General features: G+C 39.8%; 16 protein-coding genes and 6 long non-coding RNA genes across 29 annotated transcripts; 8 read left to right on the top strand and 14 right to left on the bottom strand.

Moving 5' to 3' along the window:
* Nucleotides 1-7894: 7894 nt before the first annotated feature.
* aars2 (alanyl-tRNA synthetase 2, mitochondrial (putative)) lies at nt 7895-21741 on the bottom strand. 2 transcript variants are annotated; one of them, XM_053491675.1, is made up of 22 exons: nt 21466-21741; nt 20761-20949; nt 18736-18881; nt 18365-18556; nt 17682-17826; nt 17024-17169; nt 15586-15694; nt 15439-15477; nt 15189-15300; nt 14266-14393; nt 13738-13882; nt 13450-13619; nt 13122-13235; nt 12871-13011; nt 11029-11166; nt 10708-10811; nt 10280-10388; nt 9821-9946; nt 9605-9715; nt 9412-9495; nt 8856-8969; nt 7895-8725 (listed from the first exon to the last, which is right to left on the bottom strand). In XM_053491675.1, exons 1-22 carry the CDS (start codon nt 21724-21726, stop codon nt 8555-8557), a joined length of 2994 nt encoding a protein of 997 aa, XP_053347650.1. In that variant the 5' UTR covers nt 21727-21741; the 3' UTR covers nt 7895-8554. The 2 variants fall into 2 exon arrangements, with proteins under 2 accessions (XP_053347650.1, XP_053347649.1); XM_053491674.1 differs by lacking the exons at nt 20761-20949; nt 21466-21741 and adding an exon at nt 20237-20386.
* Nucleotides 21742-22599: 858 nt separating this feature from the next.
* rrbp1b (ribosome binding protein 1b) lies at nt 22600-41362 on the bottom strand. The gene is made up of 28 exons (XM_053491669.1): nt 41301-41362; nt 40406-40492; nt 34565-36307; nt 34142-34290; nt 33659-33781; nt 32920-33072; nt 32447-32565; nt 31714-31867; nt 31353-31491; nt 31083-31237; nt 30954-30991; nt 30144-30216; nt 29901-30017; nt 28968-29063; nt 28816-28850; nt 28637-28724; nt 28372-28464; nt 28162-28254; nt 27972-28064; nt 27798-27887; nt 27591-27683; nt 26789-26881; nt 26597-26680; nt 26410-26475; nt 25858-25941; nt 25672-25752; nt 25403-25570; nt 22600-23094 (listed from the first exon to the last, which is right to left on the bottom strand). The coding sequence occupies exons 3-28, from the start codon at nt 36270-36272 to the stop codon at nt 23059-23061; spliced, it is 4221 nt and encodes a 1406-aa protein (XP_053347644.1). The 5' UTR covers nt 36273-36307; nt 40406-40492; nt 41301-41362; the 3' UTR covers nt 22600-23058.
* Nucleotides 41363-65494: 24132 nt separating this feature from the next.
* On the bottom strand, nt 65495-67987 carry LOC128518565 (uncharacterized). The gene is made up of 2 exons (XR_008357749.1): nt 67853-67987; nt 65495-66036 (listed from the first exon to the last, which is right to left on the bottom strand). It is a non-coding gene; the product is annotated as an uncharacterized LOC128518565 (long non-coding RNA).
* Nucleotides 67988-83567: 15580 nt separating this feature from the next.
* On the top strand, nt 83568-85495 carry LOC128518555 (protein PET117 homolog, mitochondrial). Its single transcript, XM_053491715.1, has 3 exons — nt 83568-83727; nt 85051-85218; nt 85363-85495. The coding sequence occupies exons 1-2, from the start codon at nt 83632-83634 to the stop codon at nt 85201-85203; spliced, it is 249 nt and encodes an 82-aa protein (XP_053347690.1). The 5' UTR covers nt 83568-83631; the 3' UTR covers nt 85204-85218; nt 85363-85495.
* kat14 (lysine acetyltransferase 14) lies at nt 85371-90519 on the top strand. Its single transcript, XM_053491677.1, has 10 exons — nt 85371-85629; nt 85774-85895; nt 87303-87424; nt 87692-87873; nt 87969-88346; nt 88423-88928; nt 89013-89146; nt 89434-89609; nt 89764-89954; nt 90178-90519. The coding sequence occupies exons 1-10, from the start codon at nt 85371-85373 to the stop codon at nt 90349-90351; spliced, it is 2244 nt and encodes a 747-aa protein (XP_053347652.1). The 3' UTR covers nt 90352-90519.
* A 217-nt stretch (nt 90520-90736) lies between these two features.
* On the bottom strand, nt 90737-103526 carry dzank1 (double zinc ribbon and ankyrin repeat domains 1). Its single transcript, XM_053491678.1, has 19 exons — nt 103383-103526; nt 102253-102406; nt 101460-101617; nt 101263-101363; nt 100164-100246; nt 99406-99523; nt 99134-99247; nt 98949-99041; nt 98656-98778; nt 97204-97368; nt 96924-97116; nt 96656-96759; nt 95777-95860; nt 95513-95621; nt 93876-93955; nt 93330-93413; nt 92685-92812; nt 92210-92284; nt 90737-91087 (listed from the first exon to the last, which is right to left on the bottom strand). The coding sequence occupies exons 1-19, from the start codon at nt 103489-103491 to the stop codon at nt 90928-90930; spliced, it is 2235 nt and encodes a 744-aa protein (XP_053347653.1). The 5' UTR covers nt 103492-103526; the 3' UTR covers nt 90737-90927.
* Nucleotides 103527-105312: 1786 nt separating this feature from the next.
* polr3f (polymerase (RNA) III (DNA directed) polypeptide F) lies at nt 105313-110861 on the top strand. Its single transcript, XM_053491702.1, has 9 exons — nt 105313-105463; nt 105727-105844; nt 108339-108406; nt 108498-108565; nt 108651-108763; nt 108859-109002; nt 109207-109314; nt 109392-109583; nt 110328-110861. The coding sequence occupies exons 1-9, from the start codon at nt 105408-105410 to the stop codon at nt 110403-110405; spliced, it is 945 nt and encodes a 314-aa protein (XP_053347677.1). The 5' UTR covers nt 105313-105407; the 3' UTR covers nt 110406-110861.
* Nucleotides 110862-111622: 761 nt separating this feature from the next.
* Nucleotides 111623-118227, top strand: nptxrb (neuronal pentraxin receptor b). Its single transcript, XM_053491688.1, has 5 exons — nt 111623-112504; nt 113798-114035; nt 114993-115234; nt 115382-115561; nt 117095-118227. The coding sequence occupies exons 1-5, from the start codon at nt 111803-111805 to the stop codon at nt 117326-117328; spliced, it is 1596 nt and encodes a 531-aa protein (XP_053347663.1). The 5' UTR covers nt 111623-111802; the 3' UTR covers nt 117329-118227.
* Nucleotides 118228-122476: 4249 nt separating this feature from the next.
* Nucleotides 122477-126978, top strand: dnal4b (dynein, axonemal, light chain 4b). 5 transcript variants are annotated; one of them, XM_053491712.1, is made up of 6 exons: nt 122477-122531; nt 122723-122880; nt 123401-123445; nt 125655-125741; nt 126061-126144; nt 126317-126978. In XM_053491712.1, the coding sequence occupies exons 4-6, from the start codon at nt 125670-125672 to the stop codon at nt 126479-126481; spliced, it is 321 nt and encodes a 106-aa protein (XP_053347687.1). In that variant the 5' UTR covers nt 122477-122531; nt 122723-122880; nt 123401-123445; nt 125655-125669; the 3' UTR covers nt 126482-126978. The 5 variants fall into 5 exon arrangements, with proteins under 5 accessions (XP_053347687.1, XP_053347686.1, XP_053347685.1 ...); XM_053491711.1 differs by having other exon boundaries at nt 123385-123445; XM_053491710.1 differs by lacking the exon at nt 122477-122531 and having other exon boundaries at nt 125660-125741.
* An 850-nt stretch (nt 126979-127828) lies between these two features.
* fam20cl (family with sequence similarity 20 member C, like) lies at nt 127829-134120 on the top strand. The gene is made up of 11 exons (XM_053491689.1): nt 127829-127852; nt 127920-128285; nt 128483-128658; nt 128893-128971; nt 130236-130328; nt 130431-130546; nt 131738-131918; nt 132353-132462; nt 132599-132680; nt 132988-133047; nt 133652-134120. The coding sequence occupies exons 2-11, from the start codon at nt 127921-127923 to the stop codon at nt 133896-133898; spliced, it is 1509 nt and encodes a 502-aa protein (XP_053347664.1). The 5' UTR covers nt 127829-127852; nt 127920; the 3' UTR covers nt 133899-134120.
* Nucleotides 134121-137402: 3282 nt separating this feature from the next.
* Nucleotides 137403-141538, top strand: LOC128518560 (uncharacterized). The gene is made up of 3 exons (XR_008357745.1): nt 137403-137520; nt 140244-140310; nt 141191-141538. It is a non-coding gene; the product is annotated as an uncharacterized LOC128518560 (long non-coding RNA).
* A 1138-nt stretch (nt 141539-142676) lies between these two features.
* LOC128518550 (uncharacterized) lies at nt 142677-143990 on the top strand. The gene is made up of 4 exons (XM_053491706.1): nt 142677-142977; nt 143114-143240; nt 143352-143418; nt 143498-143990. Exons 1-4 carry the CDS (start codon nt 142692-142694, stop codon nt 143660-143662), a joined length of 645 nt encoding a protein of 214 aa, XP_053347681.1. The 5' UTR covers nt 142677-142691; the 3' UTR covers nt 143663-143990.
* Nucleotides 143991-149172: 5182 nt separating this feature from the next.
* Nucleotides 149173-157624, bottom strand: LOC128518557 (sialoadhesin-like). The gene is made up of 14 exons (XM_053491717.1): nt 157572-157624; nt 156754-156840; nt 156415-156520; nt 155848-156180; nt 155560-155772; nt 155055-155393; nt 154760-154975; nt 152718-152987; nt 151122-151385; nt 150801-151046; nt 150597-150678; nt 150455-150503; nt 149483-149715; nt 149173-149399 (listed from the first exon to the last, which is right to left on the bottom strand). The coding sequence occupies exons 2-14, from the start codon at nt 156835-156837 to the stop codon at nt 149363-149365; spliced, it is 2472 nt and encodes an 823-aa protein (XP_053347692.1). The 5' UTR covers nt 156838-156840; nt 157572-157624; the 3' UTR covers nt 149173-149362.
* Nucleotides 157625-164321: 6697 nt separating this feature from the next.
* Nucleotides 164322-166689, bottom strand: LOC128518709 (B-cell receptor CD22-like). Its single transcript, XM_053491951.1, has 6 exons — nt 166632-166689; nt 166073-166336; nt 165719-165964; nt 165512-165593; nt 165263-165308; nt 164322-165120 (listed from the first exon to the last, which is right to left on the bottom strand). The coding sequence occupies exons 1-6, from the start codon at nt 166687-166689 to the stop codon at nt 164917-164919; spliced, it is 900 nt and encodes a 299-aa protein (XP_053347926.1). The 3' UTR covers nt 164322-164916.
* Nucleotides 166690-168946: 2257 nt separating this feature from the next.
* Nucleotides 168947-170929, bottom strand: LOC128518568 (uncharacterized). Its single transcript, XR_008357752.1, has 4 exons — nt 170890-170929; nt 170008-170078; nt 169239-169574; nt 168947-169101 (listed from the first exon to the last, which is right to left on the bottom strand). It is a non-coding gene; the product is annotated as an uncharacterized LOC128518568 (long non-coding RNA).
* A 10715-nt stretch (nt 170930-181644) lies between these two features.
* LOC128518708 (uncharacterized) lies at nt 181645-185554 on the bottom strand. The gene is made up of 3 exons (XM_053491950.1): nt 185529-185554; nt 184612-184820; nt 181645-182315 (listed from the first exon to the last, which is right to left on the bottom strand). The coding sequence occupies exons 1-3, from the start codon at nt 185552-185554 to the stop codon at nt 181645-181647; spliced, it is 906 nt and encodes a 301-aa protein (XP_053347925.1).
* Nucleotides 185555-191250: 5696 nt separating this feature from the next.
* LOC128518567 (uncharacterized) lies at nt 191251-192606 on the bottom strand. Its single transcript, XR_008357751.1, has 3 exons — nt 192158-192606; nt 191448-192022; nt 191251-191304 (listed from the first exon to the last, which is right to left on the bottom strand). It is a non-coding gene; the product is annotated as an uncharacterized LOC128518567 (long non-coding RNA).
* Nucleotides 192607-192902: 296 nt separating this feature from the next.
* LOC128518707 (uncharacterized) lies at nt 192903-241458 on the bottom strand. Its single transcript, XM_053491949.1, has 9 exons — nt 241140-241458; nt 240940-241027; nt 240476-240521; nt 240032-240258; nt 227823-227890; nt 194129-194464; nt 193793-194014; nt 193272-193622; nt 192903-193186 (listed from the first exon to the last, which is right to left on the bottom strand). The coding sequence occupies exons 1-9, from the start codon at nt 241372-241374 to the stop codon at nt 192903-192905; spliced, it is 1857 nt and encodes a 618-aa protein (XP_053347924.1). The 5' UTR covers nt 241375-241458.
* LOC128518558 (uncharacterized) lies at nt 214713-222739 on the bottom strand. Its single transcript, XR_008357743.1, has 6 exons — nt 222518-222739; nt 218300-218874; nt 218090-218171; nt 217754-217799; nt 217352-217578; nt 214713-214944 (listed from the first exon to the last, which is right to left on the bottom strand). It is a non-coding gene; the product is annotated as an uncharacterized LOC128518558 (long non-coding RNA).
* Nucleotides 224042-226971, bottom strand: LOC128518541 (B-cell receptor CD22-like). The gene is made up of 4 exons (XM_053491697.1): nt 226759-226971; nt 226244-226594; nt 225937-226155; nt 224042-224551 (listed from the first exon to the last, which is right to left on the bottom strand). Exons 1-4 carry the CDS (start codon nt 226949-226951, stop codon nt 224196-224198), a joined length of 1119 nt encoding a protein of 372 aa, XP_053347672.1. The 5' UTR covers nt 226952-226971; the 3' UTR covers nt 224042-224195.
* Nucleotides 241459-243379: 1921 nt separating the features above from the next.
* On the bottom strand, nt 243380-245302 carry LOC128518559 (uncharacterized). Its single transcript, XR_008357744.1, has 3 exons — nt 245003-245302; nt 244364-244432; nt 243380-243719 (listed from the first exon to the last, which is right to left on the bottom strand). It is a non-coding gene; the product is annotated as an uncharacterized LOC128518559 (long non-coding RNA).
* A 4494-nt stretch (nt 245303-249796) lies between these two features.
* LOC128518519 (uncharacterized) lies at nt 249797-269804 on the bottom strand. 3 transcript variants are annotated; one of them, XM_053491672.1, is made up of 17 exons: nt 269736-269804; nt 268041-268103; nt 265428-265757; nt 265122-265346; nt 260898-261239; nt 260595-260816; nt 258701-259039; nt 258391-258615; nt 257951-258295; nt 257648-257866; nt 255287-255556; nt 253548-253817; nt 253221-253463; nt 253026-253107; nt 252528-252573; nt 252140-252366; nt 249797-250064 (listed from the first exon to the last, which is right to left on the bottom strand). In XM_053491672.1, exons 2-17 carry the CDS (start codon nt 268096-268098, stop codon nt 250025-250027), a joined length of 3483 nt encoding a protein of 1160 aa, XP_053347647.1. In that variant the 5' UTR covers nt 268099-268103; nt 269736-269804; the 3' UTR covers nt 249797-250024. The 3 variants fall into 3 exon arrangements, with proteins under 3 accessions (XP_053347647.1, XP_053347646.1, XP_053347648.1); XM_053491671.1 differs by lacking the exon at nt 269736-269804 and adding an exon at nt 269193-269486; XM_053491673.1 differs by lacking the exons at nt 265122-265346; nt 269736-269804 and adding an exon at nt 269193-269487.
* Between the last annotated feature and the right edge of the window lie 12401 nt (nt 269805-282205).

Here is a 282205-nt window from a genome sequence, read left to right as displayed (position 1 = left end):
AAGTACACTCTTATCCAGAGCAACTTACATTTGATCTCATTATACATCTAAGCAGTTGAGGGTCCAACAGTGGCAGCTTGGTGGTGAGGTTTGAAACGGAGACCTTCCGAACCATAGTCTAACCCTTTAAAGCACTGAACTACCCCTGCACCAGTTTTACCTTTTCTTTTTGTATAGGTAGTGGTTAAAAAAAAAAGGCCAACATAAAGATCCGAGTGATTTTGATAAGGGCCAAATTGTGATGGCTTGATGACTGCGTGAAAGCATCCAAAACAACACCTAAAGCACTAAAGAACCTAAAATGGACATATGAGCACCAGTACTGGACTATGGAGCAATGGAATAATTTGGTCACATTCCTGAAATCATTTTTGAACCTTTTTGGAGTGTACAGTGGAGTGTTTTACAAGACATGATGAAAGATGCCACTGTCATTTGGGGATACAGTTGTCAAGGGGTGTACTTTGGGGTGTGCTTACATTTTGTCATCAAAACAAGATCTTGAGCTAAAGCTAAAGATGGCCTAATTGAAATATTAGTGTGTGAAACTTTTTGTGGGGCCAATACAGTGTTTGGAAAGTAACACAAGCAATGGATATGAAATAGTCAGGGGTAGCTCAGTGGTTAAGGCATTGGACTACGGTTCGGAGAATCCCAGGTTCAAATCCCACAACCACCAAGTTGCCACTGTTGGGCCCTTAACTCTCAACTGCTCAGAAGTATAATGAGATAAAAATGTAAGTCTCTCTGGATAAGAGCGTCGGCTAAATGTAAATGAATTAATCAAGATGTGATTGAAATACAGTCTTTCAGCTTTAATTCAATGTATCATGCAAAATCTTTAAATAATTTTTTTTACATGGAGCCTAATTAACCCTTTACTAAGGAAAGAATACTGTGATCATCCAAATACAGTGGAACCTCGGATTGCAAGTAAAATGGTTTGCAAATGTGTTCCACATAAACAAGCAAAATGTTTGAATAAATTTTAAAAAATGAGTCTTGGAAAAAGTCTTGGTTTACGAATACCGAATATTTAGTATATACCGAATATTTATTAGCATTAGGATTTTAGTAGCACTGTGTGTACTGTTTATTATAACACGTGTATGCGCACGTGTAAAGCAAAAGCAAGTGTCATTAGAGTGGTTTAAGATCCATTTTCTCTCTCTCTATCTGTGTGCGCACACGTCATTGGACACCATGCCCCTTCACACACACACACACAGAAACAGACAGACACGCACACCTCATTCACTTGCCTTCACTCACTTACACACACACACACTCTCTCTCTCTCTATTGGGAACACTGCTCTGTCGCGATGCTTTTCAAAGGTAAAGTGCAGGTTCATTTGTTTTGTTTTTACTTTACAGCAGTGGTTCCATTAGTATGCGCTTACGCCAGTGTCATTAGCAATGTTCCCACTTGATTTTTTAGATAAAACAGTCTTTCCGTTAATATATATATATGTGTGTGTGTGTGTGTGTGTGTGTGTGTGTGTGTGTGTGTGTGTGTGTGAGTGAGTGAGTGAGTGAAACTCGCATTTCCAGAGAGGAGAAAAGGGAGAGGGGAGGGGCTCATTCCTCCTCTCCCCTTACTTTAGATTCAAACGTGTACTGTACACAAACACACACCTGCGCGCACAAACAGACTTATCTGTCGGAATTTATTTGTCCTTTTTTTTTTAAAGCAAAGTGCAGGGTAATTTGTTTTATTTTTAATTTATATTTTGTATTAATTATTTTTATGCATTTATTTTTTTTGGGCTGTAAATTGAATAATTTGATTTTTCATTATTTCTTGTGGGAAAATTAAATTTGGTTTACGAGTGTTTTGAAATACGACCCACTTCCGGAACAAATTATGTTCGTAATATGTTTCTGTGGCTTTATGTGATCTTTTGGTGTTGCAGAATGTAAGAATGTGCCAAATTGATCATCTAACCATTCAAAGAATTTCTGCTATTATGTTGATTTTATGCTATTATGCTAGATTGCACCTTGGGATTTATTTTGAAATAACTACAAAGCAGGCCACAACTAGACATCAATTTGCTCATCAGTCAGTTGTCCAATTACATTTGAGCTAGTAAGAATACTAAGGGAGTGTGTCAAAAAATGGATGCAATTTCTTAACAGAAATATTCTTTCATTAAACTCATTTCATGAAATCAGAAAGTCTACACTTTATTTTTAATTTAAATCTCTTACAGAACCAAAACTTTTCTTGCCTTCAAATACTTATGAACTTGTAATTGGTTATCAGTTTCTTAACAATACAAAAGACACCAGAAACTAGCGTAGTAGTGGGTAGCTATGATTAAATTGGCATTCAAGTGTGACTTTTTTTTAAACCAAGTTAAAGATGAACTGTTTGGATTTTAGTTTGTGCCCACAAGTGCCAACTGGACAAACCCTTAGTGAGCACCCATAGAAGTTCTAAAGAGCTTTGTCTTCAAAGCTCGCGTGTAGTTGCTCTGGTCGACACCATCTTGGCAGGAGATGATTTTTGGCTAAACTCCAGTTAATCCATAAATGAGCAAATGGGCGGAACAAACAGTGCCAGTCTGTTGTTTGGGATCCACTTACTTACAAGTTGCCTAGCTTAGCTTTAGCTTAGCTAAAATGCTATGGTGGTTAGGTTTAATTTATATGCTAACATATATGATTAATCTCCATCATTCACACCCTACATGTTGTCCTATGTCAACTTCTACATTCCTTGCAGTATGTTAAACTAGAAAAATTCATACAGCTAACAGCGTGAAGTGATATCATGTCTTGATATAATTTTAACTGAGGGGTGACCCAACATCCCCCTCCAATACAGCTGCAAAATGTAGCAGGGAAATCTAGATTATTGTGACCAAATAAAAAAAAATGTTTAAAAAAATGTTTGCTGCAAACATTTATTTCTGTTGGACGTTTTAACATGGAGGTGTATGGGGATTGAGCCAGCCCCCAGTGCCTCTTCTGTGTTTGCTTAATTTTGCAGAACCGGAGGATGCCACTCATTTGCGGCTTTATTTTGTTTCATGTTATGACTGTGTCTCTTACTTTGTTCCTTTTAAAGGCTTTGACCTCTGACCAGTCAGGTTTCAGTTTGAATGGTCTGTCTGATAATTTAAACCCTAAATTGAGTTTAACCATATAAGACTCTGGAGTATTTAGTCATAGACACAAGGGATCGAATTTGACTTTACTGCTCTGTGCGCTTTTAGTAGTTTGTGTCTCTTATTTTAGATGCACCTTCAAACTTCTCTTCACATGACCACTTTTAGCCTTAAAATCATTTTCACAGATTTAACGTCTCTCACACACAGCAAAAATATATTCAAGTGAAAGTAATAAAGTTTCTGCTTTTAAATATAAAAAATTACTAAATAAAAAAATTTACTTATCAAAACCTGATTATTTTTAAGCACTTTTTTATTTAAAGCGCTATGTCTGTGCACATTTGCAGTATATTTACACTGCCTGACAATGCAGCATTAAAAGTGATTTACATTTTAAAATACGTAAATAAAAAAATATATATTATAGGTTTTTAATTTTTTTTTTTTTTTATTCATTTTTTTTGGCCACTTTTTAATATTTTTTTAATAAACCTGATTAGTTAAAATAATTATGTTAATATAGTTCAACATAAAATATATTTATGTATATTTAAATTTTATTAGGATTTTTATTAATAATTATTTATTATAATACTTAATAAAGTAATAATACATAATTATATGCCATCTGCTGTGAAAAGCACTAACATGCTTTTTTTTTTTTTTTTTTTTTACTAAATTACTGTCATTTGCACAAATGGAACACCTCGTACTATTGTATATTGTGTAAAAGCATCACTATGACTCCAACAATCTCCCTACATCATTTTGCACATTATTACTACTTGCTATTTTACTGCTATTTTATTTATTATAGCATATATGACGCACACAGGGCTACTTGGCCCACGTTGCACTCTCACTTTATGTACATCTGTACATATTCACGAGCCCCCTGCCTTTTTTTTATCTGTAATGTTACTGAATGTTGCTGAATTACTGTGTCAACATTACAAATTTACAGTGTTTTATGCTGGTCCGTACGTCAGGAGCCTCAAACAGCTGGAATCATATTTCTTGTGTGTGTCAAAATACTTGCCAAATAAAACTCTGATTCTGATCTGTAAATATCATTAATATATATATATATATATATATATATATATATATATATATATATATATATATATATATACAGTGAGGTCATCAAGTATTTGATCACCCTGTGATTTTGCAAGTTCTTTTACTTAGAAATCATGGAGGGTCTACAATTTTCAGCATAGGTGCATTTCCACTGTGCGAGACAGAATCTAAAAAAATAAAAATCTGGAAATCACACTGTATGATTTGTTAACAATTTATTTGTGAATTACTGTGTCAAATAAGTATTTAATCCCTTGCTTATCAGCCAGATTTCTGACCCTCAAAGACCTTTTATTTTGCTTTAATATACAGTATCAGTTTAAAATTACCATATTACTTTATTTATCATATAACATATTACATATTACTTTTATTACGGCTGCTCCCGTTAAAGGGTCGCCATCTGATCCACACACAACTTGACAGTTTTACATCATTTCTTTCCTTAGGTTTTTTTCCGTTCCTGATGTAACCCTGCCATTTTAACGAGGTTTGGGATTGGCACTGCATTCAGTGGCTGGGGTTTGGGCATTGGGTGGAAATTGATAGGACTTCTGCATGGCAGGCAAGAATATCAACCACTGAGCCACCAGTGCCCATTCTCTAATTGTAAATATATATCAAAATGTCGTAATTCATTGTATTTAGCCATTGTATTTAGCCACCATCTTTCTTCACTCTTCATATAAAAACATGACTTGAAAACTGGACGGTAACAGACAGATCGGGGAGGTCAGGATACATTAAACAGAGCCTTAAGAATAGAATATTCTCCATATCCTCTGTACCATCCAGTAGAGGTCCAGTACGTACCTCTCTCATCATCAAGCTTCACATGTAATTCCTGTTGCCTGATGAGCTGCTGGTCATCTCGATTTCATCTGCCCACCAGATATGCCTGGCTTCTCCTGATGAGAACGTCTTTTATCTGAGAATCATTTACTGCCACTGAGGAAGGCCCTGTATTGGTAGCCCTAATGATGGCAGTAAGATAGCTGTGGATAAAACCACAAGAATACCCTAAGGATTGCTGTAGATTATCTGAATTCGATAGCCAAGAGCATACTGTAGTTGTAGAAGTGTAATGACTCAATCTCACTGTCCACTAGAAAAGGATGGGTTTCCCTTGAATCCGGTTCCTCTCAAGGTTACTTCCTCATCTCATAGACACAAGTGCAGGTTTAATAAAAACTATCAAATCAGCTAAAATAAATAGTATATATACATATCAGAGGTGGAAAGAGTACTCAAGTACAAGTACAGTTACTTCAATGAAATTTGACTGAAGTACAAGTAAAGTTACCATTATAAAAATCTACTCAAGTAAAAGTAAAAAGTAGCTCATTAAAAGTTTACTCAGAGTAAAAGTTACAGAGTAAATTTTTTTTTAACAGCGGAGATGGGATGGGGAATTCTAGTGTAGTTCAAAAAAGACAAGCGGATATAAATCTCAAACTAGTTATTTTTATTTGAAGGAACACCTTTGTATAATAAAGCTGTTGCCTTTCTTGTGCTTGAACTCAAAGTGGTTGCTTAAATATGGTATGACGCTTTGCGCCGGAGAGCCGAGGGAAAAAAGAGCTTGGAGCCAAGAATAACATTCAGCACAAAACCTTTATCTGCCTCTTTCAGCGTAAAAAAATAAATAAATTATAATACAAAAAGTAAAAGTAATGGGTAAAAGAATAGAGCGTTTTGGGGGTGAGCAGCACACCTGACCGCCTACGCCTTCTCTCCTTCTCACGCACACACCTACACAGCACACACTGGGTAAGGGGGGGGGGGGGGGTAACTCTTTATATGGCAACATACAGTATATACATACATAACGTGGTAAACAATATTGTAGTGGCCCTTACATTGGCCAGGCGTTTGCTTCATAAGAATTTGATGGCATTTCGCTTTCAGCTGGGTCTGCATCACTGGCATCTGTTTTGTCCGTCTCAATTGTTTTTGTGAATTTAGCGCATTGATTCTCCCTGCCGTCAGTGCAGTGGTTTCTGTGTAGTGCATTATTTTTTTATAATTTTTCATTTTCAGTCATTTATTTTTTACTCAGTCCTTTGAGATATATATACAGTATATATATACCTAAAGAAGTATCAAGTGATTGTTTTATGCCTGTAATATATTTAATGTACATACAAAGTGAAACTCACTACATGTAACATAACTGTGGTAATAGTTTCAGTTGAACTGTTGCTAAAATTGGAGGTTAAGGTGAATTTAGTACAACCACACAAGGTCACCTTAACCTCCAATTTTAGCAACAGTTCAGCTGAAACTATTACCACAGTTATGTTACGTGTAGAGTTTGTTGTTTGTTCAAGTCCGCATCTAAAAAGAGTAACCATTAGACACATTTCAATAAACTGTAATGAGTGTAATGGTTACTCTTTTTAGATGCGGACTTGAACAAACAACAAACTCCCTTTGGTATTGGAGATTATATTCAGTAGTTTACAAGACAATTAATAGTAAGTCACACTCTTTAGTAGTTTTAATTTTCATCATGTGGATGGCCGGGTGCTTGTGCGTCGCTTACCTGCACTGCCACAAGGATGCACAATGGGAAGAAGTGTAATGCTCTGAGCAATGTTCTCCTGGGAAACCTCGGGTCCTACCCATCATATGAGGATGTTGCTTTGACACAATCCACCTACTTAAATATTGTTGCAGACTGCAGGGTTCCCTTATGGCAGTGCACTATTTTTATTCACAAAGTTATACAATCTTTTGTACTAATCTGAAGAAGAAGATGAAACAAAACTAACACAGACTTAGAGCATTAGATATGTGCTGAAATTCATTTCAATCAAACCCAAGCTCCAGTTAATGTAACAACTGTCATGCAAAGAACCTTTTTAACACTTTCTACAGCTGTGATGATTACCAAGTAATCACCAGTATTGGGGGACATTACTTTTTAAAGTAACTAATTACATTACAAAATGACTGTCTAAAAAGTAATCAGTTACATTATAACGTTACTTTCGGATAAAAGTAACTAGTTCGAGTACTTTTCCACTGCAGAAAATGAAAACTACTTTTGATTCCTCATGTATGTTGTTTTAGTCAAGACCTTTATAATTATTCTACTATCATCACTCACCGAAGTTTGGCCCATAATCTGTTAACTACTAACACCCCTATCTCACCTACGCGGTTTTACGCGGTGGCTGTAAGTACGGTTCATCATGATTCACCACGAATTTTGGCAGCATGATTAGGTTTTCCATCTTTCTGCACGTCGGTCCTCACATAGTCAAACCGCATAGATGAGATAGGGGTCTAACGGCAAGAATAACAAAAGGGGGGCAGGTTATCTGGGGCGGGGCTTGTAGGACAATTTTCACACACACACACTAACGGATTGCGAATGACTGGTGTCTGGGACAATTCTCTTAATAACATTTTTAAAGAAGTAACTAAATAACAATGTACTTAAATGGCGGACCTTACGCGTTAGCTTACTCGTCACATCAAAAATCATTTTAAGTGTTACTTAGTAACACGTTACACCCAACACTGGTAATTAATGCCTGCAGAGAAAACACTTAAAATTTAAGTTCGAAAACGTTTAGTAAATCTATCATTGAAAAATATCAGAAAAGGTTAGGCATATTATTACATTTGGATAATCTGCAATATATTGGTATGAACATTTCAACAGGAAAAAAAAAAAAACATGACTCAAGGAGATCAGGAAAATAATTTAATAGATACCCATAAGCTGTATACACCTAATAAAAGCCCTAAGAAAAGATAGTGCTGGCCTTTTAAAACAAAGGCATAATGTCAAACAGTTTATTTTCCATGATCTGCGTCAATAATGTTTATACCACAGCGGTGTTGAATTCTCCATTCTGATTGGTCATTTTTTACAACAGCAGGTCTGATAGTAGTTTTGGCTGCAATGTGAAATGTAGGTTTTATGTTAATGCGTTCCATCACTTCTGTGAAGACACGCCATATATAGTCTGTTTAGCATTTATGGAGGGAGTCACCAGTGTCGGTGCTTTTTAACGGTCACTGAGCTTTTTCAGCCACAACAATGTCTTCAGGACAGACAGGTTTCTCTGGAAGGTAACAAGCAGGAACTATCTTGCTTTCTGGGCGTTACATTGACTATGAATGAATGGAAAAGGCATGGGTGTTAATGGGTATTAATTAAAGAAAAATGTTAATGGCCGGTACATTGCTGTGACACTGATAATCATCTTCAGTGTGTAAACAGTAACTTCCCCACACCACCCCTGCCATTGATGAGACTTTGTCCCTATAGACAGCATGCAGCACGCTCGAAATATAGTAAGAGTTTTACAAAAAGTAAACAATGTCAACGTGTGTGTGTTAAGGTTTCTCTTGTGCAAACTCCTCCGCCCATCGCAATGCATCCAGAAGGCTGGTAGAGTCAGTCGCCATGCCGACCCCTTTAGCGACAGTTGCCGAGCCGCCCGCGTTCCCGCCCAAGCGGCTGCAAACAGACAAAGCCCATTCGCTCGCGGAGATGGTGGTCTGACCCTGTGCACACACATTTTATTCCAAGTGTGTGTTATAATGTAAAGTCATTTAAGTGTGTCCTATATGATATGATATTTACTTCACCTTTTTTGTTTATATGCCAACCTGTCTGTGTGTGTGAGAGTTTTACCTTAGGCACCTGACAAGCACAGAGAACTCTTCCTGATGGCTGAAGGTGAGAGAGGAGCATGACCAGAGTGTGTGGAGAGTGCTCGTTCAGCAGGTTTACAGTCTTCATCACCACCTGCGGAATTTGTTCGGCACCATCAACAAAACGTGATGAGTAGCAGCAGTGAATTTATACTTAAATATGGCTAATTATAGTTATGCTGTGGAAGATTAAAATCTCCGGCAATTTTAGTGGTTAGTGATGGTTCTGTACACATCTGTAACACATCGCTGTGCTTTCAAGTTATCTATACACAAAAGGTTTGCATCCACAGGCATTTTTCCTTTCTTTTCAAATTTCATGTTCTTTTGGTTTCTGACCCCCGGTGTCTTCAGAACAGACAGAAGATCGACTAGAACTTCTTTGCAGGTACACGAGGCATTCTTATTATAAAGAAACTGCTGCTGAATTTCAGAGCATTCACTTGTTTGAAGTCCATGGATCATGTATTAGGAAATTGGTAAACATTTTCTCTGAATGTACAGTTACCTGAAATATCAAACTTAAATGATCTTACAGATATGGAGTCAGTGTCCAGCGTGTCCACGAGCACGGCTTTATCAGAGTGTTTTGTCAACAGTTCCTGTGCCTTAGCTGCAGCCTGTGGAAAAAAAACACACACACACACACACAGACATTCATCCTTAGCGTGTGTTTCTGAGTCAGTGACGGATGTGTGTGTGTAGCTGTCTGATACCATGTGTACGTACCTCTTTAAGCTCCAGCTTGCGGATGCTGGTGTTGGTGCTCCTCTGTAACGCCTTTAGCCGAGTCTGGAGCTCTCTTCTCTGCCACTGTGGGATAGGAGTGCCCTCCACAGCCTAAAATTACACACATGCATGCACAAACATGCGCACAGACAGTGACTACTAAAACATTACAAGGAATGGCTTGAAACACAGGAGAAAGGGGCGGAGCATACATACATCTGTCAGGAGGCCGACTTCTTTAGAGAGCCTATGCGCGGCCGGAAGTGAGGGGGCGTGGCCAGCTGTAATGCGAGCCGTCAGCGAGTCCACCTCCTCCACCAGTGCTTGCCCTGACTCTCGAGCCTATGGGTGGAAAAAAATAATTCTACAAATAGAGATCTCTACAACAACAACAACAAAAACATCTTATATATCTTAATATGTTATTTTTATTTATTTATTTAGTTTTTTTTTTTGTTTTTTTGTATTCCTGCTGTGCTTCACTCCTATCCATAATGCACTTAAGGTGTAAGTCAGTATTAGGTCTTATTAATGCTAACAGAGGGCCATTTATGTGTGAATATTGTTAACTTACTAAGGTTATTATTATTACTGTTATTATGAGTAGTAGTAGTTTTATACTTTTTAACTGAATCTCTATAAACACAACATCCGTGGCCAATGTGCCTCTCTTACGTTTTTGGCGCTGTCTCCAGTCACGGCTATGATGCGACTGATTCCCTTCACCATCTGCCGCTCGGACACGATCACGAGATCCTGGATCCCTCCGGTCCGCAGCAAATGCCTGATAAATAACAAAAGAATTCAATCTTTTATAACCGTACTAGTTAACAGAATTGAGTTAATTCCCTAGTTAAACCATAAAACACACCCAAATATGACATTTTAATAATGTATTTATAAAACAAAAAATTTAAATAAAATACATTTAACGCTTTGACAAAGCTTTTATTGTTTAGCATAACTGAAAATCAAATCATTTCACACAACATCTGCTTTGTTTTTACTCCACTCTGTGCTCCAAGCCACTGTTCCTACTACTCTACCTTAATTTAGTAAAGAATAATTCAATATTGTTCATACAAAATAACTGAAAGTCTTACGTGCCACAGCAGAGCTCCACAGAGGTGCGATGATGAGCGTCACCACTGAGTAGCTCTGATACAGAAACCCCCACAGACACGACACGGACCGGGTCAGGATACACCTGAAACACAGATGTGCATATTTCTTACACAGAGACCCTGGGAATATAAACCACATTTGAGTATTCAAATGTTCATTATGGAAGGTGTAAATCACTTTAGTGCACACAGTGAACAAGATTAGACGGGAACAGGGTGCATAGGGCACTATTGCTGATTGTTAGGACAGAATTCGACCAGATGTTGGCGTTTAGTGATGAATCCCAGAACTCAAATTACCTCATCTACAGTTCTGAGTCCTGTAATCTGACTGGCTTGAGCTAAAGGCACTTCCTGTGTGTGCACCACGGCATCCTGCTGGATGATGGTCTGGATCATCTGCTCCACTTCCTGCAGCTGTGAGACACTCAGGGACACCTGAAGCCAGAAAAGTGTAACGATATTCATGAACCGACACTATTGACACTGCTGTTACCGTAACTGAATAACGTAATGCTTAGGTTTAAGCGTAATGAGATTTATGGAACAAGTCGAACCTAATCATCTTACATTAATACCTGATTGAACAAAAAATTTTGTACTAAAGGGATACCTGTTTTCGCTTTAATTTAAAAAACTACTAACAACTAACTCCAATATGGCTATCAAAATTCATTTCAATGTAAACAGAGGCTGTATAATGCTCTGCATACAGTATAAGTATTTACCCCCTTTCACCTTCTGCAATTTTACAACCTTGTACTGAAATAGAACATTATGAAACACGGTGGTGGTAGTACCAACTTGGTGGTTGCTTCTTACTGCATATTCAGTCCTCTGCTCCCTGTAGGCAGTGTCATGGCTAGAGCATATTCTCTCCGTGTTTTCATATGGATGTTTGGACGCTGCAATGTTGTTTTTTTTTATTTGTTTCTTAAAAAAAAAAAAAAACTAAATGACACTTTTACAAAACTTTTTCTTGGAACTGGTTTTCATCTAGCTGTTCAATGAGGTATATTCTCACCCTTACAGGGACAGTAAAGCTTAAGCAATATTACACTCGGGGTCGGGGCTGTATTGCTGGATATAGCACGGCTGTAATGTGGTCGTTAGGGGGTAGCCCAAGTGCCAAAGGCATCACAGCTATTCTATACCCAGCAATACAGCACAACCTCAAGTGTGATATTGCTTTTATACAAAAGTTACAGAAATTTATTTTCAACAGATTATAATTTGTTTTACAAGTTGTTTTGCTCAGCCAGCACATATCTTTCCACACCTCATGGAACTAACCAAACGCAACTGGCGAAGCTGGTGACCAACAGTTAGTGTAATTAACAGGAGTCAAAGTGGTTTTTAAATTCTTACCGGTATTGTTTAGCCAAAAGTTGAGGAGAATAAAACTGGGAGGTGGTGGTCAGTCTATAAATCTCATGGGTTTCTATTTAGAGTAAATTTATATCTATTCTGATTTAAACTAACAGCCCAATTAACTTCCTGGTTCTGGTGTTGAATCCCAACTCGCGTTAAATGGAAAAGTAGTGCATTATGTAGGGTGTACAATCCCTTGTCACACACAACCTGCAGGCCCTATGATCACAGGTTGAAAAGCAATTTGGAATTAAACCCTGTGTTAGAAGCTAGCTAGCTTTGAGGCCGTAAATAAGTGAACATGCAGGTCTCAGATACGAGTCGGAACGACTCAGAAGCAATTAATAAGGAGTGTTGCTTAAGATGAAAAATGCTTCTGTGTTTGGTTTTTCAATGTAGGTCTTGGCAGACAGATCTACTTCACCCATGATGTTAGTGTTACGCATTTAGTGTCATTTACGGTTATTAGAACACTTACATATAGTAAATTGTCATAGTGCTGTTACCGTCTATTATCACCACTCATGGAACGCCGCTCATCCAATCAGATTACTAATTAACTTCTAACATAATATTGCACATCGGTTGATTCCATTCAACTGTTTATGTGGCCTCAGACGATCCCGGTTTAGTCCCTTTCACTTCAAGGTTGGAAAACATGAAAACAGTCATGGGGGTAAATACTTATGCAAGACCCTGTATATACCGTGTGTTCAGCTGTGAGTGCTGGTCTAATGCTATGACAGAAACGGAAGCAGGAGTCAGTACCACCTTAGAGCTGAAGTCGAAGCGCAGACGGTCTGCAGTGACGTGCGAGCCTCTCTGAACGACCTCTGACCCCAGAAGATCCCGCAGGGCAAAGTTGAGCACGTGAGTGGCCGTGTGCTTCACCATGCAGGCCAGACGCTGAGCCTAAATGACAGCATTTTAGAAATAACCGCAAACAAAATGTGTATTGAGTATATTCAGTGATTATCCGTGAGCATATTTGTGTGCGTGTGCGTGTGTGTGTGTGTGTACACCTCATCCACATGAAGCTCTAGGTGGTCTCCGATTTTCAGAGTGTCAGCTGCAGTGACCTCATGCACCACGTAGCCTCCAGCCACACGTACACACTCCACAGGGAACAGCACATCCTGCAAACACACACACACACACACTTACTACTAATGTTTTTACATTGTAGGGTGTATGTAGGTTTTCACAGAGACCCGTACTGGCATAGCAAGAGATCATAAATCAAATGTGTCAACATTGTAAATTTTGGCACCTCTGTACATTGCGAGATTGGATGGGTTTCTGCTACACTGGTTACATCATTAATAGACGCAAGATGAATTCGATTCACACCTGCAGTCCGTCCTTGGTGAAGTAGCCGGTGTCGTGCTCCTGGCCACCCTGCTCTGCGTAGAAGCAGGTCCGGTCAAGAAGCACCGAACACCGCTGACCCTCTGCGACCTCGGACACCAAACCCTGATCAGTATACAGCGCCAACACCGAGGCTCTACATGGAGGGAAAGCTGAGACAGACCAAACGGTCAATCTACAAATTATACACGGATCAAGTCTGGACAACATGCCAGTATCTAAACAGCGTGATCATGTGACATTAAAAATCTAAAACGAACTGAATTGTACCGTAGGTGCCGTCGCGCTGCAGGACGTAGCTGTATTTTGGAGAGTCGTCAGTGTGAGGGATTCCTCCGCTTCGCAGCTCTGCAAGACTCTGCAAGTCCGAATGGAGTCCTCGAACTTCAGCGCCCTCTTCAGCCTGATTCTGTAACTATAGCACACCATAAAGAATTGAATTGATGTTTAAGGTGGCCAGAAATTATCAACAGTGGTTTGGAATTCTTAAATCTGATTGGTCAGTATTTGTTTTTTTTATGACCGTGGCACTGACTCCTTACACGCATTTCACTGCACTGCCACGAATCCAATATGAATGTGCATGTGAGAAAAGCTCAGAATCTCTTCAATCTGTAAAAAATTATTGTGTTTGCAAGCGTCTTTGATGGTGGATGCTTTAAAAAGGAAGTTAATATGGTCAAGTTTTCTATGAATACACATTTTATTTTTTTCTTTGTATTTTGGTAAGGAGTCTCCCATGTCATAACAGTCAGAAAGCTGAACTTTCAGCAATTCCACAACCCTAAAACTAAACACCTTTTCATGTTCGGCCGCGAGCCGCTCCAGTCCTGGTTTGTCCACGGTCATGCTGCGCTCCTCCAGCATGAGGTCGATGAGGTCGAGAGGGAAACCCAGGCTCCTGTGCAGGGACCAGGCCACCGCAGCTGGAGAACAAAGCAAAAGAGTCAGGATTGAAGACACGGCCATGGGCTTTATTTAGTTCTTTTGTTAACCTAAAATATTAAAAGATCCAGGGATCAGAAGTCCAGATTATTTTTTGTTTTTAATTGAAGAGCTTCTGGGATAGACCAGAGTATGCAAATTTTTTGCTCAGATTGATCAGTTTTTTTGGCAATCAGATTAGCAAGTACACTATCGGCATCTACATGTACATTTTTCCTCTATGCACACAAATCAACTTGTATCAAAATGCGTAAGAGCAATTCTATGTTTTAGTTTTAATAAAGCATTAAATCACACTTGTTTTCCATCTTCTTTTTGGTATGCATTACATACATTACATACTTTTTTATTTTATTATTTTTTATACTGAGAATAGATGTGAGAACCCAAAAACTCAACGCAGATAAAGAATTACTGTACTGTTATTAAATGGCGAATGAAATCTAAACACACGACCAAGCTTGGTAGTTTTATCCTTAGGTCTTATTTATGGCTTAGAGGATTATTTTACAGATTTAAGACTAGAACAAGAAATTAGATTTGAAATCAGATTTGAGAAATGTGTTTGATTTAATTCTGATTAAAGCCAAAAAATAAATAAATCTTAAATCTGTAGGAGTTTTGAGAGCAGATTAAAGATTAAGGTCATATTACAGGCTTTCACATAAAACAGAATTGATTATAAACCCTAAAACCCAGCTAAGTCTCAACATTAACATAGTCCAAATCGAAGTGTAAAACCCTGACACAAACACCCGTCTGTGTGTGTGATTCACCTGGAAAATCAGTCTTTCTGTCCATCTTATTCAGCGTCCTGTCGATCACTCTCCTGCCCTGCTTGAGGGAGGAGAGAAACTGCGCCTCGTTCACGTTAATGATTTCCATGATCTAATAACACACAAGGAGAAATAATCAGACGCACAAACACCATGACGTGTACGATCCTTCACGGACATGCTAACCTATTCCACAGAGGGTCAGCTTAAAGCTCAATATTGATCTCTCTGGATATTCTCCAACACTCACCCTGCCAGTTTCGGCACGCAGCTCGGGATAAGCGTCACCCTGTCGAGTCAGACGAGACGGTGTTTTTAAACGTGTTAAGGATGCATTGATCATAACAGTGGCTGATAATGAATACTGTTTCTAATGCGTTGGACTATGAGGACTCACCAGGATGTGGGTCACGGTGGGCACCAGGCTTGCCAGCGCACCCTCGGGGGCCTGCAGCACTTCTGTGGAGAAGCGCACAGCTCGGCGCAGTATGCGTCGCAAAACCAGTCTGCAAATGCGCAGAAAAGTGTATAGTGTATGATGACGATATCTACTAGTGAAATTTTAGTTGAAACTAACAAGTAAATGTAGCATAAAGTCCTAAAACCAAAAAAAGATTTTAAGCAAAACAGGGCAATACTGCAGGTCACACAAACACAAAGATGCAGCTCTCATCTTTTATTTTATACTTTATTTAATGGCAAAACAACAAATTTATCAATAACGGACTCATTCTAATATGTTACAGTTTCTATCAGTGCCGTCAGTAGAGCTTTGAATTGTGGGTAGACTGTCCATTCATTTCAATTTAAATTTTGGGCGTCTCTGATTTGATTCGAATAAACAGCGCCAAGACTTATTGCCAGTTTTGTCTCAAACAAGTACATTTGGTTTAAAACATTAGAACTAGGCCTCTGAGTGGCGCAGTGGTAAAGTGCTCGCCCTATCATCCGGAGATCGCTGGTTCGATCCCCGGGTGATGCTGTTACCTCTCACAGCTGGAGGTCTAGAGAATTGGCCGATTGATTGGCCGAGCTCTCTCGGAGGGGAGGGACGAGAGGTACTTTGTGCTCCCACATTAATCACGGCTTTACAGCCAACGCATGGGGAAGGAACGGATAGCGATCTAACGGTGCAAGAGCAAGCAGTTCGAAAAGATGCGGTCGGCTGATGTCACGCAATTCGGAGAAAACATGTGATAGTCTTCGGCCCTCCCGGCTGGTTGGTAGTAGCCTACTATGTAGGAGCCCCCTAGTGACGGGAAGGAATTGGACACGACTAAATTAGGGAGAAAATTGGGGGAAAAAAATAACTTTTCGATTTGATTTCACGCCTAGTACAAAGCGATAATTATTTGTTCTCCTGCTAAAAAAGCGAAGTGAATGTGTTTGCGTAGGGACGTATGGATTTTTGTTTTTCTGCAATTTTTTTTTCATTTTAGAAAACAAAGTTATAAATAATTTGTCTGTTAAAACAAGGAGAAGCATATGAATGTATAAATCGATTCTAAATTCTGAAACTGATTAATTTACTCAATTACAAAATCAATTAAATTGCACAGCAATCATTTAACAAATAAAAAGACGAGATAAATCTTTTATAGATCTATAAATCTTTTTATAGAAAAATAATAAACAAAGGAATAGTAATTGGTGAATCTTTGTGTTTTAACACCTTCTACATCCAGTCCAGATTGTCCTGAATTTACAAAACTGCAAAATGTATTCGTAATGTCTCCAACTCTGTGATGTGTAAACCATATACGAAATAATTAAATGATTTAGAGTTCTATCCGGTGATCCAAACAAGGTGTGTGTGTTTCTAGATGTGCTCTTACTCTGCTCCGCTCATCCCGGGATACACTCCATCTGCGATACACACACTGAGCGTCCGAATGTGATCAGCGACCACACGGTACGCCATGTCCACTCGCCCTCTATCGTCCTCGCCCGTCTTCCCTGCGTAGGCGGCGACTTTGCTGCACTGCACACCGAGTCAAGCTGTTAGTTTTAAGATACAGGATGGAAAACGTTCTAACTATTTCTCATGTCAGGGGAATTCTGGAGATAAAATGAACTAAGAAGAATGGATTCAAAACTGCGTCTTAAAAGAAAATAATAATAAAAAAAGTGTCCAAAGTAAAGGAGGACAACATGGCGACTGGGGAAAAAAAACTGCAGCAGTTTCCAGAGGCTTAAAGTTATGAACGATCCAGAATTTATTTCTGTACGTTAATGAATTTTTAATACTAACAAGTAATATTGGACATAGAAGACAGAATAACAAAATGTAATAACAGATTCTCTCCAAATCTCGAAAACAGCATGTAGAATCAGATACTTCCAGGTTGAGTCTGTTCACTCGGACACGTCCTGCAGTGGCATTTTTTTTTTGTGATGTTTGTGAACAAGAATAAAATAAAAAGCTGTACATGGGTCGAACCCAAGAACCATACAACATGCATGTGTGAGATACACAGAGAGCGAGAGAGAGACCTTATGGATGGCAGACAGTAGCGGTGTGAACAGGTCTGTGTCGTAGTTGGAGCGTTTCCCTTGAAGTACAGTGACGAGTCTCTCCAGTCCCATTCCAGTATCCACACTGCACTGGGGGAGAGGACGCAGGCTTCCGTCTCCCTCCCTACACACACACAAACACACTAAAGTTCACGATCATACCAATGATGCAAATACCTTTGAATACCTGCTAGTACTACAAGTAGTCTGTTCAAGTCAAACGCAGTTCTGAGAGTAAAAAGTTCCTGTATTTCTCTATATAATCCTCCGCCACACTAATGCTCTTAACCCATTGTTTTACCTCACTGCTTGAATATCATAAAGGTTAAAAGTTTTCTCAGTACACCAGAGCCATGATTCCCCCGCATGCTTCATGTTTAAAACGCTATTCCTTCCAGGAACTCCTTTAATGACCCAAACATGTAGAAATGTCTTAGAGTGAGACCAGGACAGTACAAGGAATGTGACAATAAACTTTACCCAGGATTCCCCTCGCCAATTAAAGGCGCAAAACCAAACCGTGGGTTTTTTTTATGCATTACATTGTAAATGTGTGTCAAAGGTGTGTAAGACTCACTTTGTTGGACTTAAGAACGAATCTGACTTACAAACACGCTCCCGGATCAGAACTGTTTCGTACTAGTATAATGTAATGTGCTTGCCTGTTGTACTGCATGAACACCAAATTCCAAATCTCCACCACATCCGGACTGTCCATGTTAACGAGCGAGGCGGCGTTCCGATTTCCTACATGGTCGTAGTGGATCTCAGTGCACGGGCCGCACGGTCCTGTCTCACCCATCTCCCAGAAATTATCCTTCATTCCGAACGGAAGGATGCGATCCGGGTGAATTCTGGAAGGAAAAGAAAGAAGACACTTTTTAACACAGGTTCTCCTTATGTTCTCTGCTCACTCCTCATTGACTCACACACTCCCCCAAAACAAACTCTCCCAGGTCCTGATCATTAAAGACCCCTTCCAAACCAACTCACTGCAGGCATGACCGTATTATCTGGTCCTTAACGAACTTACCCGAGACTAAGCCAGATCTGTCGCGTCTCTTTGTCCTCAGGCAGTCCGCTCGCCTCGTGGCCGGAAAAATAGGACACGTAGAGACGCTCGGCCGGGATCCCGTACACTTCTGTTAACAGGCGCCAGGCCATCGTGCACGCTTCCACCTGAATACACCAGATACAGTTACACAACAAAACTCAGGGCTCCTGCTTAAATACAGCACTAATGAATTCTCAAATTTGATTGGCTAAAAGGTGCTTTTAGATTTATTTCCTTTGATAGCAGCTTATAAAAATAATTAGACAAATTTATGGTTTATGTTAATACTCGTGTTCTAATATGTTCTTGTTTCTATAGTAAGAACTAGAAATGGGAGGAAAAATCAATATGAATCAATATGAATCGCGATTCTTTTGAGTGGTGACTTATATATTCGTTTTAAAAATATTTTTAACATTTATAATAGACATAAACCAGTTGATCGGCCAGTGATCAGAATTTTCAGATTTTTCTTCAGAATTTGTTTGTTAGTTAGAGCAGCCATGACTGGTGATCATCCAATCAGCGTCCAATATAAACAATTTACCAGTTATGCGTTTTTATGGTGTTATGCAATCAAAAATCGCGTGCTACAAAAAGCCTTGGATCGGCCTTTTTCTCCAAACTGTGAGAAAAAAATTTGTCTCAAAACCCACTCATTACACACACTTACTCCCATCTCAAAACAACGCAAGCACTTTTTAAGTCTTCAAAATCACTGTCACATGCTCACTGTCAAGTTAAGTTTTGAGACTTTGGAGCTGTTTATGGAGATAAAACATCACCGTTTCTGTATAATCCTACAGGCGGTACACTCTTAACTATTCACACATGTCCTTCTCATGTGGTAGAGCACATTGTTCAGCAAGCTTTGTTTAAAAAAAAAAAAACCTTATAACGAGTCCCAGCCAGGCTCGATTCCTGTCTCTGTGTGTATGGAGTTTGCATGTTCTTCCCGTGCTAGGTGGGTTTCCTCCGGGTAATCCGGTTTCCTCCGATAGTCCAAAGACATTTAGATTAAGCTAATTAATGTTCTCAAATTGCCACCATGGATTAGCACCCTGTCCAGGGTGTACCCTGCCTCGTGCCCCAAGTCTCCTGGGATAGGCTCCAGGTCCCCGCGACACCGAATACAGGATTAAGCGGTATAGAAGATGAGAGAGAGAGTTCCAACGAGTGACATGACGTATGTGCTGTTCAGTAAAAATGTATATTTTTTTTATTATTAAACGCTTTAAAATGTTTGTATTGTTTAAATGCTGCGCTTTGTTTTCTTAAGCAAGACAACTAATGTTATACAGAACGGGCTACATTTAATTACTTATGTTCAGTTCAGTTGTCAAGGTGATGAATAAAACTTATAAAGGGATAAAACTTTTGAGTCACGACTCAGCTTTTTTTTATTACTTAAACTTGTGAGAAGAAAAGGGGGGGAATATGTAATAATGAATCATGTTATTTATAAAATGGTGATACTTACAGAATCACAATATAAATTGGATTGGGTGCCTGGGTCTCGTGAGAACATCGTATCGGGAGGTGACTGTTGATTTGGGTCCCTAGTAATAACTCACACAGGAACTGGGATTTAAAGCCATACGTATATGATGGACTAACGTTAGTACCCGTCATAACCTGTGATATTACTTCAGGTTGAAGCCCATATACACGTCTGCCTCTCTGTCTAACTTATTAATAAAAAATAAAAATAATTTTTTTTTAAAACATTCTGTACATTCTGTAAGGTTGAATATCTTACAGAATCACAGATGAGATATCGACAAAGTAGATCAGATAAAGATGATGTTTTATCTTAAAACGACGAGTGAGAATATAAACTAAGAATATTCACTTGGTTGGTTTACACTGAGCAAGTAGTTTATTTTAAAGTACATCACCTTCATTTAACTATGAAACTTAAAACCTAATCTTGGACTAACCAAACCAAAACCTCTCTATTATTTATAAAGATTAGACATTTTGTTACTCGGACAGGTGACGCACCTTGAAGTAATCCCCAAACGACCAGTTCCCCAGCATCTCGAAGAAGGTGTGATGGTACACGTCCCTGCCCACGTCCTCCAGGTCGTTGTGTTTCCCTCCAGCGCGGACACACTTCTGGCTGTTCACCACCCGGCGGTAAGAGGCCATGTCACTGCGCGGGTCAGCACAGCCCAGCAACACGGGCTTAAACTGCAGCGGGGGACAACAAATTCAAATTCAAATTTTATTTGTCACATACACAGTACGAAATGTAGTGAAATGCTTATACGACCGCCGGTGACCTTAAAAAGAGAATTAAAGCTTATAATAAGAAATAAATATGAATATAAGAAATACGATAGAAAATTAAATAAAAAATAAAAATAAAATTGAACTAGGAAAAATAGAACTAAAAATAGAAATAGAAATATGTTGTACGAAAATAGAAATATACTGTACAAGAACATTTAAGAAATTGTGAAATTTTGACATTTTTGGGAGAAAGATGGTGTGCAAATGTGCATAGGAAAAAAAAGTGTGTTTGTGCAATGGTCCAGATGTAAACGTAAACATGTAGTGTAGATGTGAAGGTAAATGTGCGTGGAATTGTCCATAGTGTCCATGGATGTAAAAAGATTGATTGATTGATTGATTGATTGATTGATTGATTGATTGAATGTGAAAAGATTGACACTGTTACCGCCTCCTGCCTGCAGGGTGTCTGACCTGGTTCATTCCCGCGTTGACGAACAGCAGACTCGGGTCTCCTCTGGGCCGGACCGGCGAGGACGGAACAACCCTGTGTCCATAGTCCTGCTCGAAAAAATCCACGAAAGTCCTTCGCACGCGTTGGGACGTAAATCCCTCGCGAGCCGGAGTGTTTGACAGCGCCGAACATCTTCTCACCCCCGAGCAGAAAGTCTTCCGCCGGGCGTTTAAGTTTAACCGCAGGACGCCGATGCGCGCCGCCATCTTGCTTGTTGTCATGGGGCGGTAACTTGTCAAATCTCTACGCAACAAATCCCGCCTTTTCGCTGTGATTGGCTACTACATGACCGCGCGAACGTTCTAATTAACTGGCGGTTTGTTCCGGATGGCGGAAATCCTTTTTTTTCTTTTTTTCAAGCAAAATAAAAGCACAGAGGAGGAAGAAAAAGTTTTAAAATAAAAGTAAATTTACCTCAAATGTCTTAACACAATGTAATAATTTGCATGTAGTAAAAACACCAAAATATCACACATGTAACTGTGTTATTATTATTAAATATATGAACGTTAATATCGGAGACAAATCATCAATATTAAAAAATACAATTTTAATCTTAACTAAAAAAAAAAGCAGTCCTTAAGCAGAAGAACGGAACAGTTTAAAGTAGTTTAAGATCATAAGCATGACACAATATAAATATAGTAGCAAAAATAAAGCAAAGTAAATGACCTCAGGCAAAATGCAGCATTCGCAGGCAATAAGTCCTCCATGCGGTGGCTTCAGTATGTGTAATTAATGAATGTAAGAAATAAGATGAATATAATAAACTTAGAAACCTGAGTTATATACATTAACATAATGTTAAACAGTTGATTTTATTTCATAATTTAGTTCCAAACATGAAAGTGGAATATTTCAAGCCTTTTTTTATTTTGATTAATCTTGCTTATGAAAATCCAAAACCCAGTCACTCAGAATATTAGAATATTTCCCAAGATCAATTATAAAAAAAGATTTACAATACAGAATTCATATTTATTTATTTTAATTTAAGTTCATTTATATAAAAAAGTAGGTCTCCCCTAGATAAAAATAGACAGAAAAGGAATTTAGCAACCCCTCAGAATACATAAAGAGTCAACACATGCAAATAATGTCTTAAACGTTTATTTAATTATAAATCACATTTGGTCAGCAGCCGACTACAAGTAGTGTCAGGGCTGTATATTGCATCGCTGTAACGTGAAGCGTTCCTTCTCTTCACTTTCACGTGAAGGACAGTCTTTGTAAGTGATTGCACAGGAGCGTGCGTCTGACGCACATGCACTTTGCCCTTTTCTTCGTAACACTGACAGTCGAAGGAATGTGAAGAGTCTTGGACATGGACAAAAAATAATAATAATAATAACAATAATTTGACCACATTTAACCAAAGAATTCTACTAAAAATAAAATCAGTCATTTAACTTGTTTGGACCCCAGTATGTCACTCCCCTCCCTTTGCGCTCTTTTTAATACAGTACACGAATGATTACAGAGACAAGAACAGGGAATAATTAAGGCTTTTTTGTTTTTTGGTTGTTTAGCATGTTGTTTTTCCAGCCGAGACGTCACACCGAGGTTCCTTCCTTTAGCTCTTCTCCTTCCTGAAATCACACACAGAAAAAAAAAAAAAAAACATTATACACGACTTATTCAGGGTCAGGACATTAACCACACAGACAGACGCGCGCACGTCTTTCTCTGCATATGCTGCTTGAAAAAGTACGCGAAGACAGCGGTGTAACTGGGTCAAGGGTAAAGTCTCCGAGGTTGCAGCCTGGGTGGGGTTTCTGACCTTTTCACTAAATGAAACGAACTGGAAAATCATGCATGTGTATGTAAGTGTGGTTTGTGGTGCTAGCTTATAAATTGCTCCGATACTATAGCATGATAAACCTGTTATATTATAACATGGATGCGCCTTTTATGTTTTTGTTTGTTCGTTTGGTCTTCAGCGAAACAAGCTCAACATCATGTAGTGTTTCGGGCATAATCGCAACGCGATGCACACTAAACACACACTGGTTAGTCTGAAAGTGAAACTTTTTTCCTGCACTTTAAACTGGAGAAAGTATTTATTCAGCATTGAGTTTAGGCTGAACGACTGCGTCGCCCCAAAACAAAGATTTGAATCTTATTCCTGATTGTTTAAGCATCATGAGCTTATCACGCTCAGTGCTGGTATCTTAAACAAACGCAGTTATCAGAAGGTGTAACCTGACATGCGAAGGTGAACGTAAAAAGGTCTTGTTCCAGTTAGATTTGGACTTATTCTGTGCTCTTGAAAAAGATCGTCATGTACATAAGCGTGCTTAGTAAGCCAAATATATTTCTTTACTTACATTCTATTCATAACAAATATGAGGGGCGCTCAAGTCAAAGCGAGACTTCTGATTGTGCAGAATAACAGAACGCAATCACGGAGGTTTATAAAAAACCACTTATTTTCCAGTGACAAGCGCACGCTCAAATCTTTCTGCTCCTCGCTCAATAAATAACGAATGTGAGGAGGCCGCAATAAAAGAAAGCAAGTTCAAAAAGGTCAGAAGTAGGGATGCACCGAAATGAAAATTCTGGGCCGAAAACGAAACCGAAATTTTTGGATGCACTTGGCCGAAAACCGATACCGAAACCGAAAATGGCTTCATTAAAAAACATGTTTAAAATATTTTCTTTTTGTTTGTATTAAAAAAATGTTGCATATTGCAACTTTGCTGTCCTCATCTGAAACTTTGAAGTGCTTCCAAACCGCCGACATACTCCGTGTTTGATGCGTAATGACAGCGCGAACGAGACGGGAGGATGGGAGAGGCGTGGCGACAATTTCGGCTTTTATTTTCGGCGCTTTCTTACGTTTCGGCCGAAACCGATAATGCTATTTCGGCCGAAAATTTTCGGCGGCCGAAATTTCGGTGCATCCCTAGTCAGAAGTAATGAGTGGAAATCTGAGTAAGAAATAGCATGTTGTGAGGGCCGGTCTACCGGTGCTCAGCAGCTTGCCAGGGGTCATAGCTGCCCTGGCTTTTTGGCATTTACTAACAGCCAATTATCTCGCAGGAGTGTGACGGTCGTGTCAGCTTTTTCGTTTGGAAACCGGACATGCCACCGCTGCCGAGGACCGGCCACTACACCTTGTTGCGGGCGCTCCCAGGTTTTAGGCGCTTTTATCTCCGGACTGCTGCTATTCCCAATGGACTGCGAATGGCTTTCTGGCTTTTAACGCAGACATGTTGCAGAGGAGCTTGCAAGAGCCGCTTCCATTTTATTGCCCACCAGCTTCATGTCAGCTGGACATTTCTTCTAACCCACACTGGCACATTCTTACTTTCTACACTACTTTATTTTTCCCTGCCCCAATTCCTTTGTCTTTCCATGAAATTTACCCTTTTAATAGTCAATAAAACCCTTTTGTCACACACGAGCCCTCGGCTAGATTTTACACTCTATATAATCCCCTGCTACACTAACAAATTTATCCCAGCGTTTCACTAGTGCTTGGATACATGGAGCCACATCTGAAACCCTGGCCTCCCAGGAACACCTTTAATGGCCCAAACATTTGAAAAGTCTTCTGTAGGTTTTGTGCAGTCATCAAAAGTCCCAGATTGACTTGAACACCAGATGTACACTTGTGTACAGAGGTCGTTTTAACTTTATTGTACAGTTTTGTTCCCAACATCTGGTGGAGCACACTTGTCTGATGGCCAGCTATATGAAAAAAAACCCACTGACATGAAACCCTGCTTGCTCCGTTCCTAATTTTAGACACACCACCACACCTAGTCTTATGAACAAATATAAGAAGAGTGAAATGAGATTAATGAACACGTGAATTGCACGAATGTGATCTGAGGAGTTACCAGCTAACTGGCAGCCTAACAGACTGAGAGCTCAGTAGGAGGAGACCAGGACCTGCTGCTCCTGCTTTGGCTGAGCTTTCTCCTCGAGTTCCTCCTGCAGCTTCTTCACCACCTCCTTCTCTTTGGTGAGCTCCTCCTGAGTGTTGTTCAGTTTCTGCTGAAGTGCAGCAGAGTTCTCGCTGAGCTCGTGCGTCAGCTGCACCTCCTTCTCCAGCCTCTCCTATTAAACAAACACAAACACACACACACACACTGTATGAGACGACACTAATTTGCTGCTGGATGACGTGTAGGACGATAAACCGGTGGTGCTGCGAGAACCTTGAGGTCTGCCGCAGCTCCGTCTCCTGTTGCTTTCAGCTGCGACACCTGAGCCGCCAGGTCGTTCATGGACCTCTGTGCCTGCGAGACGACGCATATATACGCTTTAGTATGAAATACTGTATCGCAATTACAATATGCATTAGATTAGATGTAGCGGAAGAAGGAGGTTACATAAAAAGGTACCTCATCGTAGTTGTGCTCCACCTGCTGGCGCACGCTCACTTCTGCCTGGAGTCGGACCTCTGTCTGCTCCAGCTGTGCCTGCACCTGAGGCAAGACGGTAAAAGGTCAGATTTCTTTTTTTTTTTTTTATCAAGGCAAAGGAGTCTAGACAAAGAGATTACACACAGAGAAGAGAACACACCATCGGCGGTGAAAATCCGACACAACATGCGCTCAGGTTGGACGTGTGCCGATAGCATTTCTTTCGGACCAATTAGCACAGAATTTAAAAACAGCGTAATTTATTTTACAAAAAATAATAAAATAATTGTTCAGCGGAGCGAGTTTTGTGACGTTAAATCTAATCAAATCGGCACACGCCTAGTCCCAGCGCTCTGCTCTAGCTAAGCCCTGTACAGCACACCGTTGGCCAAAGACAGACAACACCTTCATGGAAATGCAGGCAAGCACAAAACTGTGAAATAACACTCTTAGGAAAGCCATTTTCTACACCCTATCAGTCACAACACACACAGAGGCACACAGATGAGCAGCTCCGTTCCCCAGCCTGACCTGGCCGGGCTGTGTGTCCTCGACGCTCCGCGCACGCTCGGCCGCCGCCTGCAGTTGCTGTCTGACCTGTAACGCACAGCAGTCACTCAACCACCTCGGACCCCGACCACACCCACAACGCATGTGTACCATCTGAGTTCTGAGATCAACGCGTCAGTTTGTCATGCAGAGCATTTCGTAGCCTTACCGCCGAGAGCTCGGCACGCTGTTTCTGGGCGTCTGATTGGGCCGCCTCCAGCTGACTCTGGGTCGCTGTTAACAACGTCTTTAGCTGAATGAGGGAAGAAAAGAAAAAAAATCGTGTGTTAATCTCAGCCAAATCCTAAACGTTGTATTCAGTCTAGGGTGAGTGTGAGTGCTGCGGCGTGTCGGGCGTCACCTGCTCAACCTCCTCAGCACAGCTCTGACTGAAGCTGAAGGACTCCAGCTGCTTCTCCAGCTGTGCTTCCAGCAGCATCACCTGCCCTTTTAGCTACAATAAACAAAAGAGGAAAAAAGATCTGTAAACATTGTGGATGTTGTGAATCATTTCATACAAGTGTATGTGTGCGTGTGTGTAGTCAAAACATCACCCTGTCTTATTTAGTACAGGCTTACCAACATTTGAGTTACGAATTTCTGCAGATAGAAATGGAACGCAGAAGTAGCTCACATTTATTGTACAAAAATAGATACAGCAGTGCAACACATACCAATATTTACAATAAAGCACATATTTTACGATAAATTAATCACTGCTAGATTAATTTTCTCAGGTGTGGTTACGGTTTTTGGCCACATGATGGCAGTATGGGGAAAGGGGGAGATTTAGTCGATTTAGTGGATTGGTATGCTTTATATTGTATATTCATGTCAAAGCCGTACAAGGCTCACTTTATGGGATTTAAGAACAAATCCGACTTATAAACGTGCTCGAGGAATGGAACTCGTTCTTAAGTAGGGGACTATCTGTATTTGTAATTTATGTAATGTATTTATTTGAATATTTTTTTATTACTACTATATTCTTTTCATATTTTATATTCTTTAGTTTAATATTTTTTTTTCATGCTCTATTTTTCTTTTTTTTTATTCATTCCTATTTATTTTCTATTCATATTCTTTATTTGTATACTTAATTTTCTTTTAATTTTTAGGTCATTGGAGGTTTTAAATGTGTGTGCGTGCACATCCATGTTTACCGCCTGCCGCTGTTCCTCGACTTCAACGATCTTGGACTTCCATGCAACCTCTTCATTCTGCACGCTGTTTTGCAGATCCTTTAGCATGCTCTCCTACACACACACACACACACAAATTAAATTAAAAAAAGCCAGTGAGCAACTTGGTGTAATACAGAAAGGAAATGATTAGGCAAGTGTGTGCGCGCGCGCAAGTGTGTGTCATACCGTATCACTCAGTGTGGCTCTGTATTGCTCACATTGCGCATGCAGTGCTGTCTGACTCTCCTCAGCTTCCTTTAACTTCTGTAGAGCGTCCTGTACAACCATACACACACAATGTGAACAATGAAAGGAACTTTAATGCTGTTCGGGGGGAGCGGCGAGTGTGTATTTATTTACCGTTAGTGCTGCGTCTTTATCTTCAGATGCTCCTTGTCGGCTGTGTGAGAGCATCTCCTGTGCTTTAAGTGTAAACGTGTCCAACCAGTTACTCTACAAACACACAAAATATTTAGCATTTTGTATTTAGCGCTGAAAATGTCTATATTTTTTAAATGGTTTTAATAGGACTATGGATGTCCACTTTTACCTGTTCTGTTTCTACGACGATGTGTGGAAAGAGGGTTTGTAGAGCGTTCCTGGTCTCCACCTGGAGAACGTCGAGCTTCTGTTTGACCTCATTCTACACACATATACATGTTATGAATTAAAAACCATTTACATCCGTGACTTTCGACTATTCGAGTGCTAGGGTGTGTGTGAGTATGCGAGTGTGGGAGTGAGCGAGTTTATTTCACACCTGAGCGTTCATTGCCTGGTTCAGTCTCTCTTCACTCTGTCGCTCGGCCGCAGCCAGAGCCTCAGCCGCAGCTTTGTTCTTCTCTTGAAGCTCCTACACACACACACACACAAACGCGAGTTTAATAAAGAAGCGCACCTCTGATAAACAACCCAAATTAACTACGATTACAGTTAAGCAGTAAACCTCCCGCGCCTCACTTATAAACTCCAGCGCAAAATTACACAGAGATTCAGACACTCCCTGTCTGAGCGAGTACACTGACCTTGGTCTCAGCCTTCGCCTGTTCCACCTGCCCTCTCAGCTGCTGGAGCTCCTCCTCCAGATTAATCAAACAAGCATCCTTCTCCAAGCTGAAAAGAAAAAAAAAAAGTTTAGTTTAGAGTCACTCCCCCCCCTTTTACTCCAGCATGTACAAATATGAAACACTTCCTGGGTTCTTACTTCTCAAACGGCTGCTCCGCTTCTGCAGTCGCGGCCTGGAAACACAACCACAGCAACGTGGTGAGTTTAAAGAGGATCCTCGACTGTACGATAAAGCTCTTGCTCCAGAGTTATACAAGAATAAAAAATTAATAAATAGTGCGTTCTCTTACAGCCTCCCTCAGCTGCTTTAGCTCGTCCTCCAGCGCCGAGACTTTCCTCTCTCGCTCGGCCAGGCTGTCCTGCAGCTGCTGCACCGAGCTCTCCGTCTGAAATGCAGCAAAGTTCAGCACGAGTTCATGGTTACTCTAAAGTTAAAAACGCAAGAAAACACGTACATCCTCACGTGCAAATAAGGATACAACAGTTGTGGTTTTGACCGAGTAAGCGGATTTGACGAGTGCAGAACAGGACTGAGGAATTGAGCTGGATTTATGACTCGATGTCCCAGTGTACTAACAATCGTTAATTATAATAACTGTTGTTGTGTGAAAGTAGGTCTGTACAGAGTGGAGAGAGGGCAGACGCCGACCGAAACACATTAAAAAAAAAAGTCACAGAAGCACTTCCAGCAAGAAACCACATCTAAACACGTCACATTATCTTAAACAACACGCTTATTAATCGCTTTTAAGTCGGTCTGAATCTCGTCTGAACCGCCCACATGTTCTGTTCACAGCTTCTACACATACAGTACAAGGTTGAATCCCAAATCATCTCCAACCCCAGATCAATGGCACTACTTACTGTGTGTACACCCTACATAGCACACAAGCTTTCCATGTAACGCTATTAAATGAATCAGGAAGTTAACAGAGCCGATATTTTAGAGTGGAATAAGTGGCAACAAAGTAAATCTTGTGACTGTCCACAACCTCCATGGTTTATTCTCCTCACCTTTTGGCTACACTGTACCAGTAACAGATTAAAACTACTTTCACTTCTGTTAAACATGTTCCACCAGTCATGGCAGATGTGTTGGTGGAGCAAAATATACGGTTAAGTAAATAAAAAAAATAGTCTGTTGATGATAAATTTCATTTGATGAACTGAGGCCTAATTGTCCTTCATTAACAAGAACAAGGGTACGAGCGCCAGGAGGTTACCGTAGAGCTAAACTGCTCGGTCTGTTCCCTCAACTGCTTCAGCTGCTCCTCGAGTGAAGACACCTTGCTCTCTCGCTCTGAGAGAACGCTCTGTAGCTGCTGCACTGAGCTCTCCGTCTGAAACACACACACACACACACACACACACACGGCCTGTTAGTCTCACACTCACTCACTTCCTGGTAAATGAAACATGTGAGTATAGAAGATGATGTAATAGTGTGTACTGGTCCAGTCCGATACCTCCACGGCACTTGTTTTCATCTTCTCTAGCTGTTGTTCTAGAGATGCCACCAAATTCTCCTTCTCCCTCACACTGAAAATAAAAATAAAAAGGTTCAAGCAGATCAGGATATTTAAAACCAAAGTATAAAACTTATGTTTAAGGATTACGTGCAATCAAAAAGCAATAATATTGAGGGAAAAAAAATAATTTATGTGATGCTGTAATTCACAACACAGGTTTATATTATTCTAAAAATGTTATGGTTTCCATGGAAACAGCCAATTTACAGGCACCAGACATAACACCCTTAAGTCTAATTATTAACACAAATCGAATTTTAATTTTTAAAAACCAAATACAGTGAAACCTCGGCATAAGATCGCATCATCTTGTGAGTTTCCGCCTTAAGTAAAACTTCGCAAGAAATTCGTCTCTAATCATTTTAAAAGTGAGGTTTAAAATCTATTTATTTCAGATTTTACTTCTTTCACACATCTTTTCTAAAATGCTGCGATTGTTTTTCTATGCAACGATTTGATTTTTAGTGCTAAAAATTTGTAATATTTTTTACATTTTATTATTTTTATCTGCACAGTCTGGAGTTTGTTGCAATCACACATCACTACTGCTGAACAAGTACAACCATGTATTTGACAAATAAAATGTGGCTGGACACATGGTTCCTGTGGGAAGATGTGTTTCGCAATAAAAAATTTCACCTTAGGAACTCGCCTCTGGATTAAATTTGTATGCTGAATTATTATACCGCTGTAAAAGATAGATTTTTCCTCTCTCGCACAAGCGCATACACACTTATAAATCTTTACCTGCTTTTCAGCTGCTCCAGTTCCTCAGAGTTCTCCACCTGCACACACACACACACACACACGTCCATGTTAACCTTTTCGCTTTCTAACCACGCACTGGAGTTTTACTGAGTGTTCGAGGGTAAATACCTGCGGTGCGGCAGACTGCAGCGGGGCCTGGCCTTCAACGAGGACTTGTTCCTGTGTGTCCTGCTGCACCTGAGCGAGCTGAGCTTTGAGAGCCTCCACCTCTGCACACCTGTCCTTAAGCTTAACCTCCGAGTTACGCAAACACTCCTGCAGATCTGAATGCACACGTGAACGTGATTAACTAACTGCAAAGGTCACATGGGTAATTGTCTTAAATAGAGAAAAAAAATTAATAATTGCAAGCCAGTTGGACGTGAACTGAGTACTGACCACTGAGCTGGCTGCCTCCCTGTTGCGCTTGCTGCAGCTGGGCCTGCAGGGCGGCGCTGGTGCTCTGTGCCTGACACAACTCGGCCTTGACCTTCTCCAGCGCCTGCTGCAAAGTCTGCTCGGCCTCGGAGCGCCCTGTCTGTAAGTACCAAAGTAAACCATTCCTGCTTAAAAAAATTTTTTTTTTTTATAAAGAAGGAAGTAAAAAAGTTTAAAGATTTTCAGCTCAAAGTTCTCTCTTTATCCAAATTTGGATTCCTCTCAGTTTAAAAGAAAAGAAAAAAGGACCATGATGAGATTACGTTATTAAAGACAAGGACCTCGTTGTGCTTCCTTAAAAGGTCAGGGGCATCTCATTTACCTTGACTTTAGTCAGTTGCTCCTCGGTGGCAGCCATCTTGAATTCCAGCGCTTTCCTACGCTCCTCCTCGGCGTGCTGGGAGTCCGTGCGTTCGCTCAGCTCGCGGGTCAGACGCGCGACGTCCTGGCGCAGCTTTACCAGCTCTGTGTTTTGCCTGGGAGAAAGAACAATGAGGGTTGACACAGGACACAGCACTTCTTATTGTACACTCTTCAGTGAAGTAGACGACATTGAGGAGAGTTCAAAGATCAAGTGCTGCTTTAACGGAGCACATCACAGAAACCACTGGAGTTAAGTAGAGGCTTCTAAAAAAAAAAGTTGCCTTATTTAAACTTGAAAAGCGGCTTGAGACCTAACGGTTTTTATTCTTTATCTTGTGTGCAGTTTCTGACTTGAACTGTATCTACTCTCACTGTTGCAAATTTAGCAAATACACACTCACCACTTTCATGCTTCTCTTTGCACAATTACATGTTTGCGCAATCAATACTATACGACTGCACTGCATAACTTCATTTCTTTTTTTTAAACTTGTGATATATAGGTTTTATTTATACGCTTCTTGTCCATCTCTATTGCTGCTGGATATTTGAAATTAATTTTGGGATCAATAAAGTATCTATCTATACCTATAAGTGGTTCTGTTCATCATTTATCAAATGTGTCAATGCCAAACATGAGCCAAGTGTACGTTTGATACGAATCATAAGAGTGACTGGATGACTATATGTACATGCTCTCTGCTTGGCTGGAGGCTTTGTTCAGAGCGTCCCTCAGGATGGTGTTTTCTTGCTGTAGGCGGGACAGTTGGGCAGCGGGTCCGTTCTCCAGCTGATCCTGCAGACTTTGGATCTACAACAGGAATGAGGCGCGCACACATTATAGAAACGACAAGGACAAAACTAAATTCACTGATTCAAAAAAAAAAAAAAAAGATTTTAAATGACAGCCGTTGGAGGATACAAAATATTTAAAAGGTAGTAAAATCAATAAACCAAATGAGATTATAACGTTTCCTTGGCGATTTCATACGTTCAAACTCTATACAAGGTTCTTTGGATGCACTTTTGCTAAAAATTGTGAAAGTTTTTCCTGGATTAATCATGCAGTTGGAATAAGTTGGAAGCTGTATGGAACTGATGTACAGATTAATTCTGCGTGGAAAGAAGAAGTTTGTCTACACTGGACTAATCCATGAGCTCTGACCTTGCTGTTAAGCTTCTGGGTCTGGAGTGTGTGCTCGTCGTAGGAAGCCTTCATGCGGGCGTGGAGCGCAGTGATCTCCTGCTCGCGAGAGCTCAGCTCCGAGCTCAGCCGGGTTTCCACCGAAGCCGTCTTGCTCTTCTCGCTGCTCAGCTCCTAAAGGTACGCACACAACGAACAAGTCTATGAAACGTTGCAGGCACGTGATGCCGATTTAAATAACTGAACAAACACACAAGAGTCAATATGATGTGGATAAAATTACAGAGGGAGAGCTGAGAAACAAGTCAGCTTGCCACGTATTAACTATGTTAACTGTACTGGCCAGTATAGTTTCTATTCATGCATAAATGACTGACAATAGCCTCAAGGTTTACAATCAAAGGGTGTGACTGATTCTTTCACAATCTGTCATAAAGCGGAGTTGCTGTTTCCGGGTGATTACAAATGCAAATCAAAGAGGTCAAAAAGAGAAAGGGAGGGGGGAAAAAAAAGCTTTTTTTAAAGCCCTGATTCAGCACTTTAAGGTTGGGTTTACACTGACAAGTCAATTATATTCCATGTGTTATCAAAATATCGCTCAGTCTATTACATTTTCTGCATTGGCAAAACCAAAACATATGTTCAAGTATTTGGAAAAAATAAAAAATAAAAAGGGGGGGCGTTGAATCCCTAATCTCAACCCACTGAAAAAGTGTTCATACAGTTTTAATTATGGATTTGAACAGGAATTAATGGAAACCTTGGTCAGCTCGCGGATGCGGTTCTTGGACGCGTTGGCGTTCCCCTGCTCAGCAGACAAGAGCTTGTCCTTCTCCTCTAGCTGCTTCTTCAGCGCTGCCAACGGGTCGCCCTTCTGAGACGCCTTGACAAGCAGGAAGAGCAATTGTACACATCAGCGGCAAAAAAAGTCAATAAAAAAAAAATTACAAGGGGAACACAAACTATAATTTACAATGAAATCCATCTGTATTTATACACTGCAAATTAATCCTACAGTCACAATAAGGAGACAAGCAGCTTGCGGGTGAGGTGAGGTCGTTGTTAAGGAAATGAAACAGCTGTTCTAAAGAATAACTCGAGCCCGTAGGTTGGGTTTGTTGCTTTACAGGAAAAACCTTACAGTTCCTTGTGGCTAATGCGAAAGCACGGTAAGAGACAGAGGAATGAGGAAAAGAAGACACGGACACAAAGACAGGGTGTGGGATAGGAAACAGGGTTATACCAGCTGCCAGGTGTCAGCCCCCGCCTTGTCACTGATGATCTCTAAAAGCTTCTGCGTCTCAGAGTCGCTGAAACTAGAGCTGCTCAGGGTGGAGGCCAGGGTTTTAAATGGCAACAGCAGGGGCACATCTGCAACATCCACAGCAGCTACTGCAGAGAAAAAAAAAAACAGGGCAGAAAAGTTGAATACATGGCATCAACATGGCATCATACATTGTTCTGGCAATCAAACCTAATTCCTGCACATGTACACAATGGAAGGAGCGCAACTCATTGATCATTGACGTTACTATTAAACAACAAAAGCACAGGTATGTGTTTTGCAATAACAAAAAAAAAAAAAACTGTGCCAACTGGTACCTATACGTTTTTGTTTATTGTTAAACTTGTGAGCATATGCCGAGTGTTAATCTGCAGCGCCTACCTGACTCTGCCTTCTTTTTTGACTTCTTCTTGGAAGGTGCTTCAGGTTTGGGCGGCTCAGCTTTTAATGGCATGGTCACTGTCGGGGCGACCTCGGCCACCACAGTGACAGCTGGCTGTTTTGCACCCTTGGGAGCTGGTTCCTTAGCGCTTTTAACATTAGATTCTTTCGCAGACTTAGCAGCTGATTCTTTGGCAGGCTTTGCAGTTGACTCTTTAACGACAGGTTCCTTGACTGCCTTGGTAGTCGGTTCCTTAAGAGCTGGATCCTTAGTAACTTTAGCGGCCGTCTCCTTAGCGGCAGGTTCTTTAGAAACCTTACCAGCCTGCTGCTTTGAGACAAGTTCCTGAGTACCCTTTGCACCCTTTGTGGCTTGTTCCTTGACGATGGTTTCCTTCACCACCTTTGCAGCCGCTTCCTTAACAGTAGGTTCCTTGTTCCCCTTAGCAACGGATTCCTTGCCAGCCTTCGGACTTGGTTGCTTAGCAACGGATTCCTTGCCCCCCTTAGGACTTGGTTCCTTAGCAACGGATTCCTTGCCCCCCTTAGGACTTGGTTCCTTAGCAACGGATTCCTTGCCCCCCTTAGGACTTGGTTCCTTAGCAACGGATTCCTTGCCCCCCTTAGGACTTGGTTCCTTAGCAACGGATTCCTTGCCCCCCTTAGGACTTGGTTCCTTAGCAACGGATTCCTTGCCCCCCTTAGGATTTGGTTCCTTGCCTCCCTTAGGACTTGGTTCCTTAGCAACGGATTCCTTGCCTCCCTTAGGACTTGGTTGCTTAGCAACGGATTCCTTGCCCCCCTTAGGACTTGGTTCCTTAGCAACGGATTCCTTGCCCCCCTTAGGACTTGGTTCCTTGCCCCCTTTAGGACTTGGTGCAGCTGGTTCCTTGGCAACCTTATTAGCTGCTTCCTTAACAACAGGCTCCTTGGCACCCTTAGCAACAGATTCCTTGCCCCCTTTAGGACTTGCTTCCTTAGCAACGGATTCCTTGCCCCCCTTAGGATTTGCTTCCTTAGAAGCAGACTCCTTGCCCACCTTGGTGGCTGTTTCCTTTGCAATAGGGTCCTTGGCACCCTTAGAAGCTGATTCCTTTGCAGCCTTGCCAGTTGGTTCTTTTACAACTTTACCAACAGTTTCCTTGGGAATCTTGGCAGCGGTGTCCTTATGGGCGTCCTTGGCGTTCTTAGGGGCCAGTTCTTTGGTGATGGTCTCGAAGACAATTTCTACAGGTTTACCAGAGACTGGCTCCACCTTCGCTACCTTCTTCTTCTTCTTGTCTTTTGGGGAAAGGGCAGGTGGGGCTGCTGCTACTGCTGCTGCTGCAGCAGACTTCATGACTGCTGCCTCAACTTGAGTGACAGAAGCAAGAGCACGCTCAGGAACAACCTCGGGTTCGGATTCAGGTTCGCTTGTTTCTGAAGCGGGCTCATGGCCAGAGTCGCTCTGCGCCTCCTGTTCAGGAAGCTTCCCGTTCGGCTTCTCCTCCTTCTTCTTGGCTTTGCCTTTCTTCTCTGCAGCTTTCTTCTTCTTGTCTACACGTTGGGGCTGAGTCTTGGCCTGTTCGCGACGCTGCTTAGCCAGGGCTTCCTCATAAGAGGTTTCCTTCATGGAAAGGGTGGAGACCAAGGCGATCCCGATAGCCGAAACCACCATGAAGCCACCAAACACCATGATGCCAAGGGTCTGAGGGTCGTACACGTCCATCGTTATTCAGTCCTGTTCCACCGATTATTCCGTTTCTGTAAAGGGAGGAGGAACACTGAATATTAGAGATGGGAATCACCATTCACCTCCTGATATAATATCAGTGTCGATTTTGATTAAAATTGCGATTCTATAAGTATCGAAATCTTTTCAAATATCGGTATTACATTTTTCCCCGATTTTTTAACAATTTTAAAAGTTTTAAAAAGCTTAATGACTAATTAAATATAGCCTCTTCCTTTTAACACTCTCACCTAAAAGGCAAGCGTAGCATTTAAACAATACAAATGATTTTATCCCTCAAATGCCTCCAATGCCTCAAGACTCAAAAATAAGAGTGCCGGTTGAGCGGCTGCGAGTGCCTTCTTATACAGGCACACCAGGCTTCTAATGCACCTGATTTTTAAATAATTAGCGCCCGCTGTGTTTTAAGACAGGTGTAAGTGTGTGTAATCAGTGGGTTTTAGACTAATTTACTCACAGATGTTGGAAGAAAAAAGCAAATCTCAGGTTTTTAAACATGCGATTTTTGGTAATGTAATGCCATAAAAATTAGTTTCTGTTGCACCGCTTGGAAGCTTCTGCGCTCGGTACATAATCGTTTAATATCCAAGGCTGGTCCCCGGTCACGGCCATCAAACTGAAAACCAGCCAATTCTGGTCATGGGCCCATCACCTGGTTCATCTTAATTATTAATTGAAATATATAAAAATCCAAGAGTTATGTATGTGCATGAATTGCAATACTGAACATTCAGGTTCTGACACTCTTTCATTTATTACATTCCTATTCAAACACACTAACATTCCAAAAAGTGACTGTTGAGCGGTGGGAGAATTTCATTTGCTCTCTGAATATTGGAGATCAGTTACCACATATTCATTTTGCTACTTCTACTTCTCAAAAGAAAAATTGTATTTATTTTTTATTGTCCAGACGCATGTATTTTCCACACATTGTTTACACGCACAGAAATTATTCTCCAAATGTGGACGGGTCTTTAGTGCCATCTCGTTAAATAAAACTGCTCTGTTTATTATGAGATTTTATTGGTTAGTAAACTTGGTCGTGCCTGACTACTCCCGAAAAACGGGCTGCAAGTGGAAAAATCATCTGCACGTCTAGAAGTAATGCGAGCAAGAACTCTTCCCATCTGTATTTATTTATCATAAATTTTAAAAACATTTATTTGGTTGGGCCTTATACGGTCAGGGAAAAACGATGATGCTATTCAGTCAGGTAACGCATCTAAGGTCCGAGACAGTCTAGCTTTCTTCCTTTACTCTCTACCAGTCTCAAAGGCCTTTTACATTTAAGGCATTTGGCAGACGCTCTAATCCAGAGCGACTTACATTTTTATCTCATTATACATCTGAGCAGTTGAGGGTTAAGGGCCTTGCTCAAGAGCCCAACAGTGGCAACTTGGTGGTCGTGGGGTTTGAACCTGGGATCTTCCGAACCGTAGTCCAATGCCTTAACCACTGAGCTACCCCTGGCCAAAAAAAAAGCCTGGCAACTTTCCAAGTCTCAACCACTGGAGACGAGGTTACGCAATGTTGTCCAAAGAGCGTGCCGCTCTGCTTTCTACTCCACTCCAAAGGACTCTCCAGTTTCCAGCATATCAGTGTGAAGCAGCAAAACCAACTGTGGACACACACACACTCGCGCTCCCTCGCTCTCACAGGTCAAAATTCTTTCAAACTGCTGAGTGGACACTTGAGTGAAACCTCCCTAAAAGAACAGCAGAGATAGTATTTCAAACCTTCGAAAGGCTTCATTGACAGAGCATTACCTGGACCACGTTATCTCACTTATACACTCCACATAGGCAAATCTAGCTCCAACAAAAACCTGCTGCCTTTTATGATAAATGCCCATTTATCCGCAGAACATTTTTTTTGTTGTTGTTTGCCTTTATTTCCTTCATGGAACTCGACCAGGAACACTTAGTCTAAAGGCTTGAGTGCTATTACAACTCGCTTGCTTCCTTTCTTCATCACCCATTTATTTTTGGGCCACGTTAAGCTTTTGCCTTAAAAAAAAACAAAAAAAAAAAAAAACCCTAACAGGTTCCACATGCTCGTCTTCACCAGGGTGCATACAGAGATAAAAGTAAATAAAAAACGGTCTGGAAAGTGTATTTTGGGATAAGGTTTACCTGGATACGCTGGTGTGTATCCAGTAGCAGATGTGTGAAAAAAAAAAACAGAAATAGATCTCATTTTTATTAAGCGTGAGTTTCAGGTTTCGAGTTTGTGTCAAATCAGTACTGGGACGATCTGGGGGTTTAAATCACAACCCCTTCACACAAGGTTAAGTTCAACAGTTTTAAGAGTTTAATCCTGACAATTTTCTACCATATTTTTATTCGATTTCCTACTTTCAAAAACCGTAAGTGGTCAGATTAGTTGTTGGCACCAGTGCGGTGAATGTCTTCCTGCTAAAGTGCAACTGGCAGACATCGATGACAACTGTCTCATTACAGCCGCCTAAAATAGTCGTGTGTGACTGGATGCACTGTGAGGTTTAAATCAAAAATACCAAAAGCAAATATACTCTGAGACTACGATGAGCACAGGAAGTCTGACAAAGCTCAGGTTTCTAATATGATGTAATGTGACATGAGGCCACAATAAGGCCTGATATAAGGTGAGACATTCCGTCACACTGTTTCAGGCCACATTGTGACCTCACGACAGGTTACATCAAGATAGAAACCGGACATGACGTGAGGTCACAATGTGGCCTGAAACAATGAGACTCAGTGGACCTGGACCGTCTTAGATCAATAAAGCAAGCTGGTGGTGGTAGTAGTGAGGCGGCCTGAGGAATGTTCTTTGGGTACACATCTATACCCACCAAGCATGAAATCGGACTCCAGTTGCGAGCGCATTCGGGTTAGTTATGATTCATAACACTGAAACGGTGCCTGTATCGCCCTGCCCGCCCCTGACACGCCGTACACAAACACGTCACAGCGCTTAAAGCTACATTCCGATACAGAACCGCCCCGAACTGCATAGTTCTGCTAAAAATATCAGAGCGCACCTCAAGCCGCGAGTTGCAGAGTTACACCTCAAGCGTGTAGAGTTACACCAAACAGCTTTAGCACCTGCAGCTCAAGCCGCTTTCACGTCAAAGTCAAACGCGCAATTTAAACTGTCCTTAGGCCAAAAAAAAAAAAAAAAAAAAAAAAAAAAACACCACATCAGCGCTGGCCTGTTTTCCATCTCTTAATGATTTCGGATCTGCGATCGCTTTAGGAGTTGCAAGAAAGAAGTGCTGGGTGTAACGTCACCATTTCAGGATTCTTTTACTTAACGCATCAGTTGATCCTCAAGCCACGTTCCAGACAGTGCTTTGATGAGTGTTTTATCTAACAATTAAAAATAATAAAACAATAAAAAAAGAAAAGGAAAAAAACTTTACAAAGTACAGCTCAATGCTATCCCTCCGCTCTCCTTCTTATTCATTCGATCTCTGAGTCAGCACAAGGTCGTGCTAAAAAAGGTTCCAAAAACAGTGATACTACAACAAAAAGACCTTCAGAAGACGCAGTGTTTAGCCGTTTTTCTGAAACAGGAATTTGGGATTTATATAACGAACGATAACGCAAGAGTCTCAGCAAAGTTTCTTTTGAGGCGAACTGCGTTTTGGTCTTAAACTTCAAAAACGAAAGGAAACAAAAAGTCCAGGTGAAAGGACATGCAAGGTAAATGACATTCCTCAACACTATATGACGTAACCATAAACGAGAGTATATGTATACAGTATATTTACACACACACGTTCGCCAGCATTCCACAGTTTTCCCAAACGACAATACTTGTAACTTTTATCTTTTACAGGAAAAAAAAAAAAAAAAAAGTTTTATATTATAAAAAGCTATTCGAGGTTCCTGAACTTTCCACTCACTCTAATTTTAATCTGTACAATTATTAATTTTTTCCCCTACGTATTAATTCGTATTTGATTACAAACGTGTGTGCATGCTGTTGATCCAGTATCCGACCGGCCCAAGAGCATACGGTCCTTAAAGGTCTTGGACTGGTTGAGAGGAATGAAGGATTTCAGTCTGGAATTTACTATTCAATACAGTGGACGTGACGTCAACGGTAAGGTGAAGTCTTACCTCGAACAGAGGGCTATCAGAGGGCTAACACGTTCGAGTCACTTCTTTTCGGTTAAAACTCTTCGGTCGAAAGCTAGCAACGAGAGTCTGGAGAAGAAATTCAAAGTTATTCAGTATGAAACAAACATAGATCGAAGGAAAGATGATGGATGGATGAATTGATTGATGTTGCGATCATGATCATCAATCGATGTGTGCATGAGTGATTGGCAAAATATTGTCTTATTTTAAGATCTTACCAAAAAAAAATTTTTTTTTAACTGAAAAAGATAAACTACAAAACACACACACAAACAAACATCCTTTGCCTTTTGACTCCTTTCCAATGAGCAGCCTGATGACTTGCTGATGAAAGGGGGCACAGTTTCCATTTCTAGATAGTGAAACGTGTACAAATGGATGTGAGGAACTTCAACAAAGTTTGGGAGAAAAATCTATATAAAAAAAGGCCTGAGCCACATTAAACTGAAAGGAAAACACCAGAAAGAATAAGAAAGATAAGTGAAATTAAATAAAACACCACTAAGAGGTTGATAAAGAAAAAGAAAGCGTTCGGGCCAAGTTGACTTTTTTTCACGCTTTCTTGAGCACAAATACCGAACAGCTCAAAAAGTACAAAAAGTAAAAAATAAAAATAAAAAAAAACTTTCATGGACGTGGTAAGATATTCCATTTAGCACATACTAGAAAAAAAAAGTTACTTTTAAAGAGCGAGAGAGGAAAAAAAAAAGTCTGAAGGCTGAGGAGGAGGCAGATTCCCAAAAGAACAGAACAGTGAGAATTCACAGCGATACATTGTAACAAACACGAGTTACAAGAAACTTTTCATATCTTGTAACAACATTTAAAGACGCTACATTTGAAACGAGTGGAGATAGAATGACGCGAAGCTTACCCGAACTCCGACGCTTTTCTCACTGACTCGGAACAGCCGCTGAGCTGACTCTGGAGTCGTGGCACTTTCTGTGAGTTGGCAACGCGCCGGCGGGGTGGGCCGGACGCTAGGAGACTCCTCGAGATCTCATTGGCTGAGAGCCGCGTCAATCAATCCGCGTTCGACGAATCAGGTTAGGGCAAGTCCGCGCGACGCGAAAAGGAAAAAAAAAAAAAACATGGAGCAGGGGGCGGGGCGTCCTCACAGCTCAATGAATGGTGATGGAATGTCTGGGAGAACGTTAACCGAAAACGTGTTTAAATGTTTAAATGTAACGGAACATGCACGAACTCCAACAGTGTAAAATATTGTGTATAAACCAAATTAAAAAAAAATTTACTTCAAAGGGTCTGAGTTTGGTTGTTTGGAGATTTTTGCATGATTTAATTTTCTAGAGGCAGTTCGGGGGGGGGGGGGGTAGGGGGGGTGTAGCAGCGCCAGCACTAAAGACTCGTCATCAGTTTAGGGGTCAGGGTCGATGGTCGCTTCACACACACACACACAAGTTCCACTGACATAATTACTGAAGCAGATATTTACCGCTGTGCTTAGATCTGAAACCATTTTTAATAAAAGTTTTACCACACAACACAAATGTCTGTTCAAGGTCAAAACTGAGAGAAATTCCTATCTACACATGCATGTGCAAGAAGTTAATACACACTGATTGACTTCATTAATACGTTTAAAGTGCAAAATAAAGTGTAGTGCAAAAAATATTTAACTAAACCAGTTAATTCAGGTATTTCAATCAGGCCCCTTATCCCCAGTGAAGGGCAATCTTAATGCTTCAGCAAACCAAGACATCTTGGACAATGCTCTGCTTCTGTGCAACTTTGTGGCAACAGATTGTGGAAGATCCTTTTCAATTCCAACACGAGTGTCCCAGTGCACAAAGCAAAGACTATAAGGAAAAGGGTTGGGGAGCTTTGTGTGGAAGAACTTGACTGGCCCAAACACAGAGCCCTGATCTCAACCCCATCGAGCCCCTTCGGGATGAACTGGAACGGAGATTGCGAGCCAGGCCTTCTGGTTCAACATCAGTGCCTAACCTTATAAATGCTCCACAAAATGAATGAGAACAAATTGCCACAGAAACACTCAAAAATCTTGTGGACAGCCTTCCAAGAAGAGTGGAAGCTGTTATAGCTGCAAAAGAGGGGGGCAACTTCACAATGTCATAAAAGGTTTAGCCAAACATTTTTGAACATATAGTGTATTTAATCTTAATTATTAACACTTTGTTGACTTTGGTGGCTTTAAGCTGACTGATTAACCAAGGTGGGTTTCCTCTGGGTACTCTGGTTTTCTCCCACAGTTCAAAGACATGCAGATTAGACTAGGTGTTGTCGGTCCTTCAGCTGCTTCCATCAAGGGGTCACCGATCCACACAGAACATGGCACAGGTCTTAACGCCAAATGCCCTTCCTGACGCAACCCTTCCATTTTATCTGGGCTTGAGACCAACACTGCATTCAGGTTTGGGTATTGGGTGGGAATTAAACCCAGGCCTTTCACAGTGGGAGATTAGGCTTGTTGGTGTCCCGAAATTGCCTGTAGTATGTGATTGTGTGTGTGTGCCCTATGATGGAATGCTACGTTTCCTATGAACCTGGACAGAGTAAGAGCTATTAAGATTGAATGAATGATCTCACCTAGGCACAGAACAAAACAGTTGTTTTTAATAGACCTTCCTACACGTGAAGATATCTTTCAGAAGGCCCAGTTTGACAAGGGCTGTTTTTTTTTTTTGTTTTTTCATTTACTTAAAGTGAACTATCATCCAGTCGTAGAAAGGGGCATTTCAGGATCCCTAGCTATTTGTCCCTGGGACAATCCACTGCCACATTGATCAATACTTTGGTCTCTTTGAAAACTAAAAATTTCAATTCTAGGCATGTTTAAAGATGGATCTAGTCAAGGCTGCAATAAAAACAACAAACAGTTTTGTTGTACAATTTTTTATTATAAAACTATGGCGTTTATTTGCTACTTGTGGTATACGGACATTAGTCAATCCCATAACTCATGTGAGGTAATATACCAAGGCATTTATAGCTGTAGCAATTTTCATCATATGATTATTATTATTCTTTCTTTGTACCTTTAATATAACCATGTGACATGTGAAAGAACTGTTGACCTATGCTGGATTCTGATTGCTAACCTGCTACGTATTTGTCATCCAAAGGTTCAAAGTTTATAGGTCATTAAGACAGCTTGCTTTTGTTTAAATGCTTTTGGTCACAATGTCCCACCTTTTCTTGACTATATCCAGACACATTCACATACGTATGTACATACATGCATATGTATACAAACGTGCCATGCAACTGTTTGCCTCCCAGGCGTCACACAAACACAGTTTGTGAAGAAACGAAAGTAAATACAGGAACAATTTGAACTGGTTAATCATTGTCGAGCAGGGAGATCCGTTTTATGAGTGAGAGTGAAGGGGCTATGAATGCAGGTTGGGCCAATACGAGAAGTGAAGCTGAATGAGGAAATCAGTGAGAATGACTGAGGGAGAAATGATTATGTTACGATTAGTTATAGGGTGGGCCTGCTGTGCACAAGCCTGTTTGAGCAGTTCACAAAATGCAATTGACCATCAAAGACTCCTTATAGGACTCCTGTGTAAAAAAAAAAACATGTGAAAAACATGCAAAACTCTACAGACAGTAACCAGGGCTCGGGATTGAACTGAAGATGCTGGAACTGTGATGAATGAACTGTGTCCCTGATCTCTTCTGCATCATTTCCAAATTTTGTTCTTGGTTCTTGGTGTTAACTTGTTTGGGAGCAGTGACTCTATGGCTTCACCATGAATGAATGAATGAATGAATGAATGAATGAATGATAGATAAGTCACTGAGGGAATGTAACATTGACCCCCCCCCCTTTTTTTAAACCTCAGTCTCACATTATTACACTTCTCCTCCGAACATGACTTTTTGGTGTCTATGTAAATGACACACTGTTTAATCACGCTCTTTCAGAGAACAGCAGAGCCGAGCATCAAGCCAGGGGAGGAGTATCTTCTTATATGAGGTCACAATCACAATGGGAGAAAAATGGCTTGTTTAACTGGTCTAACCGGTCTTTTATATTGACTGGTTTAATACGAGCCAATATAAAAAAAATCTTTGGAGAGGAATCTAAATGTAAAAATGGTTAAAATGTAAATTTTATATAATAGCTTCCCTTTAAGGTAAATAAATTAGAGTTATTAGAGTAAAGAAATGGCTGAAATAGACCTGTCAGCTGTGTGTGTGTAAATGAATGAGTGAATGATGGAAAATGAAAAAAAATGAATTATCAGAAGTGTTTGAGGATGAAAGAGTGAGTTAGTGAACGAGTGAGTGAACTGATAAATGGATGATGGTATCAGGTTATTAACATGGTGTAAAGTTGTGGGAAGGTTTAGCTGATTGTGAAGATGAGTATTGAAAAAAATGAAATATACATAAGGTGGCCAGGGGTAGCTCAGTGGTTAAGGCATTGGACTACGGTTCGGAAGATCCCAGGTTCAAACCCCACGACCACGCCAGATGTGTAATGAGAGAAGAAAAAAAAGTAAGTCGCTCTGGATAAGAGCGTCTGCCAAATGTAAACATGAGCGAGTCTGAATGAGACAGTTGGTGAGGTGTTGAACAGAAAGTGAAGAAGTGGATTAAGTGCCGGTGTGTGTAAAGTAAATACATGCAAGTCAGTAAATAAATGCATGAATGATTTCATGAGTTAATGTTGTTGAATGAATGTGTGACATTAAAAAGGTGATCAGACTGAATGAGGTGAATGTGAGTCATAATGTGAGTAATTGAATGAATAAATGAACACATATGCATTTCTTTCAATATATAAAACAGTACATGAATGAATGTGTAAGTGAGTGACAGGTTGAATGCATGAGCTAGTTTATGAACGAGTGATTGTGAATGATTCTGCTGATTCTGTGAGCAAGTGAATGAATGATGGAATGAATTATAATAGATGGAACAGAGTTAGAATATAATCCAAGTACTGATTGGATTTACTCATCAGGACTGCTTGTAGTGCAATAGGCCTTTCTCTCTCACAGACACACACGAGGAAGTGGTTTTGTATGAAATCATTCCAGCCACTAGAGGTCCTTGAATACCAGTGTGTGCAACTTGCTTACGTGTTTGTGCGTAGGTGTGTGAGACTTGTGTCACGCTGTCCTACTGGTATCACATGTTACGCAGTGTGGTCAGTGCACACACCAGAAATAAATCTTCAGCTCTTTTCATTCTAGAAAAATTAAGTATTTTTTTCCCCCAAAACAATCTGTAGTGTCCGTAACCATATCAAATTCAAGTTGCAATATCTTAACAATTTAGCATTTTAGAACAAGTTAGCAAATGTGTTTTTTTTAATCTGATAAAAATATAAATATGTAATGATGTACAATTCTATGTAAAAACATACAATGCTTATCTATAAAATGGCGGTTAAGAGAGGAAAAGCGGCCAAACACAACAGCAGCAAAGTAAAGTGCAGCAGTAAGGAATACTGAACTAAGTAACACACATTAATATATTATACATATATAAAAAAGGGTGAAAGCTTTAGCTGTTACCCTGAGAAAAGAAAAACATTACTGGTCATTTACAGGCTTTGAGTCCGTGACATTGAGTCCGTCACATAGCTCCAGATGCAAGAGCATCTATTGCATCATCTCCTAAAATGCAAATGTAAAAATTAATATTAAATTCAATTTTATTTATATAGCGCTTTTAACAATGGTTATTGTCTCAAAGCAGCTTCACAAAAATTAAAGAAATTTTACAAAATTCTAAAAAAAAAGAAAATCTTTGCGTGTATTTGTGAGAAAAATGTGTCTAGATAATAACGAGATGAATGAATGCTGATTGAAATGTCTCTGATGAGCAAGCCAAGGGTGACGGTGACGGTGGCAAGGAAAAACTCCCTGAGATGGCAATAGGAAGAAACCTTGAGAGGAACCAGACTCAACAGGGAACCCATCCTCATTTGGGTGAAACGGATAGAGATGATATAACATCATGTGTGTTATGCAGCTGAAAGTTCAATATAGCAGAAGTTCAGCATTGGGATGAGTCAGTAGGTGCAGAGGGCAGATGGGGTCTGGATCACTGGAAGCACAGGAGCAGCATGTGTAGATCCAACCATCATAAAGCAGAATCCAGCTGGAGCTGGTCCTTCTCTGGATGCCTCAGAAACCTCGCAGGGTTGGCCTTTGTCTACTGAAGCATTTTCTGTTATATAACAGCACTTTTGACCTCAAAGAACACAGTACCAGGCATTGATTTACAAACACACTATCTGACATCACCCAAATGAGGCCCCACATACAGCCAATCAGGGGCGTCTGTGAGCTCAAGCAAGCAGAAGTATCGGATAGCGCTGTCCTCCGGGCGTGTTACGCCGTCCTCTGTGGTGCGTGAGCAAGCAGTTCGAAAAGATGCGGCCGGCTGGCGTCATATGGTTCAGAGGAAACATGTGAAAGTCTTCGCCTTCCCGACTGAGTGGTAGTAATAGCCTTAGTGGCCTAGTGGCAGGACACAACTAAATTAGGGAAAAAATCAGGGTGAAAAGTTTACCAAAAAAAAAAAAATGAGGTCTGCAGAATTCTGTCCATAGTGAAGAAGAACCCTTTTACAACATCCAGCCGAGTCAAGAACACTCTTGAGAAGGTGGGCATCTACAGTCAAGAGACGACTTCATGAAGCAAATACAGGCACTTGATGACAAAGTGCAAACCACTGGTAACACTCAAGAACAGAAATGCCAGATTAGAATTTGCCCGGAAACTTTGCCAAATCCAAAGCACCACATCATCTGTCAAACATGGTGGAGGCAGTATTATGGCATAAGTGTATGGCTGCAAGTGGAACAGAGTCCCTGGTGTTTATTTATGAGCTGATTGCTGATAAAAGAAGCAGGATGAATTCTGTAGTGTACAGGGCCATACTCTCTGCTCAGGTTCAGCCACATGCTGCAAAACCGTTGCCACTTTATACTGCAGATGGATAATGACCCAAAACATGCAGTGAATGCTACCCAAGAAATAGAAATGGGTTATTCTTCACTAGCCAAGTCAGTCACCTGATCTTAACCCAATAGAGCGTGCTTGTTACTTACTGTAGACAAACAGGCAGGAGCTAAAGACAGCTGTGGTAAAGGCCTCAAACACGTATACTCCAATACTGACTGCACTGACTGCAAAGGATTTCATCCAAGTATTAACAACAATCCTTATGTTTGTAATTGTTAGTTTTTTCCGTTATTTATGAGCCTCCTTGATATGTATGTATATACATATAAAAATCACTGTAATACCTGATTGGTTAATGCCATGCTTGTAAATTAAAGCTGAACGTCTCAACTTTGCTGACATCTTGAGTGTTTCATTTTAAATTCAGCGTGCTTCGTCAGAGAAAAAAAACACACATCTACAGTACAGATCGGAAGGGAACCAAAAACCATCGGCTTACAGATAGGAACCACACCGCACACCTGTGAAAGGATGTGAAGTAACCGCATCTCTACAGAGGGGACAAGAACCAAATTATATATTATAATCTTAGGGCCACATGCAGCTAAAAGCAAGCTTTTTAATCACACTGTAACCTGAAATAGCCTTTCTGTTCCATCAAGTACAACAGTAAAAGACCTCGGTGTGATTATAGACTTCAGTCTTTCATTTGAAGCAAATGTAGATGATATTACCATTGTAGCATTCTTTCATCTCAGAAATATTGCTAACATAAAGAATATATTGTCACTAAACGATGCAGAACAATTAGTTTATGCTTTTATAACCTCTAAGTTGGACTATTGATACAATTAGTAGTTTCGAAGAAAGATCAATTTAGGATAACATTCCCCAATGTGAGTACACAATATCATTAAGAAATTCAAGGCAACCAAATCTCAAAGACTCAGATATCACCGTCTGAAAAACCATCACACTTCTGTAGTGGATATCATTATGGAGGCTCGGGAACACTTTGATAAACCCTTTTCCACCAACTCCATGTGTCGCTGCGTTTACAAATGCAAATTCTCTGGGCTTTGTCTCACCTGTGCTGGAGAGCGGCACACAGGGAAAGTGTTTTGTGGTCTGATGAGTTCAGCTAACAGTCATGTTCTCTGGATCAAAGAGGGAAAATGACCATCCGAACTGTTATCAGGTCCAGAAGCCAGTGTAGTCATGGTGTGCTAGTGCCTGTGGCATAAGTAAACTGCATATCTGTGAGGCCACAATTAATGCAGAAAAATATAAGAACTATATTGTTACCAAATGATGCAGAAAAACTAGTTCATGCTTTTATGACGTCTGGGTTGGATTATTGTAACACCTTACTGTCTGGTTGTTCAACAAGGTGCTTAAACAAGCTTCAATTAGTCCAGAATGCAGCAGCGAGAGTCCTCACTCGAACCAGAAGATATGAGCACATCACCCCTATCTTATCCACATTGCCTTGGCTTCCTGTGAAATTTTGCATCGATTTTAAAATACTATTATTGACGTATAAAGCATTACATTTCCTTCTGGCTGTTCCTTTTAGTTATGCTGTCATAGTTAGTCTTGCCGGAGTCCCTATATATATACATTCATCTTATACATTGTTCAACTGTGACCATACCTAACTGCCATCTCTCCATCTCTTTTGCTCTGTCCACTTCTGCTCTCTCTCTCTCTTCCTTTTCCTCTACCTATCTCTATGTCAAGCTATACATGTCGCTCCTGAGCTGCCAGTAAACCAGACCTCCTCTGCCCGCTGGACCTCTCTAACTCATCCTGGAGTCCTGCTTCTGGTTAGAGATCTCATCACATGGATGCCCCGTGTGGTCTGCCTGGAATGCGTGTGGTGACTGGGAATGGTTCCACTTTTCCACGAAGATGGTCCTGTCCTTGACTGATGCAGACAGCTGTTCTCTGAGGACCTGTGACTTTAGTCACTCAATAGTTCAGGACTGGAATTTGCTACAGTCTACCTGAGCCTCCAGGAACAAACTGGACTCCACCTAATTTAACACATCTCCTGTTATACTGAACTTCCAGTCTTACACAGTATGAAGCAGATCAATCCCTGCTATCCATTTTTACCCAAATGAGGATGGGTTCCCTGTTAAGTTTGATTCCTCTCAAGGTTTCTTCCTATTACCATCTCATGGAGTTTTTCCTTGCCACAGTTGCCGTCATCCTAGGCTTGCTCATCAGAGACAATCTTATCATTTTGATTCATACACATTCACATTTTATACAACCTTAAATAATTTCTTTTGATTGTATAAAGCTGCTTTGCGACAATGTCAATTGTTAAAATTACAATACATATACAATATGCTATACAAATAAAATTGAATTGACTTCTTTTTTGGTTTTATTGCCAATTTCTATTGCCACTGTCTATTGCTCTTATTTAAGCAATCTGCATAGGTATTTTTTTTCTTGATGCAGGACAATAATTTGCCCATTCTGAAATAAAGTAACATCTTTGCCACACCCACAGGATACAGTGGGTATAGAAAAGCATCACCCCATTTATAATAATCATATTTTGTTGCCTTGCAGCCAGGAATAAAGACAGACAGTTTTTGTTTTATCCAAATAGATACAGCTGGATAAAGCACAAAAACAGAAAAATTCTTTTTTTATACGCACTGTATGTCTTCTTACATCAAATCAAATCAAATCAAATTCAAATTCAAATTTTATTTGTCACATACACAGTCATACATAATACGATATGCAGTAAAATGCTTCTACGACCGTCAGTGACCTTAAAAAAAATTTAAACAAAAAAAATAACTTAAACATAAAGAAAAAAATATGAATAAAAAAAAATACTAAATAAAATAAATTTAACTGGTAAAATAAACTGTACAAATAAGGGCATAATAAAAATATGACAAAATATAGAAATATAGAAGAAAAAAAGGATATACTGTATATAAAATTTGAAAGTGACACTGGTTGTGCAAATATGCATGAAATGTGGCTTATTAAAGTGTCATGTGCAATGGTCCAGAAATGAAAATATAATTATGTTGTGCAAGTGTGTATGAATGTGTCAATGATTGTCCATGATTGTCCAGTCAATGTTGGGAGTTTAAAAAAATTGTTACATGGTTGTGTAAGAAATTAGAAAAGATCAAAGACTGTTCACACGTGCACCTCAGAGTGAATAGAGGACATTGCATGACTTTTCTGTACATATTCATGACCTAATGTTTTGTCTATGTATACATGTTAAATAGGAAGAAATACATGTTAAATTTATTTACTAAAAAAAATGACAAGCTTCATAGTTTAGAACACAAAATAACCATTTATTTAAATAACTCTTGCACACAGTAACACAGTTACATACAATAATACATCAAACCCTGAGAACCCCTTAAAAATGGATTAACGTAAGTTTATGGAAGATAATTAACATAAATCAATGAGAAGCAACAATGTTAAACAAAAGAATAACTAATTTTGTGATTTCCATCTTGGTTACGCGTCCTACAGACCAAACATGGTCAACCATGAACCTCTAAGCTTCCAGAGATTGTTCCCTCCGATTCTCAACTATTAATTCTTTGTTTACTGAAAAACCTCTTTCGACACTTACCTGCCCATGTGATAAGACAAGAAGAATTTTCACCACATTCCCACACTTAGGAAATAGATTCTTTTGTTCCCATTGTCTCATACAGTACGGTGTCCATTCATGTGGTTTTTGGGGTCAAATTTCCTGAATTTAACCTAAAGAGGAGCCGAAAGCTTTAAGAAGTACAACATTTGGAGTGAGTCCAGCAGAGCTTTGCGGTTGTGTCAGCATTAACCTGGTGACATTACTGATAAAGACCACTGACACAGTGACCACAGTGGTGAGAGCGCTGACCCTGCTGCTCAAGATCACACTAGGTATATATAAAACAGTGTAGTATTTACATGTGATCTTCACACATCCTGCTGTGTATCTCATCTTTGCACTGTGGATACAATTATTATGGAGGTATAATATGGGTTGTTCTTTTTTTTTTTTTTTTTTTTGCAGATTTTGTAAAATATTTTAATAGACACAACATTATATAACTAAAAGGGTTTGTATTTAAAAAATTCTGATTTCCTTCAGAAATCGTCCCATGAGGCCTGCGAAAAATTTAAATTAAGTAATTTTATACGTCAGTTTGATGTAGACAGTTTGTGTCGCGAAAAAAAAAAAGCCAAATTACATTTACAAATTTTATTTTAGAGCTAAAAAAATATATATATATTTTTTTATTAACTATTAATAAATTTACTAAACTACAAGAATTGAACATAGAAACAAACCGATAACATAATCTCCACAGTAAGAGTAAACTAGTAAACAGCGCCTCCCTCAGTTAATGTGGTTGGCAAAAAAAACCTTTGCGTTCTTGTCAGTAGGTGTCGCTTACTTACTCACTCACTCACTCACTCACTCACTCATCATCTATACCGCTTTATTCTGTATTCAGGGTAACGGGGGCCTGGAGCCCATCCCAGGAGGCTTAGAGCACGAGGCAGTGTACACCCTGGACATGCTGCCAATCCATCGCAGGGCTGTCATAATATCTTCGTGACAGACGGGGCAATCATGGAACAGCCAATAAAAGCTAGAGAGTCTGTTGGATTTACAGCCATCCCTGAATGCATTGTGCAGTATGTGCAACCCAGATGAAATTATGTTAATTCGTGACTTTCCCACATCATTCTGCACTTGTTTCTGGAGTATTTTGAATGCTTTTCAAATTTACGTTTGGTCTGTCCATTGAGATTTGGTCCAGACTATGAAAGCAAGCTATTAATTTTCTCAGCCATGGTTAGGAGCTGTCAAGCATGCAGCAGCAGAATGGTGCTTTGTACCTTTAGCATGGCTAGACAGCACAGCTTCTCCCATGTTCGAAATGTCAACTGTTTTTTTGGCGTATTGTACATTTTCCACGTCCTGGGTCCTGATCATGCCACCCCTTACACCTTTTATCATGAAGCCATACATTGTTAAAGCGGCATTTTCCTGGCGTTGCGTGAGTTTACTAATAATACTAGCTACATTTGTGAGTCGCCGTTTATCTCACACAGAGAGCATCACGCGACAGATTGTGCAAACGTTAACTATTATGACTGAACCAATTTTATCAGTTAAAATATATTCAAATATACAGAGAGTTGTGAAACAAATTTCCATGACTTTAACAAAACTTTGTGGGATTATTTATTTTTCCAAAAATATTTCAGGCCTGGAAATTGTGTTTATATATATATTGCTGATATTAAATATTAATGTATATCGATAGTCCTTCTGTGATTATTGCCATGATTTCTACTTTGAACTCTGGTACTATAAATGCTATTCCTAGTTTTTTTTTATACATCTGTAAAAATATGAAAGAAATTATAGTAGCAAAATTTTATATAAGTGCTAACTGTTTTTGTATTCACTATGTCTTCTTTTCTATTAAAATCTACTGTTGCAAACTGTTTTTATTTGTATTTTAAATCAAATTTAAATAATTTAAAAGGTTTTAGTGCTATTATTTTCTATTTCTTTTTATGATTATTGTCTTCTCTTTTATGTAAAGCACTTTGAATTATCATTCTGTATGAAATGTGCTATACAAATAAACTTTGGCTTCTGAAAGAAATCCATGAGCATATTGTTGATCTCAGGGCAGTTCTCATTTTCATCTTTCTTATTCCTGTCTCTTCTGCTCCTTGTGCAACCGTCCGTCTGAAGTTTATTTCCCTTTTTCCCCCAAGCAAGGCTTTAGTGTCACCTGCGGGGTGGTCCTGTTTGTGTCTTCTGAGGTTTAACATCATTTCCTCCATTTCTATTTTCTTATTTCTTGTTCTGATTGCTCCCGTACATAGACTTAATGCATTTTAAATTTCTAACTTTTTTAAGTGAAGTACTGGATGCTGATCCAAACACTATACCTCTGTAGTCGATCACTGACCTGATCAGTCCAGTATAAATAGACCTCAATGCTGATCTCTCTGCTCCCTATTCCTTCCCTACTAGGCATCTCATAATATTTAAAATGTTTTTACATTTGTCAACCATTTTTTGTATCTGGACCTCCCATGTGAGATTCTTATAAATATAGTCCTAACCATTTGAAGCACTTAACTATCTCTGAGTTTTCATAATATAGCTTTATTTAAATATTATTACTTATTCTTTCCCTTGTAAAAATCACTTTCTATTTTATGCACTGACCCTAAAACCCCAATGAAATGACCATTCTTCAACTTTCTATATCTTCTTTACTACATATTTTGTATGCTTCCCTATTCCCTATTTTTTTTTTTAAATGTTATTTATCATTATGAAAAATAGTAAAGGACTCACTATACTTCCCTGTGGTATTCCATTGACTATCACAAAGTTTCCTGAGTAGCTACTGTATCTGTATTGTAATTTTGTAGTTTTGTAGTTATCTGTATAGATCTGTTGTTTATAAAATCCTTAATCCAGTTATACATCTTTACTTTTATCCCGGCTTTACTGATTTTGATTAGCAAACTCTCCCTCCTCATCATAGCACAGACCTTATCTATATTGAAATATATGGCTAGTACTTTCTCCTCATTTATTTGTGCTTTCTTTATTTCATGTTCTAGGTTTAATGGTGGGTCCATTGTGTTTCTGCCTCTTTTAAAACCACTTAGGTAGTTTGCTATGTACACTTTTACTTCCATGTAGTGTGTTGGTCTGTTGTTAATCATTTTTTTCATTATCTTGCATACATGTGATGGTAAAGCTATAGGCTGGTATAGGCTGGGTTGGAACCTTTTTTTCCTGGTTTTCCTATAGGTACTATTATAGCTTTGTTGCGTCAGCTTGCATCATCACCAAGGCATTAGGGGAAACTTGAATGCTCTCATACATTAAAATCTATATGAATGCACTGAAGAACTCAAACAACAGGGTCAGCATTGTGTTCTTGGTGCCAAAAGTCAACATTAAAGTTGGGAAAAAGGAATCAGTGAGGGGATATTAGTTTATACAGGAGAAATGTTAGCAATACTATTAGCTCTACACTGGATAGAGGAGATAAAACCATGGAAGACTGTGGTAAATTTAGACCCAAGTGCATCAATATCCAGCTTACAGCATAGCCAGTCTGACAGTAGAACTGACATATTAATAGAAATTTAATAGAAATTAAATTGACATAAAAGGGTATAACGTAGCAGACGAGATGGCAAAGAAAGTCACAAAAAAAAAACAGAACACTGATGTAGAATCCATGATGTTTTCAAATTGTCCTCTGGATAGTTTTTGTTCTTCGATCTATCATTTTTGCATGTCCAATATATCTGAGAACATACATCATTTTATACCTAAGCAGATTTTTTTCTATATGCATTCATGATTCACTTTTCGGGATTTCAAGTTCAGTTCAAGTTATTAAATTGAAGTGAATGTGTACAGTACAACACGGTAAAAGATTAAAAAGCCTACACCACATCATTTGCTCGTTATCTCCCATTCTTCAGTTTGTAAATAATTCTCATTTGCTGTTAGATCCCTTTTAAGTTCCTCCATATAGCATTGACCCACCAGGGGGCGGGGTATTAACACCTGGATAGTCTTCAATGTTAACAATAACAGAATAAAGTAAAGGTGATGACTAGAAACATTTCTGCTACTCTAACTCTGGCACGTCTCGGCAGGTCGAAGTAGTGCTGTTCACTACCAAGTCTTCACTTAGATGGGGCTCCATGTGTCATCATGTATGATCACAACGGACATATAGCTGATATGGTGATTAAAATATAATAAAGTGATTAACACAGAAATATGAAATAGTATAGTATTATAATATCGTGTAAGAAAAAGAACAAAATAATGACTACTACTTTCAATAATAATAATAATAAAGAGATAAGCAGTAAAACGTATTACTGTAATAAGAGGAAAGAAGACAAAAAATTAACTAAATAATTTGTTTGTCTAAATAATGTTTAGCTTTTAAAAACAATTTAGGTTACCACATAATACCATAAGATTATCATAAGTAAAAGTGAAGGAAAAAAATAGATTTAAATAAAATGTATTGAACAGAACTGCGAACTCTGATCAGTATAAAATGCACACTCCAGGAAGCCGGGGGATATCAGTAATTTAATGAATTTGGAGTTTTTGAGTAGCACAACAGGTAAGTGTTTGTTAATCAGGAGATCCTGATTAAACCACAGCCATTTATGCCCTAGAATCTAGCAATAGTGCAGCGGATAAATGCAAAAATAATTTGGTTTGTGATGCAAGCATGAAATTTGGCACGAATACAGATAATTTTTTACAATTTTTTATTTTAAACAGGCTGACCACGCAAAATTCCAAGATGGCAACCATTTTTTAAGATGGCCACCACATGCACAGAAATATTTGAAACAAAATTTCTGTTTTATGTGTCTAGGATTTGAGCATGATTATTTTTTGTAATGTAACATCTCACAGCATGGTTCCGCGAAACCAAAAAAAACAAAACAAAAAAAACAAAGCTCATACTGTATTACAGGGAACAATATACATAGACTCATTATTTTTGAATCTGTTTTTGGCAATAGTTCCCATGCATACTGCTAAAACAAAGATGGAGTCCAAGATGGCAGCCACAATGCCAAGATGGCTATAAACCATCGTTTAAGAAACTAGCATTAGATCTCCCCTTTTTCTGCCTAAACACAGATACTGGTCTCATGGAAAGATGTAGTAGCGGTTGTTGAAGAAGAATTATGATTACTGCTGTCCATCACTGCAGTGGTGATCTGCTCTTTTCATGGCATCTATTGAGGTGAGAACTCCAGCACTCTGAGGCCATGCTCATGCAGATTTTCTACTAGGCTTCTCTTCCTTGGTTTGGCAAAGATAGAGAGTTCCATGAACACTGGGAATATAATTTAATAATTTATAATTTAGGATCATAAAAGATGAGTTCTTTACCCAATTTGTGTAATTTTATTCTAAATTTAAAGAAGAGGTTTGTTTTTTTTTCATTAGACTTTGTGGCTTCACCTACATGCTTGGGTCAAAAAATAGATGTGCTAATGAGCTGTTTAAAATGGGGCCAAAAGTATTGAGACAAAAGTAATATGTAATGTTTTAATGACATTCAAGAAATTTAGAATCATTATTATAATAATTAGTTATTTTATGCAGAGTAATTGCTCTACAATTATCAATATTTAGTATAAAGGCTTTAGGGCTAGAGATGTCCCAGGATATGGCTCCATTTATAAGGAGAACTCTTCAACCAGATAAGGTCAATCTAATTAGCAATCTAATCTATACATGGCGTACGCTGTCTGAATACTTTTGGCCAACACTGTGAAATCTCACTCCTCTCCACCTATCCCCATCTGGGTAAATTATTCTGGGGAGCTGAAAATCTTCCCCCTCTTCTCTAAGGCAGCCTGAATGATGTTGGCAGCAGTGGGCAGGTCCTCTCCGGTAACATCCAGGTAGGTTTGGTCTGAGGAATAACAGTACAAGTCTTATACAAGGGCTTTATAAAATTACAATATAAAGTGTAAACCGGAACCCTATCCTACACAAAAAAGCGTAATGTTTTTCACATATTGTCTGTATTAAATACAGTGCCTTACAAAAGTATTCCTATCCCTTGAACTTCTTCACATTTTGTTACATAACCACAAATGTAAATGGATTTTATTGGGATTTTATGTGATAGACCAACACAAAGTGGTACGTAATTGTGAAGTGGAAGAAAAATAATAAATGGCTTTCAATAATAAAAAAAAAAATATCTGAAAAGTCTGACGTGCATTTACATTCAGCCCCCCTGAGTCAATTTATAAAACCACCTCTCACTGTAAATACAGCTACACGTCTTTTGGGGTGTGTCTCTACCAGCTTTGCACATATAGAGAGAAATTTTAGCCCATTCTTTTGGTAAAATAGCTCAGATTGGATTTTCAAGTCTTGCCACAGATACTTAATTGGATTTAGGTCTGGACTTTGACTGGGCCATTCCAACACATGAATATGCTTCGATCTAAACCATTCCATTGTAGCTTTTGCAGACACTAACAGTTTTTTTTTATGATTGTCCTGTATTTGGCTCCATCCATCTTCCCATTAACTCTGTCCAGCTTCCCTGTCACTGCTGAAGAACGGCCCCCCTACAACATGATGCTGTCACCACCATTCACCGTGTTAGTTTAACCCCACACATAGCGGTTCTCATCTAAACAGAGCACCTTTTTTAACATGTTTTTTGTGTCTCCCACATGGCTTGTCAAAACTGCAAACAGGAATTATTATGGCTGTCTTTTAACCATGACTTTCTAGTTGTTCTTCCATAAAGGCCAGATTTGTGGAGTGCACTGACTAAGCTTGAGCTAGTTTGCAAAAAGAATGGGCAAAAATCCCTCTCCAGATCTGCAAAGCTGGTAAAGACATACCCCAAAAGATTTGCAGCTGTAATTACAGTGAGAGGTGGTTTAAAGTAATGACAACTAACATAGTTGTCCTGTGGACACCTAAGCTGTGGATCTCTACAGCTCCTGCAGACTTACTATAGTCCTCTTGGCCGCTTCTCTGATTAATGTTCTCTTTGCCCAGACTGCCAGTTTAGGTGGACAGCCAATCTTTGTAGGTTTTCAGTTGTGCCATACTCTCCATTTGCAGATGATGGATTGAACAGTGTTCCGTGAGATGTTTAAAGCTCAAAGATATTTTTTTATAACCTGCTTTAAACTTTTCCACAACTTTATCCCTGGCCTGTCTGGTGTGTTTCTTTGGGCTTCATGATGCTGTTTGTTTCCCAATGTTTTCTAACAAACATTTGAGGGCTTTACAGATCAATTAGTATTTACTAATTGGGTGTAAAATTAGGTGTCTCTCAGAAGTCAAGATGGGCAGAGGATCACCAATTCCCCCAATGCTGCAGAGAAAAATATTGGCGCAATATCAGAAAGGAGCTTCTCAGAAAAAAATTGCAAAGAGTTTTAAGTTATCATCATCTAGTGCATAATATCATCCAAAGATTCAGAGAATCTGGAACAATCTCTGTGCGTAAGGGTCAAGGCCGGAAGACCATACTGGATGTCTGAAATCTGCGGGCCCTTAGACAGCACTGCATCACATACAGGAATGCTACAGTAATGGAAATCACAACACGGGCTCAGGAATACTTCCAGAAAACATTGTTGGTGAACACAATCCACCAATTCGCCGTTACCGGCTAAAACTCCATAGGTCAAAAAAGAAGCCATATATAAACATGATCCAGAAGTGCAGGATTTTTCTCTGGGCTAAGGCTCATTTAAAATGGACTGTGGCAAAGTAGAAAACTGTTCAGTGGTCAGAAGAAACAAAATTTGAAGTTTTATTTGAGAAACTGGGACGCCATGTCATACGGACTAAAGAGGACAAGGACAACCCAAGTTGTTATCAGCGCTCAGTTCAGAAGCCTGCATCTCTGATGGTATGGGGGTGCATGAATGTGTGTGGCATGGGCAGCTTACACATCTGGAAAGGCACCATCAATGCTGAAAGGTATATCCAAGTTCTAGAACAACATATGCTCCCATCCGGTCGTCGTCTCTTTCAGGGAAGACCTTGCATTTTCCAATGTGACAATGCCAGACGACATACTGCATCAATTACAACCTCATGGCTGCGTAGGAGAAGGATCCAGGTTTTGAAATGGCCAGCCTGCAGTCCAGGTCTTTCACCAATTGAAAACATTTGGTGCATCATAAAGAGGAAGATGCAACAAAGAAGACCTAAGACCGTTGAACAACTAGAAACCTGTATTAGACAAGAATGGGACACTATTCCTATTCCTAAACTTGAGCAACTTTTTATAACAGTCTCCCAAGTCCCCAGATGTTTCCAGACTGTTATAAAAAGAAGGGATTCCACACAGTGGTAAACATGGCCTTGTCCCAACTTTTTTGAGATGTGTTGATGCCATGAAATTTTAAATCAACTTATTTTTGTGAAAAAAAAAAAGTTGAAAAAAAAGTGAAAAGTTCAATGGGTATGAATACTTTTGCAAAGCACTGTAGTAACACATTGTCTGTCAGTGTGGCTGCTACATACTTGCAACTAAACATGAACTTACCCTTTCAGTGTTTTCCTTTTATTGGTCATGGTTATGCTGGCTAATAACTTGTTTTATGCAGTGAGTAAAACTCTATTTAAATCTGTGTCCTAATAAAAGATAGGGTCCAGGTTTATATAATGGCTATGAATACAAACATCTTACAGCTGTAGTTGTGTAGAACACTTCCAGTCTGGATCTTCTCTTCAGCAGTTTGGAGGATTTCTTGTACACTGGGAGAATTCTGACCATTAACATCTAGATTGGAAGAATAACATGGTTTTTACATTGTCTTTGAATATTTTATAAACTTATTTACTGCAAGTAACATATTTCATGCTAGTTAATATATTAGATTGTTTAATGTTTAAATTCAATGCTGATAAAAAGAAATAAACTGTACCATTAAAGATGACTTCAGCACTGCTCTTTCCCAGTGCGGCCCTGTTGTCCGGAGTGAGAGTCGCATCCTGAAGTATAAGAACGTAACCATGAACCATTAATAACCCTTATTAATATCTGCATTTTTTCAGCAGGGTGTTAAAATTAAAGAAATACATTTTATTATGTTTAGTAATTGAATATGAGAACTTGCATCCAAATCAGATGAACTTTATTACAGTGAAACCTCGGATTGCGAGTAACGCGGTTTGCGAGTTCCGCAAGACGAGCAAAGATTTTTAATACATTTTAATACATTCGATCAAGTCTTGGTTTACCAGCGTGATATCATGTATCACGCATTCGCTTCTTGTTTTGATGGCGAGCATCACGTGATCACAACCGAGCCAACTGTTTTTCTCTCTCTTGCGCTGCGGAATTGTGGGTAATCGTCTCCCCTGCTGGGTCTCCACATCTGTGCACGCGTGTACTGTTTACTATAACACTGTGACCGTGTGTGTAAAACTTTTATTTTGTGTTTGTAAGCATGTGTGTACAGCATGGTGTACTGTTTATTATAACACACGTATGTGCGGTGTGTAAAGCACAAGAAAGTCTCGTTAGAGAGGTTAAAGCTAAATTTTCTCTCTCTCTGTATCAGCCTGCAGTGCGTCATTGGACCCCGTGCCCATTTATACACACACACACTTCTTCTCCCCTTGTCTTCACACGCACACACAAACACACACACACACACACACACACACACACACACACAAACACACACACACACACACACACACACACACACACAAACACACACACACACACACACACACACACACACACTCTCTCTGCTCTACACAGAAACACTGCTCTGTCGTGATTCTTTTCAAAGGGAAAGTGCAGGTTAATAAAGTATAAAGTATATAAGTATATAAGTATATAAGTATATAAGTATAAAGACCCGGATGTGACGTGAGATCAAGACGAGCGATTGCTTTCCATTTGTTTGCTCTACCATGTTTGCTTGTTTTTTTTTTGCTCTTGTTTTGTTGTTTTTGTGTCGGATTTGAATTACTGTGTGTTCGAATTTTCTCTTGAAAAACTTTGCTCTTGGTTGATCATTTGGATGTGCTGGTGTTGTGACTGGTTTCTCGCTTTATCCATTTAAGTCCTACTTCGACACATAGTGATGGGACTAGTTCAGCATGTCATGTGACTTACATCTTACTTCACGCAGGGTAAAGTTGTCTAGACACACTAGTTATCGAGCGGATGTCGACCTTTGTATTTATGTTTGTAAGTCAGAGTAGTTAGGGGCGTTTTACGCTGTAGATGTTTACAGTATTTTATTTTGTTTTTGTTTAGTTTAGCCTTGATTTGGGGATTAGATAGAGGATTTATGTTTTATTTATTTAATTGTTTTATCACCGCTCTTGTCCCTCACTTTGGTTGTTTTTCCTTTGTATGTTGTTGTTGTTGGTCTTTCGGCTGCTCCCGACAAGGGGTTGCCACAGTGTAATATCCAGTCCGCACTACAACTTGGCACGGGTTTTACGCCGGATGCCCTTTCTGACGCAACCCTCCCATTTTATCCGGGCTTGGGACCAGCACTGTTGTTTTTCCTTTGTATATAATTTGTAAATAGATTATTGTTGGGTTTTGAAGGTATTTCGGGTTTATTGTTTATATGGTTAGCATCATTCTTATCAAGAACCTTGTAAAAGGGAATAACAGAGAATCTCACTAAACCTAACTTTCTAAATTAGATTGCCTTTGTCTGTTTTTTTTTTTTAGCCACACACACTCACATTCCTAAAGCAGAGAAAAGTAAATTAGTTTATTATTATTTATTTATTTTACTTATTTATTTAATTCATGATGTTACCTCCTAAAACCCTAGGTGCCAAAATTCGGGAGATGTAACACACACACACACACACACACACACACAGCGCCTGCGCGCATAAACAGAAAAACTTATCTGTCTGGATTTATTTTTACTTTTTTTTAAAGGTTAAGTGCAGGTTCATTTGTTTTATTTTACTTTACATTTTGTGTTAATTATTTTTATGTTTTTTTTGGGGGGGGGGGCTGTGGAACCAATAATTTGATTTTCCATTATTTCTTATGGGACAATAAAATTTTTAAAATTCCGCTTCCGGAAAAAGTTATGTTCGTAATCCCAGGTTCCACTGTAATACATAGTCCTACTTTTGAAAGGAACAAATGTAATTGGACAAAAATATTACTCAAAATTAAATTGTCATTTTAAATTATTTGTCGTAAAACATTTGAACTGAAAGCAACTGAAGTCTGATACAGAAGTCACTCATTATTTACTCACTTTGAGCCTGCTGTTCCAGTTACTGGGGGCAACAGACAGGCAACGGGAGGCCTGGAGGAGAATTTGACCTGCACTTCTGAAACCCAGGTGGGCCATCACAGTGCTTCTGTGGATTAAAAACTCCTTCTGTAACTGAGTTTTTAACCCTCTGAGGTCGGGGAGGAAGCTGACTGATCGTGCTGGTTCTGTCACGGTGTGATTTTGCCTAAAAGTCATTACCTTTACACACAATAATCACTAGACATTCCACAGACTGACTTTTATCTCAGTCCCCACTACAGTAATATACAAAGAGGAAAGTGATCAGTTTGATACGCAGGTTATTAAATTCATATAAAAACAGACAGTTTGTAAGCTGTAGTTGTGACTTTGTGCAGAAATGCTGTAAAACACACTTTGTTCATCAGCGACAAACTGATTTGATTAGTAACCCATATTGACAGAGGCCTTGGGTATGTAAACATGTTACTGTAGTTTAGTTACTGCAGTCAGAGAGAGAAATAAACAGATAAAAATACAGCAATGTCCTCGGTTGTTTACTACATGGGGAGATAAAGGCAGGGCCAGTCGCTCTTCTCCACTGAATATGAATGAGGTGTGAACTCTTACCTGTTTACTATTCATACCTGAGCTCAGGTTACAGCCCCGCCCATCTCCGTCCAACTTTCACAACTAAACAATAATACAGGGGGGAATAAAACATTATAAACCCAATACAGACAAGCGTTACATTTGTCTACACTTACTGAAGAAGAAAAAGAAGATGAAAGAGAAGCTCGTTCTCCAGCACAAGTCGCTGTGCCATCTTTCAAAAAACCCTATAAACAGGAAGAAGTATGTAAGAAACCTGTAGACATCAACACTACTTATGAAACATGGCTCACACTGCTGTGCTGAAAGAGCTCTTCAAGGCTTGGCCAGGTCATGTGACTGCTACAAGAAGTAGGATTTCAGGTTCATTATCATTACATTTACATCAGCATTTACATGCAGGTGTTCGGCAGATCCTTTTCTCAATAAAAATGACAGCATGAATAAATCTGTAGTGATGTATAACTAGGAATATGGAGTAGAACTGGGAGAGCTGGAGTGGGGCAGTCAATAACAAAAAGAGGACGCAGATTCAGACCTACGTGGAACTCCTATGTAATAAAATGAATAATAAAAAACAAAGGATTTAAGAAAAAATAAAATACTTTAAAAGCGTCCAGTGCAATATTCACTAAAGACAATAAAAACAATAAAATATTCAGCAAGAATGGAAACAGTTATGAAAAGAGAAGCTTATTATTGCATCAGTTACAGTTAAACGAATTGTTGCAGCAGAAACACATCAAAAACTGCAGTAACGCTTTCTTATTTTGGATCGAAATGGTGACTTTTTGGGACAGGTTGGATAAATCTTGTGTGTGTGCTAGCTGATCTTCTGCAGTGTTGGGTGAAGAGTACTTAAATTACTTTTTTGATGTAACGAGTAATCTAACGCGTTAGGTCCACCATTTAAGTACTTAGTTATTTAGTTATTTTTTCAAAAATGTAATCTGTTATTCAGACGATTTATGTAATCCATGAGCCAGTGAGGTCATTCCCAATGCATTATTGTGTGTGTGTGAAAGTCGTCCTATAAGCCCTGCCCCCTGATAACCCGCCCTCTGTGTTATTCCTGCTGTTATACCCCTATCTCATCTATGCGGTTTGACTATGTAAGGGAAAGATGGACACCTAATCACAGTAAACTCACACCTAAACTCGTGGTGAATCATGATGAACCGTTTTTACGGCCACCGCGTAAAACCGCGTAGGTGAGATAGGGGTTTTAGTAGTTAACAGATTATGGGCCAAACTTCGCTGAGTGATGATGGTAGAATAATTATAAAGGTCTTGACTAAAACAACATGCATGTGAAATCACAAAGGAGTTTTCATTTTCTGCAATGGAAAAGTACTCCAACTAGTTACTTCTATCAGAAAGTAACACTGTAATGTAACTAATTAATGACAGTAATTCTGTGACATAATTAGTCACTTTAAAAAGTACCGTCCCCCAACACTGGTCTTCTGTAACCTCTTAAAGTTATATAAAAAAAAATTACTGTCAGCATTATATCTGGTGTCACAAAAATGAGACATTTTCTGTTTTGCATTTTTTTAAATTTGGTTCAGTGAATAAAAACACTTGCTTCAATTGGTTTACAAATGACTTGATTGATCCTCTTCCAGTTTCTCCTAAGATTATTTTTTTTTTGGTGGAGTCTCTACATAAGTGGAAACGTTAGAACTAAATCTGTCAGTAATAATAAAAACTTGGTCTCATTAACCACTAAAGGGATTTTATAAATGTGACTTTTGCAACCATCGTGCTAATATAAAGAAATGAAAGTAATTCGGTGACATTAAGACTCAAAGTATATGACGCAAAAATATTGATCAACTGTAACGATTCCATCTGGTTTTGGACGAGCACTAACGATGCCGTGTGCCGTAGCTGAGTTTGTGTATCGACCAGAAATCGAACCCAGGCCTAAAAGCTTCTGTAATAGAGAAAAACCTCAGTCCTTAGCTGGAGTCCTTCTGCACGAGGTCTGGTGCATGTAAAGCTGGTTGTTACTGTTTTCTGTGCACACAGAGACTGTGCTCTCAGGTGTGTAACGGTACTGTACATACTGTATATAATGTCCAATACATTACACCTGTGTTAAAGGCTTGTCTATATACTTTACTTTCTAGTATTATTTTAAACTTTCTCTACTGAGGAGTTAAAAAGTTTGCCATATAACAGTGTGTACTTCTAAACTGGTGTATCTGTGCGTCTTTTGACTCGTGTTGTAGTCTTGTCTCTGTTTAATTTCATATTTCACAGAACATAGTAAGCAATGCACAGCTGGAAATTACTTTTTTTTTTAAAAAGGATTTTTAGCATTAAGTGTTATTTCCTTCCTTGAAATGTCTGTTCAGTCTGGATGAAGTGTAATTTGAGAGCTGTTTAGGAGGAGAGGCTGGTCTCCCGCTGCATCTTCAGTCCCATTCAGGCAAGTCAAACTTTATACATAAACCTTTAAATAATATTGTTATATAATACTAGTGATCAGATCTCACTAACTGATATCACCCAATGAGGATGGGTTCTCTGAAGTTCCTCTCAGGGTTTCTTCCTTTTGTTATCTCAGCACTGTCACCCCCTAATGTTCAATTTTGTAAAGCTGCTTTGTGACAATGACTACTGTTAAAAACTCTATACAAAGAAAACCGAATGTTTAAACATCAGTTTCAGACCAGCGTCGTACGGTACTGAATCTGTAATAAAACACTCAACTTCACACGTTTCATTATTTTATTGTAGGAGACAAACAGACTTACACATTTACATCACCATAAGTACTTTAACAATACATAAAAACATACAGGTAGCGTTCTAGGGGTTCAGTGCACAATCATTTACTAGAATTACTCTAAAAGCTCTTCCTGAGGGTCCAGTGTGAACCTGATTAATATTGAACACACTCAGGATTTCACTCCACCTCCTGTTCACATATTAATGAGGTGATGTCACTCAGGAGGAGGAGTAAAGTCCTGAGACACTTGACTTCACTTTCACTTCTCTGACTACAGGAACACAGTAAAGATTTCTTACAGTTTAAAGTCTGTACAGGTGTTCAGTTTCTCTACCTGTGAGACCGCCTGAAAGCTGAGACTCTACAGACTCTCACAGTAGCCCGATCTGGTTTGTATGATGAAATCTCTTCATGCTATAAGAGGAGTGAGTGGTCACGGGTGTGAAGAATCATGCTGAAACTCGCTGCCGAATCTCACGTCCCCAGGGAGTTAACGCAGGTCTTATTACTGCAGGTTAGAGCTGTAACTGTTAAGAAAGAAAGGAAAAAAGAAAGAAAAAGAGAGATGAAGCTTGAGAAGGTTTTTAATAGTAATTATATATTGATCATCATTCAAGATTCAAAGAACTATTAATCCCAGAGGGAAATTGCATCATCACAGAGAACGAGATGATATTAATATATGGTTTAAATTTAATTTAATCAATAAATCCTCACTGATATAGACTAGTAATCTAAAAAATAAAAGGAATTACTAAATTATTATTTCTCTGTACATCTTGTAAAACAAATAACCTATTTACAAATTATACTAATTCTAGTAGTATGTTTTAGAATGTTTGAAAAAAAATATTAAACTTAATATTTGTCGCTTTCTGCCCCAGTAATAATAATTAAATAAACTATTGTGGAACAGAAACAGACGAACCCCATCTACGCCGGTACTAAAATGCGCATGTGTCAACTCAACTTCGCTAGAATTAACACGATGTGCTACTGAACACTGACCAATAGGTCTCCACTTGTCACTTTCACAATGTCACTTTACAGTCACTAAGCCACTTTATGCACTCCACACTGCACATAATTGCCTTTTTGCACAACATTCATTGCGGACATTCCTTATACATTATACACAAGTAAACACTCCCACAATCGTGTGTGTATGTGTATATGTAGATATATGTATATATATGCATGTGTATATATATATATATATATATATATATATATATATATATATACACACATACATAGACGTGTATGTGTGTGTATATTCTGTATGTGTATATGTGTATACTTATGCTCACTTTTTTTTTATTTAAATTATATATATATATATATATATATATATATATATATATTTATTTATTTTATTTTTTTTATAACACGCACAATATTTTACTACTGTATTATCCATATGTATATTTATTCTTATAATTGTACACCACTATTGCTTGTGTAGCTTGCACGTAAGAATTGCACAAATACCAATTCTTGCTGCTATGTTTTTTACTACCTCAACACCATATTTTATGTCTTATGTTTTATGTTCTGATATGTCGTTGTCGTCGCACTGTCACTTTGTTGTTGCTCGTTTTGCACATTTGCACGTGCACTTTATGTTGTTGTCTGTTGTCTGGGAAAAAAAAACCTGTAGATAGTCTTTTAGTTAGTTAGTCTTTTTAGTTAGTTTTTTTGTTAATTTATGTTGTAATTTATGTTAGGAATATCTGTCTTGTCTCTGCTAGCCAGCTAACTAGGCCTCCTAGCTAGCTAGTTTAGCTTCTCTGTTAATTTATGTTGTAAGTTTATGTTGCATGTAGCACCTTGGTCCTGGAGGAACGTTGTTTCGTTTCACTGTGTACTAACTGTATATGGTTGAAGTGACAATAAAGCCTACTTGAACTTGAACTTCACTCACGTGTACGGTACCAGTGTACCAGTACCGTGATGTGACAATAAAAGCGACTTGACTTGACGACGCCATGATTTGACTCGCCCTGACTCTCTCACACACACTAAAGGCAAAAAATATATACATATATAACAAAAATATATCCCTGTCTAAACAGACAGGCAGATGCACTGCATATCGTACTGTGTATGACTGTGTATGTGACAAATAAACTTTGAATTTGAGATGCACTACGCATGGGGGGAACTGCTAGCCGAGTTAGCTTTTAAGCAGCTACTGTTGGGCAACGGTGTGCCATGCTAATGTTATTTAGAACATAAAACTGTTTCAAAGCACGGGTAATTACCTTAAATCTAGCAATCCGGCTTTAATTGTAAGAAGACATATAATAAAATATACATAGGATAGAAGACGCGGTAACTTACCGACAATACTTTAGCACGTGGAAAAACGGTTGTTGTAGCACCGGCGCTATAAGTGAAGTCAAGCTGTTGCCTGGATACAATTTGGGCGGACTGAACCATTTTATGATAATCGAGAGGGGGAGAGGGGCTCACGGACGTTTGTGTTTCCTAAACAAACACATTTTTTGACATCAGCAAACAGCAAATAGAATAATTTTAAGTTCATAACTTTTACTATCAGCACCACAATTTTATTAGGGGCTTCTCTGGGCCCCCTCTCAGTCATGGGCCCTTAGAATCGTCATCGTTTACCCCCCCTTTACAGCGCCCTTGCCTCTAGGTTGGACTATTGTAATGGCTTACTGTCTGGTTGTTCAGCTAGATGCATAAATAAGCTTCAGCTAGTCCAGAATGCAGCAGCGAGAGTCCTCACTAGAACCAGAAGATATGAGCACATCACCCCTATCTTATCTTCACTCCATTGGCTCCCTGTGAAATTACGCATCGATTTTAAAATACTAATCTTGACATATAAAGCATTAAATGGTCTCGCGCCGCAGTACCCGAGCGAACTGCTAGTGTCTTACGATCCGATGCAGGCTGCTTGTCAGTACCGCGTATTATGAAAACTACAGCAGGGGGCAGAGCTTTTTCTTACGAAGCTCCTAAATTATGGAATAGTCTTCCAAATAGTATTTGGGACTCAGTGTTTAAGTCCAGGCTAAGAACCTATTTATTTAATCAAGCATTTTTATAAATAGATTAGCCTTAGGTAAAGGAGCAGATCTGGGGGACTCATGGATGTAGAGTATCATGGTGAACTGGTATGTTTAGATGCTGTCTTCCTTACTCTCATTGATCATTCAGGTTTGTTGACGGTTCCCGAGCTGCCAGTGATCCAGACTCCCTCTGCCCTCCGGACCTGTCTGACCCATCCTGGTGCCCCGCTTCTGGTTAGAGATTTCGTCACATGGATCGTGTGTCTCTTTGAGATGTGTCTCGGGATGGTCTCACTCTACCATAAAGACGGTTCTGGCCTCGACTGATGTTGACAGCTGTTTCTCTGAGGACTTGACTTGGCTGCGGTTGCTCGATGGTTCAAGACTGCAATTGTCTCCAATAACTACCTGGACTCCATATTAACATCAATTAACATCAACCGTTATAGCTGAACTGGCTGCCACCTAACACACAGTATAAATGCAGATCATTTACTGCTTTTTGTTTCACCCAAGTGAGGATGGGTTCCCTGTTGAGTCCGGTTCCTCTCAAGGTTTCTTCCTATTACCATCTCAGGGAGTTTTTCCTTGCCACTGTTGCCCTCGGCTTGCTCACCAGGGACAAACTGACCATTTTGATTCATGCACACTTACATTCCATACAGACTTAAATAATTCTTTTGATTGTGTAAAGCTGCTTTACGACAATGACAATTGTTAAAAGCGCTTCTTCTTTCTTACATTTACATTTACATTTACATTTAGGCATTTGGCAGACGCTCTTATCCAGAGCGACTTACATTTTTTTTTTATCTCTTTACACATCTGAGCAGTTGAGGGTTAAGGGCCTTGCTCAAGGGCCCAACAGTGGCAACTTGGTGGTTGTGGGGTTTGAACCTGGGATCTTCCGAACCGTAGTCCAATGCCTTAACCACTGAGCTACCCCTAGCCCATCTTCTTCTTTGTCTTTCGGCTGTGCCCTTTCAGGGGTCACCACAGCGAATCATCTGCCTCCATCTAACCCTATCCTCTGCATCCTCTTCTCTCACACCAACTAACATCATGTCCTCTCACTGCATCCATAAATCTTCTCTTTGGTCTTTCTCTAGACCTCCTGCCTGGCAGTTCCAACCTCAGCATCCTTCTACCCATATATTAATAATTAATTGTTAAAAGCGCTATACAAATAAAATTGAATTGGAGTGAGATTCTGAAAATAAGGGCATTGAATCTGCATGTACACACACAACGTCCTCATTGCATCTGCGCTGCCATTTTGTCTAACACTAACCATACACCTACCCTGCATGGTTCAGGTTCTGGATATTTTAGCGTTGCAGCGTTATGCATATGATGCGTATTTTTCCAGTTGGTACAACTGACTTTTGAAATATTTACCCCAACAAAATAAAATGAAATAGGGCCTTCTTACCCACCAGCCAAACTACCCGCATGCTCTCTAGCAGCTTCATGTAGGTCAGCAGGGGTGTAGCACAGAACTCTGTACAGTACATTAGCAGGCTCATTGGGCCCCTTCCTTCCTTGATCAATATCTCTCATATTTCATTTTAGAGTTACTAGGGCCCCTTACACAGGACAGTGAAAATTACAATATTTGCTGAGTGTCTATTCATGTACAAAATAATCTATCGCTATTTATATTCATGAGTACACTTAGGGAATAACACACTTAATTAAGAGAGAATACAACAAAAGAGTTTTCACTCCAAATATTTATTGTTTATTTTATTACTTTTTATTGCTCCTTATAGAAGTTTCTTTTATGCTGAAATGTTTTCAAAAGCATCTGAATGTGCCCAAGACTTTTGCACAGTACTATAAGTAAAACAGCTGTTAGATTTTACTGAGCTTGCTGTGGAACGAGTTCTTCTGGTAACTTTGTCACACTTTATATATTATTATTATTATTATTATTATTACTATTATTATTATATAAACATAGATGCAAGCAACGATGATCAGCCCAAGTACCTACGCCATCACCGGGTGTGTGCATTTTAAGCATTTCCAAAAAGCCCCGGATGCTAATGTCACTCAATGTGATGTCACTTAATATGATGTGACTCAGGTAGTTATTATCCACTTTTCAGTGTGTAGGAAGGCATCACCATGACTGAACTGTTTGAGATTTGCAATGTTTTTAGATCATATGGGTTTGGTGGCAATCATAATGGTGCAGGTGCTTGGGCCGGTCATTGTTTGTGTGAAGGATGTGTAGTGTGTGTAATGTGTGTATAGTATGTGTGTGTAGTGTGTGTGTGTAATGTGTGCATGTATTGTGTGTAGTGAATGTGTGTGTGCGTGGATATTGACTGATTTCTCTGTGCATTTAGAATGTACAGTTTTCTCTTTACATTTAACAGTCCTCTCTTAGTTGTCGTGTCTCTATCAGCTCTAGCAGCCGGAAGAATCAGCACAGAGACGATGCTACCCATCAATCTCGGGGTGACTGCTCCTCTTTTTATCTTAGGCTGTATGATGAATTTACAGGTATGTTCTGATGTAAAAACACACATACACATGCACCTGCTGATGGAACACTGGAACGGTCAGACAGGAAGCTCATCATGGAATCATTTTTTTACTTTGTTGAAGTGAGAATGCTAAAACAAAGAATAAAAAGTGTAAGACGGATCTGAAAACAAATCATGCAGAGCCTCCAATAGTTAGTTCCGACTGAGCAAATCTGGTTAAATCTAGTTAAATGTCCCAGTGCTGTTACTTTCTATTATCACCACTTGTGAAATGCCTTTCCTCAAACAGATTACTTGCTTGAAACTAACTGTAGTATAATATAATAATAATAATAATAATAATAATAATAAAACACCGGCCAGGCAAAAACAACATCACTCACTCTGATGTTTTGTTGCACTGCCTTTTACTTTGATTAGGGCACACATTTGACGATGGCATCGTCTCAATAAGCTTATGCAATATCACAAATCCAGAGTGGAATTAAATAATTTTGTAAATGCTCTTACTGTCACTATTAAACATAGCTGTGAGTTCAGCTGTTATTTGATGTCACTAAGCGTATAAGTGATCTCTCATCATGCTTATTCAGGATGTTTAACGACCATACAACCTTATGGATTTTTAATAATGTGTTTTAATGTTCTTAAATCAATTTTAGTATTTTCAGAAATCTCCTTAGTTGTTTTCTTTGCTTGATCCAGGACAATAATAACTTTGTCACACCCACACGATATGTTTTCTGATATGGTTGTGTAAGAAATTAGAAGATTCTCAGTGGATTTAGGAAAGCATATCCCCCTTTATAACCACATTTTGTTGCTTTGCAGTCTAAAATGAAGACAAACAGTTTTTGTTTTATCCAGCTGTATTTATTTAGTGCAACGTTTGTATTTTGTTAAACCAGCTTTTGTTTTAATTGTAGCCTATAGTCTGTTGGGATATGTCTCTACTAACTTTATATATCTAGACTTTGCGATATTTGCCTACTCTTCTTTCCAGAACTGATCAGGTTGAGTAAAATCTGATGGTGGTCATTAGTGGACTGAAGTCTTCAAGTCGTTCATCAAATTTTCAGTAGGGTTTTATTCTGGTCTCTTACTAGGTCGTGCACCTTCACCTTCCTCTCCTTCACCCACTGTGTGGTCAGTTTTGCTGTGTGCTTTGGGTCATGTTGGAAGGTAAATCTTCTTTCCATTGAAACTTTCTGGCAGAGGGCAGCAGATTCTCCCCAATAATTTGACGGTAGTCCCTGCTGCAGAGAACCCCCCCCCCCCCCCCCCCCATAATAGGATATTACCACCTCCATGCTTTACTGTAGGAATGATGTTATTTGGATGGTGAGCTGTATTGGATTTCCTCTAGACATATCATTTGGTGTTGTGGGAAAATAATTTGACTTTAGTCACATCTGACCACCTGTACTTTTGCAAAGCCAAATACCAAACCAAATACCTTCCACTTCTTGATAACAGACTTCACAGTTCTTCTAGGCAGTGATAAAGCCTTTGATGTGTTTTGGTATCTATCTCCTGACTTGTTCCTGTGCAAACTTTAATCCCAGAGATCTTCCAACAGTGCCTAGCTACTCATAGTTGATGGTTTGCTTCAGTTGCACTACCAGTTGAAAGTCTAATGGCTTTAAGTGGGATTGAGAAGGTGATTAGCTTCACCTGATTGGGTTTAAGTCATTTTTAGAGAGGGATTTGATCCTTTTCCAAATCAGTGATACTGTCTTTTTATTTATTTTTCTATTTGTTTCTGACATGTTGGTGTTATATCTGTTATATCTTTATAAAATAAAAACTGACTCAGTGTTCAAGACAGATTTGTTGCGAAGCAACAAATGTGATTATTTCAAAGGTAATTATTATTTTCTATACCCACTGTAAATAACTTGTTGCAGCTGAACCATATGAATCACTACAGTAATTATCCAGTGGAGGCCTCTTAACTATAGCTTACCTAAATCCAGATGGTGGCTTTTCTTAGCTGGGCAGTGTATAATAATATATAATTATAAAACTGCTAATAGAATTATAATAATAACAATGAAAATTACAATTATTATTATTATTATTATTATTATTATTATTATTATACTTGTTGTTGTGGTTTTTATTATTATTGTTGTTGTTTAGCATATGCAAAGCTACTTTGAACATGGACTACAAGAATTCTTCTTCTGAATAATGTCCATTAAAATATTTTTCTTTGTATAGACACTAGTGTATAATGTACCCATGCATCCCATAATAACATGGTAAAGTTGTTAGTCTGAGAAGTATGATTATGTTATTGGTTATATGTGATTCCAGCTATGTTAACTCCAATATTTAATCAAAGTGTCTTAGCTTCCTGTTTTTGTATCGTTGCTGCGAAAGTTTCACAGTTGTATCAGCATTTAACTAATACAGCTTATCCGTTTTTACAATAATAATATTAATAGCAACTAGTTTTTTTACGTTTGCATACTATTGGACTTCGCCTTATTCCCACTAACGCTAAGGCTAGCCCACCGGAGCACACTTTATTAGTCTCTCTTTATATATCTTTAATTTAATAATTTATTCATATCTAATTAGTTTATATACTGTATTGTCTATTCATATATTTAATTTGATCATCTATTTGTATCTACTTTGTTTATATACTTAATATATACTTTTAGATAATTAGTTACAATGCAATTAGCAGTTTCCTACTGTTTAAGAACTTTGGGAGTACGCTTTGCTATACATTTATTTTTTATTAATCATTTTCTTTTGCCTGTCTTTCCTACCCTTTAAAATTTAATGAATCGAAAAGTTGAGAAGTGATATATTCCATCTATATTTAAATCTCATTGTGTAGGGGCACTGGTGGCTCAGTGGTAGGTGTTTTGCCTGCCATGCGGAAGGCCCGGGTTCGATTCCCAGCCAGGACCCAAACCCCAGATAAAATGGGAGGGTTGCGTCAGGAAGGGCATCTGGCGTAAAACCTGTGCCAAGTTGTAGTGCGGACTGGGTATTCCGCTGTGGCGACCCCTTGCCGGAAGCAGCCGAAAGACCAACAACATTTAAATCTCATTGTGTTTTAGGGGTGTAGCAAAATAATAACACATTATTCCGCAAATAATTGGCTTGGTTTATCGTGTCAAATCCAAATTATATATTTTCCTGAATCAATCACCCAAGCATTTATACAAGGAAATTGATATTCAAGAATCCTGTAATTTTGTAAAAACATCCATATTCAATGAATGAATGAATCCAGAGAATTACATGAGTTACAGCATTTTATTTGGAATATTCTGAGAAATTTAAACTGTTTATGATGTTTAAGATCTTATAAAAATGACAAATTGTGCAATACAATCCCAGCTGTGTAGTAAATTCTGAGAGTAGCCTATGTAAAGTCCTATTAACCAAAAAAACTGAAGTAAATCTAATAAAATCTTATTAGATGGCCAATATGGTCACATTAAAGCATTATTGTTTTTTCTGCCCTTAGGTTGCTTATTTAGTTAAAATATAGACTATAGAATATATCTGGTATGTTTATATATTTTGGGTAAATGAGAGATAGTGGAAAGTTGACCTGGGCTGCTCTCTAACCTACCTGCCTCACGCCTCCTTAGGGCTCGCAAAATTCGGGCAGGCACTTTTCAGTTTTTGGTAGCCCGAATAAAAAAGAGATTATTTTAAATGTATAACACTGTAAAGGAAACAAAACATCAATCAAAAAATTGTTTAAAGACAAGTTATAATTGTACAAAAATTACAATCATCTACATTAAAATTTTGTCTATAAATTTGTAAGAACTGTGTAGAACATGAATCAGTCTGTGTCAGATTCTGTCACGGATGAGAAAATGCCACTTGACATTGAGGGCACAGCATCTCCTTCATCGGCATTCTCTTCCCGATGAAGGAGATGCTGTGCATCTGCCTCTATTGTACTGCTCTTTGTTCTTGTCGGGGTTTTATGATTCAGATGTCTTGAACCTTTTCCAGATAACATCCAGAAACAAATTAACTTGTCAGGGCAAAAAGATTCAACTGTTTCCCCATTAATGGAGAGTTGCATGCAGTCAATTCAGTGTTTCAGGGTGTAGAGAGGTACGATGTGTTGTCTTCACTCGGTTCATGCAAGAAAATCCTCTCTCACAGATGGTTGTTGATGGACTAAGTGTCAGCATTAATTTCACCAGCAACAAGATATGAGAGAGGTGTTCTGGATTCTCAGAGAGGAGATCTCTGTACAAGGAATCTACCTTGCAACCCCGGTGTTCTGCAAGCCATATTTTTAGATGAATTCATTATTTGTTCTATATTCTAACTGAATAAGCAGCCTAAGGGCATAAAAAAACAATAATGCTTTAGTGTGACGACAATTGCCATCTAAAGATTTTTGATTAGATTTACTTCAGTTTTTTGGGTAATACAGGCTTTATATACTCTCAGAATTTACCCTCACATCTCTAAATTTTCCTCCACCTGTTCTCTGCTCTCGCTACAAAGCACAATGTCATCTGCAAAATCATAATCCATGGAGACTCCTGTCTAACCTCATCTGTCATGCTGTCCATCACCATAGCAAACAAGAAGGGGCTCAGAGCCAACCTTTGATGCAGACCCACCTCCACCTTGAACTCTTCTGTCACACCTACAGCACATCTCACCACTGTCTTACAGCTCTCATACATGTTCTGCACCACTCTAACATACTTCTCTGCCACTCCAGACTTCCTCATACAATACCACAGCTCCTCTCTCTACACCTTATCATATGCTTTCTCTAAATCTAATCTACAAATACACTATGCAACTCCCTATCACCTTCTCTGTACTTCCCCATCAGCATCCACAAACCAAATACTGCATCTGATGTACTCTTTCTAGGCATGAAACCATATTGCTGCTCACAAGTGCTCACCTCTGCCCTTAACCTAGCTTCCACTACTCTTTCCCACAGCTTCATTGTATGGATTCATCAGCTTTATTCCTTTGTAGTTGCCACAGCTCTGGACATCTTCCTTATTCTTGCACTAATACACTTCTCCTTCATTCCTCTGGGATTCTCTCACTCTCCATGATCTTTTTAAAAAGACTAGTCAGAAACTCTATTGCAATTTCTCCTAAGCGCTTCCATACCCCCACAGGTATGTCATTAGGACCAACAGGCTTTCCACTCTTCATCCTCTTCAACGCCCTCCTCACCTCACTCTTACTGATTTTTGCTACTTCTTGCTCCACAAGTCATCTAGTCTTCATTCTCTTTCATTTTCCTCATTCATCAAATCTTCAAATTGCTCAAATTGTTAATTTCTCTAACCTGCTGCACATTCTTTCTATTTTTATCTCTCTGCCTCGCCAAACGGTACAGAACCACCTCTACCTCCTTATTGTCGAACCTAGCATACAAGTCCTCATATGCTCATTATTTGGCCTTTGCCACCTCTACCTTCACCTTGCACTTCACTCTGTGCTCTGCATTATTTAATCTAACTTACTCCAGAATGTCTCCTTCTCTTATAACTCACACCCTACCTGTAGGGCATAACCACTAACAACATTGAACATCACACCTGGGGAACAGTTTTGAGGTGTCCATTATATATCCAGACAGCCAGACATATTAACAATCCACTATCTTTAGGATAGAGCCCTGTAGGGGAATACAGTTATATCAAACCACAGCTGCATTTTAATTAACTATTGAAGGCTGAAAGAACTACCATCATGTTTGGCTTTTTATTTCCATAACGGATGTATGCGACATGATGCATCAAAATCTTTTATAATTAGTGATCATATCTACATTTAAATAATCTTTAACAAAGTTATAAGGGGTAAAAAAGCTATAAATGAACAGTAAACATACTGAATTACAGACAGAATTCTATTACAAACCAGATTGTAAAAAGTTTTATAAATTTCATGCAGTCTAATACAATGATTCTTGCATCTTACTGTATCTACACCTGACGCTGCAACAGCTGTTTACAATGTATGATTATACCACAGACACAGATTATTTAAATATAGATATGATCACTAATTATAGTTAATAATTCAATAGTTCATTAAAATGCAGCTGTGGTTTGATATAACTGTATCCCCCTACAGGGCTCTATCCTAAAGATAGTGGATTGTTAATATGTCTGGCTGTCTGGATATATAATGGACACCTCAAAACTGTTCCCCGCTCATATTCCCCTGGGACATAAGGGTAAACCATATAAACACGTTGTTTGAGGTCTCGGGAGAATAGAGTAAATTGACCGATAGCGCCATCTGCTGTTTTGGAAGAGGAAGTTGCTCCATTGCATTGGTGAGAAAATACGGAGGGTGCATTTGTGAGAAAGTTTAATTTTTTTCTTTGCAAATCGGATTGTGTTTGTTTGCAAAACGCTGCATTTGTGAGAAAGTCGTTTTTTTCTTTGCAAAGTTTCCAAAGAAAAAAACGTTTTATTTTATATAAAATAAATATAAAAAAAAAATTATTTTATATAAAAAGTTTATGCCCTCTGCAGAACAAGTGGACACACATTTTAGAATAGATTTTAAGTGAATAGGTCACATGACCTGAAACGTATTGAAGTAAAATGCAAAATTATGAAATATTAATTATGAATAAATAGGCAAAGTGATAATATTGACCAAAAAAAAGGTTGCGCCCTCTGCAGGACACGTGGACACACATATTAGAATAGATTTTGAAGCAATAATTCGTTTATTTATTTTAAATATCAATGTTTATAATATTAATATTATCCGTATTTCAGTCGGACAGTAATTTGCAGACGGTCCCTAACTCGCGTAGTAGGGGACGTGCTTTCGCCGGACTCTGTTAACGAATCTCCGCTACAAATCTGGTCACCTCTGGTTACTATCTGAGGGAAGAGGAACCGATTCGGCAAGATAAGCAATAGGCCACCAAGTTAAGGCTTCGTAGGGAAAACATTTTTCAAGATCTCAATGCAGCTTTCAAAGATTTGTGGAAATTGAGATGGTCCTACCGAATGGTAGCGCTGAGAAGGGAGAAGACAATGGTGGAATTCTCAGAGATGCACTGAGTGAGTATAATTCGTTTAAATGTACAACAGGAAGCACATTGAAGGTACCTATGACAAGACACATCATGAAAGATGAATGGGAAAATGTAGCGAAAGTTATGGTTTTTGGTTACAATAATGTTCAATACTGTGTTGGCCAAACCTTTTTTGTATTACTGCCTTGGACTTGAAATTGATGAGGATGAGCTCTTTAAAGCATTTTTGGAGACAGTTTCTGAAGAAGAAAAGCAGCTTGTTGAAGAAGCAATGAGAGACTTTACATCGGCCTCTGAAAGAGAAGAATGGGTCGAATTCTTGGAAGCTCATGATGTGAAACTTGTTATCACTATAAGGACGCCAAGCAGATCTTACTTGATGTGGCTATGGATCTTGCACAAAATCTTGCAGAAATTGTGCATGATCCAGCTTACATAGCAGAGTGTTGGAGTCCAGTTTTAAAAGAACTGAAACTGCCACCAGGAGGACTAGATGAACTGATGACCAGCCTCAATCCAACAGCTAAGAAAGTTTTAGCCATACTAAAACATGAAACACTGAACCAGAGAGAAAGCCAGATCATGGATTATCTAAAAAGGTTCATCAAGAATTCCAGTGATGTTCGGCTCAGGAAGTTTCTGCGTTTTTGCACAGGTTATTAATTACTTAAGATATTGTGTTAAAATTATATTAATTAAAATGTTTATTGATAAGAATGTGTACAGTATATTTATTATACTTAGTTTATAAATTAGTAAATATATTAGTATATATATTTTTTTGCATTTCCTGATGTTGTACATTATTTTGTTGTAGTATTGTTATTATATGTGTACATTTTAAATTGTTCACTGAATTATTTGTTTACTGGTAGGAGCTGATCTCCTTGTTGTAAAGTTTATTTATGTCCGGTTCGTTTAGCCGAAGAGTTTCTTCACAAGATGTCTCCAGTCTCACACCTGCGAATGTGTGTTGGAAGTTCCTGAAAATTATTCTTTATACCTTGAGCTTGCAGAAGAGTTTGAAAATGTCCTTGACGCAAACATATGGGTGATGGATATTGCATAGGGGGAAGGATACAGAAAATAAAAAAGGTTATATTTATGAATTCTTTTTCTTTAATATTATCCTCAATATTGTGTTTGTCCAAGGTGGTCAGGCAGTATGTGCCTCAGCAGCAGCATCTGATTCCATCTCACACTCATCTCTTTTCATATACAGTATTAGTTAGTGTGTCTTGCACATCCATATAATGTGTCATAAAATGCACAGCAGTGTTAAAAGAGATTCAGTTTTATTTATCTTGAATGCAAGAAATTAGGAACTATTTCCCATGTCTTTATCTCACAATATTTAATATTTACTATGAGTGTAGTAAGCTCTTGTCTTAGTGCAAGGTAGAAATCGAATGCTGTGTACCTATCCTTTGGAAGCCTGAGGTGATGTTGGGCCATGATGTGCACACACAGAGTGAAAACATCCTCATCACAAGCGACATCAGAGCGATGGATACATTGATCTTCACAGGTGGCACATTCTGCCACAGGTACATGGCATATGTAGTCTTCTGTGTTATATACTTCAGGCAGGGTCAACCGTGGGGTACAAGGCTGTTCCTTGAAGAACAAATCAGGTGGCTGTTCCAAGTGTCTTTGGTGGAATCCAGATCTTCCTGTACATAGCAAATCACAAAGAGTAGTAAAATCACTACATTTTTTAAATGTTTCTATAAAGGTTTCTTATGTTTATCAAGGCTGCATTTATTTATTTATTCATATGTAAAAACAATAAAATAGTGAAATAGTAATACAATGTCAAATTTGTTCACTATAAATACTGTATATTTTAAAATATAGGAAAGCTGAATTTTCGTCATCATTACTCCAGTCATCAGTGTCTCATGAACATTCAGAAATCATTTTCATATGCTGATTTATTATTGTTGGAAACAGTTGTGCTGCCTTTAAAAAAATAAAGTGCCCACGGGTTATGGAGAGTGTAGAGAGTGTAATGAAGGGCTATACTATAATAATTAGTTTTTTCAATTTCATGGTGAGTTTAACATTCTTTACTATGATTTATAAGATGTCATCTTTGTGTGGACTCCACGGCATGTTAAATTCTTTATTTCCCCATGTGGTGACATCTGGACCTGACAAAACAGTATCAACTAGGATGTCACTAAATTCACTTTTTACCTGGATTAAGCCCAGGAAATAAAATAACATAAGGTTCTTGTCCAAAAAGCTGCCATCAAAAATCCCTTCATATTTAAGTTGGTGAAAATATTCAAGCCAATAATCCACCCACTTTTTTCTAAGGACACCCCACCAACTTTCAATTCTCTGGTTGGCCGTACTTTTGCCATAGATGAAGCTTTTTTTCTCCAGCCAGTGGATCAGCATCACTACGGCGCAAGTACCGCTGCATATCCCTGATGGTGCTGTTTTCTGTTCCCATATCTGCTCTCAAGATTCGAGGACAGCCACCAAGACTTCTTACTGTCTCAAGAAAGTAACATCCTATGACTTTAAGATCACTGCTTGTGCAGTATGCATTCATCCATAGTATCCTCCTTGAGAATCCATCTATTGCCCCATTGATACAAATGCCAAATGGCTTCATTTTTTCATAAGAGTCAACATGCCAATGAAAGTTGGGGCCTTTTGAAAAGTAAGCTCTTCTGTGCAGTCTTCTTTTTCTTCGCATATTAGTGCCCAATGGGTCAAGAGTAGACAGAATAAGGCCGATGTCTTCTTTGCGCACATGAGGTCCCTTTTCCTTGCATTTACTGTACATCCATCTATATCCATGCAATGCTCCTGAGCTTTGGAGCTCATCCTGAACAAACTGAACAATATCAAATAAGTTGTCAAAAAATTTTCTGCAAAACAGTCCATTTCTTCTTAATATTTTTCTTAAGTGTCTTTATGCTGATAATAATCCTGTGTTTTACACTTAAAATATGAAGGATTTCTTCATACTTTAGACCCAGGTCAAAGTAATGTTAAATTAGTCCAAATCAGTCCATCCTACGTCATTTATAAGGAATAAATGACGTAAGCTCATTTACGAAATGACGAAAGCTTAAGGGTAGACAGAGAGAGAGAGAGTCATTGGGCAGCATTTCGTACAATGTATTTAAACCGTAGTACCGTAAATAGTCTTATTTACTTTTATCATTTAAAGTCTCTTTTTGGGTCTCTTAAGTCTTCACGTTAAAAAGGAATAGTACACATTTCCAAAACTGTAATAGGTTATTTATAATAAATTTATTATAAATTTAATATCTAGAGAATCACTATAAGCATGCAGTTAAGATAGTTCGAAGTATTACACTTATAATAAATAAAACAATAAAATAAAATTTGAAAAAATAAATAAATAAAACAATATACAATAATAATCGTTAAGACGTACCTGGGAGCTTCCTGTTCCTGTTCTAAAAGGAGTCTGTGTACAAACCTGTGGGAATGGATATGTAAACGTGTGCACACTGATTATGAATTTGTGGGTATGGATTACAAAATCTGAGCGCACAGGTAGTTAAACTGAGGTAACAGTTTAGGAATTTGTGGGAACTACTTGATAAAATGAGGGAACAGTTAAAAAAATTGTGGGAACGGATTATAAACTAAGGGTATGAATTGCAAAACCGTTGCCACAGACTGTTTTTTTTTCTCCTCTAGGTGACTTCCAGGGCTCCGTACGTTTTCATGGGGGTGGGGCTAAAAAAACTTATCCTGATGGGGGAACCAACTTCGACACAGCATAGCCTATGGTTTAAATATTTATTTACACAAATATTTAAACTAGTTTTAATGAAAATTCATGTAGTTTTAGGAAAAGTCAGGGAGCAGCAAGGCTTTGTGATTTATTTAGACAAAGTTATTGAATATGCAAATTTTAAAACGGTCAAAATGACACCTTGTTCGTTCTAGTGTTAAAGATAATTACCCTAAGTTTAAATGTTGTGGTTAAATAACTGCTGGTGGCTTTTCTAGTGTTAAAAGTGCATGATAAGGGAACTCAATTTTCTCCTTCTTTTTCATGTTAGATAAAAAAAAACGCTGGAAAAAATAACAATACACAGTTTTAGTTAAACGTTCAATGCAGTCAAACGCACTTTGTGAAAATCATGCCTTGTTCCAAACAGAGTCAAATGAACCAGCAGCAGCAACTGGTCCGGCTGTCTCCCAACCCCTAACCTCAGCATCCCCTGAATCAGCCCCTGCGCTCCCACATGAAGAAGAAGGTGAGCGGCTATTAGTATTAGTTTAATGTGCAGTATTACAGAGGACAAATTATGGGTGTGAACATGGGATGGAGTTCAATTGTCTGATTGACTTAAATATATGAGAATGAAGGTCAAAATACCATAAAAGCGCTTGATTTTATGTAAAGTAATATGAAAAAATCTCAGCTGTTTTGGGGCCCTGTCAAGATTCTTTTCATGGGGCCCAAAATCCTTAGCAGCGCCTCTGCCTAGAGGTAATAAAAGCATGAACTAGTTTTTCTGCTTCGTTTAGCGACAATATATTTCTTGTCTTGGCAATATTTCTGAGGTGAAAGAATGCTATCCTGGTAATATTATCTACATGAGCTTCAAATAAAAGGCTGGAATCAATAATCACACCGAGGTCTTTCACTGTTGCACTTGATGGAACAGAAAGGCCATCTAAAGTTACAGAGTGATCTAAAATCTTACTTCTAGCTGTATGCGGTCCTATGACTAGAACTTCTGTCTTATCTGGATTAAGCAGAAGGAAGTTAATTAGCATCCAATCTCTTATGTCCTGCACACATTGCTCAATTTTAGTAAGCTGGTTTTTATCATCTGGTTTAGCTAAGGCATATAACTGTGTGTCGTCAGCAAAACAATGAAAACCATGTTTACAGATTATGTTGCCCAGAGGAAGCATGTATAGGGAAAAAAGGGCATAGATAACAACTGTTAAAGTGTGTACACATTTTTTGGGCCAATCTGTATGTACATATGTTGGCTCAGTGTGTTAAGACTCTAAGTTACTGATGGGAAGGTTGGCAGTTCGAGCCCCAGCGCCACCAGGTTTGCTGCTGTTGGGCACTTGAGCAAGGCCCTTAACACTTTCTGCACCAGGGTATAATATTGACCACAGCCTACAACTAACAAGAAGCTGGGGTATGCGAAGAATAAAGAATTTCACTTTGCGGTAACATATGTGACGAATAGAGGCTGCACAATTCATTTTATTGTATTATTTGCACATAATGTAATAAATAAGTCTACATTTTTCTATATTTCTTTATTTGTAAAAGTCACTTCATATTATACTGTGTATGTGACAAATAAAATGTGCTAATAAAATAATAAAATTTACTTCATTGATACAGTACTATAGGAAATCCTGATCATTCTCTCCTCCATTCCAGGAGGTGGCGGTAAAGCACCTTTACTCTGTTTGCCAAACCAACCAACACTTTCAGAAGAAGAAGACGCAGCAGGGTTATCAGCAGCAGCAGAAGAAGAAGAAGTCAGGCGCTGTCCTGCTCCGTAATGTCCTTTAGCGATGTCTACAGCCTCTAAAGTGGTGCTCGGGGTGTCCGTGGCGCTGACTGTGGGCACTGTGGCGGGAGTGCACATAAAGCAGAACTGGGAAAGACAGGTACCGGCACAGGGGTTAGCAGAGCCGGCTAGCGGGCAACTGTGTTCATGTTTATAGCTAAGTAGCTAACATAAAGGAGAAGGGCACGCGCAGCTCTAGTCTAAAATGTGCATTTTACAAGATTTAAAACAGTAACGACTCTCGGGTGCGATAAACTGATATAACCCGCAGTGTATGTATACACTTTACACCGTGTTGGTGGTTATTTAACCGTTAAAACAAGGGGGTCACACACAGGTCACGTGGTGTGTACAAGCCACGCCCCCAGGTATCACCTATAGAGCCAGGTAGAGACATGAGCTGTGGGTTTAACACTCAACTAATGGGTTAGTGTACATCAGAGCAGCTCTGAGATCAGTCTGGATTTATTTTAATATCAGTGTTGGTACGCGCTGTTAGTTTGTAGAAGTAGTTGAAAGGTTAAAGCTGATCAGATTAAATGCTATCAGTGATATTAGGGGGCCAGGGGTAGCTCAGTGGTTAAGGCATTGGACTACGGTTCGGAAGATCCCAGGTTTAAACCCCACAACCACCAAGTTGCCACTGTTGGGCCCTTGAGCAAGGCCCTTAACCCTCAACTGCTCAGATGTATAATGAGATAAAAATGTAAGTCGCTCTGGATAAGAGCGTCTGCCAAATGCCTAAATGTAATGTAAATATTATTATTATTATTATTATTATTATTATTGCAGGTTGAAGCACACGTACATGTGCGTCTGTCTTTCTGTACGGCAGAACCGTCTGGTTGAGTATCTTACGCTTTGTTTACACTTTTTTTTGTCATTAGACAAAATGCACTCGCTGTTCAGTAAATTAATGAATCACAGATGAGAAATTGACAAAGTAGATTGGATAAAGGTGAAGTTTTGTCTAAAAACGACTCCAGCGTGTTAAAATTCACTTGTCATTTCAGCGCTGTTATTTCAGCCGAAGTGAAATAATGAACTAATCCTAGTAAAAATATTCACTTTATCTTTTCTAATTAATATCTATTGTTGCAGGTGTTTGATTGCATTGAGCGAGCATCTTATTAGTCGTGGTTTATTTTAAAGTAGATTATTAAATCCGGCGCATAACTGTTTATAACATCAACATTTTGATTCCACTTATGGTGCAGGTTAACTTTTAAACAAGTACCAAAGGACTGGCAAAGTTTTATTAAATTCTGTCCAGACAGTTTTGAGTGATGCTGTCTGGACAGACAGACTGGTTTCTGATCCTCCAATATATGAAATGTATAGGAATCATTGAAAGAGTGAGTTCTGACCAAAGTACAGACAAAATTTTTTTTTATTCTTATAGATGTCTTTATTTTTCCGACAGAGGCTGCGAGAGGGAGTGGTGCGAGACCTGGAGCGTGTGCAGAGGAAGCTTGACAACCAGCGAGCGCTCGAGGAGCAGATACACCTGACCAGAGAGCTCGTGGCACACCAGGAAGCTGCCGAGGCAGCCGGGAGCCGGCAGGGTTCACTCTGAGCAGGTGGTTTAAACGTAAAGTTTCCAAACCAAACAGGAAAGCTGTTGCACCGATTGCGCGCCGCTTATGAAATATGAATCGCAACACACACGTTTGATGTCGTCAGCGTTATTTGATTCGCTCTTCTTGATTATCCTGATTTGCTTGTCTCTCCACAGGATCAATAATGGAGGGGCTGGAGAAGCGTGGCATGATGGGACAGGACGAAGAGGCGATGTGCATGTCAGCCTCTGACGGCCTGGAGGAGGGCGAGGTGGAGGGCGAGACTCTGCTCATCGTGGAATCGGAGGACCAGGCATCCGTCGATCTCTCACACGACCAGAGCGGAGACTCACTCACTAGCGACCCGGGCGAGGACACCGAGGGCACCTGGACCGAGGACCTGGCCTTCTACTGCGAGAAGTGCCGCAAGTGGATCCCTGCTGGTGAGGAAGCCTCGGACAGGGCGATCGGTCATGTGACCCTTAAAAAAAATATATATATAGATATAGATTTTTTTTAATGAATTCTGAAAATTAAAACACTACAAAAAACTGTTAGTCATGAGTTTTCTGTTTTACTTGGTGCAGCCCAGCTTCATGGCGAGCAGCCCAGCTACCTGAAAGGTGACAACTTCTTCAAGTTCATCTGCTCGGACTGTTCCGACGACGGCAAGGAGAGCTTCGAAAGGATGCGCCTCACCTGGCAGCAGGTACTTTATGTTTATTCTATGGAGATCGCTGGTTCAATCCCCGGGTGATGCTGTAACCTCTCACAGCCGGAGGCCTAGAGAGAGCTGATTGGCCAAGCTCTCTCAGAGGGGAGGGATGAGAGGTACTCAGTGCTTCCACATTAATGGCCAAGCCAATAAGGGGCGTCTGTGAGCTTGCGCAGACGGAGGGAGTGGATAGCGCTGTTCCTCCGAGTGTGTTACGTGAGCGTGCAGTTCGAAAAGATGGTCGGTGACGCCACGTGGATCGGTCTGCGGCCCTCCCGACAGATTGGCAGTAGAAGCTTATGTGGGAGCCCCCTAGTGACAGGGTCGAATTGGACACTACTAAATTAGGGAAGAAAATCTGAAAATTCGGAAAAAGGGGGATAAAATAAAATAAAATAAAAATACTTAGAGTTTTCAAAATTTAATTCAGGATCAGATTTTTTAGGCAAATTGTCAAACACACACACATGCATGCACCCAGACTTATTTACTGATAATTAATTTGAATATGAACAATATCAAATAAAAATTCTCATAATATTGTCCAGGCGAACATTTTAATAAAAAAAAAAAAAAGTATTTATTTTTTTAACAAATTGTTCTCCAACAAACACACACCCACACATACAGATTAAACCTTATTCACACTGAAATAAAGAAGTAAAAAATACCAGTGTTTTTTTCAGTATCCACTATGCCGCATGGATGTATGATGCTCGTGTCACACAGGCAAGAAAACAGCACATGTTTTTATAGTTGTTTCCAAATAAAAAATAATTAAAAGAAGATTAAATAAAAGAATGATGATGATATTTTACAAAGAAGGTAAGATCTTGTTCAAACATGCTGTCTAGCTCTGGGTTTTTCCACGGTATTCGTGATGTAGTATGATTGCGCAATAGCTTCTCTGGTCTACACACCACTTCCTTGTTTACATATGCAAAGAAATACCATACGATCACATTATAATTTTTTTGACTGTCATTATTATGATTTTTTTTTCTTTTTTTGTGACTATTAAAAAAATAATAATACCGAGCATTGTTGTGATTTTTTTCACATACGCGACGCCATTCCCATATTCCGGTAGCGATTAACTTTGGTTTTACATGAGATCTAAAAACCCAAACACAGTTTGATGCCAGTGGCCTTCCTCTGGCAACACACACACACCGATATATCGCCTCCCTCTGGCAACACACACACCGAAAAAGGCATATATTTAAAAAAATAAATCCATCCAATGTTCTTAGGGTTATAAGACAGCCAGGATGCTTTATTATAAAAAAGATATAATTGTGCTTAATATATAGGATGCCATTATGTGGAAGTAAAGAAAATAATATCGTAACATCTTGTCACCTGTCTAAGCTTCCCCTGCATGTGTGTGTGTGTGAATAGGTGGTGATGCTCGCCATGTATAACCTATCTTTGGAGGGTACGGGTCGGCAAGGGTACTTCCGCTGGAAGGAGGATATCTGCGCTTTCATCAGTCGACACTGGACGTTTCTGCTTGGCAGCAGGTCGGTGAGAGAGATCACGCACACGTAAAGAGGGTATACTTTTAAAGATGATTGGTTGGTAGTTAATCAGTTCCACATGTTGCTATGTAACTCTTTCACCATGATCACATGACCCAGCACTGGTGCAGACTTTACACTGCGGTGGGGTTTCCGTTTAGTGTTTATGCATTAAGTTAAACATTTGCCCCTGAAAACAGCCCAAAGCAGCGCGCCGTCGCGTGTACAGACCTCAGACACTTCAAATCAAGCCTGTGTGTGGTCCTTCAGGAAGAAGACGTCGACGTGGTGGAGCACGGTGGCGGGCTGTTTGTCCGTAGGCAGCCCAACGTTCTTCCGTTCAGGAGCGCAGGAGTTTGGTGAGCCCGGCTGGTGGAAGCTGGTCCAGAACCGACCTCCGATCCTCAGACCAGAGGGAGACAAGACCTCCAGTTCATCCCTCAAGGCCAAAGGTAGAACTTCCTTCAGTCACACCTTTTATTATTATTAGTCCGTCCAACATTCGTATTTTTTTTTCCCCTTCATTAATTTGTTTCCCCAATTCCAGCCACATCGAAGCCCCCACCAGACCCCACCATTACAGTGGAGGGGCTGCGAAAGCGCGGAGCCCGCAGCGCGGTGGAGAGCGCCATGCGGCTGAAGGAGAAGCGTTCACGCACGCAGGAGGCCAAGGAAATCAGGCGCGCTCAGAGAGAGGCTGCCTCGTCCGTGCCGCTCAGGCCGCCCGGGCGCTCCTTCGCACTGGAGAGGGGCGAGGTGGTGGACTTCGCCTCGCTGAGCTCCTCAGACCGGACGTCGCCGTCACCATCACCCTCGCCTGATTTCTCCGCCCCTGGTACTCCTGCCTCGCACTCGGCCACGCCCAGCCTGCTCTCGGAGGCGGACCTCGTACCAGATGCCATGCCCCCTCAGGCGCTCTTTCATGGTAGGTATAAACAATGTTTCTTTTTTTTTTTTTTTTTTGTAAAATCAGCATTATTAACATTTTACTTCACTCCTAGACGATGAAGAGCTGGATGGAGACAGCGCGATCGACCCCGGGATGGAGTACGCGCCCACGCCCAGGGGTGCCGTAGGTACGGTCTTCGCGCGCAAAAAGCAGGAGCTCATCAAGCAAGAGCCCGAGAGCGAGGACGAAGCAGAGGACGGAAGGGACGAAGCCAGAAAGGAGAAAAGCGAGCGAAGGAAAGACAAAGGTGAAATTGGCCCTGCGCCCACACCGCGCTACGCACCCCTCAGCCTGTACGAGGAGCGCATGCTGCTGCGCAAGCTGGAGGCGTGTCCCCAAGCGCTGGCCGTGACTCCGCAGGCCAACCGGCTCCGCCGCAAACTTATCATACGCCAGGCGAAGCGCGAGCGCGGGCTCCCCCTGCTGGACGCCGACCAGGCCGTCAATGCCGCCCTCAGCTTGGTCGGGGGTGTTTACGGAGCGCAGGTATCCACGGTCAGCGAGGCGGCTAAGTACAGAACCAACAGCCAGGACCTGCGCATACTGGACCGCTTTCAGGTAAGGCGCAGCCTTGAGTAGCTATAACACGAGCTTTGATTTGAGTTCCACACAGGTAATTTGTTTCCCTGTTGCGTTTCACAGGTCACGTCATCGAACAGGAAAGGTTTCTGTTACTCCAATGTCTCGTTCTGGCACAGACTCATGGGCTCGGATTCCTGCATGGAGCAAGAAATTAAGAGCCCTTACACGTCTAGAACGCTTAAACCCTATATAAGGTACAGAAACCTTCTATAAACGCATCACCTCACTAATGAAATCAGGAATTAAATTAGATTTCAGAATTAGAAATCGTCTTTCAGGTTCGTGTTTTCGAACCGAGTGCTTGTCCAAAGTGCGAGGTTGTTAAAAACACATTTTTAGCAAATAAGTGTCTTCCCACTGAAATAACCGCACTAAGTGGGTGTACTGTATAGACGGTTATGCAAGTGTTCTCAGTTATAGGATTTAGTAAGTATAGAGGTGTTAAACGTGTATGTGTGTGGGGGCGGGTGGATGGATGCAGGAGAGACTACGAGACGAGGCCGCTGAAGATGAGACTGTTGGCCGAGATCCGCGCGTATCCGCACCGGGACGACCCGTCCTGGGTTCCAGAGCCTGAATCACCCATAGACTACTGCTACGTCCGACCAAACCACATCCCGTCTGTCAACTCCATGTGTCATGATATGTTTTGGCCCGGTAAGCCATCTGTTTGTTTTTTATTTATCTCATTTCATTTTGGTATACCATCTCTCAGCAGTGAACATTGTGTGTTAAAGGCTCCATGAATTTGTATTCGATAACGTAACTCTGAACGTGATGTTAAAGTTCTTGCTTGCGTTTGCGTGTGAAGGCGTGGACCTGTCCGAGTGCCTGCAGTACCCAGACTTCAGCGTGGTCGTGCTCTATAAGAAAGTGGTGATCGGCTTCGGCTTCATGGTGCCGGATGTCAAATACAACGAAGCCTACATCTCCTTCCTGCTGGTGCATCCTGAGTGGAGGAGAGCCGGGATCGCCACCTTCATGATTTACCATCTGATTCAAGTAAGAGGAAAAATTGTGATGTGTTTTTGGTTATATCATCCAGTGCTTTTATCCTTTTTTTTTCTTCTTTCTATTTTCTTTTAAATAAATCGACTTAAAAAACGAAAAATCACGAAAGATCTGGCGGTGTTACTAAAGCACAATCACGATCAACAGAACGCTTACATAACGAATCCATGATAAGTTACATAACACCTCTGAAATCCGTCTCCTCTCTTTGCAGACATGCATGGGCAAAGACGTCACCCTTCATGTTTCCGCCAGCAACCCGGCCATGCTGCTGTACCAGAAGTTCGGCTTTAAGGCTGAGGAATACATCTTGGACTTCTACGATAAATATTATCCGGTGGACAGTAAAGAGTGCCGGCACGCCTTCTTTCTGCGGCTGAGGCGCTGAACAGCGTGTAAAAAAATTAAACAATTCATCGTTTAAGTGTATTTGTGTGTTTAAAGGTAGTCCCAGCCTGAATTATTATAATTATTTTTCCCCCCATGGTTATATATTTTTATTTTTGTTATGCAAAAAAAAATAAATGCCTGCTGATGACGGCAGGTAATTCTACCATCACAGACTCGGATCTCTTCCTACCATCAGGTCAGCATACAATGATGTGTTTCACTAGTTTACTTATTTGTGGCGGGACTTCCAGGAGTGTAGATTCACGAACAAAAACACCTACAGATCCATCATTCTTGCTTTGATTGACATTTGATTGTCACTTTTAATCGAAGGAGAAAAAATTTGAGCATGTTTTGGCAAAAAATGAAAGCATTTCTCAGCCTTGATATCATTTGTATTTACTGGAAACAATAATTCAAATGCAATTTGTTTGAAATAGGAAACTAAAAACAGATAAACTGATGGCACGCAGGCCATATCTGATCTCTTTAAGTTGAAACAGCAGTGATATCTTCTCCAGTTACAAATCGAGCAGTTCAGGCTTTCCATGTGCTCTGAGAAACACCTTTCTGTTTAAGAGAACGTGTCGAGTCCAGAGGAGCTCCGGGTGTTGATCCCGCCTTTACCCGTGTGAGCCGCTAGTAGTGAAAGCATCGAGCTGCAGCCTGAAGCCTCAGCCATGTTGTACGGCGTCTGACCGACGTTGTTCAGTATTCTTAAACTTGCGTTGCATCTGGAAGCACAAAAGGAGAAAAGATTTAGCGTCTCTCACCATCTCTCACTTGAATAGGTGACCGTTATTTAGTCAAGTCAAAGTGGGACTTTTTGCCCAACTATAACACCACGGTTAGAAAAAAGGTTTCCCTTTATTTCTCTATATAATCCCCTGCTACACTAATGGACTTATCCCGGTGTTTCAGTAGTGCTTGGATACCATCAAGGTACAAAGTTTTCTCAGTACACCAGAGCCATGATCTTCAAGTCTAACTCGATGCCCTCACAGGAACTCTTTTAATGAACAAACATGGAAATGTCCTGCAGCGACCTCAGGACTGTACGGGGGACGTGGCAATAACCAGCCGAGTTCCCACAGACAGAGGCATCTTTTCTGCAAGTGGGCAGCAGCATGCCATGATTTTTAAAGATCATGTGTTCCACTCTAGTGATGGGAAGTTTGAATCATGTTAGTGACTCAGTTCTTTGAATCTCGTCAAAAAACTCCTAATACAGCTACATACACAAATTTTGGTAATTGTTTCAGTAATGAAAATATTACAATGCATCTAAGTACATATAATAAACAGAATGCGTAGCTCACCTCTTATATCTTCCAGTCAGAGTCGTTCGTTCTTTTAAATCTATTGCACTGCATAAAAAAAAATGATCGTTCGACATCACATGTCGTTCGTTCTTTTAAATCTACTGCACTGCATAGCGTCTATGGGAGTCACGTGACAAAAGAACGAACGACTTGCAGTAGAGGAGTCATTGAGAATGAATCGTTCAATTCTGTTTCATGTACATAACCTACGGAGGTTTCGTGATGATTTGCGCATGCGCGCCCAGTAGAACATAAACGAATCACTCTCCGAGATACTCGTTCTTCTGTGTCACGTTAAAGATTCGTATCGTTTGTAAACGACCCATCACTATTCTACTTGCTTAATGTTCATGGGACACCTGCAGCGGGCTTCGACCAAGCGTCTCATCATCGTATTGTGCTTGTGGTTTTTATTGACCAGTAACATTTCGACTTGAACACCCTTCGTATAAAGCTTCCCCTGATTAATGACATCACATGTTATTTTCAAACAGAAAAGTATGACAATATAGTATGGTAATTCTTAATTCTCACCCGAGAAGGATCTCCGCACTTCTTAACCCCTCAGTCCCCAAAGCTGCAGCCTCGTGCAGGGCGCTGTTATTCAACCTGCACAGCCATATTTATAAAATTACTTAATATTTCATTAGTAGGCCTGTGTGTGATAAATAACATAATGGGAATTTTCTCATGCTTACTAAAAAGAATCCTTTTTTTTAGATAATTACTGGCAAACTAAAAACACATCTTGTGCTACAAATTAATGTCAACACCAGGAGTGTAACAGTTATCAGGTGTGTCTTTATGTTTAGTGCTCTAGATAGCTATATCTGTGGCTTACAAATGTAAAAATTACTGTTTATTATTATTATTCAATTTGCAATTTCCATGTCCGTGACCCTGACCAGGCAGTTACTAAGGATAGCATTCTCTCTCAATTCTATCATCATCATCATCATCATCATCGATATCCTTATCATGGAGCTAAGCAACAGGATCAGATACTCACGGCCCTGAAAGCTGGTCGACATCTGCCCCTTTCTGCACCAGCATAGGAATGACATCATGGTGTCCATTTAGCACAGCAGCAACCAAAGGTGGGCGCTCGCCGCTGTCCAGGCATGATGGGTTGGCACCCTGAAGATAAACATTATTCATAACACGCTAACAATCATATGCTTTAATCATTAAACAAAGATAATAAAAGATTAAAGGAGCTGTAAAGAGAACCGATGAGGATGGATGTAGAGGATGGATATACCGCTCCAAGGACTAGGGAGAGTGGAAGGCAGTGTTAAGAGTTTTGTAGTATTATTATGTAGGGAGTCACTGAGGAAGACTGGACTGGAAAGACGGCTTTAAAGGATAGGGGAAGCTGAGAAGAGAATGTAACTTACAGAACTCCAACTAAAGACGTAGAGCGAGGAAACGTGTCGAGAGGAAAGAGTGGGTGGAATAAGACAAGATCAGAGAAGATGCTATTTTTATTTTTAAAGGCTGGACTGGAAAATCGGCTTTAAGAGGCTGGGAAGATGAGGAAGAATGAGTTGGCAATAATGTAACCGCCGTTAAACAATAAAGAAGAAGAAGAACCAATGTGTTTGCCGTGTTAGAATTTGCTGTGGGTTCAGAGTGGTGCGATTAGGATTCTTGCCTCATCCAAGAGCTGCTCCACCACTGCGATTCGGCCCCGCCCCTCCGGCCCCACCTCCCTCAGCAACAGGCTGTCTTTGAAGTCCTGTGGAAAACAATATCGATGTATTTTGTTTCGGGACAAACGTGAAATCCGATGTTTTAATAACATTCTCAAATTTTGTAAATAATGACAATCAAGATAATTTTATGCAAAAATTTGTATGAAGTCTTCTTCTTCACAACATTCCACCACCAAGTTGCCACTGTGGGGCTCTTAAACAAGGCCATTAACCCTTAACTGCTCAGATGTATAATGAGATGAAAATATATAAATCGCTCTGGTTAGGAATATCTTCCAAATGTCATAAATGTCACATAGTTAATTTTCTAGTTCATTATCCCAACTCTTCAGCCAGATAGACTAGAACTCATTATTCACCACATGATTTGTGCACAGTGCGACTAGGATACATGGCATTTGTTGTCTTCATACTTTTGGTGACAACTGAAGGGTTTTGATGCAAGTGTAAGAGTTAATGTGAAAGAGAGAGAGAGAGATACTTACAGGCTGTCGCTCAGCTGTGGCTAAAGTGGAGCTCTTCTTCCGGTTCCTAGCACTCAGTCCAGATGTTGTGGTCTCACTCACTGCTCACACAAACACATTAGTATAAAATTAGCTAAACATTTTCTGTATGCTTCTACAAAGTTCGCCAGAATTCATTTTCGTGTAAAGTGGTCAGTGCTAGCTAGCCTTAGCTATTTTGGTCAGTTCACGCTTTAAGTGTATTATATACAGGCTGCCAATCCATCACAGGGCGCACACACACACACCCACACCCACTACGGCCAATTTTAGATGCCAGTTAGCCTAATCTGCATTTCTTTGGACTGTGGAAGGAAACCAGAGTACCTGGAGGAAACCCTAGGGTGACCAAGAGTCCTCTTTTGTCTGGACATGTCCACTTTTTACGTCCTGTCCGGGGCGTCCTGGCAGGTTTTATAAATTTACGAAAAAATTTCCAGTTTTTCATAGGACCATTACGCGTGTACGTAAATTGACTGGCGTTTTGCACACAATAGTAGGGTACTACTTCTTTGCACGACATAATTACCAGGAGGCTGCTTGTGGGCAGGTCTGCGCCGCGTGCGCAAACGCAGAGACACAGATAAACTGCAAAGAAAATTTCCCACATACCGTCCCGGTCGGGACAAGTGGGAGGCGGAGTGCACCGTGTGCAAAGCCGGTAAATGTGTCTTGGTATCCAATAAAGGTGCTAGAGATCTGAAAGCCCACATGGACACCGAGAAACATAAAAAAGCTGTGCGCGGTGAGGGTTCATCTGAGTTTTTTGTCAGACCAGGAAAATCAGAGGATGATGTAAATGCAGCAGAAGGTGCATTGGCTTTTCATACAGTGAAACATTACAACAGTTACAGGTCCATGGATTGCACCAGTACTTTGCTTAAAAAGGCATTTCCTGACTCTGACATTGCAAAAATTATTTTTTGGATTGCATATTTAGAACAATATTTAATTATTTATTTGAAGAGTCTAAGAGAGCTATTATTTTGTTTTTACAGATTGTCATTTTCTTACAGAGGTTAATTCTGGTGGTGTGGTGGTTAGCGCTGTCGCCTTGCACCTCCAGGGTCCGGGTTCGATTCCCGGCCAGGCTCGATTTCCGTTTCTGTTTGCATGGAGTTGGCATGTTCTCCTTGTGCTTGGTGGGTTTCCTCCAGGTACTCCGGTTTCCTCCCACAGTCCAAAGACATGCAGGTTAGGCTAATTGGCATTCCCAAATTGCCCATAGTGTGTGAATGGTTGTGTGAGTGTGTGTGCCCTGCAATGGATTGGCACCATGTCCAGGGTGTACCCTGCCTCGTGCCCTAAGCCTGTTGGGATGGGCTCCAGGTCCCCATGACCCTGAATACAGGATGAAGCGGTATAGAAGGTAAGTAAGTGAATTAAATGAACCCCAGGCACTGTAGGCAATGTCGGTCCCAAGCCTGGATATAATGGGAGTGCCATTTAAGCCATCTGGCGTAAAAAAACAAACAAAAGAAATCCCTGTACCAAGTCGTGTGCGGATCAGATGGTCTGCTGTGGCAACCCCTTGAAGTACCTGAAAAACTAACAACTAGTGTGACGTTAGGTTATATACTCAACAAACAGTTCATATGTATAACAGGTAATGAACGTACATGCGTTTAGGCTGGTCTGGCTGGTTGTTAGTTTGGTCCTCCCCTCAGTAACGTCGCTGAGGTTGAGTTTCTCATTCAATGATCTGTTCAAGTCTGCTGATGGGGATGCCTAAACACACACACACACACACAGCATGTGGAACATTTTGAAATCCTTGGTGACACTAACTTTTGCTTACAATATGCAAGGACAATGTTATACATCTTTTTTTTTTTTGTCGGTATAACTAAAGGCACATACAGAGAACCACAGTGTGTAGTTACCCCGGGTCTGTCTGGAGACGCCAAGATGAAGTTAACGCGCAGGCTGACTTCATAGCTGTCTTCTTCGATCACTGCGGAGATCAGCTGGAAAACCCGTATGCACATAAATGTCCGTAAATGATATAAAAAGTAAACACATACTGGATCAAGTACAATTTTATAACCCGGACAAAAGGATGGACATTCTGCAGCATTAAATGTAACTACAAATAAAAAATAAATTATCAGCGCAAATTACTTTGATTTAAAATTTCGCTTCACGACATGCTGGTGTAAGAAAAAAGTCAAACTGGGTACACTGGTTCATGCTTTGATGTGTAAATTCTTCAGGTTTGTACAGTAATTCCCCGACTTACGAATTTCTGCAGATATAAACGGACCGCGGCTCTATCGACATTTGTGGATACGAATATATTATATACAATAATTTTACTGTGTAAGTGAAATATAAAATGTTCAAAGTCCAGTATATTGTATGTATCTTCAACGAAACAGAGTTCACAGTCCAATACAGCTCGGAGATAAAATAGCGTTTGTTCAAGCAAGCAGTAAACACCATGTAGTTCTCCCCCGGACGTCTTCCTTTAAACAAGGTCAGCTGACCCCCGCTGCGTCACTGGGATCCCCTTGTGATTTGAGTATAATGTGGAACCAAACACCAACCCTGTATGATTTACATTGTGCTGTATATTTGTGTCAAATGTGTATTAGACTCACTTTGTCGGACTTACGAACGAATCCAATTTACGAACAGAACTCGTTTGTAAGTCGGGGACTTACTGTATATATTTTGCTGAGAAAACCCTGAGAAAAGAAAGCTCTGAGAAAGGGTTACAATCTAACCCAGATTGTATATGCAGCGTTGCGCTTGGTGCTCACCCTGCCCATCCGCGGTTCTCCAATCAGAGCTCTGAACTCGCTGTTGTTTTGCGTGTAACTGCGCAAGTGGGCACAGATGTGATCCAGCTGCTTTCTCCAGAAACCTACACACACACAATGCATTAGACATAAGTGTACATGCATAAGTGTACATGTACACTTACTGTACATCATATAAAAAACTGTAAAACAGATATTAGGGTAGGATCAATGGGGTTGGGGCAATAAATCTTTCTATGTGTCAACGATTCTTAACACACAGTTATACCTCGTCCAGGACTGATAGCCGTGAGCAAAGGCTTCCTGTCACTCATCTGCCCCTGTCTGCTAAGCTCCGCCTCTCTTTGCTGGCTCCGCTTTTGCAGCTCAGCACTGCTGGGGTAGAAGAGGCCAGTGGTCTGGGTCTGGGCATCCACACACCCTGTCACACCTGCTGCAGGAGCCTGACATGTAGATGAACTCTAGAGAGAGAGAGAGAGAGAGAGATCATGCCCCAATTTCCTCCATTATCATGTAGAATTTCATTGAATCAGTTCTTTGTGTTATACCTGCTCAGGTTCCAGCGTGCTGTCTCGTGCACTCAGTCGCGTACTGGAGGTGGACGCTCGCGGTGGACCTTCCAGAAACACACCACAGCTTCCACAGAAGTTTGCATACGGATGATTGCTAGCACCACACTGAGAACAGGTCAGGTACTTGGCCTTGTGTCCAGGCTGGATAGAAAAAAAAAACAAGATGATATCGATCCCATTATTTTCAACTTTACTTTAGTAAAGACTTACTCGAGAACATGTATAGTGTATAGTGTATAGATGTGTGTTTCCAGTTTTATTAACTGTCGGGACGGGAATCACAAGGGACCACACTATCACAAAATTAGATTTGTATAGGTATTTTGTAAGTTTCAGGATTTTATAAATATTTGGATTTAGTATTATTGATTTTTTCAGATTTTGTCATGATTCTAAACAAATTAAGCAAATAATTTGATCCTCCCACAAAGGATGATGTGCTGCCTGCCATAAAGTGAATAGTTTAGAGTGCACCACCTGTAGGATTATGGAGGAAATGCAACATTTTACCACCTCAAATGCACGCACACGCTCACCGTCTATACCACTTTATCCTGTATACAGGGTCGCGGGGGGCCTAGAGCATATCCCAGAAGACTCAGTGCACGTGGCCGTACATAGATGCTCATTTACACACTATGGGCAATTTGGGAACGGAAACTAATATGCCTAATCTAAGTCTTTGGATCGTGGGAGGAAACCCACCAAGTACAGGGAGAACATGCAAACTCCATGCACACAGACCTGAAGAGGGAATCGAACCTGGACCCTGGAAGTGCAAGACGACAGTGCTAACCACTAAGCCACTTTGCCGCAAACAAATTTAAACAATAATAAATAAATACAAGATTTTTAGTCAGTGGAAATAGATGAATTGGTATACAAAAGAATCATGAACACAATACATCATCAAATACATATTTTTTCCTATCTCTAATTAATAGAGTGAAAATTCTTTGTAATTGTTCACATGGTGCTTTATAACACACAATCTTCATCAAATGAAGTCAATTCCAAGTCTTCGTAACAGCACTTTGCGCTTTCTTGTTTCTTCCTGTTTACAGCTATAACGGATGTGATAACAAGAACATTTAATAACTTTGAAAGCAACTATAAATGCATACAAGGAATTTTGATAGCTTTTTCCATCAATCAATCCATCTATTCATCCGCGGCTATGCCGGTGATCCTTGTGTAGGGTCACGTGGGGCCCGGAGTCTGACTCAGGGCACAGAACAGGACACATCCTGGCACAATCCCCACATACTCACACACCCAATCAGACATTACGAGTAATCAGGAAGTGCCATTCAGCCTACACTGCATGTTTTTGGACTGTGCAAGAATACCAGAGTACCTTATAGCACCTGTTGTTTTGTGTATGAAAGAAATAAAACACTTTTGCAGTCTTGCATTTTGTTTTCTCACCTTGGCACCACACCAGTCGCAGAATCGAGCGTCTGAGTGGTTCACTCTGTTGCATTTCGAGCATGGGACCATCTTCCCTTCTGAGGACGGTAAAGGAGGAGCACGCTGTCCGCTCAGCACAGGCTAAAACACGGATGACACAGACGATCTGCATTGGAATGACTTCCTCATTTACATCTTTTATTTATATATATATATATATATATATATATATATATATATATATTTTTTTTTATACATACACACACACACACACACATATATATATATGATAAAACCTGACAGGCACTTACACTATCGGCATGAGACAATTTGGTCTCACATGTCACACAGTAAGTGAGGTGAGCGGGATTTCCTGTTCCACATGACGGACAGATCAGTTTGTCCTATACAAAAGGAAAGAGGGATTGTTAACAGATGCAAACAGGACATCAGCATTTAGAGCTGCTCTAACATTGCTAGAACATTTTTGAAATACCTTCAGCCTCAGGCTGGCCTGCGGTTGAAGCTGTGGGGAAATCGGAGCCTCACACACCACGCACGAGGACGTGTTCGCCGGCACCAGGCTCTTACACTGGACACAAAGGATCATCTGGAAGAATACACACACATTTATACTATATGCACCATTACTCTTTACCTATAGACGAAAAAAACACCAGTCACTGTGATGTTCATTAGCATGTCTTTGCGAACAGGAACAAAAATGATTGGTGTCTTGGACACATGTACAGTTGAGCAAGATTCTACCTGACCCCCCTCAGTAGGGGGCAGCCTCTGTCCTGGGATTGGAGGCACTGGGGCACCACAGTTTAGGCAGAATCTTGCGAAGGGGTCCGAGGGCCGATGGCTCAAACATTTAAAGCACCTGCATGATCAGAGGACCGGACCAACAAATTATACAAAAAAGTGATACAAAAAAACCTAAGAGAAGAACAGATTTGTCTCACTCCCCAAGTGAATTTAAGTATACACAGTTGAGTAAGTGAGAATTCTAGGTCATTCTAGCTTCTTTCTAGGCCATAGGCGTCCTGGGATATGACTATTTACCTCTTCTGTGCGTGTTTGTACGCATGTGTAAGTGAACCGGGCGTAGTTTGGCCCGGATGTCTTAGCAGCGGCACTTGCTGCAAACCTGACTAACTGAGAATCTTGATCCTCTTCTATAGCCTTAAATAGGAAAGTAACTCTGCTGATTTTTGGCTGGGTATCTCAGGGACCATTAGTCCGACAGCATTCATTCTTTTTTGTGTCAGCCTTGTGCAAAATTAAAAGAGAAAAAAATAGTTTTTTTTTTTTTTTTTTTGCTGCTTCACTTTGCCTCCACTCTAGAATCCCAATTGTTTTTAATGGAGCGAGTTTTAGAAGGCTTTATATAATAATAATAATAATAATAATAATAATAATAACAAAATAGATGTCTTTTTTAATGTTGCTTCGTAATGCTCCTTTTATGTACCCCGAACCTTCATCATCACTTTGACCTTGTCACTCTTTCTTTCTCTCACCTGAGAAAGTCTGTTTCTCTCTGGAGGCGGGATATCTGCGTGCTGTTTAGGTTTTTGAGCAGACTGCCCTCCTCACTCGAATTCTGAAAAGGAAAAGCAAAAAACAACCGCAGCATCCTGGTAACTAATTAATCAGCAAACACAAAACCACAAAGGTCTCTGACCTGTAAACTTCCCCCTGAAGTGGGATGAAACTAGTGTAGGTGGGTTTTGCACATTCCCAGATTTGATCCTGAACCAGTGTGATCATGAGAAGGGCCTTCTTGAGGAAGTTCATCAAGTTCGTCGTGTGGGAGAAATTTTGCTCTAAATTTAAGTTTTTTAGGTCTTTATAAATGGTTTGTGCTTTCGCGTAATAGAGTGTAGCTTCCAAAAATAGGTATAATTTCTAAGATTTGTTACGATTTAACTACAAAACCTCCACAAATGTTCCAACTCAAGATTTGAGAGGGTTCTGCCAAGAACTGCTACACTCCCACTCCGAACATACTGTAATGTGCAACCTCACGCTCACAGCTCTAGGTATCCAGTCTGTGTGGCTGTATTTCCAATTTGACATGCAAGTTGGTAGAACATTTTATTTTCACCCGTCTTGTAGCGCGCTTTAATATCAAGGATGAAGTGACTTGAGGTTCAGTCCTAAACTATTTGGTGACTTCTTATTTTTTCTATGTATGCTGAGACAGATCATGTGAAATTTTCAAGTCTTGACCAATTGTAGGGAGTTCAAGAGAAGTAGTAGCAGTTCTTAACAAGTCTTGACAATTCACAGCAAATTGTAAAGTGTTGTAGGAACTTTGTAGATTAATCCTGAAAGTTTTTTGAACTCAGCATTTTTGGCACAGTTATGAGCATAAGTCAAAAGTACACTATAAGTGATTTATGTCTTATGATTTCATGTGTAGAACATTTGTAGGAGAATTTGATGTCGAGTGACAAAGAACTTTCTACAATTTGGTGTGCTCTAGCAAAAACTTTTGAATGCAGGAAAAGATCCTGTCATTCAAGTGGAACATTTGAGGGTTTCTAACTGCATGTACAGTACTAATGTTTCCCTAACTGCATGTACTTTAAATGAGAGTTCCTTATTAATTCTTACCTGTTGGAGTTTTGCGGGCGGGGCTACAGGTGCACTTTGTAAGCGCTGGGACAGAAAACGAGGGACTTTCCGTGTTCGTCGTGTACCGTTTTCAGAAATGTCTAACACACCAAACAAAATGCATAAAGAAGTATTGGTACACATTCCTTCTCTTAAAAAAAAAAAACTGTATGAAAAATGACTGTATTCAGATAAACCTGGGATTTGCTTTTCAGTTGGAAAAACTGGTAAAGTGTCAGTTTGCTCCAAACTCTGTGTAGAGTACTCTTGAGTCTCCTCTAATGCTTCTTCTAGCTCGGAGGGCACGAAATCCACGACGAAGACCTTTGTAACAACGGCACTCTGTCTTCCATCACTGCGGTAAGGGAGCAAAGCAAAACCATCCTTTAGATGCTCACCAACTAAACAACGGGCTTCCAAATCAGAAGAGACCAAAGTACATTTAAAGAAGCTTTTAGTGATTTTTATTTTTTATTTTTTTGCTTTTTAGGATCAGACATCTTTGAAATTACATAATCATATACGGACCCTTGTATATGACAAAATAGAAAAGTGCAGTCACCTTTTGAAAGCTATAAGGCATCTTTGAAAGGATTTTAAACAACTATTAATGGTCCTTTAATCATTAACTTTTTTAGGGAAAAAAAGAAAACCAAAACTATGCCATTACAATTTTCAGAAATGTCAAAAAAATGCATACAGAAAATAAAAGATATCAGGCATCTACATAATTATATATTTAGTGCGACTCTTTAAACACTTGTGTTTTGAATATTACGAATTGCCACTTTAAGCCCCAGACAGGACTATTTCCATTTCATTCAACAGGTAAGGGACATGCATGTTTATTATTCATTCAAGCTTTATCAGATTTTCTGAATTTCAGTAAAGGTCAGGCATAACTCTTACATAAACCTTTATTCACTTTTGTCTCTGAAGGAAGAAGTTTAACACTAAGTCAGTGTTTTCTCAATGTTTTTAATACAGTACCTGGTCACTGCCATGGCCCTGACGTGCACTTTGCCGCTGGGTAAGCGAATGGGCACGGTGTATCTCATTGTGCTGCTTTGTCCAAGCCTTGGCCTTCGTGGCACCTCCGGTTTAGTGCCGTCCAGAGTGTAGAAAATACTCACATCAGGGGTGTCTGATAAACAAAAAGACCACAGATGAGTTTCGAACTTGTCGATGTTAGCTTATTATATCTTACACCCTGTTACTGAGGCCATTTCTAATAGTCTCCTGCCTTTGGAGTATGTACAGAGTGGAATAAGCAGAGGTGGAAGAAAACTAACAACATATAACAAAGTACATTCGTCAAGTATCTGTACTTTACTCGAGTAGTTTTATTAGAGGACATGCTTTACTTTTCTTCAACTACATCCTACTGCAAATATCTGTACTTTCTACTTCACTACATTTCTATGTGGAGTTATGATACATAACCACAGTGGTGCTTAGTATTTAAAGTGGGAATGTGCCACCTGCTAGCTATTTTGTGTTCCCTCAGTTATATGCTTAGAAATTAAGCAGGTGTTTGAAAGCAGAGGCAAAGATGGTTGCGGACAAAAACAACATGTACAGAGAGAGATTTCATTATGCCAAAGGCCACTTTGAACTAATACAACTTTAGTTATTTATTTAAGTAGGTTTGAAGATGTATTTTTAGTAGTTTTGGTCAGGTTGAATTAGAAATGGAGGACTTCTACTTTTCCTTGAGTAATATTTTTACCACGCGTATTGGTCACTTCTTCAAAAACATTCATTAGCGCAATTCTATGTAGCATTAGTTATGTATATGAAAATTTAAATTATTTTATTTTTATTAATAAATGATTTTAAAAATCTCAATTTTACCAAGTAAAATCAAATATTGGGAAGTGAAAACCACAGAGGAAGATACTTCCACTTTTACTTGAGTATTATAATCTTTACTTTTACAAAAGTATTAATTCTCATGACTTTCCCCTCCTCCATCATCTCCCTCACTCCTTCCAATCAAAACCAAGAAGGATTTGGCAGTGTTGTAACAGAAATGAGAAATCAACATGATGATGAACATATTATTGGAACTGTTATTGCACAAATCAGGAGTGAAGCTGAAACAGCGAGTGTAAACCCACCTGACTTAAGCTCAATGGGTGTGTTGGTGTCTATCTCATGCTTGGCTTTTCCAGGGGTTGGAATCCGAATAGGAATTATGAATGGAGCCACGATGGAACCTGCAGTCATCCTGAAGCTTTTGGATTACGGATGTCCAGAGGAAAATCCCGGATTTATCACCTAGGATTGAAATGTAGAGGTCGACTGTTTTATTATCTCAACAAAACTTCAGAAGTAAATATGAGGTGGTATAAAAAGTTTCGAAATTAGCTCTGTTTAAAAGCTCTGTTTTTTCGCCATACATTCTCCTCCCTCAGACGCCTTAAAGCCTGGCAGTAGAATTCACTATTGACGGTCTAGCCTCGGGACAAATTCATGATGAATGTCGATAAAGACGATGAGCAAGCACTAGGTTGAGCTGCAAACCTGCTTCCACTTTTTTGATCGTGGAGATGATGGGCCCTTCCTCTGTAAAGACTGTTGTTTGAACTTGGCAGCAACATGTTTAAATCAAACGTGAGGACTGTTCCGTAAGACACAAAGACAATGGCAACAATTTGTGGATTGTTCTCAGATCATCATCATCATCATCATCACACGAGTTGTCAAATGGTTTTGACATTTATAAGGGTTGAGCTCATTGAGATTCTTCCTGATCTCTCGTTGTCTTTTAGTGATGGTCTTCCACTCTTGAAGTGCGTGTTCCAAAACACCTTGAACGACTCATTGCAGCATCACTGTAAATTTGCTGAATTATGTCAAACGTCTCTGTAGCAGATTTGCAGAATTTCACGTTCGCTGTTTGTTCTAACTTGTTGTCCTTGATGAAATAACAGACGTGGTAACGCAGGAGATCAGAATAGCTCTTGTTGCACAGCTCCCGATGTACACAGGACGATGCCTTTTGGCACACTGACTTATGAAGGTTGGTGCTCCCTGTGACTGTGTCTCGAAAATATTTACACCACCTCCTAAATATCTTACAATTTTTAAAATAATTCTGTAATGGGTTCTATAGATGTTAAACTGCATGGAAGATAACTACAAGCTGAATGCAAGTGTTTACAGCAGCAGTTATCCCAGCTTGGGTGACTATTGATTATGTGAATGAATGAATGAATGAATGAAGTTTTGAGTCATTGCACGAGCTTCACCTTGGTCCTGCTTAACATATTGGCCTGGTTGCTGATTTTTAAAGTATGCATTACGCATTATAAATAGGCATTGCGTTTATATAGGAACCATAGTGCCATTCAATCAATGTTTTTCATATATCTCAATAAATTACTTTAATATAAAGAGGCATAAGATAAGCTTTTACCTCGTATCCAGTGACGCCGCGATCATCAACTGGGCTGGACAACAACACGCGCTGTTATTGGTCAATCCCGTAGCCCATAGCAACCGCAACGCGAGATATTATTGGCTGGTTTTACCGAAGCCTAAAAGCAATATTATTTAATTTTTAATAGTTAAATTATTCTTTTTTTTTCCCGTATGACAAATGTATTTCATAAATTAACAACAGTGAAATATTTACAACAAAATAACGGGTGTGAAAATTTCTGCAACGTCTTACATAGCTTGACCTGAATATTATTTTACTTGAAAATAACGTCAAAATCATTGTTGTTTACTCGACAGAAAATATAAATTATATATAATATAAAAATATATAATAAGAAACCCTAGAACAGCGCATTGTGACACTATTTTTACACAGGGACTACGTCAGACACCAATAGCTTTAATCCGGAAGGACCCGGAAGCAACACTCTCAGAATGCGTTTAACTTTTCCCACCCGTATTCTTTCGAAATCCCGCCTTCTAGATGATCGTTGGTTGAAATTACTTTCTGTAATACTACCCTGCAGTATGATTGGCTAGCGTTTCAGAGTCCCCTTTAGAAGGCGTGGTTTGACGGGAAAAAAACGGGTGGGTATGAAAAAACACGCTGATATGTAGTAGTAGTAGTAGTAGTATGTGAGTAGTTTTGCTCGAGTTTTAACAGATTGCTTAGTCATTAAAATAAAACCATCTTCAAAATGACAGAGGTTAAGGTTAAAAAGGAGTCTACAGATGTTGTAGATATCGAAAACAGGTAAGTTTTAGTCGTATTTAGTGTAAGGGTGTCTAGTTAAGAAGTACTATTACGTCACAGGGCAGACGAACCTATTAGTGATTTCTTGGTCAATAGAACTGATTGATATATTAATTTATATAACATGATGCAGACTGTGAAGCCTAGATGTTGTTTTGTTTTCCATATAAATGCAATTGATAGTGAATTGAGTGCATGTTATTACAGTATATCTCTGATGCTTGTGTGTGTGTGTGTGTGTGTGTGTGTGTGTGTGCATTAAGGATAAAGGAGCTATGTCAGCAGTTTCCTCAAGGCATCACTGATCAGGTCATCCAGAATGACATGCCGCATGTGGAGGCGCAGCAGAGGGCCATGGCCATCAACCGGCTGCTGTCTGTGGTAACCATCCAAGAAACACTTAACACTTTATCAGCCATAACAAACTTGCCCTGTTATAAAGACCATGAAGGTGCCCGTCTGTGATATCTGTCAGTGTCATGAGAGAACGCAACAGGATTATTTAAGTCTACGGGGTACAGATTTGTCCTGAAAAGTGATAACATCATTCTGGTAGATCTAGTGTTTTATTAATAAATTAGTAGTATGCGTGTATACACGTTAGGTGTACCGCCACAGCGACCATACTATCCGCACTTAACTTAAGGCTTGTTTTATGCCGGATGCCCTTCCTGATGCAACTCTCACATTTTTCTAAATGTGCTTTGGACTGGCAGTGCATGCATTGGCTTGGTGGTGGTTGGTGTAGGATCCTCAAACCCACATCTTAAAGCCTTAGCCTTAAGCCCCACTCCACCACTCCTCCATATCTAATAAATAGGTAAATGTACATAAATGGGTTTGTTTTAAATTCAGTAGGTTACATTGCCGCCAACTGTAGGTCTCATTCATTTCATCTTCCTAACCTTTTAAAGCTGATTTTCCAGTCCAGCCTTCCTTAAAAATGTCTAATGCTACCATCCCTGATCAAATTAAAATGTTATTGGTCACATTAACAACCATACACAGTATGATATACAGTGAAATGTGACCTGAAAGGAAATAAGAAGAAGCAAATGCCTCTAGAAAAGAATGTAAAATATAAAAACTACAATATGCAGGAATACAGTAGTGGTGTTGTCCATCATAGTGCATAGTTATTCCTTCTTTTTGTATAAACACATCCAGAAATGTGCAACGTGTGCATCCTGTGCAATGTGCAGTGTGGTTGGTATTGTGGTGTGTCCCGAACCCTTTCATCTGCTTTATGCTTCCACACACTCCTAATTCTTTAACATGTTTCCTCTCAGTACCACTCTGCGTCTTTATTAGGAGTTCTGTAAGTAAGTAAGTAAGTTGCTTCACCACCACCTATAGATCTATCTTTCTTCAGCTGACCCTTAAACATTAATCGCTTCCTTCCCTGATCAGTGAAACTCTCCCGGATACAAATTTTTTGTTCAGGGGACATTTTCTTTATTTTTATTGTTTTTAACATTGTAATGAATATATATGAATACTGAAGACATTAAAATTATGACAGATAAAACAAAACAAATATGGAATTATGCAATCAACAAAAAACATTGCAAACAACCCTGAATAATGTTTTTGCTTTTGGATTCTTTAAAGTAGCCACCTTTTGCTTTTTCTTGCCAGTGGTGTTGAAGTACTTGTTTGCTGCTTTCCCTTTACTCTCCATCTTCTCAACTGGATTTAGATTGTGTGCTTGTGGAGGCCAGGTCATGTGATGCAGCACTCCATCACTGTCCTTTCCTGGACAAATAGCTCTAATATAACCTAGACGTGTGTTTGGGATCATTGTCCTGTTGGAAAACAAATGTTATCAGCAGGGGGAGAAGAGATCAGGTTGAGATGAGGTTGGGGGGATGCACTGGACTGAAGAGGCATGAAAATCAATAGGAGTAAGACGGAGTATGTGTGTGTAAATGAGAGCGGGGTGGGGAAAAGGTGCAGTTCCTAGGAGTAGAGGTAGGGAAGGTAAAGGTGTTTAAATATTTAAGGTTTAAACTGTTCAAAGCAATGGGGAGTGTGGTAGAGAAGTGGGAAAGAGAGGGCAGAACGGGTGGAATGGCTGGGGAAGAGCATCAGGAGAGATATGTGACAAAAAGGTATCGGCAAGAATGAAAGGGAAGGTTTACAGGACGGTGGTGAGACCAGCGATGTTTGGAGTAAAAGACAAAAGGCAGAGGTGGCAGGGCTGAAGATCCTTTGGGAGTGACAACAATGGACATATTAGAGGGACAGATTGAGATGATCTGGACATGTGCAGAGGAGGAATGAGAGGTATATCGGGAGGAGAAATGAAGGAAGATGTGGTAGACCGAGTTAGATGGAGACAAATGGTTTGCTGCTTCCATTGGAGTCGCCACAACAGGCCATTTGTCTCCATCTAATCCTGCCTTACCACATCTTCCTTCGTCTCTTCCTCACCACATCCATAAACCTCCTCTTTGTCCTTCCTCTTCTCCCCCTGCCTGACAGCTCCATCTCTAACATTCTCTTCCTGATATACCCCTCATCCCTCCTCTGCACATGTCCAAACCATCTTAATCTGGCCTCTCTAACTTTGTAGACGTAGCCATCCTTGTGAAGTGTGTCGCCAGCAAAGCACGCCAGCAAAGCACTCCGCCTCCTCCGTGCTTAAACAGTGGGAAACACATAGACAGGAACCTTCTTTAACAAAATGTCTAACAAAATGTAGCTACTTTGAACAATCTAAAATATAAAACATATGTACAATGTTAAAAATATTTAAAATTAAAGATTGCCTGGTAGTGTATTTTAAAACACAGTTTAAATAATGGTCTATATGTGTGTAGAAACTTGACAGAGATTTGTATAACGGTAATATTTTACGATCTTATTCACACAGGGCCAGTTGGATCTCCTCAGAAACAGCAATGGGTTGTTGTACCGGCTCAAGGACACTCAGTCAGCGAGGTTTGTCCTCTTGTTTCCAAAGTAGCACATTGTCCAGGCACATGTTTAAAAAAAAAATAAAAAATCAAATCAAAATTCTTTTGTCTTAAAGCAAAATGAAGGGCTCTGACAATCAGGAGAAGCTCGTGTACCAGATCATCGAGGATGCAGGAAATAAAGGTAGGACATTTTTTTACCCAAAAAGATTTCTTAATGAGAAAGAGAGCGCGAGAGAGAGCTCATGATGGGTTTTGTGTCCTTTCAGGAATATGGAGTAGGGATATCCGCTATAAAAGCAACCTCCCCCTTACCGAGATCAACAAAATCCTAAAGAACCTTGAGAGCAAAAAACTGATCAAAGCTGTGAAGTCTGTCGCCGTGAGTCTTACGATAAGAAGTGCTGTTTGCTGATTTAGAATCACAGATGATGAGATCTTTTTCCTTTTTTTCAAACAATGAACTGTTGTGTCCAGGCATCTAAGAAGAAGGTGTACATGCTGTATAACCTGCAGCCGGACCGCTCGGTTACAGGAGGCGCGTGGTACAGCGATCAGGACTTCGAGTCGGAGTTTGTTGAGGTTCTCAACCAGCAGTGCTTCAAGTTCCTTCAGAGTAAGGTCAGGAACATCGCAAGTATGCCTCTTTTACACTGAAACGTGTTTGTAGTAGCTTGGTTTACTGAGACATGATTAAAAATGGAGCCTGTCCTCTTCTGGATAGTAGATCATTGCCATGTAAAGGTATAGAAGAGTAAAAAGACAAACCGTAGGAAGGAAGTGTGTTAAGTGTTCAGACTTTTTGTTGTGTGTGTGTTTGAACAGGCAGAAGCAGCGCGGGACAGTAAACAGAGTCCCATGGTGCAGAGAAACAGCTCATTCGCAACATCGTATGAAGTCTGGAAGTACATCTGCGAGCTGGGAATTAGCAAGGCATGAGACACATGTATGAACTAGGAAATAGGAAGTACCAAAAATATTATAGTTCTGACCTGGTCCTCGTGTTGTAGGTGGATCTGTCCATGGAGGACATTGAGACCATCCTGAACACACTGATCTATGATGGAAAGGTGGAAATGACCATCATCGCAGCTAAAGAGGGCACAGTAGGGTGTGTGGATGGGCAGATGAAGCTTTACAGGGGGGTGAACTCCATCATCCAGCCCACAGGCCTGGTCAAAACGCCCTGTGGACTTTGTCCGGTAAATGCAAATACTGCAAAATAGTGAGAACAGAGGTATAAATATGAGAGGTGTTCAAGTCAAACCGGGACTTGTGATCACATTTCTGGTGAATGAAAACTTAAACGCGTCTGACATTTACAGGAGACTTCAAGCACAGTAGGGTGACTAGTCTTACCGCAGTAAAACATGTGAATGCAAACGTTTTTAAAGAAGCTGAATGACGATCCTGGTGGTTTGAGCCCACTGCAGGCATTCCAGTGAACATCGTGCGAGCTCCTTAAGAATCAGCAGATAACTTGTCGCCAACTTTCAATCATTCACCAACACAACTTGCATGTTATAAGAGTTATTGTCATGTCCCCTGTACAGTCCTGACCTTGCTCCAAGCCATTTAACACGTTTGGCCCATTGAAGGAGTTCCTGGGAGGCCAGCGTTTCAGACATGAAGCAGGCAGTCCGATCATGGCTTTGGGGTCCAGAGTACTAGTGAGCGCTGGGATAAGTGTGTTAGTGTAGCTGGGGATTAAAAGTTCCGGTTTGACTCGAACACCTCTTGAATGCCAATTACAGACACTGGGTCCAAACATAATGACCCAGAGCTGCTAGAAAACTGTGGTCTGTTTAATTAAAAGAAGAATTTAAAATTAAGAAGCTGCGCATTATTATTTAGTGATGTTGCCAGTCATCTGCAGCAATGCTTTTTAGTATACAACACAAAATATTGGCACCCCCTTTTATATTTCCCCTCTGCTGTTTTTCCAGGTGTTTGACGACTGCCATGAGGGCGGCGAAATATCACCATCCACTTGCGTGTACATGGCAGAGTGGCTAGACTTTTGACCTTCTCTCTGCCCTCCTGTTGATGTTTTTTTTTTTCTCTGTGGAGAAAGTGCCATATAATTTTTTTTTCTTTTTTGCAACAGTTTGATGCAACATACGTTGGTTTTATTTATATTGAACAATCAGGGTATTGATAATGTATACTGAACTGCCAAGAAGATGGAGCCGTACTGTGGATCTCTGGAAATGATAATAGACTTGGATCTCAATATTTAGTTTTATTTTTTCCTTTTTCTTCTTAAAATCAAATATTCTGATGCACAAGATACAGGGTTACAAATACTAATTTAACGTTTGTAAAATGAGTAACATGTTTATCCTGCATCTGTGCTAGCTTAATAATAATAATAATAATAGTTTCTTGAGTGCAGTTTTTATTTTTAGAAAATAATTGGTGAGATTATAAACTGGTACAGTTTGTGGATTTCTGGTAATAAAGATTGCGATTGAAACTAATCCTGACTTGTAAACTGTCATCATGTGACTTACGGAATAAGCATCAGGACACATGTTTATCATCATCATTGTTTCCATGATGTTTTTCCTGGTAGGACTGTGGAGACTTTTATTTTATCCCCAGACACAAATTCCTGCCCCTCTTGGGGCATCGCCAGATGTCCCCAAACCAGCTGTGAGATATAATTTGCCTGCACTGAGGTCTGATAGAGATGGTGCCCAGAGAAAAACAAAACCTAAAACACTTAACACAATTTGTAGAGGTTACAGTTTCAATTTAGCTTGAAAGAGATTTCGGTTTATAAGCATTGGTGGCTCAGTGGCAGGTTTCACAACTGTCATGTGGAAGATCCGGGTTCGAATCCCCAGCCGTGGGAGGCAGCACCGGTCCCAAGCCCGGATCAACGTGGAAGGTCACTTCAGGAATGGCATTCAGCGTAAAAAACCTTCGCCAAGTTTAAAGGATTGAATCGTGACAGGAGCAGCTGAAAGACCAATAACAACTCATCTATCAATGATAAACATTTTATTTGTATTTTTAATCTCTTTTTTTAAGGACAATATCTCAGCATCAAACAAGGAAAAGTACTGACACTAAGCATCATTTCTGCCCGTGACAGTAAAAGATGCTCGTGTTTACCTGTTGCTGCCATTTCCCGCCTTCCAGCATCCCATCTACGCGTGACCATGGAAACAAGTGAACGGGTGCTTAGCAACCTGTAGGGGAAGAAAGGAAGGAGGAGGAGGAGTGTAGAGGAGATGAGAGAGAGAGTGAGGATGCGCGCAGGCCGGTACAGGAGAGATCGGAATCGTTAAAAAATATCCACAATCCGAGGAAGGTCATAGAAAAAGCGGCGCTAACAGGATCCCGATTTTGCTTCTAGATCATAAAAGAAGGAGATTTCAGGCGGCTGCGTCACATCGGGAAGGCTTGTGTGAGGATGAAGTTCGTGGCGGTGGTGGCGGGGGCCGGAGCGCTCGCGTTTCTCGGCGCGCTCGTGTGCATCGTGGCGAGCGTGTACTCGCGCGCTCCGGCCGCCGCCCTGCATCCCCCGGCGGGCGCGAACGGCACAGCGGCGCCGGTGCCCCCGGGCTCTCTGGGAGCGCTGTACGGTGCGGCGGACACGAGCGGGCGCGACGCTTTGGCGGCCGCGGGAACGGGCCGCGGCGAGACGCCGCTCCTGGGCGAGCTGAGCTCCGGGGCCAGTCCGCAGCGCTTCACCTTCAGCCGCCTCCTGTGCTCGCCCGTGCCGCCCGGGGAGTGCGCGATGAAGCGCCGGAGACGCGACAAGGAGCGGGAGGACGACAACGACGAGGAGGAGGAGGAGGAAGAGGACTGGAGCGCCCTGAACGCGGCCGCTGAGGAGCTCCGGCGCACCGTGGCGCTGCAGAACGAGCAGATCGCCGCCGACCGCAAGACCATCGACGAGCTCACCGGCAAACTGGCCGAGTGCGAGACCGCGCTGCTGGATGAGCGGACCGTGACCGAGCGCGGAGCCGCGGCATCGTGGCCCGCCCGGCGCCGCCTCATGGCCGGGGATGGCGCGCGGGAGTCCGCCGCCGCACAGCTACACACCGCGCGGGCTGTCGAGGAGCTCGAGAGGGCCATCCTCCAGCTCAAAGACCGCATCGAGAAGCTGGAGGTGAGAGAAATAATAATAAGATAAAATATCATGTGTGATTATATTACATAATAATATTATAATCAATTAAATCTCTACATCATCATTCTAGTCACATGCTGCTCTACTGGGCCTGTACTGTAGGCTGTGCCTTATTATACTCACAAACAGCTGGACTGATTATATATATAATGTATTTCGACAAACCAACCAAGATATAAATTTACAGATAAAATCCAACAAATGGTTGTGATAAAAACTGCGAAACATGATTTAAACTAATTAAAACAGCCTCCAGGATTTTCATTTTTTGTTAGATTCCTCCAACACACTTCACACTAGTACATTTGATGGGGTACAGGTGTGAAAGAGCTATTATTATTATTATTATTGTCCCATATAATGGGATAACTGGGTGCCCTCCAGAAGAGGGTGGTCTTCTTCTTATTATTATAATTATTGATTTATTATTATTATTATTATTATTATTATTATTATTATTATTAATGATGATGATAATGATAATAATACTCTCATTATTCCTAACTGAGTGTCCTCCAGGAGAGGATGGGTTCCATCTGGAGCCCGGTGCCTATAAGGTTTCTTCCACATGTGTCTCAGGGAGGATTGCTTCTCCACTCTCACCTCTGGCCTGCTCATCAGGGATCTGACTCTAAACTCATATCTGAATTTCCATTAAAGTCACTTTATGATTGTTAAAAGAGTTACATTGTAGAAACTGAATTAAATTGAATCTATGGATCTCAGAAGAACCCACATGTTAACATGAAACATCAATTTTTTTTAGATTTCTTGGCGTGACAAGCTTAATTGATACAGCTTAATTAATAACAACAAGCTTGTTTATTTTAACTGTTTGAAGGAAAATGGAATTTATGTAAAATTTGTGCATTTCTCTCTCTCTCTCTCTCTCTCTCTCTCTTGCAGTCTGGTTCTTGTTGGGAAAAACACATGCATAAATTATAAGGGTGTGTGTGTGTGTGTGTGTGTGTGAGAGAGAATGAGCTGTCACCTTGTCTACAAGTATTGTTCCAATTACCAGCCAAGCTAAATTGATATTGATTCATTTCCTGTCTTTCACTTATTGTATAATCCATTAGTCATGAACAGGATTAAGCTCTGAATTTCTGGTCTTGATCCAATTTTTAGATGAGATAAATTAAGATCCCCCCCCCCTAGTCCAGGTGAAATGCAGAAATCCTGTCTTTAAATCCATAAATAACATTGTGTAATGATTAGGATGCACTCTCCCCTGCTCCAACACACATCTCTCTCTCTCTCTCTTTCTCTCAGCTGGAGATGGTGCCTGCTTTGTTGAACCACTCGGAGGTGGCAGCAGGCTCCACAGGCATGCGGTTGGCACTGGGCCAGGCTGGTGGGCGTGCAGAGGATGTGGGTGGAGAGCTGGTGCAGAAGGTAAAGCAGCTGGAGGATGAAAGGAAGAACCTACGCAAGGAGACACAGAACCACCACCAGCACATCGACCATGGCATCAACACTCTGCAGGAGCGCATCTCAGAGCTGGAACAAAGTGAGGATTCGATCTGGGGTTTCATACTTAAACCTGGTGGAGGGGGAGAGGGATCATTGTATACAATCCATAGTGATATATTATACAAGCCCACTTGTAGTACGTTTAAACAGCAGCTCAGTTAAATCTCAAAACAATCCCAAAGCAACAAGTAAATGAATGAAAGTGTGTAAACCAGGAATAAAATACATTCGCTCCAATTATTTTTTTAATTCATTAACATTAACTGTGGTCTGAAAAACAATCATGAATGACCATGTTCTTAGATTACTTAAACACTTGGGGAAGTTGCATGATAAACAGTTGAGAATAGAAATCTCAGCTATGTTTAATAGTGAAAGTAAGAGCATTTTCATACATGGACAATGGGATAAAAAAATCACTGGATAAGAAAACCACTTGTTAGTTAGATTATTCAGGAAAAACTGCTTTGGTTTGCTTTGGAGCATAAAGATTGGACTTAGAAGCAAAGGGAAAAGGTTCGTTTAGACTCTAGAGTCTCACTTTAGAGTGATGGTCAGGGTAAGAAGGGAAGGGCATGAAGCGATGCACACATGATGCATAGTGCGCACTGTACAAGCCTCTGGAGACAGTGTTATGATCTGGGGTTGCTTAAGTTTCTCAGGTCTAGGCTCAGCAACGTTATGTGGCAATAAATAAATAAAGTCTGCTGACAACCTGAACGTTTTTTGTCCCTGATGGCACAGTCATATTCCAGGACTCAGATTGTGAAAGAGAGGTTCTGGGAGCATGATGTTAATTGGCAATAATTTTGTGCACTATAATCATTTTGTGCACCATAAAGCTAAAGGTAAAACTGAAGTGTTATTAGTGTATGTATGTGCTCTTGCAAAAATTATGAGATGAGCTCGATTGCTAATCCGTCATTTGGACATTCTTCTGTCCTACCGATCACTGACTCAGTTGTAACATCGATTTTATATATTTTTTTCACAGGTTTTACAGGTCAGAGTTACCCCCAGGGATACAAGCTCTCCTTCCCCATTCGGACCAACTACATGTATGGCTTGGTGAGACGGAACATTCCGGAGATGTACGCCTTCACGGTTTGCATGTGGTTGAAGGCGACAGAGAGCAGGATCGGGACACCGTTCTCATACGCCGTGGACAAGCAACCCAACGAACTTGTCCTCTTACAAGGCGTCCATAAACAAGCTGAGCTGCTTGTTAATGCTAAGGTGGGACACGGGGAAAAAAAAGTTAAATAAACAGCTACTGAACCACATACTAACAAAGACGCCTGTAGTCCCAACATTAAAGCTCATGAAATGTTGTTACTTGAACCTTGTTCTAATGTTTTATCATTATATCCTCCTTACCTCTAGGTGGCACAGTTGCCTCTGTCGTTCCCACCCGGCACTTGGCAGCATGTTTGTGTGAGCTGGACTCTGCGTGATGGTGTCTGGAAAGCTTATCAAGGTGGCAAGCTAAAGGAGAGAGGCGAAGGTCTGTCAGCATGGCATCCGATCAGGGCAGGAGGTGTGCTGGTTCTGGGACAGGAACAGGTGAGCTGCACTGTAAGGTCAGGGAGTTTCATTATATTATACGTATATGTGGTGGTTCGGGATCTCACTGGATATGGCCATGGCTGAAAATGATTCTAGTTTTTTGAAATTTGTTTGCTAAAAAAGAAAGCTGCACAGTACACTCCGTTTAAAAGTTTGGGATCGCTTTCTAACTCCATGGTCGTTCCTGATTTTTATTCCTTTTTACACTGTAAATTAATGCTAAAGACGTCCAAAATACACAATAATCTCCTTTGAATTTTGACTTTTGATATTGAGATGTATATCTCCTACTTCTGCTCTGTAAAGCTTCATAACGGCTCTAATCTGAGGTGCTGGTTGTTAATTGGTGATTTCCGAGGTTGTTGACTCTACATGAACTTGGAGTTTTGGTTCTTGCTTTTCTGGGAAGGTCTTCATGAGAGCCAGTTTCATTATGGTGCTTGATGGGTTTTGCAAATGCACTTGACACAATACTGTTCTTGCAAGAACTATTCGGCTTAAGATCAAAACTGACTGTTATTGTTGTTGTTATATAATTACCTAATGTGATATGTCTTATTTCATAGTTTTGAAATCTCCAGTATTGTTGTAGAATGTAGAAAATAAATCACTAAGCAAAAACAAAGGATTTTGTAAGTGATCCCAAACGTTTGAGCGGTAGATTATATACAAGGCCATTAAAAAAAAAAAAAAAAAAATGCTTGCTGGGTTTTGCATGCAAAAAAGAAAGCAGGTGCAAGAAGAACTGTGGGTGGTTCTGTAGGATGCTCAGTTAAACTTGGCAGCCAATTTTCTTATAAAACTGCACAGATTGCACCTGAGACTAAAGGGACAACAATGTGTTATTACACCAAATACTGTTTCATTAATGACTGTTTAAAGGGATTTATTTATTTATTAAAGGCATACTTGGGCCACAGCATTTACTTGCTAGTGCCTAGGACTTCACATATCCAATCAATTCAGTTTTTTCAGTAATCAGATACCAGTAGTGTGCATCGTTTGTGACGCTCCCTTAAGTGAAGCTTTTATTTGTCACGTATACATTACTGCACAGTGAAATAACAGGAAATCTGGCTAAGAAAGCAGAAACGAGTGAATGAATCAGTGATCATGTCCTAAATCGATGTTTAGCTCAAGCTCATGAATGACTTTTCCCTCAGCTGATGAGATGATGTCGAAGTGAGATCTAATCCCCTGTTATGAACTTAATTTTAATAATACTTAACAATTTAGGTTTTTTTATTTTTGTTGTAGAAAGTAAAAAAAAAAAGTAAAAAGAAATCGGGTCATCTTTTAGTGCAATCGGACTGAAATTATTTAACCGTGACTGTTTCATCTTTTCCTTTCTGAGGAGGACAGTTTGTACAGTTTAAACTCAATTTCCAGTTTCAGTTTTAATAACCAATGAAATATGATCACTTCTTAGAACTGGAGAAACGCAATGCAGTTTAGAGATAAAATCAGGTAGGAAGTCGTCTGCGGTATTCGATTCGACCTGTGGTGCGACTCCTCTCTCCTGTGCTTCAGGACACACCGGGTGGACAGTTTGATGCCTCCCAGGCGCTGGTGGGTGAGCTGTCTCTGTTTAACCTGTGGGACCGCGTGCTGTCGCCGGCCGAGATCGGCAACATCGCGTCCTGCGGCGAGTCAGTGCGGCTGGGGAACGTGGTCTCGTGGACGGAACGAGAAGTGGATGTTTTCGGGGGAGCCACCAAGGAGCCAGTAGACCCCTGCTCCAGTGATGCTGGACCCCAGAAATGAGGGATGTTGGGTTTTGCAAAAAGCTAAAATGTTGGAGTGTGTTTATTAGGAATGGTCACTGTGGTACTACTTTCATAATCGCATTAATGTTCTCTCTGCTCCATGTCAGCGTGTATATGTGTGTATGTATGTGTGTGTGTGTGTGTGTACGTGTGTGTTTGGATGTGCAGGGCCAATGACTGGAACTGCTAAGTGCTTAAAAGCCACTGTGTATCTTCCTGTGTCTCGTGTGTGTAATCTTCTAACGTCATTCCCGCACTCATGCATTTTCGCGCGTTTCTCCGTAAGATCAATATTTTCCTTCCTGTCGATGCTGACTGTGTTATTATTATTTTATCTTTGACAGTGTAACTGTGATTGTAGCGGCCTTCACTTAAAATCTCCTGCACTCTTACTAAAACGTCTGATTTTCCAATTCATTGTACTAGAAATTTTGTCATTTTTCTTCTGTTCTTTTATCTTTATCAAACTTTTTTTTTCTTTTTCTTTTTTTATCATGTCGCATTTTATTCTAATACTAATTTTTACTACAGTGTTCATGACTTTTGTTGTTTCTTTAATAAATAAATCGCTAGGACTTTGACTTTCTGTTCTTTATAAAAGTATAAAAAGTGTAAAAATATAAGTTATATAAAAAATTCTATGATATGAATAATTATCACGTATTATTTGTATTATTATTTCTGGAAATCAATTTGCTATTGTTTTTGTATTATTATTATTAATATTATTATTAGTGCAAGACTCATCATTTTTAAACATTCTCCTGTTTACAAAGTCTGGATCGCTGTGAAACTTTTAAATTAACATTATGCCTGCATATTTAATATAAAGATCGGATGATACCCATGATCTAATCTCATAAACTGATATTTATGCATCATGGGGGAGAAAGAAGAAGAAGGAGGGAGGGAGGGAGGGAGGGAGGGAGCACTTGCTTGGGTTGACACAACCACTTTCCTTTTAATTTACTTTTTAATTGTTAATCAATTACGATTTGCTGTGATGTCACTGTAGCGCTTATCCGTACACTGTTTGCACTGCAATGGAGTTTTGATTCACTTGTGAACTCTGTGGATGATGACATAAAAAACAGTGATGGGAAATGTTCTGCATTGTAGTGAATTTATTCGTTTATAAGGTTGTCTGTGTGTGTGTGTATGAGAGAGAGAGAGAGAGAGATTTTAGGCAGATTATCTGGTATGTGATGTGCTTTGTACTTTAACAACAGGATTATACAGATTAAAAGAAGTATTTCGAATGCTAGCTTAGCTCCTCAAAGAGATACAGACTGTGGTTCAAGAACATGTTCAACATGCCAATGCCAACTTCTTCACCGTGTGCAAAAAAAAAAAAAGTTGTGTTTTTATTATGCTTTCTGGCATTTTGACCTGAATTTTAATTTCTAAATTCTAAAATCTAAAGCTGAACCTCACTTAAAGCAATATTAAGAAGACATATAGTCAAATAATAAATAATAAATAAATAGATTTCTTAAATTTGGCAGAAGTAATTTTCCTTGAAATGTGAATTTGACTAAGATCATAAAGTATAACCTGGCTGATTTAAAATGTGTTTCCTTATGTGTGCATACTCTTTGCGAATATATGGTATTTAATGGTAATGGTACTCCATGAAAATAAATTACAATACAAAAATAATCATTTTTTTGAGTTTTAACATTTGCAAATGCTATATAGTGTCATGTCAATGTTTATACTAAAACAGTTACTTTATGCAATGCAATTTTAAAATTATTTGTGCTTACCTCTTTCCCATCCACGCTTAAGTTTGTGCACGTGGACTAAACACATTAAAATATGCATCTCTTTACTGAAACCTTTCTTCTGATTAGTCTCATTGGCAGTAGTTTTCTCTGAGAAAATTACTGATTAGTGAAACTGATAAAAAAAAAGGTTTCAGTTTGCTAGAAAGAATAAAGATTGGAGTAATGGGAAAAGGTCATGTGATCTGATTGACAGCATGTCAGCAATCTGAGTCCAGATTGACCCTATTCCCTATTGAGTGATGGGCGCGTTAGGGTAAGAAGGGAAGCACATGAAGCGATGCATGGTTATGTATAGTGCCTAGTACAGGCCTCTGAAGACAGTGTTATGATCTGTGGTTGCTTTAGTTGCTCAGGTCTAGACTCTCATGTGGCCAGACATTATGTGGCAATAAAATGAAGTCAGCTGACAGTGGTGGTTTTCTTCCTGAATGGCACAGAATTGGCCACCACATTGCTCGGCATAATCAAAGTTGAACAAAATATAAAGCTTCTGGGCTGTTGTTTTTTGGCTAGGCAGTGTATTAATATCTTAGTCTTAATCTCATGGTAGTGGCAACCCAGTTTGGGACTAAAATATCACAGCACTTATCCTGATGTCATTAATCTTATCCCTGAATCATACAGCAAGTGCTCCACCACTACATGACTCATACTGTAATATTTGATGAAATTCAAGCACTGTTCGCGAAAAGTTTCAACCACGCACCACTTTTCGAATAGTTCATTGTTACGAATTTAGCATCTTACAATATATTTTGCTTTTTGGTTTTGGTGGTGGGACAACAAAAAGTTTTAGCATATCCTGAATATCACATTAAAAGTGCTGCTAAATCATAGAGCTGCAGAAAACCTCTTCCTAGACATTTAGATACAATTTCTGAGCAGTTATTTCCAGATACTGTACTAACAATCCAATTTCAGGATGTCTACAGTACACACGGCATAAAACGAGTGACATTTACAGAAGACCTTATACACAGCATGGTGATGAGACTACTAGTCACAATAAAACATTTGAATGATGCAAACATTTAGAGAAAGTCCGATCATGGCTCCTGCATACTAAGAAAACTTTCTTCTTTGATGGGATCCAAGCACTAGTGAAACGCTGCAATAAACGCATTAGTGTAGCAGGAAATTACATAACTGTGGTGTTATTTCGCGCATTTAAAAGTCCCGGGTTGACTTGAACGCTCATTGTAATATCATCACAAACTACTACTAATAAGGATCCCATTTAGGAGCCATCTCACAAATCTTCTTTTTGTCTTCCTTCTCATTTCCTTCTGGAGCTGCTGAATTATAGATGTGTATTAATCACCTCTGTTAGAACCCCTGCTACAGTCACATCTGTCTTTCTGTCTCTTTCTTTTTCTCATTCCCTCTATCATAATCAAATGACTGGATCTAAAATCACATATTGCTAAGCTCACCACACACACACACACACACGGACACACACTGACAAATACACGGCCAGAATCTTAATATTCCCATATTTTACTAATCTTACACTATTCTGTTATTGTTTAATGACATTATATCTTTAGATATCAAATAAATGGATAGGTAGGCAATCCTGGAATTCAAACTTAACAAATCAACTCACAAAAAATACACACATGTAAAATGTACTACAATAATCCACTTTTTTGCAGTCTTTGTTATAAATAAAAAGAGAGAAACAGAGAGATCAAACATATTGCTGCGTTAAAGTCTCTCCTTATGAAGCAAACAAAAATATTCATACTGAAAAATTTCATAAGATAGAATTGTTAAGAAAAAAAGCATCAAGAACGTATTTGTTTGTCTGGTAAAGTCCTTTTGTTGACCTCTCTCTCTCTCACTCTCTCACTCACTCACATCTGGGAGTCTGCGCAGGTCAAGCGTGTATTTGGGGCAGCAGTGGAATCTTCTGCTGTGGCCAGATGTTTAAGCGGATAGAATTTAGGGCAGACAAAGCAGATAGAAAGAAGGGAGGATGGTGCTGAAATGCAGAGCTGACAACTTTTCACAATGGTTTGGAACAAGATTTTGAGAATAAGGGAATGCTCCTATTGCATATGCCCAGACATTTTGTGTAAAACTAACCATACACCTTACATGGCATGCCTCAGGTTTTGAATATTTTAGCGTTGCAGACGTTAAAGTGAAACATGTGAGTGCATTTATTCCAGTTGGGTTAAATGACATTTAAAATATTTAGCCAAACAAAAAAATTAAACATGCCTATCTTACCCACCAGCGAAACATGCCCTCCTGCAGTTTCATGGGTGGAGCACGGAATTCTGGGCCCTTCATTTCTTGATCCATATCTGTCATATTTCATTGAGAGTCCCTAAAGGCAGTAAAATTATTTACACAGGAAAGAAATTATAATAGTTACAATCATACACAAAGCAGTGTATTAATATTTATATTAACACAACACCCCGATGAAGAAAGAATACAAAAAAAAAAAAACAACAACACATGCAATACTATGTGAAATGCAGCAGTCATGCAGGAGCGATGGAACAAAGTGAGGGCAGCGAGGAAACCTGGGTGTGAAGATGTATGAGAGATGGCAGCTCTGGATATGTTCTCATGCTATGAGTAATATCAGGTCACTTATGCAGGACGTTTGTGCACCCATGACCACAAATATTTCAAATAAAGAAATAAAATGTCAAATAATAGAAAATTATACAAATATAGAAACCTTTATCTAGGTTTTCTAACAAAATAGAACTGAAATAGAAGTGAATGAGATGTTAAATGTACTAGTTAGACGTGATAACTTACAGCTGAGTGCAATTAGTGAAAAATGAGCAATGTCCCACCATAAACAGAACAATGTGCATAGGCCCAGTGTTGTGCAAGTCAGGTGTAAATGTGCAACGTGATGAGTAGTGTTTGAGTAGGGAGAGCATTATTGTGTTTTTCAAGCTTTGTGTCCATTCAGCCAAAAGAGGCCTGAGGGTGAAGTCGGTGTTACAGTTCAACCCAAAAGTGTTTATAAAGGGGTTGGGGTCCTGTGCAGAACACTAGACTTCTTCGTTGTTGTTAGTCTTTTAGGTGCTCCCATCAAGGCGTCACCACAGGAGGTTTTACATCCAATGCCCTTCTTGAAACATACTTACAACTTATTTTACCATGTGGGTAAGGAATTGAACCTGGGTCGGGTGAGAAACCTACCACTGAGACATCAATGTCTCACTACAGCAAGCAAAGACCTTCTTCTAACTTTGTGAAAACAGTTTGTTAAAGGGCTGTTTAGCACTGTCACCTTGCACCTCAAGGTCCTGGGCGTGTGAGTGTATGTACGTGTGTCTCTGTGATCGATTGGCACCCCACCTTGTGCCGTAAGTCACTTGGGACAGGCTCCAGTCCCCCTGCGACCCTGTACACAGGATTACGCGGTATAGACGATAAGTGAGTGAGTGTGTTTGTGTAAATCTGCAATGAGTATGTGTGTGATGTCCATAAACTCACAAACATTTACCCAAGCTGTGCCAAATAATGCATGATAAACAAAGACTATTTATTATCTGAGGAAATGTGTAACTCAGTGTGTTAAAAATACAACACATTTCAGTGACAGTATCATCACTGTGTATCATTAGCTGAGCATCTTCCTTCATCACCATGTCTGAGAGAGTTCACGTCGGCCGGAAGTTGTTTGGAGTTCTCGCGAGATTTCCGGTTGCTAGGATCACGATATCTCCTGAGGAACCTAACTGACTGGATGTAGCGCTACACACCGCGTTTCTCCGTTAAACCTGTAAGAAATGAGTTTTACTATTCCTCTGGTCAACTAAGGCTGTTTTTATAATATAGTATAACACTGTTATATAAATGTCATATGTAATTTATTTTTATTTTTTCTTTAATATCGGCTGGGAGAAATGGAGCTGTCTGTATTAGCACTAGCCTGCTATGACAGTATGTGTTATATGCTAAGTTGCTATAATATAAGTTGTTGTATGAGATATATTTCTTAAACGTAATGACAGTAAACAAAGAATAAAGCTTTAGTAATATTAATAATAATAATAAAAAACCAAAAAGATTTAAATTCAGAAAAACAAAAAATTACAGAACCCTAAACACAAGAAATATAGAAGTGTTTAGTTAAAAACACTGACTTATTATTTTATTTATTTTAGCTGTTAAGTAACCAGTAATAGCTTAAATAGTTAAATCAATGTATGTGACTAGACTTGGTTTCTGTCATTCATTTGATTTTTATTACAGACCCCTAATCTTTTTTATTTTTTTTAATCAGTACCTGCTTTATCCAGGTGGTGGCGCCGGACCGTGTTGAAGGAAGGAACCCAGGGCGTGAGGTGCGAACATGCGCACGCCGGTCTATCGTAAAACACCACGCATACATGTTCACATTTAGCTGTAATGTAGTGTTAGCCGATCCATGTACCAGCCATGACATTAACACCACTGTCGTGAACTGGGTAACTCCGGTCACCAGTAAACTAATCATGCCCACCCAAGGCTCACCATGCCTGTGAAGGGCCAAACATATAGAATACATTACTGCTGGCTGTGATCTCAATAAGACGGAGCATCCTTGTGATGTGCTGGATGGACAAATCTAATCAATGGGATGTGGCGTCCTCGTGCCAGACACCACAGCATACCATCAGAGGTCTTGTGGAGTCCATGCCTCAAGGGCTTGAAGTTTTTTTTTGCTGGCAAACCTAAAAAACCTAAAAAATAGGGATGGGGATCACCAGTCACCACCCGATACGATGTTCTCACGGTAGCCAGGTGTCGAATCGATTAAAATTGCGATTCTGTAAGTATCATGATTTAAAAAAAATAAATATCCCAATGCAATATTACATTTTACATCAATTTAGTTACAGTTTTAAACAGTTTTCTTTTTAAGGTAAAAATTGTAACAAAATTTTGGAAAAATGTCAAAATCTCAAAATTAATCTTGACAGTGAGCACGTGGGCTTCTAGCACACATGATTTGCCACTAATTTGCACATGCATTATATTAATAATGGTGCAAGCGTGTGTTATGAATGAGTTTGAGACTTATTCGCTCACAAAGTTTTAGAGAAAAAGACAGATCGGAGGCTTTTAACGCACTTGATTTTTGATAATGTAATGCCAAATTACATGTAATGATTCTGTTTCGCCACTTGGAAGCTTCTCTGCTCAGTACACAATCATTTACATCTGAGACTGATTGACTGATCACCGGTCATGGCCACTCCAACTGAAAACCAGCTAATAAGTCACTGGCCAATCGATTGGTTTATAAAAATATATATTTTTTAAAAGTCAGTGTGGTAATATGTGTAGCATCACACGAAAAAATCACGATTCATAACTCAATCGATTTTATTCCCCCATCTACTAAAAATCCTTGGTGGTTCTAATGTTAATGCTCGTAATGTTTATAGCTAATCAGTTTATTGGAGGAGGATGGAAACCGGAGAACATTAAGGTATCTTTGAGATCAGGACACTCCACAGATTCCTAATAAACCTTTTGTGTATATTTACACCTAAAAGGAAATCTGTGCATGCATGTAGGTTATGTGTATCCTGAACAAAATGCACGCAATTCCCTGGCATGAAAAGTAGTGGTGGTGATGATGATGATGATGAAAAAAAAATTTCTTTAATTTTTTGTGAAGCTGCTTTGAGACAATGACCATTGTTAAAAGCGCTATATAAATAAAATTGAATTGAATTGATGATGATGATTCCCATCATATCACTCGATGATGTGCTCAAATTCTTAAATGCCGTTTTAAATGCTATTTCCCTTTTTATAATAGAGATATGAGATGGAGGTATTGATTTAGAATATTAACGTATAGGATTTGTTAACCATTCATAAAATACAGAATGAATGATGATTGTGTACATATACAGTACAGGACAAAAGTTTGGACACACCTTCACTCATTCAATGTGTTTTCTTTATTTTCATGACCATTTACATTGGTAGATTCTCACTGAAGGCATTAAAACTATGAATAAACACATGTGGAGTTATGTACTTAACAAAAAAAGGTGAAATAACTGAAAACATGTTTTATATTCTAGTTTCTTCAAAATAGCCACCCTTTGCTCTGATTACTGCTTTGCACACTCTTGGCATTCTCTCGATAAGCTTTAAGAGGTAGTCACCTGAAATGGTTTTCCAACAGTCTTGAAGGAGTTACCAGAGGTGTTTAGCACTTGTTGGCCCCTTTGCCTTCACTCTGCTGTCCAGCTCACCCTAAACCATCTCGATTGGGTTCAGGGCCGGTGACTGTGGAGACCTTTTTTTGTTAAGTACATAACTCCACGTGTTCATAGTTCATAGTTTTGATGCCTTCAGTGAGAATCTACCAATGTAAATGGTCATGAAAATAAAGAAAACACGTTGACAAATAGAAGAGAAAGTGTGTCCAAACTTTTGGCCTGTACTGTATATGATAAAGTGATTTCATGACAAGGTCAGTCAATTAAATAATTTGGACCTATTCACTAGGATGGAGGTCCTTTCAATTTTTTAACCTTTGAGCTTTTTCAGTGCAGAACGGACGGCATGGCAGAAACGGCCGAGAGCAAGAAGGAGGAGGCAGACTACAAGCGGCTGCACAGTTTTCCTCTGATCAGGGTAAGAAACTTCCGGGCTTTACACCTGAAAGTGTGGAATCTATTTTCACAGGTTATAAATTTAGCAGGGTGCACTCACAACACTGTTGGCGCGTATAACCAGTACAGCGATTAAGCAGCCTAACGCGTAACGTAGGAGTAGCGTGTCTGAGTGCGTGATATCCAAGTGTGATTCGTGTACTGGTTATTCGTGACACTCTCGCCTTGCTTTTTATAGAAGCTCGCTCTCTTGGCAGTTCTCAGTTCTCTGGCTTTTAGGTGTCTCATTCTCTCTCTCTCTCTCTCTCTCTCTCTCTCTCTCTCCCCGTTTGTTGTCGCAGCACACAGATATGCCAGAGGAGATGAGGGTGGAGACAATGGAGCTGTGCGTTACAGCGTGCGAGAAGTTCGCGACCAACAACGAGGTGCGTGACTCGACATGACTTGACATGCACACGAACGCAACACTCGCTGGCCTTAGGTTTACTCCATGTGACTGAGTGATGTTTTTTTGTGTAACATAACCTCTTCTTTCTTTCTTTTTTTTTTTTCTTTCTTTCTTTTCCTTTCTTCTCTCCATTCTGCGCATGCCTTAAGAGTGCAGCCAGGATGATCAAGGAGTCGATGGACAAGAAGTTCGGCAGCTCGTGGCACGTGGTGATCGGCGAGGGCTTCGGCTTCGAGATCACGCATGAGGTCAAAAACCTCCTCTACATGTTTTTCGGGGGCAGCCTGGCCGTGTGCGTGTGGAAGTGCTCGTAACAGTCACACGGCCGTGCGGATTCTTCTCCGTGAACCGCAAAACAACAACTGCTGGAGACAAATCGCCAAAAAAATAATAACAAATAAAAACATAAAACCCTGATCCTTTTGCACACACCCACACACAAAAATCTCTCAGCGATGAAAATTAGCAAGAGACATGTGACATTTCACGCTTTTTCTCTCATTGTTCGACGACTCTCACATTCTGTGTACTGCCAGACCATCTGGGCGTTTGGTGCTGTTTCTGCCCCTCTTTCTCTCTTTCAATGTCTGTCTCTTTTTCAATCTCACACCTCCTCTCCAACTGTCCCTCTCATGTCATCTTGTCCCTGATGTCTTGAAAATGTATTTTTTTATAATACTAAATCTATTTTTTTAGTCATAGACTGTGAATACTACATGTATATAGTTTATAAAATGTAATTGTCAACTTTTTGCACAATTTCTTTTTGTTTCAAATTTTATTGTTTATTGAATAAAAGCATTTTCTGATGCATTTGCGTGATGTAATCTGAGAAAACTTGCATTTAGATCGCATAAGGGCTTCATGCAACGCGTTATCTCCTCCTCTGTAGGCTTCACGCCTAAAGGCAAAGATCTTTTGTTTTTGGAAGTGTTTTTGAGATCCCCAGCTTGGGAGTGGAGCACAAGACATCATAAGATCACCAAAAATTCCGAACATTATTATTATATTTTTTTAAATGCGTGTGCTTGTAAAATGATTATGTCAGGTAACCAGGGTGCTGTGACCTGACCTTGTAATCAGGCGCTTGGAATCGGTTTGCCCTGTTCTCTTGCGCAATAACGTCAACAAAATGCTCTCAGAATTCAGCAGTACACACACATATAGGGGGTAATTATAGAGAAAAGCCAAGAGACAAAACAATGATCTGTGTTTAAGAAGAAGAATGACATTTTAAAAAAATATATATATATAATCCAGTGCTACATACAACTTTTACTAGTGTTTCCTTGGATAAAACATTCTACTTGTGACTCTTGGTCATAACCTTTTAACATACAAAGCAACAGAGGGCCTTCTGTGGAAACCTGAACCATGTAATCAACCATCCCTTTTCAGTAAACAGATGTTAGTAGATATTATCTACTAATCCTGCATGTATTAGGGCCGCCTGGTGGCTCATTTCTATTAAACTTAGTTGGTACTGTGTATGTGAACTACAGTCTGTATGATGAAAGGGGGCAAGCAAACACACTCCGATCAGTTCAGATCGTCCCAACCTGGCAGCGCTCCTGTTCCCTAAAAGAAAAAGAGGTGGGGGGAAAAGCAAACAGATGAATAAAGCAGTCTGAGATACCAAACGTCGCTCTCTTGTTCCAGCGGAGCGGCGACGAGCCACAGAAAAGGTAAGGCTTCTGATGTCTTCATTTTGATTCACTGAGTCTGTAACGGGATTCCGGGTCTCTCTGGCAGCATGAGGGCGTGCCGGTGCCGCCGCTTGAGGGGTGTGTGTGCCTTGATGTTGTGTCTGATGCTGGCTCTGCACGTGCTGGTAATTGTCCTGGTCCTGTGGATGTTCCCTTCAACCTGCGAGCCCATTGAAGGGCCTCAATCTCAAGCTCGACCCCGCAACCTCACCCCAGACAGCCTCGCACGCTCCGGCTCTAGCGGCAGAGCTAATCCTGTGAAACAAAGGCTTGTGGAAGCTGCTGATCTCGCCAAGCTGCAGGCCTTATTCTCCCACGCACTGTATACCCAGTGTTCCCTGTCCAGTCCTGATGACGACACGCTGCTGCGAGTCCGAACCCAGAAGGCAGAGCAGTCCGACGACGACCAGTGGTGAGGCACAAGGCTGTGGAACAACCTAATATGGGTGGTAATAAATTAAATTGAGGTGCCAAGACTTTCACAGGATATATGATCATTTTTTTGGTTTGCAACCCCTGATGCCAGTTGATTCATCAACCAGGTTTTTGGAAATATGTTGCGTGGCGTGGACAATCTGATCTTCTGATACTTCTAATCCTCCTATTCAGGGTAAGTACCAGCAGGGAGGGCTACGATCCTATCCAGTGGAACGGCAGTACAGAGACCCACCCCCCCTGGCTTCGGTTCCACCTCGGCATCTCCCGTTGGCAGCTGTATCAGCACAGGGACGCGAACCTGCCTGCGCTCGTGGACCAGCTGTCGACCCACCGCATCATCAGCGCAGGTGACTGACCCACGATCCTGAACCTGATCCGACATCAGTCTAGTGTGAATAACTGATCACTACATTCAACATAGAACTAATGATTAATGTATTGAAAGCAAAGAATTTCAATAGTTAATAAGGCAAGGATATTATAGCCTATATTGTTTTGATATAGTAATGCGTTTAACATTCCTTAAAGATTCAGTTGAGCGACAGATTTGTATCAAACTATATGAATTCGCCATGTTTCAGTTCAGAAATCAGGAGGAACGCAGCTGAAGTTGATGATTACGTTTTCAAACTATGGACAGGCGCTCTTCAAGCCCATGAAGTGAGTCAACACACACAGTTACTCTCACCTGCTGTCATGTGCTGTCTCTCTCATTTTCTCACCCCTCAGCTCTTTAATCCCTCTAACACCATTACAAGTCTAATTAGCTTCATAATTATGAATATACTACATTTTTTTTAATGCCTTAGTAATAGAAACATTATAATAGGAGCATCAACGCATATAAAAATGAACCTGGCTCATGATTTAAGCTTGCTCAGTGGTTAAGGAGCTGGACTACTTATCCGAAGGTTCAATCCTCGCCACCGTGAATTGAAAAAGGAAGACGTCCTGGATAAGGACATTTGGTGGACGGCCTTATCCAAAGCAACTTAGATTTTTTATTTATATTACATCTGATCAGTTGAGGGTTAAGGTCCTTGCTCAAGGGCCCAACAATGTGTTCCTGGTGGACCTTCTGAACCTCAACCGCTGAGATACCACCGTCTGCCAACTGCTGTAAGTGTAAACGTGAGACCATGTGGAAATTACTCCTCTAACACTATAATAAAGGTATGAATGAATTTTGCTGAAGACATGATGGGACACACTACCAGAGGTTCAATGTCTGGTCGAGTGGTGTTTGGGTTGTAAATCGGTTCTAATGACATCAAATTCCTGAATTTGAACATCACAAAAGATCTAATCAACCATTAACACTTTCTATTTGGCGATGAAATCTCAGCAGAGGCTTTTCTTCCTTCTCTGCTCTCAGCAAATTTCTACATAAGCACAATAAAGAGAATTCTTTATCACTTTGACGTGATGTGGAACACCAGCTGCACTGCAGAGAACCTGGAGAGATCTGACCCAGATAGTCACACCTGCACAGAAGATTGTGGGAACACAACAAGTTCACAAGCTCTCCAATCTGAAAATAGTTTATACTAGACACCTACACAAGAGCTAGAAACATCATCAAGGATTGAACTCCTCCAGGACACAGACTGTTCGTGTCCGTCCCATCTGGGAGGAGATACAGGACAATCAGGACATACACTACCTAACTGAAGAACAGCTTCTTCATCATCCATGTCCCACTGCATAAACATTCCACTGAATATATTGTTCTTTTTATATTTTTTGTCTTATCTTACATTCTCTGCATTGCTGCTGGTCCCTGAGAGCTTTCAAATTAATTTTGTTATATTACTGCAGTGAAGGTCCTTTTCTATCACTCCACATGTTGCTAATGTGTTCTGAGATTATCCTACTGTATATTAAATCTCTGTTATTTAACCCATTCTTTTTTTTTATATTGCAGACAGGGGAGGTATGACGAGACTAACGTGAATCTGTATTATTTCTCGGACTTCGAGAGACACAATGCTGAAATCGCAGCCTTTCACCTAGACAGGTACGTGCAGAGACACTGCTCTTTATACGCTCTGAAGGTTAAAATCAAAACATGTTCATCGTGTTCTTGACTTGTGCTCCATCTTTCTTCTGTCTTTTTAAGGATTCTGGGTTTCCGGCGTGTCCCCCCGGTTGTGGGACGACTCGTTAATGTGATTAAGGAAATTAAGGACATCACCACTGACCACAGACTGGCCAGGACCTTCTTCGATTCTCCAGGTTTGGTCTTTACGTGGAGCATAAACGAAAAACGAATCAATTAAACAAATAAAAAACGAGGGGCGTTAAAGTCAACGTGGTGTTAAAATGAGAGTAAAACTTGCTTTATTTCTCTATATAATCCCCTGTTACACTAATGCTCTGATCCCGGAGTTTCACCAGTGCTTGGACACCATCGAGGTAGAAAGTTTTTTAAGTATGCTGAAGCCATTATCGGATTACCTGATTCATGTCTGAAACACTGGCCTCCCAGGAACTCCTTTAATGACCCAAACATGTACAGCTCACACAGACCGATGCATCGCTTCTAAAAGTTGACGACAAGTTATCTTTTTTTATTTTGACGGATCGACTGAGTAAGATCAGGCGTTCAACTCGTTGAATGTTCATGGGAACTACTGCAGTGGACTCCAAGCCACCTGGGCCAGGATCACCATTCTTGGAAGTACAGCCTTCTTTAAAACGTTCGCACCATTCAAATGTTTTACTGCCTCAAAGAGTAGACCGTACTGTACATCTGTGAATGTCAATTGGTTTTTACTGCTTCATTCATGAGAAAAGCCACCACAAGGATTAAAGAATATTAAAGAAGGCGGCACGGTGGTGTAGTAGTTACAGTAGCACTGTCGCCTTGCAGCTCCAGGATCCAGGTTCGATTCCTAGCCAGGTTCGATTTCCCGTCTCTGTGTGCATGGAGTTTGCATGTTCTCCCCGTGCTTGATGGGTTTCCTCCTGGTACTCAGGTTTCCTCCCATCGTCAAAAGACATGCAAATTAGGGTAATTGCCATTTCCAAATTACCCGGAGTGTGTGTGCTGCTGTAGGAACCCAATCAGTGATGGAGTGGTGTGATGTTATTTTGCTATACTGGCAAATCATTGAAGTGTTTTATCCCTCTTGTGGCATGAAGGCATTAATTACCACGGACAGCATGTGTGTCAGAAATTCGGTTATACACAGACAGTGAACTATAATATGGCTATAAATAATGTTGTTGCAGATTATATCTGATTTGTGAAGACCTTTCACCATGCACAGTACTGATTCCTTGCTTTGTACTGTATAAGGTTACTATCATAAAAAAATACGTAATCATGAGTTGTAAATGTATGCTTTTTCTTAATACCTACTGTTATATGAGCTCTTCTGTGTTTCTTTAACCCTGGACTATGTTTGTGTGTGTGTGTGTCAGTGGGAAATACGTGCTTTTACGGCCAGTGCTCATACTATTGTTCTACGGAGCATGCAGTGTGCGGCCGACCCCGTGCTCTCGAGGGCTCTTTAGCAGCCATGTTGCCTGACCTTTCACTCGCGCCTCGCCGCACCTGGAGGAACCCTTGGAGGCGCTCGTACAGCCGCAGTAAGCTTGCCCTGTAGGTAAACGTGTCCGTGTGGTTGTGAGTGCAAAACACTTACACTGATCATTTTGACTATGTGACTAGAATGTAGTGAGCAAGAACTACAAAGTGTATATTGAAGGAATTCTTTGAAGCATGTAGGGGTGTTTATTTTCGATATAGGGAGTAAATGCTTGTTTAATTTTTACGCAAAGTGTGTGTGTCTAAAAATGTGGCATGGATAATGAATCCCTTTACAAAGTTATTGTAACTACCCGGGTACCCACTGAAGTGCCACATACTTACTCTGGTACTCTGTTCTATGGTACCATGGTAAAGTCTAACGAACCAGTGAAAAACTTTAGTTTAGCTTTAGTATAAAGTCCCTGTCTTTGGTGTTACTATTGATACAATAACTTATTTTCATGAGCTCAGTATAGTACATCAAAGTGATTAGTAATGCCTTCCAGGTGGGAGCAGACCCCATCATACTGCGACGCGGTGAAAAAGACTCCTCCCTACGACCGAGGCACAAGACTGCTGGATCTCATCGACATGACCATTTTGGACTTTTTGCAAAGTAAGGCCTGCTTGTTGGATTAAATGACACTAAACTGTTCAAAAGGTCCTTATTGATTATTTCCAGACACATTTTAGACTGATTATAAGTTTTCCATCAGTTGTAACAGATTCTCTCCTGTGTTCTGGAATTGTAGGTAACATGGACAGGCACCACTATGAAACATTTGAAATTTTCGGCAACAACACTTTCCTTTTGCATTTAGACAACGGAAGAGCGTGAGTATTTAGATGCTCTTACCATATAACCCTGGGTGTGAGATATTTCCTACACTACACTGGTGGCCAAAAGTATGCCATGTATTATAGTTCTCCCTGTGAACAAAATATTTGCGAAGCAAAGCATCACTATTCTTACAAATGGTTGGATGTTGTATCGCAATTCCATTGCATAAAATGATCTTGCTTGTCATTATTTAAAAAAACATAAGAATGTCAACCTTCAATTTCACTTTTGTCTCACCACTGTATAGACTAGGTATGCTTATGCTTATGTATTCTTTATGTGTGTGTTTATATGCTATAGGTTCGGTCGTCATTCTAAAGATGAGCCATCAATACTCACTCCTCTTGTGCAGTGCTGCAGGTAAGTCAGTGTCACTCAGGAGTGTGGATGTCTTCAGATTTGCTCATTAGATATTGCTGCTTACTTTATGAACAAACTGTCCACCCATGCTAAATCGTCTACCCTTGCACCCCTTGCATATCTTGTACTGTTACAACGTGGAACTCGGAAGGACTTTTTTGGGATTTTATGTCACGAATCTCTGTACGTAAAACCCTAAACATGTACGTGAGCCCATTTCTTGCATAAATGTTCATCTTTGTTGCTTTGAACCCCCCGAATTTGTCATCAGATTAGACATAACTAGTTGTATATAGTTGACCAGTGTGTCCAACAGAGTTTAGTTATTAAAAAAATCTAAAACCGTGACTTTATCTAATATAGGCTGGTAATCAGTCATTTATGGGGAAGACATCTCCGAGGAACTGATGGGCTGGAGAGATCCACAGCTCAGATGAGACAAACTGGAGTCAACATCCTATTAAAGCCTATAGATTAAGAATTAAATGTTACTCAAAGTCATATGCATGTGATGGTCGGCGGCGAACACTCTAAGCGCTGTTATTCATTTCGGGTTTCTTTTATTCAGTGTTTGTGACATTTACTATAATTTTTTTGGTCACAGAATCCGCCGTTCCACGCTTCTTCGCCTGCAGCTGCTCTCTTCCTCTCAGTACCGTTTGAGTGACGTCATGCGGGCATCTCTCTCTCAGGATCCGCTCTCAGCCGTGGCCCCCCTCCTCACCGAGCATCACCTTGCCGCTTTAGACCGCCGTCTGGCTACGGTGCTTCAGACCGTCGAGCGCTGTCTCTCACAGCACAAACACCACCACGACGTCATTTACGATGATATCACTGACTACTCAGGATAGAAAAGTGCTTTCTGTTATTGAAGTGTTGCTGACTAATTTGTTTCCAGTAATGACTATATTTAATGTCAATGTAGTATTGCAAAATGCAGCATGAAGGACTAAAAATGTGACTGTTTCAAATGGAAGATTTCACAAGAACACTTCTTCTTCTTGAGCAGAGACGCTACTTGTTGATTTCTATTATATATTCATTTATATAATAAAGCACGTCTTATGTTTTTACTTTTTTTTAAGCTTTTCTTTTTGATCAGCTCATGTATCTATAGTAAACCTACTCCAGATTTTGTGAGAAGATCTTTAGATATTTAGATAACTATTAAGACCCATTTTTTAATTTAAAATTTAATTATATTAGACTGCAAAAAATATGCAATAAAAGCCATGGGTAAAGGGCATCACCTGGAATATTTTGTTCTAGTTTTATGCTGATGTAGTGATAGATTGACAAGTTTGTTTATGTAGACCTTTTTTTTTAAAGTCCCTTTAGAAAATTAGGAAGTAGACATCTTGGAGATGGCGGGGGGTGGGGGGGGGGTAGTTTTAAGACATCTAACTTTAAAATAAAAACAAAAATTCCAGGATGAAGAGATTTTCTTCCGCATACATGAGCTCATGGTTGTTCCCAACTGACTTCATTATGATCTCAAGGCAATAGAGTAATACATTTTTCCATGATTGTTACTTAACTGTGTAAAAGATGCTTTGGAATAGCTGTTAAGAATATCGTGCATTTATTAACTAAGCAATTTAGAATTTAATAAGAATAAGTGGAAAAATTTATTATCTGATGTCTCAGATTAATACTACATATACAATTAATTTAAATTTATTTGCTATATTTTAATTCATTTGTCATTACCAAATGCATTTATTGTACAGTACTGTGCAAAAGCCTTGAATCACCCCTTATTTCTTAATATCAAATTAAATACAATTAAATGATGGTTTACATAACATCGTCAGCAGCAACCTCATTACCCCTCTCGTCTGTTCCAGCCGCTCGGTTGGAAGCCACTGCCTCAAGTTAGATTTTTTTTATGCATGAATTATTCATACATTAGATCACTGTGGCTTAACAAATAAAAAAAAATTTCTCTAATGTCCAGGGACTTTATTGTACAGTACTAAATGTATCCAAGTTATGGATTGTTTTTCTTTGCGGCTTTTGTTTAGGGAATTGGTTCTGATTTAGAAAAGTAGTTGTGCAACAAACACTTCGCCCTCATTTTGTTGTGAAATCAGTGGCAGGCTGCAATTTCTACAACACTTACACACACGGGTTTTAAAGGTGATTGTGTCACACTTGAAGAAACTTTACTAAGGCCCTAAACATGGTCATATACTTTTGGAAATAAAATCACTACACAGGTGTCAGTAGGCTGGCACCATTATAGATACATCTTTTGTACCTTTATCTAGTAATAAAATAATAAATACTATATATATATATATATATATATATATATATATATATATATATATATATATATATATATATATATAATAAGATTTGGCTATACCAGTCAAAGAGACATTTGGACCTGTTTCTGACAGAAAAGAAAACACTGGGAGCCACAAAACCCTTTTGACATTTAAAATAAAGATAACGCTGCATATATTGTTTTTACCTCTGTGCTATGTATAAAAAAATTTACTGCTACAGAGAAAACTAAATTTATTTCTGCATGCAAAAAAAAAAAAAAAACTCCCCCACAAAAAAAGACTCTGGGTTGAAGGTTACTTTCAAACAAAACACTCAGGACGGTTTTCTGCACAACTGTCGGGTCAGCAGTCTTTCCCATGATTGTGCTTCCTACTGAACCAGACTGAGAGACCATTTAAAAGCTCAGTGTTCGGTGTTATGGCTTAATTAGCTGATTAGAGTTGGACTCTTTGAGCCTAAAATATTGAACCCTTTCACAATATTCTAATTTTCTGAGATTGTGGATTTGGGGTTTTTATAAGCTGTAAGCCATAATCATCTCAATTATGACAAATCACAGCTTGAACTATTTTGCTTTGCATGTAATGAGTCTCTCTTATATATTAGTTTCAAATTTAAGCTGCATTACTGAAATAAATAAACTTTTGCACGATATTCTAATTTTTTGAGTTCACTTGTATGTGTTGGAAACAAATGACATGTTTATTTTGGGTTGCAGGTTTAACATGCACAGAAAAATCTATGGCTTGTTGCTTGGCTTGTTGTTCTATCAATAACACTGATGATTCTTTTCTTTGTGTAATGTGCACACATGCGCTACTTTGTTGTTGGCTTTTATTATTGTTTCAATTCTGTGCTTCGCTTAAGAATTTAAAGAGAATAAAAACACACCCTGCTCCCCCGGCCCCCAACCCAGCCCCTTTTCCTGTAATATTAACTGGAAATGCAGGACTGAGAGCTATTGAGCTATTGAGCTAATTTTAGAAACATTAAAAGGATATTCAAGTCAAACCGGGACTTGTGATAAACATAAAGGTATAAAGCCAATTGATATGCAAAAAAGACTTTAAGCACAGTACCATGATGAGACGTTTATTCGCAGTCAATCATTTTGAACAGTGCAAATATTTTAAAGAAAGCTGTATGTCCATGAACGACGATCTCGGCTGAGGAGGCTCGGAGCCCAACGCAATCATTCCTGTGAACATTCAACACCTGATCCTTGAAAAACGACGAATAACTTGTCGCCAAATTGCGGAAGAGGTGCATCTGTTTGTGAGAACTGTACACACATTCATTTATAAACATCACGTACTGTACACATCACAGGAACTCTTGAGTTATTGTCACATCCAAGCCACATGCTGGGACGTTACAGAACAATAGTCCAATGGTTTTAGACGGGAAGCAGGCCAATCATGGCGCAGGCGTACTGAGAAAACGTTCTATCTTGATGATATGCAAGCACTTGTGGAACGCCGGGGTAAGTACATTAGTGCAGCAGGTGATTATATAGAGAAATATATGGAGTTTTCACTGTCATAACTGTGTTTTGTTATTCTGCACAATCAGAAGTTCTGGTTTGACTTGAAAACACACACACACACACACACACACACACACACACATATATATATATATATTTATTTATTTCTAAGCTAGCATCATGGTTTATTATACTTACTCCATTTACATATCATCCTTCCTTTTTTGTCAGCAGTTTGTTTGTTCAAAAATGATCTCAACTGTGCTGTCTTTGAGTGATGACACAAAAGATGATATTGCATATGAATTGCACTCAAAGCCTTCTTGCATATATATATATATATATATATATATGAAAAAAAAAAAGTCAGACGAGTGACCACAATCAAATGTCACACTACTGAACTGTGTTACAAAAGATGATAGTCAAAGATTCTTTTTTGTTTAAAATAACTGGAAGGAACTAACTTCTCTTATGACATTCAGCTTCTTACTTCATATCCTCCACAGGCTCAACAGAAACCCAACCAACCAACACACACACACACACACACACACACACACACACACTCGCCACTGCGCACTTCTAGTAGTTTAGAACATCATATGAAAGGGCTGAAAAGGTGGTAAGGGCAACAACAACAACAACAACAACAACAACAAAACAAACTAAAGTTTAGTCCATTTGTCCAGGTAAGTCTTTTTATATTTCTATTATATATAAGATTGTTTTCAAACTCTTGCCTTGAAATGATTGTGTTATCTAAGATGTCAGTTTAATAAATACAGAAGTTAGCAACAGATAAAAATCTTGTTGGTTATGTGTTATTTTTAATTTGGCTAGCCGTATGTGAGGATTTTGAATAAACAGCCAGACATAAATAGCCATAATAATATCTGCGCTACTTTTCGTCATAAAGGTAACAAGTTTTTACGCACTAAATATTTAGTTATACACATTGTTTAAACAATCTAATAAAAGATGATTATTTGCTCGCTGATGAGTTTAAATGATGTTTAAGGTCGAAACAGGAGGACTAATCTCTCTCTCTCTCTCTTTCTCTCTCTCTCTCTTTAAATTTGTCTAGCTGATAAAATCAGACAGGACATTTTATTTTATTTTTCTACTGGAATCAATATTTTCTTTTGCTTTTCACTGTAACAAGACTTAAAGCACTTCTGATTGAGTTAAGCTAAAAATGGTTGTTTTATACTTACTGTAGCTGCATTTTGAATTTAAGCGTCTGAATGATTTTCACATTCCACTGCACAAATATGACAATTTTATTTGAGATAGTAATATAAATGATGTTTATAAAGTGTGAAAAACTGGTGGAAGCTATGAAAGCTGTAACACCGATTTCTTAATGTGATTTAGCCAAAGCATTAACACAATTTGTTTACAAATAATTTTTAATTTAAGAGAAATGTTGTCAGATTTCCCTTAAATTAACACAAAAAAAAAAGAACCAAATTACCAACACATGCACCTGTAAGTAAAAACAATAACATAAGAATCAGCACGACCCGGTTTCTCGAAAGCTTCTTATCGCTAAGTAGTTCTTAAGTTGTACCTTAACCTGTCTCTTAACGTTATGGCGCATTTCCCAAAACGTTCGTACGCTAAGTATCTCTTAGCTAAGTCACACCTTCGAGGTTACTCATTCTCAAGACGCTAGTCGCCGCCACTGAGCAGCAGTCTTAATAAATCAGCGGCGTATGGAAGCACATTATGGCACGTTATCAAAGTCATATTTATGATGGAATATTATTCCATAACTTTAGACCTGTTTATGAATTTTATTTTATTTGATATCAGAACTAATAGGGTGCCTTTTAATTAGCCTATTTCATAATGTGACTAATGCATTAATATTGGTGATCTCTATTAGTATTAAACAGGTGGCAAACAATTTGGCAGCGATACAGTGTGTTGTTGTGCTAAACTGAGGAGTTTGTGGTTCATGTACATTTTTTCTTTTAGACAAAACTTTAGCCCTTTTCATATTTTCCCTAAGGTCGCTAAAAGGTTTTGCCTTCCAAGGCACCAGATTATGGAGCTTCTTGACCTGCTCAGACCTCCACTTGCCAGGCCAACGCTCTACGTCCCGATGTCCAGCTGCTCGCTGCTTTTTGTTTTAAATATGTTTCATTGATCATTAACCATTAGCCACAACTGGATGGACTTTTCTTTTGACACGTTTTAGTTTATGAAATTTTATTTAGTTAAATGAGAAAATAAACTTGGGAGTTTCAAACCCCGCATCCATTAATTTTTCTGAGTGAGTGTAATGTGTAATACCCCTATCTCACCTATGCGGTTTGACTCGCTGTAAGATGCGGTGTTATACCCTTATATTACCTACGCGGTTTCGCAGAGTGCCCGTAAGTAGGGTTCATTATCATTCACCGAGGGTTTTTGCGCTGTGATTACGTTTCCATCTTTCCACGTAAAAATTAAACATTTAATTTTTTTGTTGCGGGCCTCGTGGAAGCTTGCAGACCATGCAGAACTTCGCGGAACATTAGCGGAACGTCGGTGGGCAATCGCGGCAGCTCACGGTGCCTAAGATCGCATCTCACCGTGAGTCAAAGCGCATAGAGCCGCCTCGAGTGCCCGCCCGACGTTCCGCGAAGATCTGCAAGGCCTGCGGAACATGTTTAATGTTTAATTTTTTTTGCGTGGTAAAACGGAAACGTAATCACGGCACCAAAACTCGCGCTGAATCATGATGAACCGTACTTACGGCCACCGCGCGAAACCGTGTAGATGAGATACTGTAGGGGTATTAAACCTCTACTCTGTCATCTCATCGTATTCATTCCATAAGTGCGCTATACAACCCCAACCACTGACATGCTTCACATTGTTTCTGAAGCTGGTGAAGAGTGTTGTCAGCTGTCTGTCAATCAACTATGATTGTATACTCGGTTCGTTTCACTGTCACTACAGGTTACATAAAAATATTAGCGACAGTTTAGTGATTTCATTTATATATTTGTCTATTATGGCATGCTATTAATAAGTTAACCCATGTCGAAATGACCGCTATTAAAAGAATTTAGTGCCATGTTTAATTTGCATAGAAAGTGCCGTCTTTCTTAACGCTGTCATGCAAAAGAAGTCAAAAATCGATTCCTGAGCAATCGATGTCAGCTAATTCAGGACCGTCACTGTAGACAGCGCCTTGTAACGTCGGACGTAAGAGGCAGCAACTTAAGAAAGACTCCTAAGGGACAGTTCGAGAAATACACTTGGAAAAGTTGTCACTTAACTTAAGATATATCTTAAGAGTCTTCTTAGCGCGCGAATAGTGTGCGTTATTAAAAACCAGGCCCAAGATTATTTTGCAGTGGTCTCTAATTTTTTTCTGAGCTGTATATTTATATATTTATTTATTTATGATTTTTTATAGTTTTTTACTGAAACAATGAGCTTTGAAGCCAGAATCCTGCTGCTGATCCTGCTAGTACATATTACAGGTAGGGTTGCTTATATTTGTTGTATGTAACCAAAAAACTTATTATATATACAGTGTTGGGTGACGTTACTTTTTAAAGTAACTAATTACATTACAAAATTACAGTCATTAAAAAGTAATCAGTAACATTACATCAGTTACACACACACACACACACACACACACACACACACACTAACGGAACCACTGCTGTCTGGCTCACGGATTACATAAATTGTCTAAATAACTGATTACATTTTTGAAAATATAACTAAATAACGGAGTACTTAAATGGCGGACCTAACGCGTTAGATTACTCGTTACATCCAAGTACTCTAACGCATTACTTTGTAGCGCGTTACACCCAACACTGTGTGTATATATATATAATATTGTCTCATTTTATACTGTAAGTCACATTACAATAGAATAAAAATGGGTATAAATGGTGATTTCAAAAAGTCCCTCAGCAGTGGCCGCATAAGTTTAATGCAAAAAATATTTGTTTAATGAAACTCATTATTATTCGCACTCATGCATTTATACCTGCCTAATAAATCTAGATCTATACATTGGTTGCATAAACTATTTTTTCGGAGTGCAAAGGTTGGCTCCCAAATACATACTGCCACCTGCTGTGTTGGAGAGTGTAAAAACGCAAGGAAACGAAAATATATTACTAATGTGTAACAAATAAAAATGTGGTTGAAGCAAAGAGTTACACTTTTGTAATTATGCGATTAATGATTTAACTTAAAAAAAATCAATTTAATACTAAAATTAGTAAATTCCGTCACTACAGAAACACACCATATTAGATTAAATGCATATGGTTATAGTGTGTGTGAATTATAAACATATTAATTTCATTTTTTAATATTACATTGTTATAAATCTTTCAGTTTCAGTCTCAGGTACCCGGCTTTTTCCTGTGTCATGTAGTAAACGGACAATCTGTGCTCTGAAGGCGTCATCTGTGAATCTCACATGCTCTTACTCAAACACCAACATCACCACTGGCTTCTGGTTCAACGTACAGGACAAAGCTAAATGGAGGAATGAGGAGCATCCAGAGGATTTAGCTTTAGACTCAGACTACGCAGGACGTGTGAACTACGTTAAGCTGACAAACTTAACCTCGACCCTTACAATTACAGACCTGAGAGAGAGAGACTCAGGGGAATATCGCCTCATGCTCATTACAGATAAAAAAGAGAAATGTCTGAGCTCGACTGGAGTTGATCTAACAGTTACAGGTAACACAGCCCGCAAGTTTCTAATAATCTGTCCTGCTTTACATGTATGTGATTAATCATTCACCTTCAACTTCATTTAGATCTGCAGGTCACATATGACACACACATGACACACGGACCACAAGCTCTAACCTGTCGCACATCCTGTCTTCCGACCACTTCTCAACGGTACCACTGGTACAAGGATGGACAATATCTTAAAGAATACACAGACAACATGGATACTTTCCCTGTAGGAAATGCAGATAAAGGCAGTTACTCTTGCTCTGTTCACGGCTATAACGAAATTCTCTCTCGTCCACTGTGTGAGTATCTATTGCAGTCAAGGGCCTGAAAGTTTAGTGCTGTTATGGTATATGGAGGTCTGACTTTATGACTGAAGAAATTATAAGATTTGTCTGTAATCAATCTTTTAATGGTTGATTTATTTAATTGAATATTTTGGTGCTTATTCGATTCAGAATTTTTCTTCATTATTAATGTAAACTTGTAGCATTAACTGCTCTAAAATTGTAGAAAGATCCTTAAAACATACAGCTTTTGCAGAAAGTACAAACCCCTTACATATTCCGCAAATACTCATGTTTTGTGAGATTACTGCTTCTTCTTTTGAGTTATTAAATTGAACTGAAAATTGCGATGCCCAAAAATCTAACCAAATCGAGTTGAACTAGGATTCACAGCTTACTTGTTATCAGAATAGTTTTAAAATCTATTTCATGTAATATCTTCCAATGATCTGTTACTATTTCAGGTGTTGGTGGAAACTGTTGGGCTGTGACCTACACAAACATAAGAGTCTGTGTTTTGGAAGGATCTTCGGTGGAGTTTGCTGGAAGTTACTCACATCCCAGTGATCGGAGTGTTAATAATGTATTCTGGCATTCTATTCAGTCACGAAAGGACTTCCTGGACCTGAGGCAGGAAACACAGTTTTTGAATCGAGTTGAATATGTGAACAAGGACAGAGACAGCACTTTAAAAATGATCCAGGTGACAAAGAAGGACTCTGGAGAATATCGTCTTAGATCAATCACTAATGATAGAAAAGGATTCTCTGGTAGACCTGGAGTGGTGTTGAATGTTACAGGTTTGTCCTACACTGAACTGTCTCTAGTTCTGCTCTCACTGTATCAGTGTAAATCTAATGTTTAATCATGTTTCTTCTTTCTTTGCACATTCAGAGTTACAGGTAAGAGTGAGTGACTCTACAGGGGCATCAGAAGGACAGATTCCAGTAACGCTGAGCTGCATCACCTCCTGCACTCTGTCTAACAACCCCACTTACATCTGGTACAAGAACGGACAGCGTGTTACTGACAAAATCACCAAACACAACAAGCTCTACCTGATCAACAATAAAGATGTAGGAAACTACTCCTGTGCCGTGAGAGGACGTGAGGATCTTCGCTCTCCTGAACAACCTGTTACACGTGAGCTAAGGCAATTTGACATGACTAATGTAGGTCGTGTTAGTTCAGGTTATGAAAGCCGAGTAGATGAAAACTCCTATCTATCATGTTCATGAGCTCCCAGCCGGGGTGTTAACATAATAAATAAATGTGTCAGTTCTAGGAGAAGGAGAAGTAGTGGCAGGTCAACCTTTAGGACCAGATGAGAATCATCACGTTATTATCGCAGTAGGAGTACTAGTCTGTCTGTCTCTGATAATCATCGCTGGAGCTCTGTGGATGTGGTAGGTAAAGCGTTAGATGACACAATCATGTATATCTCTCTTTTCGTAATTTATTTATCATCATTAATTTTTTATTTATAAAAAAAAAAAAAACATTTTATTATTTTTTAGTCGGAAAAAGTTCCGACCTGTTAAAAGCCCCAGCACCCCTGTTGATCCCAAGCCCCAGAGTGAACAGGTAAGAAAATTGTAACTTTTTTTTTTTTGTAAACTAACTAATTTATATATTTTTGTCTCTAATTCGCCTTCTCTCTTAGTCTCTCTCACATCAGGATGACGTTCATTACTCCAGCATCCACTTCCTATCCAGCTCTCAGGGCTCGTCCCTGTCTCCTGGTGGCAGATTCCCTCGGAGCGCCGCAGAGGATGAGTGTGTCCAATACGCCGAGGTGAACATCAAAAGACCCACGGCTGCCACCTAGTCAGCGGGATTTACATCCGGATTGCTGTGCTCATGTTGACTGGACTAAAATGTGAAGAACTGCCATATCTGGTGAGAATGGAAGAATGAGCACACGTGTTGCTCGAATATGTGTCATTTATTGTACGTAATTGCACCTGCGGTGTAGGTGCTCCAAGAAAATGGACAAAATATCAGAGACAGACCATCACTGCCGAATGTGTCCAGTTTTTCCCAGGAGATATTAAAATAAATAAGTGACTATTGACCTGAAGAAAAGAGTGTATACTTTTTGTGGAAGCTGTTGAATAAAATATGTAGATTTTAGAAATACTATTTTGTTGAATAAATATGTGTGGCCATCAGTTTGTCCGTCTGTCTGTCTATTGATCTAATATACACTCACCGGCCACTTCATTAGGTACACCTGTTTAACTGTACTCTAACGTAAATATCCAATCAGCCAATCATATGGCAGCAGCAGCTCAATGCATTTAGATCTGTAGACATGATCAAGATGCCGTGTTGAAGTTTAACCTCAGCATCAGAATGGGGCAGGAAGGTAAATGAATTGACTTTGGCCATGGCAGGGTTGTTGGTGCCACACAAACATCTCTAGGGTTTACAGTGAATGGTGAAAATGCCTTGTTGATATCGGAGGTTAAAGAAGAAAGACCAGACAGGTTTGAGTTGATAGAAAGGCAGCAGTAACTCAACCATGAAGCAGATGTTCTACAGCAGCAGAATACCGCAAGTGTTTAATACCGCAAGTGTTTAATACCACAAGTGTTTAATACCACAAGTGTTTAATACCACAAGTGTTTAATACCACAAGCGTTTAATACCACAAGTGTTGCTCATGTCAGCTAAGAACAGGAAACTGAGGCCACAGTTTATAAGGACGCACCAAAATTTGCACAATAGATGATCGGAAAAAGGTAGTCTGATGAGTCTTAATTTCTGTTGCGATATTGTAAAGCGTCAGAATTTGACCCTGAAAGCATGAATTCATCCTGCCTTGTATCAAAGGTTCAGGCTGCGGGTGGTGTAACAGTTTGGGGAGATTTGATATTTTTGATGCACTTTGGCATCTAAATCCAAAAAAGCCACTTTGAGAATTTCCTATTCTTCTTCTAGATCAAAACCGACTGAGCTTGGGCTATTTTATAAAGAAGAATAGGCAAATACAGTATATAATTAGCAAATCTGGTAGAGAAATTGCAGTGAAAGGTTCTACAAAGTATTGAATCATTTTTATTTATTATTTATTTGTAAAAAAAAAAAGTAAAACAATTTATCTTTTTTTCACTTCGCGATTATGTGCCACTTTAAGTTAATCTGTCACATAAAATCCCAATAAAATACGGTTAAGTTTGTGGTTGTAATGTGTAAATCTGGAAAAGGTTAAGGGGTATGAATACTTTGCCAAACACTGTATATAAGTCTATGTTTAGCATTTAAGCTAATTCATACTGTACATACGCACATATCAATGTCTTAGCATTACTGTTATTTAAATAAAAAAAATCATCTTTTTCATCTCTACACTTTACTATTTGTGTCCACAAATGCACTGTATACAATTTACAGCAGTTTAACACTATATAGTACAGACCTGTAATAAATTATGTAAATGGGTTATTCCTGTCCAGATCTTGTTCTTGGTCTGGATATAAGTTTTGCCCTCAAAATGTACTGCAATATTTATCTCTGTCCTTTATCTTAACAGGAAACTTATTTTTTTACATTTTCAATCTTTAAGCAGATTAAAGGTGAAGGCTGATTGTTTCAATTAGAACTGCAATTTGCTTGACGGACAGCAGAGGGCACTATTACCGTGCTGATTTGTATAACTCTTAGGGATCGAGTTTTTAATTTTTATTTGGGAAATTTGTTTTGTTTTAAATAAAATAATGAGAAAGCAGGTGTGAAGCTGTTAACATATACAAAGTCAGCTAAAAAAAATTATACTGTATACACACTTAAAAAAATGAAACAAATATTTAAATACTAAATGTATTGCTATATGTTATATATTGATATATCTGATAATATTATTAATATATTAATAAAATATACATCATACTATTTTTCTTTTCCCGAAGTGTGTATACATTATTTTAGCTGACTCCGTATGAATCAGGGATTGATGTAATTGCTATATTTTGGCAGAGCGTCTGTAACATCTCGCAAACTGTACATTTCATGTAACACCTCACAATACAATATGTTAGTTTGTAGAAATTGAAGCTAAAAAAATGACTATTTGAAATGGGACTTTAATCATTATTGATCTCTATCTCAGCTATACTTGTTATTTCATTCCATTTTAATCCTGATAAACTATTAGTAGTGTATTTCTGGTCCTGATTCAGCCAATGCAGAAGGTTGGAAAGGGTTATTTAAAGAGTGTGTGATTGCAAACAGGTGAGTGCCATTACTAATCAGCCATCTTTAAGGGAGGACGTGCACTTTTTTTTGGCGGTCATGTGATGAGTGAATGGGAATTGTAGTCTAGAACTTTAAAGTAAGTTGAGATGCAGAATGGCTATCTAAATTTAATTTGTAAAATTTATATTAAGCAATATTGCTTGAAGTATCACTTACCGAGACTTAACCCTTAAATAAAGAAGATTCTGCCACTGGACAAAATGTTTTTTGTCTTTACTGTTAACGTTCTTAACCTAACAGTGGCTAAACTTCTACTTAAATTTGTACAATACAACCCTAAGATCTCCTGCACAACGAATCTGTAACTGACCTATCAACAGTAACCATATATTCACATAACAACCGCCAAACTTGCTTGACATGAAAGTAAATTGGTTTAAATTCGTTGGCTATTATAGGGCCATACAGATAGAGAAACTGAACTCTCACGCCCCCTTGTGGATTTTTGCTTCAAGTTTTGGAAGCATAGCTACATTGTAGCATAAAAAACAAATCATATCCAAGATGAGGCACTGGGACTGTACTGAGACCTGACGTTGAGATGTACACTCTCAGTCAAAAATTTGGACACACCTTCTGATTCAGTGGTCTTTCCTGCTAAAGACGTCAAAAATCAGCAATAATCTCAGTTAAACGGTTAATAGTAGTTCTTTGTTCCCACTGAAACAGCTATCACCGTGGGCTGCCCACGACCCAGGACTAAAATAGATTATGAGTTTCAAAATCATTTTATAAAAAGGCATTGTTAGATTTTTTTTTAAAGAGAGATATACTCAAGTGATATGATTATTGTCTATTTTATTTGTCTTTGTGAAATGGCAACTAGAGGGGAATATTGATCACAGATTTCCACTGCTACTTTCTCTTTACATGCTTTCTCTGGGCAACATAATTTGTAAGCATGGTATTAAATTCCACTGTTATGCTGATGACACACAGTTAAATGTTTTAGCAAAGCCAGGTGAGAAAAAAAAAAATAGTAAAGAGACTGAATACTAATTAACTTCCTTCTGCTTAATCCTGACAAGAACGAAGTACTGGTACTAGGACCACATGCAGCTAGAAGCAAGCTTTTTGATCACACGTACTTTAGATGCCCCTTCTGTTCCATCAGATGCGACAATAAAAGACCTTGTTGAGATTATAGATTTCAATCTTTTATTTGAAGCCCATGTAGATAATATTACCATAATTGCATTCACCTCAGAAATATTGCCAAGATAAGGAATATTTTTTTGGACTATTGTAATGCCTTACTGTCTGGTTGTTAAACTAGGTGCAAAAACAAGCTAACAAGCTCCAGTTAGAGCAGAATGCAGCAGCAAGAGTCCTCACTAGAATCAGAAGATCACCCGTATCTTATCCACACTGCATTCGCACCATGTGAAATTTTGCCTTGATTTTATAATACAGTGAAACCTTGGATTTTGAGTAACACGATTAGCAAGTGTTCCCGAAAGACGAGCAAAGATTTTGAATACATTTTGACTTGAAAAACGCACACACACAGCGCCGGCGTAAACAAACGGAAGAACTTATCTATCTGGATTTATTTTTTACTTTTTTTTTAAGGTAAACTGCAGGTTAATTTGTTTTATTTTTACTTTATATTTTGTGTTAATTATTTTTATGTATTAATTTTTTTGGGGCTGTGGAACAAATAGTTTAAGTTTCCATTATTTCTTATGGGAAAATTAAATTTGGTTTACGAGTGTTTTGAAATACGAGCCCGCTTCCGGAACGAATTATGCTCATAATTCAAGGTTCCACTCACTGTACTTCTTTAGACGTATAAAGCATTAAATGGTCTCGTGCCGCAGTACCTGAGTGAACTGCTAGTGTCTTATGATCTTACACTTTTTCTTACAAAGCCACAAAGTTATGGAATAGTCTTCCAATTAAGGTTTGGGAAACACAGTCTCAGTGTTTAAGTCTAGGCTAAAAACCTATATATTTAGCCAAGCATTTTTGTGAATAGATTTGCCTTAGGTAAAGGAGCTGGTCTGGTGTACTCATAGACGTAGAGTATTATGATTACCTGGTATGCTAAGATGCTGTCCTCCCCACTCTCATTGATCATTCAGGTTTGTTGAGGGTGAAGTGACTGGTTGCTTTACATCCCAGGAAGCCCTCATGTCTGTGTTTCCTTCTGGTTTATCCTTTTAGTTATGCTGCCATAGTTTGTCCTGCTGGATTGACTGCTTGCACGTTGCACTAAATATACATACACTTTAAATACTATGTGACTGTTACCATACCAAACTGTTATCTCCCTTCTCTTCTTCCACTTTCTCCCTGCTTCTCTCTGCCAAGCTACAACTGGCGCTTCTAAGCTGGCAGTGATTTCGGCCCCCTATGCCCTCCAGACCTGTCTGACTCATCATGATGCCCCAGTTTTGGTTGAAATCCCTGTGTGGTCTGCATGAGCAGTGTGTGGTGCCCGGGGGTAGTTTCATAAAGTTACCATGAAGATGGTCCTGGCCTCGGCCGATTCCGACAGCTGTTCTTTGAAGATTTGTGATAGCTGTCGCTCAGTTCAAGATTGGAATTTTAAGTTTTGTGCCTGAGCCTGCAATAACAAACTGGACTATCGAACACATCATCTGGTATATTGAACTTCCAGCCTCCTAACACTCAGTATGACTGCAAAACAATTCCTGCTATCCATTATCACCCAAATGAGAATGGGGTTCCTGTTAAGTCTGGTTCCTCTCCAGGTTTCTTCCTATTGCCAACTCAGGGAGTTTTTTCCTTGCCACCTTCGCCCTCCATTTGCTCATCAGGAACAGTATGATCATTTTAATTCATACATATTTTCTCACATACACGTTTCCTTAATTTTCTTTTGATTCTGTAAATCTGCTTTATGACATTGACCACTATTAAAAGTGCTAATAATACAATAAAAATTTAATTAAATTGAACTTTAGGCCATTAGGAGATGTTCTTGTGATGAAGTGCATTACAATATAACCTTTAAATCAACCAGAGCACTATGACAGTCAACCAAGCATTGAAATTCTCAGTAGAAATTAAACAACAAGTACATAGGTAACAATCATACAAATAGTTTTTTTTTAAGTGTCTTTATTAAATTATACAGTACATGTTGACTTTATTTTGGCGTCATTTTGGTTGAAATAAAAAAAAAAATATCAAAAGAAATAAATAGACTATTGAAGGCTTTCATATAAAACTTAATAGAAGTCTTAAACATTATTTCTAAAGGACCACTTCTGCCTTTCTAAGAAAAAAGCTGCCATTTGCTTGATCATGAGACCTCGAAATTTCTGTAGATGTCATCCTGTCTGTAAATAATTGAAAGTATTGCACACATTAATCATCAAACAAACTCTTTTATAATGAATAGAATTAGATTTGCATCACCTACCCAACAGCCCTTGGTTTGGGAATGTTCACAGTGGCATATTCTACGTCCTCTGTCTCCTTAATGACCATAGGCAGCTGAGCAGTTGAGTAGAGAGGCACTTCCTTTGCATGAGAACATTTAAAAAAAGCCGTTGTGTACTGAACGTTGTCTTGTTCTTCTGAGGAGGCTGCATGAGAGCGTACAGGGGACATGGCCATGCCGGAGATGTTATCATATATAGGGGTAGAGTTATTCTTGAGAGACAGGGAGAGAGAAAGAGATTGGGTTTAAAAAAAAACCAACACATTGGAATTGGGTAAATATTAGCAGAAATGGTATAATGTTATGAATATGCTATTTACAGTACATGCCACCTAATATGTACAGTACTGTGTCAAAAAATATTCTTGTATTTTAAAGTGCTGTATTTCAATAAAGTCTCATGGACTTCTCCGGGCTTTTTGAAGGTTTTTTCAGCTATCATTTTTGGCAAGATTTTGTTTCTCATTTTCAGTCCAGTACCTGTACCTGAGAAATAGTCAGAATTAATTAATGTGTTTGAAAATTATGCCCTCGCTCTATGTCTCCTCCAGGAGACACTGGTGGACACTAAGACCTGGGAAGTCTTCTGAAGAAGTCTTCATTTTGCGAATAATGCTACAGAGTACTACAGAGTCGATTTAAAGATATTGAGAGCTAAATGGGCTGCCACCAAAAGCATCAATAGAACTAAAAGCAGTGGACATGGGGAACGTTTTGTGTAAGGCGGTGTTGGTATCTAATAGGGATGAGATAGAAGATGCACTTTATCCAGGTAACCCTTTACCCCATGGCCATGAGCTCTGTTCAAGATGCAATTTGAGAACTCTGGTGTTTTAGACTGCATGTAATTAAGAAGCGAGATGAAAACAGAATGCCTCTCCTAAGTGGGGAGAGACATGAATTTCATCACAGAGATCTCATTTCTGTGTTACTAGCCTTGCCAAAACTCACAATGCTGCTCTTTCCACCATTTCTGCTGCGGGAGGCTGGTAGTCCTCTCCTGTTGAAATATGTCCGATGACATTAGTAAATCTTTGACCACAAAACCTTTCAGATGATGTGCAATATTGTAAATGTGACTTCAGTACCTTACCGTTTCCACAGATACACAGCAAGCAATATCAGAACCAAAGCAACAGTGACTCCAGAAATTGCACATTTCAAAGCTCTGTTATCTGTAACAGTGAGGAACAATCGACATGCTTAAGAGACACATATGTTTTGCAATAGAGATAAAGAGGAGGAAATGCATGATCTCATCAAATGCAAACATGGCATGCTTGTGAGAAGCAAGTACCTGATGTATATGGCCATTCTGAGGACCTGGCTGATCCAAACCTATTTCTTGCCATACAGTAATGAAAGCCAGCTTCTTCTGAGGATAACGTTAAATTGGTGCCATTTCCAATTAGTACCACATCTCTCTCTGTTTTCCTGTACCAGGTGTAAAAGCTGGTAGGGTTTGAGTCACTTGAGCACAACAGCATGACAAAGTCTCCAGACACGGATGGAATGACAGCCATAGACGGATTTCGGGGAGGGTCTGATCAGATGAGACACTTGATTAGTTATTCTATGTATTACATGTATATTTACATTTCTAAAAACTGGTACCTACATAAAACATCCAGGTATATGGATGTAGAGTTCTGCTGTCCCAGATGATTGTGAGCGGTGCAGTAGTACAGTCCGCTGTGCTGGGAGCTGATGTTGCTGATGCTGTAATTCTGGCCTGTTGTCAGCAGTGTGTCTGCAGCTGCTCTGAACCAGGTGTGATTAAGAACAGGAGGGTTTGCATCACTGCTACAGCTTAGAGTCACTGAATCCCCCTCCACTGTGTCTCCAGAGGGAAGAAGCACTGCTCTGGTGTCTTTAGGGGAATCTGAAAACAGACATTATTATTTACATTTACATTTATGGCATTTACCAGACAGCAATATCCATAATGAAACAAGTGCTTTGAAGTCTCTATTGATAAATACTTCCTTGTCCATATTCAGTAGGTTACTGACTAAGTGTAATGGACAATGCTAATGTGGTTTGATGTGTTCAGATTCACCCTATTCCAGAGCAATAGGTATGGCAGGGTAAGAAGGGAAATGCCCGCTCTACAAGACTTTGGAGACAGGGTTATGATCTGGGTTGCTTCAGGCTGGAGTTGGTCAAGTCTATGCTTATCAAGGCAATAAAATGAAGACAGCTGACTACTTGAACACCCTGAATGATGCATGGGCGCATTCCAGGATGACAGTGCTTTAATTAATCGGGTTCAAATTGTGAAAGAGTTTTGGGAGGCACAAAGAGTACCTTTTACATATGAATTGGCCACCTCAAAAACTTGAGTGGTTCAACTCTCCCATCAATAATACAAGTTCTGGGCCAAAAATATTCTGATTGCAAGGAAATATTCACTCATTTTGCTTGCGTGAGCTCACAGATGGCCATGATTGTCTGTAGAGCCGTGATTAATGTGAGAGTACTACAGTATGTGCCTTCCATCCCACCCCGCTGAGAGAGCTCGGCCAATCAGCACTCTCCAGGCCCTGGGTTGCGAGAGGCTACAACATTAAACCAGTGATCTCCAGATGATAGGGCGAGCACTTTAGCACTTTGCCACTCAGAGGCCCAGATAGAACAATTTTAAAGCAATAATATTAAAGACACTGTGCCTTATTTATCTGTGTTGCGCATATTATACCATGGCAAACATTCTACATGACCAACCCTGCGTTGTTCCAAGGGAGATGTGCCGAAGCCAAGAAATTTCAACATGGATGACTCAAAAAAGTGGAATTTCTTTCTACTTTGGCAATTGGCATACAATTTTAGTAGTGCCACTGTGCCACTGAAGCGTTAATACACCATTATGAAACAGCATGGAGTATACCTGTACAAAGATGGTTTTGGCTTTAAATCTTACATATGTCATCTCAACAATTATTATATTGTGGGCTTTAGTGGGGGTACTAAATGACTGCCAAATTGCTGCAGTGCCTGAACTACTGTAGTACCATGTCGCTTGAAGGGAGCATGAAAAATTTGCTGCAAGCAAAATCAATAACCAGTTTTCATGTGTCTATGCTTCATCAAGAAGAACGGACTCTATACTATACACTATAAATGCCAAAATCAATCATACTAAACTACCAAACCTAAACTGGAAGCATATACTGTATATATGAATGGAGGAAATGGATTAAGACCTGGCACTTACATAACGCATCCAGGAGTGTTGGTGTGGAGTTGTGCTGTCCCAGCTGGTTGTGAACAGTGCAGTAGTACAGTCCGCTGTGCTGGGAGCTGATGTTGCTGATGCTGAACGTTTGGCCTGTTGTCAGCAGTGTGTCTCCAGCTGCTCTCTGCTTAAACCAGGTGTAGGTGAGAACAGGAGGGTTTGCATCACTGCTACAGCTCAGAGTCACTGAATCCCCCTCCACTGTGTCTCCAGAGGGAAGAAGCACTGCTCTGGTGTTTTTAGGGGAATCTGAATGTGAAATGATAAATTATTGCATATCAATTGCTTTTTATAATTCAATCACAGTAAAATTTGTTCTCATTGTTTGAGATCTTATCATTGCGAAGATTGAGACTAAGATCCTTATAAAAGTTACAAAAAGAGGATGTCCTGCAGAAATTAGAGTTTCAGGGCAATTTGGATGGTAAGCATGAACGTCTTGCCACATTCGTGGATCCAGTGTATTAGTACTGTACTGTACTGTATATCCTCTGGTCCATACCCCTCCCAGTCCCTCAGATACTGAAGTTTACCTTGATATTGTATTGATAAGTTCAGTGTAGCTTCTATAGGCTGAGTCCCTGCAAGATGGCCTGGTTTAACTGGTTTTAGGTAAAACATAAAATGAGGGTGCCATGTAGTGTGGCATGTCCAATTTATATGCTACTCATTGATTCTTTGGATAACTTTAAAGAATCAATAAACTTGTGTCAGCTTTTGGCATCCCTTTATTAGTCTTTCATTGAGAGCCATACCCAGTCACCTACAGTAGTTTGTATGGCAGAATTTATAGAGATTATATGACCTGATCCAGCTTGGTGAAAATATTGGCTTCTTAAAATTGTTCTAGGATGATTGGATGCGTGCAAACCATTGACCGTGAGTTTGTTTGGTCTGAGCCCAACGCCTTTTTTTTCCTCACAAAGGAAAAAACTGATTGTAATGCTTCTGTGATGTATTGCTTGAGTCTTTGGTTCAATCATATGCATGGTGTGGTGGTAGTGAAACTATGATGAGTAACTAGGGCAGCTGTACTCACTGGAGTGGATCGAGGAATTCGGATGTTGTTTCCAGCCTTTGTGGACAGGAATGGGTCTTGACTGGGCAGAGTGCATTAGTAGTATAGTTGCTGTAAACTCTGACACTACTGTATATGCATGGTTTCGTTTAAGCAAAATGGATATGTCAATATATCAAACAGAGATTTTGTAACATCACCTTGTCTGCCGATGATGTCAATGTCTGTGTGCAAGTGTCCTAGATTTGACATCAGCTTTGTTTATGAGGATATTTGTGCAATAGTGGACTTGTGTACAATAAACTAGTGACTGTGTTAATGGTCCTTACTGGACTTTTTTACAAGCGTGTACTGTACATACACATGCAGTTACTCACACATTACATTAACAAACAGAGGTGCCTGAACGTACTACGAAGCTCACTGCTGCTACACACAAAACCGACGACACATGACATTTTGTTTAGGATTCTGACTGGCCCCCTGTTGATTAGGAAGCTCCTAACAGCAGCACTTAACAGGGCTTTTTGTGTTTTCATGTTCACAAAGATATTTCTAAAACGTAGGTTATGGAGACAGAATTATAAAAAAAAAAAAACAAGTAGAAAAATCTCAGTTTTTAAAAATACTCGGCTACTGTACGTGTGGACATGGCCTACACCAAGCAGGGCAGTGGTTCTGCAGGACTATAGAATTGTTCATTATTCTATAATATAAAGTATACTGTCTAATATATGTACTCAGAACCTTTTATGTAAGATGATTTTCTTCACTAACAAATTCATTTTATTAACATATTTTATACGGATTTTACCTGTATTTTAAACGTTATATAATAAGTACTGTAAGAGAAAAAATATTGTCTGATAGGCAAGATTTAAAATTTACCAAATTATCACTTTAATGCTTATTATCAGAGCAATAAATATAACTTAACTGTAGTCTAACAGAAGCTGGCAGTGAGATGATGACGGAGTGAGTGAAGTGTAAAGTGAGTTCTTACAGACAGCAGGAGAGCGAAGATCCTCATGTCCTCCTACAGCACAGGAGTAGCTGCCTGCGTCCCCACTACTGATATACAGATCATTTCTGTTCTGCTTAGTAAAATGCTGTCCGTTCTTGTACCAGATATAATGGTGGTTGTTGAGTAGATTGCAGGTGGTGCTACATCTCAGCTTTTTTCCCCAGTTGCTCCCGTCTGATACTATAACTTTCAAATCTGCAAAAAGAACGCATGGTTTGGTTTTCTGTTGAAATGTATAACATTCTGATAGATAATATAACGTGTTCTACATTACCTGTGACAGACAGAGAGACTCCAGGTTCTCCAGTGTATCTGCCTTTAGGATCATCAGTGTAGAATCTGAATTTGTATGTCTGAGCGTCTCTCTCTGTCAGGTTAGTGATTTTCAGACCACAGTTATTCTGGGAGCTCCGTGTGTACTGCACTCGGCCCTGATACTCCTCTTCCTCTGTTATATCCACAGGCTCACCATCAGCCTGATCTTTAATGAACCACAACACGTTTGTGACCTTTTGATAATGAGGGAAGGTGTAATAACTGTGCATGTCCACTGATGAGCCAATCAGAGAGCAGATAGTCTGGGTGGAGTAAGTCACACTCCAACACCCAGCACCTGAAGCATACAAGGAACAGAAATTTCTCAAATGTGAACTAAAACTAAACTCCAGTAACCTCAGCATCACTCAGTCATGAATCACTGCATGTGAGTTTATTGTTATCCAACAGAAGCTGGCAGTGAGATGATGTCAGAGTGAGTGAAGTGTAAAGTGCGTTCTTACAAACAGCAGTTGAGCGAAAATTCTCATCTTCTGTTACACCACAGGAGTAGCTGTCTCTTTCCCATCCATAGACATAGACAAAGAGGTAATTTTTGTTCTGGTTACGAACACGCTGTTCGTTCTCGTACCAGTAAACTTTGTTAGACCGAGTGCAGGTGGTGATGCAGCTCAGTTTCTTTCCCCAAACTGAGTCTGATACTATAACCTTCAGATCTGGAAAAACATAAACAAGGTGAGGTTTGTTCATATATTTAAACATATAAGTGTGGCATATATATGTATTATTACCTGTAACAGTCAGATTAACTCCAGATGAGGCTGATATCCAGTCATTTCTCTGTGTTTTAAATCTAAAGTTATAAACTCCAGAGTCACTCACTCTCACATTCCACACTGTCAGCTCACAGTCAGATCCCCACATGTTTACAGACACTCGTCCTGAGTATTGTGGATCTGTGCTCAGGTCTTGTGGTTCTCCTTCAGAGCTCTGGACTCGATACCACTCTCTCTGTGTGACACTGTAGTAAGGTTTTGTAAATGTACAGGGGATTTGTATTGTAGATCCAGTAACAGCACAGAGACTCTTAGAGGAGAGAGTTACACGGTGCTGAGCCTGAACTCCTGGAACACACACACAGACAAAGTGAGAATAATCTCATTTATTTATAATGAGTTCACAAATTAATTCCATAAACTGTAAGCATTTGTAATCAAGTGTCTTCTAAAAATTTGGCTCACTCCTTACTCAAGACTGTGTTTCACTTTTGGTTTTTCAATTCAGATTAGCTATATTTTATAACGTTTCTCATCATAGACACACGTTAAAGCTTTACAGAAATACAGAGGAAGATTTACCTGCCAGCAACAGGAGCATGGCGGCTGCTGAAGAAACTCTTGTTCTAATCAGCATGGTTGCATCACACCTTAACTCCTTAACTACCACAATCTTAGAGCTGTAATCCTGGAGTTGTAGCCATACAGCCCAAAAAAAAAAAAAAAAAAAAAAAAAGCTTGTTAAAGATTTTTAAATTAAGTCAAAATGATGACATTGTACCCTATTTTTTTTTTTTTTTTTTACAGTTTTTGTAATTAATTGTAATAATGTACTATTTAATATTAATACATTACTTACAATCCTATACATTATTTTAGATTACTGTACGTTGTATAAGGTGAAAAGGATAAAATGCTTACCTTTCCCACAGCGAGCTCTTGTCTCTTATGTTGTTTGCACTTAAATGGAAAGCTTGAAGCAGACTCACTAGTTTCCTTCCTCATTTACTTATAAACATAAAAAAAATTGTTTCATAATGAATCAAATGAGTGACTTTTTCTTACATGAAATCCTTTTGCATACATTTAAATCTAAAATAATTTACAGATAAAACATGTTATAATCCAAGCATATAAATGTAAAACTACTGTAGATCATAAGATCAAACTGATAAAAGCAATTGTATTTAAATGAACAGGAAAAACAGACTCTAAGGTTTTGTCAGTTTTGGTGTTAATTGGTTACAACAAGGACATAATTTATGTTAATATAAGTTTATTTGTATTAGATATTTGATATAAACCTATAACTAACCATATACAATAATATGTTACTGTATAATTTTATTGTATAATTTGTTTATTAACAAAATATAAGCTTAATTAAATCAACTTGGAACCATCAAAACAAAACACATGCATTTAAACATGCAATCGTAAAAACTGTCATTTGATCCTTTTCATGACTTTCACCTGTGTAGAATTTTAAGAGTAGAATAAAGATCTACATAAACATCAGTAATGAAATAATTTAATAGTATTGTAGTTTTTTTTTTTTTTTTACATGATTGTGCACCAGTCATACAAAAGTCTCCAGTCTCTCTCTCTCACACACACACACACGCACAAATCATCAACTTACTATTATGGCATGACCCTTTTGCAGCCTGTAGGTAAGGCCAGAAAAACAAAGCCTCTTTGTTAAATTGAGAATGAAATTATACAAATAACTGATTTACCTTAATTTTCATTGCGTCTCTGCTGAGAGAATTTGTGTTTATGTATCATACTTTCGGTTCTCTTCTTTTTAAAATACTGTATGTCAACTGTTCTCTTGGCCGTTGCGAAAATGCAAACAGTGCGAAAAACTTGCACGAGCTTGTGAGCAGCGCGTTACAGTATTAAACTCTGACTGGCTCACTGTTATTAGTTTGAAGAGGTGTAATATTGTAAATTCATTCAACTTCTGGTTATTTGTTCTGGCTTGTGGTCTGCTGTAGTGTAAAATTTGTCAGCCCTTGGGGCCCCTACTGAACTGGGGACCCAAGCAGTTGTCTGCCTTTCCTGTTGACAAGCAGTGCCTCTGCTTGAATGTGTTTGTTTTATGAAACCTATGGTTATATTATATATATATATTAGAACTTTATTAATCCCAAAGGGAAATTGTTCAATTTTCGCATATCCCAATTAGGAAACAGCGTCAGAGCGCAGGGTCAGCCAGCTTACAGCGCCCCTGGAGCAGATAGGGTTAAGGGCCTTGCTCAAGGGCTCAACAGTGGCAACTTGGCGATGCTGGGGTTCGAACCCCCGACCTTCCAATCAGTAACCCAGTAACCCGCAGCCTTAACCAACTGAGCTAACACTGCCAACAATAATAAACTATTTTAATATAATTGTTTTAATTAGGCACAATGCCAGAATGTGTACTAAGATTTTGTGTTGTGGGGTTGTATGCATTGTTAATTTGTCTCGCACCTATAAAAGCACAGCTCAAAACTTTCCTGAGTTTGACTGTTAATGGGTTACTTTGTAATGGTGGAGACAACTTCGAACAATCTAAAGTTACTACACATTGAATCTCAATTGTGGGATTGGATGAGTTATGGAAAAAGCAGTTTTGAATTGATTTCCTTGAGTGCAGTCAGTTGGGTCCATTCAAGGAAGATTAACAGTTCATGGAAAGAACTCTGGAAGCTTCTGGAGAGTCACTACAGCATTGCCTTGCCTGTAAAAACATGCGAGGTGAGTATGCCTGAAAATTGCAAACCAACAGAGCAACATGCCATGAGTGTAAAAATAAAAAAGGCCTGTTTTTATGCAGACTATACTGCTTTTATTGAAGACATAATTTCTTGTGGTTATGCTAAAAAAGGTGGCTCCAAAAACATCTGCTATTCTATTGCAAAATTTGGTGCATTTCACACCATGGCATGTACCATCCAAGAAAGTTCTGACTCTGAACTCTGACTCAAGTTCAGAGCTTTGACAGTTTTGCCTCATCCCAGGGTAAATCCCTAAATATGCCACTGTTGCAAGGACCAGATCTTACCAGCTCAGTGATTGGTGTTATAACTAGGTTCAGGAAGGTACCTGTTGTTTTGATGGCAGACATGGATGCCATATTTTCTTAATTGGGTTTGTCAACTGAAGTCTTTCTAAGCTTTATTTGGTGGATGTCTTTTGGGGGGTGCCCCTGTATTTCAGGAGAGAGTGTGTCAACAGCTGAAATGCCCAGCAATGCTTCAATCCACTTATTTTTCCATAAATTAAATTATCAATTATCATGATATAATGTAGCTCAGAGGATTTCCTCTTACCTGGCTGTTGCAGTCTGTAGTCCGCTGACTCCACTCACTCCATGACGGTAAAGGGTCCTTTCATCTGGGCCATGAACTTGCAGTTAGCACTTGATCACCAGGCTGGAATTTGTAAATCTGTGCTCGTCAGTCATAGGCTTTGTGCTGTTCTACCTGCGCTTTTTTCATATGCTCTCTTAAATACTCGACCACAAAACAAAAGCTTCTTTGACACATCAAGCAGAATGCAGTGCATGAATGAGGTGAATGAGGTGAAGCCGGTAGATGCTCGGGGAGTCTCCCTGACAGTAAAGAGGATATACAAGAGCAGCTGTTCTAGCAGGCTGTCAGTTTGTGAGTGGTACTAATTTTGACATAAATGGGGGTACCTTGATCGGTGAACAGCTCCTTGGGTAGGCTCACATGGCGGAAGAGTAGCACCAACTTCATTGCGATATTTATGGAGGTGACCTTTTGGAGACAAATGGCTTTGAGGTACTGAGTGGGCAAATCAGATCCATGCCAATGGATGTGCCGACAATAGGCAGTGAGATAAGTCGGGTGGGAGTTGGCTTCCTGGGTGCAGTTGTCTGGCACTCAGGACACCACTGGAAGACATTTTCCCGCTTTGAACAGATGTGTGTGCACCAGGTAGCACAGCCGGGAGATAACGAGGCTCCCCTCTTCTCTCTGTGTAGTAGTACAGCAGCCCTCCACAGACAAGGGCTCCAGGGTGCGGCAGAACCTCCCAGTGGTCCTCATGAACAAAAGTGTTCAGGAGAGGTTTAATGGCTGCCCATCCCGCAGAATAACGAATGGGCAAGCTGGGAAGCAGGGCTCCTCCCATGATAATCCATCTAGTTGATGCCAGTACACACTCACTGCTGCTTTGGCTGCTGGCACAGAATTCGCATGCTGACCCTAGTTAAGCTGACTCTTGCTATGGCTGCACAGTTTCTCTCCTCGTAGCAATGAGGTAGAGCAGTGAGCTTCTGTACATGGAAAGTAAACCACCATTCACTTCAGTAGGAGTAGATTGTTTTGGTCCATTAGATGTAAAATGTTAAAGGAGTCAAGTAAAATCATATGGAGTCATATTACGTGCTTGGCTATAAGAGCTATACATCTTAAGGTGTTCACATCTATGAATACAGATTCCTTCATTATTGCTTTAAGGCACTTTATAGCCGGATCAGGACAAGTTAAAGAACTTCATAAGTTATAAAAGTCTATAAGTCTATATAATTCAAAGCTCAATTAATAACAAAGTCATCTACAGACCCTAAAGAGGGTTCAACTCCTAGTCATCTTCTGCTCCTTAAAGCTCAAACTCCCTTGCCACCTGGTCCCTTTCACAGAGAGGACTTACATGCCATCTGCAGATGGAAACAAGTGCTGTATACAGTATGTTTAAAATATGTTTTGGAAAGAATGATAAAGGAATACAGTATGTACCACAGCATCAGGAACATCAAAGATTGACCTGAGTCAAAAATAATTTAATTCTTGGGCACATCATTATTGAAGCTATTGCAGATAAGTGTCAGGTATAACTCCTGAAGGGCGCTTTGCACCCAAGGAGAGTTTCAGAGTACATCTCTGTCACATGATCTCTTTTCACAGATTTCCCTATTAGTTCTCTTGGTGTCTAATTTTCTACCTTATACTGTATTATATGCTGCAACATTGTCTACAGAAAGGGTCTGAAAAAGCATGGGCATTAATATGCATTATATTTTGGAAGGTAGCCATAAAAAAGGTTTGAAGTACTTTAGTTCCACTTAAGATAAAATGTTATGTTACAACATACAAAGACATTTTAAAAATCAGTTTTTTTCTTGTGGCAACTGTTTAAAAAAAAAAAAAAAAAAAAAGATCACATATATGGGTACAATGGCCAGGCACATACTTTTAGCCATGTAGTATATTTCACAGTCTACCAGACAATCTTTTAATGATAAATTCGAATGTGAGAATGTTATTAAATAATGTTAGAAGTTTCACTTTTTGTTTTAATGATGTTTCTGTGAACAAATTCAAGCCTGCTTGAGTTGGGTTGGTGAAGTTAGCCATTAATATTGTGGCGTGGGCGGGGCGGCGGCTGACGACCAGCATGCCTTGCAGGGGTTTCAATGTGTTCACCCTGTTGGGGAAGGGTGTTTGGGGTAGTGGCTTCGGTTCTTGTTCCAGTTCATGCTTAGGCTGAATTGATTGTAGGTTCTCATGTGAATGTGCTGCTCATGCTATACACGCTGTGTGTAAAATAAAGTACTCCCAACCATTGCATTGGGCAGCAAATAAGCTCACTCGTCTCTCCAACATTCTTTCCGGCGGTAAAACGCTACATTAGTGTCAGAAGTGGGATGGAGAATAACGTGTTGGAGCACACTACAGAGAACCTACGGAAAATCCAAGCAGGCCGCCGAGTAGCAGAGGGACTACTGGGTAAGAGAAAGCTCTTATCTGACGGAGCTAGCGCGAGCACACCATGGCGACCAAAGCGGAGTGGCGAGATGAAGATCCCGGCACTGGATCTTGGGGCGGAGCCCTACGTCGACTTCCTACAACGGCAGCATTGAACCCCACGCATTCCTCGCCCAAGTAGAGTTAGCCGCCAACTTTGCGGGCTGAAACAGCCGTCCGGGTAGCTCTATTGCTGAAGGGCGACGCGCTGTGGGCGCTGGAAGACCTCCGGGCCGAAGAGCTAAGGGACTGGGCAAAGCTGCGGGACTTCTGGTCCCGCGGGTGACCATTGGGAGGCAGCGTGCGAGGAGCTGGCGGTCCGCGAGCAACGCGCTTCCGAGCCACTGGGGGCGTTTGCCATGGATTTAAGATGTCTTGCGCGCCAGGGCTATCCGGACTTCGAGCACGACAAGCGGGAAAAGCTAGCTCGTCTGCATTTGTCCGGGGGACTCCGACCGCCACGGCTCCGCAAGCACATCAGGTTAGCGGCACCAGCTTCCCTTTACGAGGCGCTGCGCGAGGCCGAGCGCGCCGAGCCCCTAATGGCGGAACATCACGGTGAAAGAGCCGAGCGACCGCCGCAGCTCAGTGGCGCTTGGCAGATGAACCTAGCCGGGGACTGGGCTACCCATCGCGGCTACTCAACAAGCAAGTCTCCGAGGTTTCCCAGCGATGCCGTGGCACGGGACAGCGAGACTACCGTTGCAATGTCCTCAGGCCTGAGGGACAGCGTACTTCAGCAGCCGGGGGGCGCTAAGGGGAAGCCGCCTCCCACAACCGTTTTTGCTTCCCCAACAGGTGGAGTCAACTTCCGTTCGGGACAGGAGGGACATTACGATGGGATTTATGTCAACTGTGTGCTGGACGGCGTCTTACTACGGGCGCTCCTGCACACTGACTCCACTGTTTCGCTGCTGCGCTGTGGATTACTGAGACAAAGCTAGCGCGTCTGCAGACTGCATGATCCTGCCTTCAACATCCGCACCGTTACTGGGAGCTATGTAAAGGTACGGGCGTGTCGCACAGTCCGAGTTAAAATAGGTGAGCAAACTTATTCACACGAGTTCTTTGTGGGGAATGTCGAGGAGGACTGCATTTTGGGGTTGGACGTTTTGAAGAGATGGGGTGCGGTGCTGAATTTGGCTAACGGAACTCTGCGTGGTAACTTCGGGGTAGCCAAGTTGCTAAGACTCAAACCACAGCCGGACAGGTTAGTAGCATACACCCGGGGGTCGGAACTTCCGGTAGCAGGCCGAGCGGGAAACCTACATGCTAACGCCGGCGTGTTATCCCGACAGCTGGGCAGCAAAGTGCGTGGTCGGTACTGCAAGCGAGTGGAGCGCCGTGGCTCAGAACATTCTCCCTGTGCAGTCCTCCAGGCTCTCCGTCGGTGATCAGCCGTCCGAGTCAGCGTGCAGCCGAGTTACTGCGTCACCCATAGTCGCTTCGCCGGTGTCACAGCTGGAGCGTGATCCGCTCATCGCCAAGCAGGAGAAGGGCTGCAGGACTTTCGGGTGGGGGCACCTATGGAGCGTATGGGCGTGGACACTCACAGCCGAGATTTTGCTACTGGAGAGCAGGTATGGGTGTGTTCCACAAGTTGTGCTCCACCGGGACTGTCTTGCGCCGTACCAGCCGCACGCTGACTAAACATCGAACTCTGTGGAGGCCAGACTGCCTCAGGACAATGTTCGTGCTCATCCCTCCCCCGCCAAAGGACTCCGGCGTTCCCAACGCCAGCGCCGACCACCTTCACGCCCCCGAGACGGAGTTCGTCATGGTGACCGGGGGCCAGCATGCCTTGCGGGGGTTTCTATGTGTTTACCCTGTAAGCTCACTCGTCTCTCCAACATCCTTTCCGGCGGTAAAACGCTACAATATCATCCAAACCCATGGTGTCATGATGAGGCCACCATAATGAGCACTGTTATCAAGTCTAAAGGTGATCAATGAAATCTATGGATATAAAAAGTGGATATATACAGTAACCTGGCCAAAAATTTAAATATCACCTTAGATCTTATATTGTCTGTGTTTTGTTAGCAACAAGCTAGGCATTTAACTCGGCTGAATGATGTATTGTGTCTTGCTAATTAATGCATTGTGTAGTCATTAGTTTGTAACATGTACGTAAAACACTATCTCTTCATGTATGTTAATTATTCTAAATCTAATACTTGTTATATACGCTGGATAAGTGATTAAATTTTTTTTTATTTCTTATGCTGTGTGCAACCATATAGATTTGATGTCATTCCAATCCCGAGGGGGAGGGGGGAGAAGAAAAAAAAAGAAGAAAAAAATGGAAAGGTTGATGGCTTTGTGTGCATTCCATATGTGTTTAGAAAACTAGCCAGTTTTCCATTGTTAAAAAGTTTGTGCATGTTTATATTTTATAAACCTCCATTTTTGACATGCTACTGCAATTTGTTTATGGCACAGTATTTTATTTATACACAAGGTAAATGTGTATACATATTGAAAATTCAGCTGCATCAACAGTAATGCAATAATCATACATGTAACACAGCATAATCATGCAAGTGCAAAAAAAGTTTCAAAAAGTATACAGTATATGAAAAAAGACAAAGGTGTGCTGTTTGTAAATAAATCAGTGATGCCTAATATTAATATAAATATTACTATCCAATGCAATATTTTATTAAACTGTCACTTCACTTTATAGTTTACATATATAAGTACTCCTTGGAGAAATAAAATATATCTGGACTTTATTTTAATACAGGGAATTTGTTACAGATGAATTTTATGATCAGTTTAGTCTCTTCTTATTTGTTGGGCTTCAGAATGTTGTAGATTTCATCCTTCCTGTAAAATATGAAAACATTTAAGACATTTAAATTTCTATAGGACATGATAGGGCGAGCTCGTTACTGCTGCGCAACCCAGAGGCCAAGAAAAATATATTTTATGTTAGATTCTTTTGTAGAAGTAATTGCACACACTTACAAGGGGCGTTCAAGTCAAATTTCTGGGAAATTTCTGCCATAAAAACATTAACATTTTAGAGAAAACTTTAAGCACAGTACGGTGATGATATATACATTTATATACCTGTGTACACTTGTGTAGTACCAAATAAAACCAAGAAAATCATATACATATACTGGTTTAACTGATTTAACTTAATGCATGGGGAAAATTCGTTCTAAATATCATTTCAAAGGGAAGCCTGATTTTACTGTAAGTTGTCTATTAATTGCAGCTGTTTTGTTTCCCTAGAGAAAGTGGAAAGAACTCAGAAGCCGTGACATTATTGTGTTCATTTGCATCACCTACTTCACAGCTCTTGGTGTGGCGCGGCTCACTGTGTTCGCTGTTCTACTTCCTCTTCTTGTTTGACAGACTTTGGCAGTTGAACAGTTGAGTAGAGAGACACTCCATCTGTGGGGCATTGACTGAAATGAACAGTTGAGTACTGAACATTGTCCTGATCTTCTGATGAGGCTGTCTGTGTGGGGTCAGAGGTCATGGCTGAGTTGTTATCATATACATGAACAGAGTCATTCTGAAAAACAGAGAGGTTAAAAGGTCTTACAATTCTTTTAAGTAGAAAAAAAATTGTATCTACTTGAACTTTATTAAGGAACAAATGATAGAGTTAAAAACTGCTTGGAATTCTCACTGCTTGTCACATCGTTAGAACGCACCTTGCTGTGCTCCTCACTCCTTGTCCGGACCATAGATGCTCTCCTCCTGTTGGAATGTTTGTAATAATCACATGACCAGATACATATAATTTATTGGTATAAAAATATTTATTGGTATGGAAAAAAACATCATCATATATGTTATGTATATATTAAAATCAGTGTAAAACTCAATTTCCCAAATCTTTTTAAATAATGAGACAAATGTTTATTAACTTAATTATGTAAGGGGGGGGGGGGGGTTCTTACCTCAGCCACAGAATGACAGTAATGAAAATCAGAACCAGAGCAACAGTGACCGCAGTAGCTGCATATTTCACAGCTCTGTTATCTGTTTCATAAGCGGCGATTAGAATGTTAAAAAGAAGGATGGAAGACAAAGCAGTGGATATAATTAAGAAAGTGTAATGTATGATCTCACCAACCAAAAATGGCTTGCTCGTGATAAGTGAGTACCTGCTGTATATGCCCATCCTGGTGAATCGGATGATCCTAACTGATTTGTTGCTGTACAGTAGTAAAATCCATCTGCTCCTGAGTGTAGAGTTAAATTATTGCCATTTCCAGTCGGTTTCACACCTCCCTCTGTTCTCCTGGTCCAGGTATAATTGCTGATGGGATTTGAATCACTTTTGCACAATAGTGTGACTGAATCACCAGAAACAGATGGAATGGCAGTCACAGTCGTTATTCGAGGAGCGTCTGATCAGAAGAGATGTTCAATTAGTTATTGAATGTATTACATTTAGAATATATATATATATATATATATATATATATATATATATATATATATATATATTAACCTACATAACACATCCAGGAGTGTTGGTGTGGAGTTCTGCTGTCCCAGCTGGTTGTGAGCAGTGCAGTAGTACAGTCCGCTGTGCTGAGAGCTGATGTTGCTGATGCTGTAATTCTGGCCTGTTGTCAGCAGTGTGTCTGCAGCTGCTCTGAACCAGGTGTAATTGAGAACAGGAGGGTTTGCATCACTGCCACAGATCAAAGTCACTGATTTTCCCGCCACTGTATCTCCAAAGGAAAGAACCACTGCTCTGGTGTTCTTGGGGGAATCTAAAAAACAGGCAGAAGGTCTTATGATTAAAAACGCTGGGCCTAATTTATTAAGTGAGTTACATAAATGAAAAAAGAAAAAAAATATATTGTTTGATAAAAAAAAAAATCAGCCTTAAACTGGAGTAAACTACATAGTCACATTTATTTAAATTAACATAACTTTATGTTGGTTTGGGAAGATCAATCATTTCATATTTACTCTAACAGAAGTCCATAAATAAAGCTAAGTAAGAGCAGTCTACTGGACAAAAGAAATGCTATATATGACAGGAAGTGACTGTACACTTTCTACCTTCTGCAAAGCTAAGTTCGTCACGCTTGCAAAAGCCCAACCTCAGACACTGTGACATCTGTGGTTTTTGTTTTGTCTACATTCATATGAATCCATATGAAGGACGGCTTTACAGTCTCAAGATCTATAATGAGGCTCCTGAGGTCTAGTTCACATGGAGACATCATGCAGAGGCTTTATTTAATGTTTCATGTATATGGCAGCTCGGTAAAGCCTTTATAAGCCATGATCCTGTGACTTGTCATTATAAACAAGTTGTGCTCAAGTCAAGTCATGGCTGAGGTTTTGAAAAATGTCCTGAAATTTGAATAGCACTACCAGCTGTACTGGAGCATTTGCATACCAACACTGAACTGAACAGCATTTTTAACTTGCAAAAATGGTAGCTATGGTGGTAGCTGATGTGCTGCACAGGCAGAGCTGCATTAATGAAAGATTAAGTGCATGGTGCACTTAGGGACTTTTCCTTCACCATTTAATCAGCATTTTGTCCTTTTCATCTCTTTGTTTTGTGAGTATCATAAAATTTATCTCAGCTGTGCTGTGAATGAGCTTGGGAATTAAAGGTATTTGGAATTCATCGATAAAGGTATATTACTGTAAAAAAGAAAAATCAGTGTTAAAAACATTTGTAAATATTGCACATACAAATCACAGACCGATTGGAACAAACAATGATATTCTTCAGCTTTGACTTGGAGCACACCACAGACTTATGGGGAAAAAGGTAGTTTTATTGAGAAAATGGGAAAGAAGGCATTTGAAGGAGGGAGGGAGAAACGATTGGGAGCTCTGGAAGCAGTGCCCAGCTGGCAGGCAGGAACTCGCCAGGCAAGCAATAGTGACCCCAGAGTAGCGGAAAGGGTTTAAAGCAGCGGCTTGACTGGGCGACTTGTCTGACTAGATACGGGGGCCTTACATCGAGGCAGCGGCCTTATGCCTTTCGGCAGTTGTGTTGGATGGCTGGCTTTCGACAACACTCTCAATTCCAGCTGTCTTTTTCTAGATGATAAAACAACGGTGTACAGTCCACCTGCCTTCAAAGTAAAGAAAAAAGATTTGGGAGCATGACATCCATGACATTACTCCTCCCTCAGCTCGGAGCTCATGGTTGCCACTGGCAAGTTATGTCCGTGGGTAAGACCTCAGTCTCATTAGGGACTCAACCTAAAGTCTCTGCCGGTCACATCCTCCACCATTGTAAAATCTTTGACTCTGTGCACACCACAGACACATAGACACGAGGTGAGGTCTTACGGGAAAAGGGTTGTTTCATTGAGAAAATGCGGAAAGGAAAGAATTTGGAGGAGGAAGGGAGGAAAGAAGATAAAGAAAAAAGTGAGGATGTGCATGTGCAGATCCAGAAGCAGTGCCCATCTGGCGGGTAGGGACTTGGCTGTTGTTGCCAATAGTGGTGGCAGGGTGATAAAAAGGGCTGTCATGGACAGCAGCTCATGCAGATTACTCAGCAGCACATTTTATAGTCGCAGGCAGCCAGGCCTGTCCAGGCCTCTTTCAGCACGCCCTCAGGTGTGAGTCAAAAATGACAGTCCAATGTCTGGACAGCGTCTCCTTTTCCTTTTCGGTGGCTGTGTCATTATGGCTGGCTCTCGGCGAAACTGAAAGTGGCTGGGCAGCTTCCTTTCCGGTGATCAAACAACTCTGTACAGTCCACCCATCTTTACTTATAGCTTGTCGATCCATATTTATCATTACTTATCCATAAGTAATTGTTTCCTGTATGAATTTATCAGTCTCTCACGCAGTTTTGGTTTATTCTGTTTTAAAACATTGCTTTAAGTTCATTGAGATTTTCGGGCATTTGCTTATGCACAGATATCTTAAGGTCCCACCACAGCCTGTTTCTAATAAAATGCTTTTGGGTTTTCCCCAAATATGGTGCATCTGTCCATAGAACATTGTTCCAGGAGCCTTGTGGTTTGTTCAGATGCAGTTTTGCACCTCTCAGTTGTGCTTCCATGTTCTTTTTAGAGAGAGGAAGTTTCTCTTTGCAACCCTTTCAAACAAACCAAACTTGTTCTGTCATGGACTTTAACAGTTCATTGAGTAATGTAAGGTCTGGGATGTAGCTCCTGGGTTTTTTGTAGTTCTTTGAGCATTGCACAATCTGACATTGAGATGAATGTACTGGGACGTCCATTCCTAGGAAGATTGGCAACAGTCTTGAATGGTTTCCACTTAACCCACTCCAAACCAACAAATAGATAATGACTAAATCTAGTCTAAATCAAAGACTGTAAGTGAAGTGTAAAGTGGGTTCTTACAGCACAGGAGTAGCTGCCTGCATCCTCACTACGGTCATAGAGATACAGTACATTTCTGTTCATGTCAGTAACACACTGTCTGTTCTTGTACCAGATGTAAGTGATGGTGTTAGACAGAGTGCAGCGGGTGATACATTTCAGCCTTTTATACCCATTCATCCATTTTGATTCTTCAACCTTAAAATCTGAAATAGATTTTTAAAATAATGTAGTATATTTATTACTACATATACTGTAGTACATACTGTATATATAACATATGTGTGTGTGTGTTTGTGTATGTACAGTATGTGGGTGGTTGGGTGTGTTTGAGTGTTATTACCAGTAACAATCAGATGAACTCCAAATAGGGCTGCTTTCCAGTTAATTGTGTCTGTTTTAAATCTAAAGTTATAAACTCCAGAGTCACTCACTCTCACATTCCTCACTGTCAGCTCACAGTCAGACGTCACTGTGCTTACAGACACTCGTCCTGAGTATTGTGGATCTGTGCTCAGGTCTTGTGGTTCTCCTTTAGAGCTCTGGACTCTATACCACTCTCTCTGTGTAACACTGGAATAATGAGGGTGTGAATATTTACAGGAGATTTTTATTGTAGATCCATTAATTACACAGAGCCTCCGAGGGGAGAGAGTTACACTGTATTTAGTCTGAACTCCTGAAACACACACATGAAGATCAATCAATCAATCAATCAATCAATCAATAAATCAATCAATCAATCAATTAACATTTATTTATATAGCACCTTACAGCAACCTAAGTTGATCCAGCTTATGTATGACCAATATGAAGATGCCTCCGCCCTTCTGGTCCTAAGGTCCTTATCATATGTAGTGATGTCCAACAAATCTTGACCATATAGTATATAAATATCAGACGATATGTTTAAAAAAACTCTATCTATCTATCTATCTATCTATATAGACAAACAGTACTAAATCTAATCAAACTAAAACTAATTAAAATAGCTGTTAAATAACTATCTAACAAAGATCAACTGAAGGCAAGCACATTACATAAGACACACGCCTGTAACATAAACATGCAAAGACAAGATTAATATATGAACAACAAAAAAACTAGCTTACCTGCCACCAACATGAGAATCGCTGCTGCTAAAAAGTTTCTTCTTTCTTTAGCTAGCATGGCTGCATTACCCCTAAAATAATAGATAATAATTATAATAATCCTACACACTTCTAGATTTTTCCTTTGTAACCATATAATCTTACACAATGTAGACATAACACAGCATAGGTGAGGAGAGAAGACAGAAATGTACAAAATTAAAAAAAAGTTCCTTACAGAAGCCCTCTTTCTATTTTACAGAAGAAGTTGTGGATAAGGGTAAAGTGCTATGGTATTTAATATGACTTAATATATCTTTACTTTAACTACGGTCACTCCACAGGAAAAAAAAAACTGTCTGAAACAACAAAGAGACCTTCAGAGGTACCAGCCTTATAACCCAGAGCTATCTAATATAAACTTAAACATTCTAATCTTGCTAGCTATCTTATATAACCTATCTAATATCTATCCAAGCTATCTAATATAATATACATTATAATATATATACAATAATATACAATATATATACATTTCCAAGAATGTTTAAAGGGTGTTGAATTTGTGCATCAGGGTCTTTTATGATTATTCATTATGGGTGTTAAATATAAGTACAAAATTCAACAGAAGAACAAAAACAAGAGTTTGGTTTTGAAGTTAAACTAATGAGATATTTGTTTACGAAAGTATTTGATGAAATAACTAGTTATAAGTTTAAAAAAGGTACTACATTAGAAGATAATAAAACAGCAGTTTCAAAAGTTTCAGAGTCACTGTACTAATTATTATGCTTTTATTTCCACGATCCTTTAGAAAAAAAAAAAAACAGAACTTGCTTGGCAGTATATTAATGTGCTGTACTACATAAATAACAAAGTATAAAAGTATATGAAAATGCTTACCTTTCTTTAAGTGAGCTCTTACCTGTTGTGCTAATTTTGCAGAAATAGAAACTCCACTAGTTTTCTTTTCTTCCTCTTTTTATGTCGTAGTATATTTAGAATGACATGTTTCAAGTCAAGTGTGTCAAGTCTTCATAACCTAAAAGACCCTCAATAAGCATTCCGTAAGCCTGTAAACATAGTGTAAATATTGATAAAATCTTGTTTCAGTACTTGACAATGTGGATTTTGAGCATTTTGATGTCGAGGTAACAAATAGTGTATATAGTTAATATAAGACTGTTAAGAAATTTGATCTAAGGTTTTTTTGGTCACTCACCTTTAGTACCTCAGATATTATTTTGCTGTTAACTTGACAGGAAAAACAAAATGTGTGCCTGCTCACTGAATGTGCTACTTTTAAAAGTGAAACAGATTTTGCACATCTATGCTTTCTAATAAAGGTTCTGTAGTTTGGTTAAATTCCCGCAAATGATTTTAGAGGAGTTGGGGAATTAAAAAAAAAAAGTATGACGCCATTATCTGTACATCGGCGCTGATCCCTATGTCTTACCTGTGATCCACTAGCAGGTGACACAATGACCTATGAGTTATCATGAGGACCATATCTTTAACTCCAAAAAACTACAGAAGAAAACAAATATTTGTGAAAAGCTGAATTTTTAATAATGATTTTGTTTAAAGTTTGGAGAGTTTCACAAGATGCTGCCCACTAGTCTCCAACACCAAAATATTGCATTACAACTAAATGCAAATTTAGAATGCTAAATGCTGTGGCTTGGTTGACTCTAGTATAATGGCAATTCTGTTACTGTAGCAACAAAGGTTTTTCATTGTCAATGTATCTCAAGACAGTTGTACTGTCGGTCCAAAACATAGGGTCTAGCAATTCTATTTCCAGTTGACCTTTCAACATTTTGTCATTGTTCACAGCAACCACTGCCGCTGTCAATTCCATTCGGGGGATGGTGGTTTGTTTTAAGGGCGCTACGCGATAATTCCCCATCATAAACGCACAGTGCGTGAGTCCATCAGCATTTACTAACTTAATGTATGAGACAACTCCATATCCCATCTCACTCGCATCTGAAAAGTGGTGAAGTTGTGCTGTAGTTGTAACTCCAAAGTCAACGGGTTTTACGCATCTTGCTACACTAAACTCAGACAATTGATGCAACTCTTGTGGCCAAGCTTTCCATCTTTTTATAAATTGTTCGGGGATGTCATCATCCCAAGCGAGTCTTTCTTTACACAACTGCTGCATTAAGATCTTAGCTGGCAGTATGACTGGTGCGAGGAAGCCTAAGGGGTCATAAATTGAGCTAGTGACTGACAAGATTCCTCTTCTAGTCAAGGCCACTCTTTTAAGCTAATACTGAACTTGAGCGTGTCTGAATTGATACACCACATCACCCCTAGTGCTCTCTCAACAGGGAGTGCGTCTTTACTCAAGTCTAAGTCCCTGATGTCTTTGATTCTTTTACTCTCAGGGATGGAAGTTAGTAATGTACGACTATTACTTGCCCACTTGGTGAGGTGAAACCCTATACTTGCGCAAAGGTTAGTGAGATTGTTATACAACGCAACTGCTTGATTATGACTAGAGACGGACAAGCAGTCGTCTACATATAAGTTTTTAAGTACTGTGTTGACTGCCTCAGCAGATGCATTACTGCGGTTTTCTTTTGCTGTTTTCCTAAGGGCGAAGTTAGCTACACTTGGAGATGATTTTGCACCAACCAAATGAACGACCATTTTATACTCGACCAAGTCCTGACTCACATCTCCATTCGGCCACAATAGGAAACGCAACAAGTCTGTGTCCTTTTCCGGAACTCTAACCTGATAGTACACTTCTTCCACATCTGCCATCATGGCAACTTCCTCTTGTCTAAAGCGTGTGAGCTATTTAATGATACTCCCTGATAGCTCCCCTAATAGACATTTCAAGGGGTTTTTACAGTAACTTACTGACAACAGTGTTGAGTATTTGAGATTTACAGTATTCAACTGTAAATCAGTTTACAGTGTGTTAATGTAATTTTATAATAGGGTTATTACTGTGATAAAAATAGGTTGATAGTTCACTACAGCAATAATAATTTGTCCTAAATATAATTTTTTAAATGTATAAATCTATAAATATTTTAAATGTAGTTTATTTATGTTTACATGTAAATGTTACCATTTATTTATTTAAATCATTGCAAATTCATGAAAAAAACAATGTAAATGTGAACACATTAAACATTTAAATCACCTTTTTTAAGACAAACATTTAAAATAATACAAAGCACATGGAGTTATTATATGGAAAACAATCAATGTCTAAATTGACATGCACGACTGAAATTGTCTTTATACTGTATATAAAGTGTCCATATTTGTCTGCGTTACTAAGATATTAACATCAAACCCAATGTACACACAGAAAAAGTGTCTGAATTGCTGGAGGGAAAAAAACTAACAATTTTCATTTTTGTCCACATTAGCGTTGTTAAAAAGTAATCTTTAAAAATAAAAAAGTTAATATAAAATGCTTAATGTCTGAACTGACAAGCAAGACTGAAACTGTTTTAATAATGTGCATATGTGTCTGTGTGACTAAAAAGCAACATCGAAACCCAACACTGCAAATCTGCAGTCTTGTATGGAAGATGTCCATTAAAAGTCCTGTTGGCAAAAATAAAAGATGTTCATTAGATAATGATGAAGATTATTATTATACACACAAGTTATTTTACACTAATAGAATTTTAAAAGACAGTTTACCCAAAAATGAAATTTATTTTATTAATAACTCTCCCTTATGCCATTCCGAAGCTGTAAGTCTTCAGAACGCAAATTAAGATATTTTTGATGAAATCTGAGAGCTTTCTCACCCAGCACAGAGAGCAACTACCACGGCCTAGAAAGAAATGTAGTGAGGACATTGTTAAAATAGTCCATGTGTCATCAGTGGTTTATTTCTTACTACCCTTCTGTGCCTTGGCAATTGCGTTGCTGTCTGTGCAGTGTAGGAAAACTCTCAGATGTCATAAAAAATATCTTGATTTTTAATAATTAAGTAATAAAGAACTTTCCTTTTTTGTGAACCATCCCTAAGTAAATATCTAAAATATCTTACATTTGCATGTTTAAGTTTACATCTTATCAGTGTTAGATTACCAGTATGTTATACACTCATTTTTCATTTTATTAGGTAGACCTAGCTAAACCTAAGCTGTTTAATTTAGTCCTGCAATGCCTTATAAGATAAAATGTTCAGATTAGTTGAAACTAAAATGTTTAAAGGTGCCGAATACTGTAAAAGCACAAAATACATCCTTCCACACTACCATAAAATTGTATCACCTTCACTCCAGTCTATTTATTTACAGTGTGTGCATGATACTTTTGCATTACACCTTTGATCACCAGTTACTTTGGCGGAATCCAGCTACGATTCAGGACAGGCCACTTCACCACCGAGTGGCAAAACTTGGAAAAAGGGATCGTAACTGGCTGTACAATCTCCCCCATCCTCTTCATCATGGGAATGAACCTCATAATAACAGCTGCTGGGAAGGAAGCCCGAGGCCCAAAAAATGCAATCGGGCATCCGACAACCCCCAATAAAAGGTTATATGGACGACCTTACTGTGACGACCACAACCCATGTGGAGGCGAGGTGGATACTAACTGTTCTGGACCGCATGGTAACATGGGCCAGAATGAGGTTTAAGCCAAAGAAATCCAGGTATATGGTGATCAGGAAAGGTAAACTGACAAATAGAGTCATGCTACATGTGCAAGGGGAGGAGATTCCATCGATAAAGGAAAATCCAATTAAGTGCCTCGGGAAGTGGTTCGATGATTCACTTACCGACAGGAATAACATCAGCAGTACAGAGAAGCAGACAGAGGAATGGCTGAGGAGGATCGAAAAATCAGGGCTCCCGGGGAAGTTCAAATCATGGCTTTACCAACATGGTTTGCTGCCAAGACTCATGTGGCCGCTGACGGTGTATGAAGTTCCCATGACAAGCGTCGAAAGAGTGGAGAGAAAGATTAACAAGTACCTCCGGAGGTGGCTGGGAATTCCTCCAAGTTTCACTTCAGTAGGCCTTTACATAAGATCAGGGCAGCTCCAACTTCCTCTGTCATCCGTGGTTGAGGAATTTAAGGTAGCAAAGTGCAGAGTCATAATGACATACAGAGACTCCCAGGATGAACAAGTCAGGCAGGCAGGTATCCTTACAAGATCAGGACGCAAATGGGCAGCTGACTCATCTGTTGCACAAGCTGAAAGTATGCTGAAGCTACGTGACATCATGGGAACGCCATGCATAGGAAGACAGGGTCTTGGAACTTCCCATATCCAGCAATGGGGGAAGGCTGGATTAAAGGATAGAAGGGCCATGATCCAGGCGGAGGTACGGAACCTGGAAGAGGAAGAACGAAGGGCAAGGGCAGTGGAACTAGCATCCCAGGGAGCATGGACCAAGTGGGACCTTCCCAAGAGGAAGATCACATGGGGAGATCTGTGGAAACTGGAACCTTTCCGTATCTCATTCTTGTTAAGATCGGTGTATGACACACTCCCAACTCCGACAAACTTGCACAAGTGGGGCTTAAGAGAGGATCCACTGTGCAAGCTTTGTGGGGAGAAGGGTACCATGGCACACATCCTGTCAGGGTGTAAGACAGCACTGGCCCAAGGTAGATACAGGTGGCGCCATGACAAGGTGCTCATGACACTTGCCAACACCCTGGAGCAGGAGAGACGCAAGAAACACCAACCACATGGGAGAGTAATACCATCGATTAAGTTTGTAAGCTCGGGTCAAAAGCCACCAACTACAGTAATAATGAGAACTAATCTGCTGCAAAAGGCCCAATCATGGGAAATGAAAGTAGACCTGAAGGAAAGATTGCAGTTTCCCCCGGTTGTCCAGACAACCCTGAGGCCAGATGCAGTACTGTGGTCTGAAGAGGCAAAAAAGATCATCATCATCGAACTTACAGTCCCATGGGAAGAGGGTTGTGAGCAAGCATTTGAGAGAAAGAGCGCCAAATACCAGGATCTCTTGCAGGACTGTAGGGAGAAAGGTTGGCAGGCATGGCTATTCCCAGTTGAGGTCGGCTGTAGAGGATTTTCTGCCCAGTCAGTATGGAGGATGCTTACAGCCATTGGGGTGATGGGAAGGGAGAGAAAGATGACTATCCGCAGGATGGGGGAGGCTGCAGAGAGGGCTTCTTGCTGGTTATGGAGCAGGAGAGAAGAGTTTAGCTGAAAGCCAGGGGGAGTAGATGGGCAGTGATTTGGCCACCACTGCTGACCCACCAATGTTGAGGGTGATGTGGTTTAGGGTTGAAACACCCAATGATCATTGGATACCGCCTGATGACATCAACTCCTCCTGGCTAAGGCTACATTCACCAAGGTGAATGAAGGAGAAGCATCTTTAGATGTAATTAATATCATGAATCTCTGGGCAACCAGTGACTTCCAGGAAAGGCTGGATGGCAACCGAGGAAGTTCGGTGACTCTGGAGAGACAGATGACTTCCAGGAAAGACTGGCGTGGGTGCATTAGGTTAGCAACCTCATGCACAGCACTCGCAAGAGGGCACCAACTCAAGCTACGGAAAGTTATATGAAGCAATACCCCCAGAGTCGCCCGAGAGGGGGGGAGGATGAGCGACTCAGCAGGACAGACATAACGGTAACGGCTAGGACAATGGATCCACAGATAATGAGAAGGCTCACTCAAACAACGTTAACTGGGGAAGTTACGGAAGTTAAGTGTCATTGCGGAAAGGTCTGCAAGAACACAAAAGGCCTTAAAATACATCAAGGCAGGACCAAATGTGGAAAGAAGGGGTCACAAATGCAGCGCACAGTAGTAACTGGTGAGACGCAGGAGAGCTCCAGGCAGGAAGAACCTCACAGTCCGGGAGATCTCTCAGCACCTGTGTCACCCCAAGACCACAAGACAGACTCTTCTAATACCTCCCCAGAAAGCCAAACCCACCCTGCGAAGGAGCGAATTAAATGGCCCAAGATGGGCGACAACAAGGAATGGGACCAACTAGACCAAGATCTCGATAAAGTGCTAGAAGTTACACTAGTAGGGACAGCTGAGCAGAAAGTCAACACTCTCACAACAATAACGTACAATCTGGCAAGGGAGCGGTTCGGACTGGAGGATAAGAAGGAGAACATCAGGGCTGTACACCAACCAAATAGAAGAGAAAGGGAAATCCACCACTTAAGGAAAGAAATTAAGGTGCTTAATAAGCAGTTCAAAAGATCCATGGTTTGTGAAAGAGAAGGCATCAAGGACCTGACGAGTCAACTCCGAGAACGTCTCTGCAGTCTCCGAAGAGCAGAAAGCACTCGTAAAAGAAGGAAGGATAGGGAGAACAAAAGATCTCAGTTCACCAAAGACCCCTTCCGATTCACCAGAACACTGCTAGGGGAAGTAAAGTCTGGAAGGCTGACCAGCACCAGAGAAGTCGTGGAGACATTTTTGAGAGAAACCCACAATGACATCTTCAGAAACCAGGTCCTCGATGCCAACCCAAATATCAACAGTGTTGATATACCTGCAAAGGAGCTTAACATTAGCAAACCATCCTGGAAGGAAATCCAAGAGGTGGTGAAGAAGGCCAGGTCGGGTTCTGCCCCTGGCCCAAGCGGCATACCCTATAAGGTGTATAAGAAGTGCCCAATGCTCCTCCGGAGGCTATGGAAGCTGTTCCAGAGGATTTGGAAGAAGGGCATCATTCCATTGTGTTGGAAAAGGGCAGAAGGCTGCTTCATACCAAAAGAAGAGAACTCCTCAACCATAGACCAATTTAGAACAATCTCACTGTTAAGTGTAGAATGTAAGATTTTCTTCTCTGTACTGGCTAAGAGGATGACCTCATATATGACTGAAAATGGATATATCGACACTGCTATCCAGAAAGGGGGGATCCCGGGCTTCTCTGGATGTCTGGAACATGCTGGAGTTCTCAGTCAGATGATCCAGGAGACCAAGGCCAGCAAAGGCAATCTGACCGTTGTTTGGCTGGACCTGGCTAATGCGTATGGATCAATCCCTCACGCCCTCATCCATGCAGCACTAGACCATTACCTCATACCTCAGCACATCAAGGGAATGATCACCAGTTACTTTGGCGGAATCCAGCTACGATTCAGGACAGGCCACTTCACCACCGAGTGGCAAAACTTGGAAAAAGGGATCGTAACTGGCTGTACAATCTCCCCCATCCTCTTCATCATGGGAATGAACCTCATAATAACAGCTGCTGGGAAGGAAGCCCGAGGCCCAAAAATGCAATCGGGCATCCGACAACCCCCAATAAAAGGTTATATGGACGACCTTACTGTGACGACCACAACCCATGTGGAGGCGAGGTGGATACTAACTGTTCTGGACCGCATGGTAACATGGGCCAGAATGAGGTTTAAGCCAAAGAAATCCAGGTATATGGTGATCAGGAAAGGTAAACTGACAAATAGAGTCATGCTACATGTGCAAGGGGAAGAGATTCCATCGATAAAGGAAAATCCAATTAAGTGCCTCGGGAAGTGGTTCGATGATTCACTTACCGACAGGAATAACATCAGCGGTACAGAGAAGCAGACAGAGGAATGGCTGAGGAGGATCGAAAAATCAGGGCTCCCGGGGAAGTTCAAAGCATGGCTTTACCAACATGGTTTGCTGCCAAGACTCATGTGGCCGCTGACGGTGTATGAAGTTCCCATGACAAGCGTCGAAAGAGTGGAGAGAAAGATTAACAAGTACCTCCGGAGGTGGCTGGGAATTCCTCCAAGTTTCACTTCAGTAGGCCTTTACATAAGATCAGGGCAGCTCCAACTTCCTCTGTCATCCGTGGTTGAGGAATTTAAGGTAGCAAAGTGCAGAGTCATAATGACATACAGAGACTCCCAGGATGAACAAGTCAGGCAGGCAGGTATCCTTACAAGATCAGGACGCAAATGGGCAGCTGACTCATCTGTTGCACAAGCTGAAAGTATGCTGAAGCTACGTGACATTATGGGAACGCCATGCATAGGAAGACAGGGTCTTGGAACTTCCCATATCCAGCAATGGGGGAAGGCTGGATTAAAGGATAGAAGGGCTATGATCCAGGCGGAGGTACGGAACCTGGAAGAGGAAGAACGAAGGGCAAGGGCAGTGGAACTAGCATCCCAGGGAGCATGGACCAAGTGGGACCTACCCAAGAGGAAGATCACATGGGGAGATCTGTGGAAACTGGAACCTTTCCGTATCTCATTCTTGTTAAGATCGGTGTATGACACACTCCCAACTCCGACAAACTTGCACAAGTGGGGCTTAAGAGAGGATCCACTGTGTAAGCTTTGTGGGGAGAAGGGTACCATGGCACACATCCTGTCAGGGTGTAAGACAGCACTGGCCCAAGGTAGATACAGGTGGGGCCATGACAAGGTGCTCATGACACTTGCCAACACCCTGGAGCAGGAGAGACGCAAGAAACACCAACCACATGGGAGAGTAATACCATCGATTAAGTTTGTAAGCTCGGGTCAAAAGCCACCAACTACAGTAATAATGAGAACTAATCTGCTGCAAAAGGCCCAATCATGGGAAATGAAAGTAGACCTGAAGGAAAGATTGCAGTTTCCCCCGGTTGTCCAGACAACCCTGAGGCCAGATGCAGTACTGTGGTCTGAAGAGGCAAAAAAGATCATCATCATCGAACTTACAGTCCCATGGGAAGAGGGTTGTGAGCAAGCATTTGAGAGAAAGAGCGCCAAATACCAGGATCTCTTGCAGGACTGTAGGGAGAAAGGTTGGCAGGCATGGCTATTCCCAGTTGAGGTCGGCTGTAGAGGATTCCCTGCCCAGTCAGTATGGAGGATGCTTACAGCCATTGGGGTGATGGGAAGGGAGAGAAAGATGACTGTCCGCAGGATGGGGGAGGCTGCAGAGAGGGCTTCTTGCTGGTTATGGAGCAGGAGAGAAGAGTTTAGCTGAAAGCCAGGGGGAGTAGATGGGCAGTGATTTGGCCACCACTGCTGACCAACCAATGTTGAGGGTGTTGTGGTTTAGGGTTGAAACACCCAATGATCATTGGATACCGCCTGATGACATCAACTCCTCCTGGCTAAGGCTACATTCACCAAGGTGAATGAAGGAGAAGCATCTTTAGATGTAATTAATATAATATTATTATTCTAATCATATTTTTTTGCAAGCACATTTTGCCAACCACATCAATCTTAATTACTATTAATTTTGTATTTAATCAAGTCTAAATTATAAGATTCATTAATTATTAATTATAAATGATTGTAGTAATTAAAATGTAGTTTGGAATTAGTAAAAGTGTTTTGGGAAAAAATATGACCAGAATATCAACGTGTCTATTAATTATGCATGCACTGTAAATGTTTCAATAAAAACATTGTAACCTTTGTGATGGGTGATTTATGGAAGGAGAGATTAGACTGCATTTGTTTTATTTAGGTATTCCCACCTACTGAAAAGCCTATATCAAGTTCTTCCACTCAAACTCGGTAAATTGGCTAAAGAAGGATGACACTCTATTGTTGATGACTGTTATCTTTCTCTTAACTACTTTTCCTGTTTTGCGGCTCAATCTAGTTGTCGCTGTGCATTTGGTTCCATCCTCTGGATTAATCCGCATATGAACTGTCATATCCAGTAGATTTACTCTACTCTAATCACTGCACTATGGCCACATGGTCTGCTTACACTGTGTTATGATGATATGGGCCATGGTTTGGTGACTGTGTAGGTGCTGTACCCATATATTAATGTATAGGGGTTATTACACAGAACAAAAACTGATGTTAAAACTTATTTTGTGTTGTATCCAGCGATGCAGATTTTTTAATGAGATTTTGAATTTTAGCACAAATAATTTCTGCTGCAACACCATTACAAAAAAACTTCTTAAAATAGTTTACAAAGATAAATAAAACCCTCTATATGGCTAGCTACAAAGAAGGGAAAAAAACATATATTTGTAATTCGACTAGCAACTACACATGTGAAATAAAATTTGAATTAACAGTGATATATTGAGAAATAAAGAGATGTACTTACCGTTGTAGGAGTTCCAGTGTCGCACAGGCAAGCTCCTGGTGTTAAAAACATAGAAGCAGCCAAAGAATACAGATAAGGCATCTGCAAATCCCACGTGTTCGTCCAAAACATAGACCACCTTTCCCTCAATGCTCACCATCCACTTCACTGAAGAAAGAAATGTGTTCCCTAAAAAATAAGTACAAATTACTTTTTTAAAAAGGCATAACCAAATGAAAAACCTTTCACTAAAAAGGCTTATCCACTTATATTTTTGTCTTGTTTTTTGTCAAAGTATCAAAAATTCTCAAGTCAAGATGCATTTACTGTACTAGACAAGCAAAATTACTTTTTAAAGATATTTACCCCGCTCTAGTAAATGCATATTGACTTGAGAGTTTTTTTTTTTATATTTTGACTGCAAAAAAAGGCTTATCTTACTTAGTATTTTGCCTTGTTTTTAATCTTCTCAAAATTATAGGCAAGCCTTTTCTTACCAGGCATTATCAGTCTCGGAGTGGCAGGCAAGCTTTTTTCTTCCTTAATGGATGCTTTTGTTGCAGTTGGCTTTAAAACACACAAAAAGACAACATGCTTAAAATACAGCCTAAACAAATAACAAAAAATGTTTTATGTAATTCACAAGTCTATTTGCCTACTTAGATCAGCTAAAATGAAGATGGAGTCCTCTTTCTCCAGGAAGCCTCTCTGGGGCCAGCAGACTGAAATATGGCTACCATATTTTTTTGTTTTTCCTTCAAAGAGTCGACTGTCTCTCCTTCTGGGAGACATTTTGGCTGCCAATTTGTGCACCGTACTGTTTTGGTGGTAGAGACATCACTAGTTTTTGGCATTGTCTTTGGTCTCCGTATTCGGTCACTTACATTGTTGCGGTTGACGTGTTCAACTCTTATTTTAAGTTGATTAACAAGTGAAAAGTAAACCACACTCAACTGTTCACCTTCCTTAGTTTTGTCTGCAAACGTCAAAGGATATGTTGACACAATCCTTTTCCTTTTCGCTCTCTCTATACAGGCAGCCCTGTTGGGATTTGTACAATGTTTCTGCATGGCAGCTACCACAGTTCTCACCATGGCTCTTCTGTCTGCTGGGATAGCCCTCTGTCTGCTTAACAGTGCCTGTGAGAGTGAAGCAGGTATCTTGTCCCAAGGAATCCCGAACTGGCTGATCCATGAATTTTGTGTTCTTGTCAAAGACAGTCCAGGAGAGCGGGTTTGTGTCTGAGGAGGTGTTAAGTTAGCATGCCCATCTGTCAGTCTTGGATCCACGGATGACAAGGATATTGTCTGTTCATTTCTGTCCACACTAACATTCAGTTCTTTAAAGAGAAAGAATCGATTATCAGATATCTACAAGTTAATTCTATTCCCTGTATGTACAGTTTAAACATAAGGGAATCTAAGATGGCTTTATTAGTGATTCTTACATATTTTTTTAAACAATGTAAGAGAAGTAAATATTTTTCATACTGTTAAGCTTTGAGAAAAATATAATTTAGCATGCAATCAATTTAGCGACTTTACATTGTTAAACCAGTACTTTAAGTCAGTTTTTCTCTAGTCAAGTCATGGGGTCCCACCTACTGGAATGTTTTAGACATCTTACTAAAGCCTGTCACTTGATGCAACTCTTCCACTTTCAAATGTGTTTAATAGGCAAACATCTAAAAGATTTGGGAGGTGGGTCCCATGGACTCGAATTAAGAGACACTGGTTTAAAATCAATGTGAAAACTGTTAGAAACCTCTAAAAAATTTGTGTCTCAGGCTTTATCTACAGAGATGCCTCATAAAATATTTTACATGGCTTTTTTTTCATACCTTTTTGTTTGAAGGCCTGGATGACTTTACGGCATTGTATTGGCGTTAAATAATTCTGGAAGTCATCTCTCTCAATAAAGGCAGGATCCTCTTCCTTCGTGACTCCAACAACTGAAGACTGATGTTCAATAATGAGCATCAGCCATTCATACTCCAATTCAGGTAGCACTCTCTGAATTTCCTGAATGCATTCAACATCCAGACTAATGTGTCACCAGTATGCTTTAAAACAACAACAAGGCCTTTGGTGTACTTGGTACCTTTATAAGTCACTGCAGAAACCTCTGAGGTTTTGTGTTTGTCAATATCAACTGTCTTTAACAATTTCTGTATATTCCTGTTGTATGACCGTTCATCAACTTCATTTGCTTCACCAGCGACCTGGATAGTGGGTGGGAATAACTGACCACAGCTTAGGTAGGACTGAAGAAGCTGATGTCATACCGCTAAGGTTTTACATAAGTGTAAAAAATTGTGTAAAAAAAAAGTTTTCTGGCACACTTTTTGAAATAAGAGTGCTTGCTTTCGAACCTCAGCGTCCATAAGCGTATCAGTGGCCCAAATTTAAGGATAAGGTTAGGATAATGTACCCAATAGTGATGTTTTGGTTTGAGAGGGTGGTCAGGGAACATGCTGTTACGTAAATACACATGTTCCTCTAATAAAACTTTCAGATAGGCAACCTCATTCTGATGAATTTTTGGAGCACATATTAATTCAGCTATTTCCCTTAGTTTAAGGCACAACTGCCAAACCTCACTCTCAATAGTGTGTTTGATCCACCTACCAACATAAACTGGTAAGAGCCATAAGAGGCACCAATTTCGTGTAGCTGAACCACTGAGCTTTTTAGCTTTTTCCTTAATCTCACAAGGTTTGTTGTGCGAGTCACTACCCAGAAGTTTTGTCTGTGAAATTACCTGATTTACCTGGTCATAAGTAAAATGTTTTTCAGCCTTTACCAAATGCTCAATATAGAGGGCCAAATCATTTGCCACTACCCCCTCAAATAAATCATGCCCAAGGCATGGAGGAAGGCCGCTGCAGACATGAAAAGACTTCAGTGAATTGAAACTTGAATCGGATTTGATACCATCTATTAAATTCTGGTCAGACGTCAATTGTTGAACACTGTCGTTTTAATTTGCAAGTGTTCGTGGGATGCCAAATACCAGTGGTGATTTGGAAAATGTCTCTCTGTCAATTAAACAGTACCTACAAAAGTTTTTGCTACTGCTAAAGTTTTCTGAAAATCCACCAACAGTGTGGGAACCAAGATTATCACCACATATGGCAATCAGTGTTGCCTTAAAGTAGTTTCCATCGTCCAGCTGAAAGCCTGTATCTTCTAAATCTTAAAGGTCAGCAATGAGATGGGAAAATACCTTGTCCTGACCAAAATATTTAAAATCCTGCTCTCTGCAGAGCAAAACAAGTTGGGCTGGGTCAACAGTGGATCGATTATGTGGTAATATTTCCCCGAGTGTCATGTAGACAGCCATGATTTGGTGTTTTTTTTTTTTTTTACCAGAGCCTATAGGGTTAGTCACTTCAAAGGGATCCTGGTACAAATCACTAACGAAGAAGATGATGCTACCTGTCAAATAGCATTTTGTTTAAAGTTTTAGCCATCATTTACATCACTTAAAACCATATCACTATGTACATCAAGTTTCCTTTACAGGAACATACTGACAATATCGTTCCTTCCCACTGGTGTCTGTACCTAGGTACATCTGAGCAGGTGCAACATAATCAAAATTCTCTTTGAAATATGTTTTCTATCTCAAGACACCTTCATTGCAAAGAGATAAAAGATCTTCTTGTTCAAGTTCTTTAACAATTTTCTGTATTTCATTCTCAGTAATGTTTAGCTCTAGCAATTTCTCTTCATTTTCTCCGGCGTTCTTCAGTTTGTGAAGCTTGTCTGCAGAATCGTTGTCGTTGAGCACAATCACACGCTCAGATTCGACGATAGCATCACTAGAGACGGGGGGGGGGTGACTAGAAACAGGTAGAGGCTAGAGACACAGAGGCTAGAGCCACAGGCTAGAGCCGCAGGAAGGCTAGAGGGGCTAGAGAGACAGAGAGAGGATAGCGAGACAGAAAGAGGCTAGCGGGACAGAAAGAGGCTAGCGAGAAAGAAAGAGGCTGGCGAGGTGGAATGAGGCTAGGGAGACAGAATGAGGCTAGGGAGACAGAAAGAGGCTAGGGAGACACAGAGGGACTTGGGATGTAAATGTAAAATGTAAATCTAAATGTAACACAACTAGTGCCTTGGGACATGTTTCTAGGTTAAGGTACAAGCTAAATCAAGAAAACCAATATAAAACAAACCAAAATATAAATAAATACTTGGGCCGATGGGTGTTCGTCTACCTAGATGACATACTAATATATTCCCATAACATCAAGGAACACATCCAACATCTTCGGGCGGTTCTTAAGAGATTGCTCGCTCACCAACTGTACTGTAAGCTGGAAAAATGTGCCTTCCACAAGCACTCCACCACGTTCCTGTGTTTTGTCATCTCGCCCCAGGGTGTGGCCATGGTTCCACAGAAGATCGAAGCTGTGCGTCACTGGCCCCTACCCAGGACCCTCAAACAGCTTCAACGGTTTATGGGGTTTGCGAATTTCTATCGTCTCTTTATCCGGGTCTACAGTACAGTTGCAGCACCATTAACTGCATTGACCAGGCCCTCGCCTCACCCGTTTCGACTCACACCCGCCGCCATCTCCTCTTTTCAAGAACTGTGTCACCGTTTCACCACCGCTCCTATCCTTCTCCACCCAGACGCCAATGAACCTTTTGTTGTGGAGGTGGACGCATCAGATGTGGGCGCCAGCGCCATTCTCTCCCAACGAGGTCCAGACCAAAAACTACACCTGTGTGGTTTCTTCTCCAAGAGATTCAACCCCACTTAGCAGCGATACAGGGTAGGGGACCACGAACTGCTGGGCATAAAGTGGGCCTTGGAGGAATGGCGTCACTGGCTCCAGGGCGCCAGTGAGCCGTTCATTGTCTGGACTGACCACCAGAACCTCATCACTATCAGGAACTTAAGGCAGCTCAATCCATGACAGGCACGGTGGGCCCTCTTTTTTGAACAGTACGACTTCCATCTGTCGTACCGCCCAGGGTCCAAGAACACCAAGGCCGACGCACCATCAAGGCAGTACGACGAAGACCTTCCTCGGGCGGATCCCATGCCTGTCATCTCCTCCTCCCAGATCATTGCACCCCTTCAATGGAACCTGGAGACAATGGTCCGCCAGGCACAGGCTGCAGAGACCGGACCGGCAGGCGTGCCGCCTGGACGACTTTACGTATCCCAGAACGTAAGATTGGACGTCCTCCAATGGGGCCACTCCTCATCGGTCGCCGGACACCAAGGGACCTGGAGGACCTTCTCATTCATCAGTCGGGCGTTCTGGTGGCCCTCCATGAGAAGGGACGTCACTGAGTTCGTTCAGGCGTGCCCGGTGTGCGCCAGGGCCAAGGACATAAATCAACCATCCCCTGGAGAGCTCCAAGCACTTCCCGTTCCTCGACGGCCCTGGACACACATCGCCCTGGATTTCATCACAGGCCTGCCGATTTCGGAAGGGAAAAACACCATACTCACCATTGTTGACCGGTTCTCCAAGGCAGTGCACCTGGTGGCCCTCAGCGGACTCCAATCAGCCAAAACCACCGCTGAACTAACACTGGAACACGTAGTCCGCCTGCATGGGTTCCCCAAAGACATCGTCTCGGACAGGGAGCCCCAGTTCACCCCAGGGGCCGGTCCTGGACAGGGGGGTACTGTCATGCACACTCAAGACACGACCGGCACTAGGACCCGGAAGTAATAAAAGGAGTAAACAAACCACAGTACAACGCTCAGTCATTGAGTTGCCCGATGTTGTCTCGGTTGCGTTCATCAAACTGTGAGTACTCACTTTCTTGGCTTTGCTTTCTTACTGAGTGTGTGTTTATAGGACGCGGGTTAGATTGTGTCTTTCCCTTACTCCCTAATCGTGAGAGTCCTTAAACTAAACAGCGTGATTATCCTGCCTATTCGTGTCACTCCGCGTTTGGGTTTACCATTCACTTTAGCTAACTGCTAAAGCTACGTTTTCTGGTCATCTCAGGTTAGTTCTTGACAATTTCTATCCCTCACAACTTTACTACTCTTATCTTTCTACTGTACCAAAGTACAGCTCTTCTTATCATTTTCCCTTTACTTTTTGGGATCGATTCTAATGCTGCTTCTAATATTACAGCACACCCTTTTTAATTAAAGATGTCAATATCTTCCTTTGGATCAATTTCTCCCATTTTTCCTCGCACATTTCCTCAAATTTATCCCAATTTGCTTTTTCAAAAATCCATTTTCCTCCTCTTTGATTTACTGATCTAACTGTCTCAACATCCAATGTTATAATTATTGGGTAGTGATCGCTTCCAATACTAGATTCCCCCCAAACTTCCCAGTTACACTTACTAGCCAAGTTATTTGAAACTTGAATATAGTTTTATATTTAAATCTTTACTAAAATGCTTGAACTCCTGACCATTTGCTGTCAGAGATCTTGCATTCCACTGAATTATTGTTATCATCAGTTTCCTTTTTGCCTCTTCTTGAGCTGGCATTGGGTTGAGTAACTTGGGCTTTGTTGCTGCAATAAACTCCAGCTTTCTTCATCCAGATCAACCAATTGCTGAGTCTTGTTTTTAGATACTAGTATAATTTGAGTTACAGCTTATGTTTGAGCCCTGTAGTGTGACAGGCATCAACAGTGAAAGATAAAGATCTCCCACATATACTGTACCAAGCAGGTGCTACGGATCATTAAATTCATATGTAGGTTGAAGTACAGTCATTACCTGAAAACAAAACAGCTACAGCTGTATGTAGGGGTTTAAAACTGGATGAGGAAGTTGTGTAAGGCAGTTTCATGTCACAGGTCATACACCATGGCAAAACTGAGCAGAGCAAAAAAATACAATATATACAATAATGCATCAGCAAGGGTGCCTCTTTGATTGGACAGCTCCACATGCAAACAAAACAAAGCAAATTTGGGGGAGTTTCAGCACTTTGGACAGCTCTAAGCTGTGTACAGGGGAGGGGCCTAATTCACCAGGCCTGGACAGGGATGCTCATCTACTGTCTCAAAGTCATTCACGCTCTATAAAAGGTTGGTTTCCCATGTTCACTGACTCTGGGAATTCTGGAAAGACTTCACCAGGTAGAAAGCAGCAACCAAGCCACCTTCTGTTTTGCTCGGCTTGCCAGCTTGCCTTGCCTGGCCACGACCGCATGGACTCTCAATGTACTACACCAGAAAGTGTGTCTAATTATCAACTATACTGAGGAAACTAAGCTAGGTTTGTTTTTGTTGGAACTTTGTCTGTGTTTTAAACTGCTACACTGCAGTTTGCGAGAATGTGAACTGTAACCAAACCCCCAATGAATCACAGAAGAGTTTCTGGTGCACCTCTTGAAAACAAGCATCCAACAGCAGGCGCTGTTGGAGCAGCTCACCCACAGACTATAAGCAAGAGTGGCCAAGCTGTTGTAGTTCCAACATTGTGGAGCAAGGATGTCCTTCTGCCAGTCCCATGCAGAGAAGGTCAACATCTGCCGCATGATGCCGTCAAGGCATATCTCTGTACGTTTGAGAAAAAGGAAGGCTGGCCCTGTTAAGTGTAAAGCAGATTCTGATTCCTCTGTTCACTGTTGAGGCACAGCATGTATATTTCTCCATTTTTAACAATGATGATGCCCAAAATTATGACATACTTAAAGCAGGAATCGCCCACTGCTCCAGGGGTCCATCTAGTCAGCTGAGTGCACGGCGTTCGCCAGAGGTTCCAGAGCAACACACAAGGGTAAATCCCTCTGATTTTAGGTCATGGCCCGGGCTGTTTCCAGCAAAAAAAAAGTAACCCATAGAAGAAGCGCTTCTTTAACCAATAGAGGCGGTGAAGGACGGTACCTGCGAACCCCGCATGCCTTGTTCCATTTGAGCACATCAGGATGGACACTGTCAACTATACTGAGATGATGCTGCTTGTATTGTATTGCACATGGTAGCCCGTCTGGAGTTTGCCAAAAGGCACCTGAAGGACTCTCAGACCATGTGAAACAAAATTCTCAGGTCTGATGAGACTCTCTGGCCACTCTACCATATAGGCCTGATTGGTGGATTTCTGCAGAGATGGTTGTCCTTCTGACAAACTCCAGGCGGGCTGCCTTATACTAAGGAGTGGATTCTGTCTAGCCACCCTACCATATCGCCCTGATTGGTGTGCTCTGACATGAACTGTCAACTGTGGGACCTTATATAGACAGGTGTGTGCCTTGCCAAATCATGTCCAATCAACTAAATTTCTCACAGGTGGACTCCAATTAAGCTGCAGAAACATCTCAACGATGATCAGGGGAAACAAGATGTGCCTGAGCTCAATTTTGCAAACGGTGTGAATACTTATGTACACATGCTTTCTCAATTTTTATTTTTATTTTTAATAAATTTGCAAAAATCTCAAGGAAATTTTTTTTATGTTGTCATTATGAGGTGTTGTGTGTAGAATTCTGAGGAAAAAAAATTATTTGATCCATTTTAGAATAAGGCTGTGACACAAAATGTGGAAAAAGTGATGCGCTGTGAATAATTTCCGGATGCACTGTGAGAAAAGAATGTTAACTCGCCTGAACGATGAAAATTTTTTTTGTAAACAACAAATTATATAGGCAGTGTTTTTTAAATTTGACAAACAGATATAGCTTAATATCTGTGGATTTTTCTAACGCTAATAGTTAAAATTTAAAAAAGTTTTTACCTTATTTGCTTGTGTGCAGCCCTGTTGATTTGATGTCAATTTGATGCTGATTTGGTCTTGATTTGGGGGGGAACTTAGATTTGAGCATAAAACCCCTAAAGTGGATTTATCAGTTCAGGTGGTATGTCAAAGAATACATGCTTGACGTTTACTCTTTTGAGTAAAAAAAAAAAGAGGGGGGGCGTTTCACTAAGCAAAAATAGTAACAGTACCATCTATATCAAATAGTGCAAATACTATTTTCATTTGTGACAATATCAGTATTGGTAGTGATACGACTGTTTGTGCACGTCTTATTTTACCAAGGTACCTAAATGTAAGTATATCTGGCCAGGGGTAGCTCAGAGGTTAAGGCATTGGACTACGGTTCGGAAGATCCCAGGTTCAAATCCCACAACCACCAAGTTGCCACCGTTGGGCTCTTGAGCAAGGCCCCTAACCCTCAACTGCTCAGATGTGTAATAAGATAAAAATGTAAGTCGCTCTGGATAAGAGTGTCGCCAAATGCCTAAATGTATTTTTTTTTTTTTAAACAGAAAGGTAGATGGCTTTGTGTGAATTTCATGTGTTAAGGAAACTGGACAGCTTTTAACTGTTTACAAGTTTGTATTTTATAATCCCCCATTTTTGACATTCTATTGAATTTTCTTTATGGCAAATTGTTACATATTTATTTTAAATACAGTGAGGGTATATGTGTGTACATGATGAATCTTCATTTATAAAACAGTAATACAATAATCATACAGTACATGCAACACAGTATAATCATGCACAAAATTCTTTAAAAACTTTATATAAAAAAAAGACTGAAAAAAGGAGCTGCCGTTAGTAAAATAATCAGTGATGTGTAATATTTGTAATTATTGCAGCTTGGTTTTTACTGGATATTATAAACTGATATGCTACAAATCAGTTTATGTATGCCTTTAAACATAATAGTTATATAAACAATACTACCTATTACAAAATATTACTATCACTTCACTTAATAAATTACATATATAAAAACTCTTTTTGAGAAAAACTGTATCTGAACCTTATTTTAATACAAGAAATTTGTTACAGATGTTGAATTTTATTATTAGTTAGACTGTTCTTATTTGTTGGGCTTCAGATTGTTGTAGATTTCATCCTCCCTGTAAAAATACATAAAAACATTACAGGCATTTGAATTGAGAAGAAAAATCAAAGGAACACATTTAGTGATGCCCACAAAACTCCATAAAATCAAAGCTCACAGAGATCTAACAAATAGAGCTGCAAGAAATGGTGAAAAAAAGAGAAAGGAAAAAAAGACAGAAAAGCAAGCAAGCAAGAAAGAAATTGAGATAGTTTGAACTCATATAACTGCCCCTGTTATTTTTCCAAAAGAATATAGGGGAAAGAACTCAGAGGCCGTAACACTATTGTGTTTATTTACATCACTTACTCAACAGCTCTTGGTTTGACGTGGCTCACTGTGGCGTATTCTACTTCCTCTTCATGTTTAACAGCCTTTGACAGTTGAACAGTTGAGTAGAGAGACACTTCATCTGTGGGGCATTGACTGAAATAAACAGTTGTGTACTGAACATTGTCCTGACCCTCTGAGAAGGCTGTGGGGTCAGAGGTCATGGCTGAGATGTTACCATATACAGGAGTAGAGTGATTCTGAGAAACAGAGAGAGAGAAAGAGAGAGAGGTTAAAGGGTCTTTACAATTCTTTTAAGTTATAAAACTTGTATCTACTTAAAATTTATTAAGGAACAAATGATATAGTTAAAAAACTGCCTGGAATTTTAACAGCTTATCACCTCGTTAAAACTCTTCTTGCTGTGCTCCTCACTCCTGGTACTGACCGCTGATGCGCTTCTCCTGTTGGAATGTGTGTAATAAAACAATCACGTCAACAGATACACTTGCATGTGAACAACTCGGTAAGCTAAATCTGTGCATCTGTGTTTTTAATTTTGTCTGCATTAACTGAAACCATATGGATGTTTGCTTTACAAGAGGTTTACTGAGGATTATAAGTGTAAACTTAATTGGTCATAATAATTATCTCTTGTGATGTATGTAAAAAAAACTTCTGACATAAATGTCATGTAAACATGGAAATCCATGAGAAATTCCATTTCACACTGTCACCCCAAATCCTGATTTATGATAGAACACAACTCTTTTCAGTTGACTGATATTTAATTTATTTTTAAATAATGCCTCCTAATATGTACTAACTGGGTTATGTGTATAGATGACTCATAGAAATCACCTTAAAGTAATGCAAATATAATTTTGGATTCTTACTTTATCCACAGAATCATAGCAATGAATATCAGAACCAGAACGACAGTGACTGCAGTAACTGCGTATTTCTCAGCTCTGTTATCTGTACAGTATGTGGGAATTTAACCAACAACAATCAGCATGTTAAATATGGAAGTCAAATATATGGTTATAATCAAGAAAATGTAATGTATGATCTCACCAAACACAAAAATGCTTGCTGGTGATAAGTGAGTACCTGCTGTATATGCCCATTCTGATGAATCGGATGATCCTAACTGATTTGTTGCTGTACAGTAGTAAAGTCCATCTGCTCCTAAGTCTAAAGTTAAATTATTGCCATTTCCAGTCGGTTTCACAACTCCCTCTGTTCTCCTGGTCCAGGTGTAATCGCTGATGGGATTTGAATCACTTTCGCACAACAGTGTGACGGAATCACCAGAAACAGATGGAACGGCAGTCACATTGGTTATTCGAGGAGCGTCTGATCAGAAGAGATGTTGATTAGATATTGAATGTAATAAATATAGACAAAAAAACTGGTACCTACATAAGACATCCAGTTCTGTTGGTGTGGAGTTGTGCTGTCCCAGCTGGTTGTGAGCGGTGCAGTAGTACAGTCCGCTGTGCTGGGAGCTGATGTTGCTGATGCTGTAATTCTGGCCTGTTGTCAGCAGTGTGTCTGCAGCTGCTCTCTGTTTAAACCAGGAGTAGGTGAGAACAGGAGGGTTTGCATCACTGCTACAGCTTAGAGTCACTGAATCCCCCTCCACTGTGTCTCCAGAGGGAAGAACCACGGCTCTGGTGTTTTTAGGGGAATCTAACAAGAAAATGATGAAGAAGTAAACATTTCTGAAATAGAAGTTTCAATTTGAATTTTTGGTTACCTAACATTACATGACCCCAAGGTCCACAACTGGGAATAGAGAAGTCGCTGGATAAATATACAGAATCGGTCAGATATGCCTCAATAAAAATATAACTTAACTGTAGTCTAACAGAAGCTGTAAGCAGTGAGATGATGACGGAGTGAGTGAAGTGTAAAGTGAGTTCTTACAGACAGCAGGAGAGCGAAGATCCTCATGTCCTTCTACAGCACAGGAGTAGCTGCCTGAATCCCCACTACTGATATACAGATACTCATCATTTCTGTTCTGATCAGTAACACGCTGTCCGTCCTTGTACCAGATGTAAATGGGATTGTTAGACAGAGTGCAGGTGGTTATACAGCTCAGCCAACCTGAGTCTAATACTGTAACCTTCAGATCTAAAAATAATAAAAATGTATTGAGATTGTGTTCAAATATGGAATTTTATTTGACCTAAACTTATTGTTTTCATATCATTATTACCTGTGACAGACAGAGACACTCCAGGTTCTCCAGTGTATTTTCCTTTATGGTCATCAGTGTAGAATCTGAATCTGTATGTTTGAGCGTCTCTCTCTGTCAGGTTAGTGATTCTCAGACTACAGTTATTCTGTGAGCTGTGTGTGTACTGCACTCGGCCCTGATACTCCTCATTCTCTCTCACATCCACAGGCTCACCATCAGCCTGATCTTTAATGAACCAGAACACTTTTGTGACCTTGTACTGACGAGGGAAGGTGTAATAACTATGTATGTCCACTGATGAGCCAATCAGAGAGCAGATACTCAAGGTGGAGTAAGTCACACTCCAGCAGCTCTTCTTTTTATCAACACCTGACATGCACAAAATTTATTAAAACTAAATTCCAAACCAAATTTTCTAAAAATGAATGAACGAATTAAATTAAGAAAGCATAATTTCATCATAAATCACTGCATATGAATTTAATGTTATTCAACAGAAGCTGGCAGTGAGATGAGTGAAGTGTAAAGTGAGTTCTTACAGACAGCAGGAGAGCGAAGATCCTCATGTCCTCCTACAGCACAGGAGTAGCTGTCCGCACCCATGTTTTTGGTATAGAGATGCTGATTATGGCTGACCCGATTAGAAAGAGGCTGTCCGTTCTTGTACCATATGTAAGAGACGGTGTTAGACAGAGTGCAGGTGGTGATACAGCTCAGCTCTTTGTAGTCATAATCCCAGTTTGAAACTGTTACCTTCAGATCTGAAAATGATATATTTTGTTATGTAGTATATTTATGATAGTGGTCTCGGACTTTTTGACCCCTTGTGGAACACACAGACACATATAGTGTATGTGTGTGTGTGTGTGTGTTACCTGTAACAGTCAGGTGAACTCCAATTGAGGCTGATATCCAGTGACTATTCTCTGTTTGAAATCTAAAGTTATAAACTCCAGAGTCACTCACTCTCACATTCCTCACCGTCAGCTCACAGTCAGACGTCACTGTGCTTACAGACACTCGTCCTGAGTATTGTGGATCTGTGCTCAGGTCTTGTGGTTTTCCTTTAGAGCTCTGGCTTCGATACCACTCTCTCTGTGTGACACTGGAGTGATCAGGTGTTGTAAATGTACAGGGGATTTTTACTGTAGATCCAGTAAGAACACAGAGACTCTGAGAGGAGAGAGTTACACTGTGCTGAGCCTGAACTCCTGAAACACACACACACACAGAGAGCACAAACCCAAACACATCCAAACTACTGCAATTAATATTTGCTAACTGATTTCACTCTCCTGAGAAAGCACAGACACGTTATTTTGGATGGTGTTTGTGGCCATTTTGATTTTTTTTTTGTTAAAGTGCATTCATGAGATCAAGCATAGATATTACAACAGGGAGGGATGTTCCAACTTTAAAGTAGGGATGTCTACTTAATTTTGGCCATATAGTGTATAAATATCGGACAACTGAGAAATCAGACAGTGTTTCATTTGACAAGTTTTACAGTTTTTGCCAATTGCTTACACACTAAAAGCGAATGCTTAGACCAAAGGCTCAATGCTTAATCTTCTTCTAGCACAGCATTAAACACAGTGTAACCATAGCTTAAACACATTTTTTATTTTTTTACAAATTTGTAAAAAACTTAAAAATGTGTTTAAGCTATGGTTACACTGTGTTTAACGTTTTTTTTTTACATTAGACACTTTGTCCAATACCAAAATCACCTGTTATCATTTGGAAAACACTGCTGCACACAAAGCAATGCTCAACTGGCAATTGCGGTCACTTACATACACACCTGAAAGCACTTGCACAAAAAACAGAACATCAATCTGATGTGAGTCTGAGCCTTAGGACTATAAATAGGCCCCAGGGAAGACATTTTGAGAACTATGCAAACATGGAGGCAACTAGAGTCAGAGGAGGACAAAGAGAGAGAGAGAGAGAGAGGAGTCGGACGTGGAAGAGGACGAGGACATAGACGAGGACCAGAGCGGAGACGTGTATCAGATGACATCAGGACCACTCTGGTGAACCATGTGATAAATCATGACCTGTCCATGAGGGAGGCTGGGCAAAGAGTCCAACCCAACTTCAGTAGGTACACAGTAGCATCGATAATAAGGACATTTCGACTGGAGAACAGGTATATCTTCAAGTTTATCCTCTAATTACTGTATGTGTCACTCATGTCCTCTTACAGCACAGGAGTAGTTTTCTGCACCCATGTTTTTGACATAGAGATTTGTGTCACATGATTCTGTATCATACAGTATTACAGTATGTAACTGTACCATACAAAAATGGGTAGTGCTGTAAAGTATATCTAAAGGAATACCATTGTGATGTTACAGTACTGTGTACAGTTTGAAGTTACAGTATGTGAAAAAGAACACGAACATCTTGTGGTGGCATTTTTCGACAGAATGGTTGGACCACCCCCTCAAGATGGAAGGGAGCAGCTCTTCACTCTACAACAAAAGCTTGCCATTACTGAAATGGTGCAAAAAAATAATGCAATCCGACTTGCAACAACGCATAATTGCAGATGGAAATGTATTTAGCAATATAAACAGGGTCAGCATTTCTACAAAAAGTTGCATCCTACAGAAACATAACTACAGAATGAAGCAGTTGTACAGGGTGCCATTTAAGAGGAACAGTGTCAGAATTAAAGATGTGGGAATGAAGGTTTATGCTGCCTGTAGCTTGTAGATTTTGTCTATACTGACCCAACCCAGCCCCTACGTGTGTGAAAATATAGACATTGTATGTGTTCTCAGTAATACTATTCAATATTTACAGACAGTTCTGGATTTTGATGCTGCTTAACTGCCACATGAGTTTATCTACGTGGATGAGGCAGGCTTCAATCTGGCCGTACCATAGTTGGACAAAGGGATGTTGTAAATGTCCCTGGCCAGCGTGGGGGAATATCACCTTGTGTGCTGCAATTAGTGTCCAAGGCGTCCTGCATCACCATGCCACACTAGGTCCCCACAATACTGAACAGATAATTAAATTTCTAGATGCACTTACTGTACATGCAGTTGTACAGGACGGACCAGAGCAGTCCATGTTTGTTATCATCTGGGATAAAGTCAGTTTCCACTGGGCAGCTTTGGTCCAAGATTGGTTCAACAACCAAAACCAGTTCACACTTTTATATCTGCCCTCTTACAGCCCCTTTCTAAATTAAACTGAGGAATTCTTTTCAGCATGTCGGTGGAAAGTATATGATCGGCAACCATACATCCACATGGCTCTTCTGCAAGCAATGGAAGAGGCATGCAGAGACATTGAGGTAGGATTGATACTGGGGTGCATTCGGCACACATGGCAATATTTTCCCCAATGCTGGCCTGCGAGGACATCGCCTGTGATGTCAATGAGGTCTTGTTGCCAGACCCAAATAGAAGACAGGATTCATAACCCCCCCACCCCCACTTTATTGTTTTGTTTTGGTTACTTTTTGTTGCTGAATTTCTGTAAGAATGTCTGTTTATGGTAAAAATTATTGTTTGATTACTGCAGAAAATACTTTTGGCTTTTACAGAGGAGCAAAATACAATTAAAAAATAGAAACATGAACAGTAAACCACAGTGTTTGTAAGAGTCCTAGCTCAAGATTAGGACAGTCCTTATGATTATAGTAGCTGTTAAATAATAATCTAACAGAGATCAACTGTCAATAGTCAGGCGCATTACATAAGACACAGGCTGGAACATAAAACTGCAAATACAAATTTAATACATGAAAAACAATAACTTTAACAAGCTTACCTGCCAGCAACATGAGAATCGCAGCTGCTAAACAGTTCCTTTTTCTAGCAATCATGGCTGCATTACCTCTAAATGACAGATAATAATTAGTGGGAATCACCCACACTTAGATTTATCCTTTGTTATCATATACTCTTACACAATGTAGAAATAACCCAACATAAGCAATGCAGACTAAAAATGACAATAATGGAAAGTTCCTATCTTACAGAAATGTAAGTTGTGAATAAAGCTGAAGTGCTAGGGAATTTAACATTACTTAATACTTAAGTATTATCAAATTAAATAAAGTACAATGCAAAAGAATATCAAAAACAAAAGCTTTATTTTTAAGTCAAACTAATGAGATAATTGTGTAATATGTGGATATGATAATAAAACGAGTTATACGTCACAAATAATAAGCGACTATGTAAAAAATAATAAGACAGCACTTTCCAAACTTGCAGTTCAGTATTTTAGGGCCACTGTACACCTGGACGTCTACTGTTTATGCAATAAAACAAGCATTATGCTTTCATTTTCACAATCCTTTAAAAATAAACTAGTTTGGCAGTATATCAGTTTAAACACATAAAAAAAAAAAAAAAAGTATACGATCATATAAAAAATACTTACTTTTCTTCCAGAGAGCTCTTGTCTGTTGTGATATTTTTGCTGAAATGGAAACTTGGATGAAAGCCACTAGTTTCCTTCCTTATTTTATAGTATAGTTAAAATGATTACTCAAGTTTCATAATAAATTAACTGTGTCATCTTTATAGCCATAAATGACTCTCAAAAAGCACTCCATAAAACAAACTTTTAAACATTTAATTATGAAACCTTGTTCCAATAAATTTTTGGATTTTGAGCATTTTAATGTCAAGGTAACAAAGATATAAGCGATATAAGACTGTTAAGACACTTGACCTATATTGGTCACTTGCTTACATACTTCAGATATTATTTTGCTGTTAACTTGACCGGAAAAGCGAAATGTGCTGCCTGCTATTTTAAAGTGAAATAGCTCATGCACATCTATGCTTCCTAATAAAGGCTCTGTGAAGGTTTGGTCAAATTTTTACAAACAGTTTCAGAGAAGTTGCCAAGTGCTTACAGACACCAAGTGTGATGCTGCCACTGCCACAGATCCCTAGGTGTCACCTGTGCTTGACAAGCAAGTGACACAATAACCGTATAATATCAGGGTAGTAATATCAGACAAAAGTTGGAAGCGTCTGCACATGATCCTGGCAAACTCCACAACATCTTTTCCTCACTACTCAACCCACCGACTCCTCCTGCCCCTTCCTCTCTGACTGCTGACGATTTTGCCACATTCTACGATGGGAAGATTGCAGCAATCCGCCAGTCCTTCGCTCTCAACCAAACTCCTACAGCAGAACCTCAGGACCTTTCCTTCCCTCCTTTAGCAGAATTTTCCAACTTGTCATCTGACGAGATTCAACAGATCATCTCGTCATCTAACCCCACCACCTGTTCATTAGACCCAATCCCTTCCACAATGCTCCAGGCCATCTCACGGGACCTCCTTCCCTTCACCACAGCCATCATCAACCAATCCATATCATCTGGTCATGTTCCTGCCGCTTTTAAGAAGGCGAGGGTTATTCCCATCCTCAAGAAACCCTGCCTGGACCCATCAGAAGTTAACAACTATCGCCCGGTATCACTGCTCTCTTTTATTTCCAAAATTCTTGAAAGAACGGTTTATAATCAAATGTCTCTTTATCTCTCACAGAACAACCTTAATGACCCAAACCAATCTGGATTCAAAGTGGCACATTCTACAAAGACTGCCATTCTGTTAGTCACTGAGAAGCTCCATGCTGCTAGATCTGCTAAACTTTCATCTGTCCTCATCCTCCTGGACCTGTCAGCTGCATTTGACACCGTGAACCACAAGATTCTATTATCTATTTTTACAAGCCTTGGAATTTGTGGAACAGCGTGGCAATGGTTTGCTTCCTACCTAAAAGATAGGTCATATAAGGTAACATGGAGGGGATCTACATCTGCCCCACATAGACTCTCTACTGGTGTCCGGCAGGGCTCAGTACTTGGTCCTCTTCTGTTCTCCCTCTATACCCGGTCTCTTGGTAAGGTCATATCATCGCATGGATTCTCATACCACTGTTATGCAGACGATACCCAACCTGTTCTCTCCTTTCCTTCCTCTGACACTCAGGTTTCCACCCGGATCTCAGCATGTCTGGCAGACATCTCATTTTGGATGGCTGCTCATCAGCTGAAGCTCAATCTCAGTAAAACCGAACTGTTGTTTATCCCTTGTGACTCATCTCCAGGCCAAGACCTTGTGATATCCATGGACAACAACCAAATCACTCCCTCAACCACTGCCCGCAATCTTGGGGTAACCGTGGACAAACATCTGTCATTTTCCCCACACATCGCTAACCTTACTCGCTCTTGTCGATTTCTTCTTTACAATATCAGAAGAATTCGCCCATTTCTTTCTTCACAGGCTACTCCGGTGCTTGTTCAGTCCCTTGTTATTTCAAGACTGGACTACTGCAACTCACTCCTGGCAGGCCTGCCTCTGTCCACGATTCGTCCTCTGCAACTGATCCAGAATGCAGCAGCACGACTCGTTTTTAACCTTCCCAAGTTCTCCCACACCACTCCACTCCTCCGCTCCCTGCACTGGCTTCCTGTAGCTGCCCGCATCAAATTTAAAACACTGATGCTTGCCTACAAAGCTAAAAATGGCCCAGCACCCACTTACCTCTCTGCACTAATTACACCACGCACTGCACCACGTTCCCTCCGATCCTCCAGCACTGCTCGCCTCATCCCACCATCTCTCAGGGATCGAGGGCGGCATTCATCCAGGCTCTTTTCTGTTCTGGCACCTAGGTGGTGGAATGAACTTCCTCTAGATGTCCGTACAGCTGAGACTTTGACTATGTTTAAATGACGACTCAAGACGCATCTGTTTCTCCAGTACTTGGACTAACCCCCCCCCCCCCGAAAAAAAAACGAAAAAAAAAAAAAACGTCTTCTCAGATGTGTTGTCACATCTAATGGCACTTAGTTATTAACCTAGTTAACCCAGTGTAAGTATGTATCCAATGTTGTAAGCATTAAAGCACTTTTTGTAAGTCGCTCTGGATAAGAGCGTCTGCCAAATGCCTAAATGTAAATGTAAATGTAGTAATTATGAAAATAGAGTTATCATTAGAACCAAATCTTTAGCTCCAATGAAACTACAGGAGAAAAAATACTTGTGGAAAAGCTGAGTTATTTATAATGGTGTTGTTTAAAGTTTGGAGTTTCACCAGACACTGCTCAGTAGTTTAGGACAACAAACTATTGCAATACATCACACATGCAGGCGCGCACACACTCTCATTGCTAAATGCAATTTATGATGTAGTCTATCTAGTTACCTGTCTTTTGGAGGTTGATAAAATCCAGAGCACCTGTACCTACTTAATATAAAAACAGTATGCAGTAGTGATGTTAACCTCTGCCTGAATAATATTGAAAAGTAATAAATAATATAAAATACAGCACAATATATGATTTTGGATGGTATATCCTATTAGTCTTGGTCTTCTAAACCACAGTTTTTTTTTTTTTTTTTTTTTGGAATGGATATACAGTAATACTTTACTTTTATAATTGTTTAATGGATTATTCTTGCCCTGATCCCAAAAAGGGCAAGAGGATGCAAAGAAAACTGACCATACCCTTGGTGAAGCACAGCACCAGCTCTCAGGGATAAACTCATGGGTTTCTATTTCTTGGTTTTCTATTCTAAATTTGACTTGAAAATCATTACCCATCAGTCTATTTATCGTCTTATATCTTATTGTGTACTGTCGTCAGTACATTTGTCATTTTTAATACTATAGCCATATCCTTGTTTTGGGCCTGTATCTGTTCTGATTTTTTAAAAGTTCTAACCTCTGTAATTATGCCTTGCCTGTATCATTACTCCATCACAGCAGGCTGTTTCAAAGTTATGACATATCCAAATTCATGTTAAAGTGTCAATTCTGCTCTGACCCCCACAGCCACAGAGGGAAGGAGAGAGAGATTGAGGGAGAAGATTATTACTGTTATCGATAGTTACGTCATAAGTGACTCCACTTGCCTGAAAAACTGATTCACTCCTGTTACGGGTGCAGTGACTGCTTGCTAGTGACCTCAGGGTGGGTTCACACTTAAAGGGGTCATACAGGCCTACATGCACCTCAGCAGAGGTCATGAGCATTTAAATTAGCATGTACTGAAACAGGTTGCTGAGAACAGAGCTAGTTTTTACCAGGTAAAAGTAGTGTTTTTTTTACACAATCCTTTTGAATTTTTAATTAACGTATAATACAAACCTTTCATTAGGACCCTAAAGATCATATTTACATTTAATGAAAAATGGGATGTGTGGGACCTTTAATGATGTACTCATGACATGAACATGAAATTGAAGTAAAAAAGCATTGTAAATAATACACAAATATCCTGTTGAAAAATGAGCAAGGTTTTTATATATTTTTTAACAGTAAGACAATTCAGAAATCCATGGCCAGTCAGTGAATTTGGCATCCATAATTCAGTGTAATAGTGGAAAATAGCTTGGAAAAACTCCATCAGGCATATCTCAAGCCAAAATAAAATATTGCAACTAAACAGGTCACAGACTTTCAGGCATGCTGTTAAAATGACAAGCAAGAAAGGAAAGAGAACAATTTTGTTTCTTTTTATGTTATACTGTATGTTCTTAAATTTTATTAAATAAAATGGAAAATTTACAGTGTAAGTTGTCCTTCAGATTAACAGCTCAGACCCTGAAACACTAAATCACAAATGCCCTAAAGCTTTTTTTTATATGGTGTTGCCATATTTTAAAAAGATATTTAATAAAATACACAAATAAATAAATATAGTAAGATGTTTGGCTTGGGGTCACTTTACCCACTTTTGGCACAGCCTCAGGCATACGTCAATTATAATGTCTGACGTTTGGGTGGCTTTCGATTGGAGACGGGGGCCTTAACATTGAGGCAGCAGCCTTTTAGCCCCTTATGGCTGAGTCATGATGGCTTAGTACCAGACAAAATTTAAGGTAAAATGTAAAATTTAAAGTTAGACAGCTCATGCAGTCCCCCCAGCTGAACAAATGGCTGTGTATAGTCCGCCCGCCTTTAAATTCCCTGGGGCAACATGATCTTGCTCACATGCCACACCCTGCATTCATGTGTCACACACTACCTCCTACTACCATTTGATGAAAATGTCCCAGTCAGATACTGCAGCACCGGAGCACTGTACTGCAGTACAGTCCCCTGAGCACCTCAGTTATTATAATATTGATGTGTGATATGTTAAAATAGGTGGATGCAAGGGCGGGGGGAATACTGCTTTATTCAACAGCCTCAACGCCGTGGGAAATAACTTTGGGACAGTTTGGTTCTAGCCTGTATGGACGTGTACTTTCTGCCTGAGAGCAGTAGCTGAAACAGGTGAGGTGCAGAACGGTGCTTAACATGCAGGGTGCTGTACAGGTACACTCGTTGAGGCTACAGTGTCTACTCTTCTGCCTTAGTGCAGCTGGAAAAACCACAACAAAAGTCAATATGTCAGCACACTCTCTAAAGAACAGTGGTAAAAGTTCACCAAAAGCTGCTAAAAAGGTTGGCTTTTTTAGTTTTCTCAGGTAGAAGAAGTGCTGCTGGACCTTTCCTATGAAGGAGGTGATATTAGTTTCCCATGTTAAGTCCTCTGTCACAGTTAGGCCGAGAAATTTAAAGCTAGTGACCTACTCTACCGTCCTACTTCCAATAATTAGCAGTAAGTGAGTGGTGATTGGTAAGTTCTTTACCTCTGCGTGCAGTGGAAGTCATTGCAAATTTTCTTGATGCTGTTGTTCACCCCAAGATTTCCTCAGAGGGGGCTTGAGTGGTCCAGGTGCATTACTGTGTCTACCTTGGCCTGTGGCACCACAAGAGGGTGGCAGAACTTGCTTCTTCTCTGTAAGCGGTAGTTTACAAGGTCATTGCACACTAAGGAGTACGGCTTGTAATTGGCCGCTCGATAGTTCCCGGCACAGCACACAATCCAGCAGTATTCTCTTGGCAACTTCTAGTGAAGTTAAGTGCTTTGGCTTAGCCAATGCACTGTGATTTGCCCCCCTTTTGTGAAACTTAAGCATGGCTTGCGTGCTGAAGAGACCACAAAGTGCTAAGATTTATGCTGTAAGTAGGTCATAACTTTTGTCGTCTTTATTAGACAAAGAAAGTATGAATGCTGTGCCTCCCCTGTGAGCAGCAAAATGAGCGATGCTGTGCCTCACCTGTGAGGCACCTTTCGAATGTTTGTGTGCAACCATATTTGATGATATATGTACTTATAAACAGTAAAACGTTATATTCCTTTAAATTAGGACTAACTTTTTTTGGAATTCAGCAAATTATTATTTGTCATTTAGCAGGATGTCCCGTAATAAAAGGAAAAGGAGAGGAATAATGGATAAGACAGCGTAGGGGGGACTGGAACCTTCAATGTGGTTGTTATTTGTTCCTGGGGCCCATTACAAACTGTGGGGGCTCGTCCGGGATATCTTCTCTTCAGTTGTTAAGGGGCAGATCCAGTGATACTAGAACCGTGACAGCGAGTGGGCCACTATTTCAGCTTAGCCAGCCAGTGGGTGTTCAAGGAAAGACAACGATCAAAGGTAAAAGGTATCTTTCGTTGCCACCAAAGAAAGCCAGACTGCTGTAGAAACAGAATAGTGTGCACTCATCATGATACAGCTGTAGTAAATAAAAAAATAACTGAAGTTAAACAAGCACAATGTCTACAGAGCGGAAAAAGCTGGCATGGAGCATCCAGAGGCGCTTGTTCGCACTCTCTTACATACAGCTCTTCGAGGCTAGCCACGAATATTGCTACAGACAATGGAGACCCAGTCCGGTTTAAGCAGACCAATAAAAAAAAGCTGTATGGACTATGTCACTGCCTACATTTAGTCTGACACTCTGCTACAACTAGATTGATGAGGGGCTGAGCTAGCTTCGGATGCTAAATGTTGGGGTAGACCAGCTTATTAAAAAGAGTTACTCTGCCGAGTTACCAGTCAGTGAACTAGCTGAACAAGAGACACTTGCCACGCCCAGTCCCCATCTGTCGAACCTGATATTAGACTCACCACCATCGTCTGATAATGCATTAGTCACAAATGTAAGAGACAACACAGAAACATAGTCAATAGCGGAGTTGAAAAGAGTGTATGTGTAACTGATGAAGCAGCCCAAGCAGTGTGAAGCCACAGGGCCCCAATCTGTCAGAACACCCAGTCACCCAAGCCAACCACAAGTAAGTTCCAGGACACACTTCACTCAGGAGAGACCAGTCTCTATAAAAGAGTCACGTAGAAAATTTAAATTATTCGGAGACAGATTGGAGACAACAGCTCTGACATTAGTTAAAACAGTCTCATCAAGCAGATTAATGAGGGGCTAAGAGAAGGATTTGACTTAACCAAAAACTCATCTTTCACTCCAAACAGGCCAACACAGACATTTCATATGACCCAAAAACTATACAAGAAGTCTTTCTTTACACAGTCTACCAAGGTTTGGGTGTTAAGTATGCAGACTTAAGGCAAAGACTAAGATCCCTAACTTTTAACAACAATGTTGCTGGCGAGAAAATACTACGGGATATCACCAAAATAATTAGTGACAAGAATAAACATCAGCGCCGGTTAAGTCAGGTAATTCGTCAAAAGCCTTTACAAGGCCAGAGTGCTGTATTTGAAACAAAGGAAGCAACAACAGCCAAAAAACAGAACACTGCCAAAACAATTTAACACCTCACAGCCCAGGTACAAACTTTAAATGATATGGTAACCAGCTTTATGTAACTGAAAATAGCGAATAAACACTTTTTCCCATCCCCAGCCACTCAGGCTCCTCCCTACCCCAACCCACATTCTTTTCCCCAACCACAATACAGCTGTTTCTCCTAAACCCCCCACCCGGTCTCTGTCAAGGCACAGCCAGAGACCAGCGCCGACCCCCAGTCCCAGCCTGTTAAGCCTGCTCCAACACAACCTGCAAAACAATGTACCAGTCATCAGAACCAGCAGCTTAAAATAGGAACCCCGCACGTACTTCGGTCAAAGCACTACACATTCCCCTAGTAGGTAAGAAGAGTACTTTAAAGTGTTTAATTAGTGGCTACCCTGTAACAGTATTATTTGACTCTTGTTCCCAAGTAAGCATAGTGATTTAAGAAGTATATCACCAACCACCCTGTGAGGCTTCTAAGAGAATTGCTGGATAATGAACTTGAGGTTTATGCAGTTAATGGCCAAGCAGTCCCATATGATGGGGGGTGGAACTCACTGTTACACTCGCTGGTCACAAAGACCCCATTCTTACAGTAAATGCCCCATTTCTAGTTAGTCAGTTGCCACTTCCTCAACCCTTAGTTTGAGTAAATGTGCTTGGGCTCATCATTCAAAGACACAATCAGACAAAGATGCGAGTGCCGTACTTTACAGCCTTCTACACAGAGCTTTTGGAATTGATAAAGAGCAAGTGGCGGCCATGGTCAATTTCATACAGGTGCCGAAACAGACAGACTGTACTCCGGCAACAGTGAAGGTTGGAAAATAAAATGTTACTATTCCAGCTGGAAAAGCGGTTCAAGTATGGTGCAGGGTACATCAGAACTTTGCCATCTCTGACCCCCTTGTTCTGTATGAGCCTGTTGAAGATAATGTTGCTTTAAGACATCTAAGTATAGGAGAGGGACTCCTGAAAGTTAACGACACACAGACCCTAAGTTAAGATTCCCATATCCAACCACTCAAAAGATGATGTGTTCCTGCCAAGATGTACAGCTCTGGGAACAATCCAACATGTCACCAAACTAAAAGAAACAGAAACACCAGCAACCACCTCAAACCAACCTAACCCAATCACAATATTGGCCACAGGGATAGACAAAACCACCTCTCCTTGTGATCCTCCTACTGAGCCCTGGCTGCCTCCAGCTGACCTTAGTCACTTCAATCCAGACCAACAAAAGTCAGTCGAAAAGGTGTTAGTTGAAGAGTGTCGGGCGTTCTCTTGTGACTCATTTGTGGTGGGGAAATACTCTCACTACAAATGAAAATCAGACTTAAAGATGACACAGCAGTCCAGAGAGCCTACGCATCCATCCCAAAGCCCCTTTACAGAGAAGTGAAAGAACTGTTAGGTAAAGTGTGGGTAATAAAATCTCAGTCCCACTATGCAGCCCCTGTCATCTGTGTTAGAAAGAGGGATAGACCTCTATGTTTATGCATCGACTACCGCCTCCTGAATAACAAAACTGTCCCAGATAAACATCCACTTCCACAAATCCAGGACCTCTCAGACTCACTTGGAGGTTACAGCTGGTTCTCCATCTTGGACCAAGGCATGACATATCACCAAGGGTTCATCGCTAAAAGATCAAGGTACATGACCGCATTTACAACTCCATGGGGGCTCTACGAGTGGGTGAGAATACCCTTATGTTTGACCAATGCACTGGCGGCTTTCCAACAAAGTATGGAGGAGATGCTTGACACGCTGTGGAATGAGTGCTGTATTCCTTACCTAGAAGATGTGCTTTGTTTTTAAAGTCATTTAATGAATGTGTCGAAGTTTTGCGTGAAGTTCTCAAGGCCATGGAGTCAAACTAAAACCAGATAAGTGTGAGCTGTTCCGCAAAGAGGTTCGGTATGTTGGTCGCCTAGTGTCTGTGGAGGGAGTGAAAGTGGACCCTAAAGACATTGAGACAGTACAGGCACTCAAACACAGGAGACCCAAGACAGTAGGAGATGTCAGACAGCTCCTGGGATTCCTGAGTTATTATCGGACATACGTGCAGGACTTCTCACGTACTGCAAAACCTCTGTACGACTTGCTCCAAGTCAAAACTGACAGATCGGATTAAAGGAAGTTTTTTGTGGTATATGAAGAAATGCGAAAAACTTGTGATTGGGAAAGTTTTTCAACAATTATTTTTTTTTATTTTCCCCTTTTCCGCATTTCCCTATATATAGCAAGTAGGATCATGGGATATATCCGGTCCTCCGAAGCGTAAAATGAACGCACAGAAAATTAAATAGAAGCGGTTTCCTTACCCTAACACCAGCCGAACAAAACTACCATTTGCACAGCGGAAAACTAGAGTTTTTAGCCCTCAAATGAGCAGTGTGTGACAAATTTAAACATCATCTGTTCTATAAACCCCATTTCACCGTCTTTACAGATATTAATCCCCTGACATATGTTTTAAGCACAGCTAAGCTAAATGCTGTTGGACATTGCTGGGTGGGACAACTCTCAAATTTCCACTTTGACGTAAAGTATCGCCCAGGAAAAGTCAACATTAATGCAGATGTGCTGTCTCGTTGTCCACTTGACAAGCAAGGAGATATACCATGGATTGCGGCCCTCAGCCTGGCTTCCTCAAATCAGCCTCTCGAAGAGCCACTGCAGACTATCAGTCATTAGTCCAAAAGCAAAGGGCAGATCCTGTGATTGGGAAAGTCTTAGAGATGAAGGAAAATGACATCACGCTGTGAGAAGAGGACCGAGCTTAAGCTGACATTGAAACCAAAATACTTTTAAGAGAATGAAGTTGATGTATATAAAAAATTACTACCTGCTACTATCTACTACTGATACTTCCTGTACAGGAAGACCACAGAACGGAAACAACTAATCTTGGCATCCATTTATAAAAGTTTTGAGTCTGGCGAGGGAGCGTTTCTATTGGCCTTTCATGAAACAAGAGATTGAGGAGTATGTCACAAGGAAATGCCCCTGCATAGAGCAAAAGAAGCCAGCAACACATGAAAGAGAGCACCCATGGGCAGCATAAGATCTAATGCTCCACTTGAACTAGTTTGTATCGACTTCCTCCACTTAGAGTCTTGCAAAGGTGGCTTTGATTGTTTAATAACTTTATTCCAAAGTTCGGATACCCATCTAAACTCCACCACGACCAGGGTCGGGAATTGAACTGTTCAAATTTCTCAGACAATTCGGCGGTGTGGGCCATTTGCCCCATGTCATTCACGCTTATAGTACCAAGCATCTGGCCACAGGATTTTCACCACATTACCTGATGTACAGCAGACATCCTCGTCTTCCAGTAGATCTTCTTTTCGGCCTCCTGATATAAAACGCCACATGGATATGCTGATAAGTGGAAAGGGAATATGGTAGCGGCATACTGTATCGCAAGCACAGTCAACAGTTAAGCTTTAAAGGTAGAATTCACTATGACAAAAGGTGCAAAGGAGTAACACTACAGCCTGGAGACAGGGCCTGAAGTCCAGAGACAGGGGGATGTCCACTCTGTACACTACACAGGAACTTACTGTTACAGGTAAATGATGTGCCAGTAGATATACAGTAGTTGATCAATTGAAATGGTTATTACCGCCGCGTAAAAACGTCAGCGGCCAAAATAAATCAGTTGCATTTCAAAGTCATTCGTAAAATGTCCGCCAGGTGGCGCAAAGTGACATTTTCGCTCGTTGCCGTAAATACAACAGTGACCGTTATACAGCGTATCTCTGTATTGGTTTATTGTTATTTAAGTTCTGGATTATTTCAGGTACTTTAAACACATTGTTGGGTTGCTCATGTTGGCTTATATGAGATGTAGTTTACAAATGAACACCTAGTTGGGTTATTTTGACCCAACAACTGGTTTATTCATTATTCTTTCCTTTCTCCAAATATCAGCCTGCAGAATGTTTGAAATATTACTGTTTATTGTGTTACAGGTGTAGTTTTAAGAGTTGTTTAGGCAGGAATGCGTGTGTATACAGCTCAAACCTCCATCAGTTATTAAAGATAGTGGCTATTTAGAAAACATGCCCAGTGATTTCTGAGCTTCAGGAAATCTCCCGGCGCTCTGCGCATAACACCGGGCCAACTCATGTCGGAAAGAATTTATAAACGGTTTCTAAACGTGGGCTATTGTTTTTTTACTTATAATATTTGTTAATTTAATTTAAATGAGGTTTGGGCTCAGGACTTCGACTCGGCATCGTGATTCTCCTCTTTAATTTACTCCATAGTTTTAATCAGCGCTCAGCCGCATGCATGAAGTTTTCCAGAGCGCACCGGCAGAAGTAGACTAATGATTATGAATGCGTCGGGAAAACAGCAAGCAGACTGACTCTGACCATTTAAAAAAACGTTTGCGTTCATTTTCTAACGCGCTCAAGTTCACCAAAAACAATACAGAGCAGCGCAGCTTACAACACTTACAAAATCACAACACTTACAAAATCACAATGTTTTTTCGTTATTGTGAGTGCGCTTAAATAAAAGTTGAGTCTTATAAAGGCATGTAGTCTTATATAGTTTTATTATATAGTTTTTGCACATTAATCCGACACAGTTTTTTCAGCCTGTCACGGCGTGCGCCCAAATCAATATCGCTCCTCGCTCACTAGTTAGGCGGCCTCCCCTTCAGACATGCGAAGCCGCGGGACCGCAGAATTAAACATGACTGGTGAGCTATCGTTGCTATCGTTGCCCAGGCTTGCACCCCGCACTATAAAATACTCGGGGTTTGTTGGGTTACAGTGGATTTTACTACGCGCTGTGTATGCAACGTGCGTGCAACAACGCGGAAGTGCGCCATGCAAGCAGGGCAAATGGAACGCGCCCCAGGGACTTTAAAGGAGCGAGAGGTGGGAGGGGGGCGGTACGGCCATCCGCGGAGAGCAGAGTCAGCGCGAGCAGACGGGTGGCCATTGCACTCACACCGCGTAGTAAAATCCACTGTAACCCAACAAACCCCAATCATCACCAGCCGTGCCTTATTCCGTCATGTCATGTGGGCATTATAAGCTCTGTATTGAAAACTTCTAACTAAAAAGTGGCAGCTGGCACGCCTAAAAATAGACGCAGGTTATTTTTTTAATAGTCTAAATAAAAACCCTCCATTTTAATTTCCTATAATCTAAAAAGCGCTCAACCGCACGCATAGTTTTCCCGAGCGCAAGGAATTTTTTTGTGCTAAATAATGTTTATGCAGTATAAGAATTCCTATTAATCCTGGGTTGTTCTTTTAGTGTCACTATAGTGCTTTACAATGCCAGACAACATTCAAATACAAATTATTCACCCTCCCCAGGTGTGAATCGGCTGTTCTCACCTATACATTCAGAGGAACTGAAATGCACTTCTCCCCACTTTAAAAACCTCTTGAATCTGAGGTTCTTCTGGAGACTTTCAGTGATTTCAATTTGTGTAATTTTAATCTCCTGGATTCTAGATTCTAAAGTTGACATTGTTACCTTTTTTAATCATTGGAATGGAAGAACTTGTTATTTTCCTTATGATAAATTGCATTGTTTTTAATCAGTCTATACACAATAATATTCTTTGGTATTTATTTATTTTTTTTTACGGGTATGGGGGCTATCTTGGTTCAATAATCTCCGTGCCTGGTTTAGGTTTAGTATTCAGTGCGCATCTGTTATATTACAACTATCATAACACTCAAATACCTTTTATTGGGGGTTAAGTGACTGATGTGCCTAACATTTTTCAGCTGAGCCTTTGTTTCACTGAAAACGACAGCGATACCCCTCTCTCTCTCACACACACACACACACAGAGCCGACCAAATCATTAGCATGTCCCTCCCCCAAACAGCACAGACATTTACTTTCTATCCATTTACTTACACCTGAACTGAGTTGTTTGAGTAACATGGATCGAACCCGTTACAAATCATAACAGTCTACTGCATTTCATTCTTATAATAACGCAAAAACACAAGCGGGGCTGAAAGACCGACATCTGCTGACGCGGTAGAACGTCCTAACACTGTTTAAATTTTATGGTCATTTATTTCAGTTAATAAATCTACTATAAATTTAAAGAACACAAGAAATAAGATGACACAAATCCATACACGCTTTTTTTTCGAATTACAAGTGATAAAATCAAAAGGCTCACTCTGTTAACATTTATTGTGCTTAAATTTGATCCTAATAAGATTTGATTTAATTTGAATTTTAGAACAGTGGCAGCTGGAACACCTAAAACAGATGCAGGATTATTTTTTTTATAATCTAAATAAAAATGCTTTTTTAAACGTGGGCTATTGTTATTTACATGCAATATTTGTTAATTTAATTTAAATGGGGTTTGGTCTCCGGAATGTTGAGCATCAGGATCCTCTTCTTTACTTTCCTACGTAGAATCAGCGCTTAATCGCACGCATTAAGTTTTGTAAATTCGTTTAATGTTTAATAGTAAATAATGACCCCCGTTGCGCTGTACCACCGCTCGGAAAACCTTATGAAATACAAGTTAAAGACAATTATGATGATCTGCCACGGCGTGCGCGTGTGATGGGTGTACGCCCAAATCTACTATAACTACTCACTCACTCCGTAGGCTACCTGAATAGGCGGCAAAGGGACGGGAGCCGCCTATTTGTGCCGGCTGGCGATAATTAACGTTAATATGACCTCGGGCTTGCTCCGCATTATAAAAGCAAGGCGCGGAGGTTTGTCTGAGGTCTGGGAAGTACGTGATGTAATGGAGAATATGAAAGAAGCATATCAGTGGGGCGATGTGATGCGGCCCAGGGACTTTAAACAAGGACACTAGAATTCCGCCCTTTGATCTCCGCGGTCGCGAGGACGGCGCGAGAAAGAGCTGCGCGAGCTCCCGCGGCATCTTCACTCCAATAGCCTGCCGAAGAGGAAAAGTGTGGTTAGGTTTTTGCGTCAGCGAGAACTCGCGCCGGCCATTGACAGCGGGAGAAGCGCCGTCACGAGGGAGCGTGCAGGAGCGCTGCCTCCGCGTGCTCAGTTCTGCCACTTGCACCAACACTTAGCATCAGCTGTGTGCCCGCATGCCAGTGTGGCACAGCCCCCGGAACTGCACATGCACAACCTTTATCCCATTCTTTCCATTCTCCCTCCTTCAACACTTTCCTTCCCCATTTTACCTAAATAAATTACCCTTTTCCCGTAAGACCTCGCCTCGTGTCCGTGCTTTATGGTGCCGCCCGTGCAACATGGGTCGAACCCGTTTACAGATCATAACAGCCTACTGCATTTCATTCTTATAATAACGCACAAACACAAGCGGGGCTGAATGACCAACATTAGCTGACGCAGTAGAACGTCCTGACAATGTTATAATTTTTATGGTCATTTATTTTAGTTAATAAATCTACTATAAATTTAAAGAACACAAGATATAAGATGACACAAAACCCTACACGCGTCTTTTCTAATTACACGTGATAAAATTTCATAAAATTTAAACAAATTTTATTTTGTTTAAATTTGATCCTAATAAGATTTAATTTAATTTAAATTCTACATTTGTCATTTTAGTTCTGTGATTATAAATTTGTTTAACTACAATGTTTTACTTGATTTTATCCGCTACTACGTGCAGTTCTAAAACTCTGTGTCTCATTAATCCAGCAGAGAATGAACTAAGGCATGAGGCGTCAGTCTGTAGTTATATAGCGCCACTCAACGGTAAAAGCCAGCAAACGCACAAAGCCAAACGGTACCGCCGAGCGCGGCGGCGGTAGGACCTACATTCCGATTGATTAACCACTGTAGTCCAAAACCCCACTGTCAAGCCACAAAAGAGAGATAAAAGGTCCGAAGAAAGGTCAGGACTCCTGACCAATTACAAAGTCCAGAAATTAGTGACTTAGAAGATGATGCACCTTTCTATTGGTTTCGTACTCCTGTTAACTATCCTCGAAATGAGCATCTGCATGCAACTAAGCAAACTCACAGTGTCACATCGCAAACCAGGATCAAACAAGAATTGTCAACCGGAGCAAGAACGATGCGTTGATGCTGAAAAGGAACAAGTGACAAGCATGGATAATGTGAAAGGCACAAACTTACTTCTGATGGATGATGGCCAGGAAGAACCCCAGCTCCATAAGGAAATGGATAGTTGAGTGTCCAGCCCCCAACCAGCATCATGTCTTGAACCAGAACAGGACTTAAATCTAGAGGCATCATCCCGCTCTGGGCAGTCCACCAGGCAGAGACGACCAACAAGGGTATTCACTTATCCATCCCTGGGTCAGCCAGACTATCGTTTTTGTCCAACTGTGAATGCAGTCAACGTCCAGCCAGCAATGTATCATTTATTGTATTACTATACCTTTTTCCCACAGCTCCCTCCCCCTACAGCAAGCCCTGTTCACTCTGTTGCGATCAGGAAAGCGCTTCCGCTTACTGAAGGCAAACACAGAGAGACTGAGGAGGAGCTTCTTCCCGCAGGCGATGCGGTCTCTCAACCAGGTTAACACACTGGACTAATCATCTCTGTGTTTCTTCAATGTTTCTGCAGCACTGCACAGAAGTGGTCACTCACAACTATTGACAACTATTTTCCATTCATTCCACTTCTTAATTGCATTTAAATCTAAATTTATTTTGGTCACAGGCGGTCGTGTAAGCATTTCACTACATATGTATGTGACAAATAAAATTTTTATTTCAATTTGAGTTTACTTGCAAATACCATATGCAGTTCCTTGCTTTTGAAGTGAAAGACACTAAGTGACTATTTAGAGACACTGCATAAGAGACTTTTTGAGATGCTTAAAAGGTAACGAAGGTTAATTGTTATTATATGTATTGTTATCTGTCTGTTGTTTTACTTTAAGTGTCAGGAGCCACTTTTATTGCTGGGGAGCGTGTGGTGCACCCAAATTGGTGCAACCACATTTGGTGATATATGTACTTATAAACAGTAAAACATTTTATTCCTTTAAATTAGGACTAACATCTTTTGGAATTCAGCGAATTATTATTATTAGTCAATTAGCAGGACGTCCTGTAATGAAAGGAAAAAAAGAGGAATAATGAATAAGACAGCGTAGGGGGGACCAGAACCTTTAAGCGGTTGTTATTTGTTCCTGGGTGCGTATACTGACGGGAACTATGGTTTCCAGTTAGACATAATCTGGAGAAAGAATCACATGGTCCTGGTGTTTCTTTCGTCTTAGTCTTTTAATTCATTTCACAGATCACAATCCTTTTTGTTATTGTGGTCACAGCGCTTGGGGCTTGTAAGATTTGCAAGAATTCCTCACTGGCATTATGTTACATGAGCTTGGTTAGGGTGTTCATTTATGATGCTGTTTGAAGCCATATTGATATTATGTTGATTTGATGGACCCAGGGGAAGTAACTGGGATTTGGGAATAATGCTCCAAGTTGATTTCTCTGTTACAGTGGCACTTCATGTCAGAGAATACATGCTTCATGTTTGGTTGTTTCAGAAAAAAAAGAGTTTATTGAGTTGTTCAAATATAGCAACAGCACCATCTATAGCAAATAATACTTTCATTAGTGGCAATAGCAATATTACCAGTTGTATTACTGTTTGTGCGACTAGATATCTAAATGTTGGTATAAAAAAAAAAAAAAGAAATGTACATTGCATTGTGTGAATTGTATATATGTTTAGGAAATTGGCACATTTATGTTTGTACACTTTCATAAACCTCCATTTTTTAAAAAGTTTTACAAATTAAATATGAGAAAAGACAAAGGAGTTGCTGTTGGTAAAAACAATCAATGATCAACTGGAATTATTGCAGATTAGTATTTAATAGATTTTCTAGATCATTTGATGTAAGCTTTTAACCATAATACAATATTAATATAAATAATAATAAACATATTACCAAACCCCTTCACAAAACCACTTCACTTTATAATTTACATTATAAAAACATATATTCTTTTTTTAATAGACCTTATTTTAATATAGAAAATTTGCCACAGAATTTTATTAATTTTATTATCAGTTTGGACTCTTCTTATTTGTTGGGCTGCAGATTTTTGTAGATTTCATCATCCCTGTAAAATATGAAAACATTGCAGACATTTGAATTCCTAAGAAAAAGATAATGTATCCAGGTCACAGTGTGCTGGCAAAAAGAGCGGCAAGAAATGAGGACAAAATGATAAAAGAAAGCACACAGGAAACAGTATAGAAACAAAGGAAGAAATTGAAAAAGAAATTTTACTCATGTCTATAACAAAAACGAACAGTTCAGCAAGTGTTCATGTGTTCACTTTGTGTGCAATTGAAATAAGTAAAAAATTTAAGCATGACTGTGTAATCAGCACAAAAGAAATCACAGTAACTTAAGGAGCACGCTAGTGAGACTATTTTGTATAACTTGACACAAATTTAGGATCTCTTGTAGGATATGAACAATTTTCTAAACTATATGACTTCTCTGACTATTTCCGGCCTTAATCTTTGGCACAGTACCGTATATGTTTACACACTACTGCTCAAAAGTTTCAACTTTTTAACTCCATGTTGTTCCTGATTTTTATTTATTTCAAATTCAATGGGGAGGGTGCCTAAAATATGCATTAATCTTCTCAACAGCTAATTTTGAGATACCCCTGCTACTCATGATCTGTAAAGCCTTCATAACGGCTCTAATCTGAAGTGCTGTTTGTTAATTGGTGGGGTAGGTAACTCTAAATGAACTTCTCCTCTGCAGCAGCGCTAAGTTTTCGGCTTGCTTTTCTGGGAAGGTCTTCATGAGGGCCAGTTTCATCATGGTGCCTGATGGGTTTTGCCAATGCTCTTAAACAATATTGTTCTTGCAAGAACTATTCCACAAAAACTATTAATTAGGAAACTAAAAAAACAAACAAAAGATACCTGAAAACACAAAATAAACAGGTGCACAAGACCAGACAGGGCTCTAAAAACTAGACATTAAAAACTATATCCTCTCAGGCCATGCACTTACTGAGGAAATATTAGAGAGAATTTCTTTATTTGCGCTTTGCACTATGAACTTGAACTAAGAGCACATGCTGAACTGAGGCGTGTCATCTCCCGCCGGCGTCTTAGGAAGATTGTCTTGTAGTTTATGCGCGGTTTGTCTTTTTGCTTTTTTTTGTCTTTGGCCCTGATGCCTTACCAGTGCTACCTAAATGATCACAGAGTGCGGAGGTACAGTTTTAGGACCCTTAAATAGACACGCCACCAGGTGAAGCGTGTTCAGGCTGATTGCAGGGTGGTTTCAAAAGATTTTCATCCCTTTTAGTGTGCAGGAATAAAAATTCTAGCATATCTGGACAACTAGTCCCTACTGGCCTACCCGCAGTCATGAAGTACATTGGAATAGTAATAGTACGAGCAATCAACAACAGACACTGTTTTTATGGTTTTATTTCACTGGACTCTCAACTAAAGATGGCCTCTTTATCCCCTGAGAGGATGAGAAAATTGTCCAGTCTGGCCCAGTCCTTTCATCTGAACAGGAAGATAATTTAGTTCTAGTAGCTGGCGGGTATGATTGGGTGAATTGACTTACAGTAGGTTCCCCTCGGCCTTCTCAGAGCTCAACAACTACTGTACAGCGGTAGGTAAACAGCTACAAACTTCACCCCAAATTAAACAGACGTGAGATTGAGGGTGTACATTTATCAGATACTTTTAAAAATGTAACCAACATATCTATAGTATAAGCAGATTTAAAAACCTGAATTAAAAGCAATAAAAGAGCAATTTGGTTTGGCTTTTAGATACACTCCTTTCATGCAGCATCTGCTTCATATACTGTAAAGCAGACACATTTATTTAAATTTTAATATAGTGGGATTCATCGGTACCCCGTAAATAAATTGCCGCACGTGCAATCTTTATGGCCACATCTGTGTGTGTGTCTGTGTATTATCTGTAGTACAAATTTTGTCATCTGTATTATGTACAAAACCCTTCACTATTTCCAAACATACCTTAATAATAATTTATAAATTCATTTATTAATAAAAAATGTCATTCTCTAGCACACTTAGTAAACCTAACAGCTATTTAACTTCCAGTACTGTACAAACGTTTTGGACTTTTAAAAACATATCTATATGAATAATAATAATTTAAAAAATTATAAAGTGCATTAAAAGGTAATAAAATAAACACAGACAGCATTTGTAGTAAAACTTGGATAGAGATCAGTGCAGTTTTAGAGGTAAAACTTTTTTTTACTGTTTTACTGGGCATGCTAGAGATTATGCCAAATTCTTCTGGTAAAATTGTCACACTTGCTCTTTGTTTGGTTGCTTGGACAAGAACTTTATTGTCAGTGTATAGTACAAGTACTTAGCAAAAAATGCATTTTTATCATCTACCACAAGTGTGAATAGTGGTGTATATACATCATTGTGCAACTTATTAGGTGAAGGTTTATATATAAATGTAAGTATATATGATGAGTTCATTTACATCACCTACCCAACAACTCTTGGTTTGACGTGGCTTACTGTGGCGTATTCTACTTCCTCTTCTTGTTTTACAGAGTTTGGCAGTTGAACATTTGAGTAAATAGCCAATTTATCTGTAGGGAATTGACTGAAATAAATAGTTGAGTATTGAAAGTTGTCCTGATCTTCTGAGGAGCCTGTTTGTGTGGGATCAGATGTCATGGCTGAGATGTTATCATATATATGAACAGAGTCATTCTGAAAGAGAGAAAGAGGGTGTCTCATATGAATATACAAATAAAGACCTTAGAATGTCTATCGTTTATCAAGTTTTTGAAAAGTTGTATTTACTTAAACTTTTTTTAAGGAACAAATGATTTATACTTAAAAACAGCTTGGAATTTTCACTGCTTTTCACCTTGTTAAAACTCACCATGCTCCACTCCTCACAGCTGGTACTGACCATTGATGCTCTTTTTCTGTTGGAATGTATGTAATAAAACAATTATGTCACCAGCATGTGAACCACACGGTGAGCTAAATTTGTAGGTTTTAGTTTTGTCTGCATTTATTTGAGACCATCTGAATATCTACTTTACAAGAGATTTACTGAGGATTCTAAGTCTGAAATTAATTGGTCTTAATTATTAACTCTTGTGATGTTAGCCTAATTGTGTTGGCTATGTATTAACTGGGTTATGTGTAAAGGGGTTTCTTAGAATTTAGTATATAATACATAAGAAATTTATATATAATTTTGGGTTCTTACCTCATCCACAGAATGATAGCAATGACTATTAGAACCAGAACGACAGTGACTGCAGAACCTGCATATTTCCCATGTCTTTTATCTGTATTAGTAAGCAACAACAAGCATGTTTAAAAGATTGATGGAAAACAAAGAGGCAAATATAATTTAAAAAACGCAATGTATGATCTCACCAAACACAAAAATGGCTTGCTCGTGATAAGTGAGTACCTGCTGTATATGCCCATCCTGATGAATTAGATGATCCTAACTGATTTGTTGCTGTACAGACATAAAGTCCATCTGCTCCTAAGTGTAAAGTTAAATTAATGGCATTTCCAGTCAGTTTCACACCTCCTTTTGTTCTCCTGTTCCAGGTGTAATTGCTGATGGGGTTTGAATCACTTTTGCACAACAGTGTGACTAAATCACCAGAAACAGATGAAACGGCAGTCACAGTCGTTATTCGAGGAGCGTCTGATCAGAAGAGATGTTTGATTAGATATTGAATGTATTATATTTAGATTTAAAAAACTGGTACCTACATAAGACATCAAGGTGTGTTGGTGTAGAGTTCTGCTGTCCCAGATGGTTGTGAGCGGTGCAGTAGTACAGTCCGCTATGTTGGGAGCTGATGTTGCTGATGCTGTAATTCTGGCCTGTTGTCAGCATTGTGTCTGCAGCTCTGAACCAGGTGTAATTGAGAACAGGAGGGTTTGCATCACTGCTACAGCTCAAAGTCACTGAATCCCCCTCCACTGTGTCTCCACAGGGAAGAACCACTGCTTTGGTTTTTTTAGGGAAATCTAAAAACAGGCACAAGGTCTTATAATTAAAAACACTGTGTCAGGACCAGGGCTGAACGAGAGTGACAGTCCCAATAGCATACAGTCTTTTAAAAGCATTATTAATGCTCAGAGAAGTTTAGCATGCAGGCGCAGCAGGAGAAGGGGAGAGAAGCTTTGCGTGTAAGCAAATTACCAATATCATAATGGATAAGATATTTTGGGTTTTATCTGGGAGACATGGAAATAGGGGTTTATGCATAGTGGATGGTAGAGCACTCTGACTGTGCAAGGATTGATGATCTTGGAGATGGTGAATGAGCCAATGAATCTTACAGGAGAGTGTCTTAACACTAGAAGCACAGAGTACCGGTCATTTGACCGCAATGGGGGAAAAAAATACTTCACACTCGATTAAATTCCAGGACCCTCCTTTCATGACTTTTCCTAGATCTGTGAGCTTAATCACCCAGCATGCTTAGATTTTCAAAATCGCATCAGTAAAAGCCAGTATAAAGCTATTTTGCTCTTATTTACATAAAATTGCTGACAGCTGCGTGGCGGTCATGCTGTTTCCTGCCTTTTCCAACCTGCGATTCTTATTTCTCTCAGCAGATGGCGCAAGGGATCGCGCATACTAGCTATATGTAACTATTTCAGGTTTCATTCCATATATGCAGTTTTTATATATATTTATATATATTTATATATATTTATATATATATATATATATATATATATATACAGTATATAGTGTCTCACAAAAGTGAATACACCTCTCACATTTTTGTCAATATTTTATTATATCTTTTCAAGGGACAACGCTAAAGATATGAAACTCTGATAGAATGTAAAGTAATTAGTGTACAGCTTGTATAATGGTGTTAAGTTGATGTTCCCTCAAAATAACTCAACACACAGCCATTAATGTCTGAACTGCTGGCAACAAAAGTGAGTACACCCCTAAATGAAAATATTCTGTGCCCAGTGTCAATATTTTGTGTGGCCACCATTATTTTCCAGCACTGCCTTAACTCTCTTGGGCATGGAGTTCACTAGAGCTTCACAGGTTGCCACGGGAATTCTCTTTCACTCCTCCTTGATCACGTCACGAAGCTGGTGGATGTTAGACACCTTGCGCTTCTCCACCTCCCGTTTGAGGATGCCCCACAGATGCTCAATAGGATTTAGGTCTGGAGACATGCTTGGCCAGTCCAGCACTTTACCCTCAGTTTCTTCAGCAAGGCAGTGGTTGTCTTGGAAGTGTGTTTGGGGTCATTATCATGTTGGAATACTGCTCTACGGCCCAGTTTCCGAAGGCAGGGGATCATGCTCTTCTTCAGTATGGCACAGTACATGTTGGCATTCATGGTTTCCTCAATGAACTGTAGTTCCCCAGTGCCGGCAGCACTCATGCAGCCCCAAACCATGACACCCCCACCACCATGCTTGATTGTAGGCAAGACACATCTGTCTTTGTACTCCTCACCTGGTCGCAGCCACACACGCTTGACACCAAGTTTATCTTGGTCTCATCAGACCACAGGATGTGGTTCCAGTATTCCATGTCCTTAGTCTGCTTGTCTTTAGCAAACTGTTTGCGGGCTTTCTTGTACACCATCTTTAGAAGAGGCTTTCTTCTGGGACGACAGCCATGCAGACCAATTCGATGCAGTGTGCGGCATATGGTTTGAGCCCTGCAGCAATGCTGGCAGCACTCACACGTCTATTTTCAAAAGCCAACCTCTGGACATGACACTGAGCATGTGCACTCAACCAGTCTACCATGGCGGGGCCTGTTCTGAGTGGAACCTCTCCTTTTAAATCGCTGTATGGTCTTAGCCACCGTGTTGCAGCTCAGTTTCAGGGTGTTAGCAATCTTCTTATAGCCTAGGCCATCTTTGTGTGGAGCAATAATTCTTTCTTTCAGATCCTCCGAGAATTCTTTGCTATGAGGTGCCATGTTAAAGGTCTAGTGACCAGTATGAGAGTGTAAGAGCGATAACACCAAATTTAACACACCTGCTCCCCAAGGACACCTGAGACCTTGTAACACTAACAAGTGACATGACAACGGGAAAGGAAAAGGGCTAATTGGGCACAATTTGGGCATTTTATATATATTATGGCAAGCCGTTTAGGAAAATATTCATGAGAGAATTGAATGAAAACTCTCTATAAATCGAATGCAAACCATGAATATATTGAATGGATTCCGAATATATTAAATGAAACGTGAGAATATTGAATGTAACTCTATATATATTAAATGAAAAGACTAAATGTATTGAATGAAAAGTCTAAATATATTGATTGAAAAATGACGTCATCGAAACACAGCACCACCTTTAGGAAGAATGAGCAAGTCCGCGATAAACTTGGTTGCTGCGATTCTGAGAAATGAAGAGATGGTCAACACGTTAGTGAGTGCGTGTATGGCCCAAAGTCCATTTCCTCCTCTTTTCCACGTACGAGTACTTACACTAGTGTTGTATAAAGTGGTGTTTGGTAGCGAGAGTGAAGACGGTTACACTCACTGATTCGTATTCAAACCAAAAACAAAAGCAATCAAGCCGAAGCAGTTAAGAGTCCAGTTGATGTGGAGAAAACTGAATTAGGCATAAGGCGAGCTCGTAGCCAAGAACATTCACAGATGGTAAAATTAATTAGAGCAAGCCACAAAGAAACTGACCATAATAGCTTACTTCACGACAAAACGCTGGGCTTAAATTTAACGCAAATCAACTGAGAAAACCAAACGCAGCTGTGACACATTAGAGAAAAGGGATCCTGCGACTTGCCGTGGCTTTTCCATTCAGTATTATTATTATTAGTAGTAGTGCTCCAAATTTATTATTATTGTTATTATTCTTATTGTCATTGTAACGCACCTGCGCGTGTGTACAAAAAGACGAAGTACAACAAAAAATACAAAAATGTTGAATATGGATCTAAAACATTATTGTTTTATTGTGTTTATGTGCTTTAAATATACACTAAACAACAAATACTGCCTTTTGCAAATTGAAAGTGAGTTGCGTGTGCAGCTTTTTGATCAAAAGGCTGATAAAAGCGTGCACAGATATGAGCAGATTTATCGATAAAACTACAGACATAAAATGAAACAAACACAAAAAATATATGCTACTCGCTGAATACAACGCAACAGCAGGCAAAATCACCGGGCTTTGACTGCATTTTCTCCATTCATTAGTAGTAGTACTACTAGTAGGTTTCTGTAAACACATTGTTGGGTTGTTTATGCTGGGTCAAAACTCTGTGTTATTTCGGGTACTTTAATTACACTGTTGGGTTGCTTTTGCTGTATGATCTGTAAAAACAGTTGTCATTGACTATAGTTATCTTTCTTTTTTTTATTTTTTTTAAGGTGTTATATACAGCCAGAAGATTGTTGAGTGAAAATTGTTTTGTGGCATGTATGTGCTTTTCTACACAATTAAACATTTGAATGAACATCTTCTGGGAAGATGAGAAGACCTTTCCGTTTGAAGATAGCGTGGGATTATTAATTAAGAAACTTAAAAGGAAACAAAAAGAAAACTAAAAACACAAAATAAACAGAGCTCCGCCGTCTACGAGAGAACGGACGGGATCCTGGAAACTAAAACAAAAAACTAAAGATCCTCTCGGGGCTTATCCTTACCAAGGATTTATAAATCACTGGAAAGTTTCCTGGATGATCAGGTGGTCCTTGATGTCCTTAGAGAGACCATGGAGGAAAGAGTCTGGGTCACCTGCTGGATGCTTTGTTGGTGAGAGCCCAGCAGTGACCCATGTTGTAAGGCACCTGCCTCAACTGATCCAAGTCCACTGGGTTCATCATGGCCGATGTATACTGTCAGGGCCGGGGCCAGGTTGTGTGGGAAAATCCCCTGTGATAAGATCGGAGGCATGTCGATAATGTGGGGGAATCACCACGAGCCTGAAAGTAGAGCATGGGATGGAATCTTGAAAAGAACTTATGTCAATAAATAAAGGAATACTGGGTGCAATCATGCCATTTAGTCTTTGGTTAGTTAATTTTGGCAGGGAGGGCGATCCTGAGTATGCCGGTAAAGCACTCTTGACTATGGTCCGCGAATGTGGAAGTGTCCACAAACACACACAGGCTAAGGGAGATAATGTGAATCGTGGTTGAAGAGACAGGCGGCGTTGAAAAACTGAGGGATCTGATAGTAGTTTCCAAGTCCAAAAGTGAAGGTAAGAGTTCTGTTAAACAAAGCAGGGTCAGTAATCATTACTCCTCAATGAGAGCAGAGAAATCCGGGTGTGCAGTCCAAGAACAATGGCGTTAAGCTGGCGAGATCATACACTTAAGGAGAAAAAATGAGAAAGATAATCCAAAGAGCTAGGCACAAGACAAAATCCAGAAAACAGACGAGGTCAAACACAGAAATAGATCACTAGAAAAAATCGCAAGACACGAGAGGCACGGACGTAAAATTAATCGTTGAGGAGTGGAGCTTTCACCATTCTTTTAAAGCCACGAGTAGATTGTCAGAATGGTAACAGGTGTGCTCAGGTAATCATCAACCCTGGGTGGAATTATGTCCTGGATGTACTGTACTGGGCTGAATGTGCAGGCTCATGACACACTGGGACTTGTTTTTTAAAAAAAACTATTCACATGAGCATCAACACAAGAAATGTTGTATTTGAAAATGCAATTATGAAATCCATTTTCAAAATGAGACTCAGTCATGTGTGCCTCAATTAATCAGCTTCAAACTGGACTGAGCCATAGAGGTATATAAATAGAGTCATGTAATTTGCAATTTATTTAAATTAGGAACATAACTTTATGACAGTTTTGGGAAGCTCAGTCATTTCATATTAAGTATAAATGAAAGCAATCCATAAATTAAGTCAAGTAAGAACTGCCATTCAACTAGACTAAAAAAAATTGTATAACAATTGACTATTGTCTGACCCATTTTTTTGTAATCTGTTTTCTTTTGTTTAAAGTGTTGTTTTTTTTTGTTTGTTCATCTTGTTTTTAGTGTGTTTTTAAGCCATTGTGTCTCACACTTCACTCTTATTTAAGTAATTGAACCTGTCTGTCAATATTTTTTCTTATTTTCAGCTATCAGTTTTAATGTTACAAAATTTAAAATCAGCTATGCCCATTGAATAAGCCTGGCAATTCATGGTATTTGGCATTTACAGTATAAATAAAGATATGTGACTGTAAAGAAAAACCCGCATTACCAAAACTCTGGTAAAGATTATGCCATTAATATTACATTTTTAGCTTTTTAAAATATTGTACATGCAATTTAGGGAAAGACTGTTACAATGTAAATATTTTCAACGTTAACTTTCTAATACCCAAACTGGAACTGGTTTCCGCAGGCAAGCATGTTTGCATGAAAGAAAAGCAAACCTAGTCGTAAGGCATGGCACCTACATAACACATCCAGGAGTGTTGGTGTGGAGTTGTGCTGTCCCAGCTGGTTGTGAGCGGTGCAGTAGTACAGTCCGCTGTGCTGGGAGCTGATGTTGCTGATGCTGAACGTTTGGCCTGTTGTCAGCAGTGTGTCTGCAGCTGCTCTCTGCCTAAACCAGGTGTAATTGAGAACAGGAGGGTTTGCATCACTGCTACAGCTCAGAGTCACTGAATCCCCCTCCACTGTGTCTCCAGAGGGAAGAACCACTGCTCTGGTGTTTTTAGGGGAATCTAAAAAACATGCATAAGATCTTTATATTAAAAACACTGGACCTCTTTTTTTTTTTTTTTTACTGTTCACATGAGGATCCACACAAAAATCACGGTATTTGAAAATTCAATTATAAAATCCATTTTGGAAATATTTATATTGTATGAGCTCCTAATTTTGAGAGCCTGTACATCTGTGCCTCAGTTAATGAGCTTTAATCTGGATTGAGCTATTGAGTCAGTGTCATTTTGAATTTTTATTTAAATCAGGAACATAACCTTCTGATAGTTTTTGGAAGCTAAATTATTTTATGTTAAGTATAAACGAAAGCAGTCCATAAATGAAATCAAGTAAGAGCAGTCATTCAACTGGGCAAACAGAAATGCTTTTGTATAACAGGAAGCCACTTGGTATTTTGAGCAAATTTAAGTTTCTCATGCTTGCAGTAACTCCATCTCCACATTTGCTTACTCTTTCTGTGGTTTCATGTGCACAACATGGTGAGTTAAATCAGTGCACCTGTGACATCTGTGGCTTTTAGCTGTGTTTGTTTATTTATGTGAAACCATGTGAATGCCAGCTGTAATGCCTCAAGACGTATACTGAAGATTTTGAGGATTAACTCACATGGAGTTTAATGTGTCGTGCATATGGCCACAATGGCTCTAGAAGAAAGAACCACTGCACTGGTGTTTTTAGGGAATCTGGTTAGAAAATTATGAAGAATTAGAAATCTGACACTTATTTGATGAATTTTAGTCATAATAGAATCCCTAAATACTGGCACTGGTTTTCACTGATGTACTCAACCTGTCACTGGCGCAGGTTAGTGTTCCAACATGCCTAAAGAAATCTATCATACTGGTACCTAAGCAACCTACTGCATCATGCTTGAACCACATCCATTTAGTTTACATGGATTGCAGTAACTCCCATTATTATGAAATGCTTTAAGAAATTGTAATGGGTCACAATAAAGTGGGTCTACCACCAACACTGGACTACTACCAGTTTTCTATGAGTAAACCACATAACTACAACATGATCATACATGATAGAAGGAGTATGGATGACAGTTGGATTTAACTGGACCAAACCCTTGTAATGGAAATTAGCTTTTGAAATATGGAATATCATTCTATTCTTGCTGAACAGGCGTTTAATGTTCCAGTGTAAATGTGTTATTGCATGAAATGGCCAGTTAGGAAATGGATATTGTTGACCGTACATTCACGCACAGTTTGGGCTCCAATAAGTACAGTAATGTTCTAATATTGGGTAATCTCTTTTCCACTTGGGAGTACTAACAGGTCTAAGGCACTTTAAGAGCACTTGACTCTTGAACTTAAATAATACAGCCCTATCTAGTTCATGATGGAGAAGTGTAAGGAAAATCCACACTCACACACTGGAGGAGAGAGGAGACTGTCATGGCCTTCAACAGCACAGCTGTAACTGACCGCACCACTGACTGCAGCTACAGAGCAGGAGGCAGATTTACAGTCAGACACACGCTGTCCGTTCTCGTGCCAGATGTAAGTGGGGTTGTTAGACAGAGTGCAGCTGGTGATACAGCTCAGATTCATGTACTGGTCTCTCCAGTCTGATACTGTAACCTTCAGATCTGAAATTAATAAGCATGAGTCATAATTATTCCCATGTATACTGTGCTGATTTTCGATGGTAAATGTACAGAATACAGTACACATTACCTGTGACAGACAGAGAGACTCCAGGTTCTCCTGTGTACTTTCCTGTAGGATAATTAGTAAGGAATCTGAATTTGTATGTCTGAGGGTCTCTCTCTGTCAGGTTAGTGATTCTCAGACTACAGTTATTCTGGGAGCTCTGTGTGTACTGCACTCGGCCCTGATACTCCTCATTCTCCGTCACATCCACAGGCTCACCATCAGCCTGATCTTTAATGAACAAGAACACTTTTGTGATATTGTACTGATGAGGGTAGGTGTAATAACTGTACATGTCCACTGATGAGCCAATCAGAGAGCAGATAGTCTGGGTGGAGTAAGTCACACTCCAGCACTTCTTCTCATTAAATAAACCTGAAACAAATAACCCTGAATTAGAACCGACATCTAAATTAGAAAAATATACTGTAGATCATATACTATACAGCATTACTCAGTCGTGCATATGAGTTATTGTAATCCAACAAGCTGGCAGTGAGATGATGACGGAGTGAGTGAAGTGTAAAGTGAGTTCTTACAGACAGCAGGAGAGCGAAGATCCTCATGTCCTCCTACAGCACAGGAGTAGCTGCCTGAATCCCAATCACTCTTAGATACTGGTAGTTTATTTCCGTTCTGGTAATTAACACGCTGTCCGTTCTTGTACCAGATGTAATTTGTCTTGTTAGACGGAGTGCAGGTGGTGCGACATCTCAGCTCAGTCTCATCCATGTTTGATACAACACTCAGATCTGAAAGTAAAATTATTTTGTCATGTAGTATTTTAATGGCAATGATCTTATACTTTTGAAACCCAGATACTCAGTGTGTGTGTGTGTGTGTGTGTGTGTGTGTGTGTGTGTGTGTGTGTGTGTCACTAACTGTAACAGTCAGATTAAATCCAGATGAGGCTGATATCCAGTCACTTGTCTCTGTTTTAAATCTAAACTTATAAACTCCAGAGTCACTCACTCTCACATTCCTCACTGTCAGCTCACAGTCAGACATCCCTGTGCTTACAGACACTCGTCCTGAGTATTGTGGATCTGTGCTCAGGTCTTGTGGTTCTCCTTCAGAGCTCTGGACTCGATACCACTCTCTCTGTGTGACACTGGAGTGATCAGGTGGTGTAAATGTACAGGGGATTTTTACTGTAGACCCAGTAAGAACACAGAGACTCTGAGAGGAGAGAGTTACACTGTGCTGAGCCTGAACACCTGGAACATACACACACACACGCACAAACAGTGCTAAATCTGATCAAAGGAGGTACAGTAAAACAAAGTAAGTCCTAATTTGAGAGCAGCACAATAGCTTATATTATTATAATTATCTGTCCTGCGATGGATTGGCACCCTGTCCAGTATGTAACCAGCCTCATGCTCTAAGTCTCCTGGGATAGGCTCCAGACCCCCCACAAATCCCCCCCCCTTTACACAGGATAATGCAGTATGGACTATGAGATGTCATGAGATACATAATTATCTAACAGTGATCAACTGAAGTCAAGCACATGACATAAGACACAAGACCACAAATATAAATTTAATAAACAAGTTAAATAATATAAATAAATAAATAAATAAATAAATAAAACCCTTACCTGCAAGCAATATGAGAATGACTGCAGCAGAAGGGTTTCTTTTTCTAGCTAGCATGGCTGCATTGCCCCTTTATTAAAGACAGATATTATTTAGTAGTAAACATGCATGGCATTGATTTATTGTTTATCATATAATCACACACACTGTAGAAATAACACAGTGATGGTTATGTCACCAAGTGATGCAGACAGAAAATTACACAATTAGGAAACGTTTTTATCTTACAGAAGCCCTGAAATGTACAGGAAGTGGTGAACAAAGCTGAAATGCTATGGTATTTATTGGGACTTAACATGTCTTTATTTTAACTTTTGATTATTCCAACGAAAAAAGATTGTCTGAGGCAACATAAGGAATAAAGTTTATAAAGTGATAATATAAAGTTTCATAAAAAACTGTTTCAAGAAAGTTGGAAAGCTGGTGAATTTGAGCATCAGGTTCTTTTATGATTATTTGTCTTCTTGGTCAATTATGGGAGGTAAACATAAGTCCAAAATACAACAGAATACCAAAAACAAGCTACTGAGATATTTCTTAAAAATGGATATGATGTAATAAGTTATAAGACAAAAATAACAAGTTACTACAGAGAAATAATGAGACAGCAATTTCAAAACTCGCAGTTCAGTAGTTCAGAGCTACTGTACCCCTGAACTTCTACTGTTTATGCAATAAAACAAGAAGCATCATGCTTTCACTTCCACTTTATACTAAATCCTTTTTTTAGTCCTATTAGATAAACTACAGTGTACTGTACCATATAAAAAAAAATATATAAGAGCAATAATGCTTACCTATCTTTCATCAAGCTCTGATCTGTTGTGTTATTTGCGTTGAAATTAAAACTGAAATTGACAAACCCCACTAGTTTCCTTCCTCATTTTAAAGTGTAACTAGAATGATGTGTTTAGTCAAGTGTGTCGCCTTCATAGCCCTAAATGAACCTCAAAAAGCACAACATAAGCCTGTAAATATAAATATTTATGATACCCTGTTCCAATACTTTTTAGATTTTGTATATTTTATGTAAAGTTAACAAAGATATGTCTTTTGGAGGTCGGTGGAGTACTTGTACCTACTTACTATAAAAAAAAAATAGTATGCGGGCCTTCGAGTGGCGCAGTGGTAAAGCGCTCGCCCTATCATCCGGAGATCGCTGGTTCGAACCCTGGGTGATGCTGTTTTCCTCTCACAGCCGGAGGCACAGAGAGAGCTGATTGGCCGAGCTCTCTCAGGGGGGAGGGATGAGAGGTACTCGCGCTCCCACATTAATCACGGCTCTACAGCCAATCAGGGGCGTCTGTGAGCTCGCGCACGCGGAAGGGGCGGCTAGCGCTTTCCTCCGAGTGTGTTACTCCGCCCCTAACGGTGCGTGAGCGAGCAGTTCGAAAAGATGCGGTCGGCTCGCGTCACGTGGTTCGGAGGAAACACGGGATAGCTTTCGCCCTCCCGACTGAGTGGTTGTAGTAGCCTTAATGTGGGAGCCCCCTAGTGACGGGGAGGAATTGGCCACGACTAGATTGGGGAGAAAATCGGGAAAAAGAATTGGACAGGACTAAATTTAAAGAAAAAAAAAAAATAGTATGCAAAGTGAAATAGTGAAGTTAACCTCTGCCTAAGAGAACATGCCTACAAATAATAATAATAATAATAATATATCAAATTCAGCACGCTGATTTTGCACGCTGTATCCTATTGGTGTTGGCCTTTTGACCTGTGTCCCACAGATTTTGGATTTAATGCTAATTAATTAATTTAATGGATAAATAAAAGTAATGGATTGCTCTTGCCCTGATCCCAAAAGAGCAAGAGGATGCAAAAGAAACACACAGCTTTCCAGTCAGGGACAAACCCATTGACTTGGTTTCTATTCTGACTTCCTTTTAGACTTCGTGCAGTTCTGTGTCTTGCTTTAATAGCAATCGCTTGTAGCTTGTTTAGTGGAGTTGTATAAATAGCCCTAGGATCAGTAGATTGATCGACTTTTATCTGTTTGTATACTGTTGGCAATGTAGTTGTGATTGTTATTTTCTGTATCGTTGTTTCAGTCCTTTTTCAATTTGTTTGCTTTGTTTATTTAAAGTCCTAACCTAATGAGGACAGCCCACAATGTACATTTTCTAGTTTTGTTTTGCAAGCATTCACAATACACATACACATTCAAATTCCATAGAAAACTTAAATAATTCTTTTGATTGTGTTAAGCTGCTTTGGGACAATGCCAGTTGCTAAAAGCGCTATACAAATACAATTGAATTGAATTGAATTGAATTGAAAAATATTATCCACTGCCCCTGTCCATTATTGTCACGGCGTGCGCCAATGATGGGCGTGTGCCACAATCTGTTGTCGCTGCTCAGTCACTCCGTAGGGTCACTAAGTAGGCAGCCTCCCTTGTGCAGGTGTGTGAAGGCCACACCCTGCGGAGAGCAGGAGAGCTGCTACTCTGCCCGCTGCCATCGCTCACCAGCCTCGTGCCCATATGCCAGCTAGGCACTGCCACTAGACCCGCACCACTTTCCTTCCCTTTTCCCCTCCTTTAACCTTCTCCTACTACATTTTTTAAATAAAATTACTCTTTTTCTGTAAGATCTCGCCTCGTGTTTGTGGTGCCACCCGTGTGTTAAACTCATTATCACTCGCTTAACCTGGAGTCTATCCCAGGAGACCCTGGATAGGGTGCCAATCCATTGCAAGGCACACACATACACATTCACACACTCAGTACAGGCAATTTGTAAATGCTAATATGCCTAATAGCCTAATATGCATGTCTTTGGACTGTCTGAGGAAGCCGGAGTACGCGGAGAAAACCCACCAAGCACGGGAAGAACATGCAAACTCCATGTACACAGAGACAGCAATCGAGCCTGGCCGGGAATCGAATGAAGATGTGGGGGGGAGCAATGCTATGTGATTTAAAGGCAAGTAAACTGAACGCTGCTGTTTGATCACCACATAGGAAAGAGATGCCATGCCTTGTTTCTGTGGTGCTACCCCAGTCATACATTATACTGTATATTTTATACAGTATATACTGTGATATATAATATACAGTATAATGGATGACTGGGGTAGCACCACAGAAACAAGGCATCGCATCTCTTTCCCATGTGGTGATCATATATATACACACACACACACACACACACACACACACACACACACAGTGCATTCGGAAAGTATCCACAGCTCATCACTTTTTTCACACACAACACCTCATAATGACAACATGAAAAAAGTTTACTTGAGATTTTTGCAAATTTATTACAGTTAAAAAAAATTATGGGGTGTTGTGTGTAGAATTCTAAGGGAAAAATGAATTTAATCCTTTTTAGATCAAGGCTGTGACATAACAAAATGTGGAAAAAGTGATGCGCTGTGAAGACTTTCTGAACTGTGTGTATATACAGTGGTGTGAAAAACTATTTGCCCCCTTCCTGATTTCTTATTCTTTTGCATGTTTGTCACACTTAAATGTTTCTGCTCATCAAAAACCGTTTACTATTAGTCAAAGATAACATAATTGAACACAAAATGCAGTTTTTAAATGAAGTTTTACGTTGTTAAGGGGAAAAAAAAACTCCAAATCTACATGGCCCTGTGTGAAAAAGTGATTGCCCCCCTTGTTAAAAAATAACTTAACTGTGGTTTATCACACCTGAGTTCAATTTCTGTAGTCACCCCCAGGCCTGATTACTGCCACACCTGTTTCAATCAAGAAATCACTTAAATAGGAGCTACCTGACACAGAGAAGTAGACCAAAAGCACCTCAAAAGCTAGACATCATGCCAAGATCCAAAGAAATTCAGGAACAAATGAGAACAAAAGTAATTGAGATCTATCAGTCTGGTAAAGGTTATAAAGCCATTTCTAAAGCTTTGGGACTCCAGCGAACCACAGTGAGAGCCATTATCCACAAATGGCAAAAACATGGAACAGTGGTGAACCTTCCCAGGAGTGGCCGACCGACCAAAATTACCCCAAGAGCGCAAAGACGACTCATCCGAGAGGCCACAAAAGACCCCAGGACAACATCTAAAGAACTGCTGGCCTCATTTGTCTCAATTAAGGTCAGTGTTCACAACTCCACCATAAGAAAGAGACTGGGCAAAAACGGCCTGCATGGCAGATTTCCAAGGCGCAAACAACTTTTAAGCAAAAAGAACATTAAGGCTCGTCTCAATTTTGCTAAAAAACATCTCAATGATTGCCAAGACTTTTGGGAAAATACCTTGTGGACCGACGAGACAAAAGTTGAACTTTTTGGAAGGTGCGTGTCCCGTTACATCTGGCGTAAAAGTAACACAGCATTTCAGAAAAAGAACATCATACCAACAGTAAAATATGGTGGTGGTAGTGTGATGGTCTGGGGTTGTTTTGCTGCTTCAGGACCTGGAAGGCTTGCTGTGATAAATGGAACCATGAATTCTACTGTCTACCAAAAAATCCTGAAGGAGAATGTCCGGCCATCTGTTCATCAACTCAAGCTGAAGCGATCTTGGGTGCTGCAGCAGGACAATGACCCAAAACACACCAGCAAATCCACCTCTGAATGGCTGAAGAAAAACAAAATGAAGACTTTGGAGTGGCCTAGTCAAAGTCCTGACCTGAATCCTATTGAGATGTTGTGGCATGACCTTAAAAAGGCGGTTTATACTAGAAAACCCTCAAATAAAGCTGAATTACAACAATTCTGCAAAGATGAGTGGGCCAAAATTCCTCCAGAGCGCTGTAAAAGACTCGTTGCAAGTTATCGCAAACGCTTGATTGCAGTTATTGCTGCTAAGGGTGGCCCAACCAGTTATTAGGTTCAGGGGGCAATTACTTTTTCACACAGGGCCATGTAGGTTTGGATTTTTTTTCTCCCTAAATAAGAAAAACCATCATTTAAAAACTGCATTTTGTGTTTACTTGTGTTATCTTTGACTAATAGTTAAATGTGTTTGACGATCAGAAACATTTTGTGTGACAAACATGCAATAGAATAAGAAATCAGGAAGGGGGCAAATAGTTTTTCACACCACTGTATATATATATATATATATATATATATATATATATATATATATATATACACGTGTGTGCGCTCAACATTTACTCTTTTTGAGAAAAAAAGGTTTACTGAGCAAAAAGAGTAACAGTGCCATCTACTGCAAATAGTACAAATAATATTTTAACAGTAGCAGTATTAAGAGTTATTTTATTGCTTGTGCACCTAGATATCTAAATGTAGGTATTAAATTTTTTTAAAAGGAAGTGTACATTTCTTTGTGTAAATTTCATATGAGTTTAGGAAATTGTTTACAAGAATTGTAATAAGTGTTTGTGTGTATATGAGTAATGCAATAATCTTAAAACCAACACAGTAAACATGAAACTGCACAAAAAGCTTCATAAAGTATATATTAAAAAAGATACTTGGACTTATTACTATTAATATAAATAAACCACTTTACAAAATAACTTTGCTTTATAATTTCTATGTATAAATACTCTTTTGAAAAAAATCTGGACTTTAGTTTAATGAAAATTTGTTGTTACAGATGTTAAATTTTTCAATCTGTTTAGACTGTTATTCGTTGGACTTCAGATTGTTGTAGATTTCATCCTCCCTGTAAAATATAAAAACATTGCAAACATTTAAATTTTTGAAGGAAAAAAAAGAAAATATATTATATTCTTTAGTTTTCAGTTGTTTTTTTTGGTAACATTGATTTATTTTACATTACCATAATAAATGTCAATCATAAAGTGAACACATCCCATTTGCATTTAGTGAAAGAAAAAGCAAAAACACAAAATTCCATGAAAGGTAAATCATGTGTTCACTTTGTGTTTGTAAGTGAAATAAGTAAGACATTTAGGCATGACTCTGTTATCTATAAAAATTTAAAAAATCACAGTACCTCATTAAGATCATTCAAGGATCACGGTACTGAGAATATTTTGTATAACTTGCCACAAACTCAGTATCTCTTGTAGGATATGAAAAATTTTCCACGTTACTATGATTTCTAAGAATATTTTCTTAAATTTCAAATTAAATTCAAATTCAAATTTTATTTGTCACATACACAGTCATACACAGTACGATATGCAGTGAAATGCATCATTAAATTTTAAATCATTAATTTCAAAAGGTGTTTCTAGCAGCAACTGAACATTAAGCCATTTGCAGACACCCTTATCCAGAGCAACTTACATTTTTTATCTTGTTATACAATACATCAGAGCAGTTGAGGACCTTGCATAAGGGCCCAACAGTGACAAATTGGTGGTGATTGAACCTGAAAGCTTTCAATCAATAGTCCAATGCCTTAACCACTGAGCTACCCCTGTTCATGTTCACCGTATACTGACTGTAAACTTGCACAAGGCTGAAATGGGCTACCAGCAAGAATCTTGGTGGGACAGAGAGTTAAAGCAATTATTCGCAAATGGAACAAATACAAGAAAACCATCAACCTGGAGCTGGTCTGAAGCTTTATCTAAGCTTTTACCTCATGTGATAAGGATAATCAAGTAAAAATTGAGGGACTAGCCCAGAACTTTATGGGAAGAGCTTGTGAATGATCTTAAGGCAATTGGGACCACAGTCACCAAACAAACAATTGGTAACACAATTCATTCACCATGGATTAAAATCCTTTAGCGCCTACAAGGTTCCCCACCTCAAGAAGGAATATGTACAGGCCTGTCTAAAGTTTACCATTTAAAAGAGAAGGATTGGAAAAAAAATGCTGTTTTCAGGTGAGACCCTAGGAACACTATCCCCACAGTCAAGCACAGAGCTGGACACATCATGTTTTAGAACTGTTTCTTTGCTAAAAGTACAGGCTGACTTTGCCGCATTAAGGGGCCAATGGACAGGATCTTGGATGAGGGCCTCCTGAAGATTGATCTTCCAGCAAGACAATGAGCTAAAACATACCACCAATGCATCTGTGACAAAGACAGCAAGTCTTTGTGATGTATCAAGAGCCACGGTATCCAGGGTAATGTCAGTATACTACCAAGAAGGACGAACCACATCCAACAGGAGTAACTGTGGATAAACTGAGGAAGCTGTCTGAAAAGGATGTCTGGGTGCTAACCAGGATTATATTCAAAAAACATAAAACAATAGCTGCCCAACTCACTGCGGAATTAAATGTGCTTCATAACTCTCCTGTTTTCACCAAAACTGTTCGTGGGGAGCTCCACAGGGTCAATGTACATGGCTGGGCTGCTATAGCCAAACATTTGGTAATTTGTGCCAATGCCAAACGTCGATTTGAGCTGATGCAGCGTAGCAGTGTGGGGCTAAGTCAGACACAGACCGACACCGTGAAGTCCCTTTTGCACGAGTTCGCTGATATTTTCGCGGTAGATGAGCGCGAGTGCACTCATACCAACTTGGTGCAGCACACGATCAATACGGGTAACGCAGCTCCTGTTCGGCTACATCCGAGACACCTCCCATTAGCTAAACAGGCTGGCGCCGAGCAGAAGCTGCGTGAGATGACCGACTCGGGCGTCATAGAGCCAGTGTCCGGACCGTGGTCTTTACCGGTTGTGCTTGTGCGTAAAAAGGACGAATCGTGGCGGTTTTGTGTGGACTACCGGCGGTTAAACGAGGTGACGCGCAAAGATTCTTATCTGTTATCGCGAATAGATGATGCGCTGGAACACGTTGTGGGCTCGGCGTGATTTAGCTCGTTGGATTTGCGCAGTGGGTACTGGCAAGTAGAGCTCGCCCCGGAAGCACGACCTAAAACTGCGTTCTCGATCGGGCAAGGGCTATGGCAATTTCGGCGCATGCCGTTCGGCCTATGTAACACTCCAGCTACGTTTGAACGGTTGATGGAGAAAGTGTTGGCAGATATTCCTCGCAACCGTTGTGTCGTCTACTTAGACGATTTCCTGGTGCACGGCAAGGAACTTGAGGTCGCGCTAGCTAACCTACGGGAGGTATTTCTAGCTATCCGGTGGGCGAATTTGCGGCTTAATCCCAAAAAGTGCCAGCTGTTGTGGCAAGAGACCGTATTTCTGGGACACGTGATTAGCGCTCAAGGGATTGCCACCGATCCAGCCAAAATTGCACAGAATTGGCCAGAACCATAAAATGTGTCGCAGCTACGCACCTTTCTTGAGTTAGCCTCGTACTATCGCCGGTTCGTGAAGGATTTTGCCACGATCGCCAGCCCGCTGCATGGGCTCACGAGAAAGAACCAGACGTTTCGCTGGGACAGGGTGCACGCGCGTGCGTTCCGGGAAGCTCTAGTCACGTCGCCCGTTCTCGAATATCCTGACGTATGTTCATCCTCGACATGGACGCAAGCGATGTAGGGCTGGGGGCTGTACTGTCTCAGGTTTCCGAGGGCAAAGAGCGCGCTATCGCCTACTTCAGCCGCGCGTTGTCTGGACCGGAGAGGAACTACTGCATCACGCGGCGCGAGCTGCTAGCGGTTGTCGTGGCTCTTAAACATTTTAGGCCGTATTTATATTGGCAATCCTTCTTGCTGCGGACCGATCACGCTTCGCTAGTGTGGCTGCTTAGTTTTAAAGAGCCTAAGGGACACTTAGCGCGCTGGCTCAAGCGGATGCAGGACTACGATTTTCTCTCCGGAGCCCCCGTCGGGAATCAGCCATCCGAGCCGGCGTGCAGCCGAGTTACTGCATCGCCTAAACCATCGCCTGTGCCACAGCTGGACTGTGATCAGCTAATTGCCGAGCAGGAGAAGGATCCGGCGCTGCAGCAGGTACTAGGTTGGGTTAAAGCGGGCCGGAGACCGGATTATAACCGAATAGCATTGCGGGAGGGTTTACTCTACCGCCACTGGAAATGGCCGTGCGGCGCTGGCGAGTATTTTTAGCTGCTGGTGCCGCGGACTCTGGGGGCACGTGTGTTAGGGATGGTACATGGGCACGCGGACGCGGGACACTCCGGGGTAACGAAAACTCTGCAGCGGTTGCGCGCTCGCTTCTACTGGCCGGGCTGTCACACTGATAGCGAACTCTTTGTGCACAGATGCGACGTCTGCACAGCAAAGAAGAGCCCTACCCAGCGCTCGTGAGCACCCCTGCAAGACTTTCGGTTGGGGGCACCTATGGAGCGTATGGGCGTGGACATTCTCTGGTCATTTCCCATCCCGATCGCGTGAATCGTATGAGCTGGTGGCCATGAACTACTTTACCAAGTGGCCGGAGGCGTTTGCTATTCCTGACCAGAGCGCTTCCACCACAGCTCGAGTGCTGGTGGATGAGGTGTTCAGCCGATTTGGCACCCCGGAGCAGTTGCACAGCGATCAGGGGCGTAACTTTGAGGCGGAGGTGTTTGCAGCGGTGTGCGAGCGCCTCGAGGTGAAAAAGACCCGCACCACGCCCCTCCATCCGCAAAGTGATGGCCTCGTGGAGCGTTTCAACCGAACACTCACCACCCAACTCGCCGTCCTTACCAGCGCCCAGCAGAAGGATTGGGACAAACATCTGCCTCTCGTGCTTTGGGCTTATTGCACAGCAGTGCAGGAGTCCTCACAGCTGATATGTTCGGTCGCGAGTTGCGCACACCCGTGGACCTTGTGTTCGGGCCCCCTCCACAATTGGATTTACCCACGAAGCCGGGGTTGGATTATTTTTGTTTGCTGAAAGACAAACTGTTCCGTGTCCACGAGTTTGGGTTAGTGGCTTAGGCCAGGTTGTGTGTGTGTGTTAGATGTGTGTTTTATTAACTGTGGATGTGCTGTTTATGCTATTTCGTGCCGTTGCTAAATAAATTACACCCAGCCATTGGCATTGGGCAGCAAGGTAGCTCACTCGTCTCTCCAAGTTTCTTCTTAGCGGTGAAAAACGCTACAATATATATATATATATATATATATATATATACTCTTGGAAAAAAATATATATATATACATACTGCATTCAGCATAAATGAGTACACCCAACTAAATTTGTCAGAAAACCATCAGTTTCCTTTCAGAATCAACATTTTCTATGAGATACTATACTACAAAATACTCCATTGGGCCATTGATTGCAAACAAGATTTGTTAATTTGAACACACAAAAAAGTGATTTTTTTAACAAATTCATTCAAGCCCATGTTGCAAAAATAAGTACACCCCAATTATAGTCTTAGGAGAAAAGCCACACTTAAGACTACAAAATTCTAATTAACAGGCATGCAACCACAGGTGAGTCTAATGATTCATTTAAAAAGTGTCCAGCAGACAGGTGACTATAAAAGGGTATTACTTGACAAAGAAAAGCCCTTCCCATTTTATGCTGTCAGCAATGGCTCCACATGGAAGAGCTCAGTGGTTAAGGCATTGGACTACAGTTCGGAAGATCCCAGGTTCAAACCCCACAACCACCAAGTTGCCACTGTTGGGCCCTTAACCCTCAACTGCTCAGATGTGTAATGAGATTAAAAAATAATAATAATAGTAATAAAAAATGTAAGTCACTCTGGATAAGAGTGTCTGCCACAATGCCTTAATGTAAAAAGATCAGCAAAGCTTTACATATCAGTCAAAACACTGTAGCAAAAGTGATCCAAAAATTAAAAAAAGATGGAAGTGCAACCATCTTACAGAGACGTTCAGGCCATCTATGGAAGTTAACATGGGTTGAAGAAAATCGCCATGCAGTTAGCTAAAGCAGTAGAAAGCCAAAGTGGAGTGACCGTTTCCCGTGACACCATACGGCGCACACTGCAGAGGAATAGCATGCATGGGTATCGTCCACGAAGGAAGCCTCTCCTAAAGCCCATGCACAAAAAAGCATGCCTAGAATTTGCTAGGGCCCATGCTGAAAAAGATGAAGACTACTGGGATTCTATACTTTGGAGTGATGAGATAAAGATCACTGTTTTTGGAATTAATGGTTTAGGCTTTTTTTTTTCGTAAAGGTGAGGATTTCAAAGAAAAATGCATGGTGCCTACAGTAAAACATGGTGGTGGCAGTGTCCTTATGTGGGGCTGCATGAGTGCTGCTGGTGTTGGGGAGCTGCATTTCATTGATGGTATCATGAACTCAACAATGTACTACTCTATACTGAAGGAGAAGATGCTGCCATCACTCCGTGCACTTGGTCATCGTGCACTTTTCCAACACGACAATGATCCAAAACACACATCTAAAGCTACTGTTGCATTTCTGAAGAAGAACAGGGTGAAGGTGATTGAATGGCCAAGTATGTCTCCTGATCTGAACCCAATCGAACACCTGTGGGGAATTCTAAAGCGACAAGTTGAGCATTGCTCTTTATCCAGCATCCAGGATCTAAAAGTGGTTATTCTTAAAGAATGGAAAAAAATAGATGTTGCAATATGTCGCCAACTTGTTCATTCCATGCCTAGAAGACTTGGTGCTGTCCTTAAAAATCACGGTGGTCATAAAAAATACTAGATGTAGTAGTTTTTGTTGCGGGGTGTATTCATTTTTGCTTCAACCAATTTGAGTAAAACTAAAGATTTTGTGATCTAAGTTAAATTATTAACCTTAATTTCATGTTATGGAGTTTAAAAAAGTGTTCAATAAAATTATTATTATTTTTTTTAGTTTGTAAAGTTATACCATGTGCAATGATGTCTGATGGTATGACGTCACTTGTGGTGTGGGCCTATTCAGATGTGAATCTTAAAATTTAAATACAGTGAAACCTTGGATTACAAGCATAATTCGTTCAGGAAGTGGGCTTGTATTCCAAAACTCGTAAACCAAATCAAATTATCTCATAAGAGATAATGGAAACTCAAATTATTCGTTTCACAGCCCCAAAAAATTAATACATAAAAATAATTAACACAATATCAAGTAAAAATAAACCAAATTAACCTGTATTTTTACCTTTGAAAAGATATCGAAACAGTGCAGTGTTTATGTGCAGAGCAGAGAAAAAGAGTGTGTCTGTGAAGGTGAAAGTAGGAGGGGTCTGTGTGTGTTGCACACAGGCACAAAAAGCAGGCTGAGCCTTGAGCAGAGAAAATGGATTTTTAACCTTTCTGATGAGACTTGCTTTTGTTTTATTCATCACGTGCACTGTACACACACGCAGACACAAAATAAAGATGTTTTACACACATACACACACACACACACACACACACACATGGTCACGTGCACAGATGTTGATTATACCAGTGAGAGACAAGCTACAGCCTTTTAAACTTTATATATATACAGTTGCATGACAGTATCATGTTCATTTGAATCACCTACCCAACAACTCTTGGTGTGGCGCGGCTCACGGTGGCGTATTCTACTTCCTCTTCCTGTTTAAAAGCGTTTGGCAGTTGAACAGTTGAGTAGAGAGATACTTCATCTGTGCGGCATTGACTGAAAAGAACAGTTGAGTATTGAACATTGTCCTGATCTTCTGATGAGGCTGTCTGTGTGGGGTCAGAGGTCATAACTGAGATGTTATCATATACATGAACAGAGTCATTCTGAAAAACAGAAGAAGAGAAAGAGGGTGTTAAAATCTTAAATGAATATACAAATAAAAACCTTAGAATGTCTATCATGTTTTAAGTAGAAAAAGTTGTATCTACTTGAAATTAATTTGTTAGATATTCTTTATATCATTATAAAGAATATCTAACAAATATATGTAGGTAAAAACTGCTTGGAAATCTCTCTCCTTATCACCTCATTAGAACTCACCTTGCCGTGCTCCTCACTCCTGGTACTGACCGCTGATGCTCTTCTCCTGTTGGAATGTGTGTAATAAAACAATCACGTCACCAGCTACACTTGCATGTGAAAAACACGGTGTGCTAAATCTGTGCATCTCTGACATCTGTGTTTTTCACTTTTGTTTGCATTTATTTGCGACCATATGAGTGTCTGCTTTACCAGAGGTATACTGAGGATTCTGAGGCCTAATTCACATGAAGGCATTGTGTGGAGGCTGTGTTTAATGTGTCGTGCATGTAGCATATCATGATCAATGACTTTGATGATCAGCAACCCTTTTCCTAGAGGTTTGGCAAGAATTTCATGAAATTTGTGTGAAATTAATTGGTCTTAATTATTAACTCTTGGGCTGTTAGCCTAATAAGTATTAACTGGGTTATGTGTAATGGGGTTTCGTAGAATTCACTTTAATTAAATGTAACTGTTCTTACCTCATCCACAGAATAATAACAATGAAAATCAGAACCAAAGCAACGGTGACTGCAATAGCTGTATATTTCACAGCGCTGTTATCTGTATCTGTAAACAACAATCAGAACGTTAAAAAGAAGGATGGATGACAAAGAGGTGGATATAATCAAGAAAAAATGTATAAATGATCTCACTAAACACAAACAAAATAAACGAGTACCTGCTGTATATTCCCATCCTGGTGAATCGGATGATCCTAACTGATTTGTTGCTGTACAGTAGTAAAATCCATCTGCTCCCGAGTGTAAAGTTAAATTATTGCCATTTCCAACCAGCTTCACACCTCCCTCTGTTCTCCTGGTCCAGGTGTAATTGCTGATGGGATTTGAATCACTTTTGCACAACAATGTGACTGAATCACCAGAAACGGGTGGAACGGCAGTCACAGTCGTCATTTGAGGAGCGTCTGATCAGAAGAGATGTTTGATTAGATATTAAATGTATTATATTTAGATTAAAAAACTGGTACCTACATAAGACATCCAGGAGTGTTGGTGTGGAGTTGTGCTGCCCCAGCTGGTTGTGAGCAGTGCAGTAGTACAGTCCTCTGTGCTGGGAGCTGATGTTGCTGATGCTGTAATTCTGGCCTGTTGTCAGCAGTGTGTCTGCAGCTGCACTGAACCAGGTGTAATTGAGAACAGGAGGGTTTGCATCACTGCTACAGCTCAGAGTCACTGGATCCCCCTCCACTGTGTCTCCAGAGGGAAGAACCACTGCTCTGGTGTTTTTAGGGGAATCTAAAAACATGCATAAGATCTTTATTTTAAAAACGCTGTGCCTCATTCATTATTATTGGGATCACATGAGCATCTACCCAAGAAACCAGGTAGAAGCCGAAAATCCCATTATGAAATCCATTTAGAAAATGTTTGTATTCTATGAGCTTGCACAAGAACTAGACTCAAACTGGATTGAGCTACAGGGTCAGGGTATAGGGTCAGTGTCATTTGCAATTTGTTTAAATTTGAAAGATAACTTTGCAATGATAGTACATTTGCTTAAAGTACAAAGTGTACTAAGTTAATCATGCTTGCAGGAACTCCATCTTCACACTCGCTTACTCTTTCTGTGGTTTATTGTGACTACCACGTGTACAACATGGTGAGCTAAATCAGTGCATCTGTGACTTTTAGTTTTGTTTGCATTTATGTGAAACCATGTGAATTCCTGCTTTACTGCCTCAAGAGGTATACTGAGGATTCTGAGAAATCCTTATCAAGCTTGAACTACTTCCTTTTGGTTGCATTAACCCCCATTATTATTAAAAAAAACGTTATGAAACTGTCATGCGTCACATCACAGCGGGTCTACCACTGATGCTGGTCTCCCACCAGTTTGCCAGTATACTGTAGGATTGAGCGGTATAGACGATGAGTGAGTGGGCGAGTACATTCACAGAAGTACTTAAAGAGCACCAGTGAGACACTTGAACTTAAATACAGTCCTAGTATAAAGTGTAAAGAAGATCCACACTCACACACTGGAGGAGAGAGGAGACTGTCATGGCCTTCAACAGCACAGCTGTAACTGACCGCACCACTGACTGCAGCTACAGAGCAGGAGGCAGATTTACAGTCAGACACACGCTGTCCGTTCTCGTGCCAGATGTAAGTGGGGTTGTTAGATAGAGTGCAGGTGGTGATACAGCTCAGATTCATGTACTGGTCTCTCCAGTCTGATACTGTAACCTTCAGATCTAAAATTAATAAGCATGAGTCATAATTATTCCCATCTATACTGTGCTGATTTTCGATGGTAAATGTACAGTATACAGTACACATTACCTGTGACAGACAGGGAGACTCCAGGTTCTCCTGTGTACTTTCCTGTAGGATAATTAGTAAGGAATCTGAATTTGTATGTCTGAGGGTCTCTCTCTGTCAGGTTAGTGATTCTCAGACTACAGTTATTCTGGGAGCTTTGTGTGTACTGCACTCGGCCCTGATACTCCTCATTCTCCGTCACATCCACAGGCACAGCATCAGCCTGATCTTTAATGAACCAGAACTTTTTTGTGACCTCGTGCCAATGAGGGTAGGTGTAATAACTGTACATGTCCACTGATGAGCCAATCAGAGAGCAGATAGTCTGGGTGGAGTAAGTTACACTCCAACACTTCTGCTCATCATAAACACCTAAAACACATAAAATTATTTTAAACTAAATTCTAAAAAATTTTATCTTAAATAGCTAAAAATAAGGTAATTCATTCATTTAATTAGGAAAGCATCATTACATCATGAATCACTGCATGTGAGTTCACTGTAGTCTAACAGAAGCTGGCAGTGTAACGTGAGTTACAGACAGCACGAGATACAGCTCAGGCTTTTGTCATTTAGGACAGTGGTCTCAGACTTTAAGACCCCAAAGGTAAACATGTGTATATGTGTATTACCTGTTAGATTAACTCCAGATGAGGCTGATATCCAGTTACGTCCCTGAGGTCTAAATCTAAAGTTATAAACTCCAGAGTCACTCACTCTCACATTCCTCACTGTCAGCTCACAGTCAGACGTCACTGTGCTTACAGACACTCGTCCTGAGTATTGTGGATGTGTGCTCAGGACTTGTGGTTCTCCTGGAGAGCTCTGGACTCGATACCACTCACTCTGTGTGACACTGGAAGAACTTGGGTATGAGTATGTACAGGGGATTTTTACTGTAGATCCAAAACGAGCACAGACACTCTGAGAGGAGAGAGTTACTGAGAACCGTGAGTTACTGTACTGCCCCTGAACTCCTGCAAACAAACACACACACACACACACACACACATAAATGATTTGTTTACAGTAATTTGTAATAAATACATACTTTTACATATCTTACTCTATTTTAACTAATCGCTATAATTAAAAACACCTGAACAGACCATAACATCTACACTCACTGGCCACTTTATTAGGTACTGCTCATGCTCATGAGAGTTCAACTGCTTGTTAGCACAATTATCTTTTTAGCAAATTACATGGAGCAACATAGCTGGTCTGAGTATTTCCGAAACTGCTCATCTACTTCACAGCAACCATCTCTAGTGTGGTTAGAATGGGCTGAAAAAGAAAACGGTTTGACAATACATCCAATGAGGGCAGTTCTCCAGGTAAAAAAAAAAAAAATGTTGAGGTCAAAGGTCAGAGGTGAATGGCAGACTGGTTCAAACTGATAAAAGGCAACAGTAACTCAAATAACATCCCTGAACACAACATGTTGAAGCTTGAAGCAGATGTGCTACAGCAGCGGAAGACAACACGGGTGCTGTTACTATCAGCTAATTTACCCACATTTGGATTCTGGATGACGGAGAACTGCAAGTGGAAGTCAAGCACATTACATAAGACTGCATATATATACAAACATATATATCAACTTAAAACCATACTGTACCTGCCAGAAGCATGAGAATCACTGCTGCTGAAAAGGTTTTTTTTTCTAGATAGCATGGCTGCATTACTCCTAAAGACAGATAATAATTAGTAATTCCTAACCGCATAATCTTATCCAACTTAGAAATAACACTGCATAAGTGATGGTTACTTCATTAAGCAATGCAGACAGACAATTACACAATAAGGGAAAGTTTACATAGTTACAGAAAGTTACAGTACAGAAATGTAAGTTGTGGACAAAGCCGAAGTACTGTGGCATTTAATAGGACTTAATATGCCTTTATTTTAACTTTTGATAACTCCAAATGAAAATATAATATGACAACATAAAGAATAATCCTTCTTTGAGGTACCAGACTTAAAAGCCAGCGTCTGGGTGATGCTCTACAGTCCTCTGAATTGTCAGACTCATTAAATATTTGTTTCAATTAGTGAATATCATAAAATATAAGTCAAAAATAATCTCCTGCATGAAACATAAAATAATGAGACAGCACTTTCCAAAGGGCCACTGTACTCTGGGACATGCACCGTTAAAGCAGTAAAACAGGCATAATGCTTTCATTACCATAATCCGTTATAAATAAACTTAACCATTGTACCACATAATGTATAAAAGCATATGAAAACCTCTTACCTTCTTCCGACAAGCTCTTGTCTATTGTATTATTTGCTCTGAAATGGAAATGTGGAGGAAACCTACTTCCTTCCTCATTGTGCAGTTTAGTCAGATTGATGCGTTTCGTAATGAGTTAAATGTGTCGTCTTTAAAAAGCACTTTATAAGCCTTTAAATATAAATACAGTGACAAGAAAAAAAAAACGTATGTGAACCTTTTGAATTTTCATGATTTTCTGCATGTTTCTGCAATTTGTCATCAAATGTGATCTTCATCTAAGTCATGAGTATTGACAAATACTGTATAATGTGCCTAAAATAATAACACACAAAAAAATCTGATCCTTCATGTCTTTATTGAACACACTCATTCAACATTCAACATGGTAGTGGAAAAAGTAAGTGAACCCTTAGAATTAATAACTGGTTGACCTCGCCCCCTTGGCAGGAATAACCTCAACCAGGTGCTTCCTGTAGCTGTAGATCAGACCTGCACCTCATGAGAGGAATTTTAGCCCACTCTTTCTGGCAGAACTGCTTTAGCTCTGTAATATGCTCTGGATGTCGTGTGTGTATGACTCGGTTCAAGTTATTCCTTAGCATCTTTATTTGAGGTTGAGGTCTGGGCTCTAACTTGGCTAATCCTGAAGGAGGATTTACGTCTTTCTGATTCCATTCTGTTGTGGACTTGCTCTGGTGTTTTAAGTCATTGTCCTCTTGTATCACCCAACTTCTACAGACGTTCTCACATTATCCTGAAGAACTTTTTATACGCTTGGGGATTCATCTTGTCCTCTGGGCGCCGACATTTTGGTAGAGTAGCCACAGTCCCAAAGTGTCTCCATCTGCTGTAGACTGTAGGCTGGTAAAGTTCTTTGAAGAAACTTATATAACCCTTTTCAGCTTTATGTTAATCAATAATTCTCAAATAAACTGTAGATGCTCTTGAAGCCCTTTTTGGCGAGACATGGCTCACATTAGTGTATTCTTCCTGTGCAGAGCAAACTCAAAATGTTTGAGTGGTTTTTAATACCATAGGTCACACTTCGAAACTCATTTTTTAACAAGACTCCGGGAATCCTAACATCGGACTCCTATTAGTTTTTTTTAGGTAATTAATTTAAGGAATGCATACTTTTCCCACTAACACTTTTTTTGTTTGTTTTTTTTATGGTCGATCTCAAAAAAGACATGAAAGATTTTTGTGTGTTATTCTACTACGAGATGTTTTAATGATAAGAGCCCTGAGGCAGGGCTTTAGAGGGGGTCAGTGAAATAGGAGTGGTGAGAGTGCTTATGATACGCACGGGAAGACCTTCCTGTTTGGAAATGGTGTAGGATTATTAATTAGAAACTTAAAAGTAAATTTAAAAAAAAAGGAAAACACAAAATGAACAGAGCTCTCGAAACTGAAACAAAAAACTAAAGATCCTCTTGGGGCCTTAGCCCTTACTGAGGATTTATAGAGATAGAGTTCGTTTGTGCTTTGCCCTATGAATATAGAGCACATGCTAAACTGATGCGTGTCGCTCACTCTTTCACTTTCTCTCTCTCTTTCTCTCTCTCGCCAGCGATTTAGGGAGACAGGGGCTGGGACTTTGCCTCTCTCCCTCTCCTAAGCGTGCTCGTCTTTGTTTTGTTTTCTTTTCTTGGTCTTTGTCTTTGGTCCTGATACCTTACTGGTGCTACCTACAGTAATGATCACACGAAGTGGCCGAGGTATCAGGACTCTTATTTAAATACGCCACCAGGTGCGGCTCGTTCAGGCTGATTGCCTGACGGCAGCGGCCAAATTTTATATATATATGACAGTGAATTTTGATTTCAATCACCTGCTACATGATTAAGCAATCAATGGAGGGAAGGCAAATCATACAATTAAGCATAATAGTCAGCAGGTGGTAAAATTCCCACGTCACACCACTCAGGTTATGTAAATCAACTCCATGAGAAAATGTAGTAAAGTAGAAAGTACAGATTTTTCCTGGTGGATGTAGTGTAGTAAAAATAAAAAATATCTCCCAATAAAACTAATCAAGTACAGATATGTCAAATTTGCACTTAAGGACAGTTACAGTCCACTTCTGTAGATTATTTAACCACTTACATTAAAAACATTAACTGTTAAGTAAATGCACTGAAAATCAATCCTGCTCACTATGTTTGGACGTAGCCTAATCGTCCAACCAGTACAGAAAATTGATTGTCATGTGGGCTCAGAAGGGATGGTTTAAGTGTGAGGTTTATCCATTCTAAGTCAACCATTAAATAGCCCCATTTATATGATAAATATTTCTGTCTATTAAGTTTCACATTATTCATTCCATGAAAATAATTGAATGTGCCAGAATATCATTTGAGAAGTCAGTTGTAATAGTAACCTTAAAGCTTGGAGTTTTACATTTACAGCAAAAACCTCATTACAGTTCTGTATGTGGGTTATAAACAGAGGTGAAAGGTTACATTGTACTGTACTTTTAATACATAAGTAATTTTAAAGGCGAGTCCTTTTGTACTTGTACTTAAGTAGACATATAAATGGAGGACTTCTGTACGGTGGCCCTAAAGTGCAAAACAAATGAACAAAACTAAAAACAAAAAAAACAAAACTGAAAACAAAATAACTTTAATTTAAATACAAAATATCAAAACCCAAAACAAAATAACTAATTCAGAAAACAAAATATCAAAACCCAAAACAAAATAACAAAACCCAAAACTAATTTGTTATTTTGTTTTGGGTTTTGTTGTTTTGTTTTGTTTTTTGTTATTTTGTTTTCGGATTTGTTAATTTGGTTTTAAATTTGTTATTTTGTTTTGGGTTTTGTTGTTTTGTTTTTGTTTTTGTTATTTTGTTTTCGGATTTGTTAATTTAGTTTTGAATTTGTTATTTTGTTTTCCGTTTCGTTAATTTGTATTGCACTTCTCGGCCAGTCAGATCCAAACTGGAAAAGGTATGTATAGTTTGCGAACTAAATTCTTACCGCTGATTGGACAAGACTTCTGTCACTCAAGATATACAGGTAGTACTGTAGTAGCAGTAGCTTCGTGTGTTTGGATGTGCAAACATGTACTCTCCTCATTGTGGTTTCAATTATGGCGGTCTTACGGTGGCCCTGAAGTCAGTTTTGTTTTTTTATTTATTTTGTTTTCAGTTTTGTTCATTTGTTTTGAACTTCACGGCCACCGTACTGCTTTTACTTAAGTAATATTTTACCCTAGGGCATCTTTTCTTTTACTCAAAAGTGTCACAACTCCACAATACACTCTTGATGAACTGATCAGCTGTTTTTGCAGAAAAATGATGTGTGCTGAAAAAAAAAGTAATTTCTTTTTTCTAAACAAAAACAGCATATTGTACATCAATTCCCTGAGTTGTCTCTGCGCCTTTAAATTGTAAGGGGAGTCACATTTTGTCTCAGAGCTGTTTTCCACTTTATTCAACTGTAAACACTGTTTAGTTGAGGATTCTCCGAAATTAGAATTATTCACCATTTTTCATCATCGTGCTCCGGGACTGATTCACTGAAACCAGTTACACACACACACACACACACACACACACACACACACACACACACACACACACACACACACACAATATATACTGTACTTTGGCTGTACTGTACTGTATCTCATGTTTAACCTTTCCTAAAGATATCCTGTTGGGTGTCAGCATTCTGACGGTGTGTTCACCAGTCAACAAATTCAATATCTCCATTTCTCTACTGGTGGTTCCACTTGATGGTGTGTAGGGAGGATGATCACAAATTCACATTTGCCCAGAGGCTTGTTGATTCTTGTAGGAGCTGGCTAGGCAGATGATGTTCTATATATCAAGTCTGATTTGTTGTTTGTATGGAAATGCCCACTAGAGGGAGATGTTGATTAAATTCAGCAGAAAAAGAAACATCCTTTTTTCAGGACTGTGTATTTCAACAATAATGTTGTAAAAATCCAAATAACTTTACAGATCTTCATTGTAAAGGGTTTAAACAATGTTTTCCATGCATGTTCAATAAGCCATAATCAATTAATTAACATGCACCTGTGGAATGGTCGTTAAGACCTTAACAGCTTACAGAAAGTAGGCATTTAAGGTCACAGTTCTAAAAACGCAGGACACTAAAGAGACTTGACTACCGACTGTGAAAAACACCCAAAGAAAGATGCCCAGGGTCCCTGCTCATCTGCGTGAATGTGCATTAGGCATGCTGCAGGGAGGCATGAGGACTGCTGATGTGGCTAGGGCGATAAATCGCCATGTCCGCACTGTGAGACACCTAAGACAGTGCTACAGGGAGACAGGAAGGACAGCTGATCATCCTCGCGGTGGAAGACCACGTGTAACAACACCCGCACAGGATCGGTACATCCGAATATCACACCTGCGTGACAGGTACAGGATGGCCACGACAACTGCCCGAGTCACACCAGTAACACACAATCCCTCCATCAGTGCTCAGACTGTTCGCAATAGGCAGTCCATGAGGAGGAGATGCACTGCAGTACTTCAAGCAGCTGATGGCCACACCAGATATTGACTGGTACTTTTGATTTTGAGCCTCCCTTCATTCAGGGACACATTGGGAAACATTTTTAGTTTATGTCTTATGGTGTTGACTCTTTTAGTGTTCATACAAATATTTTTACATTAGGTTTACTGAAAGTAAAAACAGTTGAAAGTCAGAGGACGTTTCTTTTTTTGCTGAGTATATATATTACTCTAGTCTACACAGCACAGGGTAAACATGCAAGCACACAAGGAGCCTCACAAAGCATATTAAAAAAATTAACAATGGGAGGAAGTTGGTAAAGCAAAGAAAACATTATTAGGTATTTACTGCACATTTTACTTACACATTTTTATATAAAGTAATCTCAGTTTAGTCTGAGAAGTTTTACTTTTTAATTTACTTAAATACATTTTAATTAATATAATTAATACATTTAATTCATCATTGTAAAAATACTTGAAACTTATTTAAACACATAAAAATTTGCTTAGATGTTCAGTTTTATGGTCAAGTTCCTATTCTTCTTAGTTTTTGGACTTCACATTCTTGTAGATTTCATCCTGCCTGTGTTTAAAAAAAAAAAGTACTTTAAAATAATACAAATAAATTAATTTAATTTCTGTTAGAAAATATTTTAAGGAAATTATATATATATATATATATATATATATATATATATATATATATATATATATTAGTGCTGTCAATTGATTAAAAAAAATTAGCTAATTAATCGCACAATTTTTTTTAATTTTTTTATTTTAATTAAAAGACTGAAACTTTTTGGATATGTAAATGTAAATAATTAATGTCAACTCAAGACAATGAAACTATTTAAATTCAAATATGACTGTTTATTGGAATTTTTGTTTAACTTGTAACACAGATTTTCTCATGTAAACAACATACCTGCAATAAACCATCAATATTCTCCAAATAAACTGTTGGCTTGAAAGCCATATTTATTACAGAAATAAAAACACAGGTATGTGCCATTTGTGTCATTTGAATTTCAAAACAATCAATGCAATTTACATTGGCGAGGCCCTGTAGAGATTGTTTCGGTGGGGTGTTTTGCTTTTAAGTGATATGTCAAAGACGAATTACTTCTCTGGTATTTAAATTCGGCTTTGCAAAATGTACAGATTACTTTTGTTTTATCCACAGAACCATCCGGCAGAGTTTTATACTGAAACTTTCCGTCTAAAAGTCCTTCCTTGGTCTTATCCATACTTCTTTGCACGTTGAACACACATTCGGCCACAACAGGAAATTAAAAAAACTGCAACCGCGTTAATTGCGTTAAATTTTTTTAATGCGTTAAATATTTCAAATTAATCGCATGCGTTAACGCACTAATTTTGACAGCACTAATATATATATATATATATATATATATATATATATATATATATATATATATCAGTTTGAAAAGTAAGGAATCTTTAAATATAATACAAAATATGTACTTAATAATTAATATTCCACACAGATAAAATATAAATATTTCTGACAGATTTACACATTTTCTTAACATTGATTTATTTACTTAGATAAATGTCAACTCAAGTGCAGAAGTGCTGACGCTGAGAAAGAGCTGACAGTGCGAAATGAGGACAAAATATTGAAAGAAAGGAATTTCTCAGAAGCAGAAATGAAAGCTATTTGTACTCATGTGTTACCCAATTTAAAAAACATATAGATATTATTTAGTACCACAACAGGAAATAAAAAGACCAAATTCATGTGACAAACTGAAAAAACCCCGCAGAAAAGCCAATGCAGCAAATTGCTGTTAAAAAAATAAATAAATAAAAACTCTATGATGCTTACAGGACACACCAGGCAAAGAGTCCAAGGCTGCCAGATCCCTATCCAATTGATCACCCACTGGATGTACCAGTCTGATAAATCTCAACCCACCGCACCCAAAGGATCCCCTGCCAAAGTCCAGATGCCAGACACCACGGTTTACCCCCAGAGGTTTTGTGGAGTCATGCCTGAGTTACCAGAGCTGCGTTGGTGGCGCAAGGGAAACCCAAAACCTACGGTTAGGGTTTAATGTTATGGCTGATCTGTATGCAATAAATTCTTATATGCATAATTTTCACCTTGTGTTATTTTGTGAAAATCTTATTTTAAAAAAAATTAAATTATAGGGGATTTTTCCTATTACATTTACATTTAGGCATTTGGAATACTTATTAACAATGTGTGATGTGCAAAAAGACCATTTAAAATGTCATTGCAAGTCCAATATTGTCATAATATTCATGTTCATAATGAGTGTAAATGGGCCTCTTATAGAGTAAGTGGTTAATTTTAAATCACAGGTAACTGCCTATACATATTATCACATCTCAAATAAAATAATCATTTCGGGTGTAGTAAAAAAGTAAAAAAAATTAAATAAAATGTTGTACTGTAAATTGAAGTTGGAGTTTCAGAAATTTTTATTAAAGACATAAGGAAAACTAGCTAAACAAATAGAATTCAAACGACGGTCATGGTTTTGCTGTAACTTCCCTGTTGATTGCAGCTGTGCCCATGATGATGGTTTTTTCCAAGAGAAAGTGGAAAAAACTCAGAAACCCAGAATGTGTGTCGACAACAGTATCGTTGTCATTTGCATCACCTACCCAGCAGTTCTTGGTTTGACGAGGCTCACTGTGGCGTATTCTACTTCCTCTTTTTGTTTGACAGCCTTTGGCAGCTGAACAGTCGAGTAGAGAGGCGCTGCATGTATGTGGGAGTGTCTGAAAAAAACGCTTGAGTACTGAACATTGTCCTGATCTTCTGAGGAGGTTGTCTGTGTGGGGTCAGAGGGCATGGCTGAGACGTTACCATATACGGGAGGAGAAGTTGTCTTAGAAAGCGAGAGAGAGAGACTTTTTTAATTTTATGAGATACAAACCAGCACCTTGGAACATTATTTCCTGAATTTTTTAATTAAAAAAATAAAAATAAAAAAAGAGTTGTATCTACTTTACCCTTAAACACTCACTGTTAGCACCTTCTGATACTCACCTTGCTGTTATTGTCACTCCTGCTACTGACCGCAGATGTTTTTCTCCTGTAAAAATGTGTGCAATAAAATCAATCTACACTTGCATTATTATATTTATACATGCATCTTTATATTCATACCTAAAAAATAAAAAATAAATAAAAAACAGTGGACACCTAGCGGGAATTTTCGGTTGTCAAAATGTTGTGCTGATGTTATTTTTCAAACAGATGTTGGGATAATGTTGGTATTAGTTCAGTTGCGTTGAACGAATGCCTCTAACACAATGCAGAAAATTACTTTCCTTTACATTACATTAATAACTAAATTGACAGCCTGAGTGAGACTTGACCTCTAATCTCTAAGGTGAGAGCACTGCATGCTTACCACTGGACCACCAGGGATCCCAAAGTGTTAACAATAAGCACCACAAAAAATACCCAACAACAGCAAGTTGGAGTTTGCATGATTTCTATCATTTATTTTCTATTACCCTAAATGTGATTTTGTGTTCTTACCTCACCCACAGAATGACAGCCATGAATAACAAAACCAAAGCGACAGTGATTCCACAACCTGCATATTTTGCAGTTCTGTCTTCTGAAATAATCAGCATGTGAAAAAGATGGATCAGAGGTCTTGTAATTAGCCAAAGAGGATGGAACAAACATAAAAAAAAAATGAATCAAAGTGCCACATAAATTGCAGAGTACCTGAATATACCCAGTCTGATGAACTGGATGATCCTAACTCATTTCTTGTGGTACAGTAGTAAAATCCATCCGCTCCTGAAGGTAATGTTAAATTGGTGCCGTTTTGAATAAGTTTCACACCTCCTTCTGTTTTACTGTACCAAATGTAAGAGCTTATGGGGTTGGATTCACTTTTGCACAACAGTGTGACCGAATCACCAGACACGGATGGAATGGCAGTCACAATCGGGATTCGAGGAGCATCTAATCGGAAGTAACAGATGGTTAGTTACAAAATGTATGACATTAAAAGTATAAAGTATGGTAGACTAAAAAAGGTATATGTACATAACACATCCAGTTCTGTTGGTGTGGAGCTGTGCCGTCCCAGCTTGTTGTGAGCAGTGCAGTAGTACAGTCCGCTGTGCTGGGAGCTGATGTTGCTGATGCTGTACGTTTGGCCTGTTGTCAGCAGTGTGTCTGCAGCTGCTCTCTGCTTAAACCAGGAGTAGGTGAGAACAGGAGGGTTTGCATCACTGCTACAGCTCAGAGTCACTGAATCCCCCTCCACTGTGTCTCCAGAGGGAAGAACCACTGCTCTGGTGTTTTTAGGGAGATCTGAAAAAAAAAAGGCACTTATTATTAAATCCCAAACTATGGTGCTCATGTGGCAACCTTAATTAACAAGTCATGCCATGTATAAGACATTTACATTTACATTTAGGCATTTGGCAGACGCTCTTATCCAGAGCGACTTACAAAAAGTGCTTTAATGTTTACATAATTGGATACATACTTACACTGGGTTAACTAGGTTAATAACTAAGTGCCATTAGTCCAACACAACTAAGAAGAGTTTTTTTTTTTTTTTTTTTTTTCAGCGGGGGGTTAGTCCAAGTACTGGAGAAACAGATGAGTCTTGAGTCGTCGTTTAAAGATAGTCAAAGTCTCTGATGTATGGATAAGAGGAAGCCAAAACCACCTTTGCTTGCCTACGCTTTCTGTGGTTTTATTGTAGCTGCCATGTACTGTATGAATGCTCCGATCAGAAGCTTTGTCATGTGTGGTCAAGGTTCAAGCAGCTGCACAATGTGTGTGGTTGGTATATGAATATTAACACATTAAGAAATATATATCCATAGTATGCAATATTATATCTAAAGAACGCAATATTGTACGTAAGGCTTGCAAAGCTTTGTATAAGCCTTTATCATTCATATGCATATCAACAAAACCATCCTTACAAAAGCTTTTATGAACATGAATTTTAGGTTCAGTTTGGTATATGAAGATATTTACACGCATTAAATCATTTTTAAATGGAGTTTTTTTTCTGAATGTTACTTACACTAATTTGGTTACCAAGTGTGTAGCTAGTTATAATGACAATAAGCTTTGGAAGCAACAATCTATATAAATAAAAGAAATCGTTTGTTTGTACATTGGTCAGAACTCACTCTTTCATTTATATCATTAGGTTTCATAAATTGGAGGACCCAAAACAGTTCTCAGAGAAAAAAAATCTGTCTCTCTGTCTGTATGTACAGTACTGTATGTTCAAAACCACGGCACAACATGGCTTACTCTAAAATAATGTACAGTATGTAACTTTTGAAAAGTGAATCTTTAAAGATGTTTTGACAGGTCATTGTATGTTTATTCTTCCCGCTGGAAGTTTAAAATTAGTTTGTCTCCTATTTTTTTTTTTAAATGTGATAAAACAATAATATGGCCATGATAAAACAGTAATATGGAACACCACCATGAGATAAAGCATGGGTCATTAGAGCATATGACGAAAGGAGTACAACTTAGGTAAACAAGGCGTAAGATACTCAACCTTACAAAAGTGTATTTCTTTCTATTAATAAGTTAGGCAGAGAGTTCTGCTGTTCAGAAAGACAGGCAGACATGTACATGGGCTTCAACCTAAAATTCAGCTTATTTTTATCTTTAACCTTTCAACTATTTTTAAAAACTCTTTACAGTAGTAAGTAAATAAAAAAGGCAACTTAGCTTTAGAAATATCAAGTGTGTTAAAATATTTATAAGTGTTAGAATGCTGAGATCAAGGCAGGACCACTTACGTAACACATCCAGGAGTGTTGGTGTGGAGTTGTGCTGTCCCAGCTGGTTGTGAGCAGTGCAGTAGTACAGTCCACTGTGCTGAGAGCTGATGCTGCTGATGCTGTACGTTTGGCCTGTTGTCAGCAGTGTGTCCCCAGCCACACTCTGTTTAAACCAGGTGTAGTTGAGAACAGGAGGGTTAGCATCACTGCTACAGCTCAGAGTCACTGAATCCCCCTCCACCGTCTCTCCTGAGGAGACAGCCACAGTTCTGGTGTTTTTGGGAGAATCTAATTGAGAGATAAAAAAAATAATAATAATTGAAATACATATTAGTTTGCATATTTTAGTCAGAATAAAATTCCTAAAAACTGATGTTACAGTATGTACAGTACCCCATGATGGCTGGAGGTGGTAAAGAGAGAATTGTGGTGACTAGGGAGTTTAAAGACCTTCAGGAAAAAGACTGTAGGACCAGACAAGCAGTGCTGGAGAATTGGAGGAAATGTGGTGCAGTGCAGCGTGTGATTAAAAGAAATCACAAGAAATTGTCAAGAGCGAGTAAAGTTAGCAATGTGTGGGGAAAAAAGAGGTGAAGTTGCAGCAGTGACTGGACCGATCCAATTGTTGTCCAGTGAGATCATAAGATTTTGAAAAGGGGATGAATCACCTGGGATTAACAGCAGTTCTGTTTTAATGAGATTAATTTTTAGCTAATGAGCTAGGATAGGATGTCTGCCAGACATGCTGGGATCCAGGGGGAAACCTGAGTGTCTGAAGAAGGAAAGGAGAAAATGAGTTGTGTGTCATCTGCATAGCAATGAAATAAAAAAGGTGTGTAAGAATACAGTATGACCTCACCAAGAAACAGGTTATAGAGGGAGAACAAAAGAGGACCAAGTAATTGAAGTCTAATTGAAAGTCTTGTGGGACACCAGTGGAGAGTCCTAGTGGTGCAGCTATGGATCGCCTCCATGTGACCTCAGATGACCAATCTTGAAGGTAGGAAGGAAACCATTGCCATGGCACAGGTTCCAAGGCTTGTAAGGATAGACAAGAGAATCTTGTGGTTCACCATGTCAAATGCTGCTGACAGGTCCAGGGAGATGAGGGCAGATGACAGTTTAGCCAATCTAGCAGCATGGAGCTTCTTAGTGAAAGACAGAAGGGCAGTCTCTGTGGAATGTAAAGTTTTGAATCCAGATAGGATCATTTAAGTTGTTCTGCGAGAGACATTTGAATGGAAATATTTTTCAAAAAAGTTGGAAAAAGAGAGAAAAGTGTTACTGGGCCATACTTACTGATGTCACTAGATCCAAGCAAGGTTTCTTGAGGATGTAATTAACCATTGCCTTCTTAAATGCAGCAGGAACATGACTAGATGATATGGAATGGTTGATGATGGTTTTGATAAAGAGGAGAAGGTCTTGTGAGATGGCTGTGAGCTTACTGGAAGGAAATGAATTTAATGAAAAGGTGAGATTACTGTAGGAGTTGCTGTAGTTTTGCTGTAGGGGTTGGGATAGAAGCAAAGGTCTGGCGAATTGCTGCTATTTTTCCATCATAGAATATGGCAAAGTCATCAGCAGTCAGTGAGGATGGATCAGGAGGAACTGGGTGGGTTGAGTGGTAAAGGATCCTGCAAGGATCATGTGCAGAATCTTCCAGCTTTTTCTTGTAGAAGGCAGTTTTAGCGGAAGTCACATCACATGAGAATTTTAAGAGAAGAGTAAGAGACAAAATCTGCATCAAGTGATTTATGTGATTTCTTCCATATGCTCTTTGCAGTTCTCAATTCTTTTCTATTGGTGTGAAAAACATCAGATAGCCATCAGAAGAACTCTTCCTTGGTTTACAAGACAGAGGGCATAGAGGGTCCATGGATGATTAAAGAAAGAAAAAAAAGTATCAGTGGCATCTTTAATGGTAGAGAAGAAAATAAGTCTGGGTTTGGGAGGGATGATAGGGTGACACAGAGAAAGATAGAGTGAGGTTTCTGCAAGTAAAAGAGACATTTTGTTGGCTGGCTTTAGGCAGGATAGGGTGATGGTGAAAGATATCAGGTGATAATCAGATTTATGAAAAGGGATAGTAGTGATATCTGTGGCTGGGAAAGGGTGTCAGAAAACCAGATCAAGGGAACTCCCTCTCTGTGTGGGTAGGCAGATTTATTGTTAATGAGAGGGGGGAGGAAAGAGGATCCGAGAACAGTGAGGGAGGAAAGTTTACTAGAGGACCAGGAGGGCAGTAGATAGCAAGAATGTGGAGATCAATAGGGGAGGGTACACCGTATTTGCATGACTATTTACATTTTATTTAGTATGTTGATGTGAGAGACTGAGATGATGACATCATGAGTAAAGTGTAAAGTGAGTTCTTACAGACAGCAGGAGAACGAAGACCTTCATGTCCTTTTACAGCACAGGAGTAGCTGCCTGAATCCCCACTACTAAAATACAGTTCACTTCTGTACTGGTTAATAACGCGCTTTCCGTTCTTGTACCAGACGTAAGTGGGCTTGTTAGACAGAGTGCAGGTGGTGATGCAGCTCAGCTTCTTCCCCTTCCAGTTATACCAATCGGAGACTGTAACAGTCAAATCTGCCAACAACACCCATGGTTGGTTTTATTTTCAAATGTACTAATGTTCTTACTGTTAACCGAATGTTTTTTATGCAGCATTACCTGTGACAGATAGAGAGATTCCAGGTTCACCAGTGTATTTATGCCAATTAGTGTGGAATCTGAATCTGTATGTCTGAGCGTCTCTCTCCCTCAGGTTAGTGATTCTCAGACTACAGTTATTCTGTGAGCTCTGTGTGTATTGAATTCGGCCCTGATACTCCTCATCCTCGCTCATATCCACAGCCTGACCATCGGCCTGCTGTTTAATGAACCAGAAGACTTTTGAGACCTTGTAATAATGAGGGAAGGTGTAATAACTATGTATGTCCACTGATGATCCAATTAGAGAGCAGATTGTCTGGGCGGAGTAAGTCACACTCCAGCAGCTCTTCTCATCATAAACACCTAAAAGACATTTGAACATTAATTGACATTAATAAAATCTCATGGATCACTCAGTCATACAAATGACTTTGTATGATTTTATCTTATGTTCTTACAGATAGCAGGAGCGCGAAGCTCCTCATATCCTTTTACGGCACAGGAGTAGCTGCTTGCATTAGCACCACTGTCATGCAGGTACAGTTCATTTCTGTCCTGATTAGTAACACGCTGTCCATTCTTGTACCAGATGTAAGTGGGGTTGTTAGACGGAGTGCAGGTGCCGGTACAACTCAGCTTCTTCCACTTCCAGTTATGCCATTCTGATATTTTAACTCTCAGATCTGCAAACAAAAAGCATGGTTTGGTTTGGTTTTCAATTGTACAATGTTCATATAGTTTATTTTATGTTTTTTCATATGGTACTACCTGTGACAGACAGAGAGACTCCAGTTTCACCAGTGTATCTTCCCCAGTTAGTGTAGAATCTAAACCTGTATGTTTGAGAGTCTGTCGTTCTCAGGTTAGTGATTCTCAGACTACAGTTATTCTGGGAGCTCTGTGTGTACTGCACTCGGCCCTGATACTCCTCATACTCTCTCATATCCACAGGCTCATCACCAAACTGATCTTTAATGAACCAGAACACATTTATGATGTTGTTATATGGAGAGGTGTAATAACTGTGCATGTCCACTGATGAGCCAGTCAGAGCGCAGATAGCCTGGGTGGAGTAAGTCACACTCCAGCAGCTCTTTTCAAAAACACCTGAAACACACAAACTTAATTTTACAGAGAACTTTAAAAAACAAAAACAAAAAGCATTTCTAAGTCATGACTTACTGCATTGAGTTTATTTTTTATCTACATAAGTGAACTGTGCCTTTCAGACTTAGGCCTGTAAGGGCCATATTTCATTCTTGTGATTTGTTGTTGTGTTTATTTAATTTTAGTCTACTAGTTAAGCATTAAGCATTAAGTATCATACTCATAATTTGTATTGTGACATCATTTCATGAGTTGTTCTGTGACATCATCTCACAGTTATGTAGCTGCATGTCTATCACGCACGTTAGATGTTCAGTTGTTGTTAAGACACGGAAGGATACAGAATGGTGTGGAGAACACAAGCTTTTGACCGTGAGACTGTAAGCTAAAGGATACAGTAAAATGAGTTGTTGTAACTGTAATCTATCGAAGCTACAGAACACAGCAAACTTGCAGTGGATTTATGCAAAAAATCTGTAACAAGCATTGTACTTTGATGTTAAAAATTAAACAAGAGACAAAGAAATCAACGAAACGTCTGGAGTCGTGAGTGACACTGTGTAACAAAAAGACACGCGTCAGAACTTGTGAATAACATGCACGTACAGGGCCTTCAGTGAGTTTCAAATCAGTGATCTCTCCCCAAACGGAAACCATTCACCTAAACCAGTATTGTAAATTGATTACAGAATATCTGATCATTAGTAAAGGTTTTGCAACATTGGTAGGCTCTAAACTTAAATAATAACCAATTAAGCATTATATTCCAAAGAATATTTAAACAAAAAAGTAAAAAAAAAAAAAACATGCATTTAAAGGGACATTGAAAACATCACGTACTAAGAACTCAAGGGCGGGCAGAATTGAAAACATTACGTACTACAAATTCAAGGGCAGAAGAATAACACACTAATTAATTTGACCAAAGGTAAGATCATGGTAAGAGCTTTTAGTCTAAATTCTAAGTGAAAGCTTGACTTGAAAGAGATGTTCAAGTCAAACCATGACTTTCTGATTGAACGATTGAAACCAACTGACATTTACAGAAGACTTTAAGCACAGTACTATAATGAGACTTTTAGTGGTGCAAACATTTTAAAGAAGGCAGTATGTATGGAGTGACAATCATGGCCGAGGTGGCTCAGTGCCCACTACAGTTGTTCCCATTAATCTTCAGCGAGTAGAACACCTGATCCCTGAAAATGAACGGATAACCTATTGCCAACTTGCAAAAGATGCATCTGTCTGTGGGAATTGTACACACAATCATTCACCAACAACACTTGCACATTACGGGAACTCAGCTGGGAGTTATTTCTATATCCTCATAATGTCCTGACCTTGTTCCAAGCCATTTCTACATGTTTGGGCCATTAAAAGAGTTCCTGGAAGGCCAATGTTGCAGACATGAAGCACTTAGTCGGATCATGGCATTCTGAGATAACTTGAATTTTCAGCAATATAACTCCTTCACTGAGGGTCAAGAAGGTCTAAAGGTTTCGCCACTGGTTATATCTAACAGAACCTGCCGGTGAAGTGTAAAGTGAGTTCTTACAGACAGCAGGAGAGCGAAGCTCCTCGTGTCCACCTACAGCACAGGAGTAGCTGCCTGCATTCTTGCTTCTGACAGAGTAATACTCAGTGAATCTGTAGAGATTAGTAACACGCTGTCCGTTCTTGTACCAGATGTAAGTGGGGTTGTTAGACAGAGTGCAGGTGGTGATACAATTTAACGTCTTTTGCTGGCTATCCCAGTCTGGTACATTAACCTTGAGATCTGCAAACAATAAGCATGCTCTGTAAGTATATCTAGACATTGCAAATTTACTTAAATACATGTTTAATTGTGTGACATTACCTGTGATAGACAGAGAGACTCCATATTCACTGGTGTAATTACCCCCATCAGTGTAAAATCTGAATCTGTATGTCTGAGCGTCTGTCTCTCTCAGGTTAGTGATTCTCAGACTACAGTCAGTCTGGGAGCTCTGTGTGTACTGCACTCGGCCCTGATACTCCTCATCCTCTCTCACATCCACAGGCTCAGCATCAGCCTGCTCAGTAATGAACCACACAGATTCGATTACTGTCAGGCCTGCAGGATGTTTATAAGAGCAGGAGAGATCAATCGATGTGCCTTTCAAAGCACACACATGGTTACGAGTGTAAGTCACACCCCAACATCCTTTACCCAGCACACCTGAAACACACAAAGAAACAGAGATGTACAAAGTTGTTTGCTGAAGTCTATGTTGAATATTATTTGAGGATATTATCTGAAATCTTCTCAGCAGAATTCTCTTAATATGTTTAATATCAATACGTTTTGCTCGTTGTCTGTGAAAGCTATTCAATTAGCTTAAATTCCTCAAAACTTTATTTTATTTGTATAGCACTTTAACAATAGACCATTTTACAAATCAGCTTTATACCCCTATTCCACTCAGCCAAATCTGCTACCGTCATCTACTACTTGCTCCGGATTCAAATTTAAATTTTACACAGTATGATACGAAGTGAAATGCTTATACGACTGCTGTTGACTTCAAAAGAAAGTTTTAGTGCAAATAAGAGAATTAAAATGGTAGAATAAAATAGAAATATAAAAAAACAAAAAATATTTAATAAAAATAGAAAAATATGCAGTTTTATATATATATATATATATATATATATATATATAAGTATGCAAGTTCACAGTGTGCAAAAATGTGCAAATGTTCCATGTATGAATGTATGTGTCATACACACTTGCGGCGCGACCAGTAGTAGGCATAAAACTCGCGAACCAGGAAGCATAAAAGGAAACAAGATGTGTCAATTATGGGGGGCTAAACAACATCACTATTAAAAACCGGCACCCTTTCCCTCTTACCAACTCGGCCCTGGACGCCCTCTCTGGTGCCACCATTTTTACAAAGTTGGACCTCCGGAGCGCCTACAACTTGGTGCGTATCTGAGAGGGCGATGAGTGGAAGACGGCCTTCATCACCCCCACAGGACACTACGAGAGTCTAGTCATACCTTTTGGACTTTGCAATGCACCAGCCGCCTTCCAACGATTCATTAATGATGTTCTGAGAGACATGTTAGGCCGGTGGGTATTCGTCTACCTCGACGATATACTTATCTACTCACGCACCCTTACAGAACATATCCAGCATGTCAGAGCGGTGCTTAAGAGATTGATCGCACACCAATTGTACTGTAAGTTGGAGAAGTGTGCTTTTCACGAGCACTTCACCAAGTTCCTGGGTTTTGTCATCTCGCCCCAGGGCGTGGCCATGGACCCACTGACGCTAAAGTTGTGCGTCATTGGCCCCTACCCAAGACCCTCAAGCAACTTCAACGGTTTCTCGGGTTTGTGAACTTCTATCGTCGCTTTATCCGGGGCTACGCTACAGTTGCGGCCCCTTTACCTGCTCTGACACGGCCATCATCTCATCACTTTCAACTCAACCCTACTGCCATCTCCGCCTTCCACAAGCTCTGCCAAAAAATTTGACCCCACTCAGCAGCGATACGGGGTAGGGGACCACGAACTGCTGGCCATAAAGTGGGCATTGGAAGAATGGCGACACTGGCTCCAGGGCGCCAGAGAGCCATTTATCATTTGGACCGATCATCAAAATCTCATTACCATCCGAAATCTAAAGCAGCTGAACCCGAAACAGGTGCGGTGGGCCCTGTTCTTCGAACATTACAATTTCCATCTGTCCTACCGCCCGGGGTCCAAGAACGCCAGGGCCGACGCCCTCTCACGACAGCATGGGAAGGACGCCCTTCCGGGCGGATCCCACGCCTGTCCTTTCTTTATCCAAAATCATCACCCCACTCCGTCAAGCACAGACAGCGGAGAACAGGCTGCCTGGACAACTCTATGTGCCCAACGCCGTGCGGAACGAAGTTATCCAGTGGGGCCATTCCATGGACACCCAGGCACCCAACGCACTCTCCAATTCGTCCAACGCGCTTTTTGGTGGCAATCCATGGCCAAGGATATTGACAAGTTCGTCCAGACGTGCCCAGTGTGCGTCTGGGCCAAGGACACAAACCAACCAACACCCGGGGAACTTCAACCACTCCCTGTTCCCCGTCGGCCCTGGACGCACATTGCCGTCAACTTCATCATGGGCCTGCCGATTTCGGAAGAAAAGAACACCATCTTAACCATCGTAGATCGTTTCTCCAAAGCTGTGCATCTGGAAGCCCTTTTCGGACTCCCGTCAGCTAAACAGACAGCCAAGCTGATATTAGAGCACGTAGTCCATCTGCATGGGTTCCCCAAGGACATCGTCTCGGACAGGGGGCCACAGTTCACTGCCCGGTTCTGAAAGGCCTTCTGCTGTCTGATCAATTCCATCTGTAGTCTCTCATCTGGCTATCATGCTCAGACTAACGGTCAGACGAAGCGGACTAACCAACAACTGGAGTTTGGAAGGAAGTTTGGCTGTCTACAAAGAATCTACATCTCCGTACTGAATCCAAGAAACTGTCTCCCAGATTCATAGGCCCATACCGCATCACCCACCGTATCAACCCCATCACCTACCGGCTCCAGCTGCCTGCGGCGCTCTGGATCCATCCGGTATTCCATACTTCCCAACTCAAACCCTTCATCATGTCACCCATGAAAAAACAAGTAAACCAAGGAAACAAGATGGCGCTTCACATCGCTTAGTCATTGAGTTCGCCCATGTCGGTTCAGATCTTCCGTCTGCCATTTCGTGAGTACTCACTTTCTTGGGTTTACTTTTTGATTCGAGTGTGTGTTTATAGGACGCGGGTTAAATTTGTGGTTTTCCCTTGCTCCCCTTCTGTGAGAGTCCTTAGACTAATTTGCGAGGTTATCCTGCCTACTGCCACGCTACAAAGGGCTAAGTCTTCTGATCATCCCGGGTTAGTTCACGACAGTACTGTATGTGTCCTAGTGAAACCTTTGCAATCCTGAGATGTGCAAAATGTGCAAGCGTGTAAATGTGAAGTCCCATGTGGTGTTGAGATTGAGCTCCTCCTCAGTCTCTCAGTGTTGGCCTTAAGGGAGCGGAAGCGCTTTACTGACCGCAACAGAGGGACAGTCCATTGTTTGGATGGCTGAGGTCTTTCACTATATTTGCTCTCTATGGAGGCCAGGGGTAGCTCAGTGATTAAGGCATTGGACTACGGTTTGGAAGATCCCAGGTTCAAACCCCACAACCACCAAGTTGCCACTGTTGGGCCCTTAAGCAAGGCCCTTAACCCTTAACTGCTTAGATGTATAATGAGATAAAAATGTAAGTCACTCTGGATAAGAGTGTCTGCCAAATGCGTAAATGTAAATGAGTAGAAGTTCCTAGACACCTTAGAAGGCAGTCCAAAGTCTCTTTTAGAACGTGCATCGTACTCTCCGATTAGAACGTCCAGTAGCCCAACAGACCCTGAGCTACACTTCCCACTGTGTTTTATAGCGTGGCAAAAAGCCTGGGATCCATTAAAGGAGATAACTCACCAGCCGTGTCTATTCTCGTGGCCCCGCCCCTTCGCACACCTGCAGAAGGGGAGGCTGCCTATCTAGTGAGCTTCAGAGGGAGCAAGAATGATATTAGATTTGGGCACAGTCCATTGTACCTAGGCACATGCCATGACACAGCCACAGTAATGTCATGGTGATCACTAGGCTATCCGTATAGGATTATTCTTAGCAGCAGTGATTGACTTTCAGGTGATGAAAACTCCAACCAGAATGGGGCATCAGGTTGTGTCAGACCAGCCCAGAGAGAAAAAGAATTCAGGATCATCGTTCATTTGGTTTGTAGCATATGTAGCCCGACAGAGTAAGAAAGACAAAGAGAGAGAGAGATACAGTAAAATGCCAATTTATCCGTCTACCAAAAAATCACTACATATATCATCAGCCAGATCAAAACTGTGCTTCACAATGTTAAAAGAAACATTGTAATTTCTTTGAGTTTTGATCCTTTCAATTGAAAAGAATTTAGTAAAAATATTATTTCACTAATGCATGTTAAATGATTGAACATTTGAATGCCACAATCTGATTTGGCACTAAATATCAACAGAAATTTGACTCTGACACACTTACACGCTGAAGGAGACCGGTGTTCACTCTCATACACTGTACAGGAATAGCTGCCTTCATCATATGGACTAGTTGAGTCAAGCACAATGGATGCATCATTTGTGTAGTTAAAGTATATGCCATTCTTGTACCAGTAAAAACGAGATGTGCTGAGGCTACAGGTGGAGCTACAGGTCACTTTCACTTCTCTCTGTCCTACAGTGTTAGGATCCACTTTGACCTGCAAGTCTAATCAAATTATATAAATACTTTATACCTTTTGATATAGTACATATGAAACAATAAAGTGTGTGTGGTGTGTGTCAATACCTGTAACAGTCAAATGAACTCCAGATGAATCTGAACTCTGGTCATTTCTCTGTTTTTTAAATCCAAAGTTATATACTCCAGAGTCACTCACTCTCACATTCCTCACTGTTAGACCACAGTCAGACCACTTTGTGCTTTCAGACACTCGTCCTGAGTATTGTGGATCTTTGCTGAGGTCTTGTGATTTTCCTTCAGAGTCCTGGACTCGATACCACTCTCTCTCTCTGTAATAATAATGGCCTGAATATGTACAGGGAATATTTACTATAGATCCAGTAACTGCACAGATTCTTCGTGAGGAAAGAGTTACAGTGTCTTGAGCCTGAATTCCTGGAATACACACACATTGAGAATAAGTTCATCACATTTGTGCAAGTACTTTACTTGCACAACTCTCCATGGACAACATGCTGGATCCTACAACCCAAGGAATGTGTTCTTGCAGGCGGTGGGTCATGCCCCAAAACAGCATTTATGCAAATTGATGTTAAGTCAGTTTGTGCCCTATGGGTATTCACACAAAAGCTTCGGGATGCCTGACTAAGGTGGGTACTGGCAGAAAAGTGCAACACCAAGGAGATCATCAAACTGGTGCGGTTAATTGCCTTGCTGCCATAGGGGACAACAAAGTGGCTCCAGTGCTACTGACCTGCAGCCCTAACAGAGACATGTCTGGTTAAGGAGCATTTGCTGGCATATCTAGGAGCAGGCAGTTCCCCAGTCATGACCTCTCCTTCTCTCTCTATCTCTCTCTCTCTCTCACTCATCCCCCAACTACTGTTATGGACATTATTACTCTGTTTGGGAGGACGAATGCTGCTCCTCCCCACCTGCAACAGCTGGGACTGGAAGTAAATTAAGAAGTTTCAGCTCAATTCCCCCAGATTCCCTGTGGAGACTACCTCTAAATGTCCCAAAGGGCAAAGGTTGCCCAGTTGCATGGACAAATTTCCAGGGAGTTCTTATTCATGCCCAATCACGATAACCTCACACCACACAGAGACTCCTCCAGATATGGTTTTGTGCAGCTGCCTTCACTGATTACCTAAACTTTAAAAGAAGTATAGTTTTGGATAAAATTAAAGTTATGGTAGACATGGGGTTGATCAATTAAGCAGCCTGTTGATTTCGGTGCCATGGGTTGTTCTAGTGTAGACAATAGAAAGTCAATGCAGTGTCTAAATTTACTTTAAAGCATATGACTCCAATTGATAACCCACTCAACCTGTTTAGACATACATAGCTCACATTTATTCCACACTATATTCAACTAAGGGATACGGGCCAACATTGTCCGTCAGGATTTTCTGGTAGAGCCCAGAATTCATGGTCCCATCAATTATGGCAAGTCGTCCAGGTCCTGAAGTTGCAAAGCAGCCATACAGTAGCACATCACACTACTATCACCATGTTTGTCTGCTGTTATGTTGGTCCCATGAGTTAGTTTTACGCCAGATGAAACAGCATGCACACCTTCCAAAAAGTTCAACTTTTGTCTCATTAGTCCACAGAATCTTTGCTCAGAAGTCTTGGGGATAATCAAGATGTTTTTTGGCAAATGTAAGCCTTTGTGTTTCTTTTTGGTTAGCAGTGGCTTTTGACTGTCCCATAGATGCCCAGTCTCTTTCTTATTCTTGAATCATGAACATTGAACTTAACTGAGGCAAGTGAGGTCTGCAGTGCTTTAAATGTTATTCTGGGTTCCTTTTGAGCTCCGTAATTTTGGTAGACAACCACTTCTGGGAAGGTTCACCACTATTCCAAGTTTTTTTTTTTTTTTGTGGATAAAACCGTGATTTGCTGGAGTCCCAAAGCCTTAGCAATGGCTTTGTATTCTTTTCCAGAATAATACTTGTCAATTAATTTGTTTCTCACATGCTCTTGCTTTTTTTTTTTAGACATGTGTTGCTTTTTTTAAATTTAGCGTGTATCACTTTATCAGACAAGTTCTATTTAAGTGATTTCTTGATTCAACAGATCTGGCAGTAAACAGGGCTGTTTGTGGCAAGTGAAATGTATCTCAGCTTCAAAATGTGAACTTATCACAGTTTATTCATGACTTAGCAAGAGGGAAATTACACCTAGGGCCAGTTAGGTTTGGACAGCATTTTTCATTTACTAAATTACATTTTTATTTAAAAACTGCATTTTTAACATTGTATGTCAAGCTAAACACACTGCAGTGTTCATGAATGTAATGCTAAAACACTTTACATGGGAGGTAATTAATGTGTATCTCTGTGCAGAAGAGAGAGAGCCAGTGACCTGAGAGAGCTCAGCGGAGAGAACAGTTTATATATATGTGTGTGTGTGTGTGTGTGTGTACACATATTTGTGCATGCGTGCGTGTGTGCGTGCATGTGTAAAAGAAAAAGAAAAGTCCCAGTGTCAGTTTCACCTGCTTCGTCCTTCACTACCTTCACATACCCCACCTACTGGGTCTCATGATTTAGCAAAAGGTTTCTGTCACATGCTTCTGTAAAAATTTATCCAAAACACTCCTGGCTATAAACATACATAAACAGTTTGCAGAAATAGACAAACTGTATTTATAATACATATTAATATAAATATATTCTGTTTATTATTTATTAATTAAAAAAAAAAGGTTACCTGCCAGAAATAAGAGGATTGCCGCTCCTGAAAAGGTTCTTTTTCTGATCACCTTCATCACCCCTTAAAGATAAATAATATTTAAAAGTAAAATTTTATACTTTTATATGCCATAACCATATGATTTTATGAAACATAAAATATAATATAAAGTGATAGTTACATCAATAAGAAATACAGATATAAAATCCTACAGAAACCCTGAATGAAGAATATGACAAATGCTGGGGTCATGATTTGAAATAAACATATGAATATTTAGATTTATACTGCAATTACATTTCAAAATGCAGTATTATATTTTAGTTAAATGTGACGTACTATACTGTACCTGAAAGCAAATTAGTGTATAGTTGTTATACAGCAAATAACCAAACTGAATTTCATTATAGCAACATCAGGGTAAACGTCAAGCACTGTCTCGGAAAGAATATGCTGTATAAAAAGTATAAGTTAATATTAAGTAAATTACAAAGTAAAAAAAAAAATCCCAGACTTTTTTTTATATATGTGGCAACCACCACAAATTTATTATAAACTATATTTTATTTTATATTATATTATATAAAATATTAGACAAATATTAAGATTGTGATTGATAAATGTAAGATTGTGTAAAAAACAATAAAGCACTAAAAGAATGTTTATTATGAGCATCATAATCATAATTTTTTTGATAAACAATGGTTAATTATTGGTATTGATTTATTGGTTAATTATGAGATGGGAAATTAAAATAAGATAACTCAAAGCAAAATGAAGTAATGAGATATTAATGTAAGTTGAAATTGGGGCATGATATTTTATAAATAATAATAATGTTATCTATAAATATAGTTATTAGAGTTATTAAGTTGATATAGCAGTAATTCTGTGCAAAAATCTTATTTAGTACAATTTTTTAGATACAGTATGTTTATCATTTAGAATATCTGCATTATTGTGTAAAACACCATTTAGTATTTACAAACATACCCTAAAATAAATAAAGAAATAAAGCAACATTTTACATAATTATTATTTTCTATCATAATTAATATTATTTTAACTATATTTAACCAAGCTAAATTAGTATGTATTTATGAACTTGCACTTAAGCGATCCTGTGCTATTTAAAAATATATGAGGGCTGTTCAAATAAAACTAGGATACCATCAAGGTAGGACGTTTTCTCAGTACTCCGGAGCCATGATCGGACTGCCTGCTTCATGGCTGAAACGCTGGCCTCCCAGGAACTCCTTTAGTAAAATGGTTTGGAGCGAGGCCAGGACTGGCCAAAAACTTCTAGCCTAGTTGCTGTAATATCCAAGTGTTTATGAATGGATCGGACAGATCTCGCTCAAGTAGGTGACAAGTAATCTGTTGATTTTTGAGGATTAGGCGTTCCATTCACTGAATGTTCCCAGGAACGACTGCTGTCGGTTCTGAGCCACCTCGATTGGCATTTTAATTCACGGACATAGATTTCCTTAAAACATTTGCACAAAATATTTTACTGTTACTATGAGTCTCATCACTGCATTGTTCTCTGTAAATGTCAATCAGTTTTACATTTTCATTCACCGGAAAGTCCTGTTTTTTTTTTATAAACACCCCTTATACAGGCAATAAATGAATATTGTCCACAATACTGTGGCCAGCTGGTGACTAAACCATATATTGAATAAATCATTAAAACATATGACAGATGCTTACCTTTTTGTGGGAGCTCTTGCCTGTTATGTTGTTCTGTTGAACTGAAATGGAAACTTGGAGCAAACTCACAAGTTTCCTTCCTCATTTACATAAAAAATGATAATGATTTCTTTCATAATGACTCAAATGAGTGACATTAACTTTATTAAACTTCCATTACAGCATTTTGCATTTAGGATTTCGAGTCGTGTTCAATCGTATAGTATAGTGCTTTTAATAGTGGTCATCAGAAGTAGGATTTAAAAAGTTATGGAATAAATTCGAAAACATGAAAAAAAATGTGGACTGTATAAATTTGTTGCAAATAAAATTTGTAAATGTACATTTTTTACTAAATAAAATTTTTAATTGATGAAAAAAGAGGTGCAAGTAAAATACTGTAAAAGGGGTTTTGTAAAAGGGGTTATTAGTTTTGATTTCAGGTTGATGCAACATTTGAGTCAGCTGACATGGTTGGCATAAGCCTGTTATGATACTTAGTCTGATGGAAACTGGTTTCAATCTTTTTGACAATCCTTGCCCATGGGGAAACCTTATAACACAAAGAGAAGAGGTGTTACATATCCCTGTGAGTAAAATGAGTGATACGGAAAAAAACGACAAGTTTAATTAAAAAGAAATTTTAGATGCTTGAGTGTCTAATAATCAAGGTTATTAAAGGTTGGAAAGTGAATGAAGACTTTATTATTATTACTATTATTATTATTATTATTATTATTATTATTATTATTATTAGGGTAATGGGAACACTACTGTAATACGGCATATTTGCTTATTATAAAAAACAGAGACTTAGTCATAAGCAGCATTCAGGATTCATGAATCTTGAAATGAGTTAAAATCTACAATTTCCTAAATGAGTCAGATTCACGCACAAGTTCACTACAACAGGGAGACATACAAATAAATAGGATAATAAAACACTATGTTTCATAATACTTAAGCTTCCTATATCCCGATCCATGCTTTGTTTTTGATAAATATGCATACACATTTCTATTTTTATCAGATAAAAAGAAATACATTTGTTAAATGTAATTTTATGCCCTTTTATGTTTTAGTGTCTATAACTTCTGGAATTCAAATCTTAATTGTAATTTAGATGAAACTTGGCCAATTTATATTTTACATGAAAAGACACCTGAAAAAGTTCTAAAATGTAAAACTGACCAGAGATTGCAACATAACTTTGAATTGTGGGGTCGAAATCCTTACTTTTGCATGGAATGCTTTTGTTTAAGTAACAAGTTTTACAGGTCATATACTTCTAGAAACAGACCAAAATATTAGTATCAACACTCAAAGAAATATGGATAATTTGCATTTTATAAGATTTTATCAAGTAAAACAGTATAATGCCGAACAATCTCTCTAAAACAGCTGAAGTTAGCAACTTGAAATTTTTTAGGGAAGCAAGATTGGTCACTTCCATGTTGCAACTAACATAATATTTTTTTTCCCTCTGTTCCTTATATTCGTTTCCTTGCACCTCCAGGATCCAGGTTCGATTCTCGGCCAGGCTCTATTCTCTTGGTAGAGCACAGCTACACTTACAGCAACTGCAGGCTGTTTAGACGTTGTAGCAGATCATACTTTAGCTTAAAGTGCTAATTCTGCTTTGACCTCTCAGCTAGAGATAGAGGGAGAGAGATTAAGAGAAAGGATTATCCTCTTAAAGATGTCATGGTTGACTCTGGGTTAGCATCTCAGGTTGAAAACCTGAGACGCCACTGTTACGGTGCAGTACTGCTTATGGACTCAGGGTGGGGTCGCGCTTCATAAATGATTTAATCATGACAGGAACGCTTCTGTGTTCCAAAAATAAAAATGAAATTATTTTTTAAAGAGCTAACAGTATATTTATCTTAATACATAAATATTGTATTACATTGTACCTCCATAAACACAGAAAAAAGCTTGCATCTTATTTTAGATTTAAAATGTCGCTTTTTATTAAAACATACATTTAGTCATTTGGCAGACGCTCTTATCCAGAGCGACTTACATTTTTATCTCATTACACATCTGAGCAGTTGAGGGTTAAGGGCCTTGCTCAAGGGCCCAACAGTGGCAACTTGGTGGTTGTGGGGTTTGAACCTGGGATCTTCCGAACTGTAATCCAATGCCTTAACCACTGAGCTACCCCTGGCCCCCACATACACAAATGGACAGGAACAAAAAGGGAAACTTAATCAGGCATTCAGTGAAACAAATAATATAATACATCAGACTTGATCCAGTATTTATCAAGCACAAATACATAAATTTGATTAAATATGTTACAGGCTTTTGAACACAGAGTTGAAATAATCACAGAGAAAGGAAAGAGGAAGTTATCGGTTTCACTTCATCTTTAAAGTGATGGTTATTGTTTCAAAAGAGCACAGATTTAAGGCTATATGAGTTGAGTGTGCAGTCGTTAAATGCTTACTAAAAATAAATAAATAAAAAACAAAATTTGTTAAATTTACAACAATCACCAGCTTTAAATTTCATCGTTAAAGAATTAATGATGAAATGCTGATAAAGTAAAGGAATTACAAATCACTTAAACAAGTTATTCCACACATTTTATACTCATTTCCCTAATTTTATTTTGATTCTGTAAGGCTGCTTTGCGACAAAACCATTGCTAAAAGCGTTATATAAATAAAACTGAATTGAATTATTTTTTCAAATTCATCATTTTATAATTGAGCATTTGTTAGCAGATTTTTCAGATTTTCATCCATTCCGCCTTTTAAATTTGCTCCAGGTTGTTTAAGTTGGCTGGATGTTTTTTTTTTTTCCGATGCATTTTTTTTCATGGGATTGAGATCTGGACTTTGCCTTGGCCACTGATGAACATTCACTTTGCTGTTTAAAACCACTCACTGCTCTGGCCATGTGTTTGGGCTTGTGTTTTGCTTTAGTAGTTTAACAGACAGAAGGTGGTGCTCTTGTAATATCTCTCTGTATTTTATTTTGCTCTTACAGTACCTACTTGCCATTTAGGTTTCATACGAAGTCCAAATTCTAAGGATGAAAAAGGTCCCGGAGCTTGTTCCCACTACCATAATAATAATAATAATAATAAACTTTCACATCTCACTATAAGGATGGCGTTACATTATGTATAGCCTAAACTAGGTTTAAAACTTCATCTGAACACATGGGTGGTCATGTTTACGTAATGCTTGAGAGGTGCGATGCAGCTTTCACTTCCTAAATTTTGGTGCAAAAAGCATACAGGGGTGCCCAAACTCTTAGACATTATTTGACCCTATTACTAATTTATGTAATTATATTGCATTATTTTTAACTTTTTTGGAATACTCATTAGTCTACCTTTTTACTCATTACCTTCAGACTCTACCTCAGCCTCTTCAGGGACAGTGCTATTGGTCAGAATCTCGCAACAGAGATAAAGGCAATTGTCTTTTTTTGAAGACACTCACTCACTCATCTTCTATACTGCTTCATCCTGTATTCAGGGTGGCGGGGGGCCTGGAGCCTATCCAAGGAGACTTAAGGCACACGGTGGGGTACACCCCAATCCATCACAGGGCATACACACACACACACTCTCGTACACTACAGGCAATTTGAGAAGACCAATTAGTCTAATCTGCAGGTCTTTGGACTGGGGGTGGAAACCCAAAGAACCCGGAGGAAACCCACCAAGCACAGGGAGAACAGGCAAACTCCATGCACATAGAGATGAAAATCAAATTAAATTTACTTATAGGAAGAATGTGTATTTATCATTTCTAATTATAATTAATCCAAACTATTCAACAGTTTCAGGAGTGTTTGGCAACTCTCTGTAGTGGTCATCTGTTTTTACTACATGCACAGGCTATATGAATATAGTTATTGATTTTTTTAATCAATTGTTTAAATTTAAATATTTTTTATTTATTACAATTATTAAAACATCCTGTAATAATAATAATAATAATTATTATTATTATTATTATTATTATTATTATTATTATTTTATTAACTAATTAATTAATTAATATATTATTATTATTATTATTATAATTATTATTATATTCTATATTAAGGTAATGTGTGACCCGTACAGTAGATAATAGTGTTGTGGATGCTGAACTTGTGTGGACGATGTTTTATTTTGTTATAATGTTAGAATAAAGGTACATTGTGGAAATCCACAATGAGACAAAAACCACTTTGAGACAGCTTTTTGACATGGTTTAATATGATGCTGGAAATAGCCATTACAAGAAAGGTAAATTGTAATCACTAAGAGATCGACATAGTTGGCAGGTTTGGTCCATGGATTCACACTGTTTGCACTATCATCTAAGCAGAATGTGAGATTCATCAGACCCAGGTATGTCTTTACAGTCTCTTTTGAGTGTCTACCTACTGCAGCTTCTTCACTATGAGAAGTGGAACCATAAGGAAAGAACATGCAAACTCCATCCACACCGACACCCAGAATTGAACCTGGACCTGATGCTCGACTGTCTACTTAAACAAATTGTTTACTGATGTAGCAGTTGTAGGTTGTCTTAAAGTTCAGAAAGGTCTTATTGATAATATAAACTTTTCTGAAAAGAAAAACACTTTCTTGTTTATAAAATAATGCACAGCAAATAGGTCATGCTCACTATGTTTAGATGCAGCCTAATTTTTCAAACAGCACAGCAAGTCGAGGCTTATTGATTGTCCTGTAGGATCAGGGGGAACAGAAACGTGATGTTTGCCCGATCAATGTTCACCACCTTGCAGGCATTACAGTTCAATATGAGGTTTATCTGCTCCAATCCGACCTCTGAATGGTCTCCTGTGCCTCATCGATAAGACACGGACATGGCTCCTAAATCCCACTTGGGCTACCCTGGCAAAACCATCTGGATAGTAAAGGAACTGATCAATAGGGACAGAAAGTTGCAGAATAAAAGAAAGTGAGAGATGGAAGATAAGAATGTGACCTCATCTCTTCAACTGAGAAAGACACACTTTCAGTCAGACACTCCTAGACAATACAGCTGCATTGAAAAATCTTAGATGAAGTCGGGCAATGCTGATAATGATGGTGTGTGTTCTGGTTTGTTTTTTTTTTATGTGTTTTAGACGATATTATAATAAAAGCACTGCGCTATGTATATAAGCAACATTCAAGATTTACTTGTTACTATATACCATATATCAAGTATGGTATCTCAAATAATTAGAATATCTAATACCGTGTCTAATACTTTCCCCCTGGAATTGAATAAAAAAATTTTTTTTAATTTAACTCATACATCCTAGATTTAGTACATGTAGAGTAACATGAAATATCAAGCCCTTTTTTGTTGATTGGTTTCAATTTTGGTCATTATGGCTAACAGCTCATGAAAATCAAAGGCCCAGTATAGCAATTAATTAAAATATTTATGTTTTCATAATTTTCATAATGTTTTCAAATTTTGATTCAATTACTTTACATACAGTATGAATACACACTGTACACAGATAACCACAATCATGGGGACTGCTGACTTGACAGTTGACCAGGAGACACATTGACACCCTGGAAATATTAGGCCAATTCATGAACTTGGGAGAACTTTACAAAGAATGGAAGTGAGGCTGTAATAAGTACATCAAGAGCCACCACGTACAGATGTTTTTTTTAGTAAATAAACTCCTGAACCACAAGCAAAGTCAGACCTGGACTAAGTAGAAAAAGAACTGGACCATTGCTCAGTAGTCCAAAGTTCTCTTTGCAGATGAGAGTTAATTTTACATTTTATTTAGAAATCAAGGGGAGACACAGAGTCTTTAAAGTCCAGTGGAAAGTTTTTTACTGTCCAGGATGATTTGGAGAGATACCCCATTCGCTGATGTTTGTCTACTGTGTTTATATGTTCCAGGTCCATGCAGTGGTCTATCAGGAGCTTTTGCTTTTGAAGCAGTTCATGCTTCTGTCTACTGACATGCTTTATGGAGATACTGATTTCCTTTTTCAGCCAGGCTTACTGTAACACCTGCCCACACTGTCAAAACTAGCAATGACAGTGATATTACTGTGTTTGATTGGCCAGCCAACTCACCTGACCTAAACCCCATAACGACCTATGGGGTATTGTCAAATGGAAGTTGACAAACACCCGACCCAAGCTGAAGGCTGCTATCAAAACAACCTCATCTTCACTAATGCCTCAGCAATGCCACAAGCTGATCGCCTCCATGACATGCTGCACTGATGCAGTAATTTTTGATAACGAAGCCCTGACCAAGTTTTTATTGAGTGCATAAATTAACATCATTTTCAGAGGACGGATATTTCTATATTGTAAATGCTTTATTGATTGATCTTAGAAAATAATCTTATATTTTGAGATACTAGATTTTGGATTTGCTGCCATCTGTAATCATTGAAATTAAAACAAAAAAGGCTTTAAATATTTGAATTTACATGAAATGTATCTTGAATTGTGTATATGAATTTCATTTTTTGCATTCAATTACAAAAACAAATTATTAGTGGTGGGTGAATGACATAATATTTGCATCCCTTTACAAAATGACATGCTGCTATTTACATCCCATTTAACATTAAAAAATATGCTGCAAATCTTCAGCTGTTTACAGGAGAAGCAATAACATTTATACTCTGTTCCTCTAAAAGGGAGGCAAATCCCTTACTCTGTCAGTTATAAACCTCAGCAAGAGTGTTTCTTTTCTCTGTGTATTGGCAAATTTATGATGCAGATAGAGCAACATAGCAGAAAACTTATTTATTGATTCCACTCAACCTGCTGAGTGCTCATCTTGTCTCTCTGCATCAGAAAATGCCCATGAAGATGGTTCGCCTATCCTCCATGGATGCTGAATGTTTATGACATAGTGACTAGATATAGTAAGCATCATGTTTATTTTATTTCTTGAAGTCATTTAAAAGAATCAAGCAGCACTCAGCACTCAGCCTGAAAGAGATTTCTAAGTTTTCTAAAATGTTTTAAGCTCTTAAACTGTGTAAAATTGTCCATAAATAATGTTTGCATTGAGTTGTCATCCTTATGTTATGTGACCCTGTCTTTAAAAATCCATCTTAAGACATTCCTTGTAATTCACCGTTTTCAAAATTTTATGCATTATGATTTACAAAACAAATTCTTTAGCTGGGATTTTTACAGACAGGGTCACATATAAGCACTTTGCTGTCTCTAATTTGTGATGGTGGGTCTTGGACCACAGGAACATACACAGCTGTGGGGCAGGAAAAAATGAAATCCAGCACAGCTGGAATGGGATCATCACAGCCACAGTTGCTCTTGGAAAACACGAGAGGAAATAAAAAGGGACCATTACCAGTACTATTACCTTTTCTTTTCGCTCTCACGCAGACAACTGTTGTTTCCATCAGCATGTCTCATGCAGCTAGAGACCGCAGCCCTGTTCCTATCAAGTATGGAGAATGTGGGCAGCAACCACAAACACTATTGGCCCACTCTCCAACATGGACACCCACCAGCAAGTTGTAATGCAGGAAATGGGGATCATGGCTTATGCAACTGACCTGTAAGTACATTGCTAGATGAGAGAGGCCACAGTGGGGCACCACCTTAGGCTCCCAAGAACCACTTAAAAGACTTCGTGGTAGCCTTTGAAGGAAGTGTCCTAAAGGGAGGGCTGGGAAAAGGAGCACTGAATGCACACCCTCATGCCCCTACTCCTGGCCCCATTTGGTTTATTGCGTCCTACCTATGGGGTTTACTGCTGACAACAAGAATTTGAAGAAGGAAGTTGGGACTAGCGGATAGGCCAAAAGCTAACTGTGTGGGTGGAAGGAAATAAGTTCCTGAAACCCCTACAGCAAAAAAGGGAAGGACTGCTTTGCATTTACCATCCTAGTTATACAACACTTAGTTCTGACTAAGTAGACAGACTAGAAGAAAGGCGTTTTAAGAGGGGTGATGCATACAATTAATGTTGTTATGCTGTATTATCACTCCACATCAAAGGTGTTCTAGCAGTTATTCTGTTGTTTCAGTATGGGTGGGAAGTTGGTCTGTTGGTCGGTTCACAGTACTGCCTGCTACACCCCAAATTCACAGTCACAGAAACATTTACAGCAGGAAACCACATCTGATAATGATATGTCATCTTAAACACTTCTTCTACTTAGTAATCACTTCTAAGTCATTCCAAACTGCCTCTGAACCGACTTTGCCATTTTTGTTTATGATTAACATGATCTACAAAGTTACCTAGCTTCCAACATGAAAGGCTAAATCCCAAATCCACCTTCAACCACTGATCAAGGACATTAATTGGCATGTGGAACAAAAGGACTGTACACCCTATATAGTGCACTAGCTTTCCATTTAGTGTTATTGGAATTCAACCCTGGCGGTTGAAGCCTGAAAGTGAATGCCAGGGGTAGCTCAGTGGTTAAGGCATTGGACTATGGTTCAGAAGATCCCAGGTTCAAACCCCACACCCACCAAGTTGCCACTGTTGGGCTCTTGAGCAAGGCCCTTAACCCTCAACTGCTTAAATATGTAATGAGATAAAAATGTAAGTTGCTCTGGATAAGAGCGTCTGCCAAATGCCTAAATGTAAGTCTGATGTTCTAATGTGAAAATATAAAGTAAATTTTATACGTTTCTCAGGACTATCCACTACTGTACCTCCATGGTGTATTCATGATTTGTTCACCTCTGTTAATTAAATAAACAAACAAATTATCATTTGTTGATAAAAGATCTGTTAGCAGAACTGTTTTATAAAATCAATGACACACTTATGGTTGTGCTGTCTTACCGTGTAACGACCAGCTAATTGTATATTAACTGTGGCTACAAACATCGGAAGGTCTTTTATCTTTGTGTCTGTGCTGCGTTAAAAGGTCGGTGAGCAAAAAGGATGAACACAAACAAGTAGATAAAGCAAATGTGTATTATACAAAACTAAATAAAGTAAACGAAAAAGGTGCACCACAACCAAACAAATATATAAACAATATTTACAAACTACATATGTAGGTGCGACAGAAGAGTTCAAGGTGGAGGTGGGTTGGCATCAAGGATCGGCTCTGAGCCCCTTTTTGTTTGCTCTGGTGATGGACAGGATGACAGATGAGGTTAGACAGGAGTCTCCATGGATTATGATGTTTGCAGATGACATTGTGCTTTGTAGCAAGAGCAGAGAACAGGTCGAGGAAAATTTCGAGAGGTGGAGGTATGCTCTGGAAAGCAGAGGAATGAAGGTTAGCCGTAGTAAGACGGAATACATGTGTGTTAATGAGAGAAACCCAAGAGGAATGGTGAGGATACAGTGAGCAGAGGTAAAGAAAGTGCAGGACTTTAAGTACTTAGGGTCAACAATCCAGAGCAATGGAGAGTGTGGAAAGGAGGTAAAGAGGGTGGTACAGGCAGGTTGGAATGGGTGGAGAAAAGTGTCAGGTGTGTTGTGCGATAAAAGAGTATCAGCGAGAATGAAAGGAAAGGTGTACAGGACAGTGGTGAGACCAGCGATGCTCTACGGCTTAGAGACAGTGGCACTGAAGAAAAGACAGGAGGCAGAGTTGGAGGTAGCAGAGCTGAAGATGTTGAGGTTCTCCTTGGGAGTGACAAGGATGGATAGGATCAAGAATGAGTTCATCGTTCATCAACCCATGTTAGATGTTTTGGAGATAAAGTTAGAGAGGCCAGATTGAGGTGGTTTGGATGTTCAGAGGAGAGAAAAAATGCATCCACACACGCGAAGTGCGCATGCGCCTTGCCACTTCGCAAGTGTTAGAGTTCAATTTCTTGATCTTTTTTTTAATAGACAAAAACTTCATTTATCGTGCACTGTCATACAGCTACATGACACACTGCATGAAAGATAATATTTGAAAAAGCATAATAGGACGCCTTTAATCAACTCATGGAATGAAATAAATAGGTGTTTTGTGAATTTTATACTGTAAATCTTAAATCATTTTTGGCAGCTTATTTTCGGAGCAGCTATTTGGATGTGATTTTTGTGTTGTTCTCTCTACCCATGGCTATGCAGGTCAGCAAAACACATCCAAATCTAAACCCAAAGCGGTGATCAATTAGCTTCAGGGTGTCTGGTGACCTTACCAAATACTGCCACAAACTTTTCCATGGTGTGTCCATTTTAGTCATTGGGGCGACAATTCTGTTTCCACGGCCACTAAAAGTGTATGCACATGTTGACATGTTTCTAAAGGTTCAGACATTCTGGGGATAACAGTATTCATCTGCTATTTTTTTTTTTTTTGTGTGTGTGTGTGTGTGTGTGTGTGTGTGTGTGTGTTTGGCCTCAGGGTTCTCTCCGCAGAGTGTTACCCATAACCATAATGCAAGCTTTCTCATCCGATCAGAGCACACACTTCAAACTTGCCCTGACAGAAAAGCCTTTCTACCTCAAACTGTCCCAATAGCTAATGTCAAGAAATTTTCACCCAGTTGCTGCAGAAATGCTGTAGGGAGAAAAGAGATGGCCTTCACCAACCAAGTCACTATTTTCCATTCTCCATGTGGCTCACAATTTCTTCACACATGCCCAGGTTCCAATACCCTTCAACTCATGCCGGATTTGTAATAAAGCTAATGAGTTGAGTCATGTGTGTATCTGTATTAAGAAACACAAGAAAATTATAGCGTTCAGAAAACATACTGTAAAATTAGTCAGTCAAAGCCTTCTCTTCGCATAAATACAAGTATTGTTTATAAATACATACTCTGAGTACCAAATTAAAATAGAAAAAGTATAAAATCTTCAATATGTTAAATTTAAATTAGTAGTAAGTGTCACCTTAATGGTTTAATATAAAGTGTCAAAGTACATAATTTACAGATATCAGCATACACATTTCTTGTGGGATTTGCAGGTACTAGGTACAGGTGTTTCTTAAAGAGGTATTGGGTGCTGGATTTTCGTTTTTAGTATACAGGTACATCAAACGACAAACAGTTGATTTATTTCAGTCATTCAATTTAAAAAGTGAAACCTGTTGATTCATTACACACAGACTGATGTATTTCAAGTGTGTATTTCTTTTAATTTTGATGATAATGGTTTAAAAATCCAAAATTCAAAAGCCGACGTCTCTGATAGCGGCTTTCAGCTCTTTTGCATTATTGGGTCTGGTGTCTTCTTCTTCACATAGAGACTTCTCTATGGGGTTTAGGCCAGGTGAGTTTGCTGGTCAATCAAGCACAGGGATACCGTGGTCCTTAAACCAGGTATTAGTGCTTTTGGCAGTGTGGGCAGGTCCCAAGTCCTGCTGGAAAATTAAATCAGCATCTCCATAAAGCTGGTCAGCAGAGGGTAGGAAGCATGAAGTGCTCTAAAACTTACTGGTAGACGGCTGCGCTTAGCTTGGACCAGATAAAACACAGTGGATCAACACCAGCAGATGACGTCACTCCCATATCATGCTTGACAGGGTTGCATTGGATTGAGAACATCGGGTGTAGCATGGGAGTATATACTGGATTGGATTCCTTGTCCATCTCAGGGCATAATGCACACACTCATTCATACCTAAAGGCAATTTAGATTAGCCAATTCACCTACTGGCATGCTGGTGGGAGGTCAGAGAAAAAACAGAGAACGTGGTAACCCAGAGGAACACCAGGTAAACTGGAGCTATGAGACAATGATGCTATCTGCTTCTCCATTATGCCACCCTAAAATTGTTTAAAATTGGTATTCCGACTTAGTTAGTGTTTGGCTGCTGGATTGTTTCAGTGCTAAAATGTTTTCAGTAAATAAACTCAGCTAATTTCTATGGGTTTTAGGAGGAAATCAGGTGACCATTTATTTAAACATGAAACGTTGTCGGTCATCAGTGCAGATGGACAATAAGCCTGCCTAAAGATGTGCAAGCAACCTGGAAATGAAATTGTGTGAAAAAAGTAGGTGTACCTTTTTTTTCTCAGATTTTGTATCCCAGTTTATCCTATCTGTAGGCCTTGCCATAAAATCAACTAAATGGGTCATCACAAAGACAAAAACAAAGTATGAGGGCTGTTCAAGTCAAACCCGTACTTTCGATTGCACAGAAAAACAGAACACAGCCATGGGAGTAAAAACTACCTTTATATTATCTATATTTTCTATCTATATTATAATCCACTAATTTCACTAGTGCTCAGATACCATAAGGGTAGAACGATTTTTCAGTATGCCAGAGCTATGATTTGACTGCCTGCTTCATTCATAAAACGCTGGCCTCCCAGGAACTCCTTTAGTAAACCAAATATGTGGAATTGGCTTGGAGCGAGGTCAGGACTGTACGAAGCAAGTCTCTTCTGTTGGTTCTTTGAATCATTCTGTGCTTGAAGTCTTCTGTAATTTTCAATCAGATTTATGCCTTCATTCAACAGAAATTTCATCACAACTCCTGGTTTGACTTGAATGCAGATCTTAAACTCCATCAAATTGAAAATTATCACATGAGCTGCAGATTTAACCTGGAAACATATCCCTACCATTCACCATCTGCTCCT

Source organism: Clarias gariepinus, chromosome 3 (genome assembly GCF_024256425.1).
Source record: "Clarias gariepinus isolate MV-2021 ecotype Netherlands chromosome 3, CGAR_prim_01v2, whole genome shotgun sequence".
NCBI classification, from domain to species: Eukaryota; Metazoa; Chordata; class Actinopteri; order Siluriformes; family Clariidae; genus Clarias; species Clarias gariepinus.
This window is presented reverse-complemented; position numbering and strand designations above follow the sequence as displayed.

Excerpts from the sequence above, each read along its gene's own strand:
- aars2 (XM_053491675.1), bottom strand. The coding sequence starts at position 21,726 with ATGACAACAAGCAAGATGGCGGCGCGCATCGGCGTCCTGCGGTTAAAC. Across the intron at positions 15,478-15,585 it reads CCACCGTGACCCACATCCTG|GGTGACGCTTATCCCGAGCT; the intron begins GTGAGTCCTCAT and ends CTGACTCGACAG. Across the intron at positions 13,883-14,265 it reads TCGCGGCCGAACATGAAAAG|TTACAGAATCAGGCTGAAGA; the intron begins GTGTTTAGTTTT and ends GGTGTGCTATAG.
- rrbp1b (XM_053491669.1), bottom strand. The coding sequence starts at position 36,272 with ATGGACGTGTACGACCCTCAGACCCTTGGCATCATGGTGTTTGGTGGC. Across the intron at positions 28,255-28,371 it reads ACCAGGCAATGAACGCTCAG|AATGAGGTCAAACAGAAGCT; the intron begins GTGTGAAATAAA and ends ATATGTGTGTAG. Across the intron at positions 28,065-28,161 it reads TCGTCGTAGAAACAGAACAG|AGTAACTGGTTGGACACGTT; the intron begins GTAAAAGTGGAC and ends GTGTGTTTGTAG.
- LOC128518555 (XM_053491715.1), top strand. The coding sequence starts at position 83,632 with ATGTCTACAGCCTCTAAAGTGGTGCTCGGGGTGTCCGTGGCGCTGACT. Across the intron at positions 83,728-85,050 it reads AGCAGAACTGGGAAAGACAG|AGGCTGCGAGAGGGAGTGGT; the intron begins GTACCGGCACAG and ends TTTTTCCGACAG.
- kat14 (XM_053491677.1), top strand. The coding sequence starts at position 85,371 with ATGGAGGGGCTGGAGAAGCGTGGCATGATGGGACAGGACGAAGAGGCG. Across the intron at positions 88,929-89,012 it reads GCATACTGGACCGCTTTCAG|GTCACGTCATCGAACAGGAA; the intron begins GTAAGGCGCAGC and ends TGCGTTTCACAG. Across the intron at positions 89,147-89,433 it reads ACGCTTAAACCCTATATAAG|GAGAGACTACGAGACGAGGC; the intron begins GTACAGAAACCT and ends GGATGGATGCAG.
- dzank1 (XM_053491678.1), bottom strand. The coding sequence starts at position 103,491 with ATGACTGCAGGTTCCATCGTGGCTCCATTCATAATTCCTATTCGGATT. Across the intron at positions 101,618-102,252 it reads AGGGCCATGGCAGTGACCAG|TGATGGAAGACAGAGTGCCG; the intron begins GTACTGTATTAA and ends CCCTTACCGCAG. Across the intron at positions 96,760-96,923 it reads GGCTATCAGTCCTGGACGAG|GTTTCTGGAGAAAGCAGCTG; the intron begins GTATAACTGTGT and ends GTGTGTGTGTAG.
- polr3f (XM_053491702.1), top strand. The coding sequence starts at position 105,408 with ATGACAGAGGTTAAGGTTAAAAAGGAGTCTACAGATGTTGTAGATATC. Across the intron at positions 105,845-108,338 it reads TCAACCGGCTGCTGTCTGTG|GGCCAGTTGGATCTCCTCAG; the intron begins GTAACCATCCAA and ends TTATTCACACAG. Across the intron at positions 109,003-109,206 it reads TCAAGTTCCTTCAGAGTAAG|GCAGAAGCAGCGCGGGACAG; the intron begins GTCAGGAACATC and ends GTGTTTGAACAG.
- nptxrb (XM_053491688.1), top strand. The coding sequence starts at position 111,803 with ATGAAGTTCGTGGCGGTGGTGGCGGGGGCCGGAGCGCTCGCGTTTCTC. Across the intron at positions 112,505-113,797 it reads ACCGCATCGAGAAGCTGGAG|CTGGAGATGGTGCCTGCTTT; the intron begins GTGAGAGAAATA and ends TCTTTCTCTCAG. Across the intron at positions 115,235-115,381 it reads AGCTGCTTGTTAATGCTAAG|GTGGCACAGTTGCCTCTGTC; the intron begins GTGGGACACGGG and ends CCTTACCTCTAG.
- dnal4b (XM_053491708.1), top strand. The coding sequence starts at position 123,005 with ATGGAGCTGTCTGTATTAGCACTAGCCTGCTATGACA. Across the intron at positions 123,446-125,659 it reads GAAGGAACCCAGGGCGTGAG|AACGGACGGCATGGCAGAAA; the intron begins GTGCGAACATGC and ends TTTTCAGTGCAG. Across the intron at positions 126,145-126,316 it reads AGTTCGCGACCAACAACGAG|AGTGCAGCCAGGATGATCAA; the intron begins GTGCGTGACTCG and ends GCATGCCTTAAG.
- fam20cl (XM_053491689.1), top strand. The coding sequence starts at position 127,921 with ATGAGGGCGTGCCGGTGCCGCCGCTTGAGGGGTGTGTGTGCCTTGATG. Across the intron at positions 128,286-128,482 it reads CAGTCCGACGACGACCAGTG|GGTAAGTACCAGCAGGGAGG; the intron begins GTGAGGCACAAG and ends CCTCCTATTCAG. Across the intron at positions 131,919-132,352 it reads AGCCGCAGTAAGCTTGCCCT|GTGGGAGCAGACCCCATCAT; the intron begins GTAGGTAAACGT and ends AATGCCTTCCAG.
- LOC128518550 (XM_053491706.1), top strand. The coding sequence starts at position 142,692 with ATGTTTAATCATGTTTCTTCTTTCTTTGCACATTCAGAGTTACAGGTA. Across the intron at positions 142,978-143,113 it reads TCCTGAACAACCTGTTACAC|TTCTAGGAGAAGGAGAAGTA; the intron begins GTGAGCTAAGGC and ends TAAATGTGTCAG. Across the intron at positions 143,419-143,497 it reads CCAAGCCCCAGAGTGAACAG|TCTCTCTCACATCAGGATGA; the intron begins GTAAGAAAATTG and ends CTTCTCTCTTAG.
- LOC128518557 (XM_053491717.1), bottom strand. The coding sequence starts at position 156,837 with ATGAGGAAGGAAACTAGTGAGTCTGCTTCAAGCTTTCCATTTAAGTGC. Across the intron at positions 154,976-155,054 it reads AGTCTCTCTGTCTGTCACAG|ATTTGAAAGTTATAGTATCA; the intron begins GTAATGTAGAAC and ends TTCTTTTTGCAG. Across the intron at positions 150,504-150,596 it reads GCTGTGTATCTGTGGAAACG|GAGAGGACTACCAGCCTCCC; the intron begins GTAAGGTACTGA and ends ATATTTCAACAG.
- LOC128518709 (XM_053491951.1), bottom strand. The coding sequence starts at position 166,689 with ATGTCACAGTGTCTGAGGTTGGGCTTTTGCAAGCGTGACGAACTTAGC. Across the intron at positions 165,965-166,072 it reads AACACTCCTGGATGTGTTAT|ACGCTCCTCGAATAACGACT; the intron begins GTAGGTTAATAT and ends TCTTCTGATCAG. Across the intron at positions 165,309-165,511 it reads ACTGTCATTCTGTGGCTGAG|GAGGAGAGCATCTATGGTCC; the intron begins GTAAGAACCCCC and ends ACATTCCAACAG.
- LOC128518708 (XM_053491950.1), bottom strand. The coding sequence starts at position 185,554 with ATGGCGGCGGGTGTGAGTCGAAACGG. Across the intron at positions 184,821-185,528 it reads GCGGGTGTGAGTCGAAACGG|TCACCCCCCCCCCGTCTCTA; the intron begins GTGAGGCGAGGG and ends ACCTGTTTCTAG. Across the intron at positions 182,316-184,611 it reads TTTATCTCTTTGCAATGAAG|AACTGAATGTTAGTGTGGAC; the intron begins GTGTCTTGAGAT and ends TTCTCTTTAAAG.
- LOC128518541 (XM_053491697.1), bottom strand. The coding sequence starts at position 226,951 with ATGGATGAGACTGAGCTGAGATGTCGCACCACCTGCACTCCGTCTAAC. Across the intron at positions 226,595-226,758 it reads TCTTCGCTCTCCTGCTGTCT|GTTTATTTAATGAGAAGAAG; the intron begins GTAAGAACTCAC and ends TATTTGTTTCAG. Across the intron at positions 226,156-226,243 it reads AGTCTCTCTGTCTGTCACAG|ATCTGAAGGTTACAGTATCA; the intron begins GTAATGTGTACT and ends TATTAATTTCAG.
- LOC128518707 (XM_053491949.1), bottom strand. The coding sequence starts at position 241,374 with ATGACGACTGTGACTGCCGTTCCACCCGTTTCTGGTGATTCAGTCACA. Across the intron at positions 241,028-241,139 it reads AGGATGGGAATATACAGCAG|ATACAGATAACAGCGCTGTG; the intron begins GTACTCGTTTAT and ends TGTTGTTTACAG. Across the intron at positions 194,015-194,128 it reads AGTTCACCTGACTGTTACAG|ATCTGAAGGTAACAGTTTCA; the intron begins GTAACACACACA and ends TATCATTTTCAG.
- LOC128518519 (XM_053491671.1), bottom strand. The coding sequence starts at position 269,250 with ATGAAGCAGGCAGTCCGATCATGGCTCCGGAGTACTGAGAAAACGTCC. Across the intron at positions 260,817-260,897 it reads AGTCTCTCTGTCTATCACAG|ATCTCAAGGTTAATGTACCA; the intron begins GTAATGTCACAC and ends TATTGTTTGCAG. Across the intron at positions 253,464-253,547 it reads AACAGAACTGGATGTGTTAT|ATGCTCCTCGAATCCCGATT; the intron begins GTACATATACCT and ends ACTTCCGATTAG.